At 43.6% G+C, this 288,358-nt stretch overlaps 2 protein-coding genes, 1 long non-coding RNA gene and 2 pseudogenes across 7 annotated transcripts; 2 read left to right on the top strand and 3 right to left on the bottom strand.

Moving 5' to 3' along the window:
• MYOF (myoferlin) lies at positions 54,545–231,554 on the bottom strand. 4 transcript variants are annotated; one of them, XM_018041294.1, is made up of 55 exons: positions 231,315–231,554; positions 201,610–201,665; positions 199,089–199,180; positions 178,477–178,585; positions 175,179–175,266; positions 160,789–160,955; positions 159,806–159,934; positions 154,986–155,048; positions 154,850–154,900; positions 153,671–153,701; positions 153,087–153,202; positions 152,337–152,463; positions 150,243–150,346; positions 147,394–147,462; positions 147,259–147,302; positions 144,729–144,811; positions 141,726–141,764; positions 139,592–139,716; positions 136,743–136,859; positions 124,421–124,598; positions 123,147–123,271; positions 120,857–120,963; positions 118,274–118,466; positions 116,633–116,788; positions 113,742–113,873; positions 111,697–111,860; positions 108,816–108,930; positions 107,174–107,279; positions 104,707–104,852; positions 102,170–102,343; positions 100,779–100,887; positions 98,448–98,525; positions 95,774–95,955; positions 95,522–95,680; positions 95,296–95,394; positions 94,221–94,382; positions 92,121–92,286; positions 88,720–88,796; positions 86,790–86,846; positions 85,385–85,396; positions 83,140–83,238; positions 81,121–81,246; positions 78,905–79,060; positions 78,382–78,473; positions 74,585–74,755; positions 73,570–73,718; positions 71,261–71,400; positions 68,935–69,023; positions 68,749–68,844; positions 65,045–65,186; positions 62,474–62,573; positions 59,518–59,708; positions 57,416–57,525; positions 56,900–57,047; positions 54,545–55,096 (listed from the first exon to the last, which is right to left on the bottom strand). In XM_018041294.1, the coding sequence occupies exons 1-55, from the start codon at positions 231,400–231,402 to the stop codon at positions 55,058–55,060; spliced, it is 6,243 nt and encodes a 2,080-aa protein (XP_017896783.1). In that variant the 5' UTR covers positions 231,403–231,554; the 3' UTR covers positions 54,545–55,057. The 4 variants fall into 4 exon arrangements, with proteins under 4 accessions (XP_017896783.1, XP_017896784.1, XP_017896785.1 ...); XM_018041295.1 differs by lacking the exon at positions 141,726–141,764; XM_018041296.1 differs by lacking the exon at positions 86,790–86,846 and having other exon boundaries at positions 231,315–231,552.
• Positions 56,749–63,751, top strand: LOC108634024. Its single transcript, XR_001917309.1, has 4 exons — positions 56,749–56,798; positions 61,014–61,108; positions 61,736–61,830; positions 63,588–63,751. It is a non-coding gene; the product is annotated as an uncharacterized LOC108634024 (long non-coding RNA).
• CEP55 (centrosomal protein 55) lies at positions 249,103–272,555 on the top strand. Of its 2 annotated transcripts, none has more exons than XM_005698222.3 (9): positions 249,103–249,184; positions 251,371–251,565; positions 253,570–253,845; positions 256,653–256,721; positions 265,748–265,898; positions 267,150–267,463; positions 268,728–268,799; positions 269,489–269,614; positions 271,451–272,555. In XM_005698222.3, exons 2-9 carry the CDS (start codon positions 251,383–251,385, stop codon positions 271,649–271,651), a joined length of 1,392 nt encoding a protein of 463 aa, XP_005698279.1. In that variant the 5' UTR covers positions 249,103–249,184; positions 251,371–251,382; the 3' UTR covers positions 271,652–272,555. The 2 variants fall into 2 exon arrangements, with proteins under 2 accessions (XP_005698279.1, XP_005698278.1); XM_005698221.3 differs by lacking the exon at positions 249,103–249,184 and adding an exon at positions 249,201–249,409.
• Positions 263,581–264,622, bottom strand: LOC102176013 (annotated as a pseudogene).
• LOC102177123 lies at positions 281,291–281,786 on the bottom strand (annotated as a pseudogene).

Raw genomic sequence — 288,358 nt, 5'->3', positions numbered from 1 at the left:
GTATTCTTGCCACTTCTTCATAATATCTTCAGCTTCTGTTAGGTCCATACCATTTCTGTCCTTTATCGAGCCCATCTTTGCATGAAATGTTCCCTTGGTATCTCTAATTTTCTTGAAGAGATCTCTAGTCTTTCCCATTCTGTTGTTTTCCTCTATTTCTTTGCATTGATCACTGAGGAAGGCTTTCTTATCTCTTCTTGCTATTCTTTGGAACTCTGCATTCAGATGCTTATATCTTTCCTTTTCTCCTTTGCTTTTCGCCTCTCTTCTTTTCACAGCTATTTGTAAGGCCTCCCCAGACAGCCATTTTGCTTTTTTGCATTTCTTTTCCATGGGGATGGTCTTGAACTCTGTCTCTTGTACAATGTCACGAACCTCTGTCCATAATTCATCAGGCACTCTATCTATCAGATCTAGTTCCTTAAATCTATTTCTCACTTCCACTGTATAATCATAAGGGATTTGATTTAGGTCATACCTGAATGGTCTAGTGGTTTTCCCTACTTTCTTCAATTTGAGTCTGAATTTGGCAGTAAGGCGTTAATGATCTCAGCCAGTCAGCTCCTGGTCTTGTTTTTGTTGACTGTATAGAGCTTCTCCATCTTTGGCTGCAAAGAATATAATCAATCTGATTTCGGTGTTGACCATCTGGTGATGTCCATGTGTAGAGTCTTCTCTTGTGTTGTTGGAAGAGGGTGTTTGCTATGACCAGTGCATTTTCTTGGCAAAACTCTGTTAATCTTTGCCCTGCTTCATTCCACATTCCAAGGCCAAATTTGCCTGATACTCTAGGTGTTTCTTGACTTCCTACTTTTGTATTCCAGTCCCCTATAATGAAAAGGACATCTTTTTTGGCTGTTAGTTCTAAAAGGTCTTGTAGGTCTTCATAGAACCGTTCAACTTCAGCTTCTTCAGTGTTCCTGGTTGGGGCATAGACTTGGATTACTGTGATACTGAATGGTTTGCCTTGGAGATGAACAGAGATCATTCTGTCGTTTTTGAGACTGCATCCAAGTACTGCATTTTGGACTCTTGTTGACTATGATGGCTGCTCCATTTCTTCTGAGGGATTCCTGCCCGCAGTAGTAGATGTAATGGTCATCTGAGTTAAATTCACCCATTCCAGTCCATTTTAGTTCGCTGATTCCTAGAATGTCGACATTCACTCTTACCATCTCCTGTTTGACCACTTCCAGTTTGCCTTGATTCATGACAGAATGTGGTCCACTGGAGAAGGGAATGGCAAACCACTTCCATATTCTTGCCTTGAGAACCCCATGAACAGTATGAAAAGGCAAAATGATAGGACACTGAAAGAGGAACTCCCCAGGTCAGTAGGTGCCCAGTATGCTACTGGAGATCAGTGGAGAAATAACTCCAGAAAGAATGAAGGGATGGAGCCAAAGCAAAAACAATACCCAGTTGTGGATGTAACTGGTGATAGGAGCAAGGTCCAATGCTGTAAAGAGCAATATTGCATAGGAACCTGGAATGTCAGGTCCATGAATCATGCTTTTATCAGTACCTTATTCCTTTTGGGGCCTCCCTTGTGGCTCAGTTGGTAAAGAATCCATCTGCAATGTAGGAGACCTGGGTTCTATCCCTGGGTTGGGAAGATCCCCTCTGGAGAAGGGAAAGGCTACCCACTCCAGTATTCTGGCCTGGAGAATTCCATGGACTATACAGTCCATGGGGTTGCAAAGAGACACGACTGAGCAACTTTCACTTCACTTCACTATTCCTTTTTATTGGCAAATAAATTCCATTGTATGGCTATATTATATTTTGTTTATCCTTTCATCAGTTGATGGACATTTTGGGTTGTTTCCACTTTTGGGTCATTTTGAATAAGGCTGCCATTACATTTTTTAAAATTATTAATTTTTGGCTCTGCCGTGTCTTTGCTACTGTGGTGGTTATCTCTAGTTGCGGAGAGCAGTGACTGCTCCGTAGACGTGCTGTGCAGGCTTCTCATTGTGGCAGCTTCTCTTGTGCGCTCTAGGGCGCGTGGGCTTCAGTAGATGGGCCTCTGGGCTCTAGAGCACAGGCTCACCAGCTGTGGCCTGTGGGCTTAGTTGCTTCACAGCATGTGGGATCTTTCCCGATCAGGGATCAAACCTGTGTCTCCTTCACTGGCAAGCAGATTCTTTACCACCTAGCCACCAGGGGAGCCCGTGTGTTTCATTTTTAAAGACGTTTCCATATTGTTTCCTAAACAAATTTGCTTTAAGAGGGAAAGTAAATTTACATATCATATGGGTGTTCTTGGCTTGTATTTATTTTTCTCCGAAATAAAAATCGCTCAGAAATTTTTTGATCCAAAAAGAGTAGCAAGAGAATAACAGGCATGAAATTTAGAAAAGTGATGCTGTGGAGGAAGAGGGGAATCTAAGAATTGGGTAGAGGAGGACCCCACTTGTGTCCTTTATGTAGCTGATAATATTCTAGCAGAGAAGTACACTCTCTGGGGGGATTTACAGGTATTTTTTATTTTTAAAAATTATAACTTACATATGTGTTACACATATTCTTTTGTAGATATCGAATAATCCATAATAAAAATTTAATAAAAATGCATGTTGTAAGAGTAGACATGATTCTTTTGCCTGGGTTTGAGGGCAGCTGCTGTTCTCTGTTTATTCTGTGTCTTTCCAGAGAATCTGGGTGTTTACAAACAGTATTCCTGTGTACATAACCAGAAGTGACTGCATGTTCTTCACACTGCCTTACACATTGGTTCAGAGAGAAACTTGGAGAACCCCCCCAGCCTGTACGCAGAATGGCCACAGTGTCACTGACTCAGAGGCTTCAGTCCTCCTAGGGAAGAAGCGCTGGAGTGCTTCTGGACTCATGCTGCCCTCGGCAAGCCTCTGCTGCCGCTCCACTCAGACCTGTGAAACAGAAAGGCCCCCTTACCTGAAATGGCAGCCTGCCGTCATCCTCTGTCCACTGCCCTGTGGTGGTGTTCTTCTCAGTACAACTTGTCTGCATGTGTACAGCTGTTTACAGTTCACCTCCCGCCTAGACAGCAAGAACTCTGTCCCGTTGCCACATCAGGTGTATTGCAGTAGACACACAATAAATATTGATTGAGCAGCCAAACTAATAAACATGTGAATGAATGAATGAGTGAATGCCTGGTTTGAAATTCCAGCTCCATCTGCACTAACTAAAAATCTCAGGTAACTTACTAAATCTCTTTGCTTCAGGTTCCTCGTCCGTATAATAGTATAATAGCCATGAAGATGAAATAAATTTATACCTTCAAAACACTCAGAACAGAGCCTGGCACTTGTAACATTCATTTTATGTTGATTCTTACTATTAGAGTATCCCAGTGTAGGGATGTGCAATCATTATTTCTACTGAGACTATTTCCAAACAGAGTTGTACTGCAGAACTTTGTGTATCGTATGATGTTTGGCCTCTGAAAGTGAAAGTGTTAGTGGCTTAGCTGTGTCCAACTCTTGCGACCCCATGGACTGTAGCCCACCAGGCTCCTCTGTCCATGGGATTCTCCAGGCCAGAACACTGGAGTGTGTTGCCATTCCCTTCTCCAGGGTATCTTCCTGACCCAGGGATCGAACCCAGGTCTCCCGCATTGTAGGCAGAGTCTTTACCATCTGAGCCACCAGGGAAGCCCAGTTTGCCTCTAGGCAAGTCTTATGGTTGGCTGAATGTCTAGAAGTGGGGTTTCTGGGCCCAAGGGCGCCTGCATTTGTGATTCTGAGAGATGATGCTGACTTGATGAGATCAGCAGTGAAGAGCAAAACAGGACCACAGTGGAGGATGCTGCTCCTTCACTAGACGTGCTTATTTAGTCACTAGGCTTTGCGACTGGCTCTCAGGGATGTGGTGGCAACAGTCCTTTCTGCCGATGGGAGGTTGGGCTCTGAGGTCTGCAAGGTCCCTGCAGATCTGGAACATAGTAGTGTGTCCCTAAGGATTATTGGCTAAATGCCAGACACATTTGTAACAGAAAAATGCAAAGCTAAAATGTTCCATTTTATGTCCAGTTGGTGGCAAGGGAAAAAATACCCTTTTAACTTATTTTTAAACTAAGAGCCAATTTTTGATTCACGTTGTAGTGTTTGTTTTTTGCGGGGAAAGAGGGTTTATTTTATTTTGGGACCTTTTTGAAGGTATTTGGTGTAAAAAAAAATTAAAACGTCTAGTATACCTTTTTAAAAAATGTGTGGTCAATTATTTGAACTCTCCCTATACAAATTAAATTTTTATATAATGATTAGGGTGGGGGTGGGTCAAGAAATATTGTATTTCTTTAAAAAAAAAAACTATTCTTTTTTTTCTTTTTTTGCCCTGTTGAGTCTAGTCAATAATCCACATTCTCCAGCCACTCAAATGTCAAAATGTTTCAAAAACATAAAAAAATAAAGAAATGAATAGAAGCGTCCTTGTTCTTTAAATTATTTCTGTGTTACCCTGAACTGTAAGTGAACTCTCCTTGCTTATAAAAGAAGCAGCTGTTCATGCAATTGAAACCATGGTTCATTACAAGCTGACCTCGGATTCAGGAGTAAAACTTCCTCTATTTTACTACGACTATTCAGACAGGGACTGGAGATAAACAATAATCAAAATCAGGATGGAACTTGACTGGGAAACCCTCTATGTTCTTTGGCAGAATTATAGCAGCTCTCGAATTGCCAGGAATGAGGCAATGTGAAATGACCCTCAAACATTCCCTTCTGAAATGCAGTGGGTCCAGGCTGCCAGCTCTGAGCAGACAAAGGCCGATTGTAATGACTTCTTAAGCATATACTTATAGAAACATTAATTATCACCAACCCTATTTTAAACATTTATAGAAAGTCAAGATGAAAGGGCCCTTTTATATCCATTTTTATAATTCCCCCTTGCAAGAAACTATGATTACAGTATTTTCCCCCTCTCTGTCGCTCGTTGGAGTTCTCACTTCTAGGTCTTATTCTTAAGACTAATTTTGGTTTGAAGCTTATGTGCTCATCAAGTTAGATATGAGAGGATGTAGGGAAATGAAATGGGTTAGTGGGTGTAATGAGGGAGGGGACTAGCTGCAGTGTGGGAGGTAGGGGCACCTGGGGTACCGAAATGACCTGTTTTGGAAAGGTGGGCATTCATTTTGCTAAGGTGCCAGTGGAAGCCAAATTGAGGTCGAATTAGTTCAGCAATTGGGTCTAAACTAGTGGTTCTCAAACACAGGAGTCCATCAGAATCTCAGGGAAAGGCTCCTTTCACAATGACCATCATGGGGGTCCCACCCCTCAGAGATTCTGATTCAGTGTGTCCCAGCCATGTGTTAACCAAGACTCCTGGTAACTCAGATGCAAGTGGCTTGAGGCGATACTTTGAGAGGACACTGACTTGAAGATTGATTACTCCCAGCCTCACCTCCAGCCATTATGTCTACTCAACCTGCTTGAATCCACTTTACCGTCCCCCTCCCAGGTCCCCTCCATGGCACATGGCATCACATGGTATAGACTTGGCTTCAGAAATGGTGTGTGGCAGCTGTGTGCAAGGGTGTTCTTGGCTGAGGCTGTCCTTAAGAATGCTTTGACCTCTTAAAGTCAATCGTAATTCTTTATAGAGTCATGGAAAGAAGAGAGACAAGAGAGAGATCACAGGCCACCCTGTCTGCTAATTGGGAGCAGATATCCTTGGCATGCAGAAGGCTGACCTGGGCATGGTGGGGTGGTGGAGAGATCTGAACTTGCCTGCAGAGCTGGCAGTGCAGTGAACGCAGTGTAGATGTGGGAACTGATACCAAGAGCTGGGCTGTTTATTTGGAGGAATCATGGGGCTGCATGAATTCCACTGAGGCCACAGAATGAGACTTGGCTTTCCTCTGGTTTCCCAGCGCCCACTCTCTCCTCTCTCCCTCCTTCTCCTGCACTCCCGTCCCTAGGCCAAGAGAACATGCGTCTGTGACTACTTCACCTTCTCATCCTCTGCTCCGTGTATGAGAACATGAACTGGAAATCCCAAATGGGGTTTCAGGAGGCCAGGACTTTGCCTTCTATTGGGTCCAGTTCCGTGGTGTCTTAAAAGCTGCTGGACCAGGGCTAGCATTGACTGTGGCCCTTCTCTTCTAGCTTCCTGCTGGTGACATGGGTCTTCCATCAGATAGGAATCAGTGATTCATTCAGAACGCTCCTTCCCAAGATGGCCAAAGCAAGGGGTTCCAATATAGGACTGAGAGAGGGGACTGTTATTTATTAGGTGCCTTCTGCATGCCAAGTGCTTTGCATCTTTATTGTATTTACTCCTCACTGTAACCCTGGGTGGCGTTATCTTATGGCAAGTGGGAAATGGGCTGAGGATTCTGCAGCTTATCCAGGATTGCACACAGAGGGGTAGAATGTGCCAGGCATAGAGAGGGCTTTTTGCTTTCTAGTTCTTGTTGCTTTAATGGTTTGTCTAGTTCTGAAGTGTTTACCGTAGCTGTACTTTATGCCCACCTAGAAGGCAGTATGGACTTCCCTGGTGGTTCAGTGGTAAAGAATCCATTTGCCAGTGCAGGAGATAGGGGTTCGATCCCTGGGTCAAGAAATAACCCACTCCAGTATTCTTGCTTGGGAAATCCCATGGACAAAGGAGCCTGGAGGGCTATACTCCGCAGGGTCACAAAGAGTTAGACCTGACTGAGCAACTAAGGAGCAACAGGAGGCCGTACAGTAGAGAGGTTAGGGGCTCTGCAGACAGACTGCCGAGGGTTCTGCCACTTGTTAACTGTATTCTATCCCTCAGCTCTCTTGGGATAACAAGAATAATGATAATATAATACTTACCTCTTCGAGATTTGAAAATTTAAAAAGCTAGTAAGATGCTTAGCCCAGGACCTGGTATAGTGTCAGGGCCTCAGCTAGTGACTGATTGTTATCATTACCATCACTGCCACCATCTTCATCTCTGCAAGTTGCGTTATACCTGTGATATGAATACATGATAGACAAACAGCTAAGTGGTGGCTGGGTGAATTCATGGAAGATGCTTGAATGAAGAAAAGAGAGTAAAGGCTGGATGGTGAGAGGGAGGGCTGGGTCCTAGGATGACTAAGGTGAAGCTGAGTCTTGGCCCTCAATGACCTGCTGACCCATCTTGTGGCCGGCTTCCTGAGGAACTCCCCACCCCCTAGTGGCCCAGGCAGGTGATCCAGGGTAGAACAACAGTGGTGGCCGGTAATTACTTCCCAGTTGTGCTGCTGTTGCTGGGTGGGTGGAGGTAGGGTGTTTCTGAGATGTTAAAGAGGTGGCATTTCTAACCCGGCCCAGCTGGTCAGGTCCTTGATTAGTTCTGACGGTCCCAGTCCTGAGACTGGAGTGTGCATCCCGGCCTGGGCACCCTGGGTAGGAACTCTGGGACTGGATGGAGGAGAGAGGTCCTAAGGAGCTGATTATACCAAGTCCAGAAGGTGGAGGTTCTTCCCAAGAGAAGAGTGGGGTAGGATTGACAAAAGATACCCATGGTCGGTCCTCATTGTCCAGATGGTAAGTCAAAGGTTAGAAAAGGATGTCATTTACGCATGTGTGAACTCAGAGGTTGAGGACACTTAGAAGGAAGGGCTTGCCTCCAGGGGGTGGGGAGGCGTCCTAATACCTGGTTAGTGTACATCATGTGCTGTGATAACATCAAAGGAGTGATAACTATTTCTCTGTCCTCATCTTCCATGTTTCCAATATTTATTGTGAGCCCATGAGCCAGGTAAATTTTTATTACGTCTATGGTTCTTTGGGGAAATACATATTTTCCATCCACATCCTGAAGACATTTATTGTCTAAGAATAATACCTATAGCAAGACTAAAACTACTACCACTTACTTAATATCTGCTATGTATCAGGCATTTTATGTTCTTTAGTTCACTGAGTTGTGACCACAGTTGTCATGGAGTGGCTATTTATCTGCCTGTTTTATGTATAAAGAAGCTGAGACTCAGGGAGGTTAAGTAGCTTGCTCTCCATCAAGGACATAGAACTGTGGGTCAGTGCCAAGGCCAAGGTTCTGAACCAGACTCTGTCTAACCACAAAGTCCTTGGTGTTAATTACTGGCCAAAGTGGGGAGTGTATTTGCCTGTGAAAGATCATCCACTAATTGAAGGTAGATTTGAAGCCACTCAGTCAGCCAAAGTGACCCAGGAAGGCTTACGGAGGGCCAGGATGAGGGAGGATTCTGCAGGCTGAGGGGAGGGGTCGGTGAGGAAGTGCAGGGATAAAGTGGACAGGAGGACAGTCACAGATGCTGCCATCTCCCTTGATCTCCTCCATAGCCAGTGAGGCACAAGCAACAGGGGTGACCCTTCCATTCTGAAACTGGAAGTTCAAGCCCAGCCACTAAGGGATAGAAATCGGTCCTCAGACTCCTGGACTCCTTCCATTCAATGAGCAGGGACCTATGGAAGTTTCGTGGGTAGAATATCTTGTATCACTGAAGGTGGAATTTTCATTATTTGTATAAGAGCAGCTTTCTTCACATTTTTTTGGTGTCACAGACCCCTCTGGCAATCTGATAAAGCCTGTGGATCCCTTTGCCAAATAATTAAAAAAACTTTTTAGTTATGGTAAATACATAGAACATAAAATCTATCATCAGCCGCTTTTAAGTGTATAGTACAATAGCGTTAAGTACATTCACTTTGTCGTGCTACCATCCACAGAACTCTCTTTATCTGTAAAACTGAACCCATTAAACGCTCCTCCTTCCCCCAGCCCTGGGCAACTGCCATTTTGCTTTCTGTCTGCATGAATTTGACTACTCTGTGCACCTCGTATAAGTGGAATCATACAGTATTTGTCCTTTTGTGACTGGCTTATTTCGCTCAGCATAATGTCCTCAGGGTTTATCCATGTTATAGTGTTTGTCAGAATTGCCTTCCTTTTTAAAGATGTAAGTCAATACCACTTTTTGTTTATGCATTATCCATCAATGGACACACAAGTTGCTTCTACCTTTGGACTATTGCAAATATGTGTCAAATAATATGTTAAGCATAAATTTATATTTGTATATATGTATGTATGATGGATATAATTGTGTGTCTATATATCAATTAGATGTAACATGATTATAAAACAGTTATATTGATATACAGTTATCGATATATATTTTAAAGACAAATTGTGTCATAGAAATATAGCATCTTCTTTACTAATGTAGTAAATAAGATCTAGGAGCGTGGACTTCCATGGAGATCCAATGGTTAAGACTCTGTGCTTCCAATGCGGGCGGGGTGAGTTTGTTTCCTGGTTGGGGAACTAAGATCCCACATACTGCAGGCCAAATAACTCTTAATTTTGAAACAGTGAGGAATGTAAATGATATTTTGAGATATGTGCAGTCATTAGAATATGATGTAAATGATTTCAGTGACAGAGTCCCATGTTCTGCCAACATTTGTGTAGTTTGTGGTCTACATTGATCATTAAAGGAAATGCTAGATTTCAGTTAGAGATTCATGAAAGAAAGATGTCATTATTTCCCATAAAAGTCTGGGACCCACACTGGAATTCCCTCTGCAGGTTCTAGGAAATTATACCCTCCTGGGGACTTGATGAGAGTTCTGCTTTGGAGCTTGAAGAAAAGTTCTTTAACCATTCTGGCCTAAAGTGACAGCTCCAACATCTAACTTTTTGGTGCCAGTGATCTTATCCTGCCTTGGTCCATCTTTGGGAACTTATGTAGCTGTTTTGAGTTTCAATTTCTCCAATACGTATGCTACAGAGATCGCAACTTCCTATGACTCCTGAGGTTCCTTTAAAAGATAGATAAAACTGGGTGAGCATTTTGGCCCAGATTTATCTAAACCTCAAAATCTCCTTCTCCATCCATGATGGATGACAGGATAACAGGCTTGTTACATCCATGTTTTCCAGAACCTTATTTTCTTCCTGCTGTCTTGGGTAAACAACACAACTAAGCCAGACCCTGACTTGTCCTAGCATCCTAGCCTTTTGGGAGCCAAGATTGGCATCTGTTTTTACAGACTCTAAGTTGTTGAAAACTTTTACAAACCAGGGGTGGTCTGGGATCCTATCAGGGGTCATAAAAGATGATAGCCAGCAAAGATAGGAGCTCAGAAGGGATCATCTTAAACAGTTAGCTAGAAAAAGGAAGCCACAAAGGGAAGTTTATATGCAGGTGTCCAGGCATCCCAGCTATGTGCCTTTAGATGACACAGCCGGGGGTCCCCAGCCGGGGATGACAGAGGACGATTCACTACACTTGCTGCTTGTTGGATAGGCCTCGTCATTTTCTGTTTTAATACTGAGCATCTCCTACTGTGATCCCTGAAGTGGGATAATGCTAGCTAGTTCCCAAGACTGCGGACAGATTGAGATCATGTGTATGAAAGCTGCTGCCCAGGTTGAGCTGGAGCTGAGCCACAGCTGGGAAGGGAGCAGGCCCCACCCCCACCCCAAGGCTAGTTTGTATGAGTTGATGTGCACAGCAGTTTAATTCTTGGTCGACAGAGGAGGGTGGAGGGTCTTCTCCATTGTTGTATTTTATCTTCACCTCTGGAGTGCCTGGGGAGAAAGGAAGAAAGGAGGAAGTGACCACTGTTTCTGGCCCCATGCCTCGGATACCGGTCCTCAGCAGTGGGGAAGGAGCTGTGTTTATGGACTTTTGGAGACTGTGCCCAAGCACTGTTGGTTCAGAGCCTAAGGGACAGAATGTTACCTGAGCAGGGAGAGAGGGCCCATCTCCCCCTGCACTCTTCCCTTTCGCCCGGACTGCAGGGCAGTGCAGCAGACCCATGGGGGCCACCAGCAGAGTCGCTGTAAGGGCAGTGGCTTGGTGGGGGTAGGGCACAGTGCCTCACAGAGGCAGGAGACCAAGAGCAGACTCCTTGCTGTGCCCATGGAGAATTCTGGAAAACAAGTGTTAGGAGAGAAAGGAGATGTCAAACAAGGCCAGCTTTGATGAGCTGATGGGGCTGGAAGCTAGCAAGGGTCAACTCTTTACCACGTTTGCACTGCTTCTATTTTGAGCCTGGGTCATAATAAGTCAGACCCCGTCCTCATAAAAACACTGAGAAATTCCTCTTTTTATGAGTCTGGGACACAGTAAAGTATCACACACATAATTGCTTACTAGTAATGCTGTGGTGGTTAACATATTGCTCTCCCATTAACTATGTAGCAGAAAGGTTAACAGGTCAACCAGCTACTTGCCAAAGAGCTGGGATTCAATCAGGTTTCTCTGCTCATGCTCTTCATTCTAAGATAACCGTTCCCTTTTATCAAAAGTAACTTTGGTTAAAAAAAAAAAGAAGAAAGAAAAAGTCTTCAATAAGTGAAACAGAACTGCCTACCATCTGCCCCAGCAGTTCCACTCCTAGGCATAGCCCCAGAAGAATCGAAGGCAGACGATCAAACAAAAATTTGTACATTAATGTTCATAGCATCCCTATTCACAGTAGCCAAAACACATAAATACTTCCAAATATCAACAAAATGATTGGATAAACAAAATGTGGGATACACATACAGTGGAATATTATTCAGTCATAAAAATGAATACAGTTCTGAAATGTGCCACAGCGTGGATGAACCAGAAGCACATGATGGTAGATTAAAGAAGTCAGTTGCAAAAGAACACACATGATATGATTCAAAATATATGTTATGTCCAGAATAGGCAAATCCACAAAGGCAGAAAGCAGATTCATGGTGGTCGTGGCTGGGAGGTGGGGGAAATGGAAGTGACTATTCTTGGGGACAGGATTTGTTTGAGAGATGATAAAAATATTTTAGAATTAGATAGCTGTGATGATTGTACAGCAGCTTCCCAGGTGGCTCAGTGGTAAAGGATCTGCCTGCCAATGCAGGAGACACAGGAGTTTGATCCCTGGGTTGGGAAGATCTCTTGGAGGAGGAAATGGCAACTCACTCCAGTATTCTTGGCTGGAAAATCCCATGGACAGAGGAGCCTGATGGGCTGCAATCCATGGAGTCACAAAAAGCTGGACACGATTGAGCATGCATACACAATGGTTGTACAACATTGTATACGTATGAAATGCCATGGGATTATGTGCTTTAAAATGGTTAAAGTGGTGAGTTTTGTATTATGTTTATTTTATCCAAATTAACATAAAAAGAAAACAGCAAGGAACAAATTTTTAAATAGAAAACCACACATTTCGGGTGCATTCTTTTTCAGCAACCTATTTCCTCAAGTTTTAGTACAATAATATTTTCCCCATCTTGAAACTTTTTAGGCAGCCTCACCTCAGCAGAACCCATTTGAGAATTGGGAGGCAAGTGGCTCTAAGAACCTTTCTGTGCCTGTGAGAGAAAGGCCTGAAGGGGGAGCCTGTGAGCTTATTCCATCGAGGTATTAAAACCTAGGACATGCCTGCATCATGGTGACTCCCCTGTGCTAAGACAAGGATAACCCCACTCTAGGTCTCTGCCATGCAATTTTAGAGTTTCTGCAATACAATTTCACGGTTTGCTTTCTGCCATATTATATAGCCAACTGTGTGTCTTTGATTCATTTCTGAGAATTTCAAAGATTTTAAAGGAGTTTCAGAAATAGACTCAATTTAGTGGAGAAGGCAATGGCAAACCACTCCAGTACTCTTGCCTGGAAAATCCCATGGACAGAGGAGCCTGGTAGGCTGCAGTCCATGGGGTAGTGAAGAGTCAGACATGACTGAGCGACTTCACTTTCACTTTTCACTTTCATGCATTGGAGAAGGCAATGGCAACCCCCTCCAATACTCTTGCCTGGTGAATCCCAGGGACGGCGGAGCCTGGTAGGCTGCCATCTATGGGGTTGCACAGAGTCAGACGCGACTGATGTGACTTAGCAGCAGCAGTGGCTCAGATAGTAAAGAATCTGCAGGAGATTCGGGTTCGATCCCTGGGTCAGGAAGATCCCCTGGAGAAGGGAATGGCTATCCACTCCAGTATTCTTGCCTGGAGTATCCCCATGGACAGAGGAGCCTGGGTGGGCTACAGTGTGGGGTCGTAAAAAGTCAGACTCCACTGAGCAACTAACACTTTGACTCTACATAAGCACACACAAACTCATATCCTCCAATGTCCCTGGTTAGAACACAATTCTGAACCTAGGACCAAGTGCTAAAAGACAAGAGTTTAGCCTAACAGCCACAACAGTTCCAATGTGGAATTTGTCAACTGTAGGGCAACATGGTCTTAACACAGGGCTCTTCTGAGAGTCAAGTATGGTTATGTGTGGAAAGCCTTTTATGAATGACGAGATACTATACACATGCCAGCTGCTAATTATTGTGTTGGCAGCAAGAAGTCCCCATGCTAGCTCACTGCTAATAATAATAGGTAATGCATCTACACATATGGGCCATCCACAAGGCTAGCATTTCACGCACTGTCTGTATACAGAAAGGAGGTAAGTGCTATTTTAGTGCCAGTTAACAGTGAAGAAACTGACAGAGAGAGATGGTAAATAACTTATCCACCTTCTCAGAGCCAGTTCATGATGGAGTCAGGATGCGAGCGCAGCAGGCTGGCTCCATCTTCACACAGCCTCCTGCGTATACCTCATTCTTCATAAGATGGCAAGGAAGAAGTCAAGCAGAACTGCGGGATGTGTAATCAGCACTTTAAAAAATGAGTATCCTTGGATGAAATGATACCTGTCATCACTGGGACCGGCTCAAAGATTGTTGTCAGCATCCCCTTCCAGACTCCACATTCCATGACACTGATTTCAGTAGTTTAAAATCAACTATGATGGGAGTAGTTACACCATGGAAATTAGCAAATGCTCTGAACCAGGGCATTTTCTTTCCTTTTGAGAGCCTGTTAAATACTGGGTTGGCCAAAAGGTCCGTTCAGGTTTTCCATACCATGTTACGGACGATCCTGAACAAACTTTTTGGCCAACCCAATATTTACCAGTGTACCATTGGCTATAACAATTCCTATTGGCAGAAAGAATTAGTAATAACATCTGATAATGATAATAAAAGAACATGGGGTGCATATATCTTTTTGAGTTTGTGTTTTTGATTTCTTTGGATAAATACCCAGAAGTGGAGTTGCTGGATCACATGCTAGTTCTATTATGTTTTTAATTTTTTGAGGAACCTCCAGACTGTTTTCCACAGTGGTTGCATCAATTTACCATCCCACCAGCTGTGCACAGGGTTGTCTTTTCTCTCCACATCCTTACCAACACTTGTTATTGCTAGTCTTTTTTTGATAGCCATTCTGACAGGTATGAGGTGGCATCTCATTGTGGCTTTAATTTGCATTTCCCTGATGATTAGTGATGTTGAGCATCTTTTCATGTACCTGTTGGCCATCTGTATGTCTTACTTGGAAAAAAGTCTATTTAGATCTCCTTCCCATATATATATATATATATATATATTGGTGGTGGTTCACTTGCTCAGTCATGTCTGACTTTTTGTGACTCCACGAACTGCAGCATGCCAGGCTGCTCTGTCCTTCACCATCTCCTGGAGCTTGCTCAAACTTGTGTCCATTGAGTTAGTGATGCCATCCAACCATCTCATCCTCTGTCATGCCCTTCTCCTCCTGCCATCAATCTTTCCCAGCATCAGGGTCTTTTCCAATGAGTTGACTCTTCCCATTTTTTAATTGGATGTTTTTTCTTTTGCTATTAAGTGTATGAGTTCTTTTATATGTTTTGGATATTAACCCCTTGTCCTATATATGATTTGCAAACATTTCCTCCCATTCAGTAGGTTGCCTTTTCATTTTGTTGGTGGTTTCCTTTGCTGTGCAGAAGCTTTTGAGTTTGATATATTCCCGCGTGTGTATTTTTGCTTTTGTTGCTTAAATTCTATGAGTAATGCCATTTCACAGATGTGAAACTAAGACTCACATCTCACGATTAACACTGAGTAATGCTGCCCTTGGAGTATCAGAATGGGAAGTAGGGAGGGGTTGGGTGGAGCAGACTGGATGCCACCTGCTGACTTGGAAGAGAAAAGGGGAGAAGGGTGAGGCAGTGTGGGTGCCCACTGCTAAGTGTAAGTGATCCCAGAAAGGCCAGGCTCTCTGGGGGTCCTGAGCTCTGGGTCATCCTCTCTGAGAGATCTTTCCTCACTGCTCCACTATGTAACCCCTCTGTCCTCTGCTAGTCTGGATTAGGTTGCCCTCACCCTCCCACCTTCCAAACCCCGCATTCCTGCAGCCCCAGTAGGTTATGTATCTCTTTAATATTGAGTTAGCCAAAAAGCCTATTGGGGTTTTTCTGTAGGATGGTATGGCAAACCTGAATGAACTTTTTGGCCAGCCCAGTACTCATACTACCTCGCACTAGGATTGTCTGTCTGGGTTTCTATGTGCCTTTTAAAGGCCAGCAGTCTGATAAACCCTCTAGTCCCAGCACCCAGCACTCCTGACTAGAGCTCAGTAATGGCTTTTCCTCCAGGCTAAAGACTCCACTGATGATCAGGAAGAGAGTCGACATCAGATCTTTCACCGCAAGGAGTTTCACAGGTGAAAGCGCTTGTTGAGAAGAGCGAGGGGAGCATCGTGGCCTTCCCTTACTAAAGAAGCTCATGCTTCTGGTCCATACAGAGAAAGCTGTTACAGTGTTGAGGTCTCTCAACAGGTTTCTTGCTGTGCGGGAACCATCCCTCAAAACCATGTGTTGTCACACGTCACAAAGTCCAGGTGGACTGCCTGTTGCCTGGATGGACTGATTTTTCTAACCATTGCAGAATCATGTAGGCTGTTTCCATTTTTACTCTTTCAAGCGCTGCTGCCAAGGTCATTTCTGGACCTGTAACCTTGCAGTCTTGGGCAAGTGCATCCCCAGAGGGGAACCGCAGGGTCAAAAGCATTCCCATAAAGGTTGCATCTTAAAAACTCAAATATTAGAAACTGCTTATGCTAATGACAGTTACCTCAGAGGCAAATACCTCAAGTACCTTTCCCATGACGTGTTATTTATCTGTTCTGACTCAACATCAGGGTTCACAACTCTTGGAAGCCAGTTTTCTCTGAGATTGACATTGCAGTAAACACCAGGAATGCCCAGGAGAACATGTCAAGAGAAAGGGACGACAGAGTCACGGGCAGCAAGAAAAACAACAGTGAAAAAACTAAAATAGAAAAGACGGCTTATAACCGAAAGTATGATATAATCAAAGAAAGAGGGAAGAAAAAGCTAGTCTCTACCTGCAAAACGATCTCAAAAAAGATTTCCTTTGAAAAAACCACAGTGCTAATAAATAGCAAGACTTTGGTAGGAAAAGCAAGTGGGAAGAGATCCTCACAATTCATCCTCTTAATTTGTAGATGAAGAAACAAGGGTCGAGGGGTAAACGGACTTGCTCGAGGACATGTGGCTTTAGCAGCATTCCAAGCACCAGAGCCCTTGCTTCTTAGTCATGCTGCATCATGGCCTGCATGTTCCCTTCCATTTTTCTCCACTTATCCCTTTATAATTACTTTACTTAGGCAATATGGATAATTCATTCAGAGCTGGAACATCATTTTCTCATTTCACTGAGTTTAAATAGAGATGACAGGGCCTATTCTTAATGTTTAACAATCAAAACCAATTATGACTCTTTCTTTCCCTCATGCAAAAAACACACTGCCCTTTTCAGAAGGCAGTGTTTTCATTCTATGGCATAAACAGGCCAATGAGAACAATAATAGAGCAAGAAAACCTCCAAAGAAGGTAAATACGAAATATAATCAAGTAAGCCCAGTTAGTCAGGGTTGGGGAAATAATGCCATGGATACAAGATAAAGAATGAAAACAGCTCAAAGGACACTGAACTCATGGGTGTGAGTCAGGGCATACTCATGTGTGTTCAGCCCCGTGATGTGACCAGCACCAACAAGCTCAGTTTCCTTCTAACATGTGGAGGGGACCAGAAAGCCCCTAGATGCTTCCCTGGTGTAGAACTAAATCCCCTAAACTGCCCAAGTGATGCTTGACTAGACTAGGGAGACTTCCCACTTTGCCCTGTAACAGGATAACTGAGTCAAGAGCCAGCCTTAAACATTAAGTTCAATTAATTACACACCTACTGACCCACCTATCCTTCCCTCCATCCATCCCTCTGTTCTTTGATCTAACAATCCATATTTGTTGAACTCACAGCAAATTGGAGCTCAATTTGTGAGTTTTGAAATAGCTTCCTGATTGGGAATAATAACCAGGTCTTGACTTCCAGTTCCACAATATCCCTGGGTGTTTGTTCCTTGTTTATACAAAAAAGTGCGAGAGTTAGTCATGTCTGACTCTTTGTGACCCAATGGACTATAGCCCCACCAGGCTCCTTTGTCCATGGGATTCTCCAGGCAAGAATGCTTGAGTGGGTTGTCATTCCCTTCTCCAGGGGATCTTCCCAACCCAGGGATCAAACCGGGGTCTCCTGCATTGTAGGAAAATTCTTTACCATCTGAGCCACCAGGGAGGCAGAGAGACAGCCGGTTTTCTGAGGTTTTTGTCCATCAGTGTAATTTATATGGATGTGGTTGCTCTTCTTTTCGTCATCCTAAATAGTAGAGCTAGAGAACTGAAGCCAGACAAATAATTAAATGTGAAAAGGAATCCTGTTTTTCTTAGACTCCATCTTGAGGAAGCCATTCATTTGGAAATCCTCGGAAAAATATTGGCAGTAAACCCTTCAAAGAGACAGAAAGAATTCCAGTGGACCCAGGGAAGACGGTCTTTGTTTATGAAAGAAACACTTTTGGAGGTGCTTCCTTTCACACGTGTAGACGCTACCAGCTTAATTCAGCATTAGAGGTTTTTGACACCAGTGCCATTGCAAAACTGCGTCCTCGAGACATCTAGGGGGCTCCGGCCATGGTACTGTCCTTGTCCCTTTCCTTGGCAAAACGCTGTGTTTCGGATTGTAAGGGACGGAGAACCCAAACAGAGCCATTGCCCAAGATCCTGGGATAAGTTCATAAAATGTGACTGTCTGAACTTAAAGAGAGGAAAGTGTTAAAGTCAAAGTGTTAGGGTTAGCCTGTCAGGCTCCTCTGTGCATGAGATTTCCCAGGCAAGAATACTGGAGTGGGTGGCCATTCCTTTCTCCAGGGTATCTTCCTGACCCAGGGATCAAACCCGGGTCTCCAGCATTGCAGAAAGATTCTCTACCATCTGAGCCAGCAGGAAAGCCCCAAAGGAAACTGACGCAAAATGGCTAAGCCACACCACCTCCTTGGGTGTGAGCTCTGTGAGAATGGAGACTCTATTGACCATATTTGTTATCTCTAGTGTCTGGCAGTATGATGTTCAGTGCTCAATAAATGGGTTTAATTAATAAAATCATTGTTACAGTCTTCCCAGGAAATGCTGTAGCACTTAAACTACTAAACAATAAAAAGTACATTAGATTAGAAGTAAGAAAGCCCAAGACTGGTTTTTGGCATTTCTAGTAGCTACCTGTGAGCATCAGTTTCCATATCTTTAAATGGGTTCAGTAGCATCTAGCTCACAACGCTACTGGTAGAGTTAAATGAAACAGCATATTTAAAAAGCAAAACCAATACAGTATTGTAAAGCAAAATAAAAAAAAAAAGGCTTGAGCACAATACCTGATACAGTGAAGTGTGCTTAATAAATACAGAGTCTGTTAAATAAAATTAGAGGACTACATACATCTTAGCAAGATGACTACAGTGACTCTAAAAAGGAAGCACCAATTTACAATGTGACCAATGAAAGAGGAGCCAAAATCATGAAATTTCCAGTCTGTCCTAAGAAACTGTTATAATGACAGAAACATTTGGTGATAAATACAAAGAATGTTTTAAAAAGGGAATCAATTGATAAAGTTTTGCCAGTGTTTCTTCGACAGTTTTTGATGCTAACTTTGTTTTCATATGAACAAAACTGCTTTCCTGAGTTATCTAGTGCCAGCTAACTAAAACTTGCTTTCAAAGTTCTTGCTAAGAAAAAATTATGCAAAATTCGGAAATAAGGCCAAGAAGTTATTGCATATTTTTGTTTCAATGTCATGCTAGGAAATTATCTGAAATACTCACTTAAGGATTAGCTGAGGCTCTGGGAAATTATCATTTTGTTTGACTTACTATTTATTATCTGTTATAGGCTAAATGTTTGTGTGTCCCCAAATTCGTGTGCTGAAACCCTAATTACTGCTTAAAGTCCAGAGTCTGTAACTTTGGCTGTTCACCTGGAGAAATTCAGTGTGTTGTTTTCCCACTAGGCATGTCAGTGGTCTGTTTGTAGAAATGAGAGCCCTAAAGATTACAATTTTATCAACTGGCAGGGCATTAATCATTTTTATCTAATGTGACCTGAGCCTCAGTTTTCCTGCTCTGTAAAATGGCATTAATGTTTCTCCTATGCAATTAAATATAATGTATATAGCACTTGTAAGGCACTGCTTAACACATAGCAAACTGAATTAAATGATACTATGATTATTTAGATCAGAGGTCCATAGCTGTGTCTTGTTGGGTGTGTGTAGTGTTCAAAAATATTGGTGGCCAATAGGTAAAATTCAGGACACTGCATATGAATATATACATTGATTTTTTACTTCTCTTAAAAAAAATTCAAAAGATCTGACAGTACAAGGCTTAAATGCCTACATGGCAACCAACAGCTCTAAGTGGGTGGCATCTTCTCTTTGGGATGGGCAGGTATTGTCCCACTTGCCATGGGCCACACGCAGGTCTCTGTTCCTTTCCATTCCCTGCCTGGCCCTTGAGGCTTCAGTCTCTGGTTTAGAGCATCACCTCCTTATTCCTCAGTTGCACAGGAGGCCTTCACAGAGCATTGTTTCTTTTCCTCGGTTCAGCAGCCCTGCGGGAAGGGCATGGCGTGCTCAGGCTGAGTGCATGGATAGTACGTCTTCCTGAGGTTCTCTGAGATTGTCATGTCCTGCTAGAGACTCTCCGTGGCTAGAAGCATAGGCTGAGCACCAGACTAGCTGATAATGATAGTCAGCAGTCATACAGAACTCCCACTTATGTCAGCCACTTGATGTGAGTTATCTTGTAGAATCTTCTAGACCATCTGAAGTCGGTATCACCAGTCCACAGTCTAAAATTTTAGAGCTCTGAAAACCAGAATAATTCTTTTGGTAAAATCTAACTTGAACCAACATGAAGGTATATACAGCCTTTATTTCCCCCACCGAATGTAAATACCTCATTTTGCTGCAGAAATACTAATGTGGTTGGTTACTAGGTATTGCCCTAGACCCCACCGGAGGGATGATATTCACCCCATACTAACTTTCTAAGGTCTGAATACCTGGCTGAAAGGGTTTCAGATAAGGTGTGGAGGACATGTGTTATTCCCATATTAAAGACAAAGAAATGGAATCCTTGAGAAGTTAAGAAAAAAATCCATGTAAGTGCTTAATTGTAATGACACTCATCAGATAGTGTTTCCTTGGTGACCTGAAACAGGTCATTTTGTGAACCTCAGTGACTCCATTTGTATTGGGTTGGCCAAAAAGTTCATGTGGGTTTTTCCATAAGATGTTACAGAAAACCCCAAATGGATTTTTTGGCCAACCCGACAAAATGAAGGCTGGCACTGCTAGCTGTATGCCACACACTTAATAGATTTTAGGTCTGCTGTCCTGTAATGCAGGCGGTGGTGTCATTATCCCCATTTTGCTGATGGAAGCTACTGAAGTTCAGAGAACTTAAATACCTTGCCCAAGGCCACCTAGCCGGTGCCTGGAGAGCTGGCTTGTGAACCAGGTCTGTCTGACTTTGGCATCACACACCCTTTCATGGAGTTCAGGGGTCCTCAGAACTGTAAAAAGAGTCCCTCTCTTGTATCCCTATCAGATTTCTTCACTAAAAAAATCATGCCCAGCCTATTTTATCTCTCGTTCCCCACATTCCAGCAGTCATCGGCTTGACGGAGAGGCCAGGAAAGCTTTGAAAATGGTGTTTACTGTTCCCTACCTCCCCCACCCCAGGGGAGGCTTCCTTCCATGCCGAAATGTCCACTTTCAGATGATTGCAGGCACTTCCTAGGATCTCATTTTCTAGAACCCAGTGATCTGTCTCTCCCTCTTCCTGCTGTAAAGCTTTCTGCAAGTAGGTGCAACTTTTCTCTAGGGACCTTCAGCCCCAATAAGTCTGAGCTCAACAGGCTCAATTCTCCAGCTCCTGTTAATGAGGTCCGTCCCTCCTCCTTCCTTCCATCTCTCCTGTATGATTGCTGTGCCTCTCACTTAGGGGACACAGGAGAAATCACAGGATCTCCTGGGCTGGGCCGTGCCCGGGGACCTTGGCCTCACTGAACAGGGCTGGGGGGCCTGTGATCTTCCAGGCAGTCCCAGTGACCAGGGAAGGTGTGGCTGTTTTTCATAATGTCATGTTTTTCAATATCTGGGTGATAAATACAGTGGCTTGTGAAGTCTGCTGTCTTTAATTGTGGGCTCTGGTAGATTCACTCTCTACCAAAAAAGAGATACTACGTGGAGACAGAAAGCACCAGGGTCTGCTATCTCCCTTATGTTCTTTACCCTTCTGGCTTTGGGCAAGACACTTGACTGTACTGAAACTGTTTTATTATCTGGAAAATGGAAATGAAACTATCTAGTTCTGCCTATCCCAAAGGACTACAGAGAGAACCGTAGTGTTAATAGTCATGGATGTGACATCCTGTGCTAGCATCGCATACAGTCATCATGTAAACCTGAGAACAGCGGGTGAGTTATAGCCAAGGATGAGGAGAGAAGGTCACAGGAGGTCAGATCTACAAAGAGGCGAGATGAAAAGCTCGGTAGACTGATCTCCAACAGCCTGGAGAGATGGTCCTGAGCTTATACACATAAAGCCAGCATATATTCTTTCCGCCACTTCAAAATGATGGCAAATGATTGGATTTTATGAATGATTGGGAGTTTTGTTTTGGCATGTCTTTTAAAGCCTCTTTATCCCTTAAGATCTTGGGTAGCGGAAGAAATGCAACAGGAGCAAAAATTGAGAGAAACAACATGTATCAGAAACAAATCTGCACCAACTCTCAGTAGTGAAGTTAGATTATAAAATTTATTTATTATATAAATTATAAATTCAAAAATGTTTGCAGGGAATCAGTTCAGTCCCTCAGTCGTGTCTGAGTCTTTGCGACTCCATGAACCACAGCACACCAGGCCTCCCTGTCTATCACCATCTCCTAGAGTCCACCCAAACCCATGTCCATTGAGTCAGTGATGCCCTCCAACCATCTCATCCTCTGTCATCCCCTTCTCCTCCTTCCTTAAATCTTTCCCAGCATCAGGGTCTTTTCCAATGAGTCAGCTCTTCACATCAGGTGGCCAAAGTACTGGAGTTTCAGCTTCAACATCAGTCCTTCCAGTGAACATTCAGGACTGACACCCTTTAGAATGGACTGGTTGGATCTCCCTGCAGTCCAAGGGACTCTCTAGAGTCTTCTCCAACACCACAGTTCAAAAGCATCAATTTTTCTGTGCTCAACTTTCTGTATAGTCCAACTCTCACGTCCATACATGACCACTGGAAAAACCATAGCCTTGACTAGATGGACCTTTGTTGACAAAGTAATGTCTCTGCTTTTTAATATGCTGTCTAGGTTGGTCATAGCTTTTCTTCCAAGGAGTAAGCATCTTTTAATTTCATGGCTGCAGTCACTGTCTGCAGTGATTTTGGAGCCCAGAAAAATAAAGTCAGCCCCTCTCTCCACTGTTTTCCCGTCTATTTGCCATGAAGTGATGGGACTGGATGCCATGATCTTAGTTTTCTGAATGTTGAGCTTTAGTCCAACTTTTTCACTCTCCTCTTTCACTTTCATCAAGAGGCTCTTTAGTTCTTCTTTATTTTCTGCCATAAGGGTGGTGTCATCTGCATATCTGAGGTTATTGATATTTCTCCCAGCAATCTTGATTCCAGCTTGTGCTTCTTCCAGCCCAGCATTTCTCATGATGTACTCTGCACAGACATTAAATAAACAGGGTGAAAACATACAGCCTTGATGTATTCCTTTTCCTATTTAGAACCAGTCTGTTGTTCCATGTCCAGTTCTAATTTGTTGCTTCCTGACGTACATATGGGTTTCTCAAGAGGCAGGTCAGGTGGGTCTGGTATTCCCATCTCTTTCAGAATTTTCCACAGTTTATTGTGATCCACACAGTCAAAGGCTTTGGCATAGTCAATAAAGCAGAAATAGATGTTTTTCTGGAACTCTCTTGCTCTTTTGATGATCCAGCGGATGTTGGCAATTTGATCTCTGGTTCCTCTGCCTTTTCTAAAACCAGCCTGAACATCTGGAATTTCACAGTTCACGTATTGCTGAAGTCTGGCTTGGAGAATTCTAAGCATCACTTTACTAGTGTGTGAGATGAGTGCAATTGTGCGGCAGTTTGAGCATTCTTTGGCATTGCCTTTGTTTGGGACTGGAATGAAAACTGACCTTTTCCAGTCCTGTGGCCACTGCTGAGTTTTCCAAATTTGCTGGGAATGATAAACTCTAAAAAAAAAAACCTAGCAGATTAAAAAAAAAAAAAAAGCCAAATAGAACTTCCAAAACAGAACCTATAGGAACTGAAATTAAACACACCACAGTTTCATAAGTGGCTTTTCTGGTGGCTTCTCTGGTGGCTCAGACAGTAAAGAATCTTTCTGCAATGCAGGAGACATGGGTTCAATCCTTGGGTCAGGAAGCTCCCTGGGAAAAGGGGTTGGCAACCCACTTCATTATTCTTGCCTGGAGAATTCTATGGACAGAGGAGCCTGGCAGGCTACAGTTCATGGAGTTGCAAAGAGTCAGAAACGACTGAAGTGACTTAGCATGCATGCACACTCGCTGGGAAAAGATTAGAGGCAAGGCTTCCCGTGGAAACGAACAGTAGGCTAGGTGTAACTGGAGTTGTGGGTGGTGGGGGAAAGGAAATATACAAGACCTCTGGAAGCTAGACCTCTCCCTTGACAGCAATAGTAGCACCAGCATCAGGGCCAGGTTGTCAGGAGCAGAAGCTTGTGCTTCTTTGGGAAAAATAGAAAAGGGATGGGAGAGGGAGACATCACCAGCTCTTACCAAGTTGTTCAGAAGTAGGCAATGTCTGTCTGTCATAAATTCCAACTACGATCCAAAACAAGAAAGTATAATTAGCAAACTCAGGAAGTATTCTTGAACATCAGCGCTAATTAAACAAAGGTCATTTGTGTTTTCCAACTGCATAGTCTTAAAATTGAAGCCAGGAATCCAGGTTCATGAAATCTTTTTAGGAGGTGAGACCTCTTAGCAAAGCAAAAGGGCATAAGAAATGAATGGAAATATACATCAGAGTCCAGAATCTGAAAACTTGGCACTCAGAAGAAACCACAGAATTACAGTGGGGCAATCCCTTTATTCAAAGGAGAGGGAACTAAGCCTTAGAGAGAGTGGCACCTGCAGAGCACACAGTTAACCTCCTAACCTCTACTTTGAAACAAAAGGAATACCACCTACCTTGGCTCCGCTTTCCAGAAGGAAAAATTGCTGTGGGTGAGATTGTGAACCCCTGGTCATCTGGTGAATGGTTGGCCAAGTCAATGGGTGGTGGAGCACAGGGAGGAGAGCTGGTCAGAAAAGGGTTGGTGGAGAAGAGCTTTGCAGCATACCCAACTGCAGCCCCCTGACAGCTTGTGCCAGGACTGAAGACACTATATGAAGAAGGAAAAGGTGCTTTAGGCAAGGAAATGACATAAGCAAAGGCCCAGAGGTACGGCTCTATGTAGACTGACTTGGTTGATTGATTTATTCAAAAGGCATTTGCTGGGACCTGGTCATGTGTTGAGCTCAGCACAGGCCAGCTGGACATGGTCCCTGTTGTCATGGACTTTCTGGTCCAGTGGGCTGGGGAGGGAGGGAGAAAGATGAGACAGCCAGCAGGAGTTTGAATGTCAACTGTGGAAGGATTTTGGATACATTCCTGGGGAAAAGAAAGAAACCAGAAAACAACTTCCTAGTTGCCATTATTACTGTTATTGCCAGAACCCCCTACCTCTCAAGGTTCTGGTTATTCCAAGCTGTTCCTTCAGGAAGCAGACCAAGCTGAGAACAGTGGGTGTTCCCAAACTGGGGATTTTAGGGGCTTCTGTCTTCTTCTTTGTACTTTTGTATATCTTTCAAACTCTCTTACTTTGAAAATCAGGAAAATTAAAACAATAAACCCTATACTTTTTATAAAGTATTTAAATGACTGATATTAACCATAGGTATCAAATATACAGATATGGAAAAAATCCATAATATATTACTGAGTGGAGAAAAAGAGCAAGCAGGTGGCCACAGGGCAAAATATATAAAGTGATTTCATTATTGTAAAAAAAAAAGCTACATATGTTTGTATTATACATGCATATAATACATATAAATGTATATATATACACATACATACATACAAAGTTCTGGAAGGACCTACACAAAATTCCAGTGGTGGGGGCGGAGAGTCTTACTTTCACATTCTTCTGTGATATTTGAGTATTTACAGGAAGAATGCTTTAACTCTTGCCATTTTAAAGTCCCAATAGATAGCTATAATGTCTCATGTATTGAGGGGCTTCCCTGATGGCTTAGCAGTAAAGAATCTGCCAGCAACACAGGAGACAGTGGAGATGCTGGTTTGATCCCTGGGTTGGGAAGATCCCCCGGAGGAGGGAATGGCAAGCCACTCCAGTATTCTTACCTGGAAAATCCCACGGACAGGGAAGCCTGGCGGGCTACAGTCTATGAGGTTGCTAAGAGTCAGACGCAACTGAGCACACACATCATTTATTGGGATTTTTTGCTCTAGATATTGTGCTAGAATATTCCTTCTCGCTCCTGGTGGCTTCCACTCTGTCCTACTCTCTGGGCACCACGGAACAACTCGTTCAAGTCTGTGCCCACCCCTGTCTGAAGACAGATCTTCAGATGGAATGTATCTTCAGTTCAGTTCAGTTCAGTCGCTCAGTCGTGTCCTACTCTTTGCAAATCTTCCGTCTTGGACACTCCTCCAGGGGAGGTCAGCCTTTGTGGAGCAGGAAGCCTGCTGGAATTATTTTTCTGCTTCCTCTGTGGAGCTCCTTTGCCTGAGGAGGTGTTTGCAGTGGGGATGGTGACAGGGCAGTGAGCCCAGAAGGTCAGTGGAATGAGGATGGGGCCATCTCTGGCTAGTCCTGCCCTAAGAGGAGGGGAGGGAGGGACGAGGGCAAGGGAGGTGTCCCCACCTCCCCACTTGGCACCCACCTGTGGCTGACAGCCTCTTTCTTCCTTTCACCGTGCCCAGCCCAGGAAGGAGGTTGAAATAATTAGCACCTAAGTGGAAACTCTTTTACAAGGGCGTGTGAACTTCTCCATAATCTGCATTTTAAACCTTCTGTCTCTAATTGCAGAACACAAGCTTTGTCTTCTCTGAAAGGAAGGAAGGTAATGGAAATCAGGTGAAAAGGGTAGCGGGTCCTTTTTGGGTAGGGCCCCCCTGTCCCCAAACATTCTGGAAGTGAGCTCTTCAGTAGCCCAGTCCAGGGTCTGCTGCCTGTCTGTGACCTGGGGCCCAGCCATCTCCTTCCTAAAGCAGGTGAGGCCCTACCTGATGCCCCAGCCCTCAGGACGATGAACTATGTGTAGAAGCAGTTGGGGGCCTAGAAATAGGTCTGAGCATGATTAAAGTGGTAGAGGACTCTAGAGAAGAGTGACTCAGCATGAGCTGGGAGGACTTTTCAAGGGTTGATTAATTTGGTGAATGGGTAGACCATTTAAAAAGTTCAGGAGAGAAAAGTAAGTTTCACTCTTGCCCCTAGCCCCCAAGTGTCTCTCTCTCTTTATATATTTGTGTGTGTGGTGGTGCCAGTGGTAAAGAATCCTCTTGCCGATGCTGGAGACACAGGAGACACGGGTTCGTGCCCTGGGTCAGGAAGATACCCTGGAGTAGGAAATGGCACCATTCTTGCCTGGAAAATTCCATGGACGGAGGACCCTGGCGGGCTACAGTTCATGTGATCAGAAAGAGTCAGACATGAGTGAGCATGCACACATATGTGTATTTACATATAATGACTCTCCATGGAACATACTCTTGTTCATCTTTTTATTTCATGAAGCAGGGCTGCAGTTCATGGGGTCGCTAAGAGTCAGACAAGACTGAGCGACTTCACTTTCACTTTTCACTTTCATGCATTGGAGAAGGCAATGGCAACCCACTCCAGTGTTCTTGCCTGGAGAATCCCAGGGACGGGGGAGCCTGGGGGGGCTGCCGTCTCTGGGGTCGCACAGAGTCGGACACGACTGAAGTGACTTAGCAGCAGCAGCAGCAGCAGTACTTTTCAGGCCTACTACTTGCTGTGAGACCTGTTAATGTCATTAATTTCCTTAATGCTCAACTTCCTCCTATGTAAAATGGGGGATAAGAAGATTACTGACCCCATGGGGCTGTTGTGAGGAATAAATGTGTTAATTCATGTAAAGTCATTAGAGCAGTGCCAGCATACAGCTAATGCCCTGTCAAGCATTAGCTGTTATTATCATCTGGGGCATTGAAAACAAAGACTTTTAGCCTGTGATCACCCCCAAGAACTTGAATCTTTGTCTTTTAAGGTATGTAATGAGTGTGGGGGCAGGGAGCGGGGGGAGATCAAGATAAAGAGATGATTCAATGTTACAAGAAAAGAATAGTGATTGATTCTGACATTCTGATTCTGGAAACTGAAAATTAACATGAAGAGAAGACAACAAGGACAAAGGGTCCATTCATTACCTGTCTGCCGTGTGTCGGATGCTCTCCTGGCCCTTGACATACCTTATTTCAGACCTGCAGCAGAGCTTTGAGGGTGGGTATTATTGTTCCCAATGTACAGAGTGGGACACTGAGACTTTTGGTTAATTTATGACGAGAAAACGAAGTCATGTAAACTTAGCCTTTTGAGTGTCCTGTTTACACCGACCGCATAGTACAGTCGTTGTCATGTGTTCATGTGCAGGTCAGCGCCGGTGGTTTTATTTGATTCTACCCTGTGCTCTGTGCCTGGCTCCTGTCGTGTGGTCTGTGCTTAAACCAAATAAATAAGTAGGTGGGTTCCTGACCTCGAGCCTCATTAGCGCCTCACTTATTGATACTCTATGCGATGTGATTGAAGGCAGTCGTTGAAGCTGATTGCTTCCAGGGTAAAGCATCATCTTGCTTCTTTCCTGAAACATGCCTGGGAAACTGCATTTGATTCTTCTTTCCATCTGTCCCGGAGGTGTAAGAAATAAAACACCTAAAGTGGTCCATTTTCAAGAATGGCTAGCTTCGAGTGACAGCTTGCTGATGTAATAGCCGTTGGTTGTAAGGGGTACAAAACTAGAAAGTCCAGGCAAACAAAGGAAGGGCGGGATGCCTAGGATTTTCACACGGGTTCATCCTATTGGTGAATTCAAAACCTAAGAATGGAGATCAGTTCACAGGAAAGGAGGAAACAAGATGTCAGGGAGGGGCCAGCCCATAAAAAGCGAGGGAGCAGACCTAGGCGACGTCCTGGAAGATGGTTCACCCCATAGTACTCAGCCAATGAGGGACGGGGGAAGGACTTTTGTGCTAGGGATAACTTGCTCTGTGTACTGTCTCTGGGTATGTCTGCCCACCAGACACGTGATTTTGCAAGACTGTCATTAAAGCCTCACTTCCCACTGCACTGCGTGTCTCCAAGTCCATTCTTTGAGTTTGGGCTGGCGAGTGTGTTTCTCACAGAGACATCACCTGAGTGTTGCCCTCCACCTGCTGTGCCTTTGACCAGACTTTGTGCCGTCAGTTGGTTTCCTGTGGCACAGCCCTCGTCACAAGTCTATCAGGCTGAAAGCAGCAGATCTTTCAGGTCTTGATAGGGTTGTACAGAAGCCCGGACTGACGAAAGTCAAGGGAATGTCAGTCCCGTGGGGTAAAGAGTGGCAACTCTTTGAGGCCTTTTATACCAACCTTCTGGGTTCTCTGCATTCTAGTTGGTTGGAGTTGCAGAAACCTAAAACCATGATGAGTATCACAGTTGATACCATGTTTCAGACTCTGATGGGAGCCAAGAATAGTGAGGGAGGAGTTGGCAGAAAGCAGCACCAGTGAGTGTCTGATGACATTGAAATGGTGTGGGTTTCGTCTCTTTCTTCGAGTGCAGTGGTCGCCTCCTTCTCCACTCCAGCATGGAGCCCTGGCACCCGTGGGAGGGCTGGCAGGAGTTTTGGGCACTGGCAGGGGAGGGAGGTGGCCCCCTGTGTTGTCCTGGCTTTGCAGGCTGTGTTGAGAATTCTTCCCGTTGAAGAGCTGGCTCAGAAAGAACATAAATAATAATGACAGTCCTAAGCAAATACATAACTGAAAATTCCACCGATGGAGTTTCTACTGAAAATAAGCCACAATAAAGGTTGTTCAGGGAGCTGAAGTGATGCCATTGTAAGTGCTGCCCAGGTACCCTGGGTCTTTGGTTCTCTGAGCTGCCTGTTCACCTCTTGCTCCTGTTTTTCTACTGATCTGCCCTTACGTATCTTGCTGATTGAGCTCTTTGTAAAATAGGAGACTAACCTTGTATCAGTGCTCACAGGTTGCCAACAATGTTCTCCAGTGTTATCGATCTTATTTTGTTTGTGGCATTTATTTTTGCCATACAGAAACGGCACCTTTTTGTGTAGTTGCATGCATTTGTTATTTCTTTTAAATTTGGGGTTTCGTGGTCTGCTTGAAAAGTTTTTCTCCACTCTTAGATTTTATGTTTTGTATGCTTTTTGGAGACATTTTATGGTTTCATTTTTAAAATATTAATCTTTGATCCTTCTAGCACGTTTTTGGTGTTAGTAATTAAAGTAGGGGTCTAACTTCATGATTTTTTTCCAACTGATCATTAGTGGTCCCTCCAAATTGTTTATTGCCTTCTCCCTTTCCTCACGAAATTGAAGCGCCGCTCTTATCATAATCTAAACACCCATGTTCATCTCAGTCTATTTATGGTCCCCATCTGTTCTGTTGCACTGTTTTTTTCCTCCACTATAAACCTTTAATTATTGTTGATTCGTGATGCATTTTAATATCTAGTGATTGTGCTAAGTCATTATTTTTCTTTGGATTTTTCCCCAACTGTTTTCACATGTTTATTTTTCCAGATAGATTTTAATATCATTTTATAGCCCTGCTTCCTTGGTGGGTTAGCTGGTTAAGAATCCACCTGCAATGCAGGAGACCTGGGTTTGATCCCTGGGCTGGGAAGATCTCTGGGCTGGGAAGATCCCCTGGAGAAGAGAAAGGCTACCCACTCCAGTATCCTGGCCTGGAGAATTCCATGGGCTGTATAGTCCATGGGGTCGCAAAGAGTCGGACATGACTGAGCAACTTTCACTTCACTTCACTTCATTTCCATCTTCTCGGCATTTTATTTGTAAATGCATGGAGTATATATATTACTTCAGGGAAAATGGCATCCAAAAGAAGCCCATGTCTTCCCATTCAGTTTTCTTTTAGGAACCTCTTTAGAACTTTACCCTTCTTTTCTTATGGATCCTATATTCGCTTGGTTAAATTTTATTGCCACGAATGTTTTCTGTCGTTATAGTAAATGAAATACGCACTCCTTATGTTTTCTGAGTGGCTATGTGACTTTAGGCAATCACTCACCCTCTCTGGGCCTCAGTTCTCTTGCCCATAGAAAAGGGAGCATGTCTCTAAGGCTCTGCATCTCAAACTAGTCGAGGAGTTTATGGAGTAGTCAAGGACTTTGTGCAGGATGCTGGTATTTTCAGGGGCAGCTTTGCCCTCATTGCATTTTCATGAAAAAGACCCAGGGTCAGCTCAGTTTCTCTGGTCCCAGCTGTGCAAACAAATACCTGGGTCAACCCTAATTGGAGCCTCTGTGAGCCTCCTGCCCCCTCCAGGGATTCACCAAGACTCAGTTGCACCTTACTCCTCTCTGCCAGCAGGCTGGACACCCCACAGAATGGGCAGCAGCTTTATCCCACAACAATCTCTCTTTACTGGGCATCTGCCATGTGCCAGGCACTGTGCTAGCCTCTGGATGGGGCCCCTAGCTATTCATCCAATGGGGTCACAACTGCTTTGAATAGCTCACACCTCCAAGTGTTGTGGTAAGTGACCCCTTCCATGGCCTGAAAGTGGACTCTTACCTCACATTCGGAAATGAATTGTCCGAGGAGACACACGTGCTGACAAAGCAAGAGAGTTTGTTGGGAAGCCCCCCGCCCCCATCCACCCCCCGTCCCCCCGGCAGTGAGCAGGAGGGTAAGGAAGCCCAAGAGAGCTGCTCTACCACATAGCTCCAAGTCTCGGATTTTATGATGATGAGATTCGTTTTCGGGTTCTCTCTGGCAATTTACTTATTTTTCACTGAAGGATGATCGCTTTATAGAATTGGTTTGATTTCTGCCATACATCAACATGAATTTGCCATAGGTGTACATATGTGGCCAGTCATTTTGACTCAGGGTCCTTCCCGGTGGCTCATGCATTCCTCAGCCAAGATGGATTCCGGCAGGGAGGATTCTGGGAGGTGGTAGGACTCGTGGTGTTTCCTTTTGACCTTTCTTGAATTCTTTCAGTTGGTAGTGGCTTGTTGTTGTAAAATAAATCATGCGAGTGGTTACTATGGTGCCCTGCCAGGGTGGGCGGTTTCAGTCAGTGCTCCCCCTAAACAAGTACAACTTGCATCTCAGGGCTGATTCTGAGTCAGTTTGGGCTTCCTTGTACCCTGAGGGACTAGTCAAGGGCCTTTCCTCCAGGATGTGAAGACAACCCAGCTGGCAGGTGTGGTAATGGCGGGAGAGGATGCTCAGAGAGAGCATTTCCTAGAGAGACTGAGAATTGTTGGGCTGGCCAACCTGGGGGAAGCCAGCTCAGCCTCCCACCCTGCAGTGTGTCTCTTACACACTTTCCGTCTGCCTCACACCCCACTGTGCTGGGTGACAGGCTCACACTCCTTGCTAATTCCAGGAGGGACCCATGTGACGCATTTACCATTTAACCTAATTGTTGCTTTAATTGAAAGTCAGCAGATAAGCACAGGTTTCTTTCCCATGCAAAAGAGGTTTGAACTACAAGAAACAAGCCCAGGGCATAAAAAAACAAATGCCAGCTTTAGTCTGACTTGGAGGAAGGAGGGCTTTGTGCCTCTGGTTCTTGCATCATAATGTATTTGAGTTAATTTGACTGGTAGGGGGGCTTAGTTAGCCAAACACTTTAATAGGATTGAAGTGAGATTGAGGTGGGCTACTTTCAGGCCCTGCCTGGATAAGAATGCATGGGCTTAAGCCCTCTTTTCTTTAAGGAAACAGCCCCCGCACTGGTGCAGGCCAAAATAATTAAGTAATTAGCAAAGGCATTTGTCAAAATGCCCAGTGGGGCTGACGAAAATGACAGCTTTGAGAAGGATGAAGAGCTTGCAAATGGCATTTTCTCCAAGCTTGGGGCTGGGGTCAGGCCTGGAGCCTGTGAGGAAAACGCCTGCCTGGAACTCCAGGGTCCCAGCTCAACCTTTGGGGTTCAAGTTCACTTCCCTGTGGCAAAAGCCAAGCTCCTATTTCTAAGGAGGCTTTCTTGAAACATCAAAGGGCTCTTAATATGCAGCAAGCAAGTGAAAAATAAGGGAGTCATTTTCCTTTTCAAAGGATTGAGACCGTTAAACAGCCAAGTCTGTGGTAGAAAAAGCATTTGTGGTTTATTGAAATTAAAAAGCTGGAGAAATAGCTGGGAGTTATAAGCCAGTCACCACTGTCGACAGTGAACTGATCCTGTACCTACTGTGTGCAGGACAAATCCCTGGGTTTTCTTAGGGCCATAAGGATGTCTGTCCTTAGGTGTACCATGTTTGCTGTTGTAAGGACACTCATGTGCCTTCCCTGATGACTCAGTGGTGAAGAATCCGCCTGCAATGCAGGAGACGGAGGTTTGATCCCTGGGTTGAGAAGATCCCCTGTAGTAGGAAATGGCAACCCACTTCAATATTCTTGCCTGGAAGATTCCATGGACAGAGAAGCCTGGTGGGCTACAGTCCACAGGGTTGCAAAGAATCAGACATGACTGAAGCGACTTAGCATGTATGCACAAGTGAACACGTCAGGGCATTCACAGTTACAACCACTTAGGAGCCCCTTCGATGTGCCAGGCACATGATACCTCATTCAACACCCACAGCAACCCTATGATGCTGGCATCCATTTTCCTCCTTTAATGGATGGGGAAGGGAGGCTCACAGAAGTTGGGTGACTTAGAGCTGAGAGGCAATAGAAAGGAAAGGTTAGGAGCAATGGAGTCACAGTGATCTGGTTTTGATCTCAGGTGGTCTCAACCTGCAGCGGCTTGAAGCAGGATTTCGGTTCCGGCTAGAGATTGAAGTTGGGCCGTGGCAGTAAGAGCGCTGGATCTTAACCACTAGATCAGTGGCCAGTGACAAGGCTCCTATCCCTTCAGCTTTGCAGAAACGAATTCCCACAAAGACAGAAAGTAGTGAAACAAGTCAAGTGTTTATTAGGAAGAAAAAGAATACATATGGATAGATTCACGGGCAGACTCATACATGTGCAGAGAGAGAGTCGTGGCTCATGGTAGTTTAAATCACTTACATAGGCATTTCTTCTGGGTTTCCTTTGGTCAGTCATCTTGCTTTGCCTGGTTCTGAGTTTGTGTTTATATATCTCAGGATCCTCTGATGTGCGCGCACCCACCTCTTAGCCAAGATGGATTCTAGCGAAGACACCCATGGGTAACCTGGCATCACTCCCTTTTTGACCTCCAAGGAGCCTTTCTGTGCATGCATAGTTGGGAAGGTCTTCTTGACCTCAAGAATGAGAAATATGTGGTCTCTATCTTTAGCTGGGCAGGGTTCAGCCTTTCCTATTATTCTCCCGATAAGAAGGCTGAGCTCCAAAGAATTGATGCTTTTGAACTGTGGTGTAGGAGAAGACTCTTGAGAGTCCCTTGGACTGCAAGGAGATCCAACCAGTCAATCCTAAAGGGAATCAATCCTGAATATTCATTGGAAGGACTGATGCTGATGCTGAAGCTCCAATACTTTGGCCACCTGCTGTGAAGAACTGACTCACTGGAAAAAAAACCCTGATGCTGGGAAAGGCTGAAGGCAGGAGGAGAAGGGGACGACAGAGGATGAGATGGTTGGATGGCATCCCCGACTCAATGGACATGAGTTTGAGCAAGCTCTGGGAGATGGTGAAGGACAGGGAAGCCTGGCGTGCTGCAGTCCATGGGGTAGCCAAGAGTTGGACATGACTGAGCAACTGAACAACAACAATCTTTATCTTGGAATATCTGTCCATAGGGGATACACTCCAGCTACTCTGCCCAGGGCCCATCTATCTCCTGCCTCAGTCTGACAGCAGATTCAAATGAAACAAGAACAGAGAAACGATCTTTCAATTTAGAAGCTAGGAGCTGGGGGTGGCAGGAGAGAGGTGTTTCACTGGAGTGAAATGGTTAGTCAGACATGGTGAAAAGAGAGTACAGAAGAGTGAGTCTTCCAAAACCAGCTGAAGGAAGAAACATCACCAGTGGTGCCGCTGAGGAAGTCGCTCAAGCTAGGGGGAGACGCTGCAAGAGAAGGAGAGTTTAAAGATGCCAGGAAGTGAGGGAATGTTTGAGAAAGATGGCTTCTTCTGGAGGAGGTGGTCCAGAGAGTGCCAAGAAGCTTAGGGAGAGGGTAGCCTTGAGGAGGTGGGAATGGAGTGGTAGGGAGAAGAGGGATGACTGTCCCTGAGAAGGGGAGAAAATGAAGGAGAGACTGGATAAAGTTATTGTGGTGTTTAAGGTTAGAAAGAAGGGAGTGGATTCAGAGGGGCTTCGGGGGGCAGGGGAGGAGAGCGGAGAGGACTTAGGTGGAGAGGAAGTAGCTGACGTGTGTGCTGTCTATGGTGGAAGTCAAGTTAGGCCAAGAACTTAAGAATGGTGATGGGTAGAAGGCTCCAGTCTGAGACAGGAGCTCAAGATCTTGGAGGCGGAGCATTTCCATGAATATAAATTGTGTCAGGGCTGGGGGCTGGAGGTGTCTTGAATGGGAGAGAGATTGAAAGGATAGGGACTTCGCTGGTGGTCCGGTGACTAAGACTGCATGCTCCCAATGTGGGGGGTGGGTGGGGGTGGGTTTAATCTCTGGTCAAGGGGAATTAGTTCCCCCAGGCTGCTACTTAGAGTTTGCACACTGCAACTAAGACTCAGCACAGCCAAATATATAAATAAATATTGGGCTTCCCTGGTGGCTCAGCTGGTAATGAATCTGCCTGCAATGACGGAAACCTGGATTTGATCCCTGGGTTAGGAGGATCCCCTGGAGAAGGAAATGGCAACCCACTCCAGTATTCTGGCCTGAATTCCACAGACTGGATAGTCCGTGGGGGTCGCAAAGAGTCAGACACGGCTGAGCACTTTCACTTTCATGGGGTTGGCCAAAAATGTTTGTTTGGGTTTTTCCGTAACATCTTACTGAAAGCTCTGAATGAACTTTTGGTCAACCCAATAAATAAAAGATCTTGGAGGGCCAAAAGTCAGGGGGTCATAGGTCTCTCCGTGAGTACTAAATGAATGATGACGGGCAAGAGTGTGTCAGGCACCAAAGTCCTCCAGGAAGAGTGCCAAGGAGGGCAGAAGAGATGGTGACAGAGACGAGATGAGAACTGTGCACGTGGTCATGAGGGCTTCTGGTGGGAAGAGTTGGGGCAATGGTGGTGCCTGATGGACAAAGAGTGAACATTTGCCTCTTCTTGCTTACAGGTGGTGAGAAACACTGAGGCTTTGGGGGTCAAGACCAACCTGGCTTCTAATCCTGGCTTTTAGCTTTCTAGTTGCGTGACCTTGGAGACATCACCGCAGATATTTCTGAGTATTTGAGCTCATCTATGAAATGGGGGTACCACGCCTGCTGGTGAGGTGTGAATGAGGATTACCTTAGGTTATGACCATAGAGAATATGGAACTGTACGTGGCATACAGCCAGCACTCAGTACATGGCAGCGGCAGAAATGTTGGAGCCAGAAGAGCCCTCTAGTCATCTTGGCCAACACACGAGGAAAAGGAAGGCCAGAAAGGCCAGAGATTAGGGACAATGATGGAGTTCCCGTGAGATCCAGGACTCTGGTGGAAGTCTCATGGGGGAGGGCATGCAGGACCAGAGGGATTCTGGAATCTGCCAGATCCCCAGCTAGCTGCCAGCTTTGGGTACAGGCTGGGTTGTGTGTGTGTGTGTGTTCAAGGCAGAAGGGCAGCTCTTTCCAAGGTGAGGAGTGCACATGGGGCTGTAAAGCTTGCCTTCTAAGTGTTTGTGACAGCATCCTCTAATCAGCCAAGTAAGCATGTTGCCTGTAAGAGAAGAAGGATCCTCATCCATTTGCTCTTGATCTAAGCTCTGGGCATTGGCCCCCCTCTTTGGTTGAAGGGATATTCCAGGTTTGTTTACACCTCTGGTCTCTAAGCTTGGACCTGTCACAACAGCAAGTTCTTTCCGTGGAGATCGCTTCGCATGTGGCAGTGCTCTCCTTTGCATGCCAGGGTCTGATGGGAGCGGGTGCTCTGCAAATACCAACTGAATTGATGAATGCATAACTTCTTCTTTGTCTTTGGTGATGACACAGCTCTCTGTCCATCTCTGCAGCTGGCTGACTGTGCAGAGGTGAAGGACCCAGGTTCAGGAGTTTGACCAATGAGGGTTTAGATCGCATCTGGATCATGTACAACCAGTGACCTTCTCCAAACCACTTCACTTCCTGGACCCTTGACTTCCTCATCTATAAAGTGAAAACAATATACCTCTTTCACCTCTTCTGGTGATTCATTTGGTGATGTATGGCTGTGACCTTAGCATCTTGTCCGCCCAGCCCTCTCAATAACGCTGTTTTTTTAATTGTCATCAGAGCACTGGGTGTGGCAGACACACACGCACATTTATCTTCATTTTTTAAAAAAGCTGAATGCCAGGTGCCTGGCTAGCTCAGTTGGTAGAGCATGAGGCTCTTAAAAAGCTGAATGCCTCTCTTGTCCCACATTCTAGAAGTGCTATGAGGGACTGGAGATATATCCCTGTTTCCCTCCTCCAGGCCCCACTTCCTGGCCACTGGATTTAGCACTTCTGTGAGAGAAGAGCCAAGCCAACGGTCCTCTTCGGATACCTTGATGACAACCTTGAGGCACCTTCAACCTCAGGTGTGTTTGCCCTGACGAGGCAGCCAGGTAAAAGCTTGCCGCTAATAGTCCTGGCCTTTTTGGGGTGCTCACCGCCAGCAGGAGAAACACTCTGCATGGAAATTACTTTAATTTGCAGTTGACAAAAGGCAAATTGTTGGCATTTTTTTGCTTGGAGCCTGGAATGTAACCTTGCATGGCTGCCCTAGACATTCCAGGTGACGGCTTCCATTAGACCGGCCCAGATTTCTAGCTTAAAGGAGGGAGAATAAGCACTTAAGTAATTTTACAGGGGGCAAACCCCCCAATCTGATTGCATTCTCCTAACTTCTGTCCCTTGGAATTCCCTCCCACGCTTGGCAGCATAGAAAGCAGAGCCAGCGTGACCTCCGATCACGTACGTGTCTTTCTTTGCTTCACCTTCAGTTGTGTATTTCCACAGTCCACAGGCTTGTCATTATTAGCTGAGGGGCGACTCCTTTCCATGATCTATCTGTGTTTCGTTTGTGTGTCAGGTCATGAGAGCAGGGCCTTCCCCGCTTTATTTCTTTGCACAATACCTGGGATGCATTGAGGTCTCCGTCAGTGCGTATTTGATGAAGGAGTGGATGCGTAAATGAATGAATGGCTGGCTTCTAGTTTTTCCCAAGACCAGAGCATCTTTGTCTAACCATAGACTTCCATAGCATTCCAGAGGAAGGGCATCCTTTAAATGCAGTGCTGGTTGCCTTCCACTTAAAATACGTCCCAGAGATGCCTGTCTTGGGTGGGGTTCCTGGAATGCAGGCTGAATGGAATGCCTTGTAGACCCAGGAGGAAACCGAGGCCGCTGCTGCCATCTTGTGGACAGAATTTGAAACATATGTGAAGTGGCTGCAAAGTGGCCCTTATGCCCTTCCATTTCTCCCAAAGAAATCTTGGCTAATTCTATGATGGAATAATCTCCTTTGCAATGCATTAGGTGGTATTTCCAGATCTATGCTTAACCTACTTATAGTCTCTGTTGAAATTGTCATAATTATAGCAACAGTAATAAATCACATTTATCGAGTTCCAGGCTCTAGGCTCTGTGCTACGTGCTTTATATTGGGGGGCGGGGAGGCCTTTTGATGCGTGTGCTGCTATTACCATCTCTACTGCAGAGAACGGAAATTGAGACTGCACAACTTGTGCCTGGCTAGTAAGCGGGAAGAGAGAACCAAGATTTGACTTCAGCTTGACAGGCTCTCCCCTTGTGGCTCAGCTGGTAAAGAATCTGCCCACAATGCGGGAGACCTGGGTTCAATCCCTGGGTTGGGAAGATCCCCTGGAGAAGGGAAAGGCTACCCGCTCCAGTATTCTGGCCTGGAGAATTCCATAGACTGTATAGTCCATGGGGTCGCAAAGAATCAGACACAACTGAGCGACTTTCACTTCACTGACAGGCTCTGGGCCCAACTCTTGGTCATTATACTAAACTCTTTCCTACGTTCTTTTTAAACTTCTTCCTCCCTTTCCAACCATCTGTTTTGACAATACATCAGCACCTGCCATCATATCAGGTCTTAATGATTTATTTATATGTTTAGTTCCCCAACAAGAAGACAGTGAGCCCAGTGAGAGTTGGTCAGAGCTGTTGAGAGAGGGATTTTATGTATCTCTGAGCAGCAGCTATGCACTGAGACTGGGCTAGATTAAGAGAATATAAAGATCTGTTAAACTAGGGCAAAGACCTTCCTTATATATGCCTGCCAGGGGGTTGCTAAGCCACGGGAAAGACCTGGAGTATGCTTCTGGGATGTAGTTTGTAATGGAAATGACAAAGGTAGTGAGTTGGGGTGGGGGGGCGGTGGGATTAGTCATTTAACCAGTTATTGTGTGTGTGTGTGTGTGTGTGTGTGTGTGTGTATGTATTAGTTGCTCAGTCGTGTCTGAGTCTTTGCAACCCCATGGACTGTAGCGCTCCAGGCTTCTCCACCCAGTTTTTACAGCCTGATTTTATATGAGCTGGCCCCCTGCCCCAGCACTTTTCATGTAAGTCTTTACAGTGTTTCTGGGACGAAGAGATAGTAAGGCAGGTCTCAGCTCCTGTTGAGCTTGGCAGATTTCTCAGCTGTAAGTACCAGTGCCCTGTGAAGTGACGCCCATTGGTGCTAAAGATGTACATACAGGGGATACAGAGAGGAAAGGAGAGCATAAGAAAGAACTGGAAAGGGGAAAGGAGAGAAGCAAAGAAAAGATAGACTCTAGAGGAGGTGATAGGGATCCAGAGGTCTTGGAAGCCACCTGAAATATACAACCCAGGAGCCTGGATTCAGTCAAACAAGCAAGTGCCTCTTTGGTCCGTTCCAAAATGCCAGGCGGCAAGCGTCTTCCAGTGACTGATGCAAAGACATCTTCCAAGCTTCATGGGTGTCCCCAGCAAGGCTGTTTCTCTTCTGAGGTCAGAGGTCTTGTGCAGAAAGTATACCACCATTATTAGTACCTCCACACCATCCTGCTATCTGAATGTGCCCGCCTTCTCGGGTAGCAGGTGCTGGGTGTGCAACCAGGTCTGGAGGGAGGAGGCAGGTGCTTACAGTGGCAACCCAGAATCAGAGAAAGCCCTCAAAACAAGTAAGATGGTGAGAAACCCTCAGAGCATGTGGCCAGGGCTTGGACCCGCTTCCGCAGGGGTGGCGTGGCTTCCATCCAGGTGTGGCTCCTGGATGTCACTCCATCTGCATGCGGGACACATGGGGACATCCCGTCCCTAGGCAGCAACAAGGTGGCCTCCTCAAGAGCACGGCTTTGATATTTTTGCTGTCCTCATCGTCTAGCTTATTATCAAAAGCCTGGTGAAAAGGAATAAAGACTTGGGCAAGAACTGAAAAGCTGTATGCTTCATAATATTGGGTTGGCCAAAAAATTTGTTTGGGTTTTTCCTTAACAGCTATGAAAAAATCTGAATGAACCTTTTGGCCAACACAATAGTTATCTATGTCAGTTGTAGGCGTAGTCTTCACAGGACTGTGCTTTCCTATCGCTCTCTGACTTGTATCAGAAGTCATTACAAGAGGTATTTCTGCACTTTACAGATAGTGACAACATAAGTTACCATACAATTGTGGACTTAGCAAATGTCACGAACTGTTCTTAGATCCTGGGGGGACTTTTTAAAAAATATTTTTATTGAAATATGGTGGATTCACAGTGATTCAGGTGTACACCAAAGTGATTCATATACTATGGGCTTCCCTGATGGCCCAGAGGGTAAAGTATCTGTCCACAATACAGGAGACCCGGGTTCAATCCCTGGGTTGGGAAGATCCCCAGGAGAAGGGAATGGCTACCTATTCTAGTATTCTGGCCTGGGAAGTCCCATGGACAGAGGAGCCTTGTGGGATACAGTCCGTGGGCTTGCAAAGAGTCGGACTTGACTGAGTAACACACACACACACACACATGGGGACTGCATTAGATCAAGAGAATATAAAGATCTGTTAAACTGGGGCAAAGACCTTTCTCGTATATGCCTGCCAGGGGCTTGCTAAGCCACGGGAAAGGCCTAGAAGCCTATATATAAGCTTCCCCGGTGGCCTAGAGGTAAAGAATCCACCTGCAATACGGGAGATGCAGGTTCTTCGATCCCTGGGTTGGGAAGATCCCCTAGAGAAGGGCATGGCTCCCCACTCCACTATGCTTGCCTGGAGAATTCCATGGTCAGAGGAGCCTGCTGTGCTACAGTCCACGGGGTCGCAAAGAGTCAGACACAACTGAAGAGACTTAGCACGCACATATATACACGCACACATGCATATATCTCTGCTGAGTATATATTTATATATGATATGTGTGTTTGTATATATATATATACTTTTTCAGATTCTTCTCCACTATAGGATATTACAAGATATTGAATATCTTGTGTAAACCCCCGTGCTATACAGTAGGTCCTTGTTGTCTGTTTTATACGGTAGTATGTCTCTTGTAATCCCCAATTGCTAATTTATCCCTTCCCCCATTTCCCCACTGATAACCACTACTTTGTTTCTGTCTTGTAAATAAGTTCATTTGTATCATTTTTATAAAGATTCCACATGTAAGTGATACCATATATTTGTCTTGTATGACTTAGTTCACTTAGTAAGATAGTCTCTAGGTCCATCCATGTTGCTGCAAATTGCATTATTTCCTTCTTTTTTATGGCTGAGTAATATTCCATTGTATATATGTACCACAGCTTCCTTATCCATTCTTCCACTGATGGACATTTAGGTTTCTGCCATGTCTTGGCTGTGCTGCAGTGAACACTGGGGTGCATGTGTCTTTTCAAACTAGAGTTTTTGTCTTTTCTGGATTTATGCCCAGGAGTGGGATTGCTGGATCATATGGTAACACCATATTTAGGTTTTTAAGGAACCTCCATACTGTTCTCCATAGGGGCTTATCAATTTACATCCTAGAGAGATGTTTTTATCACCTTCTGGTGTTAGAAAGAAAGTGCATTTTTTCTTTGGACCTAGTATGTTTTTATGAAATAGATAAAAGCAGCCACATGATATTCTTCTAACCTCAGTGTCCTATACATTCCAAGCCACATTTTAAACCTAAATAAGAGCAACTGTGCTCTTAGAATTGATATTGTTTTTCTTCTGTTACCTCTGTTTCAACCTCCTGAAAATTTCATTTGCTCGATTCTGCTTTTCTGTGTGTGTGTGTGTGTGAGTTAACTCAAAGCCCCTTCTTCCTCTTTATAAAAAGAACACAAACAAGTTTAATTTAAAACTTGGTAAGGTTTAAAGATGGACTTAGATCTCAGTTTATTGGTTGGGGACTCTTGCTTAGGTTATTTTAAGCACATTGAGAGTTCTTTAGCAGAATTTACATTTTCTAAGTGAAAAAAAAGTCCAAGCATGTGCGTTTCCTGAAGGGTGTTGGAGGATTTTTCTGCCTCTCCAGACACAGAGGGGAGACTCTGTCCTCACAGGAGGTCCTCGGAGAGGACTCACGGCAGCCTTGTTATTAAGCTCTGACAGCAGTCCCTTCTCCCCACGCTGCTCTAGGGGATGTCCAGCAATCAGGGCTTGGGAAAGGCACCCCATAGGGATGGAGAGCAGCTCAGGAATGTCCATCAGTTCTGGCTTGAAGCCTCTCAGACTCTGCTGGGGGTGGGGTGGAGCTGTAAATTGGTACTACATTCCAGGAAAGCAATTGGCAATTTGTCTTAAGGGTCTTAAATATGTTTCTGCTTTTTGACTCAAGGATTTCTCCTTTTTAGAGATTTAATTTAAAAAACTATCGAGAAATGCATTCATTCATTCAACAGTGGCTGCTCTGGGTCATATACCAGCTTGGGTGAACAAAACAAACATTGTCCCGCCTTCCTAATGTTAATAGCTTAGTAGATCTAGAGGCCTTGAACTGCAGGCAAGGATCTTTGTTCCAGGGTCGTTTAAAGCAACATTACTTGAAATAGCAAAGAATTAGAAGCTACATATATCCAATGATAGGGGATTAGTTCAATTATAGTAGATACATATCATGGTATTTTAAATGGCCATTATAAATCAGATTTTTCCCTGATGTGGAAGAAAAAGTTTTATGAAATACAGTTTCAAGAGGGGGAAGAAAAGCAAGCTATAAAACCGGTGTGCTATGAAGATAAGACCAGGGAAGTTCTGGGGATGGGATCCCAATTTTATATCTTAAAACAAACAAACAAAAGACTATGTAGAAGGAAGAAATGCAAAGTATTAATGACAATTATCTCATGATAATGAGATTATGGGTATTTTTTATGCTTCTTTTGGCATTTCCCAAAGTTTCTACAATGAATATAAATTAACTTAGAAATTTTGAAAGCAATGGAGAGAAAAAGAAAAGAAGTAGGAGGTGTGTTCAGCCCTTCTATGCTGCCGGTGTAAGGAGAGAATTATCCCCCAGATTCTTCTGTCTACAACATTCCTGCCAGAATCTTCCTCCAGGGCTGAGGGAGCTTGTATCTGAAATCTTCCACCACGCTCACTGCATGAACCAGTGGAAACCAGGAGTGGAAACTCATCAAGGACATATGTAAAACTGGTGTAACTGGGAAGGCCAGTTGGTTTCATTCTGGAAGCCCTCCTTTTATTCACTGGGAGAAATGTGGGGTAGGTTTGATACAATGGAATGGAATGAAAGGTACTGGAATGAAAATTACACGAGAAAAACATAGCCCTTTGGGAAGAAAGACAGTCATTAAATAACTTGTTCTTAAGATTTTGGTCCCTTAGTTTGATGTTGTTATTCCACCCGACCAAAGCCTAAATAGGATCCTAAGGAGTGGGAGCAGCAGAGAAAGTGGCTCTGGAGTCGGACTGTCCAGGTCTAAATCCTGGCTCCACCACTAAATTGCTGTGTGATCTTAGGCTGGTTACTTAACCTCTCTAAGCCTTCCTTATATGTAGAAGAGGAAAAATGTACAACCTACCCAACTAAATTGTTGCAAAGATTAATAAGAGAGCCCAGACCCAGGAGCCAGGTGCTGCAGCTTGTCCAAATTTGTGCTCAGAGCCATTCTCCACCCTTCCCTGTGCTCGTCTGTACTGCAAGGGGTCAACCTATGCAAGCGCTGCTCCTCGGGCTAGGAGACTGGCGGCAGGAGGAAGGGAAGGACAGGGCACTGTCCGCCTCTTGCTCTGCTTAGAGCAATGTTGCTGATAGTCCCTGCAATTTCCTCTGAGGAGACCGTCTCCTCGCTGCCCCTCTCTGCCTCAGGGAGGTCCCCTTTGTAATTATAGTTCCCTCTGCTGAAATCTCTGATGTGGACTCAGTTTCCTGATTAGACCCGGACACTCTTCCAACTTTTGCTGGCCTTGATGTTTTGAATGACTGTGATAAACAACTTTTACACAACTTCGTGATCACCTTTGCAATGAGTTTGATTATGTTAACAAGAATATCTTTCTGTTTAACCTTAGCATCCTGTCCAACTGACCTAATCATTTGGGGAGAGGAAACCAATTTAAAAAATTATATATTGGATGTGGGGCTTCCCTGATACCTCAGTTGGTAAAGAATCCGCCTGTAATGCAGGAGACACTGGTTTGATTCCTGGGTCAGGAAGATCTGCTGGAGAAGGGATGGGCTACCCACTCCAGTATTCTTGGGCTTCCCTTGTGGCTCAGCTGGTAAAGAATCTGCCTGCAATGTAGGAGAACTCGGTTCGATCCCTGGGTTGGGAAGATTCCCTGGAAAAGGGATTGGCTACCCACTCCAGTATTCTTGAGCTTCCCTTGTGGCTCAGCTAGTAAAGACTCCACCCTTGGTTCAATCCCTGGGTTGGGAAGATCCCCTGGAGAAGGGATCGGCTACCCACTCCAGTATTCTGGCCTGGAGAATTCCATGGAGTCCATGGGGTCACAAAGAGTCGGACACGACTGAATGACTTTCACTTTCACTTATATATGGATATAAAAGAATATCTTCATAGGATATATGCAGTGTAAAGAATAATGATACAATGAACGGACCCACACCCCCTGTATCCATATCTTTGGACCATATCTCTGGACCAAGACCACCATATCTTTGGACCCTTCTGTGAACTCCTTCCTGATTCCATCACCAACTCCTCATCTTTAACGTCTCCACCTTCCTGAGTCTATCACCCCTTCGCTGTTCTTTGTGGATTTACCTTGTCTCTACCCCATAAACAATATATTTGTGTGTGTACTCAGTCATGGCTGACTCTGTGACCCGGTGGACTCTAGCCCACCAGGTTCCTCTGTCCATGGGGTTCTCCAGGCAAGAATACTGGAGTGGATTGTCACACCCTCCTCCAGGGGATCTTCCTGACCCAGGGACAGAACCTGAGTCTCTTGCACGTCCTGCAGTGGTAGGCAGATTCTTTACCACTGAGCTACCTGGAAAGCTCAAACAATAGATTTAGTTTAACATGTTTTAAAATTGCGTGTGTGAGAGGTAATGCATGCGCGCATGCTCAGTCCCTAAGTTGTTTCTGACTCTTTGCAACCCCATGGACTGTAACCCGCCAGGCTCCTCTGTCCATGGAATTCTCCAGGCAAGAATACTAGACTGGGTAGTCGTTTCCTCCTCCAGGGGATCTTCCTGACCCAGGGATGGAACCTGAATCTCCTGCATTGACAGGCGGATTTTTTTTTTTTACCATGGAGCCACCTGGGAAGCCCAGAAGAGACGTAATGCTTCAGGTGAGCTCCCTCCACTTAGCACTGTTTCTGGGTTTATTCATGCTGTCATGTGTAGTTACAGTTCATTCTCCTCACTGCTTTATAGCATTTTGCTCTGGAACCGTGCGTCAGTGTACTGTTCAATTACTATTCATGGCCACGGGGGTTCCTCCAGTGTTTGCTATTTCAAACATTCTTGATGTTCTCCAGTGTGTGGATGTTTCTCTAGGGTAAAAACTGAAGAGCAGAGGGTGGGTCACAGAACAGGACTATCACCCTCAGCAGATGCTGCATTGTTTTCCACGGAGGTTTTACCAATCGCACTCCCACCAACTGTGTAGAAAATACGCAACTGTTCACATCCTTCCTGGGTCCTTGATGTCCAGCTTTAAAATTTTTTGCCAATCTGGAGGATGCACAGTGATTTCTCATTGTGGCTTTACTTTGTACTTTCCTCCCTATTAACAGGGTGAGTTTCTTTGCATATTTGCCATTTGGATTTTTGTTTCTGAGTGAAGCCCCCTTTGAGAGCGGCTGATTGTATTTCCCTGAACCTTGGGGTCATGGCTGACTTGGGGCAGCTGGGGAGGTGAGGAGAGCCCAGGAGTGAAGGAGGTGATGACCGGAAGTCCAGGGTGGAACAAGGCAGGGGCTTGGCTGCAGTGGCAGAGACAGGCTGAGAGAGCTCCCCAGCCCGAGGGGCTTACAAATGATCCCACGCCTTGGTTCCTCTGACAACAAAATGTATATCTAAGTCCCACACTCAGCCTCTCAGAGCTGGGTGAGAAGAGTCCACAAAGTGAGGGGGACTTGGTAAGGCTGGGGAGGGGGGCCTCTGCGGTGAACCGGCAGACATGTGCCTCCAGCCAGTTTTTGCACTCTGAAGTATTCAGTGAACTTACAATTGGTAGAGAAAAGCTCAAAATATGATTTTTTTTAATATGAATTTTTCCATTTTTTTTTTTAACACTGGCAGCTCATTATAAAAAGCCAGTTTGGGCTAAACAAACTGTGTCTGTTGCCACTGGATCTAGTTGTCAGAAGGCCCCTTTGTGATCTGTTGGGTCATGAAACAGGATTTCTCCCTTGGTCAGTCGGCAAGTATTATCTGCCACCTGGGGCCAGGATCCTGAGGGAACAGGTGAAAACTGACTTCCTGAAAGGGGCTGTGTGAGGGGACCTTTCATTCTCTCAGTACTCATATATGTGTATGTAGATTATATATTATATATATATAACAGAATTGACCATTTTTAGGTGTAGATACAGCTCAGTGGCATTAAGTACTCTCATGCTGCTATGTTACCATCATCATTCCCATGGAACTCTCTTCATCTTGTAAAACTGAAACTCTATACCCATTAAAAACAACTCTCCATCCCCTGCCCCACCCCTACCCCCAGCCTCTGCAATCCCGTTCTATACCTTCTGTCTATGATTTTGGCTACTCTAGGAACCTCATGTAAATGGAATGATATTAATATTTGTTCTTTTGTATCTGGCTTATTTTACTTGGCAGAATGTCTTCAAAGTTCAACCATGATGTAGCATGTATCAGAATTTCCTTATTATAGCTGTATTCCACTGTATTTACAGACCACATTGTGTTTATCTGTTCATCTGTTGAGGGACACGGGTTGCTTCCACCTTTTGGCTACTGTAAATAATGGTGTTACCAACTGGGTGTACAAATATCTGTTTGAATCCCTACTTTCAATTCTTAGAGGCATATACCCAGAAGTGGAATTTCTAGATTATAAGTAATTCTAGCTTTAATCTTTTGAGGAACTACCTAGCGTTTTTCTGTCTGCTTTGTAATTAGGAATATGCAGATAGAACTTGAGGGGGAAAATCAGTATCATTTTGGATAGCGGTGATTCACATCCTTTCAAGGATGACATTTTAAACACAGAACATGTCTGACATCTTCTGGCCCGTAAGTGTTCAGCTGCTCTTGTCTTAGGTTGATGATGATGATAGCTAGAATATACTGAGTGCTTCCTTTGCCCCAAGTTCTGTTCTAAACACTTCTGCTTCTCTTAAATCGTTTTGTCTTCACAGTCATCCCATGGCAATTATTATCTCAGTTTTACAGATGAGGAAACTGAGCCACGGATAAGCAGAACTGTAATTCTGAGTTGGCCAAAGTGCGTTCAAATTTTTCCATAACATCTTATGGAAAAACCCAAATGAACCTTTGGGCCAACTCAGTACAATTCAAGGTCATTTAATCCAGTGCTTAGTTTCACAAAAGAGAGAAGGGAGGCTGGAGAGGAGATACCCAGAGTCACAGTTACATTGTGACCAAGCTGGCTGAGCTCACGGGCTTCAAGACATCTGGAATCCCCCAGCCCCGTGTTCTTGCCATGCCTAAGACACGATTCCGTCTATTCATTTTGTTTATCCTGTTGACCTAGGTGAAACCTCATCTGAGAGGCTGCTTTGGAATCCAGCTGGATATTCTGGGTCCTCCTCCTGATAATTGCTGGGGCAGGACTTCGCTGAAATATGACGGGGGGAGGATTACGGGTTTGGCTCTAGGATTTTGCGAAAACACAGGAGTAGCACATTAATATTAGTCAAGGACTAAATGGGCCTTTCTAAGAAATTGAGATAAATTTTGGCAAAATCAGGTTGCCCGAGAAGCATTCAATTTACTACGAGGGAGTTGCTCAAAAAGAATTGCAGTTTTTCTCTCGTGTTAAGTTTATTTAAATAGTAAAAGTCTAGAGTTTGCGTCTCCTGCAAAGTTGCACCCCTGAGGTTCTGAGCTTGGCCATGCATATGGCGGGGCTGTGTTTTTCATTATGTTCCCTTACTTGTTAGGCTTTGCAGTTGGTCCGAGTTACACGTTTCTCTGGTGTTTTTCTTGAACTTCATGAACTCTGGCATTTCACTTCAGGGATGGATATCCAAGGGAAAAGCAGCCTTTCTTTGATCTTCCTTGGGACCCCATTATGTTTAACCTAAGAAAGATTAGGGAGTTGCCATTCAACGCTGAACAAACACAAAACTCAGCTGCCAAGATGGCGGGTGCTTAATCTATTTACAACATCGACTCCATTATGAACTAATTCCACATCAAGCTGACTTATGAAAGGCATTCTTTAGAATGGAATTCCCATATGCCTTGCGAGGCTATGTGCATATGGTCCACAGTACTGAATGTATTGACCTAATGAAGAAATCTATTTAGCATGAAATGTTTAAACTGTAGAGGGTTTTTAAACCTTGAGATTATTGTCATCGTTGGTTCCCCATATGGTAGGCAAGTTGTGCTTTCTCTGAGCTGGAATGCACCCTCACCTTTTAGCTGTGTTTGTAATAACATCTGCTCAGTGGTGGTAAGACAAGCCAGCTCCAATCTTTGGACAAACAAAATTCTCTGAGCCTGAGTGAGCTCTGAGGGGCAAGGAGCTGCCACTTGGCCAGCACCTGGAAAACCAGACTACTCTGCTCCCCTCGGCTTCCTTTCCAAAATGGGTTTCAGAACTCTGCCCATAAATAGCTCTTTAAAGTAACATGCAGGTCTAATTGTGACATTTTTCCCCCCTTCTGAAAATGAGAAAGGAAGAACAAAACAAAGTCAAGTGTTAGCCTGTCAGGATTTTCAGTTCCTTGTCACTCTCAGGACATTGATGGAGATTTATTTTCCTAATGAAGGCTCCAGCGTTAATGCGGCACTTGCTAGAGTCAGTTAGGACTAAGTGTTATTTAATTCACAGTGAAGCGACAATCTGACTGGACTGTGATTAGTTCCAGCTTTTAGCTATCATTTATAGGTCACCGGGCAGCTAACAACCTCAAATGAGGGACCATTATCTTTTGACAAGATGAAGTGTTTTCTGGGGGGATGGGAAGAGGGGGAGGGGTGCTACCCAGAAAGCCCAGCTCAACATAATCTTTGGGAATTACTCATTCCTGATAGGGTTTTGCCACCAGTTTCTCAAAGGAACGTCACTGGTGGATACCAGTTAGGTGTGCTGAAGGCAAAGGAGGAAAAGCCTATCCTCAAAGCCATTCATGTATCCATCCAGCCGACTTTAGTGAGGCACTATGGGAGAGTGTGTTGGTGGGGGGCGGGGAGGGGGGAGGTCCCTGGAAGGAAGGCTAATATTCTGTCTGCACATACTGTTATGGCTGTTCTGGTTTTTTCATCGCCATTTCTCCATTTCTATGGGGTGAAGCATCTGTTCAGATTAGTTGGTGCTTAGTCACTGAGTCGTGTCCAACTCTCTGAGATCCCATGGACTGCAGCCCACCAGGCTCCTATGTCCATAGAATTCTCCAGACAAGAATACTGCTATGGGTTGCCATTTCCTTCTCCAGGGGATCATCCCAACCTAGGGATCAAACCCAGGTCTCACCTGCATTGCAGGCAGAGTCTTTGCCATCTGAGCCCACCAGGGAAGCCATAACGATGGCTAAATATTCCAAATAACAATCTTGTCTGGAACCCTTTTTCATTTTGTTGATGGCTTTCTTTGCTGTGCACTTCTTAGCTTCTTTTAACCACAGGGCTATACCACCAGGGGGAGGGCTGTCAAGAGGAGCATGGACCTGAGATAGTCAAACAATGGGTGACAGACAGCCCTGTGGCTGTAGCAACCCTGTGGCTCCACGTTGAAACCAAGGACAGTTGGTGTGTCTTCTATAACATGTTGAGAACATTGTCCTGTTAATGTATGAGACTGTGGTGAGATCAGCAAACACTTCTCTTCAAAGAGCAACACAGAACCAGGGGGGCAAGAAACGGTATGCTAATGCTGAAGCTTTGGGACATTTAGAATGTCTTGCAGTGTGATTGTCTTGGCATTATTGCTGAGTTGTGCACTATTGGTAAATTGGTGTAGACATTATGGAAAACAGTATGGAGGTTCTTTGTAAAGTTAAAAATAGTTTAAAAAATTAAAAATAGAACTACCATACGATCTACCAATTCCACTTCTGGGTATTTGTCCAAAGAAAATAAAAACATTAATGGAAGATCTATACAGCCCCCCATGTTCATTGCAGCATGAAACAATCTAAATGTCCATTGATGGGTGAATAGATAAAATGTGATACATATACTTAATGGAATATTATTCAGCTATAAAAGAGTAGAGTCTTGCCATTTGCCACAACATGGATGGACCTTGAGGGCATTTTGGTAAATGAAGTCAGAGAAAGATAAATACTGTATAATCTCACTTATATGTGGAAACTGAAGGAAAAAATGCAAAAGGTCATAAATACAGAAAATATACAGATGACACCACTCTTATCGCAGAAAGTGAAGAGGAGCTAAAAAGCCTCTTGATGAAAGTGAAAGAGGAGAGTGAAAAAGTTGGACTAAAGCTCAACATTCAGAAAACGAAGATCATGGCATCCGGTCACATCACTTCATGGGAAATAGATGGGGAGACAGTGAAAACAGTGTCAGACTTTATTTTGGGAGGCTCCAAAATCACTGCAGATGGTGACTGTAGCCATGAAATTAAAAGATGCTTACTCCTTGGAAGAAAAGTTATGACCAACCTAGATAGCATATTCAAAAGCAGAGACATTACTTTGCCGACTAAGGTCCGTCTAGTCAAGGCTATGGTTTTTCCTGTGGTCATGTATGGATGTGAGAGCTGGACTGCGAAGAAGGCTGAGCACCGAAGAATTGATGCTTTTGAATTGTGGTGTTGGAGAAGACTCTTGAGAGTCCCTTGGACTGCAAGGAGATCCAACCAGTCCATTCTGAAGGAGATCAGCCCTGGGATTTCTTTGGAAGGAATGATGCTGAAGCTGAAACTCCAGTACTTTGGCCACCTCATGCGAAGAGTTGACTCATTGGAAAAGACTCTGATGCTGGGAGGGATTGGGGGCAGGAGGAGAAGGGGACAACAGAGGATGAGATGGCTGGATGGCATCACTGACTCAATGGACATGAGTCTGAGTGAACTCCGGGAGATGGTGACGGACAGGGAGGCCTGGTGTGCTGCGATTCATGGGGTCGAAAAGAGTCAGACATGACTGAGCGACTGAACTGAACTGATATTGGTGGCTGCCAGAAGTGGGGAGGGAGGGTGGGAGTGGGTAAAATGGGTAAAGGGGGTCAAAAGGTACGAACTTCCCGTTATAGATGTCATGGGATGTAATGCACAGCATGTGATTAGTTAATAATGCTGTATTGCCTATTTGAAAGTTGCTTCTTTGAAAGTTTCTAAGAGACTAGATCTTTAAAGGTCTCATCACAAGAGAAATATTCTGTAACTATGTATGCTGTCAGATGTTAACTAGACTTATGGTAGTCATTTTGCAGTATATACAAATTCAAATCATTATGCTCTATATTTGAAACTAATATAATGCTGTATGTCAGCTATTTCTCAGTTTTAAAAAAGGCTGCTGCTGCTGCTAAGTCATTTCAGTTGTGTCCAACTCTGTGCGACCCCATAGATGGCAGCCCACCAGACGTCCCGGTCCCTGGGATTCTCCAGGCAAGAACACTGGAGTGGGTTGCCATTTCCTTCTCCAATGCATGAAAGTGAAAGGGGAAAGTGAAATCGCTCAGTCGTGTCTGACTCTTAGCGACCCCACGGACTGCAGACTACCAGGTTCCTCCATCCATGGGATTTTCTAGGCAAGAGTACTGGAGTGGGTTGCCATTGCCGTCTCTGTTAAAAAAGGCAAATACATACAAATACTGAAGTGAAATGTCCAGACCCTTCAGTTCAGTTCAGTTCAGTCGCTCAGTCGTGTCTGACTCTTTGCGGCCCCATGAACCGCAGCACGCCAGGCCTCCCTGTCCATCACCAACTCCCGGAGTTCACTCACACTCACGTCCATCGAGTCAGTGATGCCATCCAGCCATCTCATCCTCGGTCGTCCCCTTCTCCTCCTGCCCCCAATCCCTCCCAGCATCAGAGTCTTTTCCAATGAGTCAACTCTTCACATGAGGTGGCCAAAGTACTGGAGTTTCAGCTTTAGCATCATTCCCTCCAAAGAAATCCCAGGGCTGATCTCCTTCAGAATGGACTGGTTGGATCTCCTTGCAGTCCAAGGGACTCTCAAGAGTCTTCTCCAACACCACAATTCAAAAGCATCAATTCTTCGGTGCTCAGCCTTCTTCACAGTCCAACTCTTACATCCATACATGACCACAGGAAAAACCATAGCCTTGACTAGACGGACCTTAGTCGGCAAAGTAATGTCTCTGCTTTTGAATATACTATCTAGGTTGGTCATAACTTTTCTTCCAAGGATTAAGCGTCTTAATTTCATGGTTGCAATCACCATCTGCAGTTATTTTGGAGCCCCCAAAAATAAAGTCTGACACTGTTTCCACTGTTTCCAATCTATTTCCCATGAAGTGATGTGACCGGATGCCATGATCTCCGTTTTCTGAATGTTGAGCTTTAGTCCAACTTTTTCACTCTCCTCTTTCACTTTCATCAAGAGGCTTTTTAGTTCCTCTTCACTTTCTGCCATAAGGGTGGTGTCATCTGCATATCTGAGGTTCACCACCCCCCACCCCGCAAAAAAAAAATGAAAAGAATCCATACTGCCTGGGTTCAAATTCTAGCTCTTTATTAGTTGTGTGACCTCAAGTGAGTTACTTCATCTCTTTTACCTCAATTTCTTTAAAAAGTCTTTTATTGTGTTAGTTTCTGCTATACAACAATGTGAATCAGCTACAAGTATACATATTTCCCCTTCTAAGTTTTTTTGAATTCTAATTTTTGTAATAGAAGTCTAATAGATTTACCGTGTTAATTCCTACTGTACAGCAATGATTCAGTTATTCATATATGTACGTTCTTTTTTTAGAAAAGATTGTTTTCCCTTATGGTTTATCACAGGAAATTGAATACGGTTCTGTTATACAGTAGGACCTTGGTGCTTACCCATTCTGTATATAAAAGCTGACATCTTATGGCAAAAGCCACTGCAATATTGTAAAGTGATTAGCCTCCAATTAAAATTAATTAAAAAAGCTGACATCTGCTAACCCCAACCTCTGACTCCATTCCTCCACCAACCTTCTTCGCCATAACAACCACCAGTCTCTTCCATGTCCATGAGTCTATTTCTGTTTTCGGTTCATTTATGTCAGACTTTAGATTCCACATGTAAGGGATATCACGTGGTATTTGTCGTTCCCTTTCTGACTTGGTACGATCATCTCTAGATACATCCATGTGGCTGCAAATGGCATTATTTCATTCTTTTTATGGCTGAGTAGTGTTGTATATATGTGACATATGTTCTTTATTCATCTGTCAATGGACATTTAGGTTGTTTCCATGTCTTGACTATTGTGACTAGTGCCACTATGAACATAGGGGTGTGTGTATTCTTTGAATGTATGAATTCAAAGAATATACAAATATATATTCTTTGAATATATGCCCAAGAGTGGGACTGCTAGGTCATATGGTTATTCTATTTTTAGTTTTCTGAGGAACCTCCATACAATTTTCCATAGTGGCTGCATCAATTTACTTCCCCACAAACAGTGCACGAGGGTTCCCTTTTCTCCACACCTTCTCCAGCATCTGTTATTTGTAGACTTCTTAATGATGTCCACTCTGACCGGTGTGAGGTGGAACCTCATTGTAGTTTTGACTTGCATTTCTGTAATAATTAGTGATGTTGAACATCTTCTCATGGGCCTATTGGCAATCTAGATGTCTTCTCTGGAGAAATGTCTTTTTAGGTCTTCTGCCCAGTTTTGGATTGGGTTGACTGTTTTTCTTTGTTGTTGTTGTGTGAGCTGTTCATATATTTTGGAAATTATGCACTTGTTGATCACATCATTTGTAAATATTTTCTCCCATTCTGTAGACTGTCTTTTTGGTTTGTTTATGGTTTCCTTTGCTGTGCAAAAGCTTTTAAGTTTGATTAGGTCCTGTTTATTTTTATTTTTATTTCTATTGAACATTGGTACTATTTATGTCAGAGAATGTTTTTCCTGTTTTCTAGAATTTTTATGGTGTCATGTCTTAAGTTTTTAAGCCATTTTGAGTTTATTTTTGTGTATAGTGAGAGTGTGTTCTAACATCATTGATTTTCATGCATATATCTCAATTTCTTCAGCTGCAAGATGGGGTTAATAATGTTACCTACCTTTTACAGGATTACCTTGAGGACTAAGTTAATATGTATAAAGCATTTAGAACAATAGTGTGCATAGAATAAATAAATGTTAATTTATTATATTGGCAAGATTTGGTGATATGCTTATAAAGGAATTATAGCCAACCGCCAGGGCATAGCATTCTATCCACTGACAGACACCCAGACTGGAAGTTGCCTCTTTCTCAGCTTGGCCCACAGCTGCAACAAACAGGTACATGCTGAAGGTGAAATGTTTTTATTTGGGTTCATCAGAGAGGTTGAATATACTCTTATGACATTTATCCATACAAAATATAGCAATGGTTGCAGGCATAAATAACAATTCCTCTAACTATTCTACTATTTTATAATACACAGCCCTTTTTGTGGACTGCAGGTAAGAAGTATATGAAATCACAATCCAGAAATTCTCATGTTCTATTTCAGCAGTTTACAAATTGAATTATAGAAGTAGGACACATAAAAAAAGATTTTTAAATGGAACCAGCCACCTTGAAAATTACTATGAAAAAACATGGTGAAAACCTTTAATACTTCAAAAGGTAAGATGAAAATGTTGCCTGTTAGCCTGACTTGGAACCTAGACGCTCTGGGAAGTGATGGGGCTTGGCGAAGTAGTGTAATAGCCTCTGCAATGTAGTCTCAGACACAGACTCATTCTTGGTTTTAATCTGTTAATAGAGACAGGATTCTCTCATTGCTGGATGACTCTTGAAGACTTTGCTTCTGTTACGCATTTGGTCTCACAATCTTCATTGACAAATAGTTCTGAAAAGGAAACAGAAACAGGGTTTTATACATATATAAAACTTAGGGATTATATAACTTAGGGATTCTTCATCATGGTACCACTGACACTTAGGACCAGATGATGCTTGTTGGAGACGACTGTGCATTGCAGGATGTTTAGCAGCATCCTTGGCCTCTACCCACTAGATTCCAGTATCACCCCCAGTTGTGACCACCAGATGTCTCCAGGCATCCAAATGTCCTGGGGGGCAAGATTGCTCCCAGTTGAGAACCACTGATTTAAATCAACAGAGTCTAACTCAAGAAGAAGAAATAACTATAAGGGGTTTTCTAAATGGTCAAGACAGATTGAGCTACCTACAATAAGAAAATACTGGGTTGGCCAAGAAGTTCATTCAGGTTTTGCCATAAGATCTTACAGAAAAATCCAAATGAACTTTTTGGCCAAACCGGTAGTATGCATGTACTTACAGCTGAAAGTATCTGCTGGGGGAAAGGAAAACACCAACTCCCTGCTCTTGGGGTTGTGTGACTATGCTACTAAACACAAAATAATCTGTATTATGAATATGAACTGAAGGAGTGGTTTCTGAATGCTTGGACTCTCCCTTCTCCACTGGGCACACTAAGCTTAAAACGCCCCCTCCTTGGTGCAACCATCCTCAGCAATGGGGTCTGATGGTCATTTTTTCATACCTCTGGACCAGGCTGCCTTTCATAGTAATTTACTTGTTCGTATCTTGCAGACAAGCAGACACGTGATCTGCTTGTGGGCAGAAACCCTGCCTTGGGCATCTCTGTATTCTGATTTTTACCCTATAGCCGATGCTCAACAAATTCCTTGATTCTCAGAGGAATGAAGACACTGCTTCCAGGCACACTGACCAGCCTCCCATTTGAACTCCCTTTGTGACTGTGGAGATGAAGGGGGATGTTATGTGATGTGGGCCTTAAAGAATGAGGGAGCTTTTAACAGCCAGAACACAGGTTAAGGAACAGTCTTGGCAAAGGCATCCTGGCAGGTTAGGGCAATACTTGTTTGGGGAGGCCAACTCAATTTGGATGGAGTTCAGGGGTGTGTGGTAAGTCCAGTCGTGTCCAATTCTTTGCAACACTATAGCCCATAGCTTCTCAGGCTCCTCTGTCCATGGGATTCTCCAGGCAAGAATACTGCATTGGGTTGCCATGCCCTCCTCCAGGGGATTTTCCCAACTCAGGGGCTGAACCTGTGTCTCTTATGTCTCCTACATTGGCAGGCGGGTTCTTTGGGGGCTTCCCAGGTGGCACCAGTGGCAGAGTTCAAGGGTGGTGCAGGCTTCTAATGAGCCCAGGATGCATGAAAGGTCAAGAGTTAGGATGTAGGATGGTTTGGAACAAAAAGTCTGAAGGCAGAAAGATCCATCAGAAATGCCAGCTCTGGTTCAGACCCACATTGATAAAGGCTTGAGGGATTTCTTCTAGAATTCCTGAGACCAAAGTTTTGTTTTGTTTTGTTTTTAATAGACCCTGAGGTTCTACCTGTAATTCATAAAACCTGGAGAATGTGATTCACAGACTACAGCCCTCCAGGCTCCACTGTTCATGGGATTTCCTGGGCAAGAATACTGGAGTGGGTTGCCAATTCCTTCTCTAGGAGATCTTCCCAACCCAGGAATCAAACCTGAGCCTCCTGCATCGACAGGCGGATTCTTTACCACTGAGCCACCAGGGAAGCCCCAAGGTAGGTCATTTTACTGAAGAGCAAAAATGGCAAGTACCAACTGAGATGACCAACCATAACTGACACCCAGAGAGCCAAGACAAGAGGCCAAGGACTCATACCGGTAAGGAATAGAGAAGCACAGCCACAAAGAGGAACAGAATCAGCAGGATCAGCAGGGCAATGATGACCCACTTAAATCGGCGCCACACGATGAACCTCACGGTCTTGCATGGGTTGGTGAACCACAGGAAGGAGGTTTCTGGTCGGCTGCATTGCAAAGAAATGGTTTTACCTACCCAATTCAGCAGGGACAGATATTTTACATCTCAGAGCATAACCCAGTTTAAAGAATAATTAATAACGTTTTACAAAGCCAAGGAAAGATATGATTCCCCTTAGTTGGCTGAGAGAGTCTTTAACCTTTCATGACTTCTTAAGATGCTGAAGACACACTGGACTTCGGTTTCACAGAAAGGAGAATGGTTAAAATGAAGCCAGATCACCAATCTCTCCATCCCCCATCCCGCCTGTTCAGTACAAAATTAAGACAACGGCTAATCCATTGCATTAAGTCAAGTGGAGGGGGGCTTTCAGACTGCAGGTGTTTGGAGATCAGAACAAAGAGGGCCTCTCACTTTGGTGGGTCCAGTTTGGGGTTCATGTTGGGTTCATCCCGTCCCTTCCCTGCTGGCCTCTCGTCGGCCTCCTTCTCATTGAGGACTTCCAACGTCATCTCCACTTTCCCCTTCAGTAAAGCAGAACAGGTTAAACACATGACATCACGTTTCACAAATATTTTCACTTCAACCCAAGGCGTATTCCCCAAGCAGTGATTTTTATTCTTGTAAAACAATCCTGAGATCGCCTTAAATCTTCCTCAAGAGATCTCATCACATTTCCTCTTCCATGTGTTTCTGAACTGACTCCTTGTGGGAAACAGAGGACAAATTGCTTTCCCTCCTCCCTGCTTTCCCGGATCCCCATCATTCTAACTTTCTCACATCCATCTCCTTGCCTGCTCACATTATCTCCCTTTGTAACTGTGCTTGGACCCAGATTAATTTGAATACTGCTAATGACAATAGCTAACACTGAGCATTTGTTATGGGCTCCAGGAGAGCCTCTGTGCTTCATGGGACCCCTACTGTATGGAGCAGTGCTGGCACTTAGTGAGCACCCACTGTATACTTGCAGAACAAAGGCCTGAGTGAATGGATGCTGCCTCCCTGTTCACAGGTGCCTGAGGGGTGCACAGGGCACTGCTTAAGCCTTTTACAGGGACACTCTTGTGTGATGCTCAGGACAGTCCTAGAAGTCAGGCACTGCTGTGGTCCTCCTGTGCACATGAGGACACTGAGGCTGCAAGAGCTCTAGAAACTTGCCCACTCTGATTGATAGCCAGGCTTAACTGGGGTGGTAACAGGCTTTCTAGAAGCTGGAACCCACAAAGTCACCAGCAATCTGAGAACTTCTGACGCTGATGCTCATTAGGTGATGAAGCACAGATGCCTCCTCAGTTGACAAGTCAAAGATGGGTATCTCTCTATGGCAGTGAAAGTTGTCCAGTCATGTCTGACTCTTTGCGACCCCATGGACTATACTGTCCATGGAATTCTTTAGGCCAAAATACTGATGTGGGTAGCCTTTCCCTTCTCCAGGGGACCTTCCCAACTCAAGAATCGAACTGGGGGCTCCTGCATTGCAGGCAGATTCTTTGCCAGCTGAGCTATCAGCAAAGTGTGTCTATGGCAAGGTAATTCTTATTTTTAAGCCCGTTCTTTCAAGTCTATAAAATGGAGGTAATGTCTGCTTCATGGGGTTATCAGCAGAGCTAAATGAGATTATGTACAAACTGCTCTAGAGTGGCAGGAAGCTAGCTTCGCCAGGGATAGAGGAAGTGATAGATTGCAACGGGCACAAGGAAACCTCTGGGGATAATGGGAATGTTCTGGAGCTTGATTATGGTGGTGGTTTCATGAGCATATACATCTGTCAAAACTCAAATTGTGCACTTTTGTTGTCTTCTGTTTTAAGTGAGTGCAGTTTATGTATTGGGTTGGCCAAAAAGTTCATTCGGGATTTTCTGTACAGCAAAATCCGAATGAACTTTTTGGCCAACTGAATAAATTTTAAAGTTGTTTTAAAACACAAGATTATGAATGTAAGACATTCAGTATGTTGTCTAGTTTATAATAAGTAGTATAAAATGCTTACTATTAGTAATACGCAATGAATTAAATAGCCTTTTTGTGACAGGGCATGGCAATTGGCACTACTGCTTCTACGTTGAAATTATCTTGAGTTTTCCAAATGTGCTCATAACTTATGGCCTTAAAGTTCAATGGATGCTCACACTCCTTGCTTCTTCCATCTTTAAATTTTAATTTTTTCAAGATGAGAACAGCTTAAATTTGAAGTTTCTTTTTCTGTACTGAATTGTACTGGAAGCTCAGAGTAAATTAGCACTTCTGGTGAAAGAGAGTCCCACAGAAATATAGTATAATCACATGCACTCCCAGTTTTTTGACAATTCCAATCCTTCTATCTTCCACTCAACCCCAAACATATGTTCGCAGCATCTGCCACCTTCTCCTATAATCTCAGGTACAACCCGTTCCCAAAACTTAAAAGTACCACCAATTCAACCTTCCTTATCTGGAGCAAATCTACTCATAAAGGGCAAAACCTAAAGAAGAAAAGGAGTAAAAAACCCCAACCAAGAAATACTCATACATACAGCCATCACACGGGAGCCGTCTTTTTCCGTGTAGCAAGGCCACCATCCTTTCATGGACTTCTGCTCAAAGAGAGAGGCAGTTTTCACTTTCAGGGGGTTCACGGCTTTGAGGTCTGGAATCATGTTCAAATTGCATTTCTCTGGTGATTTTGCTGGAATGATGGTATGATGCAAATCAAGTTCCAGGAAACCTAGCCAAGGAAACATCAAACCCAAATAAATTTCAAGTGGATCAGGCGATGTTCACAAGTAAACAGAATGTACTTGTCAGAAGAGAGGTCTAGACTGTGACTTTGAACAGGTGACAGGTGAGTTAGAGAAATGGAGCCTTGTAGACAGTTAAAATTCTTTCCAGATAGGATGGAAAGTGGCAAAAGTATCTGCCCACTGCTCTGCATCTCACAGAGGACTACCCGCTTTATTTCTCAGAGACAGGAGCATAAATGGAGTTCTTCTGCAAGCTCAAAATAATTAAACACCTAAGAGCACAATTTCCACTGAACTTGGAATTTGCTCATGTTGGTTCTAAACTTCCCCGAACACAGTCATTTGGCTTTGGGTAAAGACAACTGGTACTTGGAACATGGGAAGCGCCATCGAACAGTCAAATTCAAGTCTCTCCTAGTGAAACCTCAGAAATAAGAATTTGAGAAGGAACATTGAATTCTCATCAGAACATTCTTCCCAGGAACTAGGAAGCCCAGCTCAGGGTGCCCAGAGAAGCACAGGTTTTCTTCCGTGATCTGAGGCATGAGCTTTCTTGTAGTTAATGACCATCTTTGATTGTCTTTGGGGCTTGGGAACTCCCAGGACCCCTCTCCTTCAGATGATCGTCTGGGTATGTTGGGTCAAGTCTATGAATTACTTACTGGGACAAAAGGTGGTCTTCAACAGGGATCGCAAAGAGCACCAGGGAGGGGGTGGCAGATTCTCTATAAACTTTTGGACTCAGAAACTGTCCTTCATCTTAATGCATCCATAGCCCACAAGCCTTTCTGGAGTTTATGCCTGTTTTTATTTTGCCTCTCTCCTTTTGGTAATAACTGCAACCATTTACCCACTAGTTATCAGAGATACAGTCATCCTCATTTGTTGTCAGACTGTTTTGTTTCAGTTCCAAGGGAAAACTCTCTACTGTTCTTCATGCTGAATTAGCATACTCCTGTGAAGAGGGAACATTGCCTGGCATTCCAGTAAACAAAGTGTTACCCATTATCCCAGTTCTACAAGGATCAGGACCTTAGTCACTGCAGCCCCCACCTGAGTCTGTGACCCAAGGGGGATTCAAGATGGAGGGGGAAGCATTCTGACCTTTGCGTTTGGCTCTGGCTAGCTAAGATGCATATCTAAGGCATAATTTCAACAGGTCCAGGATCTTGTCTCTCTCCAAACATAGCAAAGCACTAAAATCATTAACTTGAGATATCTGTTCTTTGTGATTAGGCGTAATCTTTTGATGTTTGACTACCTGTTTTTTTCTCTCCCCCACCCAGCAGAAACGTCTTCTATCCTGGCTCCTCAGAGCTCTCTGAGAGGTGGTGTCCTAGGTTGCAGTCCTCAGTAAGATGCCTGGACTCACAACTTTTAGATTGTACGTTTTTCTTCAGTTCAACACTTTAATACTCACTTGTCTGTTCAATTCTTATTAAGAACCAACTAAGCCAAAGCCACTGCACTCTGTGTTGTGAAGGGCAGAGGGATGAACAAGATGTAGCCACTGACCACTGTGGGCTTCTCCTCTGCCAGGAGAGATGCTCTAGAGGCAGGGAGGTGAGCTCAGGGCTTCTGTAATGCTGGCTTCAAGAAAGTTACGTCTGAACTGACAAGTGGCAGAGATCATAGAAATAAGAAAATAAATGTGCATGATACCGCAGGTTACATTGTTTAGGAAAGCGGGAGGAAAGGAGAGGAGGGCGTCAGAGGACTCTGGGTGTTTCGGCCTGAGCTACTGGGAGAGGCTGCAAGCAGGTATGAGGTCAGGGCAGAAAGGCTGAGTTTGATCTTAGTCACGATAAATTTGAGGTGCCAGCTGAACGTACAGGTAAAAGGTTCCGGTGGGGTGTGGGGAATAATCATCATAAGTGTTTCTTTTTTTCAAACTGAGACATAATTGACAAAGGGCACTGTGTAAGTCAAAGGTATATAGTGTGTTGATTTGATACACTGCATAGAGCAGTCAGTATGAGTCATCCCAGTATTTCTTGTTACTGTATGGCAGGCACCGTGGGCGGCCAGGCTGCACCTCCAGGTCTACGAGTCATACCTTGCATAGAGCGAGAATGGAAGCTTTGCCTTCAACAGAGGAGAGGGTTGGTAAGTCACTGAGAGAGCCTGGGGAGGATCCACAAAACACTAGGGAGAACAAAGGCCTGTGTTTAAAGAGTGAGAGGAAGAAACAGAGCGGGCAAGTGAGACACCCAAGGCCTGGGAGAGAGAAATTCTGCACACCGTGCTTTGCAGGGACTCGGGAGAGGGCCAGGAAATGGAGGGGCCCGCAGGGGGGCTTAACAAGGGCCTTTCACCACAGAGAAGGGTGGGGAGGAACAACGGCTGGGATGTTAGAGGACTGCAGTGACTTCTGAGAGGCGGAGGAAGCTGATTCTGAGGTGTTGATGGGAGGGAGAAAAGAAAAGAGGTTTGGAAGTGGAGGCAAGGCTGAGGCATACCTGAAAACAAAATTTGTGTCTTCATAACATGTCAGAAGCTGGTGCAAGAGCCTACACCAGGACCCTGAGGGTGGACGGGGCCCACACAAGGGGTGCCATTCACTGCGCCCACTTCTCAGAGGACCTGGGATAGTGCCCAGCAGGCCACAGTGCCCAGAGGCCATCCAGGCAGTGAATGTGACCCCAGCCCCACAGGACTGGAGATTTAAATAACTGATTCCAAGTTCTAGTTGATTTAACTAATTTCAAGTACAATATCTTAGAGAAAAGTATCCACATGTCAGCCTTACCCAAGTAGTCATCCAGAGAAAACTTGTCATTGTCCCATATCTGAATGACCAGTCTGGGTGGGACCCGAAATTCAGTTTGGTCAATACTCCAGAAATGCTCCTAAAATGCCAAGAGGAACAGACAAGCCAAAATGATACAGATTACTGGACTGTTAAAACCCTCCCCTGGGGCCTCTTGAAAATGCAACATCAAGAGGCCCCTCTTGTCTCCATTGCATCCCCACCCAAAACCCCATCTTCTAGCCTGCTGCCCCCGCCCCATGTGTATGTAAGGCAGGCAGGCGCCCCAGGAAATTTCAAGACCACCAGCTGGGCGACAAAAAGGTTGTCCGAGGCAGTTGCCAAACAGAAGGTTTCCCGCCGCGTTTCTATCAGTGTGACTTCCTGCTGCCACTCCTGGGGTTTGGGGGTGGTGGGGAGGGTAATTCTGTCTCCTAAACACCATGGCCTGTTAGATTATCCTCCCAAAGCCAAGCTGTTCTAAGCCAGACCAAAATATCCCCTGCTGGGGTGTTACTTCTGCCCAGCAATCTCCCCACCGTCCCAGGGATGTCTGAGCACACTCACTCCACATGGGGGTGAGAGATGGAAGCCCACATTTCACTCTTATCAGTGCAGATTTAAAATTCCTGGCAGTTTTGGTTTTTGAAAAATACTGCTAGTTTTACATACTGTAAAACTAAGACCCTCTGATCCTTCAGACTCGAGTTAGGTGCAGAGAGGATGGGGTGAGGTTCCTCCAGGTTCTCACCTCTGGTCCCTGCCTCTGCTCAGACAATATCAGCCAAGGGTCATTTCACCTCCATGGCCTGATTACACCTAAATTCCTCTGGCCCCAGAAGAAAGGGAATTCCCCCAATATTTCATGAATTTGAAGGAAGATTATTGGGTTGTTGGTTTTGCAGATGACAGTCTGAGATGTTTCCCTTTGCAGGACTTAGAGGGCCTGGCTCTGAGGGGCCGAGAAGCCCGCTCTACCATTGTCTGGCCTCACCTGACTGTCCTGTGTGGGATTACTCAGGATGCTGAGAGGTCCAGCTTAGATGTGAGTAAATAGGAAAGGAAACTTTACCTAAAGGCCTACCTGACCCCAAACCCCTCACCTTCCCCCCAGGTCTGTCTCAACATTTGAAAGTATGCATAAGCACCAGGATGAGCCTCTGCATCTTCAAAAAGTGCCCTTGGAAGGCATTCATCTCACCTAAATGGAAAAAGTGCTCATTAGGCAATGGCACCCCACTCCAGTACTCTTGCCTGGAAAATCCTATGGACAGAGGACCCTGGAAGGCTGCGGTCTACGGGGTCACTGAGGGTCGGACACGACTGAGTGACTTCACTTTCACTTTTCCCTTTCATGCATTGGAGAAGGAAATGGCAACCCACTGCAGTGTTCTTGCCTGGAGAATCCCAGGGACGGGGGAGCCTGGTGGGCTGCCGTCTATGGGGTCGCACAGAGTCGGACACGACTGGAGCGACTTAGCAGCAGCAGGTAGGGCCTGGCCTGCTGGGACAGGAGGGGGCTGTATCCTGATCCAGATGTAGGGGGAAGAGGTGACTGAGGCAGAGCTAGGAAAAGTTTATGGAATGTGGTTGGGAGGGGAAACGGAACAAGAGCCTATGAAAGACAGCTGTTATTATTACCTGCCCCACAGATTTTTCCTAGAGATTCTATTCCTCCAGTCCATGCAGTTTGGGGAGGACTGACTTTATCCTTAACTCTAGAGCTGCACCAATCAGGGCACTGCATCCCTGGGCACCACCGGCTGGCTCAGAAACGGGCACTTGGCCTCAGACAGGCCAACTCTGGGGTCCAATCTCAGAACCCTGGTTGGCGCCTTTGGGGACTTGATCTGTCTCTACTGAGACCTGCCGGTAGCCACTCTACCTACAACCAGGGAGTGAGGCACATGGGTGAAGGCAGAGCAGAGGGGTGGAGGAGGTGACTGCAGTTTCTAAAGACATCAGTTCAACCTGGGCTCCAGGCGATCCTTAAGCCAGTCAACCCTGGCCTTTTTAGTAATGTGAACCAATAAATCACATTTTTGGTACAAGCCAGTTTGAGTTGAGTTCTGTAACCCAGAGTCTTATAAATTAAGACCAGAGGGCCCTGAACCCTCATGGAAGTGCTCCCGAAGGAAGGAAGGCAGATGCTTAAGTTTAATAAGGAAGGTAAGTGGGAAATTGCACCTACATTAATATTTGTTTCTGGCTAGCTAGTCCGACAGTTCTCTTTATCAGGGGAAGAAATCGGTCTCCCGTGACGTAAATACATACTTAGGTTGGGGTATGTATGGACACAGGGGGTCTTTTACCAGATCCTTCCCCCAGCTGCCAACATGTCAGGGAAGAAAAGCTGTGTTCCTTTCACCCCTAACTACACAAATACCTACTAGAGTTGTGTGACCCTGGGCAAGTATCTGCACCAGTGGGGTCTCTGAATCCCCCCCACCTTACCAAGAGGGAGCTGAACCCATGACCTCCAAGGTGCTGAGCACCTCTGACCTTTTCTCAGTGTCCACATTAAGAAAGACCCATGATGTCCCCGCCCCACTGGCACATTGCAGAACTCACTTTTTTAGCAACGAGACAGAGCTGTTCAGCTGGGAGGTAGTCAAAAGGGAAGACAAATCTCCAGTTAAAGTTCCCTTCACCATCCAAGGACCTGTAATGGACATCTGTTTTCTGTTTGTTTTCTTCATTGCCAGGAATCCAGCTGAAAAACAGAAGCAAACAGACTTAGCTTCATGTGATTGACAAGTAATCTAGCCGCAAAATCGTGCAGTGATTAGAAGAGTGAAGGGCAGGAGAATTAATGGACTTTTCTTGGGCAGGTTCCAGTTATCTATGGAGCTGGGGAGGCCGGGGGTGGTGATTTATGAAGGGGAGGCCCTCTGGTGCATCCAACACAGGTTGTAGCCAAATAAAATAGAATTCCTCTAAAACCAGAGCAGGAAACCCTTTAGACTTCAGTTAACAGGGATAAGGTGAAATTTTCTGGAAAATATCAACAACTTAGCTGCTATTTTGGGAATGGTGAAGCTTGCCGGTTATGACTTTAGTCTCCCTAACTATAACTCATTGCTGTCTGTCTTCACCGCTGATAGGCTCAGTGAATGTGGGTTAGTTCAAAATTTCAGCATTTCCTTTTCCCTATTTTACTTAAGCAAACAAAACAGGCACGACTCAAGTAATCTTCCAGCTTCCTTTTTAAATTCTTCTTAAATGTACTATGATCACATTAATTGAGACGAGCAAGGGAGATGTAAGTCGCTGCATCCATACTCCTATCTATGAAAATTCATTTCTAGCAACAAGTGAACATCTTTTCTTTTGACATTTGGAAAGTTCTCTTTGGCCTGTGCCTGGCAGATGGGTTAGAGGGATGAATGAGCATGTCTGGGAGAAAGTGTTACCACATCCGCCAACTATGGGGAAGACTTCTGGTTTGGAACCAGAGGCACACGAGATTTGAGACGGCGAAAGTGGTGGAATGCATGGATCTCAGTACCGACTACACATTAGCATCAACTGGAGCAGCTTTCAGAAATACTGCTGCCTGGACCCCTAGATAGAGACGGTCAGTAGGAGGCAGGCCTGGCTGTGAATCTGCTCTGCTATTGACTCTCTGAGCTTCGTTTCCCACCTGTAAAACGAGGTTAATGATACGTGCTTCCTTCACATGGTCAGCCTGAGGACAAAATGAGAAAGGCCAGAGCGGGAAGAGGGAGACCCTTAACACATGTAAGGATCAGCTACTATGAACCAGGTATACAGCATGGTATACCTGGTATTCTTTTATTCTTCTTTTATTCTTTTCAACTGATAACTAGCTCCATCTCACAGATGAGGAAACTGAGGTTCAGAGAGGATCTCATATATCCAGTAAGGGACAGAATTAAGTATAACTCCCACATCTATCTGACTCCTAAGTACAGGACTATTATTCTGCCTCAAAGGACCATGGAGACTAGAAAGTCATGTGCTAATACTGGGTCCTATTATTAGTAGTGGTATTAATAGCAGTCGACTGGTAATTTTACTTTTTCTCATCAATTGACTAACCAAATAACTGAGTTGAAATATTCCTTGTGACAATTGATGTCTAAGCTTTTGAACTAGCTCAATGAAGAGAGAGATCACACTTTTTGGCTATGACCGTGGTGGCTTCAGCTTATAAGCCAACCCTAATTGGCACCATCATCCTTCCCCAGATGGCTCAGCCCTGTAGCTCTTCCCTCTCCTTTCTTATGAATCTTTTCACATTTGCATTTGAAAACAAGGTAAACAGCCACTCTCGGTGTATGTACTTGTATGTAATACCCATGTGAGTATAGTGCTAGGCATGTTATTTGTGCATTATTCCTCCTTTCACACAGTATTTAGACTTTTCATTCCAAATGTGTCATGGTACTTTAAGTTTTTTAATGTTTTGGCCACACCACACAGCACATGGGATGCCAGTTCGCTGACCAGGGATTGAACCCATAACCCCCTGCTTTGGAAGCATGGAGTCCCAACCACTGGACCACGAGGGAAGTCCTGACATGGTATTTTAGGTTGTTTTATTCTTTGATTACCAGAGTTATCTCAGTCCAGTATTACTTGAGTTTGTTTCCCTGATTAGAAAAAAAAATGCTTATGATAGTCGTCAAACAAATTTGCATATATATAATTAGCCAGAATTAGTTTTCCTTGGGGAATGGTAATAATATCCTGAAATGAGAAAGAATAATGAAGTACTTGATGAAACATTCCCTGTGTAGAGTGAACCTAAATGACAATAACTATGTCTTTAACAAAGGTTTGATTGAAGGCCACTTGGGATCATAAGGGAAACTTTATTCTCACTTCATGAATATATTACATTTCAACAAGTCTTATCTTTTACATATCAAGGAACCAAACTCAATTCATGTGGAATAGTAAGTTTATGGTGTGACTGTTAATTTTATGTGTCAATGTGACTGGCCGTGGGGTGCCCAGATTAAACATTATTTGGGTGTGAGTCTATGAGAATGTTTCTGGATGAGACTAGAATTTGAATCAATGGACTGGATGGCTCTCCCAAATGTAGGTGGCATCATCCAGTCTACTGGGGACTTAAACAGAACAAAAAAACAGAGGAAGGAGGAATTTACCTCCTTTTTCTGTCTCACTGATTGAACCAAGACATCTCAGGTCATCTCCTCCTGACCTTAGACTGGGATATATATACCATGGGCTCCCCTGATTCTGAGGCTTTGAACTCAGGCTGAATGATATCTCCAGCTTTCCTGGGACTCCAGTTTGCAGGTGACCAGTCGTGGGACTTTTTAGCCTCCATAACGACTCTCTCTCTCCCCGTCTTTGTTTCTCTGTCTTTCCTGCTTTCTACACAGACACACACACACACACAGATGCGCACACAGACACACACGCGCGCGTGCGTCCTACTTGTCCCCTTTCCTGGCGAATCCTGGTTAATGCACATAGTGTTTACTATCTGCCAGGTGCTATCCTAAATGCAATCTTCTGAATATTCCAGAGTGGTGGATACTGTCATTATCTCCATTTTACACGTGAGGAACAGTGAGTTTGCTAATTTGCCTAGCTAGTAGGGAAACCACCAGATTTCAGTCCAGCTAATTTGACTCCAGAGTCTGACTTCCTAATCCTTGGGTTCTGTATGCATCAGTGTATAACACAAAACTGACACCAACATGGATTATTTGGAACTGAATTATGCAAGTAACAGAATAATGAACACCTATGACACTTTATACATTAGATGTAGGCACTCAGTAAATGTTGGTGGAATAAATGATTTTAAAAAGAAAGCTCTAATGTTTCTTCTTTTCCATGGATGTTAATAACTTCAGGTAACATAGTTAAAAAAAAAAAAACACCTTGGGGGCTCTACTTCTGTCTCTTTAAGGCTAGTTACTCAAAGTCTCAAAAAGGAATAAAAATGAACTGCATGACTAAAAAGTCTCATAAATAAAAAATCTGCTTAATAAATGAAACAAAACCTTTCTTTTCTTATAGGTATCAGATGCCGTTGCTCATAAATAACATCCATACAGGCTTTTCTTTGTTCTCTCTCTGTCTCCCTGGAGCTTTCTTCCTAAGCAATGGCAGGCGGGTTCTTTACCACTAGCACCACCTGGGAAGCCCAGTAAGACACAATATCTTCAATAATCGAGATCCTATAATGGACACCCTATAATGGAACACTCATGAAGGACAGTCTGCTTTGTTCTCTGAGTCTGTCTGAGGCTTTTGCATGCCAGCCTTACCCTTTCACATAGATGTCGCTCATTTCCTCTCCTGTGATGCTTTTCTCATCCAGGACAACATCCTTGGTATTCCAGATAATCACACGCAGGTAATATCTACAAGAAGCACATTTTGAAGGTGTTTTATCCTCTCAGGTCCTGAACCAAGACCCCGGTGAGATATAGCAGGGTCTCAAGCTTACTTACCTCTTGGCTTTCCGGGGTGTGATGTTGAAAGGAGGCCCTGGTGGCCCCAGATTCTTGGGGAAAACATCCACCCACATCTGAAGTCTTCCCTAAGCCATTCAAAAATGAAAAGAGAAATGAAGTTACATTATGGGTGGCAGAGACTACAATCTTCTTTCAAACATCTTCAGTGAAACTAGTGCAGGTCTCCTAATTTATTAGTCCATATGGAAGGCAAGAGAAATGGAGTAAAAGAGCCAATCAAGATGAATCTTATACCAGTGTCACGTAGGCCATCCACCCTCCGTTCTCTCCCAGGAGTCTCTACATGTGCCTACTTTATCATAATCTGATTAAGAAAATGAGGGGCTTGCCATCACTAACACAACCCCAAACACACATACTCCCTCTTACAGTGACTCTCAGAACAGTCTTCACACCATCTCATCCATCATCAGACTCTGCACTTGCTATCAGTGCCAGTTTTGTGACACCCAAGGGTTTCTCCACTTACCTTGAGAGAGAAAATCAAAATAATGTAAAAATGTACTTAATTTTGTGAAAGAAAAACAGCCTGGCACTTTCAAAGCAGAGGCTCAATGACAAAAACATCACCATTCACCAAACTGAGGGCTCCCTGCACTGGCTGGCCAGGGCCCACCGCCTGGAAGGGGCTTACAGGAACGTGGAGGGTGAAAGCCTGGACTGACGCTTGCGCTGCCATCTTGATGGGCTCCCCTCACCTCCCTTTATATATTTGACGGCTACAGACCAGGCCCACTTATCTGGCTGGAATATTCTTCCAGACAGCCTAGGAATGCCGTCAACACGCTGTGTCAACCATACAAACCAATTTAAGTCCCCAGACTGTTTTTGGATGTTCTGTATACTCTGCCTTCATGACAAAAACAGACTAGTCTTTAAGAAGGTTGCCAAGGAAACCACTAGGTTGGCTTCCTAATGCACTGGGATCAAAATGAATTAACGGGGGCTCTTGGAAAGGGATATATTTTACTGTGATCCTTACTCTCTTCCAACTAATCTCGAGGGCTCAAGGGTCTAGCATACATCAAGTACATTGCAAAAATTAGCCATCTCCTAATTAGCAGTGTCTCCTAAGACCCAGCCACAGTCTGTCCAATGTGGTAGGCAGAGGTGATGGAAGTACTGGTGGATGCCCAGGGAGAAATCTTCCTTGCTTTGTTATGTCTTAAGACTGTTCAGTTGAGAGGTGGGAGGGGAAAGAGGAGGAGAAATGGACTCTTTGAGGGGAAGGAAGAATAATAAGAGAAGGAAGATATGAAAATAGGGAACAGAATAAAAGTGAGTGACAAAACCATCTAGTAGGCCCAGCCCATTTGTACTTACTTCTCAAGAGACCACAGTTCTGCTATCCATATCAACACTATTTGCACCCATTATATTAATATTTCTTAAAGTGTGATTTCCTAACCATCTGCATCAGAACCTTTCTAGATACTTGCTACAAATTCAGATTCCTGGCCCCACCCCAGACTTACTGAATCTCTGCAGGCACGGTCTGGGAATCTTCATTCTAACAAGCTTCCACATAGACTATTTTGTCATTTTCCACGTCTCCCCTTGCTTCTCTGGGAACTGACCTTCCCCTGTCACTATCCACATGGCGCCTGTGACGATCCATCCTGCGCATTGTACCCTGTCTTCCTGGCTAGAGCTTAGTGGTCTAGTGGTGGATGAAGGGACCAAGTTAGGGCAACTCAGCCTTTCCACATTTGGAAGCAGGTGGGGCTTCATTATTATATACAAAGCTCAGAAGCCATCCACAATATTCTGACGCACGGGAAGGTGCTCACAGGAAAAGTGCAGGCTAAAGGAGACTCAGAAATAGACAAAAGACAGGGCAAGATCCTGGCCAAGTTTGTTCTGAGTCACTGTCACTCTCCTGCCTGGATTTAGTGAGTTACCTGAAAATTCTTACCATAAATCCCCCTAGTGTATGCGTATACGTGTTCTCAGTCACCTCAATCATGCCCAACTCTTTGCAATCCCATGGACTGTGGCCCAGCAGGCTCCTCTCTCCATGGGATTCTCTAGACAAGAATACTGGAGTCGGTTGCCATTTCCTTCTCCAGGGGATCTTCCCGACCCAGGGATCGAACCCGCATCTCCTAAGTCTCCTGCATTGGCAGGCGGATTCTTTACCCACTAAACTCCCCTCGGGACTGAAGCTAATCTGAGCTTCATTTCTATTTCTTATATAGTTTTTAAAGTATCCAAAAGAGATAAATGAGGCAAGTCTGTGTCAGCTATTGCCACCACCTTTGGGGTGTGGATGATGCATGTTCAAAGGTGGAGAGTGCTTTACCTGGGAGATGTTAGGCTGGAAGCTGCTGTGCAAAGTCCTCGTTTCCACGTGTTCAGGAACCAGCCCCTGAGTCCTGAGGATGTGAAGGGCAAGGCGCTCCTCGGGGGGCCCAAGGTGCTGGTGCAGGATTTTGTTTGCTTCTGCAGTATTTTTTTAAAAAAGACAATGAAACAGGGACAGACATCCAGAAACAGTTCAGCCTTGAGGGATTCTCAGCACTTCAGCCCAGACTTTGCAGACATAGTCAGGCAGTCCCAGTGTGTGAACTGCAGCCCGTGAAAGAGTTGTTGATAGAAACAGCCCCTGACCAGAAGCCCTGCCCAGCCAAGTTCATTCCTGACTTGTGGACTGCAAATAGCAAAGAGGCCAAAAACACTCCAAACTGTGTAAGAGCAACCCCCATTTATGTTGGTGTCAGGGGCTCATGGCCGGACTCCTGTGCAGTTAGGTGTGGCCATGCAAACAAGGTAGGCTAGACTGTAACATAGGTGGAAGTGACAGATGTGTCCTTCAAGGTCCAGCTCGTAATACCCTCTCATGTAGGATCACCTCTGGCACCTTCTCTCTGGATGCAGAATAAAACGGTGACCTTAGACCTGAGGTGATGATGAGCAGAGCTGCAAGGTGAAACAGCCTGGTCCATGAAGGACTGTTTGGAAGAGGGCCACCCACCTGCAGGAGTACCTGTTTTGAATTTATGAGAAATAAACTTCTATTGTGTTAAACCACTAACATTTTTAAGCTTAACTGTTAACAGTAGCTAGCTAGTATCACTGTGGCATTTAAAAAACATAGACTCCCAAATTTTCTGTCACTCCTTCCATTGAGAGGTGGGTCTAGGCCCTCTCCTTTGAATTTGCAGACATATTTGATCACTAAAGAAAGGATGCTGTGTGACTTCTAAGGCTAAGCATGAAAGACCACACTGGCTTCCTGGATCACTTGCTCTGAGGGAACCTGCCAGCCATGTAAGGAGCCTGGGTGCCTAGATAGTGCCCTATGGGAAAGGCCTGGGTAGGTGCTCTGGTCATCAGTCCCAGGCGAGCTCCCAGCCAAGGGCCATCCTGGACATCAAGCCTTCGGGTGACTGCAGCCCCGGCCAACATCTGACAGCAATCAACTGCCACTCAAGTGAGAAGTGCCCCGGTGAGCCCTTCCTGAATGGCTAACCCACAAGACTGTGAACAAAACAAAATGGTTGCTATATGGGGAAAGACTCTAAAAAATTTTAGAGTGGATATACATGTATAACTGATTCACTTTGCTGTACAGCAGAAATGAACACACCATTGTAAATCAAATATACCAATAAAACTTTTAAAAAACACAAAATGCCTTTTTTCAGCAGCTAAGTTTTGGGATGATTTGTTATGGGGCCAAAGTAATGGGAACAACCCTGACTGATACAGCTTTTGGTGGGGTGTTGTTTGACTGCTGGGGTAGTTGTCTCCATCAGGCCATTTTGCTTGACAGTTTATTTCCAATGCCCTTTGCAAGTTCTGATGTAAACCGCATCATCTGTTAAACATCTAATAATCCTTGATACTGACAAAGTCTTCAAGTCTTCTTTCAGATAGAAAGACAAATACAGTTTCTGACAATGCCAGGAATAAACAGTTGAGGATCAAGAAGCATTTTCATTCCCATGTATCTTTGTTCAGCTTTCTCTAGCTGTCCCATGTGCCCTCAAAGCCAGCCCCATGCCAGCCCCTCCAGGAAGCCCTCTTCCCTACAAAACACTGAATCATGCCACAACTCTTACGTTCTATTAAGCTGATTTCAGTCTATGTCATAATGCAGTTAGCTGTTTATGTGTCAGGACAGACTGCATTATAAATTACTGCTCAGGAAGGAGCAAGACCCCAAGTTCGGACATGAGCCAGATGTGAACTCAGCAGATTCTTCAAATTAGCCCCCAGCATCCGTGAGCCTTCTCAGAGAGGGTTGGGAGAATGATGGAGTAATATTGGAGGAGAAATTCTTGCACTACCATCTGAGCACTTCTGAGCTAATTATACAATCACATGGAAGTAAGTTAATTATTAGAAATTTGTGTTCAGAGCTCAAATAGCTATGACCTAAAAAGGTCAAGTGAAACATAAGAAAGACAAGAAAACATGTCCATTTTGACACCCGAGATGACTGCAAAAGTCTAGTATAATGGGGCTTTTGTTAGACAGTCGTGTGTGTGGAATTCCCTATGGTATTAGGGCACTACTCTGCCGACACCCCTCTGTAACGCAAACCCAGCAGCATAAATGTGTTGCTCTACCTTGCGACCAGCCTGCAATCCATGGCAGTGTGCTTACCAAATTCATCCAGGCTGTAGTCTTTTCCTCCATATCTGATGCTACTTCCATCTTCAGAAAGAACAGGCGGTGGGAAGCCTTTGAATCTGGCCACATTTTGAAGCAACTGTGTTGGTTTCAATTGATCTCGCCAGGTGTTTACTCCAGAACTGTGAGTAATAATGCCACACTCAGAGTTACTGCAGGACACACATGTTCTTCTTAGATTCATACACACACATACTTAAAGGCACGTTCATGTAACGGGGGAATGCACTCTAGACACTGGCTTTTGCCTAGAAATCTATTTAGGATTTAGAGACTTAAAATCCACAGTTATTTTGGCCTCAGCCAACTGGTCCTCCCCTTCTCTGGCCCTCTGTAAATAATGAGTTTGAGATTACCATAATCATAATAGGCAAACATAAATTAGAAATCACAAGCTATATCTCACTGGATAATACAGAGAGACACTGTTTAGCACTCAGGGAAAGAGGAACATCACAAAACTGATCAGTTTGTGGGGAGGGGCAGGGAATTCCCACCATCAAACATTGCTAGCTCTCAGTCCCGGGCATCATGGAGGGAGGGGGAGAAAGAAGGGGAGGGCAGGGACTGGCTCTCCAGGCTTTGCCACCTTACTGAGTGCCATCCTCACTGAGCACTACACTGCCTCAGGGGCCAGTGTGGTACACAGACGCCAATGTGAATAGCGCCCCCTCTAGTTGTGCAATGCTATGGCCCTGCTTATTGCTAAGTGTTAGTCACTCAGTTGTGTCTGACTCTCTGTGACCCCATGGGCTGAAGCACCCCAGGCTCCTCTGTCCATGGTATTCTCCAGGAAAGAATACTGGAGTGGGTAGCCATTCCCTTCCACAGGGGATCTTTACCATCTGAGCCACCAAGGAAGCCCAATTCTCCCTCCTGACTTAAAGGATCTGAGGCTCAATGAAGACAGGCCTGAGGTAGAGCATCAAAGCTTCCCCAGTACTGATGTTAGATGGAACAGCCAACGTTTACATCCCAAGCCACTTACACACAGTATTGCTCAGGAATGCCGCAGTGGGACCCAAACCGGGAAAGGAATCGGTTTTCTAGATCAATGATCGTTTCTCCCACTTTTTCATCACGGGTAAAGGTGTCATAATCGTAGACAGAAATTTTCAGATCCTTTTCTTGAGGTAAGTAGCAGCTCAGTTCATACATTCTGAATAAATGAAAGTGAGGTTAGAATTGTATGATCCCTCTTCCCCCCAGGTATCTTGCACACTCCATAGCTCTGCACAGACTCCTTGGGCCATGGGAGGAGGATGTCACGGCCGGGATAGCCAGGTGGGTGGTGGGCAACAGGTGCTTGAGAAGTACTACACGTCAGTAATAAGAACAACGGCAGAGTACATACTTGCTCAGGAGAAGATCCGGGGCTTTAAGTGCCTGAGGAAAATCCCAGTTTTGCTGCTTCCTAGCTGTGGGACCCTAGGGCCACTACTTAACGTCTCTGTGCTCTGTTTTCTCAACTGTAAAATGGGGATAATAATCCCTACCAGCTCATGTTGTTGTAAGGGTCAAGGGAATAAATGTTTAGAAAGCATTTGGTATGAGGGCATTACTCAAAATCCACCAGCAATAATAATAATGTTATTATACATTAAATAATACTTATTGTTAAGAAGTATACCAAATGCTTTCCCTCTCTCCTCCTAGGCTCTCTGGCTCTCCACTGATTCCTGAAGGCTTTCCTATAGTATCCGTATGAAAACACAAACCCTTCTGAGAGACCACCAGATAATCAAACAGTAGGTGGCAGGTGAGCAAAGTGGTGCCAGTTCTGAGAGGGTAATGACTGTAGGCCATGAAAGCCAGATGGGCGGGGTTTGGCTCTGTACTTGCACACAGAGGGGTGGGTCCAAAGGTGCTTAACAAACTCTGGACCACAGACTGTGAGAGGCCCCTCAAATCTCTCCTCTCCCCCTGTGCCTCTGCCCCTCCGCCTGTCACTCTGGTGTGTGGCCCGGTTCTTGCCCAAAGAGCCAGAACTATTAATCTCTGGAATAGAAGGGTGTATGTACATCAGTGGCGCTCAGGAGACAAGCTTCCAGGGGTCTCCTAGACACATCTCAGTGACTTTCCCAGACTTCTGCAGCCAGACGGGCCCTGCAGAAGGCAGGCATCCCAGGAGAGAAGGGGCTGTAGTCCTGACTAGACCGTATCCACACATGCCCCCAAATTCTATTACTGAATCCCAAGGGACAGGTAATATGTGTCTGCTGAGAAAAAATTCTTTGCTCAAATAAGGCTGAGAATCACTTCCTCTGGTGTTCCTCTGGGCAAACTGAAGGCTCTGAGAAATCCTGCAGTTATCTTTTTAACCCAGGCATCCTGGTTTGATGAAGAAATATGCTTTCCCTTGGAACACCAATTAACATCCTTTTGGCAGACTAACATTCCATTGAATGTGATGTGATAACAGTGCCGTGCATATAGGAAAGGTCGCTCTTTCCTGAATCTCTGTCGCAGAGTTCCTGAGAGTCTCCGCTGAGAAGAAAGTCACCCAGTAAGACTGAGCCCAGGGCCTGGAGCCTAGGAGGGTCTGTGGAGCTGGGGTCTCCCTGGCTCCACCCTGCTGGATGGAGCCAAGTCTGAGTTCGCCAGGTGGGGATTGGCCACGTGGAGCCTGATGGCATCACTTCCTCCTGAGGTGGCAAGACTTTTCCTGCCACTTAATTAAGCTTGTGTTTGGCTCTTTCAAGACAGTGATGTAGGCAGGGCTGCTTTTCTCCCATAAAAGCTGGCTTTCCCCGCTTCCCTGTCTCCCTCGCATGGGGCCCTCCTTCCTGCACTGCACGCCTTTTCCTGTCTAGACCTCAGGGCTGGATCAGCGGAAGAGAAGGAAAACGATCACATTGTCATGCCAGAGGATTATTTCCACTGCCTGGCTCCGGCACACGGCCCCGGGGTGTGCAGCACAAAGGGTGTGTGTGTGTGGGGAATGTGGGTGTGGGTGTGTGTGTGCGTGTGTGTGAGGGGGTATGTGTGGGGTGTGTGGGTGTGGTGGGTGTGTAGCTGTGGGGGGGTGTGTGTGTACGCATGTGGGTGGATGTGGGTGTGTGCGCACACTCACATGTGAGAGAGGGAAGGAATGTGTAAGGGTTCCATCCACCACACATGAGAAGCAGCAGATGAGCAGGATAATAAAGCCAGAAATTAAGATACCAGCCACACATCAAATAAGAACAAGGTGTTCTCCTCGGTGGTGTTCTCCTCGGTAGTGTTCTGGGGAAAAACAACGCTGTGCAAATGTCTTTTGCAAAGAACATTTTTCTACAGGTGATGTGAAAGTTGCTCAGTCGTGTCCGACTCTTTGTGACCCCATGGACTGTAGCCCGCCAGGCTTCTCTGTCCGTGGGATTCTCCAGGCGGGTAGCCATTCCCTTCTCCAGCGGATCTTCCCAACCCCAGGGATTGAGCCTGGGTCTCCTTCACTACAGGCAGATTCTTTACTGTCTGAGCCACCAGGGAAGCGCTGCAGGTGATGGCTTGGCCATAAGCACAAAGCAGTACTGAGTTGGTTGGGAAAGCCTGGGGCTTGGTCAGGATTTCTCCCCAAGTTCAGGCTCCCCGTTGTACCAGCTCCGTGCACGCAGCTCGGGCACCCTGTTTCCCTTGACGTGGGGCTAAGACCCCTGCCCTGCCGGCTGCAGGGTCTGACACTGATGTGAAAATCAGACGGCGGCGGCTGCACAGAGCACAGCATGGCAGCCATGCAGACCCTGCAGTCAGGTGGCCGGGGCACGGTCCCGGTTCTGCCGCTCCCCGGCGGGGTGAGCTGGGTGTTCATTCCCTTTGTACCTCAGTTTCCTCTTTGTCAGTAGCCACTCAGAGTGGTGAGATTCTTGAGATGTTTTCTATGAAGGGCGCACTATAGTGCAAGCCCTCAGTAAAAGCTTAGCAAATAGTAGTTTAGTTGCTCACTCGTGTCCGACTCTTTGTGACCCCACGGACCATAGCTCGCCAGGCTCCTCTGTCCATGGGATTTCCTAGACAAGAATACTGGAGTGGGTTGCCGTTTCCTTCTCTAGGGGATTGTCCCGACCCAGAGATCCTGCACTGCAGGCAGACTCTACCACTGAGCCACCAGGGAAGCTTGTAATAGTAGCTATTATTAAATGTGGAAGGAGTTTATAGCTGACAAAAGCTAGTCCTCTTTAGAGGTCACTTGGGTTTGCCTTACCCTTGAGAAGGTTCTGATGAGATCAGTGTAACCGTGCAGAAACAAATGTCAGATGGCAAGGATGAGATAGTAGTGCTATTTCAAGAATCTTCTTGAACAGAAGACAGGGAGCAGGACGGCTGATGCCATCACTTTCTTCTCCCCTCCCTGTTTTTGGTAACAGAGTCAACAACACATACCCTGGCTCAAAACAATGCAATCAAAGCATCTCAGATAGGAGAGCTCAACAGGAGTGGGGTGTGAGAACCACCCTGTCACTCCACGGAAGTCACTGCCTACTCTTCTTGTCTAGAAGCCACAAACTCTCTGGCCTTCTGGGCCTCCTACCATCCACATCCTGTTACCCCTGTCCCCAGGTCGTAGGGCGGGTCTCTCAGACTTGGTTTAATTTTCTTCATGGTACTTTTTGCTTTCACGAAATGCTTTTATGTATGTATTTATATATTCATTATCTGCCCCACTGACCTGGATATCTGAATAGTTCATAGACATGGTTTCACAGTTTCTGGGCCTCGAGCAAAGCTTGGCGGCACATACCGCCTCCTTAGCATGGAGGCCATGAAGAAAAGAACCACAGAAAAGCATTAGGAAATATCTGTTACCTGCCGAACACCGGGTTGAGCGTGTTGGGGATGTAGTTGTCTCGGTCTTCAATTACCTTTTTGCCCAGTGTTATTTTTATGTAAGGGTCACACTGTGGGGATGAAACAGAGGACAGGTTATGTCACTGCGGGGTGCCAACTTGAGTCAGTTTCTGGGACAGACTCAGGTGTGACTCCTGATGAGAAGGGGCGGCCTCAGATCAGGTCTGGGTAGTGCTCCCTCTTGGCGCCATGCAGCCAGCGCGCCTTTGGAGGAGAGGCGGTGGCCGGGAGCAGTGACAAAGCAGTTCTCTGAGGTCACATCTGTAAAACGAGAAGGATGATCCAGAGGCTCCAAAGCCCCTTCCCTTCAAGCTCTTAGATAAATCCCCGTTGGGACCGTCCTCCTGAACAGATTGTTTTGATAGCGTATCTTTCCCCTCGAGAGATAACAGACGCCCAGAAAGAAGGAACATGACAATTACGGTGGTTGAAGACTGTAATTATCTTGCTACTGGAGAAGGCCCCACACCCAGACTCTTACCAGGCCATTGTTGTCCTGGGGCTGGAGCTCTAAGCCTCGAACAATGTAAATCCTAACCGTGCATTCCTGTGGGACGCTGTCAGGTAACTCCCGAAACTGCCGGGGAGGGGCCGGCACGCTGGGGTCATCCGACAGCGGGTAGATTCTGAAGGAGCCCTAGGAGAGAGACACACAGGTGGAGCCGCAGGGCCCAGGGTGATCAGAGCAGAGGGCCCAGGGCAGTGCAACCCCCCCAGGACGTGAGGGACAGCCACAGAGGGCTGTGGGGTTGGGGGAGGAAGGACCGTTTTTGTGAAAGAAAGCTATGGAGCGCTTTGCAAGTTTCTGATGGGGAAAGTGAATGACGACAAAGTAGTAGATCACAGGAGAGAAGGAACAGCAGAGCAGAAGCTGGGAGGCCTGGCAAAAACCCAGGGGAGACATGGAAGTGGCTTGGACCAATATGATGGCAAAGGAGGTGGCAGGAGTGAAATTCTGGACATTTTTTGAAGACAGGAACAAAAATGATTATTTTTTAAACCCAATAAAATATTAAGGTGATTTCCCTCCCCCCCTTTTTTTGCATTACTGCACAAACCCCCTTCCACTCCCAGGCAAACTCCTGTTCATCCTTCAGGTCTCAGTTGAAAAGTGTCACTTCTTCCAGGAAGCCTCCCTGACTGCCCCTGGGTTGGATGAGTTTCCTAACATCTTCTAACACCACATTCATCCCTATTGCAGCGATGACATCTGCTTCACTGAAAGTGAAAGTTGCTCAGTCGAGTCTGACTCTTTGCGCCCCATGGACTATACAGTCTATGGAATTCTCCAGGCCAGAATACTGGAATGGATAGCCTTTCCCTTCTCCTGTGGATCTTCCTGACCCAGGAATCGAACCAGGGTCCCCTGCATTGCAGGTGGATTCTTTACCAACTGAGCTATTGGAGCGTCATTACTATTTATTGTCTATATTGCTCACTATCCTGTGAGCTTCCTGAAGGAGGGAAATGTTTCTTGTTTGTCACTATCTCCAGGACCTAACACAGGGCTGGGCATGAAGCTGGGGCACAGTAAGTGGCTTTTGAATGAGTGAGCCCTCAGGTCAGCTTGAGAGGCTTTATATTTTATCTTGAAACCAAGAGGCTTTATATTTTATCTTGAAACCAGCTTATGTACAAGAGAAAGCACTAAAGTTGGATTCAGAATATGTGGGTCTTAGGACCCAGCTACTTTCATTCAGTAAAGCAGCATGAAGTGAGGACCTACCATGTACTGGGGGCCCAAAATGAACTCAAGGAATCCAGTCTGGCACAGGGATGTTAAATAGGTTTAACTCTCATGCTATCTTCAATCAATGGGGTGGAAGCTCTAATAACAAGGATTTTGAGACCACGTGTAGGGTGAACCAGTCTGATTGATTAGTAATGTCTGCCATTGAAAGGATTAGAAGTAACATAGATTTGCTACCTGTGGTTGGAGGGAGGTGCAGATACTTATAATGTGAAAGGCGCTTTACGAGTGGTGGGGACCCAGGGAGCCTGGAGCAGGAGTGAGTCACCCTGCCAGGAGCAATCAGGGAGCACTTCACAGAGAATCTGCCGTCAGAGCTGGCACTTAAAAGAATGAGCAGGAGCTTATCAGACCACAGAGCAGGAAGGAAGGGCAGCCAGGGAACGAAGAGCTTGTCCCAAGGCTCCAAGTTGTGAGAGGACAGCATGTGTCTGGGGCTTGGAGAGGGTGTGGTGGCAGGGGAGACAAGAAGCTTGTGAAAGGCCAGCTCCACCCTAGGGAGGAGTTGAGACTTGACTAAGTGGAAACTCAAGCGATGCCTTTAAGTGGTCAAGAAACATGATCGGATTTGGTTGTATGGAGGATGGACTGGATCGTGAATGAGAAAGGGAACAAGGACAATGGATTGGGAAGGTATTGTACTGATCCAGGTGAAAGCCTGGGAGGGGTTGGGGGATGTGTGTGTGCACGCGTGTGTGTGTGCGGTGGTGGGGGGTGGGACTTAGAGAAGCTGACTCTACAAGATTCAAGGCTGGTTGGCATCAGCAGAAGACTGGCTTTGAGGATTCTGCCCCCAATTCCAATGCCCTTTTCCTTGTTAGCATTTCCGAGCATCCTTCAGGTGTCAGAGGGTAGGTCTCTGACCCAGGGACTGGTGGTCCTTTATCCTAGGTCTATAAAGAAAATAAAGATGGATTTTAAACAGGATAGACACACATTTCACTCACCTTAAACTCCCCTACCACAGAAGGATCTTCATTCTCGTCTGATTTGCCTCGAAACAGCTTGAAAGTATCTGAGAAGTCTGTTAGGCCCTCGAATTCCTCTACATCCTCTAGTTCACAATCATATATCTGCAAACCATCAACAGATTCTTAATTTCTCATTATAACACAGGTGGGATCTAAAATCAAAATGACTGAAATACCAAAGGCACATGAGATGTGGATGGAGCACCTGGAACTGGCGCATTGCCGGCTGGAGTGCATAACGATACACTTTGGCAAACTGAAGTCACTCAGTCGTGTCCGACTCTTTGTGACCCCATGGACTGTAGCCTACTACGCTCCTCCGTCCATGGGATTTTCCAGGCAAGAGTACTGGAGTAGGTTGCCATTTCCTTCTCCAGAGGATCTTCCTGACCCAGGGATCGAACCCAGGTCTCCCACACTGTAGGTAGACGCTTTACACTCTGAGCCACCAGGGAAGTCCGTCTGGCAATTTAAAGTTAAATATCCAGCTACACTGTGATACAGAAGTTGAATTCCTAGGTGTTCATCTAAGAGACATGAAAACATGTCTGCATGGTGTAAGAATGTCCACAGCAGCTTCATCATCAGAGCATGCATGGACAAACAAGTCATGATACATCCATACAATGGAATATGACTCAGCAATAAAAAGGGGCAAACTACTGATACATGACAACATGACTGATCTCAACACTACTGTCTTGGGCTATAGAAGCCACACACACACAAATACATATTGTATGAGTTCACTTATACGCAGTGTGAAAACAGGCAAAACTGATCTGTGATGATGAAATCAGATCAGCTGTCTAAGAGGGTTGGAAGGCTGTTAGGAATTGACTGGAAAGAGGTACACAAAGGAGTTTTCTGGGGAGATGGGACTGTCTGTTGCCTTGTTTTGGTAGTGGTTTATGTGGGTGTATGTATATAATCATAACTCACTGAAGGAGTTACTTTACTGAATATAAATTATACCCTGATAAAGAACTAGAAGAAGAGGAGGAGAAGCAAGGAAGGAAAGAGGGAGAGACAGAGGATGGACTACGGGGCTGATCCACCAGACTGGTCTATTTCTCTAAATGAGAGGTTCTTTGCATGCTGGTGTTTCTTAAGCTACATTGAGATGTTATGACAATCACATGAAAGAATGTGGATTTTTCCACTTTGATGGAGAAAAAAATTTTTTTAACTTTTAATTTTGTATTGGGGGTACGGCCAACTAATACTGTTGTGATAGTTTCAGGAGAACAGCAAAGGGACTCAGCCACACATATGGATACACATGTATCCATTCTCCCCCAAACTCCCCTCCCATCCAGGATGCCACATAACACTGAGCAGAGTTCCATGTGAGATCATTGTTTTAAGGGCCTGATCTTTCTCATTTTAAAGTTTATCTTTCTGCTATGCATTGTTCTGAAAATGTTAGCCTTCGCTTTAGCTTTACTACTGGAAAGCTGAATAAAGAACTAGAAAACTCAAACCCTTAGCAGAAAGATCATCCATAACCAGATCTGCCTGGTTCAAAAGCTCATCTCCATCCTGGACACACAGTTGTGATTGTATGCTGCAAGTATGTGAAACAATCAACCGCTCAGCTAGTAAAACATGCCCAGAATGGAGGACAGAATGAAGCATGCTGATATTTCATGCTGTTTTGCAAGAGCACCATGACTTCCAAGGTCTCCCTTGGTCAAATTGGACAGGCATTTACGGCCCTAATTAGTGCAGTGCCAACCCAATCCCAACCCTCACTCAGCCAGATGTCCCCAAGCCCTAAAGTGGCAGTCACAAAAACCATTAATTAACAGCTGTTCTCAAGCCCTGGAAATCTCAGCAAAGCCCAAATACATCACAAGACAGCTCCCCCAGAGGTGCTCCTGGCCCCTCCTCCCAGCCCCCACCATCAGACCTTTCAGGCTTTCACTCAGCTCTGCCTGCCACCGGTTTTAACGCATATTCATCCCCCACCCACAGGTGCATAGGCCCAAGTACCTTGAGTCTGGAATAACCTTTTTGAATATATTGTCCACATTTTTCATGTTCTCCTGTGGAAGCATAAAATTTACTCCACCAGTCAACAATTTCTTCCTCCTAAAGAAAGACACATCAAAATGGCAACACCTCAGTGATGACCTGGATTTCCAATCATTTCAGGGAAACTATATAATGGAAAAGAGAAACAGGTACTTCTGAACCTGGAAGAAGTGAGATTATATGACTTTTGTTTACATGCACCAAAGCAATAAGAATTCTCCCGCCTGGAAGCTGGAGGTGAAGTGATGATCCTTGGCCAGTGAAATGCGTGTAGCTTTAATGGCCACAGCCATACTGGGTGATTTTCTAACAGTCTATGGATACAGTCTATTCATTTGACTGGTTTTACTCTTTTATCCTGTTGATATTTACATACCACCCTTATGGCATAAAGTGAAGAAGAACTAAAGAGCCTCCTGATGAAAGTGAAAGAGGAGAGTGAAAAAGTTGGCTTAAAGCTCAACATTCAGAAAACTAAGATCATGGCATCCAGTCCCATCACTTCATGGCAAACAGATGGGGAAACAATGGGAACAGTGGCTGACTTTATTTTTCTGGGCTCGAAAATCACTGCAGATGGTGATCGCAGCCATGAAATTAAAAGACGCTTACTCCTTGGAAGGAAAGTTATGACCAACCTAGATAGCATATTGAAAAGCAGAGACATTACTTTGTCAGCAAATGTCCATCTAGTCAAGGCTATGGTTTTTCCAGTGGTCATGTATGGATGTGAGAGTTGGACTATAAAGAAAGCTGAGCACAGAAGAATTGATGCTTTTGAACTGTGGTATTGGAGAAGACTCGAGAGTCCCTTGGACTGCAAGGAGATCCAACCAGTCCATTCTGAAGGAGATCAGCCCTGGGTGTTCATTGGAAAGACTGATGCTGAAGCTGAAACTCCAATAGTTTGGCCACCTGATGTGAAGAGCTGACTCATTTGAAAAGACCCTGATGCTGGGAAAGATTGAGGACAGGAGAAGAAGGAGACAACAGAGGATGAGATGGTTGGATGGCATCACTGACTCAATGGACATGAGTTTGGTTGGACTCTGGGAGTTGGTGATGGACAGGGAGGCCTGGTGTGCTGTGGTTCATGGGGTCGAAAAGAGTCAGACATGAATGAGCGACTGAACTGAACTGATTTACATACACAAAGGACAAGAGGGAAAAAGAGGATGAGATGGTTAGATAGCATCCCAGACTCAATGGACATGGATTTGAGCAAACTCTGGGAGATAGTGAAGGACAGGGAAGCTTGGTATGCTGCATTCCATGGGGTCACGAATAGTGCGACTAAACAACAATATTTACATATACAGGTAAAGTGAAAAAAAAAAACCTTTAGTATGTGTTTATTATTCCATCCTCCAGTATGTATTTCATTTCCTTAGCCTTTTTAGCCAGTAACACATTGCAAAATAAAGCTCACTAAGCTAAGCATGGGAGAAACTGTTTCTAACTCAAGTTCTACCCTTTACATCATAAGCCATACCCTTATGTTACAAACCACACCATATTAGATATGCTGTTTAAAATCTCTGAGCAACATTTTCTTCATCCACTGAATTGGCCAACACTATCTTTCCACATCATTCTCATAGGGTTGTTTTGGACATCAAATAAGATGATTAGGAGGAGGAACTTTGGTTATAAAATGTGAAGCAAGAGTACAGAGTGGCTCCCAATCTATTCTTGAAAATTCTAATTCAATCAGCCTGGAGTGAGACCTGGCATCCAGGATGCTTTCAAAAGTTCCCCAGGCAATGTGCAGCCAGAGTTGAGAACCTTTGGTGGTTCTCTGGGCAGAAGGGATGGCATTTGGAATCACTTGTGGAATATTCTCACAAACTCCAGAAGGCTGTAGTTTATAGCAGGCTATGACTATAAATTCCACTCAGATTTATAATAAGAATAGATCCTCATCAGACCCACCTGCATCTTAATCTACCTAGGAAAGAGTCAGGTTGCCCGAAATAGTGTGTCATCAGCAACACAGCTATTTCATCAGGGGGTGAGACAGAAGAAATACTCAAGAAAAACTATTTCTCTGTGTACAGTATACATATGTTTACACACATAGTTATTTCCCCTCTGTTGATCAGTAAACCCAATCCTGGATTTAAAAACAGTTTTGTTTTTTTAACATATCAGCTATAGGAAAATACATGAATTATAAATCTAGCAAATTATATAAAACAGTTACCTTTTCTGTTAGCTGTTCATCACATATATGGCCAGGAAGAAGGCAAAACATGTATAGGTCACACGGAGGTAGAGACCCATGAGCATTAGGTTGAACAAGAAAGAGAAAAAGAGACATTATTTTTCAACCATCATTTACATTATCAACATTGTGATGGTTTCTTTATTTAAGATGATCTCATTATTAAACACATCTTTTTGGTTTCTTCTCTGAAAATGTACAAAAGAGCTACAAACAGTATTAAAACAAAAGGCTTGGAGGTAGTCACCCACATCCCATTTTAATAGAGTTAGACAATCTCTGTCCACCAGCACAGTGATTACATAGGGCGTTGGGGGATTAGCAGGGTATAGCTGTTCACCTTCCTGCCCCAAACCTTGCATTCCATTTAGCTTTTAAAGTATATTCTCAGCTGGCTTAATTCTCATCTCTTCAAAAACTCCTGTTGCAATATCATGTTTATACCCAGCATGATTGCAATATCATTATTAGCAAGCATCTTTTCTTGGTTTTTCCCCATGTTGATGTTATAGTACCAAATACATATCCATCCATCAAAGTTGTTCTATGATGTCAAGTCTCTCACTGACCAAATCCTTCCCTTTTGAGTTCCCACATGGAGAAGCTACCAGGAGATGAAAGAACTGACAGCTAGGATGTTGGGGTTTGACTTTTCCCTTGGTACCTGCTGGAACATTAGCCAAGCTCGCCCTCAGGGGCAGTTTGAAGAATTGTTGCCTCCTAACTTCAAGTTCATTTCCAATATAAGGGAACTGTGATTCCTCACTACAGGCACCTCCTGCAGGGAGTGCGGGATGGCTATGAGGCTTCTTTTGCAAGTGCCCCTCAACTTTCCAGATCAACTTTTGTTCAGCACACAGAATTGCCAAGAGAAGTAGAGAGGCAGATAGAGGTAACAGTTCTATCAGATTAGTATCCAAGTACGATTGAGAGTTAAATCATCACAACTGAAATGAGATTTTGGAGAGAGGGATTTTATACCAAAAGTGTTTGCACATTCTGAATTCAGATTTTTAGAATCTTTTTATTCACGTCTATTTTCATCTATTTGAAACCTTTTCAAATAAATGAGCAGTTCATGATTTTAAAAGCATTTTCAAAACAGATTGCTGATGTTAAAATCTAGCATTAACACAGGAAAATTTATTCATGTCCACTTGCTCATAACTTCACATGAAAAAGTAACTGAAGCAACTTGAAATAACTTGCTTCATTACATCCACAGGGCACAGCAGATTCTCCCCTGAAGCTTAAAACAATCACATTTGTTTAAAGAACATCTTTCGCTCCAAAATCTAGAAAGAATCTGAATGGAGAGTTCAAGTCTCTAGAGTGAAGTCCCTGCAGCCCCAGGCAGCTTCGTGCGTTTTCTTATCATACATACATGCACTGTCCTTGGAGAAGCCATTTTGCTGAGTGCTGTTGACATACTGCTTAAGCACTGGAATTGGAAGGCAATCGTTGAAATGGCCATGTAGGAATGTCCATGACATCTGGCTAGCACTTAGTGATCCCCCCACCCCCGTGTTTATTTCCCACTTCACTTGTGGTGGTGCTGAGCCCACCAGACAAGAGCTGTCACAGTCACCGCAGGGTGGTGGTGTGAGTTTCTGTGAGCGTGAGACTGTCACCTGAAGCCACAGCCTCCAGCTTCCATCATCAGCACAGTGCTGACCCAGTCCCTCAACCTACCCATATAAAAGGCTTGAATTGAGTTAGTGGTAATAGACGTTCATCACACACACAAAGCATGAACATGTAACATACACAACACACACGTTACATGTGTGTATATTATGTGTTACATGTGTGGACATATTTTACATGTACACATAATCCAGGACATTAGCAAGCTGGTCATTGGCTCTTCCAGAGCTCAACTTTGCTCATTTGACTTTGCATAGATGAGCCCTGTCTTCCCCAATGAACAGATGGAATCAGATTTTTAGAGGCCATTCCGAATAGCCTTTCTTATTAACACAGTATACGTCCACTAGGTGTTAGGAGAGCAGCTGATTAAAGTGATATATAGTATGTGAGAATGATATGATCTTCCTCAATCCCGCTGGGTTGCAACTTAAAATATGCTGTAAATTCAGCTTTCACTGTGTGTTGCTACAGTAGCCTCATCTCTTAACTACTGGGAAGAAATGAATGAGATTGGGGCATAGGTGACTTTATTCTTCTTCTTGATCTGCCATACCTGTCAGAAGGCACAAAGACCTGCTTGACTATGGAATCTGGAGGCAGATCACAGGGTAGTATCTTAAACTGGCTTTTTCCAGAGTAGGTGTAAAAATGTACTTAAAGGATCTTAAGTATATTATACTTCTCCCTGGGCTACTAATGTTTTACTGAAAATATCTGGGGTTGTTTGTAAAGTAAACACAGTGGTTTTGCAAATTTGATATTGTCGTTTCTGACTGCAGAGGGTTCTCAGGGAATAGAATCAAACACACTGCTACGCGGTGCTGGCTGTGGAGCCCACATTTAATATGGTCCAATTGTTAGTGAGTTTAATGCAGTGGGAAGAAAGTAGATTTCTTTAAAGGCACTGTTGATGGATCTAACACATTAAAGTGCAATCATGTGTACTTTCTGGCCACTTTGCACATTAAAACATGCTGTGAAAGTCCATCATGAATGCCAACAGAAACAGGGAGATATTTGATGTTTTCTTTTTTCTGGGCTGAGAACTCCCCGCCCCAGCCCTTTCCTTCTTGTCAAACTGGATGGAATGGTTTTAAAATAGGGTCCTGAGTGAGCATTTCCACCAATGTCTTAATTTCAAAACCACAGTGAATATAAAAGTCAGGGATATCCCATACACAGACAAATAGTCATTAAAAATCCATGACTCTTCTGCTTCATTTAGGGGGAAAAGAACTGGTGTGCTCCATGCATCTCTCTTCTGAATGTTGCGATGCTGTATATTTGGTCCTGAGATTGCTCTTGCAAATGATACCCACTCAGACCATCCACATCAACAGTTCTCACACCTGCCTGCACGTTAGAATCACTTGGGGAGATTTTAAAACTTATTGTTGTCGAGATTCCCCTCCCTCGTGCAGAGTGCAGCACGGATCCAAGTATTATTTAAATATCCTTGGTGACTGAGGGGAGAGGACATGAGTTCACACAATGTCACCAAAGCTACTGATGAATGTTAAGAGCCAGGTTCTTTACTGCGATAAGTTCGTTTGTTATCTTAACTTCAGTCGCATTGAATGGTTGTTTGACCGAATTCATCTAATGCTTAGATACCTGGAAGATAAAGCCAACATCATTCAATGAATGATCAGTTCTAAGCCTACCTTTGAAGCCAGTAATGGCTTGGTGTCCTCTATTTCAATAACAACGTCCCGGCAGGGTGGGGTAGACAAAAAGGAGGCTGCAAGACAATTTCATAATCTAAGATACTTACAAAAATATAGTGGTAAGCTTTCTATTTCAAGTTTAACAGCCACACAGTGGATGGTAGAGTTTGCTCCTGGATGAGACTTACTAAATGGAGAAGACCACACCGGACTGTAGAAAAATAATCCAACAATTCACCACTTTTCCCAAAATATGATTGGTTTGAAACATTTTAAGGGGATTATCTGCCCTTTTTTTTCCTTTCACCTTAGTTAGCCCAGTGCCTGTAGATAGGGAATGCTGAAAAACAGCATTTTATCAACACATGTCTTTAGAGGATGCAGGAGTGATACTGGGGCCCTGGGGGGCTACAGAAAAGGAGCCTCCTTTTCCTGGGATCTAAGACACAGAAAAGCAAAGCAGGGTGATAGGCACATCTCAGGGCTGAAGTTGCAGCGGCCTCTTTCAGCCCCAGTTCTTACCAGTATGCCGCTGCTACTAAGTCTCTTCAGTCGTGTCCGACTCTGTGCAACCCCATAGACGGCAGCCTACCAGGCTCCCCCGTCCCTGGGATTTTCCAGGCAAGAACACTGGAGTGGGTTGCCCTTTCCTTCTCCAATGCTTGAAAGTGAAAAGTGAAAGTGAAGTCGCTCAGTTGTGTCCGACTCTTTGGGACCCCATGGACTGCAGCCCACCAGGCTCCTCCATCCATGGGATTTTCCAGGCAAGAGAACTGGAGTGGAGTGCCATTGCCTTCTCCTTCTTACAATATATGTAGAGAGAAAAGGCACCCATCCTGACTTTAAATAATTCCCAGAATATTTGTGGCTCCAGAGTCTGGGGTTTGAGCGAGGGCTCATGAGTGGGCCCCCTGGGGCTCGCCAGATTTGGTTCAGCTGAATGGGGTGCCAAAGCTTCAGCTTGGGGCAGGATAGAGAGAGAGGTACAGATGCCCTTTATGAATGAAGACATCAGGCAGGCAGACAGTCATCAGAAGGCCAGAACCCAGACAGAACAAATTCTGCCAAGCCAAAAGAACTTTTTGCTTGACCCAGCAATTGATGCATAGGACATAAAGGAGGGAAAACACATTCTTTAAGCACCTGCCATGTGCTGGGCAGTGGGCTAAACTGTTTACATACATGATCTCATTTAACCCCTCAAAAATCTTGTAGAATAAGTGCATATGTGGCATTATACCCATTATAGAGATTAAAAACAGACTGAGGCTCAGAGAAAGCTAGTCTGCTTCAGGTTGAACAATCAATCACAACTGGAAGTAAGTAATTTAGGTCTCTTGACGTTAACACTCGTGTTTTAACTGTCACACCAGAGTACAGAGCAAAGCAGGCCCTTTGTAAATGTCAAAGAAATGATCAGGGGAACGCTGGGGAAGCAGAGGAGACTGACACTGAGAATCTATGATCCACCAGTTGCTATGCTGTTGCTAGGTGGCTGAGTATCCATGTGGCACACCCAGATCTATCAGCAGTCTCTATGCTTCCAAGAGAGCTCTACCCCAGCTCCCAACAACTGCAGCAACGCAGAAGGGTGAGCAGGCAGCATGCTGGCAAACTGCGTGGGGGATCCTTTCTGTATCATCAGCTCTCCACTTCACAGTCCTCAGGTCAACAAAACCTTAGGGAGGGGAGGCAAGTTATTCTGTGTGCTTCCCCCACGAGACCAACCAAGCATGTCGCTGCACTCTTATCTCAATTTGGTTTAAACAAAGTATCAGGTGGATCCAAAATGACAGATTCTGGTCTTGGGAACACTGTGTTCCCCATTCACCTTAAGAATTTTCCTCTTCAGGGCCTCTCTGAAGCCTTGACCACATTAACTACATAGAATTATGAACCAGGAGGCCTCTGTCTGCTCCTGACCTATTGGCATACATAGGTCCACTCAGATTCCGAGGTCAGAGAAAATCTGCATTTATACCTTCCTAATGATTTCACATATTTGTGTCAAAGAGTGTTCCCTCATAAAAGCAGTAGAAAAAACACCAGGAAAACACTTTCTCTCCATTATATCATAATCCCAGATAAAAGAACACCTGCAGTTATGTGAATCCTTGTTATAAAAATGTTGCTGTTTAGGCACCATCTATTCAGCACAAAATGCTTTTCATGGGAAATGTATGGATAAACACATGTAGGGTTTTGCACAAGTGTGACTGTGGATTTTTTTCTCTCTTCTCTGAATCAGGGATTCAGGATGCTCAGACCCACAATGCAGATAAGTTTCAGAGGCCCTGTAAAATCAATACCAAACCTTATGGAAGATTACACAGAACCAGTTAGCAGCACAGCTGCTCAAACAGAAGACATCTGTTTCAGTTTTGAGGCCGCCAGCGATCAGCTGAATGGGTGTCAGTTCTCCGCTGGGTCTAATCTCACCAGCCTAGGGGCTCTAGGATCTTGCTCATGGGTGGGATCCAGTCCCCAGCCCCTAACACAGTCTCTGGCACATGATAAACTAAAAAACAAGTAATTCTTGAATGAACAAGTGCAAAATGCTATCCATATAGTTATTATTTCATATAGATCCCTAAGATAATACTATAGCCTGCTCTATCACTTACTTATTAATTATGTGACCCAAAGCCAGGCATTTAAACTCAGCAGGTATTAGTTTTTCCTCCACCAGTAACAATGAAATCATATGTTTCAAATCACATCACAAGGATGTTGTGATGCATTAATGAGGTGGAACAATAGAGAGAAAGCAATTTAAAAATTCCCTGCTCCTTCAGTGCTCACAGAGGGGCCCCTGTATCTCCCATCAAAATATTTATCATGGCAAACTGCAATCACCCATTGTCCTGTTTGATTTTTCTGCTGGACAACACAAAAAAGAATGTTTTTTTCCAGGAGGAGGATATTTCAGAAGGTAACAGCTTGAGCATTGGGCCCCTCCAAAGGAGGCCAGGATTCAAGGGGCTCTCTGCCACTTACTAACTGTATCACCTTGGGAAGGTTACATGGCGTGCTGTCAATTAAACTGTTCCCTCATCTGCAAAACCTGGAGAGAATAAGTCTGCACCTTGAGAAGTGGTAAAGATGAAATCAGCTCAACGTGAAAAGACCCAAGATGTTACTTAGAGACTTGGATTTCCCTTTTTTAAAGATTGGAGGATAACTGCTTTACAATGTTGTGTTAGTTTCTGCTGTACAACGTGACTCAGCTATAAGTATACATATATGCCCTCCCTCTCGAGCCTCCCCATCCCACCCTTCTAGGTCATCACCGAGCTCCAAGCTGAGCTTCCTGTGCCACAGCAGCTTCACATTATCTGTTTTACACATGGTTGTGTATTCATGTCAATCTACTTTCTCAGTTCGTCTCTTGCCTTTACCTTTTAGCTGTGGTACGATGTCCTCCTTTCCTGCATAAGGGTCACAGCGAAAGCGGTCCAGGCGATCAATGGTGCACTGGCCCACGACGGGCTTGCGCCCGAACTGCCGGTGGTCGATGACCTTGATCACCAGCGGAGGCATGTACAGTTCCTCCTTGGGCAAGAACTGGGGAGGGAGGTGGGTCACAGAGGTAGATGTCACTTCTCTCTACAAGTCCTGACAAGGGCAGCTTTGCCAATTAACTCCCCCAAAGGGACCATCTCAGGCTCTCTCTGCCCATTTGGCATAGGCCCAGGGCCCCACAGTGAGCAGTTCAGTAATATACATGCTAAGCTAGCAGCCTAGAGCCGAAGGGCCTGAGCTCTGAACCAGATGCCTGGGGTCAAATCCCCGCTCTGCCACTGACAGCTGCATGACATGACCTTAGGGAACCTTTCTGTGTCCCAGGGATCTCAGTAACAGTAGGGTTGCTGAATTAATGGACATGAAGTGCCTAAAACTGTACCTTAGTGCCTGGCTCTGCTCTGTTAACAGGGTGTGAAGTCAGCACTTTGTTAGAATTAGTTAAAATTTAGAAATGACTGAGGTAAACCTGAACCTTCACAGGAAATAACTGCGGCTTGGGAGTCTTTCAGCCCTGGAAGTTCAATGCCAAAATAGGATGCGCTTTTCTCATCATCTCCTGGTTCCTCTACGTGCAGTCTGGTGACCTTGGAGACACTGATTGGGGAATCATGGGCTGGCCTCAGGTCTGCCAGGTGTGTGGTTCAGATTATATCCACCTCTGTCCTTGCACAGGAATTAGAAGCTGGGTCACCTGAGAGGCTTTCCTCACTCCTGACCAAGGCTAGATCCCGACTAGAGCTTGGGAGGCAGGGAAGGAGCTGGCGAGAGGACAAAGATGGGCGGAGTGGCCCTGGGTTCACTCCGGGATTCTGGCTCAGAGCCTCCAAGGGGTGCTCACTGGTAGCATCCCAAGGGGAAAGCATGGGCTTTGAAGCTGGATGGACCTTAAGTCTGAACTCTGGCCACCCACTTGCTAGCTGTGTCTCTTCGTGTAAATCACTTAACCTTTCAGTTTTCTCCAAAGCACACATGAGAAGGATGAAAATGCCTGCCCTGCAAGCCTGAAGACTTGATGCAGCGAGTGTGAACGCAGCCAGCACTGGGCTCTACGTAGCTGCTGCTGTAGCCTTGACAGTCTCTGGGCACAGCAGGCGGCACCTGGCACTGGTTAGGGAACTTGCAGAGGGCATTTTTCCCTCCAAGCCTTGGTTTCCTTATCCATAAGAGGAGGAGTTAAGCCACATGACCCTAGAGTTCAAGAGTCATGTGTTAGAGGCCCCAAGTTCAGAAAAATGACTGGGGTGGAAAAAGGAATGGGAAGGTTCTGGAACTTCCACCCCATCAAAACTGAGGAAATGCCTTGTATCTCTTCTTATAGTAGAGTATAAAAAGAAACGTTTTTCTGTTTTAAAAAGTTAAGGATTTAACCCTTTAAAAATGGAAAGATGGAGTAGCCTCTTCTTGCTCCAGAGTATTATGGTGTCTGCAATGAAGGACTGTGAACCAGATCTGAGGGTGCCAACTTCTAATAACCAGAAGGGAGCATCAGTGGAACAAAAGTGGGCACCATCCCTACGGGTGCCTGGAGGCGGGGCACAGCCACAGGCTGCTAGGACAAGCCCCATCGCCCCATTATTCTGCGGCTCCCTTTCCCAGCCAGCCGGTCACTATGGGGGATTCTGGTTCACACACCTACAGGGCATGGCTGGGGGTTAATATTCTGTTCTTGGAGGATTGACTAAGAGCTTGTCATAGAGAGCTGACTAGATGGAAGTTTCCTGGAGAAATACCTTAGGATTGCTCATAGATACTTGTGTCACTGGGGCTTTTTGAAGCTTTAAGGAACTATCGCTATAGTGTGAGAATCTAAGGGAGGATAGTCCCTGACAAGCAGACTAAGGCAGGATTTTTCTATTTGTTGTCCAACTTTGGAGATATATTAATATATAATGCATGGATTTGTATATATTCATTTTTCAAGTAAAGTCAGCAATTCAACACACATGAACTATTATGGAGTCTTGATACAGTACCACTTTCATGAAGAGAACAGAACTTGGGAAGTTGGGTGTCTTCTTCAGGTTTTTGATCACCACTGACTCGACCCTTTCCCCTCCACACTCCACAATGAGACTGGGGGAGGTGATAGAAGCCATCTGGTAATTCTTCATATTTCTTAAGCCCCAAGCTAGAATCTAAGAAAACAATATAAAGAGAAGGGAAGAAAACCCAGCATATTAAAAATATTCAAAAGGAAACATTCTTTCTTAATAACTGGTAAATTCTTTAAGATGGACTTGTACCGATTTGCCTCAAATCTCTGAGGATGTTATCCTAGAAAGCCTGGAGGTCAGACAGAGAAAGTGTTTTTGCCCATTTTCTTCCCTTATCTGAGCGGATAAAGAGCAGAGCAGATAAGAGCACAGGGATCAAATCCTGGCTGCACCACAGCTCTGAAAACTCTGGCAAGTTAATAACCTCTCTGGCTCAGCTACAAAAGGAGCTGAAAGTATCCCCCATCATAGGGTTATTCTGAGGATCAAGTGTAAAACTCTCAACACAGAGTCTGACCTGCAGGCATTTATTCAAAAATAAGAGCTGTAGTTTAAAGTCATCTGTCTCAGTCTTATTAGCAAGGCAGCCTGAGGATGGAAACCTCCAAGTAACAGCTTGTTGACTGGAAAAACAGAGAGCCCTCACTAGCAGGCAGGATGCTGTCCATCAAGTTCCCTCCGCCTGTATCTGCTCAGGCTGCCCAACACGTCACCATTTCCCATTCTTCCCATCCCTCCCTCCACCTCCTCCTCAGGTCCCCTTCTCTCAGCACACACAGACATGCTGCTCTGAGTCCATCTCCTCTCTCCCAGTTCTCCAGTTGACCAGGGAAACTTAGAAATCCACTGGCTCCCAGTAAATGGGAATTCTGAATTCCCTCAGCAATATTGGGATTAACTTGTTTTTATTGCTTTGATGAGTATTCTATTTTCCATGAATATTTCTTTTTGTGGACAAATTCTAAAGGAAGTTGGAGACATTCCTATTCAAAAGATTCCAGTTGGGTGGCCACATCCATTTGATCTGACCAATAAACCAGAGCAAGCAACATACCTCAATAGCAGTGAGCTGAACCACAGGCCTGATGCCCTGGGGGACCATGTACAGATTTGGTGCCCTTTGCGAGGGAAGAATGGGAAGGTTGGAGCCATCCTGTGAAACAAACACGGAAAAGTCAATGCCTCCCTTTGGTTCAAGTAAACAGTGTCTGGAGTTGTTAAAACAAGTGCTTTAATTGGCTACTCTGAAAAAAATGTATGAGTGAGAACTCAGTGAGTACCTTGTGCCTCAGGATCAACTCTGCAGTTACAAGGACATCCCCACAGGTTCTGTCTCCATTCATCACTGGGTACCAGAGAAGTTTGGGAGTGATGTCCATTTCTGAGTCTAGTTTCACCAGAGGAGAGCACATGCTTCGCCCTAAAAATTCATCTTTGCCCTAGAGAAACAAGCAATCCTGAAATTCTCTGACAAACACCCTTATAAATCTCCACCATTCCCTAAATCACCTTAGAAATGCTAAATTACCTACCACTTGGTCATTGTCAAAAAGTTCGATGATAACCTTGGGTGGGTTCTGTAGGATGGTTTGGGGTTCCCCATAAATTTCAATTTCATCGAATATAATCGTTTGGTCCCATGTCGGATTCAGAGTTGAGTGGACGATCTCGGTGGTTTTACTTCGATGAAGGAAGGAGACATGAGCGTATGGATCTAAAACAGAAAAAAAGAGTAGCAGTGGGCCATGGCTGAGGTCTGAAACCATAAAACTCCTGGAAGAAAACATAGGCGTAGGCTCCTTGACACTGACTTGGCCATGGTTTTTTAATTTGATACAACAAAGGCAACAAAAGCAAAAATAAACAAATGGAATTAATTCAAACTAACAAGGTTTCCGTGCAGCAACGTGAATCACCAACAAAATGAAAGGCAAACTATAGATGAATGAAGAAAAAGCATCTATATAGGTAGATACATACATACAATAAAATTCAGCCTTAAAAAAGAAAGAAATTCTGCCATTTGTGACGACATGCATGAACTTGGATGGCTTAAGTGAAATAAGCCAGACACAGAAAGACAAATACTACAGGGTATCATTTATATGTGAAACAGACAAACAAAAAAGTCTTAACTCAGAGAAACAGAGAGGACAATGGTGGTCCCAGCGGTGGCTGGGGGCAGGGGACCCCCATAATGATGTGAATTAAAGAGCATAAACTTCACCTGCAAGATGAATAAGGTCTGAGGATCCAGTGGATAACATGATGACTACAGTTAATACTTTTCGTATAACTGAAATCTGCTAAGAAAATACAACTTAAGTGTTTGTACCAACTCACAAAACGTAAATTTGAGAGACGATGAATGTGTTCACTCAATTGTGGGAATCCTTTCACAAGGAGTATATGTGATGTCAAATCATCACATTGTTCACTTTAAACTTTGCCAACTATACCTCAGTACTACTGAAAATAGCTAAGGAAAAAAAAAAAAAAAAAAGAAGTAACTCACTTCTCCACGCTTAATAATTTCACCAAACCTTTTTACAACTGCTTGGGAGCCGACCTCTGTGAGCAATACCCTGCTGTCTAACTTGGAAGCTTTTGCACAAGCTGAAAGGATGACTAGCTTTAAGCATTGCAGCATCTTATGAATGAGATTCCTTGCTTTTACCCTGATGGTATATCTTCTGTTTCAAACTGCAAGGCATGTGCTTTGAGTTTTACGCAACTTTAGTCAAGAAATTAACTTTCACTTGCAATGATCGAGTGCCCCCTTGTGGTGAATATTCAAAAATGTCTTCAAAATCCATCCTGGAGCGGTATTAGAGATAACCTTAAATCTGCTTTGTCAGAAAAGGAAACCACTCACAAATGTTGGTTAATATTAGTGCTCAGAACACACCTCACAATTGATGTGAGCATGCCAGAGTGTCAGGCAACTGGTCCTAGAGCTGGTTCCATAAGGGACGCTCTGCTGGCCTGCAGGTCCTGAAGTGGAATTCTCCTATAGCTCAGGGAAATTAAAAGATGCTTGCTCCTTGGAAGAAAAGCTATGAAAAACCTAGACAGAGTATTAAAAAGCAGAGACATCCCTTTGCCTACAAAGTTCCCTATAGTCAAAGCTATGGTTTTTCAGGTAGTCATGTACAGATATCAGAGTTGGTCCATGAAAGAAGGCTGAGCACTGAAGAATTGATGCTTTCTAATTGTGGTGCTGGAGAAGAGTCCCTTGGACAGCAAGGAAATCAAACCAGCCAATCCTAAAGGAAATTAACCCTGAATATTCATTGGAAGGACTGATGTTGAAGGTGAAGCCATCTGATATGAAGAGCCAGCTCACTGGAAAAGACCCTGATGCTGGGAAAAATTGCGGGCAGGAGGAGAAGGGGTGACAGGATGAGATGGTTGGGTAATGTCATCAACACAATGCACATGAGTTTGAGCAAACTCCAGAATACAGTGAAGGACAGGGAAGCCGGGTCTGCTGCTGTCCATGAGGTCACAAAATGCGGGACACGACTGAGCAACTGAACACCACCACCGCTAGCCCAGGGAGCCCAGGAACTAGTTACACCAGCAACAGCACACAAATTCCCAAGCAGCAGGCACCCAGAAGCTTCCTCTGAGAACCAGTCCAGAGGCAGCAAAACTAGGGTGTCAGTGTGACGGCTGATGAAGCCTCATGGCTTGCTGGTGCTGGAAGTCTCATGGCTTCTTGGTGCTGGAAACTTGGGGAGCAGGCAGCAGAGGAGGTCAAGATGGACTCCAAAGTAGGGAAATGGGTGAACTGGTGGTAATCATTTTGTCAACTTAGAGAGCTACAAAAAATATTTATATATACACAAATGTGCTGACTTGCCAATCAACCCAAGAGTTCTGGGGTAAAAAGAGAGCTGTGAGTATAAACAAGAGAGCAGAAACTACTTTTCTTCTTGGTGTTTTCCATCACTTAATCCCTTAATGATTATTAGTATTAAAAGACCACATATCATCTTCGGCACTCAGCAACTGTGCTCGACAGACTCAGCCACTGTCTAATGATGGAGCCATTGACTTCATGCATATCCAACTACTTACTCTCAACAAGGAGAAGCTTTTTGTTGTTGCGCGAAATACCTCAAAGCATCCACTTGATGAAAAGTAGAATCGAGCTAGCCTGCTGTGTAATAACATGTGAGATGGAGTCTTTTTCTCCTTTACCTGAAAAGCTATCCTTGTCTAGGGCCATGAGGTTTCTGGCTTGATAGATATAGCAGCGCAGGTGGTAAACGTAGACTCCTGAAAAGAACGGGACGCAGGTTACTTGTACGAAACAGAACACTGTAAACTGCTATTTTTCTATTGGACATAACATGTATTTCAGATAAATGGGTTACCCAAATCCATTTCCCCACAATTTATACTGTATGTACAGAAGGTATACAGCGGTGACAATGTGTCTTCCAAGTGTTTCCTGCAAAATGAAGCATGGTAAAAATGCTACAGGAAGTTCATTGCAAGTGTATCAATCAGGAGAGCATGCTCCTGGTATAAACTACCTGGATTTAGGGTACTGCTTCTCATTGCCGACCTTTAAAATGACACTGGGTCTCTAGGAGTTACTGAAATAGGGCTTTCTATATACCGTTTCAGCACCAGATCTAGGAAGCAGTTATCTGTTCAGTTTTTCTTTGATATTTCAAAGGCTTTATACTTCTTCTCATTATTATTTTAATACATAAACGACCCTCCCCACTACACTGCTACCCCTCCCTGCCCCTGCAAACACACATAATTTGAGAAGCAGTAGAGTACTGTGATTCACTACAAATTCTGGGCTTCTCTGGTGGATCAGACAGTAAAGAATCTGCTTGCAATACAGGAGACCCAGGTTCAATCCCTGGGTCGGGAAGATTCCCTGGAGGAGGGAAGGGCTACCCACTCCAGTATTCTTGCCTGGAGAATTCCATGGACACAGGAACCTGGGCGGCTACAGTCCATAGGATTCCAAAGAGTCAGACTGGACTGAGCGACTAACACTTTCAGAATATTGTGATTCACTACGCAAATGCTAGGAACCAGACTACTTCAGTTCAAGTTTTATCTCTAGTGCCTACAACCTACAAAATCTTGGTCAAATAATTTATTCTTTCTGTACTTGATTTCTTCCTGTGAAATTGGGAACAATAATGGTACCTGCCTTCTAGGGTTGTTATAAAAATTAAATGAGATAATATATGCACAGTACCTGGCCCATGCTAAGATTAATGTGAATATTTGCTATTATTATTATAGAGTAGGTCTGCTTCATTCCAAAATTCCTGAAGGGTATCACTATAACCAACCTTAACTTTTTGAACTTTTTCAGTAATTAAAATAATCTTAGGAGGGCTCTTGATAGAATGAGTAAATACCAGGCAGGTTATGTTAAGATTAAATATTTGACCATATTCTACCTCAAACATAGCTATTAAAACTGTATTTTTAAAAATCACATTCATGATATGATGAAAATGCAAGTCACATTTACATAAAAGGATCTTTAAAAAATCACATTTGGTGATTCATAGTTATCCTGAGATAAAAGTCACAGAAGTGAAATTCACAAATACATGTTTAAGAAAGGTGGTAACGATAACCCTGTATGCAAGACAGCAAAAGAGACACAGATGAATAGAACAGTCTTTTGGACTCTGTGGAAATGGGAGAGGGTGGGATGATTTGGGAGAATGGCATTGAAACATGTAAAATATCATATAAGAAACCAATCGCCAGTCCAGGTTCGATGCAGGATACAGGATGCTTGGGGCTGGTACTCTGGGATGACCCAGAGGGATGGTACGAGGAGGGAGGTGGGAGGGGGGTTCAGGATGGGGAACACGTGTACACCCGTGGTGGATTCATGTTGACGTATGGCAAAATCAATACAATATTGTAAAGTAATTAGCAGATGGTGACTGTAGCCACAAAATTAAAAGAAAAAGTTATGATAACCTAGATAGCATATTCAAAAGCAGAGACATTACTTTGCCGACTAAGGTCCGTCTAGCCAAGGCTATGGTTTTTCCTGTGGTCATGTATGGATGTGAGAGTTGGACTGTGAAGAAAGCTGAGCCCTGAAGAATTGATGCTTTTGAACAGTGGTGTTGGAGAAGACTCTTGAGAGTCCCTTGGACTGCAAGGAGATCCAACCAGTCCATTCTGAAGGAGATCAACCCTGACTGTTCTTTGGAAGGAATGATGCTGAAGCTGAAGCTCCAGTACTTTGGCCATCTCATGTGAAGAGTTGACTCATTGGAAAAAACTCTGATGCTGGGAGGGATTGAGGGCAGGAGGAGAAGGAGACGACAGAGGGTGAGATGGCTGGATGGCATCACGGACTCGATGGACGTGAGTCTGAGTGAACTCCGGGAGTTGGTGACGGATAGGGAGGCCTGGCGTGCTGCGATTCATGGGGTTGCAAAGAGTCAGACACGACTGAGCAACTGAACTGAACTGAACTGAATTAGCCTCCAATTAAAATAAATAAATTTAAACTAAAAAGAGACTTACTGTCAAAATCACAGGAAACAATGGGAGTGTTTGCTCCAAACACTGCGGTGGCGCTGTGCTTCTGTTTCTCTAGGCTCTTTTCCTCTCCATCCTCAGTAGTGTCTGCGCCCTAAAATAAGAGGCAGGAAAACCAATCAGCAATGCCTGAAAATGAAGAGGTAAGAATTAGAAACAGACAGAATGGCCAGTTTTAAGAGTTTTTCTCAATCCAACCATTCCAATTTTAAAAATGAATGAAGCCCAGCATAGTGACAGAGTGGAAAGCTAGAGCCAGCCTTTCTACCACAAGACTGTTTACCAAACCCACCCCTTGGGGGTGGAGGGGTAGGGGAAAGAAAAGCGAGAGTCACCCAGCCTGATTCTTTATGACCTGTACAGTCCACGGACTTTTCCAGGCCAGAATACTGGAGGGATCGAACCCAGGTCTCCCACATTACAGGTGGATTCCTTATCATCTGAGCCACCAGGGAAGCTCTGGGAGGTGAGGGCAGGAAAGCATAAAGGATACATAAGAGTATTAGGAGGAAGGAAGGAAGAAAAGTGGTGGAGGAAGAACAGAGAAAAGTTAGTGTGTAGAAATGTAAAAATAGGTTGTGTCCAAACCCAAATTTCCCAAAATGGTGATTTAAATCAATCTCCACCATTTTCTTAATTCATTCCTCCTACCATTCTGCTTTTTTCCTCCCTGCCTTTCTACTGTGCTTCCGTGTGAATCGTTCTGATTTTGTGAGCCAACCTTCCGTTTTCCTTCTCCTCACACCTGTATATTTAACTTTCTTGGCTTGTTGAACAGTGGTAGTTTCCAGAGTATGACCCAAAGAACCTAAGCTTGGAATGTTTGAATTGATGTCACCCACAGCAAAGGCTTTGGAACAGATAAACACTTAAAGAAAAAGCTGCTGCTGCTACTGCTGCTAAGTCGCTTCAGTCGTGTCCGACTCTGTGCAACCCCATAGACGGCAGCCCCCCAGGCTCCCCCGTCCCTGGGATTCTCCAGGCAAGAACACTGGAGTGGGTTGCCATTTCCTTCTCTAATGCATGAAAGTGAAAAGTGAAAGTGAAGTCGCTCAGTCGTGCCCGACTCTTAGCGACCCCATGGACTGCAGCCTACCAGGCTCTTCCGTCCATGGGATTTTCCAGGCAAGAGTACTGGAGTGGGTTGCCATTGCCTTCTCTGAAGAAAAAGCTAGGTGAGCCAATATTAAACGGCCGCCTTAGAACGTTCCACGTGTCAATGGTCTATTTATTCTACATTGCTGAGCTTCTATGATGTGTGGCTTTCTACCAAATTAGGAGCAATCTTACAGTAGCGGGGTCGGTGACCTTATATCCAACACGCATGTGTCTTCCCTCTGTGAATATAATTTGAATTTTGGCTATTTATTACTTACAAGGGCCCCTTCAAGTTTAAAGATGGCAGCTGCACCATGTGTTTCTGAAGGAGCCATTTTTCTCCTCCAGCGTCTGCGGCGAAAGGTATCCGAACTACGCTGTTTCCAGTGAAATTTCCAGCCAATTAGAGAAGCGTATTCCCAGCCCTCTCGGTCTTCAAATTCTGCCATGGCCTAAAACAGAGGTAAAACGTTTAACGATAATCGTCACCATAACAATGTTCCTTATATTGATAAAGCAGTTTACCTGCTCAATCAACAAATACGTATCAAAACTCTACTGTGGGCCAAAGCACCTTGCTAGAAGCCAGGGTACAACAGAGAACAAAAACAGTCTCAGGACTTCCTTGGTGGTCCAATGGTTAAGAATCTGCCTTGCAACGCAGAGGATGTGGGTTCGATCCCTGGTTGGGGAACTAGGATCCCACATGCTGCAGAGCAACTGAGCCTGTGTGCCCTTGTGTGCCACAACAAAAGATCCTGCATGACCCAACTAAGAATTGACACAGCCAAATAAATAACAGACAGGGTCTCTGCCCTTGCAGAGGTGACGGACCATGGGGATGCAGACAGAACAGCAGCAACTGAAGCGAAATGAGATTTTGCCAAGGTGATGGCTATACCATCAGGAGGAGCCCCATTTAGATGGTAGCAGGGATGGGGTGGGGCATGAGGTCAGGGGTAAATCAAATGGATTCTTTTGCAAATTGCTTTCTGTTCTTCTCACTTCACTAGCTCATAAGCACACTGCCACTGTGATATACTTTGGAAAACATAATTATCACCACTTTACATATGGAGGGAAGAAATGATGCCACCCTCCCCAGGGCTTAAGTGTTTAAGATAAAAACTTCTATAGCTAATAAGTAAATCAGGGTATATTACTTCTAGAATAACTACTATAATGACTAAGGTAGCTTTTATTGTAAAAACTATTTCTATTTCATTATCTCAGTTTTCAATGTTTTCTTCAATTCATTCGGCAAATATAAGTGCCTACCATGCAGCACTGGGTTAAGAGCTGAGGAAGCAGTGAAGAAAGAGATGGGGTCCTTGCCCTCCTGTAGCTGACATTTCAGTGGTAGAAACTTACATAAATATCTTAAAAGTATGACTAGATTTAGCAGATGTAAAATAATACTGAATAATATTTATAATTTCAGAAATAAGAGCTTCACGTAGGTTATTAATGTAGGGGCTATTTTTTTCAACTTTAAATAAACAGAAAATCCAGGTCAAGGAAGATCTTGAAATTAACCCTCTAGCAGTGTTACTAGTAGCACCGAAATATTTCATGAAGCCAGGAGTGAGGCAGGTTGGGGAACGTGATCAAAGTCTCTCGACAATACTCTTTGTAGAACTGGGCCGCGCTTCCGGTCTTCTGACTTGTTGCTCAGTGATCTTTCCACCTCACCTTGGCACTGTCATGTGGAAGAAGGGAGTCACAGTGCCTCTAGAAACTTCTCACCCCATCAGGATAGGGCTCATTGCAAAACAAATATTCCTTCATCAGCTCATTCATTCTACTCCATTATTTATTAGGAACAAGGTCCTGAGCTAGCAGAAAAGATATGATAAGAAGATGAGAATGGTTCCATCTTTGGAAGCATAGAAGAACTGAGAAGCTCACTGGCTAATAAAAAGCCACATAATCACGTCTACTGTAAGTCAGGCACTTTGTGGAATAGAAAGAGTTCCTGTTGAGAATGAGCTTAGCCTGAGTTCACTCTATCACTTACTAGACATGTGGCGGTGGTTTAGTTGCTAAGTTGTGTCTGACTCCTATGAACCCACGGACTACAGACTGCCAGGCTCTTTTGTCCATGGGATTTCCCAGGCAAGAATACTGGAGTGGGTTGTCATTTCCTTCTCCAGGGGATCATTCCTGACCCAGCAATCGAACCCGGGTCTCCTGCATCGCAGGCAGATTCTTTACCAACTGAGCTACGTGGGTAGCCTGAAGCAAATCCATTTAACCTCTGTGAGGACTGTCTGTAAAATGAGAATGAAATGCGGATTTTGTGGGTTGGAGATGATATATATTCGGTGCTTACCATCATAGAAGGAACACAAAACATACCATTTACTATTTTTATTAGTATCATTGTTCCACTCAATTTTTTATTATTCCATTTAAGCTTATAATACCCTAAATAGATGTATGATATTATACCCATTTTGCAGATGAGAAAGCAGATGAAGCCAGGATTTGAATCCTTAGATGTCTTGTTCAAAGTCTTGAGCTACTGCCACTACGACAATATGCTACCAAAATAATTTCTGCTTCTATCAGTGCCTCTTGAGTGGTTCTCATTATTTAGCCTGCTTCAGAATCACCTGGAAGACTTAGTTGCTGAAACATAGAATGCTGGGCTTAGCCCTAGAGTTCCTCCATCAGTAGGTCAGAGGTAGGGGCACACTTTTAGAACCCTTGAGCAGGGTCTCAGGTAAATGGTTTCTGTACAAACAGCCGGATTAACTGTGATTCTGAGTGATCTAGAAGAAAGAGCCACCTGCTCCCTCCCACTGCTCCTTACCCTTGCGGTACTCGCAGTGGATTGTGTTAAATCTTTCTTGCGTTTTCGGACCAGCCTTCGGCGTCTATGAGTATGATACATTTTTTCTGCTGCGACCCAGGACTTGGGCTTATTATCAGGAGGAATGGTAATGCCATACTCCCAGCCTGGAACAGAGTTGGTGAACGGTTATCCAAGAGATGCACTTGCCAGATTGCCAAATAAAGTTCGTCAATAAAGTTAAATAAAGTTCCAGGAAACACTCAGCCACTCTCTGTCCCCCTCCCAACATTCTCCACTGTCCTGATTGAATGCCACTGCTCCTTTCACTCTTGTGCAGCCAAACAGAATAAAGCCCTATTCCCCTGGATTCTTCCTCAAGAAGCTTCCTTTGTGGCCATGGGGTTCATGGCCTCCATGTTTATACTTTCCAATATTCATGGAAATTGAATACATCCAAGAATACAGTTAGAACTGGACATGGAACAACAGACTGGTTCCAAATAGGAAGAGGAGTACGTCAAGGCTGTATATTGTCGCTCTGCTTATTTAACTTCTATGCAGAGTACATCACGAGAAACGCTGGACTAGAAGAAACACAAGCTGGAATCAAGATTGCCAGGAGAAATATCAATAACCTCAGATATGCAGATGACATCACCCTTATGGCAGAAAGTGAAGAGGAACTAAAAAGCTTCTTGATGAAAGTGAAAGAGGAGAGTGAAAAAGTTGGCTTAAAGCTCAACATTCATGGCATCTGGTCCCATCACTTCATGGCAAATAGATGGGGAAACAGTGGAAACAGTGTCAGACTTTATTTTTCCGGGCTCTAAAATCACTGCAGATGGTGACTGCAGCCATGAAATTAAAAGACGCTTACTCCTTGGAAGAAAAGTTATGACCAACCTAGATAGCATATTGAAAAGCAGAGACATTACTTTGCCGACTAAGGTCTGTCTAGTCAAGGCTATGGTTTTTCCAGTGGTCATGTATGGATGTGAGAGTTGGACTGTGAAGAAGGCTGAGCGCCGAAGAATTGATGCTTTTGAACTGTGGTGTTGGAGAAGACTCTTGAGAGTCCCTTGGACTGCAAGGAGATCCAACCAGTTCATTCTGAAGGAGATCAGCCCTGGGATTTCTTTGGAGGGAATGATGCTAAAGCTGAAACTCCAGTACTTTGGCCACCTCATGCGAAGACTTGACTCATTGGAAAAGACTCTGATGCTAGGAGGGATTGGGGGCAGGAGGAAAGGGGGATAACAGAGGATGAGATGGCTGGATGCCATCACTGACTCGATGGACGTGAATTTGAGTGAACTCTGGGAGCTGGTGATGGACAGGGAGGCCTGGCGTGTTGCAATTCATGGGGTTGCAAAGAGCGACTGAGCGACTGAACTGAAGAATAAAGTGGGGCTTCCCTGGTGGCTCAGCAGTAAAGAACCCACCTGCCAATGCATGGAGACAGAGGAGATGCAGGTTCGACCCCTGCATTGGGAAGATCCCTGGAGGAGGGCATGACAACCCACTCCAGTATTCTTGCCTGGAGAATCCCAAGGACAGAGGAGCCTGGTGGGCTATAGTCCATGGGGTTGCAAAGAGTCAGACATGACTGAGCATGCCCTCACACAAGAATAAAGCCCACTATGAGAGGCATTTGGGACCAGTAATAAAGGGCATGGCCTGTGTAATAACAGACTGGGTTCAAATCCCAGCTTCTCCTTGTGTGGACTGTTTGCTTAAATAAAGTTTCTTGCAAGTTGGTAAATCTGCTGGGGGCCAAACGTCCCCAGCATAAAGGTAAAATATACCTTTTTCAAAAGAATTAATCAAAATAATGCAAGCAAAGCACGAAGACCATGATCAGCACACAGTTTGCACTCCAACAACGTTAACTATTATTAGAAGGGCCGGTATGTGCATCCAGATCAAGAAACTTATAACCTATTTGAAATCTTCCTTATTAGTGGTAGTTCTTTCTGTGTACTAGTTCTTCAGAAGAAATTTAAAAATCAAATTTTCTCTTTGGACGATTCTAAATGTTTTAGTTCCATTTAATGTTAGATTTCTAGCCACAGAAAAGGATAAGCATCATTAGCAGAAGCTATGTCAACAATCTGCCTTACTGTTGAATAGGATGACTTTTTAGGCATTCTGCAGTTCTTTCCAAGGCAGGAGGCTCCTGAGTTAGTGTGACGTTCCCAGGGAGGGTATGGCGTGGTTAGAATAGAGAAACTGGAAACTCCAATCCCCTCCCAAATTCTCATTGGATCCCTCGCATCTTGAAGTCCAGCTGCCTGGGAGCCTATCACCTTGTATTTTGAGAGCCTACCACCCTGCCCTTGTCTAAGCACCTGCTTGTCTTCCAGACACCTGACCCCCTTCCTGTCTTAGACCAGAAGACAGGAAACTCTTCCCTCCCATGGAAACTTGACTTTAACCAAGGCATTGCTGGAGAGCCCCTGGTCGGGTAATAGGTCTGAAATGTTACCTCTCTCATCCACTGCACGATTAATGTCATAGACCCACGCATCATCCTCCCATTCCCAGCCTGGAGGGCAAGTGAGCTCGCTGGGTGATGCTGCTTTATCGCCGTTCTTTACAAAAAACAAACAAACAAAAACAAAGAGAAAGAAGCCACAGTGTTAAATAAGAGGCAAATGTGAGATAGGATTCCTCACACTTAACTATAGATTCACATGCTAATTTGATACCTTCATAGGCAATCTTTTCATGAAAATTCCTAATCTATACACAACTGCCAAACAGTAACTCGTTGTTAAAAGAATACGTTGTTTTTACTATTAAGCGATATGTTATGCTAAACCACGGGAAACTTTTTTGTAAGTTAAAAATGGTCAACGATCAGCAATTTCATATGGTTCAACTTAGTATTATGAAATGATGCAGCTCTTATGAGGGGTTATATTGCGAAGAACCCATCAGAGATGGACAGAGCATGAAAAATAGGTGTTTTCAAATACGGGATAATGCTATAGGAAGCTGTAGATGCTAATCATGTAAGACTGAGCAAAGTTTATGTGAAAATATTGACAAATTCTGTATTCAAACTGATAGCAGTATGAAAAAGAACTACATAGTAAAGGAAATAAAGGAGATAAACTCAGAAAAATAGCTTCACTTTAAGAGTGAAAATTGAACAACAGGAGACCATCTATTCATGCACGACAAAGATGTTAAAGTGGGATGGTGTGCGTCTAGGAAAAAAAGTCCTCTCTTCTGTTGCTGGAAATACAAATTTGTACAGCCTCTTTGAAAGTGATTTGCCAATATTTGTCAAAATTTTACATGCACTGAAACTTTGACCAAGCTAGGGACCTCTCCTACAGGCAAACTTTCCTAAGTGGATAAGAGATGTTCACTGTCACATGACTCATAAAAACAAAGACTGTGAAAAAAAACCTAAATGTCAGAGAGGATCAGTTAAATTATACAAGGGTGCATATAATCCAACACTCTGAAGAAATTTCTTTAAAAACTCAAGATGTCCAAGACACATTATAATGAAAATACAAGTGAAAAATACAAGTTGTGGAACTGTGCCTGTGACACAGGTCTATTCAGGTGGGCAAAAAAAAGAAGGTATTGTATAGCAACAGAAAACTGCTATCAGTGGTTCAATGGTTATCTCAAAGTAGGGGATGGGGATCAAGGAGAATAATTACTTTTATGCTGTTTGACTATTCCAAAGACAGGAGAATTCAATTTATGGTTTTAAAAGCTAGTTACATAATACAGTTAAAAAAAAACACAACAACAAAACACACAACCCAGACTTTGAAAGTGAAAGTGACAGTCGCTCAGCTGTATCCCTTTGCTACGCCACTGACTATACAGTCCATGGAATTCTCCAGGCCAGAGTACTGGAGTGGGTAGCCTTCCCTTCTCCAGGGATCTATCCAAACCAGGGATCGAACCCAGGTCTCCATGTCCCAATACCTAGTTAAAATCGGCTCCATGTATTTTCTATAGGAAATAATTATGGAGGTGCTTTGGAGGCTTAAGTTATAAAGGAGAGACTGTTCAGCACATGAGATTGGGGCAGAAGAGCGGGGAGCCCCGCCGTGTGCTTCGTGATGGTTTCTTGGAGCCGACACAGGAGAGGCGCTCACCGCATCCGTGTAGGTGTCCTCCGCCGGCTTCCACTCGCCCCCGGGGTAGCGACTCTCGTTCTGGTACACTTCATCTGTGAACTCTGTGTGACCCGCATCCGCCTCGGTCAGCAAGCTGTGGGGGAAGAGGCTCGTGTTACCAAAGGAGAAACCTTACCAAAGGTGGTCGCTGACCACCCCAGCTATTTCCAATGGCAGGAAAACATCTACACCCCTGGGGCGGCCCCCTGTTCCCTCCTCGCCCTTACCCTACTGGGTTCCCCACTCCAAACTCCTTTTAGTACTAATAGCTTTTGACATTCCTTTGAAGAAGGGCAGCTGGAACAAGGAGACCTAAATTACAGAGAACGTCTCAAATTAGCAGCGTTGCTTCTGCTCAGTAATTAGGGTGGGGACTGGGAAAGCAGCCGCTGTGGGCAGCTCCTTCTAGGGACCTGGCTTCTGTTGCTGGGTCAGGTCAGGGCCCTTCAGCGTTTTCTCAGCCTGACTCTTGGCTAACAGTTCAAAAGAACAGAGAGTCATCTTCCCTCTTTCCTCCTGTTTTAAAAATGGAATGGAGACGGTCTCATGGGCCAACTGTGGAAACCTTTCACTAGGGCTTTGCTTGGTCTAGGTAACACAAACTGAAGGGAGGGGTTTACGTTTTCTGGATGGTTCCTTGGTAGGAATGGCAGCCAAACCAGGTCATTTTAGACTCTAGGGTCTATCTGGCCAGTTGAGAAATCTATACTGCCTCCCTGTCATGCCAACTTTCCTCCTGGTTTTGGAAACCCACAGAGGAAAGAAAGTACAGAGGTTCCAATTTTGGCTTTAAGTTTTCTGCCAGGTATATGCTCAACTAAGGTTTCTTTTTTCCTTTTACTGTCTCTACATCTTTTCCCTGCTGTATCCTCCCCTAGAATCAAGTGCTGGAGGGAAATCAGAAAACAAAAAGTTCCCACCCTTTGTATAAGCTGGGCTTCTCCTTCGCTTCTCTGACTGCTGGGGTCCCATCCAGCTCTGACAGGCTCTGGCCTTCAGCTTTTCCGGTTCCAGTTCCCCTGGCCTTTTCCAGTCCTCACGAACCTTCCTTCTAATTCAAATCCCATTTCCTTTCTTCTCACCAGCAACCCCAATTCTACCCCCCAAAAGGCCGTCTTAGGTTAAAAGTGAAAATGAAAGTCCCTCAGTCGTGTCTGACTCTTTTCGACCCCATGGACTATACAGTTCATGGAATTCTCCAGGCCAGAATACTGGAGTGGGTAGCCTTTCCCTTCTCCAAGAGATCTTCCCCACCCAGGGTTCAAACCGAGGTCTCCCACAATCCAGGCAGACTCTTTATCAGCTGAGCCACAACGGAAGACCTTCAAAGGTTAAAAGTAATTGTAAGCAAATACGTAACAGACCAGACCCAGCACACTTCTTTCCCTCCTTCCCTAATCCTGTGTGCTTATAGGAAGCAAATGTGGACAGAAAGAACAAACTCTAGCTTGAGGTCTTCAACTCCAACTTCACGAGCTTGTTTCCTCCAAAAGTAAGTACGCTGTTCTGAGGTAAGAAGAGAGTATTCTGGCTCCAAAGCTTTTGGCAACTCAGAAACCACCCTTTGGTTTCCTCCAGACTCCAGGGGACACATACTTGCCCCCTCCACTGTTTCTTTCTTTTGAATAATAGCCTTTGAGATGTAACTCATATACCCTACAACCCATCCATTTAAAGTGGGCCATCTGTTTTCTGCAGACCTTTCAGCATATTGGTTTAGAACTGCTTTTGGCACCCAGGCTAGACTTGGCTTCCAGCCCTGTCTATACCACTCAGCCACAGTCTGTATGCCTTTGGACAAGTGACTTAGTCTCCCCATGGCTGTTTCATCTTTAAAGTGGAGATAACACTGTTTTTTTGTTGGGAGCTTTTTGTTGAGAGATATTCTTTGTGCACCCCACTCCAGTACTCTTGCCTGGAAAATCCCATGGACGGAGGAGCCTGGTAGGCTGCAGTCCATGGGGTTGCTAAGAGTCGGACACGACTGAGCGACCTCACTTTGACTTTTCACTTTCCTGCATTGGAGAAGGAAATGGCAACCCACTCCAGTATTCTTGCCTGGAGAATCCCAGGGACGGGGGAGCCCGGTGGGCTGCTGTCTATGGGGTCTCACAGAGTCAGACACGACTGAAGTGACTTAGCAGCAGCAGCAGCATTCTTTGCGTGTGTCTTGCATTTCTAAACATAGGCTCCACAACTTTTGTTACAAACTATCTTTTCAAGGATGTTTATATGAGGAACAACCTCAAAAGATGCAGTGTTTCTCTCCAGAGCAAAGAGCCAGCATGCTCACTACACATTATAAATGATTTGGGTGCCCTAAGCTCAGGATTCCTGTTACACAATCCTCTTCATGTACAACTTTCACCTGGCCCTTTTTTGTCACCCTCTAGGAACTGGGGCTCAGAGAATGAGAACAAATACTGATGCTCTGGTACTGCTCTTTGCAGTGGGCCCTTTGTCTCTGCTTTGGGAGTCTGAAGTCTCCTGCCAACATCCATGAAATTGTGGCAGGTAACCTAGCTAGCTTGCAAGGAAGATAAAAAATCTCAGGCTCTTCATGATTTTTGACACTATCTTATAGGATTGCAATCCAGATTTTTTTTAAAATGACACATTGCTCGACACATTCACATGTAATACGTTCTCAGTTATGTTGGTACCAAGTGCTTTTTTATATTTTTTTATTATGAAATATTGATGACATCAGTCAAGCTTCTGTGAGTTTCTGTGGACTTACTTCCGCTCAGCGAGTGTTATATAAATTTGATCAAGAATGATGATGGAGAAGATTCATTTAGCAGTTTCTCAGGAAAGACACCATTACCATCCTTTTTTCCTCAGAAAATAGAAAACTTACCTTCTTTCAGGATCAACTATCCAATCTCCTTCCCATTCCCAGCCTTTTGGAGGCAAAAAGAATTCCCTCTTGAGTTTTATTTTTCCTGTGACATCGGAAAATTTATGACGACCCACTAATCCAGAAGTGCCCCATTTTCCAAACATGAGAGCTTGATTTTCATACTGTTAAAAAGAAATTGGAGAAACATAATCGGGGAGCAAGAAATAAAGCCAACATATAAACTTTCAGGTCCATTTGGGACTTAGGCTAAACAATGAGAAGTGAAAAAGCTTTATATTCAGAAGGTATGGACCCAAGTTGGACTATTACTGATTTTGCAACCTTAGGTAAATCATTCATCTCTCTAAGACTCAGTGTTCGCATCTGTAAACTGAGGATAATACTCCCTTTCTCATAGGATTATTCTGAAGCTCAAATGTACAAATGATTGATTGTGAGAGTGCTTTGTAAACACTGATATATCACGCAAGTTGTTTCCACCATTATTTTGAATGGCTCCAAATAGTTCTCTGAACCTGTTAGATACCTACAAAAGCCCTCAATTTATGAACATGTAGTCTTCTAAAAGTTTATTTATAAGTTGGCTGCCTAGAACATGGGGCACATTTCCCTACAGAAACAATATTAGAATTAATGGTATATTTTCTAGGCAGCACAAAGGACCCATCTGAAACATGAAGGTCCTTTAGTACCCAGCCTCTACGTGGTCAAAAAGTTCTGAGCCTTCGCTGCTTCTTGAGTATGGTGAGTAGGCCAAGACCTTTCTGGAAGCAGGTTTTGTGACAATGGCAGAGCCAGGTTTATAGGGCATTCCTTTCTAAGTTAGGATTTACAAATCTACAATCTGGTCAGTTTTGCACTTGTAAACCATAAAGAGGGTTGAGATTTGCCAGTGGTGAGAGTCTCTGGGTCTAAGCTGACATCTCCATTTGTCTGCTGATGAGCTCACTGAGAACATGATTTACATAAGTAGCTGGGGACTTTTTGGCTAAAGGAGGATGGAAGACATTTGAGTAGGGGCCTGGCGAGGGACCTGGTTTGATTCCCGGGTCGGGAAGATCCTCTGGAGAAGGGATAGGCTACCCACTCCAGTATTCTTGGGCTTCCCTTGTGGCTAGCTGGTAAAGAATCTGCCTGCAATGCAGGAGACCTGGGTTCGATCTCTGGGTTGGGAAGATCCCCTGGAGAAGGGAAAGGCTACCCTGGCCTGGAGAATTCCATGGACTGCATAGTCCATGGGGTCGCAAAGAGCTGGACATGACTGAGCGATTTTCACTTTCATTTTCAGGAGCCTACTATGTGCCAGGTAAAGAAAAGCAAAACTAAAAGACGGCTATGGGTTTTCTTGCCCAGCAAGAAGATCAGAGCTACAATCCTGAACCAGCAGTCAGGTACAGTATAGTAGAAACACAATTACAATTTAGCTAGAATGAAGATAGTCTTCTCCTCAATCATTTGAGCAGGAAGGCCCATCTGTAAAAGAATGGAACTCATCGGAAAATTGTCAGAAGACATCCACTGACTATATCTAATACATTTATATCAATAAGCACTTTGAATAAAAGAAATACATCTAAAAGTGGAGTTAGATGTAACAGTTTGTGAAAATTGTTTTCAAGGGTTTAACTCTAACAAGACTTTGGATAAACTAAGTGGATTTTTAACCCAGTGAAGGATTTACAAATTATCTCTTACTGTTTTTAAAGTATTCAGGCAGTATTTTCTTTGCCCCTGGGCAAACCCCTCTGAGGAATGAATCTTCTATATTTTAAAGACTCCAGACACTTTGCTATATGGCAGAAAACAGACCCCAAGCAGGCTTCTCAAGGTTGGCACCTCTCAAGCATTCTTCACTCCTGGGGTGCTTGTGTGTGAATCACACTGGGGTGTCCCAACAAAGACCTCCAGTCAATCATTCCCAGCCCCCTTAGTGAAGGGCTGTTGGATGGAATTTTAGTTAGTGATCATGCTGGTGGTTGATTTGACATCCGAACTGAAACATAACAGTGGTCCCCGACAAAAAGGAAAAGATAATGATGTACCATTTCAGCAAAGACAGTGAATGTTCCTTCTGCAAAGCTATTGAACTTCTTCTCAACAGCACTTAAGCCCAACCAGATGTTCACACGCAACTCCACAGGCACCTTTGGTCCGTTGTTTTTTTCTTGTGGATACTGTGAGATGTATAATAACATGAGCCGTTATGCCAGGCACAGCACAGACTGTGATATTAAGCTGAAAACAAAAGTAGACTGGACGTCTAATCATTGTTTTCAACAGTCTAATTTTGTTTGTGCAGCTAAAATATTTCCAAATGACCCGTCTACAAAGATTAAAATAACAACTAAATCAGGGACGCCTGGGTGTCCCTGAGATCTTTCCAGGAGGCTCATAAGGTCAAAATTATTTTCCTAATAACACTAGGATGCTACTTGCTTTTTTCACTGTATTGACATTTGCACTGAGGGTAAAAAAAAAAAAAAAAAAAAAAAAAAGCAAGCGTGGGTAAGACTCCAAGCTCTGTAGCAGGAATCAAGGCAGCAACACCAAACTGTACTGGTAGTAATAGTTTTCTTCATCACTCTCAGTGAAAAAAACAAAATGCCAGTTTCACTTATGAATTCCTTTGATAAAGCGGTAAAAATGGCTAATCCTAAATCATGATATCTAAATACATATCTTTTTTAATATTTTGTATGATGAAATTCCGCTGTGTATTTGTATATGTTTTGAGAAAAGATGCTTATGCAATCGAGCTGTGAACTGAACTAGACTTTTTTTTTTTAAATGGAATAGCTTTTCTTTCTGAAACAGCAAGTGGCTGCCCAATATGGTTATTCATACTTGGATGTGGGGCAGATGTTTTTTCGAACATAAACAAGTGAGCTTTGTCACGTCAAGGACAATAAGTGACTTTATTTTCTTGCCAATGATAAAATTCAAGGTTTCAAGTTAAAAATTAGAATTTTGGAAAGTTTGTTTCTGCCTTAGTGGGTGAACCTAACAGCATCCCAGTACATCAGAGCTTTTATTATAAGTGATATTAATGTGACTTTTTATTGTATGATGAAACGTGTCAACACTGGGAAGATTTGCTTAACTCAGTGAATGAATATTTTCCAAATGGTGAAAGCTTTACGTTACAAAAACCAGGCATGGGTAAAAGAGCCATTCAAAGTACAAGGTAGACCAATGGACTTTAATGCAGCAAAGAACGAAAAGTTCTCTGATATGGTTTCAGCTTCCATATTGCAATTAATCTTTTAAAAGCTACCACTTGAGTTTGGTGTTGTATCAAAGATAAGTACCCACAATTATCTGTAAAAGTTATTCAAATACTCCACCCTTTTCCAAATACATATACTATGTGAGGTCAGATTCTTTTCATACACTTCAACCAAGCAATTCAGAGCATCAGACTAAATGTGGAAGCAATTTTGAGAATTCAGTTATATTTCTGTGAAGCCAGGTTTGCAAAAGTGCAAAACAGTATCACTCAGCATTCTGATTTTTAAAAGGAAATACAGTTATATTTTATAAAAATATATAGTTTGTTAAAATATAATGGACTATAGTTATCTTAAAATAGATAAATACTTTTTAATGTCAGTTTTAATTTCTATCACAGTAAATATTGATAGATAGGGATGGGGAAGCCTGGTGGGCTGCCGTCTATGGGGTCGCACAGAGTCGGACACGACTGAAGCAACTTAGCAGCAGCAGAAGCATGTACACAGATGCTGTTTGGGGTCTCCAGTGATTTTTTTTTTGAGAGTGAAAAGAGGTCTCAAGACCAACAGCAAAAAAAATACCACTGACTTAAATGGCTACCTAAACTGGGTAATGAGTATTAACAAAATCAGTACATATATACAACATGCTCTTAAAAAGCACTTTACTGTTTATCCACTGAGTTCTAAAACCCAATACAGAGAATACCACTCTGCCTCCTCTCCCACCCGCTGTGAAGTTTTATTTATTAATCAGTTTGCTTCCATGCAGTGCTGAGGTCAATTATAATTGTGGTTCTATCTTAAGTAAAATTTATTCCACCAAGAGACACTTGAAACAAGATAATCACCTTGGTTCTATTTTCACCCTCTTGATTAAAGAGCAAAGAGTGCATTTATTAAAAGTTAGCAGATATCTCCCTGTTTTAATGGAACATTCTCCCGTGACTGCTTTTCTCTCTCTCGATTTTTCCCCTGTTCCTGATATTCTAAGGAACTCAGGCTGAGTCTGGAAGGGAGAGGGATGTCAAACTTGTATCTGGCAACTATTTGGATCTCTTTGTTTCCATCCCCAGCCTCCTCTGGTTCTTCTTATGCACACAAGGGAAGTTCTTAATCCAGGGTCCTGGGATGAACTGACGGGTTCTACAAAGCCCCTGAATCATATGCAGAATGTTGGAGGCATCTGAGATGTGTGTTATTTTGGAAGACAGGGCCAGTAGCTTTCATCAGACTCTTAAAGGAGTCCAAGTCTCCAAATATGTTCAGAACCCCAACCCTAAAGAAGTAATTCTCAGAGGTTTTTCAATTTAAGGACCCATTTGATTAGAGCATAGATTACATGGACTACCTATATTACCTTTGTATTTTTCTGCTTCCCAAACACTCACTAGTAGGAAAGCAAGAGTGGCATTGCCTCACAAAAGACATTAGAAGTGGAAAATTCATGCCAAGAAAGCAAAGCATTCACAATGCCATATTAACATTAGTGTCACAGAGACCTCTACGGAAGTGTCCTTGATTGAAGCCTGCAGACCTCAGGCCATTCTGGTAATTACCACCCTGGAGGAAGGACCAGAAGAAGCTGAAATGGATCAGGATGGCCCTAGCCATTCAGTGGCTGGCAAATTATAAAACAGCCCTTCCTGGGAACATGGGGTTTGCACTCAAGTACTTCACGTTGCACAGTGAGGAAGCCATACCTTCAGAAAGACGGTCTGGGTTTTCCCACAGTACTTCCCAGACGCATTCCCGCCGCTGGTGGAGTATAAAACCTGATGCGCGGGAATGCGTGCGTAGGCCAATCTCTTCTCTCCCCGGATCATCCAGATGATGATGTCAGGCATGCTGTTCTGAGGCTGGTCACAGGAGGGGATGGAACAGGAAGCAAAGCTGGAGTTAGTCTAAATGCAGAAACACCGAAGAGCCTGCAGGCTGGACCCTCAGGGCTCCATTTCTCAAAGAAACAACAGGGCTAGGGCGCTGCTGAAATTTCTTCCGAGGCTCTTGGCTTCCAGAACCACAGGTTGTTGGCCTGTGACTGGCCAAAGGGAACAGAGGGAAGCAGAGGGCCTTCACCTGCCAAAGGCCCTTTCGACAGAGAAAATGTGTGAAATACCCCCTTTTCTCTCCCATCATTTGAAGAAAGACGTCCACAGCAGTCAAGGGGTTACAGGCTTCGTCTATTTCACAGGGCATAGACAGAGCATCTCTACCTCACAATCCGACATTTTCCAAATGTGCAGTATTAACGTAGGTATTTAAAACCTCTTTTTTTCTGATTTTAAAGCTGATATAAGTGCACCATAAAAAACTTTTGAAAGTAACAAAGCATAGAAAGTGAAAAATAAAAATGTCCTGTCATCACATGTGTTTTTCAAATGTCCCTCTACTCACAAATGTATTACACTCGCCCTCCACCTCCCCATCTGTGGGGTCAGGAGGGAGGGGCCTCCTGCTCCCTTGTCCTTCCAACCCACAGAGGTCAGTGGCCGCCGACAGTAATCCAGCACTCACTGTGTGCCCCACACTGGGCTAAGGCCTTTTCACTCTTCATCTTCTTTAACTTCGTTAAGCAGTGCTGGAAACGGAGTACTACTTTCCCCCCCATTCATTTATTTTAAATATGTCTTTCTTTTCTTGTTGGTTGCGCTGGGTCTTCATTACCACGTGCAGGCTTTTCTCTAGTTGGGGCGAGTAGGGGCTACTCTTTGCTGGGGTATGGGGTCTTCTCGCTGTGGTGGCTTCCCGTTGTGCTGTTGGGGAGCGTGGGCTCTAGAGTGCACAGGCTTCAGGGGTTGTGGCACTCAGGCTCAGTTGCTGTGGAGTATGGGCTTAGTTGCTCTGAAGCATGTGGAATCTTCCTGGACCAGGGATCGAACCCATGTCCCCTTGGCAGGTGGATTCTTAACCACTAAACTACCAGGGAAATTCTCTTCATTAAATCTATGGGAAAACTGACGCTTAGAGAGATTGAATACCTTGCCCGCAGTTAGGCATGGTAGATCCAGGATTCAAAGCCAGGTCTTCTTGGTCCCAACCAAAGGTACTACACAGATCCGCTACTGTATCACTCTAACTGAAATGTTCTCTGATTGTACCATAATAATGACATCGTGTCCATTATGAAGACCTTTCCAGGACAACCAACTCAAAATTCTTCTACCCTGACCTTAGTGATGTTTATCCATTAACATCTCAGTCCAATAACTCCTTGATTTCATCATCCATCACATCTGTTCAATGTCTAAGATGATGTACTAGGTTTTCCCACCACCATCTCTACCCCTGGTGCCATTCTGTGGAATCCCACTTCCATATCAGATGAAGTTTAAAAGTCCTACCTCCTCAGTCAGCTGCATTAATTTATCGAGCCAGTCCTCGATTTCCACCAGTGTGGACTTGACCTCTGAGACCTCAGACTGCATCCTCACAGCTGCCTCATGTATCTGAGAGAGAGCTCTGGATCGCAACTTTCGGATCTGAGTATCAAGAACTGTGACATTAGGTTTTCCTTCTGTGAGAGGCAATGTGTATCTAAAATGGAAAACAAAATAGAATATGCAGAAAGGCTTATTGGGTTTCAGAACTATCAAATTCATTTACAATTGGTTTCAATCTTGGAAACCACACCAGTTTCCTAACAGACTCTACAAGAGTGAGCACAGTAAAGCTGAAGGTGAATGTACGTGGCCTTGGCAGAGCAGACCTGCCAGACAGACATGGGCCTGCAGGGGGATGAAAATTCCAAAGCAATTCCTTGGGTTTGACCCAAGGCCTGTGGAATCACTGGGAAGAAGATGGAAACAGAAGCAACAGCTGCGAAGAACTGGCCTTCCCTTCTTTTGCTTCCTATGATCACTGTACAGACCCACAAAATGAAGAAGGAAGGGACATTTGGAGATTATTTAGCAGAAGACTTCTTAACCTAGGGCCCATGCACCCTTAGGCAGTCTGCGGGAGGCCTCTGGAGGTCTGTGACTCCCTGAAACTTATAAAGAAAAGTGTCTGTCTGGGTTGGCATGCAGTGTGACATCATGATAAAGATGGCATCACGATGAAAACCAGAGGCTTTAAAGAAGAATATCTGGGTACAAGCCCTGACGCCATCATTTACTACTTTTGTGATGGTGACCAGTTACTGAATCTTTTGTTTTCCTATCCTCAAGTGTGGGAAAATAATATCTACCTTTAGAGTTGTGGTGAGAAGTAAGTAAGTTAATATATGGCGAGCCTTTTGAGCAATGTCTACTGCAGAGTATGGCAACCCACTCCAGCATTCTTGCGAGGAGAATTCCATACAGAGAAGCCTGGTGGGCTACAGTCTGTGGAGTTTCAAAGAGTTGGACATGACTGAGAGTGCGTGCACACACGCGCACGCACGCACGCACACACACACACACACAGTCTAAGTGATGTTGCTGTCATCACTGTCATCTCATCAGATAATCAAAGGGGCCCATTCCCTCCTAAAAAGGCAAGAACCCCTTGTACAGGTCAAGCTCCCACTAGAACAGCTGAGCTGGAGCCAGAATTAGCCTTTTTCTGCCAGGGCCTCCCTCTCACCAGGGTTGCTGATGGGGTCAAAGTGAAGTTGTCACCTGTTCCAGGAAATTCTACTCTCACTGTCTCTACCTACAACTTTCACTGGTTAGAATTTCACCCAGACTCTTAAGGAAATCCTAGCTGCTTTCCCTAAACATAAATTTCCTAAAATTAAAACATATCCAATTTGATTCAAGAAAAAGTATAAATAGATATTTTTGTGTTTTGCTCAACAAGCCTTGAAATTCATAGGCATTTTCTACATGAAAGGTATTACCAAATGATATTGTTTGGCTTCACTGGTAACTATAGCAATATATTAGAAGGGTTAAGTCCCTGAAATGATTCTTTGAGGCAAAAATATAGATGGAAGCTGTAGTTCAAAGGCCACACATAAGATGTTCAATAAATAGATATGGCAGTGGGAAACACATGGTAGGAAAAGAAGTTAATAAACCCAACTCCGGGCCTCAGATGAGTCACTTCACCTCCTTGGGCTTCTGTTTCTTGGGCCTCTTTTGTAGACAAAATAAGAAGATTGGAAGAGATGACCTCTTAGGACCCAGATATAAATTCTCTGCATTTAAACAGGCTTCCAGCTGCGCTTTAATCTCAGCTGCATCACAATTACCTAGCCAAACCACTAGAGGGCGCAAGGAGACTGGGAGACAGTGTTCAGGCGTTCGCTCAGAGGCGAGGAGGGTGGAGGGGGCGGGTGGACAGCCCCGGCTTACTAGTGTAAGTTCCGAAATATTCAATATGCTTTTCTTTTGGGACTTCCCTGTTAATTGGCCAACATTTTAAATGAGTTCAGAATGATCACCTCCGCCTTTGATTTCCAAATGCCCACAGATCTGAACAGTTTCCCCAAGTCATAAAGGTTCTCCAGCTTCACCTAAGGCAGGCTTGGCCAGAGGACTCATTAGGATCTGATAGTAGAGTAAAACCGCTGTTTCTGAAAATGTGTTTATGAATTAAGAACGCTGTTCTAAATGGTTCTAAAATCAATGCCCCACCATCAGATCCCATTCTCTGTGGGAGCCAGGAGTCACCTTTCCTGGGGTGGTGGGCACACCAGAGCTGCCTGGAGGCAGAGGCCAGACAGACCAGCCCTCCCCACTGCCAACCCTTCCCCTGCGGCTGCACTGGGACGACTTCCTGGAGGGGGGCTTCAGCCTCCCTCCGCGGCTTAACAATTGGCACCAGCAGAAAGCAGAGCTTTTCCTGCTGGTGATTCACAGACTCTTCCCTTTGGAGAAACTTGGCTGATTCAAATTACTTTTCTGGCAAACACTAGAAAATTCTGGAGACTCTTCTGGTCTTACAGTTTAAGAGAGGGGAGCACAGCTGGGGATTCTAGAGTACAAGTAAGATCACTGTACCTTGTGTCTTCTATAACTTCCTCGATGAGCTTATGCCACGTTTTTGCCAGTTGGTTTGAAGGAATTTTACCTTGTATCCCTGCTTTTAGAGCCTCTATGTTTGATTGCTGAAGAATATGGAGAGGGGAGAAAGAATTGGTAATTGTGCATTATACCCGACAAAGGTTTAACTTTTATTTTCAAGAAAAATACACAAAAAGATTTAACAGAAAAATGAAAGGTTTTTTTTTTCCTTTACATTTAACATGTTCCCCACAGATTAACACTATTTTTCTTCAAAATGAAACCAACACCGATAATATAAAGTAATAAGATAACCTTTTCCTATAACTTTGACCTTTGAAATGAAGCAAATTTTATATATTCAGAAAGAAAAATAAAAGAAAAAGCAACAAGGATGGGGGAAGGAACCTAAAATGGAATGCAGACCACGAACAAGTGAACCTAACTACATTTCAGATGAATAACATAATACACTGAATTAGCCCAAGTAACTTTTGAGCACAATGATTCCCTCAGTTTGAAGGAAGGAAAGAACCGTAAGTATATCAAACAGATTAGTTAGATCTGTTTTTCCCCAGTACTTTACCTATGGAGAACTAAACAAATGAGTAAATATATTGAGGATAATGGAAGCTGGAGAAGGGAGCTATAAATATGGAAATAGGGAAGACTAGAATAAACCCCGTACTATTATCAATAAAATGGAATTGAAGTCATCCTTATAAACGCATTGCATTCAGTATACTGAGAGGTATAAAATATGCATATGTATACACACATGTATGTGTGGTTTGTCTGCTGAGAAGGCCTAGAAGCAGAGACATGTCAGTAGTAGTGAACACTCCAGGACCCTGCCAGATATTATTCTTTACATTCCTCTGCCACTAAAAGGAACCAGGGCTCCGTACAGAAACTGTGGTTCCAGAGTTGGGCCACAGAAAGCATAAGATCAACCCAGAAAGTATTATTGTGTCACTTTGAGCATCTACTAACAGAGACATTGAGGGAGAGCCCCCCATGGTCCCCAAAAGTCTGGCCATGGAAATCCACCATCCTGTCCAGATTATTATGGAATTAGGACAGTGAAGAGAGCTGATGAAAAGACTGAAGATGAAAAAAGCCGGAAATACCCAAAGCTTAATTAGAATAGAGGTGTGACCAATTCCCACCAAGTCCCTTGAGATGGAAACTTGGAAATTAACACCACAACTACACTGTGTATCAATTGTAACTTTGTTATGTGGACAATTATGCCTAAGTTAAATGTACAGTTCTCTTCAATATTGTCTTTGAAGCATAAAACAATATTTTCAGATTTTGCCATGGAGTCTTAGCTCAAGTATATTCCAGGACCCCTCCGCATCATGGTACAAGGCTGACAGAGGTTGGAACATCTTAGACAAATTAGTATTCATATAATTTGGAAATGAAAACACTAATACCAGATGGATTTTATCAGTACCTGACAGAAATAACTTAGCATCTTTGACTTTATTAGAAATATCGCAACCATGTTTTCCTCCTCTCATTAACATCAACCAGATGGCCAACCACAGATGTCACATCTAGGCAAGTTCCCACCAGAGGGAACTCTCCCACCTGCAACAAGAAGGTCCTCTGAACCCACTTCTTCCACAGTAGGGATTTGTACTGCTTTGACAGCAAAGCTCTAAGGGTTGCGATATTTCTACTGGAATGAACCATTCTCCACACCATATTCCACATACAAATTATGGAAGAAAGTGTGAGCTGCCCTTCTGCTTCAACATCCATCCTCTCTTTTCTGCAGTAAGTGAACTTGCACCGGGACATATGCCTGCACAGGCCTGAGACTGCATTTCCCAACTCTCTTGCAGTAAGGTGTGGTTGCGTGACGGGATTCTGGCTGGTGGGAAATGGGTAGAAATCAAGTGTGTGACTGCTGGGTCTTTCCCTTGAAGGGGAGGGCCTGGGTCATCTTCTCCCTTTCTTTTCCCCTTCCTTCAGACTGCAGGGGTGGTGTAGTGGTGAGCTGCTTCTCCCTTGCAAATGCATAGTGATAGCAGAGCGACAGGTGGAGGGGGCAAGGGCCTGGGTGCCCCAGTACCACTGAACCTCCACACCAGCCTTGGATTACCTACCTCAACTGTTGCTAAGGAGACAGTGTTCATCTTGCTTACCATTATATTCTGAGGTCTTGTGGTACCTCAGATTCCACCTCAGTAGCCTAACTGCATTCTAACCTGCATTCTAACTAATACACAAGTCATCCTATTTGGTGAAAAGGAAATGTAGAAAAGAAACTCACCAGCCTTTCTGCCATGACTAGGAGCGTGTTCACAGCATCCAGGCGATGACTAATATCCTCCCAGTAGGAAGTCAGTGTAACAACTGGCTTCGAGCGGGCCCAAGGCAAGTAGTAATAGTAGTTTCCTGGTGTAGAATATTGAGGGTCGGTGAACACTGGACACTTAACACATTTATTGAAGAGATGTACAAACTGGACTGCTTGGTTAATCATAGGCCTGGGGGTGTGGTCTGAAGTAGTCTGATTCTTTCATTTTATTTAATTAAGCAACTGAGGGATAAATTAAAAGTCCGTATTTGCGCAGCCTGCTTTGAAAAATCTCTCTAAAAGGTCCTGGTAAACCTAGCACAATGATCTCAAGATCTTTTGGTGATTTGGGACCATGCATCTGAGCATCACTGATAATTACATAACAGGGTAGCAGAAAACGGAGTATAAGAGATCAGATTATATGTGTTTGTCCCTGAAAACGGTTATCCTAAGCAAATATTTTTTTGGAATGGGACAAGAAAAAAGAATTTTCTGTTTTTTAAAAACCTTACTTGGATACGTGGAATTTGGTATTGCTCAGAGCCTTATAAAGATTATCCCACATTTTCTAGCTTAACACTACTTGCATAAAAATTAGCTAAAAACTGTGGCAACGCTGTTGAGACACTGGATCAGAATTTCTCGCTCCCTTCTGTGTACTCTCGAACCATTTGTCCACATCTTTATTAGGGCATTCTCATACTCTGACTTCTATTATGATTTATTTTATACTCTAGAATGTAAGTTCTATAAAAGCAGGGACTGTTTTCCATCCATCTTTGTTTGAATATAGCTATCTAATACTCATGGCAATTCTAGAGAATGAGGGATAGAGTGAAGTGATGTGCTAAGGTCATAGTGCTGGGGAGAAACAGAGCAATGACCAGAAGCTGATTTTCCATCCACTTCAACTACTCAAACTGAAAGCAGTTTGGGGCCAGGCAGGGCAGAGATGGGCAGGGGCAGGAGCTGTTTTAGGGGAGGCTCAGTGTTCAGCTAGCTGCCATCTTATGACTTACAAAACAGAGCCAGTGTTAAAAGTGGGCATGGGAGAGGCCTTGAGATTCAGCCCCTGGAAAAGGGTCTGCGTCTAAACTTCAGCCACCTCTCTTCTGCATTCTATCTTTCCGCTACCCATATGCTGGGAATAACACCCGCCAGAGACAGAATGCACTGTGTGTTTCTCATCCTGTGGTGCACCCACTGTAAACATGTGCAGGAGAGACAGGCAGCATCAGTCTTACCATCAAATACAGCACGGCTATATTGAGTGGTTGATGCCAAAGGCTTACAAGTCGTATCAAACTTGTTGCCGTAGTTCCCGATGCTGACTTCAAACTGAATGGCTTCGCCAATGTCTTGCAACATGGTGGCTGAATGGAACACAGCAGACAGGCTGTACTTCCGCCTTCGCTGATATTTCTGCAAAGCACCAGCGGACACAAGGCTCAGAGAAACTCCTTTTGCTCTTATTTACACGTGGAACTCTAGCAGATATGATTCTAACCCTAATAATTAGTGCTGAGTTAAATGCCAGGGGATAGTGGCTCAATGGTAAAGAATCCACCTGCCAATGCAAGAGACTTGGGTTCAGTCCCTGAGTTGGGAAGATCCTTTGGAGGAAGGCATGGCAGCCCACTTCAGTATTCTTGTCTGGAGAATCCCATAGACAGAGGAGCCTGGGAGGTTATAGTTCATGGGGTCACAAAAGAGTCAGACAGGACTGAGTGACTAAGCACAATTAACAAATGGCAGTGGAGAATGTTCTTGGATGTAGCAGTTCCCCTCTTACTCACACAGAGGGCAAAGACAGACACACCAGGATGTTCTTTCCAGAGTTGATTGAAATAGAGAAAAAAAATGAAAACAATACAAATGTTTAACAACAGGCCACTGGTTAAGCAAATTATGTTACATTCATGAAAGAGACTGAACATTGCTCAGTCATGTCTGACTCTTTGCGACCCCATGGACTATACAGTCCATGGAGTTCTCCAGGCCAGAATACTGGAATGGGTAGCCTTTCCCTTCTCCAAGGGATCTTCCCAACCCAGGGATCGAACCCAGCTCTCCCGCACTGCAGGCGGATTCTTTGCCAGCTGAATCATGAGGGAAGCCCACGAATACTGGACTGAGTAGCCAATCCCTTCTCCAGGGGATCTTCCCAACCCAGGGATTGACCAGGGTCTCCTGCACTGCAGGTGGATTCTTTACAAACTGAGCTATCAACATCCATGCAATGGAGCAAAAGTTCATAAAAGGTCTTAGGTAGATACATATGTGCAAACATGGGAAAAAAGGTTTTTTTCTTTTTTTTTTAAATTTATTTTTAAGTGAACCCAATAAATATATATTTTAATACCGTCATATACAAAGAATATGCAAATAAAGAAGATAAACCAAGTTGTTAACAGTAGTTACGTTGGGGAAGGTAGAGAGATCATGGCTACCGTTACTATCTAACTTGCACATTTCTAATAATTTGAACTGTTAGGTGCTCTGCAGTCATAAGTGGTAAGACTTTCACTGCCAGTCTCTTCAGGAAGTGGTGCTGGGAAAGCTGGACAGTCACATGCTGGAACGCATGCACATCAATGAAGTCAGAACACACCCTCACACCATAAGTTGAAAACGGCCCAAAGGCTTATATATATAAGACATGACACCATAAAACGCCTAGAAAAGAACATATGCAAAACATCCTCTGACATAAATCCCAGCAATGTTTTCTTCAGTCAGTCTCCCAAGACAGTGGAAATAAAAGCAAAAGTAAATAAATGAGACCTAATCAAACTTATGAACTTTTGCACAGCTAAGGAAGCTGGAGCCTATGGCAGTTCTAATTTTTGGAGGAGCCACCATGCCATTTTCCATAGCTATTGTGCCAATTTACATTTCTACCAACAGTACATGCGGTTTCCCTTTTCTCTGCATCCTTGCCAACATTTGTTATTTATTTGTTGCTTGTTTTATTACTGGTTTACTGAGTGTATGTGTGTGTGAGGGAGTTGAACATAGGGCCAACAGTGACCACGTGGAGTATCTATCAGCCTAGCAGAAATGACCATGAGCCCTTCAGGCCTTCCTTCATTAGGGCACATCCAGTCTCTTAAATCCCCATCCTGCCCTAAATCCTTGCTCAGATAGCATCTCGCCTTCTTTATGGATCAGGTTACCACTGATCTTCAGACACGTGGTTTTTTTTTTCAGTCAAAGAGAGGCATGAAATGGCTTAAGCTGCTGCGCTTCATTATGTCTTGAGCTTTCTGCCATTGCATTTTGTCCACACCTAGAGTCTGTTCTGGGTCCTTACTGGAACTCAGTCTCTATATACTTGCTCAGCTTGGAGATGAGAACATATGTTTACTGTAGGGTAACCGCATTGGCTGTGTGCTCCACTGGCAAATCTGTGGGACCTACAAATGATAATATTCGAATTGCTTGACAAATTTCTCAACATAGCAAGTTTTGTTCAAAAACCTCTAAAGAAGGAACTCCCAGTTCCGTAGCCCTTTGGGTTTTGGAGGTCACATAGCTATCTTACTTTGACAAATGGTGACTTTTTTATTGTTGCTCTTTTTTCCCTATTAGTTACTTCTCTACCAATTTGTGTACCACCATCTAAGTAGCAGAGTAGTGACAACTTTCACTTCTAAAAAGCTAGTAAAAATTATTTCATGCCTGAAGGATATTTATGAACTGATTTTCCTTCCCTTGTTATTCATTCATACCACACATGACCTTAATTCTGTAAAATGAATCACCATCATGGGTGGGTCTTCTGCCTAGTATGATGCAAGAATGCAGAAATTCATTTGCAGAAGTACTTAACCAACTATTTTTAAAACTTAAAAAAAAATTATGGTAAAACACACATAATGCAATTCAACATCTTAACTATTTTTAAGTGCACAGTTCCATGGTGTTGAGTACATTCACACTGTTGCGCTACCATCACCACCATCCAGCCACAAGAACTTTTTCATCTTACAAATCAAACTCTGTATCCTTTCAATATTAATCTCCCATTTCTACCTACTTTCTGTCTCTATGAGCTTAACAACTCTGGAGTACTTCATGTAAGTGGAATCAAACAGTATTTGTCCTTTCATGACTGGTTTATTTCACTTGGCATAATGTCTTCAAGGTTTAGCCATGGTGTAGCATGTATCAGAATTCCCTTCCTTTTTAAGGCTGAATTATACTTCATTGTATTGTTGAATGATAAGCTGAGACATATTTAAAAACTCAAGTGTTTATGTGAGCAAACACTGATTGGAATTGGCAACAAAAACCGGAATTGCTTACGAGCCCTCCAGGACAGGAGGGAAAACTTTTTACAAAGCACAGGCAGAAGGAAGACAAGGAGATTATTTGATTGGCTGTAGCTTAAGTGGTTGCATTATTTGGGAAAGCCCACTTGCATATTTCTGGTTTGTTGTCCTTTGATTTCTTAATCTCAAAATATTGCCAAACCTCAGTTTTGGTTGCTTAATGTAGGTTGACAAGACATCAGAGCCTCCTTGTTTCATGGTTTAGTCGCTAATTCATGTCCAACTCTTGTGACCCCATGGACTATAGCCTGCCAGGCTCCTCTGTCCATGGGATTCTCCAGGCAAGGATACTGGAATGGGTTGCTGTTTCCTTCTCCAGGGGATCTTCCCCATCCAGGAATCGAACCTGGGTCTCTTACATTACAGGAAGATTCTTTACGGACTGAGTTATAAGGGAAGTCCTAGCCTCCTTGTTAAATTAATAAAATAGTATGTATATACCACATTTTGTTCATCCATTCATAAATTTATGAATTCATGTATGCTTCCACCCTTCAGCTACTGTGAATAATACTGCTATCCATATCCACTTGAGCTCCTGCTTTTGATTCTTTTGAGTATATAACCGGCAGTGAATTCCTGGATCATATGGGCTTCCCTGGTAGCTCAGCTGGTAAAGAATCCACCTGAAATGCAGGAGACCACAGTTCAATTGCTGGGTCAGGAATATCCCCTCGAGAAGGAATAGGCTACCCACTCCAGTATTCCTGGGCTTCCCTAGTGGTTCAGCTGGTAAAGAATACGCCTGCAATGCGGGAGACCTGGGTTTGATCCCTTAATTTGAAGGATCCCCTGGAGGAGGGTATAGCAACCCACTCCAGTATCCTTGCCTGGAGAATCCCCATGGACAAGGAGCCTGGCGGGCTAGTCCATGGGGTCACGGAGTTGGACATGACTGAGCGACTAAGCATGGCACAGCACATGGTAATTCTATTTTACACTTCTTGAGCACCATTTTGAAAACATCTGACAGTGACTGCAGTTTGCTGTCTGAAAGAAACTTGGGTAGACTGATCAAGATGGCAGAGAAGTAGGCCATGACGCTCACCTCCCACAGATATTATCAAAAATGCAGCTACATGTAGAGCAGCTCCAACAGAGCATCTACCGAATGCTGGCAGATCTCAGACCTCTGCCCCCATGTAACCAGGCAGGACAAAGGAAAAAGGGGAAAATAGAAGAAAGTAAGAAGGGAATCAGGAGGGGAACGTGCCAACAATGGGAGAAAGTCTCTTCAGCAACTGTTGGTGCTGGGAAAGCTGGACAGCTGCATGTAAATTGATAAAGCTGGAACACACCCTCTTATCATACACAAAAATAAACTTAAAATGGCTTAACGACTTAAACATAAGACATAACACTATAAAACTAGGAGAAATCACAGGCAAAACATTCTCTGACATAAATCATACCAGTGTTTTCTTACCAATGCATTCAGTCTCCCAAGGATACAAAAATGAACAAATGGGACCTAATCAAACTTAAAAGCTTTTGCACAGCAAAAGAAATCACAAAAACAGAAAAATAAAAAAAATAAGCTATAGGAGAAAATATCTGCAAATGATGCAATCAATAAGGGCTTAATTTCCAAAATACACAGACATATCATACAACATGACTACAATAAACAACCCAATACAAAAATGGGCAGAAGACCTAGACATTTCTCCAAAGAATAAAAATGGAAGGAAAAAAAAAAAGAAAGAAATACAACTGGCCAATGAGAACATGAAAAGATGCTCACCATCACTAATTATTAGAGAAATGCAAATCAAAACTGCAGTGAGGCACTACCTTACACTGGTCAGAGTGGCCATCAATAAAAACTCTACAAATAACAAATGCTGGAGAGGATGTGGAGAAATGGACCCCCTTACATTGTTTGTGGGAATCTAAGTTGGTACAGCCACTAAACTAAAAATAGAATTACCATATGATTCCACAATCCTGCTCTTGGGCAGATATCTAGAAAACACCCACATTCAAAAAGATACATGCACCCCTATGTTCCCAGAAGCACTGTTCACAATAGTCAGGACATGGAAACAATCTAAATGTCCATCAACAGAGGAATGGATAAGGGAGATGTGGTCTACACGTACAATGGAAGAGTACTCGGCCATGAAAAGGAGTGAAGCTGGGTCATTTGTAGAGATGTGAATGAACCTACAGACTGTCAGAGAGAGAAGTCAGTCAGAAAGAGAAAAACAAATACTATATAATGTCCCTTATATGTGGAATGCAAAATAGGACACAAATGAACCTGTCTACAAAACACAGACTCGTGGACATAGAGAATAGACTGTGGTTACCAAGGGGCAGAGGGTTGGGGGCAGAATGGAGTGGAAGGGGGAGGTCAGCAGATGTAAGCTATTACACACGGACTGCATAACAGCATAAATATATGTCCTATGGTATAGCACAGAGAATTACATTCAGTATCCTATGATAAACCATAATGGAAAATAATATTTTTAAAAAGCATGTATATAAATATATGTATAAATGAATCACTTTGCGGTACATAGGTAATTAGACAACATTATAAATCAACTATACTTTCAAAAAACAAAACAAAAAACCCTTGGGACATCCCACTATTACAAAACCTCCATTTTGGTTAATGAAAGTTTTGACATGGTATACCTGAAACATCCCAAAGTATTTCATTAGAAACCCCTCTGAGTCTCAGACTTTTCTGAAAGCCTTTCTAAAACATTGGTTTGCAACCTTAGCTACATATTGAAAGACATCTGAAGAGCTTTAAATTACACTTATAGCTGGGCCCCATCTTCTGGCGCTTATGCTTTAAAAACTTCTCTACCTTAGTCCACTTTCACTTTGGTAGAGGGGGGATTGGAAGACTTTTGTCACTTGTCAGGAGTTTCCTTAAATACCTACAACTAAGTCCCCTGAAAAATCTATGGTTCCAAAGTGCTGTGAAAATTCCAGGTTTGGTTTAAATTGCATGAAAATTAAAAGTAGGAAGTTATTTGTACTAGTCAGACCTTATATATATATACAGCATGACTTGTTCTTTGTAAACCATCTAGGATCCTATCAGAGAAGGGAAGGAACAAAAATATGAAACATAATTTAGGGCCTACGTCAGGGCCCAGAAAGAATGATCAGTATTTAAGCTGGAGCCACCTGTTACTGCTCTAGCTTAAATAGATGGGGAAAAAAATGTAAACAGTGATAGACTTTATTTTCTTAGGCTCCAAAACCATTGTGGATGGTGACTACAGCCGTGAAATAAAAAAAGACACTTGCACCTTGGAAGGAAAGCTATGACAAACCTAAACAGCATATTAAAAAGCAGAGACATCACTTTGCCAACAAAGGTCCATATAGTCAAAGCTATGGTATTTCCCATAGTCATGTATGGATATGAGATTTGGACCATAAAGAAGGCTGAGCACTGAAGAATTGATGCTTTCAAACTTTGGTGTTGGAGAAGACTCTTGAGAGTCCCTTGGACTGTAAGGAGATCAAACTGGTCAACTCAACCCTAAAGGAAATCAATCCTGAATATTCATTGGAAGGACTGATGCTGAAGCTCCAATACTTTGGCCACCTGATGCAAAAAACTGACTCATTGGAAAAGACTAATACTGAGAAAGACTGAGGGTATGAGGAGAAGGGATGACAGAGGAGGAGAGGGTTGGATGGCAACATTGACTCAATGGACATGAGTTTGAGCAAACTCAAGGAGATAGTGAAGGACAGGGAAGCCTGTTGTGCTGCAGTCCATGGGGTCATGAAGAGTCGGATATAACTGAACAACAATAACTTGTTACTGCAGAGAAAAGAGAAGTTATATGGGGAGGTGCTGCAAAGAGGTGGGGATACCACCTCTGGTCCAGCTGGCTCTGCCCTGCAGATCTCTCATGGCCAGGATTCCATTAGCTCTCTCTGGATTTTCCTGTGCAGAACTCACAGTCACCTACAGAACCCTGATAGTATCCTCACCCTGGAGGGTCTGAGCTCTAAGACAATAACGGGGCTTTCTGGCCATCAGAACTCATAACACAGCAAGTTCTCCCTATGAGCAAGATTCCTGGGCCACTGTGCAAGTCAGAGTCCATGAGGGGTGCCCAGACCATCTGCTCACCTGCCCAGAGCCCTGGGGTCCTGGAGGAATAGTGAGGCTGAGAATTCTCTCCTTCCCCCTGTCTTTTCCCACTTCCCCTGTGCTCTTGGAGCACAAACAGGTGTAAGAAGAAACCAGCAACAGTTTAGACCAGTCTGTAAGCCTCAGCTTCTGTTCCCTGTCCTTAGTAGCCTTGGGGAAAAACCTTCTATAACAGGACAAGTTGAAGAACATAAATTATAGTCTACTGACTATCTCCTGATGGGTGTTTAACTTTGCAGGGCCTTTGGGCTTTCTGATTATCCATGATCAGTGAGAGCCAGTCCTGTCTGACTCTTCGTGACCCCATAACTGCAGCATGCCAGGCTTTCCTGTCCTTCACTATCTCCTAGAGTTTGCTGAAACTCATGTTCACTGAGTTGGTGAGAACATCCAACCATCTGATCCTCTGTTGTCCCCTTCTCCTCCTGGCTTCAATCTTTCCCAGCATCAGGGTCTTTTCAAAGGGATGCAAGGGACTCTCAAGAAGTATAAGGTACAGTTTTAGAAGTAAATTTGGGGAAGGGGATGATTCTGTCAAGCAGAATACCTGATAAGAGGGAGAAAGTTAACAAGCTCTTAAAAGTGGCTGTGGGCCCAGGAGGCATGGGACATTAAAGGACACAGACAAGGAGACTGTGCTAAAGAAAACGGACAGCTTACCACCTGTGATCTAAAGGAGATAATGGATGAATCACAACATACTTACTCAAGCAATACTTATTGATACTTAATGTGAGCCAGACCGATGGGAGAGCTAAGGCTGAGGATGCAACAGCTGATCTTTTACCTGCCTGATTGCCTAGGAAAATACCCAGGCTACATCCTCCTACTTATCCTTGTAAGGTCTCTTGACCAAGCCCATCTGGAGCACCACGTCAGCTTCTGCTCTAGAAAGATGGGAAACCGGGATTTTTGGCAACTGAATAGGAAAAACTCACGCTTCCTCCTGTGTGTCTCCCTTACTCTCACACCACAATCACACAGTTAATACTTCTGATACCAGATGTGTGTGCTCTGCACTAAATCACTTCAGTCATGTCTGACTCTCTGTGATCCTATGTACTATAGCCTGCCAGGCTGCTCTGTCCATGGGATTCTCCAAGCAAGAATACAGGAGCGGGTTGCCATGCCCTCCTCCAGGGGATCTTCCTGACCCAAGGATCGAACCCACAACTCTTACATCTCCTGCATGGGTAGACGGGTTCTTTATCACTAGTGCCACCTGGGAAGCCCAACTCTAGGTGGGTATCCTGAAGTTTAACTCAATCCTGACACTATCCACTTGGAGACAGTATCAGATCCCACAAGTTAAAAGGCTCAGTCCCACAACACTACCCCCCATCCACTTCCTCTGTGCTTTTGACCTATCAACTACAAACTGGAGGTTCCCATAATCCCCTCTTAGGGTTAGATTAATTTGCTGGAGCAGCTCACAAAGCTCAGGAAAACAGTTTACTTACTGTATATGTGCTGTGTACTTAGTTACTCAGTCATGTCCGACTCTTTGTGACCCCATGGACTATAGCCAGCCAGGCTCCTCTGTCCATGGGGATTCTCCAGGCAAGAATACTGGAGTGGGTTGCCATGGCCCCCTCCAGGAGATCTTCCCAACCCAGGGATTGAACCCAGGTCTTCTGTACTACAGGTGGATTTTTCCCATCTGAGCCACCAGGGAAGCCCACTTACTGGATATGGGTTAATATAAAAGGAGACGAAAAAGGATACAGAGGAACATCGAGATAGAAGAGAGGCACAGGGCAAGGTTTGTGGGAAGGAGCTCTCTTTGAACACACCACTCTCCCAGCACTTCCATGAGTTCATCAACCCATTAGCTCCCCAAACCCTGTACTCTGGGGAGTTTATGGAGGCTTCATACTGTAGGCATGATCAATGATTAACTCAATTTCTAGCCCCTCTCTGAAGGATGTGGAGGGGTCAGGCTGAAAGTTCCAAGCTACTAATGATGGCTTGGTGAGCAGCCCCCATTCAGGAGCCCACCAAGGCAATGCATTAGAACGAAAGACTTTATCACCCAGGAAAGCCAAGAGATTTAGGAACTATGTCAGGAACCAGAATCAAAGATCAAGTATGAGAAAAAGATGCTCACAAGTGCTCTTATCACTTCGGAAATCACAAAGGTTTTAGGAGTTCTGTGTCAGGAACCAGAGACAAATACATATTATATTATTCCAGGGGTTCCCTGGTAGCTCAGACAGCAAAGAATCCACCTGCAATGCAGGAGGCCCGGGTTTGATCCCTGAGTCAGAAAGTTCCCCTGGAGAAGGAAATGGCAACCCATCCAGTATTCTTGCTTACAGAATTCCATGGACAGAGGAGCCTGGTGGGCTATAAAACATGGACACGACTGAGTGAATAACGCTTATTTCACAGGGACCAAGTTGCCCTTTTGATGAAGCCTCTTCAACTCAACCAGAAAGTTTCATTACTTGTAAATGAATCACAAGATCTCTTTAAGTGTGACAAACGTCATGATTACATTCCAGGCTGACCACTGTCATGAAAGCATCCTCCCAGCAGTTGCACAGATCTGCTCATCTCACTCTCTCTCTGGGCTCCTGGTAGCTTGAAGAGTGAGTGTATCCTTGGAATCTCGGCTCCTCTCCTGCTTTTTAATACTGTTGGGATTTGGGGGACTTCCCTGGTAGTCCAGTGGTTAAGACTCTGCCCTTTCACTTCAGGGGACCCAGGTTTAATCCCTGGTCAGGGAATTAAGATCCTGCATTCCTCGAGGTATAATCAAAAATAAATAAATAAATAAAAATCTAAAAAAAGCAGAAACAAAACTCAGGTGACTGGGCATAAAACAAACTCCCATAATTTGGGAGTTTTAAATATTTTGGGGATTTGGGCTTGTATAGTTCATTTTTATTACATTTATGTAATATTTTATTTATTTAAAATATAAATAAATATTTATAAAAATTTATAAAAAATTTTGTGAGCTGGGAAGGGAGTTGGATGGGATGGTGTGTGTGTTAAGTGTTAGTCCCTTATTATTTATTTAATAATAATTAAATTATTGTTTAATTATCATTAATTTAATAATAATTAAATTACTATTTAAATAAATCCGGGTCTCCTGCAGTGGAGGCAGATCCTATACCATCTGAGCCATCAGGGAATGGGTGGTGGAACCCAGCAGAGAGAGGCCTGAAGGGGGGAGCATGGCCATCAATGAGCTGGCTGCTCTGAGAAACAATTCAGATTTCTAGAACATGTACGGACCAACCCATGATTCTTAGAAATAGTTGGAGAAGAGATGGCATATATATGTATGTATGTTATCTACACACACACACACACACACAATGGAGTATTACTCAGGCACAAAAAGGAAGAAAATTCTCTGTTTGCCTAATAACATGGATGACCCTTGAGGGCATTATGCTAAGTGAGACAGTCAGACTGAGAAAGACAAACACTGTGTGATACCACATATATGTAGAATCTAAAAATGCTGAACTCATAGAAGCAGAGAGTAGAATGGTTGTTACCAGGGGCTGGGAGAATTGAGGAGGTCAAAGGGTGCAGAGCTGCATTTAGAAGATGAGTAAGTTCTGGAGATCTAATGCACAGCATTGTAATCATAGTCAATACTACATTATATACTTCAAAGTTGCTAAGAGACTAGATCTTAAATGTTCTCACCACAAAATGATAATTCTATGACATGAGAGAATTAGCTGTGTTAGCTAACAGTAAGGTGGTATCATACTGAATGTAGGGGCTTCACAGAGGGCACTAAATGCATTAAATCAGCACACTGTACATCTTAAACTCCCATAATGTTATATTTTAGATAATATTTTTAAAGTTCAAAACCAAAAATGTAGACTACCACGATTTATCAAAAAAAACCCAAAAAACAGCAAGTCATAATAATGGTATAGAATGTACTAGAAACAATTCAGTGAGTAACAGAGACAGGGTTAATTTAACATTGAGCTATCCATCACACATGCTAACAAATCTGTACTGCACATGTCAATTAGTTTACAAGGAAAAATTGACCATTTAATTGTTTCATGATGAGAATGTTCTTCTTTTGTATTTATTGCCTTGAATTAATTACACTATTTTACTAGGAAAAAAAATCACATCTGTGGCTCTCTGTCTTACGAATCATGGGTGTTATGCATAAGTGTCTCCATACTGGGGAAGGAGCTGATTTATAGAAAGAAAAAGAAATAAGGACTAGGTACTTCCCCAGTGGTCCAGTTGCTAAGACTCTGCGCTCCTAACGTACAGGACTTGGTTTCACCCCTGGCCAGGGAACTAGATCCCACATATTGCAAATAAAGATCCCACATACCATAACTAAAACAACCCACATGCTACAACTAAGACCCACGTGAAATAAATAAATATTAAAAAAACAACGACCTATTGTATAGCACAGGGAACTATACTCAGTATTTTTATAATAACCTCTAAGGGAAAAGAACCTGAAAAAAGAATATATATAACTGAATCCCTGTGCTAGACTCCTGAAACTAACACAGCATTGTAAATCAAACATACTCCAATAAAAAAATTTGTTTTAAAGAAAAAAGGAAAAATAAAGAGCTGGAAAGGTGAGCTTGGAAGACTTCCTGTCTTTGAGAAGGACTGGGGGCTCAGTGCCTACTGTAACGTGGGCATTAATATAAACATGCCCTCACATGCTAGGAAGCCCGAGATATGGCAGTTACTTCTAAAGATGAAGTGACTTTTAATGGCTGCTGTACCATCTGGAATGGCTCTTGTGACTACGTCCCCATGACACACCCAAGCCCAGTTAGCAAACAAGCCATTCTGTATGGGGGGTATCACTGCACTTGCCAGCTTGCAGCACGGAATTAACATCTCAAAGATAAAGCAAGTCTCATCACCTCCATAGGCTGTGATAGACAGACCAAGAGGGTGTTGAGGGGCTCTTGCTATGACTCCCCTCTCTCACCTCTGCCACAGCTGACCCTCCAGTCCCTGGACATCCCCTTCAGACCCGCTGACTCAGGCAGGCCAACACTAGCCCTCCACCACCCACTCTCCCAGTATCCTTTCCATACCACATGCCATACACGCACCAACATTTACCTCAACAACCAGCAGGTCATCATTCGAAATGGACTCAAGCTTTTTATCTGGTGGTGTCTTTTCAAGTAAAGTGCTTAATTCAACCAAGATTCTGCCTCTGTAGGCAACTCCTTCCCCCTGAAAGGCAACAGTGCAGGATTATTTTTCCAGGCATGAACAACAGTCAAAAGCTCTCTCTAGTGGGCTAACCTAGATACAACTTCAACTTTCTCCTTCCCAAAATGAACCAGTCAGTAACTCTCTCAGCTGGTCTGTTATCTGAGAGAAGAACCAATGACTTCAGGAAGGATCCCAAAGAGAGCCAGGGTAGTCAGGGCTAAAAGGGATTTTAGTCATGGCTGGGGGGCCAGAGGCTTTCAAGCCATGCTTAGATCTGGAAGGGGTTCCCAGGGGCTGAGGTGGGGGCGGAAGGGGCTTGAAATCTCCCTCACTCTACTTCAGGTCTGCATTTGTCTGCATTAACTTGGCTCCTTTTCTCAGAATACGGAGGCAGCCATGTTGGCAATCAGGGCAAGTCTCAGAGGAGCCATGAAATAAGAGGAAGATGTTCTGGGTGTGGTGGACTGTGAGGATGAATTGCGGATACTCCTCCCAACATAGTCAGCAGTGTCAGCAGCAGAACCCTCTGGAGAGGAAGGGAAGGCTTCCACCTCCACTGCCAGCCCTCCATCCCACCTTCACCCCCCAGGGCTTTCTCTCTACCCTAGTTCCCTTCTTGGGCTTTGTCAGCTAACTAAAAGACAGTACTTGGGCTTTTAATGTGGTGGAAAGACCACCTCCCACCTCTGGGCCTCCATGTCTTCATCTAGAAAATGAAGCGGTTGGATCACATCAGGGATAGCAATATCAAGCATGTCACTTTCAATCTTTCAGCAAATTCCTAGAATATGTCATTCGTCAGAATTCTGACATAGCACATTCGCTTTTTGGAAAGAGCCAACATTGATTACTGCCATCTGCCCTAAGTCTAGGAAGGGGGAATGGGCATGCTCAGTTCAGTCGCTCAGTTGTGTCTGACTCTTTGCAACCCATGAATTGCAGCACGCCAGATCTCCCTGTCCATCACCAACTCCCAGAGTCCACCCAAACCCACGTCCATCGAGTTGGTGATGCCATCCAACCACCTCATCCTCTGTTGTCCCCTTTCCCTGCCTTCAATCTTTCCCAGCATCAGGGTCTTTTCAAATGAGTCAGCTGTTTGCATCAGGTGGCCAAAGTATTGGAGTTTCAGCTTTAACATCAGTCCTTCCAATGAACAACCAGGATTGATCTCCTTTAGAATGGACTGGTTGGATCTCCTTGCAGTCCAAGGGACTCTCAAGAGTCTTCTCCAACACCACAGTTCAAAAGCATCAATTCTTCAGCACTCAGCTTTCTTCACAGTCCAACTCTCACATCCATATATGACCACAGGAAAAACCATAGCCTTGACTAGACAGACCTTTGTTGGCAAAGTAATGTCTCTGGTTTTCAATATGCTATCTAGGTTGGTCATAACTTTACTTCTAAGGAGTAAGCGTCTTTTAATTTCATGGCTGCAATTATCATCTGCAATGATTTTGGAGCCCCCCAAAATAAATTCTGACACTGTTTCCACTGTTTCCCATCTATTTGCCATGAAGTGATGGGACCAGATGCCATGATCTTCGTTTTCTGAATGTTGAGCTTTAAGCCAACTTTTGCACTCTCCTCTTTCACTTTCATCAAGAGGCTCTTTAATTCTTCACTTTCTGCCATAAGGGTGGTGTCATCTGCATATCTGAGGTTATTGATATTTTTCCTGGCAATCTTGATTCCAGCTTGTGCTTCCTCCAGCCCAGCGTTTCTCATGATGCAATCTGCATAGAAGTTAAATAAGCAGGGCGACAATATACAGCCTTGACATACTCCTTTTCCTATTTGGAACCAGTCTGTTGTTCCATGTCCAGTTCTAACTGTTGCTTCCTGATCTGCATACAGGTTTCTCAAGAGGCAGGTTAGGTGGTCTGGTATTCCCATCTCTTTCAGAATTTTCCACAGTTTACTGTCATCCACACAGTCAAAGGCTTTGGCATAGTCAATAAAGCAGAAATAGGTATTTTTCTCGAACTCTCTTGCTTTTTCCATGATCCAGTGGATGTTGGCAATTTGATCTCTGGTTCCTCTGCCTTTTCTAAAACCAGCTTGGACATCTGGAAGTTCACAGTTCATGTATTGCTAAAGCCTGAGTTGGAGAATTTTGAGCATTACTTTACTAGCAAGTGAGATGAGTGCAGTTGGGCAGCAGTTTGAGCGTTCTTTGGCATTGCCTTTCTTAGTGATTGGAATGAAAACTGACTTTTTCCAGTCCTGTGGTCACTGCTGAGTTTTCCAAATTTGCTGGCACGTTGAGTGCAGCACTTTCACAGCATCATCTTTCAGGATTTGAAGCAGCTCCACTGGAATTCCATCACCTCCACTAGCTATGTTCGTGGTGATGCTTCCTAAGGCCATGGTATGCATTTGCAATTGCCATGAGAAATGACCTCAGGATCCTCTCCTACCTTGCCTTCTAAGACTTGAGCAACATGAGATCTCCATTCTTCAACACTTAATCAGGGACTTCCCTGGTGGTCCAGCGGTTAAGACACCTTGTTTCTACTGCAGGGAACACAGGTTCAATCCCCAGTCAGGGAACTAAGATCCCACATGCCAGGAGGCCAAAAAATAGAAAACAAAACCAAGAAACAACCACAAAAAACACTGCATCGGTCATCTGGTGGGCTCTGAGGGTAGGGAGGTCTCTTAAATATGAGACTTAATCATAACCATTAGAAAAAGAAATCTGGAGTCAGTGCTCATTAATAACACACCTTAATTGAAGAACTAACCTTTCCAGAATTTAGCTCATCATAGGGATCTGGGAATCCCGTGTACTCTCTGGGGCTTCCATATAGGTTCAGATAACAAGGTCCAAAAGTTGGAACAAAGCCCACCTCTGTTTCTCCTGTATTCACTGAGAGAGAACATCATTAGTATTTTAGGCTTTTAACACCATTCTGCTGAAATAGATATTAGTTATTAGTTAGCTGGGTGAGACAGTTTTCCTCCATTTTGTGTTAGTTGTATTAGTGCAAATTATAAACACTTGTGAGACTTGCCATATTTCTATCTTATCAGTATAAAACACTAAATAAAAAACATTGGGGGGTTAGTTCAGGTAAACATAAAGATGATACTATTCAAATGAAAGAAGTTGATCTTCACATTTTTTGCAAGTTTATAATTGGCAATTGTAGCAAGCATGTTGCTGACAACTGGGATAGAGTATACTGTTTCGGGAAGTCATTTAAATGACATTTATCAGGTTAATTTTGTTTGTTCCTCCAAAATATCATTTAGTCTCAAGTAGTTAGTATGATGGCAGATGATTTTAAAAATACAAGACATTTAAAATTTTTATATATAACAGTGAACTGTCTGCCTACAGTTATGGCCCTATGATATTTATAAGCAATGTGAAATCTCCATTCATGACATTCTGTCTCTGACGAGGATCCAATATGCTTCTTATTTCTGCTACCTGGTCTCAGCAAGACTACTCCCCAATGAAGGGCATTGCAGGCAATGTAAGAAATAGTGGAGTCAGAGACTGCAGGTGAAGACAGAGAAATACAAGAGCTGCCTTCAGCCATCCGAATGGCTCCCATATGGAGGAGGGATGGACTTGCTTCCAATAAGCAGAGGAAGGACCACTCACTATTGGGAGCTACAAGGAGGCCACCTTTGGTTCACTCAATGTAAGGATGATCTTTCTATGAATTAGTAGTGTCATATAATGGGACAGATTATATTGGGAGCAGAGGAAATATTAAGGCCAAGAGTTGTATTTTATCTTTCAGGATATGGTCAAAACTCTTCCCCTGTGGATGAGAGGTTGACTGGATCAACTCTATGGCCCTTTCCAACCCTATGCTTAAAACTAAGGCAGAAGGATAAATGTCAAGTAGTAGGTGAGCAGAGTACCTACTCATAAACAGCTGAGCAAACTGTATACACTTGTAGTTAGCAATCTTTTTCACCTTTTTGAGGCTCTTTTGCATTTTGGACTTCTATTAAGTTATCACTTTATATTTCCATTTTTAAACTTTAAATAGCTGCTATGTCTGTGAGAACACTATAATTCCTTTGGTGGGTGGGTAAGAATCAAATGTGTTTTATTCTGAATCCTTAAACTCCTAGTCCTAGTTCTATCTTGGAGTACTACCACATAAATATTTTTTGATTGGTTGAATGAAGTGTCATCAAATCTACCATGTTTGTTACACATTTGTTAAAGACCACTTTAATAGTCATAGAAAGAATGACTGTAAGATAGTGAAGTTGGATTTTTAAAAACATGAGAATGAGGCATTGTGTCAATAATATAAAGGCAGATGATAATACCTTAATTTTGCAGTTGGCAAGCTTTCTTACATGCAATCCCTTTTTTCCCCTCTCACTACAACCTTGGGTGGTTAGAATGGCAGGGAGCATCATGTGTTTTTTTTTTTTTTTTTGAAAGAAGGCAAATTTCTTAAATCACAAAGTCTTCATCTATTAGGGAAACAACATCTGCTGTAAGAGGGTTGTAAGGTCAAGTGTGAGCGCATTGAGCAAACTTGCAAAGAATGGCAAATGTGCAAACCAAGGACGTGCTCTGATCCCACAGAGTTGGAAGATGACTGTTCAAGGTACAAAGTGGAAAAAAACATGTTATACAATTATTACAGTGAAGCCAGGATGGTATATATCTAGGTGAAAACATGAGGCATGTAGCAAAGCCCGGTTAGCCCATTTGCTTAAACTCAGCTTTGCAGGACAACCATGCAACAGTAACACAAAAATTGTTACTCTAACACAACTATATTCAAGACAATAAAATGTAAGTTAAAAAAAAGTGCTAAAGCGATCAGTTGATAAGTTCTTAATAAGATAATAATAAACAGAAAGATCTAGAAGACAGCAAAATTACAAAGCATAAACCTGTATACGATGCAGCCCCAGATCCCGAGGATGAGAAATCTATGTAGTAAAAATACCATTGGTTAAACAATAAGAGAAACACAGGCATTATAAAAGAGACACTGAAAAAGTTAATCAAATCCAACAATAGGTAAGCGGTTTAGCAACACCAGGAAAATCCCAAATCCAGACTCAAATCACATGACCCTTTTTTCATTTATACAAATATCACCACCAGTTAAATACAAAATGGCTCAAGACTGTGACACCCGGTAGCACAGCCACACAGGAAATAGCCCAGCCTCATCAGCCCCAAAGCAGTGAAGCATCTGAGCGCCAGCTTCCCACCATCAAAGGAGGCCTGGGGAAGTTACCAACATTCCATAGTTTTAATAAAGCATTTACGTGTCTCGTCTCTGACTTAGCTAGGACTAAGACCAGACAACCCAAGTTAATTTAGTAGAAGGCTGTGTAAACAAAGGCCTATAGTCGCCAATACGTTATCCTGTTTCTTTGCAGGGAATGGCTACTGCTCACTGTTACTCTGAGACCCTATCAGAGACTGTCTTGCAGGGCCTGCAGTGAAAGAAGGCCTCAGAGACAGAAGCTGGCACTGCTTGTAACAATTCATCTGTAGTTCTTCTGGATATTACCACCATATCACTAAGAAACATGTGTATTCTGTTATTTCTTGGATAATTATTTTTAGGTGATATTTAATGACTTCCTGCTAATGATAAGTGAGTTACAGTGATTTTTACACTTCCTCCCATAAGAGTTTATAGCATGATTTTAACCACTCTATTGGTTGCCTTTGACCAATAAATTCCATCTAATCTTTAACCAGTTTTTGTCTACCCAATAATTTAATCTAACATTTTAAAAAATTTTAATTGGAGGATAATTGCTTTATAATATTGTGTTAGTTTCTGCCATATATCAACAAGCATTGGCCATAAGTAAACACATGTCCCCTCCCTCCTGAACCTCCCTCCCCTCTCCTACCCCATCCCACTCCTCTAGGTTGTCACAGAGCACCAGGTTTGAGCTCCCTTCGTCTACAGAAAATTCCCACGGTCTATTTTACATATAGTAATGCATATGTTTCAATGTTTCTTTCAATTCATCCCTCCTTCTCTTTCTCCCACTGTGTCCACAAGTCTGCTCTCAATGTCTACATCTCCACTGCCGCTCTGTACATAGGTTCATCCGTACCACCTTTCTAGATTCCATACATATGCATTAATACATGATATTTTTCTCTTTCTGACTTACTTTACTCTGTATAATAGGCTCTAGGTTCATCCACCTCATTAGAACTGACTCGAATGTGTTCCTTTATACGGTTGAGTAATATTCCATTGTGTATATGCACCAGAGTTTCTTTATCCGCTCATCTGTCTAATCTAACCTTTATATCTGGATCCTTCACTTGATACGAAGTTAATAGCATGCCCACCCTCTCCAACCTTCCACTTCTTTTCACTTCTAAGCTCTATCTTCTGTACTTTTACATTGTAAGAGGTGATATTTACCTTCTCTTTAGAGCTTTGACTACAAGTTTAACAAAAATATTTTAGAAACAATTAATAGTGCTCACATTATAACAACCACATAAGTATTCTCTGCAGAGAAAAGAAGAATTGTAATTACGTTTCTTTTGTACAGGTCCAGCAACATGGTCCCCTATGCCACTTAGCAGACAATGCTTAGATGGACTCTCCGTCTCACCTTCTACCAGTTGCTTAAAATAATGCTATACCTGACTTTATATTTGGACTATTATCTTCTTGGTTCAACTCTTTATTTCTCTCAGAATTTCTAATGCCTTTTTCTTCTTCTTGAGAAAGAAAATCTATATCTTTTTCACCAAGTTTCTATTATATTTCAGATTCTTATTCATATTATCTATTGCTTGGCTTACAGTATCTTTTTAAAAAACCTACAATGCAGGAAACCTGGGTTCGATCCCTGGGTCAGGACGATCTCCTGGAGGAGAAGGGCATGGCAACTCATTCCAATATTCTTGCCTGGAGAATCCCCATGGACAGAGGAGTCTGGTGGGCTATAGTCCACGGGGTCGCAAAGAGCTGGATATGACTGAGTGACTAAGAACGTAAAGTCCTCTCTTAAACAAGATGAGGATGAGAGAAATCTTAAGTTTTCCAAAACAAAAATTTGCCTCAGATTTTCTCATTTTATTCAATGTGTTTAAGCAAGTGATAATTATAGGAATTTTTGTTATTTTTATTTTAGTAATGAACAATAAGCTGCTGATGATAGTAATGGGTTAACGCTAAATTTTTGTGACCATCTTAATTTATTCCTTCATTCCCTATTACAGTTTCACACATATGTACAGAACCAGAATAATATAGGCAATTAGTTCTCAATGCATAAAACAACAAAAAGAAAAGTACATTGGTTATCAATGCTTGTTAGCATAAAATGTATGAAAACAAAATACACAATATCTAGAGTGGAGATTACATGGTTCAAACGCCATCTGACCTCACTCCTGCCAAGGAAGTCTGTAGAGAAGGGAATGTTATTATATGTATGGGTAGACTGATGTCAATGCCACTTGAAAAAAAAAGGGGGGTGCTCTCTATATTGACACTCAAAAATCTGTAAAACACCTACTGGGAAAGTTTTTGGATTGAAGTAAGAAAGTTAAAATTTTTAAACTCAAATAACTGATGTCTTGTCTTGGTCACTCATTCGTGTCCGACTCTTTGTGACCCCATGGACTGCAGCCCGCCAGGCTCCTCTGTCCATAGGGACTCTCCAGGCAAGAATACTGGAATGGGTTGCCATTTCCTTCTGCACAAATAATTGATAGTTACCCAATTATTAATTACTAATCTATTCTGCTGATCACCATCAAAACATCACTGAAACGGTTTACTAAACTCATCACATTTGGCTTTTAAGAAACCAGCTCTGTTGCCGGGTGGCTACCCAGTTCATTCCCTCTCCAGAAGTTCTGCGCGCTGTCTCATTCCTGCTCCCTGTGTGACTCACCTTCCACTTCCCCACCAGAGGCAGCAATTTTAGAGAGGTGCAGGTACGTTGTTCCAACAACATCATTTTTGGTAAGACGGTCCCTGTGTTAAAAGAACAGTTTAAGACCTCCACCTATGAAGACAGATCTTTGTTTCAACAATAGATCTGGAAAAGACCCTAGATCTCAGAAATCACCCTGTCCAATGGGCCTCCAGCTTCACTGCACTTTAAAATCACTTGGAAACCCCCACTGCTCCCCTGGCCCCCACCCTGCACCACCTCTAATTTCCTATTGAAGCTTTTGACTCAATGAAAGCAGAGATGAAGAACAAGAGTTTGCATTTATAACAAGTATATATCCCAACTGATTCTTACACAGATGGCCCTCCAACAACCCTCTGAGAAATGCTAATCTAACCGGACAACTAATTTCAGCTGGAAACAGATTTTTACAGAGGCCCAGGAATTTGCCTACGGTCACATTCAATACTGTTGTCATGAAGTGAATGGGTCAGTTATAAGCAAATAACATGATGAGGGTAATAAAAATCTCACTACACAGAATAAGTGTTTGTATCTTATTTTATCATGTTCATACTGATTACTCTGATGGTTTAAAAATTACAACAGGCTTTTCTAAGGGTCCCTCATGGGGGAAAAAAATTCCCTTTCAATTCAATTCAATTCAATTCAAATATTTTTTGATTATCTACTGTGTGACTTCATTTGCTTGTCTCTAACCTAAATCTTATCTATGTTGTTAGGTAAGTTTGCTCACTGTAAGTACATACAACTTTGTTTATCTGTCTGTATCTTAAGAGAGTTCGTGAGCCTAACTCGTGAAGTGGTCTCTGGCTGGGCACACAGTGAGTGTAACAAACAGGTTTATATTAATAACATCTTTTGCTTAATTCCTTCTCTTTATTCCATCTAGTGTCATACTCACTCTGAAGTTTAGAACTCCACAGGAGGGAGGAAAGTTTGACTCAGTATTTTGAGGAAAGATTATACTATAGTATGTTATTATCTATTATAGCGATACTATGTAATATATATTATATGGTTTAATAAAATTAGGTTACAGAAAGTGACTAATTAACAACAGTATATATGAGGAAAAAAATTATTATTTGGGGGTTATTAAGCCACATGTGTGGAGCTTGCATCCTCTCAGTCCATCCAGAAGGGTCTAGACTACATTTCAAGAATCCTTAGCTTTCCCTCAGTTGTGCAAACACCTACAGGGTATATAACGAAGATCTGGATCCAAGGATTCCCTAGTTAAATAGGGTCTCTCTGCACATCTGAATCTACCACTGCTTTGGAGAGGGCCAACTAGATCAGGGGAAAACCCACATCTGCCGTGACCATGAGCGACTCTAGGATGACTCAGCCAGTGATCCTCCCACTGTGGCATCAGCAGGCCAGACTGGTCATCTGAGCTATATAGGGCCCAAACTCACACTCTGGAGAGTTCTGGAGGCCCCTGGAGCACCTTTGGGGTGTCAACTGAGGGTCCAAGTGACTTAAAACAAGCTCACACTCATTCGAAGGGACATTTTGTTCTCAGGCCCCCTAATGGACCTCCATGAAGTATGATGTGGTTACTGAACAAAATAAAGCCTTCTCTCCTCCTCCCAAAGTGTCCTGTTACCATAGTGCCAAGAGGGAACTAACATGGAAGTCAAATACATTTAGCCAAAGGAAAAATCAGGGCCAGACAGGTTGGAAACCCAACCGAGTCTCTGAGTGACTGTGGGCAAGTCACCTGACCTCTCTGAGCCTGAGTCTTCATCTGCAAAATGAACTAATAATAGTCTCCATTCCATAGGGGTCCTCTAAAGAGTAAATGGAATAGTCTAGGGAAGGCAAGAGGCACAGCACCTGCCACCAGTAGTGCTCAGAACACAGCGGCTAACATCATAATAAACACTGATGATGGTGGTGCTGGTCGTGATGATGCCAGCACCAGTGATGATGCTATTCATCTTTTCTACTCTCGAGGAGCTGAGGGCTGCCAGCTGAATGCCCCATCCAACTAGAATACACCCAAGAATAGCCTCATTATGGCTGATCATTGCTAGGATGTTGGTCTAGTATGAAGTCCATCAGAAACTTTCAACACATTTTCTTTGCATTCAGTCACATAGGAAGCTCTCTTCAATTTCCCTTCTAACAATGACAGAGAACAGCTCTCAATGTTTTGATTGATTCTTCCCTAGAAATAGTTTACTCCATTTCTGAAGTCTACTTTGGACAGCCTAATAGTATTTAAAGCCTTAATTTCTTATCTTGGGGTATATTCAGATCATTTTTCCTTCCTTTTGTTCATGAGCAGTTGAACCAAGATATCCAAAGCTTTTCTGCAACAGCTACTGTTATTATTTTTAAAGAAAACACCTGATTCCAGGAGCAGTGTACCACTTCTGTCTGGAAGAAAAGCAAATATCCTGAAAAGTAAGGGTTATACCATCTAAAGTAAAGTTTCTCCAAATCCAAATATTTATTTCTCCAATTTGCAATTAGACACACGTCTTTTTTAACTCACCAGTCATATATTGTCAGTTTTATTTTTTCACACACTGAAGGAAACTGTTAAAAGAGAAAAAAGGTAGTTATCTCAACTTATTCAGTAACCACTAGGGTATTCTTACTTTTTTTCTAAAAGAAAAGATAGCCAAACCTTGATCTGAAGATTAACGACTTGATTCCACTCGGGGTTTGCATTTTTCTCAATTATATTTGTGCAAACCTGTAAAATCATCAAAACAGAGTAGGTATTCAAATTTCTAATTGTGTAAAGTTTATAATATATGCATGGTGGATTATGATTCTGGCATACTCATGTTACAGACTTGGGCACTCAGTTGTGTCCGACTCTTTGCAACCCCATGGAATATAGTCCATAGAATTCTCCAGGCCAGAATACTGAAGTGGGTGCTGCCGCTAAGTCGCTTCAGTCATGTCCAACCCTGTGCGACCCCAGAGACGGCAGCCCACCAGGCTCCCCCATCCCTGGGATTCTCCAGGCAAGAACACTGGAGTGGATTGCCATTTCCTTCTCCAGTGCATGAAAGTGAAAAGTGAAAGTCAAGTTGCTCAGTCATGTCCGACTCTTCGTGACCCCATGGACTGCAGCCTACCAGGCTCCTCCGCCCATGGGATTTTCCAGGCAAGAGTACTGGAGTGGGGTGCCATTGCCTTCTCCGACTGAAGTGGGTAGCCATTCCCTTTTTCAGGGGATCTTCCCAACCCAGGAATCAAACCCAGGTCCCGCACACTGCAGACAGACTCTTTACCAGCTGAGCCACCAGGGAAGCCCATAGACTTGATAACTTCATTAAAGTTTTCTTAATAACAAATTGGCAAAATAGGACATGGATTTAGTATACTGATCTTTGCTTCTTCTGTGCACTAAGAGCTAGTTTCAAATTGCCAAATTTTAATATTGGATTAGGCTAATGATGCAAGAGTTGCTATTTAGTGAGCACTTGTTGTTAAGTTGTTAAGTGGTACCCAGCTCTTTTGCCACCCCACAGATTGTAGCCCACCAGGCTCCTCTGTCCATGGGATTTCCCAGCCAAGAAAACTGCAGTGGGTTGCTGTTTCCTTCTCCAGGGAATCTTCCCAACCCAGGGATCGAACCCAGGTCTCCTGCACTGGCAAGTGGACACTTGCTACCATACCGTCTGATACGCATCTCTTCACTAAAATGTCCAAACATATCTTTTGATCTTGCCCACCAGCCCTTCTCCCTGCTTCCCATACTAGCTGCTGTCTTTCCATTGTTGTTCGCAGGGGTGTTCAGATTTGAACCAGAGTCAGTCACAACCCCTCTCTTTCCTTCACGTGCCTCATCTAATCCATCAGAAAATGCTGACATCCCTATTTTCATCTGATCTTGCCCCAGATGCCTGTGGTTGGTTCCCATCTGGATCCCCACTTCCTCCCCTGCCTCCTCACTTTCATCTCATTCCCCGTGTAGCATCCTCAGTCAGTTCCCAGGCGTACTTAGAATACTAAGTCTTGATTCATCCTCTGGCTGATAAAGCCCTGCCTGCCCACCTCACCTCATCTCTCTGAGCTCATCTCTTGGTTTTGTCCCTTGCTTGCTCCACCCCAGCCATGTTGGCATTCATCCACTGTGAACGTATCTCCTCCCTGGGGTCTTTACATCTGCTCTTCCTTCTGCCTGGAAGCCCTCCCCTTGCCAATATCTCTGCATTTTCCAGGCCGCTGTTCAAATGTCACTTCCTCCAAGATATCCCACTTGAGAAACTAACTGGAAACCCCTCCAAACACCCTGCACCCGTCACTTCTTGTCCTGCTTTATTTTCTGCTTAGTACTCAGCACTAACTGAAATTACGTAACTTATTTGCTTGCTTATTGTTGTCCCTTCTATCACGAAGTAAGCTCCATGAGAGTAAAGACTGTTCCACTCACTTCTTTATCTCCAACGTGAGGGACAGTATCTGATACTTAGCAGGCTCCCGCTGTTTACTTCCTGAATTAATTAACTCCTTCAACAATCCTACAAGATTATCCTTATCCTCATATGTAATTCAGGAAATTGAGACTCAGAGGTTAAAGAATTTGACTTCACTTGCTATGGAGTGAGGTGAAGTCTGAATTTAAATCTGGCCTCGTTTAGCTCCAGAACTGAGACTTTTTCTGCCATCTCCCACTGACTCTCCTGGGACATAGCCCTGTGTGTGTGTTGCCAAACCTCACTTTCACATACACATGGTGAAATATGTAGTAGATGCTACTTCCTCATGCCTAGAACTGACTGTGGTACACTGTTATTCTACTATGGAATCCCGCTCTACAATCTTTGACCATCTTTGTAGGTAAAAGTGGTAGTTACAGGGGTTCTTACACCAAGAGTCCCTCAGCTCTCATCAGAGGACTGAGATGGGTTCCCTTGCCAGACTCTCCAGTTTCTGCAGCTCATTGGAACATGGCAGTGGAGGGTGGGGTGGGTAACATGATAGAAACGGGCACCTGGGTAGTGGAGGCTCTCCTCTACACAGCGGTCCCTAATATTTTTGGCATGAGGGACCAGTTTTGTAAAAGACAATTTTTCCCATGGACGGGGGATGGAAATGGCTTCAGGATGATTCAAGTGCATTACATTTATTGTGCACTTTTTTCTATTGTTATTACATCAGCTCCACTTCAGATCGCCAGGCATTAGATTTCAGAGGGTGGGAACTCCTGCCACATTGACCAGGGATCACTGTTGCTGGTTAGGGACTTTGCCTACGAGTAAGATAACGCTGGGGCCTGGGAATCGTTTCTACTCTTACAAAAGACCACATCTTTCTAATCTGAGTCCGGCATACTTTCCACTCCAAAATAAACCTCTAAGATGTCTGACATGTTCAGAGTCTGATAATCTGTGTTCCTGCACAGTGCCCAGCTCATCAGGGGGCTACTTAAAAAAGAATAAGCAGGAAATCAGCCCAAGGAAAGCACACTGATTTAAATACATGTTTCTAGAGGTATCTACATTGAGATCAAATACAAACCTTTTTTCCGGCAAAGGAAACTTCTACAAAAGGGTCCACTAGGTTCTTCTTATCAGCGATGCCTCCAAATATTTCCTTTACTGTCTGTGAGAAGGCATCATCCACTGGAAAGAACACATCACAGAAGAAATCAAATCTGATTCTCTTAAGAGAACAGAAATCACTCAGCAAAATTAAAAATTGTCTCCTGTATGGAAAAACCATTGCAACGAGAATCATTCTGAAAAGTGGCAAGTACCAGTGGGACTGGATTGCAGAAATCCTTTGTCTTAGTTGAAAGAAAAAACACGTTCTCCCCACAAAATTTAAAAATTAACGGGAGCATCTCAGAAAAAAAAAAATCAATAAATTACTATGTTGAGAATCAATCACTTATTGAGGAAACCAATAGAATAAACAAGTCCATCCAAACAGGGTAATTAAAAAACTGAGGCCTAGCTGTGATTTGGAAAATGTTCTTTAGGTCAACATATAGGCCTCATCTTTTCTTGAGTAACTCCAGGAAATTTGGCATAATCATAACATGTTTAATTCCCTACAAACAACAGATCTCTGTTTCAACAAACTTAGAAGTGAATAGATCTTGCACCGTTGGTGGGAATGTAAATTGATACAGCCACTATGGAGAAGAGTAAGAAAGTTGCTTATAAAACTAAAAACAGAACTACCATATGACCCAGCAATCCTACTACTGGGCACATACCCTGAAGAAAACCAAAATTCAAAAAGATACATGTACCCCAAAGTTCACTGCAGCGCTGTTTACAATAGCCAGGACATGGAAGCACCCTAGATGTCCACTGACAGATGAATGGATAAAGAAGATGTGCTACATACATACAATGGAATATTACTCAGCCATAAAAGGAAAGAAACTGGCTCATTTGTAGTGATGTGGATGAACCTAGTGTCTGTCAGAGTGAAGTAAGTCAGAAGAAGAAAAACAATTATATTAACACATACATATGGAATCTAGAAAAATGATACTGATAAACCCATTTGCAGGGCAGGACTAGAGATGCAGACGTAGAGAATGGACTTGCGGACACAGCAGAGGAAGGGGAGAGTGGGTCAGAGAATAGCATTGATGTGCATATACTAACTACCACATGTAAGATAGCTAGTGGGAAGCTGCTGTATGGCACAGGGAACTCAGCTCAGTGCCCTGTGATGACCTAGAGGGGTGGGGTGGGGGTGGGAGGGAGGCACAAGAGGCAGGGGATATATGTATACAGACAACTGATTCACTTTGTTATACGGCAGAAACTAACATGACATTGTAAAGTAATTATACTCCAATTTTAAAAAGTGAACAGAGTTCAGTTGAACAGGCCCAGTAGGTATTATAATGTGAGGTTCAATTTATTTACTTCATTTAAGATATTTCCGAGGGAAAGATGGTCTGGGGAGTCATTAGAGGGGAGGGGTTCCTGGAAAAGTAGCAAACCCTGAAGAGCTCCATGGCCTGTACAGTGGTGGTGCCTCCTGAGGATGGGGAGAGGGTGCTATGTCCCAGGGCCCAGCAGGAAGCAGGCACACCAGGCAAGGCAGAGAGGATGCCAGGTCCTTAGCAAGGACAGGCGAGCACCTACATTAGCCTCTATGAATGGAATCGCTCTAAGTAATTCTCTTAAATGCACCCAATCTCCTAATACAATAGTGACAGACTTCTAGTTATTGGCACTTACAACTTTGGCCCAGCCATTTTTAATACTCTGATAGCAAATACATTTATCTGTTTATAGAACTTCAGTTTCATTTGGGATGAAAGGAGTTGGCAACGCTGACCGCTGACCTCTGTTTGGAATCCTTTAGAATAAGGGGGAGGTGTGGAACCCAGTAGAGAGAAAGAGCAGAGATGAATGGGTCAAAGGCTCCATAAGGGCCATGGGTCAGGGAGCAACAGGCTGCCCCATGAATCTGCTTAGGTAGTTTTCAATAGGGCCAGAATGAATGAAAATAACTCTACGAAGGCCTTTAAGGAGGAAGACATATGGCAGGGAGCACCGACACTATTTGGAGTATGATTACTTTTATCACATGTAATCATGCAGGCAACTGACAATCCTGGGGCTGGATTAAATCAATACATACTCTGGGGGATGTCCTCCGCTCTGTAGATCTTCAGCAGGAAGGTCACCCACCGCAGGGCAATGCCAGCAGGGAGTAACAAGTTACTTTCCACGTCATCACTGTCATTATCACGATCTTGTTTCTCAGGCTATCGGGGACACACAGTGGCAAATTATACACATAGGAAAGCAGCACTTCAAGAGGCCAAATTCGTGCTTGTTAAAATAAAGCCAATCATAACTGTTTACATTAGGATTTCCTGTGTTTTGAGCTTAAGAGTTTAGCATCAATTCAACCTCAAAACTGCCCTACAAAATCAATGCTCATGTTTCTTTGACCAATACACTACAAGAAAATAATGTGTCCTTTTTAACCTTCTAAGCACTAAATAGAGAGACAGTTACTGAAGCTCTTTTACTTTCTTTCTGGCTACTGGCTTGCTGCCCAGTTTTCTAGAATAACAACTGTCCTCTTAGGTAGCAATGCCTCATTCTGCAATGGAGCCAGGTTCTGTAGATGCAGTGATGTGGGGAACTCTTAAAAACACGCATATCTTTACTGAATGAAAGACCTGCTCACAGACACAAGGAAGGAGCTAAGTGAGCTGGAATAATAATTCTGTTGTGAAGAAAATAAAAATTCCAGAAAGTTGGAGGAATTGGAGGATTGGGGTTGTTGACTGGAAGCTCTGCTCCTTTTCACAATGACTGGTGCCCACTTGCTTAACTCTGGGTCCTTTTAAATGTAGAGGACTGAGAATTTGGAGCTTACAGGAGGCTCGTCTCCAGTTCCCAGGACAAACATGCTGACTTTCATGTAGCCTTTAGCACCCGAGCTGGCATCTTCAGGGTCATTGAGGAGAAGCCATTTCCTCATGACAGCGTGACCTAAAATAAAGAATGCGTATAAGGACAGGAATACTACAGAGAAGCTGACAGGTCCGTGATTCCATCTGCAGTAAGATAACCATGTGTTTCCTCCAGTGTGTCTTCAGGACGGGCCATACTCCCCAGATGAAGCTCCATTCTAATGCTCTCTCCTTCACACTGACTCTCCACCCACATCCTGCCCTGGGGTGACTGAACAAGACTCTCTAAGCTCTAGTCACTGATTCTATAATTTGATTTTGATAAGGTTAAAGTAGCCTCACAGAACAGAGAAATTATCTATTTGTTTCTATTAGGATGACTGCCATTAGATTATAAAAAAGACACCCATACTAAACTGCTATCATAATTCCCACTGGGTATAGCCTTTCCTTTTCTCAGTCAAGAAAAACATCATTTTTTATTCTTTGATCCCTCAAATTTTCTTGATTCCCAGAGTCTTCAAGTTCATGGGAAAACGTTACTTACCAGGTTCATCATAAACAAATCCAACATCGATCTGGGAAAAAATAATGTAAAATAGTTCAAACATTACAATCTGCTCAGTCACTGCTAGAATCTATCATTATTATTACACTTAAAAAAATAAGGCTTTTAACTAGACAGCTTGCTTTAAGACCCACCATTTCCATCTTACTGTCTCTGTATATCCGATGCCTCCTCTGAGGTGTGACACACAGAAGGCTCGCGATGCATCATTTTGAATGAATGGGCTAGTCTCACAGCTGGAGGAGACACAGTGACCAGTGTGGCCTGGTTTGCGTGGGACTTTCCAGTAGCACAGAAGTCTCACATTCTGAGGAAACCCTCAGAGCCAAGCAAACCTGGGCCACGGTCACCATATGGGATGACTTATTAAGTATTCCTCCACCTTTTCCTCCAGTTAATTCTAATACTAATAGACCCTTTGATTGGGCACTCCAATGCACCAAGAGCTAGGTGCTTTATATATTGTATCTCACCTCATTTTCACAATAATCCCATCTTACAGATGAAGAAAGTAAGCACCAGAGAGGTTTACAAGTGGCTAGTTAATGGCAGAATATGAACTGACCCAAATCGTCTTCTAAGACTTGCTTCAAGAAGCAGCCCATTCCATGTGGAATCGCTAAGAAGGCACAACAAGTCTTTATCAGTAAGTCCAGCGTGAACTGCTTGGAAAAGCACCTTGATTCTCTTCCCTGGTTTGGCTTGCCTGTCATACACCAGATTTATAATAACTGACTCAGTAGATAGAACTCTGGGCTACTGGCAAGTGGAGCGGGGTAATGGGCTTCTTGCCACAGGCAAGTACTCTTCCCTCTGTAGCAGTACACTGGGCTTCCAGCCACAACAGGAACTCTGTGATGGGCCCTGGTATGGCAGCTCCCAGGCATCTTGCCCTCGGACTAAGTCCGGGAATAAGTGCTAAGTGCTAAGTGCTATACTTTGGAAGTTGACTAGACTCCAGCCAGAGGACACTCAACTGGCTTCCTGACCCCACAGCATTTGTGTCCGGCTTTCAGCAATAATCATGGCATCAATGCCTTACATATAACCTTATGAATGTCACCAAGATGGGTACCCTGAATCCTGGCCAGGAACCAGATTCCTCATCAAGTGCCCATTTTTGACCCAAGTTGAATGAAACAGACAGTGGACACCCACCTTAAACTCCCCCATCAGAGAATCTGCCCGCAGAGAATGCGAATTGTAAACCTGGAAGAAAGGAGAGTGGTGAGAAGATCACCAGCTTCACCTGGCAGCTAGTGAGCACTACCCTCCTACTCCGTGGCCCCCTTACCCGAATGCTGATGATCTCATCCATCAGTTCAGAAGGAGTCAGGTGGACATTGTAGAAAAATAACTGTTGGAACAAAAAGGGAAAACGTTTGAATCTCAACAGGGATGGATTAAGGTTTAGTGGGATCTGGCGCTAAAATTTGAGGGGCCTTCCTAAAAAATATACAAGACACAACCTCAAATTAGGTGTGACTGTGTGAACCTACTGCAGGATCTCGGAAAAGGCTCTGAAGCTTAAGCATCATGAGCTTCAAGGTAAACTATATATCAGAAAAAGGGTTAAGTAACAATTGTGCATAGCGTTTATTTAACTAAATAGAATTGTTCATTTGGTACCAGATATCTAGTAGGTAGGGCTTCCCAGGTGGTGCTAGTGGTGAAGAACCTGCCTGCCAATGCAGGAGACATAAGAGACGTGGGTATGATCCCTGGGTCGGGAAGATCCCCTGGAGGAGGGCATGGCAACCCACTCCAGTATTCTTGCCTGGAGAATCCCATGGACAGAGGAGCCTGGAGGGCTATAGGACATAGGGTCACACAGAATTGGAAATGACTGAAGTGATTTAGCCTCTAGTAGCTAACTGAAGATCAAGGTTATTTCATGTGCTTAGGGCTTGCATGATCTGGAGAGGTGAGGTTAATTTTCTTCCATTTTTAGTGCTATTATCTGGAAAAAGCAAGAGTTCCAGAAAAACATCTATTTCTGCTTTATTGACTATGCCAAAACCTTTGACTGTGTGGATCACAATAAACTGTGGAAAATTCTGAAAGAGATGGGAAATACCAGACCACCTAACCTGCCTCTTGAGAAATCTGTATGCAGGTCAGGAAGCAACAGTTAGAACTGGACATGGAACAACAGACTGGTTCCAAATAGGAAAAGGAGTACGTCAAGGCTGTATATTGTCACCCTGCTTATTTAAATTCTATGCAGAGTACATCACGAGAAACGCTGGACTAGAAGAAACACAAGCTGGAATCAAGATTGCCGGGAGAAATATCAATAACCTCAGATATGCAGATGACACCACCCTTATGGCAGAAAGTGAAGAGGAACTCAAAAGCCTCCTGATGAAAGTGAAAGAGGAGAGTGCAAAAGTTGGCTTAAAGCTCAACATTCAGAAAACGAAGATCATGGCATCCGGTCCCATCACTTCACGGGAAATAGATGGGGAAACAGTGGAAACAGTGTCAAACTTTATTTTGGGGGGCTCCAAAATCACTGCAGATGGTGACTGCAGCCATGAAATTAAAAGACGCTTACTCCTTGGAAGTAAAGTTATGACCAACCTAGAGAGCATATTGAAAAGCAGAGACATTACTTTGCCGACTAAGGTCCGTCTAGTCAAGGCTATGGTTTTTCCGTGGTCATGTATAGATGTGAGAGTTGGACTGTGAAGAAGGCAGGTGCCGAAGAATTGATGCTTTTGAACTGTGTTGTTGGAGAAGACTCTTGAGAGTCCCTTGGACTACAAGGAGATCCAACCAGTCCATTCTGAAGGAGATCAACCCTGGGATTTCTTTGGAAGGAATGATGTTAAAGCTGAAGCTCCAGTACTTTGGCCACCTCATGCGAAGAGTTGACTCATTGGAAAAGACTCTGATGCTGGGAGGCATTGGGGGCAGGAGGAGAAGGGGACGACTGAGGATGAGATGGCTGAATGGCATCACGGACTCGATGGACGAGAGTCTGAGTGAATTCCAGGAGATGGTGATGGACAGGGAGGCCTGGCGTGCTGCGATTCACGGGGTCGCAAAGAGTCGGACACGACTGAGCGACTGAACTGAACTGAATGTTGCCCTTTCTAACAAAATACTTGTAAAGCCAACTCTACTCATTAGATACTGTTAGTGCCTTAGTAGAGTCAGTATGGACCACATTTTAACTCGTTGTAACAGTTAAGTTTAAGAAGGTTGACTCTTGGAAGATGAAAATTGGGTATGTAGAGGTTTTACCATAAAGTCAAAGTTTTATGTGCCAATAGACTTTAATCCTAAGAGAGAAAGACAGAGCATTTATTCAAACTGAGACTTTTTTCTCCTACATTTTCCTTAGAAATATTTAAAATTTATTTTAAATAAAAATGAAATGTAAAAAAATGAAAGAATCATTGCTATAATTTTGGGACACTGGCTTTTGGCTTTATCACTCTCTTTTTTGAACTGAACTATCTGGAAGAAGGTTCTAGATAATGCAATACTTCACTCCTTAAAAGTACATTTGTGTATGGCTGAGTCCCTTTGCTGTTCACCTGAAACTATCACAACATTATTAATTGGCTATACCCCAATATAAAATAAAAAGTTCAAAAGAAAAAAAATTTAAATAAATAAATAAAAGCAATCACCAGTGGCAGGGGAGGGGATTATTTCCCAAAAGTAAAAACAATAAAAGATTATTTTCAAAAAGTAAAAAAATTGGCACTCATCTCTGAAGAGCAAGAACATCTTTTTATATAATGGACCAAGGAGACCAAACCAGTCAATCCTAAAGGAAATCAACCCTGAATATTCATTGGAAGGATAATGCTGAAACTGAAGCTCCAATACTTTGGCCACCTGACTCACTGGAAATGAGCTGACTCACTGGAAATGACCCTGAAGCTGGGAAAGACTGAAGGCAAAAGGAGAAGGGGACAACAGAGGATGAGGACAGAGGATGAGATGGTTAGATAGCATCTCTGATTCAATAGACATGAATTTGAGCAAACTCCAAGAGACAGGAAAGGACAGGCATGCTGCAGTCCATGGGGTCACAAAGAGTCAGACACAACTTAGTGACTGAACAGCAGCAACATTATTATCACACCCCAAAAATTTAACATGTAACAGTCAATTTTCAAATTCTTACACTTGTTCTGAAAAAAATTTTTAGCTTTTTTTTAAAATCTAGGATTCATTCGAGGATCTGACATTGTATGTGGTTGTTGTATCTCCCAAGTTTCCTTTTATCTAGAACGGTACCCCTCGCTTATTTTTGTTGTTTATTTCTATCAAGACCAGTTGCTTTGCAGAATATCTTATGATTTAGATTCAAGTTGACCACTGGACAAGAAATAACACAAGTGATGCCGATTACTTCCATTATATCACATCAGGACACACATGTCCATTTGTCCCTTGGTGATACCAAGTTGAATCACTTGGTTAAAAATGTGTATGTAAACTAGGGATTTTTTCGTAAAATCTTTTTATTGATTTATGAATTGGTCTGTTTAGAAGCTCAGTTATTTGATTCTTCCCTTTAGCTGAGAAATCTAATTTCAAAAGCATTCATTAAAATGGTAAGCTCTGAGGTGGACTTCCTATAGAGTAGTTGAGTAAGCGTCCCGCATTAAATGTAGGGTAAGGGAGTTAGAGAAGGCGAGGTTCGGAAAAAGAAAGAGACCGGCGCTTTACAGGAACAGATCACCTTTAATGAGGAGAGAAGGGGCAGCAGTCAGATTAGTGAGCTGCTGCACTAATCCAAGAAAAGAGTAAGTATATATGTGGAAATGTACTGTCTTAAGGGGGCCTGTTCTTCTCCAAGGTTGTTTGGAGTAGTTATCTCTTAAACACCTGGGGCAAGGAATTCTGGAGATAGGCCAGAGGCTGGACCGGCTGGGAGCTGGGCATAATAACCTTAATGGCCATTTTTTCTCTGCGGGTGAGAGAGTTCTTTGTTTTCTTAGAATGGTGGGGAGGACTGGGAGGGGAGTTTTAACTCCAGGCTACTTTGAGATGTGTAAATTTCCTTCAATAAACACTTGGATGGGTCCTACGCTCTAGGCATCAAGAATCCCATATTTTGTCCTTCCTGCAATCCTGTCTTGTCCCCCAAGATGACATTCACCCAGCCTTCCCTGAAGTCCACTTCCAGCGCCCTGTCTCTAAATGCACCCACCTCTCATGTTAGCTTTGACACTACCTGCCTGCTGGTGTCTGTGATTCATCTAAGGAGAAGCCCGAAGTGAGAAGAAAATGGAGCCTCTGAAAAGCTGGGGGCGCCAAGTTGAACATAGGGAAACAACCAGGAGCACCACACAGAAAAAAACCCGTTCCTTTTGTGAACAGAGAAAAAAAGAACCAGCACCAGGGCTGGGATTACAAAATGTTGGGAACTAAGAGGAACTGTGAGAGGAAGCTGTGGTAGGAAATGCCTGGCCTCAGAGATCACAGCATGAGGCCCCAGGAATCTCAGAAATGTGGCTCCTCGGCAGAGTAAGGCTGGCATGTGAAAAATTCCCCAAATTTATCATTTCTCTTCACAGTCCTAAATGTGGAATTTCATGGCATTGAAGACAACTGTCAAGGTATTCAGCATTTTTGAAGAGTGTTGCAGAAGAGGTCATCAGAACAGGCTATAATCTCATTATGGGGGAAAAAACCCTTTCTGCTCATAATTGCTTCTTCTAACCTGTGTTGTTTTTATAGTCAAGTAGGTTTTGACACCTTTATAAAGTTGGGTTACTTAAGTCACATGGAGTCACCCCTCAGAGACATTTGCTAAGTAAAAAGCACAAAGGCAGGTCCTAAGCATTCTGTGTGGACCATGGTAAGAGGCGCAAAGACCCATTTGGAAGGGCTTCCTCCAGAAGTTGTTGTAAACCCATCAGAAAGACACCGGGCTTCTCTGAGAACCAATAATGAAGCAGGCCATGTGATTCCAAGACCCCAGGGGTTCTTAGCACAGAATGTTTAAGGCTGGAACTTTGTCCTCTGTGTACAGTTGAGTCTGCATAGGTGGTCCTCTCCTACTTGGGACTGTAGAGAAGTGGGTGGAAGCTGAGAAGGCACACGTAAATAAAACAGACACACAAGGACATGCATTTGCCCGTTTACCTCATCAAAAAATGGATTGTTCCCTCGCTTGATTCTCGTTCGGTGTGTCTGGCCACAGACGTGGACTTTGACCACAGGCTTGATGTTGTTGCCACTTAACTGCCGGCCCTCGATCACTCGGACCCGGATCTGCAAGTACAGAAGGGGAGTCGTCACTGAACCTTTCCCAGCACGACGTGTAAGAGAATCCACAGGTGTCACCTTGGCTCATTCACCCGTAAGGACCACTGAAACCAGGCCAGCGCAGCTTTGCAATGTACTGGTGCTCAAGGAGCATCCACCTGCGCCCATTCTCGTGACGGGAACTGGGGTCAGGCTGCCAAAACCAAGAGCAGTCATGGGCTTGCAGTAGTCTAGAACTGGCCTGGGAAAGCGAAGGGCAGGGTGCAGGCTGCTGCCCAGAGTCAGACTCCTACCTGGTCTTCCTGATCCCTGGGAAGGTACTAAGGTACTAACACCCTCCATGGCTATCTCCCAAGGAAGCAGCCAGAGCTGTGAGAAAACACAGTACCTGTGCTTCCTCTCCTTGATTAGCTCTTGGGCTTCCCTGGCGGCTCAGATGGGAGAGAGTCTGCCTGCAGTGCGGGAGATCCAGGTTTGATCCCCGGGTTGGAAAGATCCCCTGGAGAAGGGAATGGCAACCCACTCCAGTATTCTTGCCTGGAGAACCCCACGAACAGAGAAGCCTGGTGGGCTACAGTCCACAGGGTCACAAAAAGTCAGACATGACTAACTCTCTCACTTCCTACTACCAAAGGGAATTTTATTTCTCTGAAGAGCCTCATCCAGATTGACAACATTTACTGCTGCTTGCAGAAGAAAGATGGGGAGCTCTTCTCATTGACTTTATGCCCTTACATCCCTTTTTACTGGTTAAGCCACTGCCCATAGGCAGAAGCTCTTCTAACAACACCACAGTTGCCAGAAGCTGGACAACACAGTGTTGGTACAACAGGGATGTGGGGCCCTGGGGCTGTTCCTACCTGGAAGTCCTGTGGCTTGTGAGACAGCATGCGTCGGCTGCTCTTCGCTTTCGTGAGCCTCCGGGCAAGGTGAGCTTCCGACACGGTCCCTCCTGGCCCCCTGGGCCCTGGGCCCCTGACCGGACTGTCCAACCTGTCCTCATCACCTCCATCTTCCTCCTCGTCTCCTAAAATACCAAAAAGGGATGCATTCAGAGACAGTCCTCATCCTGTATGAGTCTCAACATTCCAGAGAGTTTTCCCTGCTGCTGAGGCAGCAGGTGAGGGAGACGCTTCTTGGTGACAGTGACTTGGGACAAGCTGTGACTCAGATACAGATTCTTTAGGCAGATGTGTTCACGTGCACAACAGCATTCATTCAGGCTGTCTTCAAGGTGACTAGGAGAACGCCAGAGGCCACGGGGAGCGTGAGGAGAGGAGATGGTACGAATAGACCCAGGCAGACCATCACTCACTTCTGATCTGGGAACCAACTTGAGGTCAGGGGTCTGCCTGTGGTTAGGACGGTGATGTGTGGAAACACCAGGGAAATTGGAGACTTGCTGGGGAGACTTCCACTCCGCCCTTCCCACTGCAGGCCTTTTCTCTAGAACTTTCCTCGTGAGGTCTTGCACTGTCTCCTTTCTGCCTGAGTTTCCTGATCTCAAATGCCCTCTCCACCCTCATGGTAGATGAGAAACTGGCTCCAGCTTCCTGCCAAGCAGACTGAGGTAGTCATCATACTCTCGCTCCACCCTCCCACCTGTCCCCTAGCTTCCCTTCACACTCAGTGGGGAAAACACGGTTCAAGTGAACCCCCTCCCGTCCCTGAGACCCCACTTTCTTTTGATTCTTTGAGGACCCTCTAAATGGTCCCCCTTTCAAGTACCTCCAGTGGCTCCTTCCCCATAGGGACCTTCCCTCTGCCTTCAAATATGCACGGATCTTTCTCTCCTATAAATAACAAACAGCAACTCTGTCTTCCATGTTTCCTCATTTTATTACTCACAAACTTTTTAAAACTCAGTAACAAACCTCAGTTCTTTTTTCCTTAATACACAGAAACTTTAAACTCCTGGTAACCTATACAATATAAGACTAGAAGACCAAATAACTACCTTGTCTAAAAAATACCAGCATTTGTACTCCCTACCTTTGGATCCCAAATCTCCTCCTTTACTGATGATCCCATATGGAAACGGTAGGAGACAGTTTCCATATGGAGTCATCTGCCAGTCACTCACATCATAGTATGAATTAGTTCCATCCAACTGCCCTGTAGCATGGCTCTTAAAGCTTGGGCCTTGGAGTCATGCTGTCTGCGTGGGAATTCCAGTTTTGAGCTATGTGACTCTGAGTAGTCTCCTAATCTGTTTCAGTTTCTTCATCCGTAAAAAGGGGGAACTAATGGTATTTACCACAAGGTTATTGTAAAGATTGCAATACAGTGCACTTTAATACAGTGCCTGGCACAAAACAGCACCCAACAAATTAATCTCTTTTTTTTTCTTTACTCTTTTATTGAGAAGCCAGTTTTATTGGAGCACTTCCTAAAGAGCAGTAAAGGGGTAGGGAAGGGAGGCAGTCAGTGAGCAGCACGAGGGACAGGGCACAGAGTGAGAAACGTTCAACCACAAGGAAGTAAAGGGTCTCCCCAGCGTTTAGCCCGGGAGGAACATTCCTCCTCACCACCCCTCCATTCATGCTCGTCCCATCCAAGTCTGGCTCCTGTTCCACAAAGACCAACGGCGACCTCTCCTTGCTAAGCTCAGGACCCTTTCCCAAATGCTCGTGCTTTACCTTCCATGGCATTGGACACTGGGGATCACACAGACTTCTGTGAATTGAGAAGCTCTCCTCCTGGCACTTTCCCGGGTCTTCCGAGGCCCCCCTCTTTGTCTCCAATCCATCAAGCGTGCCTTCCCACTCTGTTCCTCTGCTCTCCGCTTCTTTGACCCACATTCTCTGGAGCCACACCTCAGTCTTCCAAGAAGTCACAAACTCACAGAATTTTGATAAGAACGGACCTTAAAGACCTTCAATCCAGGGACTTCCCTGGTGGTTCAGGAGCTAAGAATCTGCCTGCCAATGCAGGGGACACAGGTTCAATCCCTGGTTCTGGAAGATTCCACATCCCATGGAGCAACTAAGACTATATGCTGCAACTACTCAGCCTGTGCCCTAAAGCCCGTACTCTGCAACAAGGGAAGTCACCGCAGCAGAAGCCCATGCTCCACAACTTGAGTGGCCCCTGCTTGCTGCTGAAGGGGGAAACAGAACCAGGCTCTGTCTTGAAAGCAGGACTCCATCTTGGGCCGGACTGTGGACTTTGAGCTCTATGCTCGGAATCTATGGGAATGACATACCAACTGGAAAACCAGGCCCCTGGAAGGAAGAGCCCCAGGGCTCATACCTAGACTCTCCATCCCTAAAAGAATACCCTAATTATCTGTGTAACCGAATAGAATCATACATTCTATTATGCTTATTGGGGTATGACCACAGGCCTATTGATAATTGTCCACTGTTAACTACCTGGGCTTAAGGCATGTGAATCACAGGTTAACTTTGATTGTATCTTTCTTTTCCTTTGCTGAGACTAGTTTCAGGGCATCTGGGGAGGTGGGTCTGGGCACGTACACTTAGGGTATATAAGGTTTTCACAAGAACTGGTTGGGGTCCTTGGCCAAGAGGAGACTCTGCCTCGGGCCCGCTGGTGTAATGAACTGCACTCCACTGCACTGCACTGTCCTTCCGAGTGAGTTTGTTTCCCGAAATGCGTGGCTACAACACTGCAACTAGAGAAAGCTCACACAGCAACAAAGACCCAGTGCAGTCAAAAATAACTATGTAAAAGAAACTAGAAAAAGCAAGAGCATAAAGATTTTTTTTTAAGTTTTTTTTTTTTTTTTTCCCAAAAAAAAGATCTTCAATCCAACCTGCCCCTCACCCTGTTTTATAGGTAGAAAAACTGAGGTCCAGAAAGCAGAGACAACTTTTTACATTATTAAGCACTTAGCTAAAACCAAGACCACATCCTTGTTCTCCCTCACTGGTTTATGACTGGATCTCGTAAAGGCAATGCTTTCTTGCTGGGTCCTCAACATCTTTGTCAGGACACCAGGAAACCCCAGAGAAGCCACAGGTGAAAGATGGCTACCTCTGCCCTCTACACAAGAATCTGGGCGTCTTCTTCCCTATTTTTTTTTTTTTCCCTAAAAAACATTTTATCTCTATAATTGCTAATTTCACTTACAATTTTTGGCAACATTAAAACAGTAAATTTTATCTGAAAGAACAAGCAAAACAGACAAGGAAACTCAAAGGGCAATAACAAAATAGCAATCTTAACAGATAAACAACTTACTTGTAAACAAAACAAACTGACATTGCCTTAAAAAATACAGAGGTTATCAACAGAAAAACAGAACTCCTCAAAGAACTATCTTTCACCTGCAGGCACAGAAACTGACTCTAGGTAACTCAGTTCTAAGAGAGAAGCAAAACCCTTGATGATTATCTCTTGCCAGCTTTTTGAAACACGGGCCTTGCTTTTTCCTCAAGCGAATTCCATTTCCTCCCAATCCAAAGAGTTCGCAACTGGAATGCTCTTCCTCTGGGCCTGCAGGGCTTGCTACCTGCTTAATTGTTTGACATTTCCTTTGATCTATCCGGTGTCAGCACTGTTAATTCACACAATGAAATCTCCAACCCTCTTTTTTCCCTCCTTCTCCTTAAAGGCACTTTAAGTTTCCACACTATTCGTCCCTCTCCAGTCTAAATTTCCTAGGTTTGGGACTTCCCTGGCAGTCTACTGGTTAAGACTCTGTGCTCCCAATACACGGTGCATGGGTTTGATCCCTGGTCAGGGAACTAAGATCTCGCAGTTTGCATAGCACTGCTGCTTGTTGCTGTTAAGTCACTTCAGTCGTGTCCGACTCTGCGCAACCCCATAGATGGCAGCCCACCAGGCTCCCCCATCCCTGGGATTCTCCAGGCAAGAATACTGGAGTGGGTTGCAATTTCCTTCTCCAGTGCAGGAAAGTGAAAAGTGAAAGTGAATTCGCTCAGTCGTGTCCGACTCTTCGAGACCCCATGGACTACCCTACCAGGCTCCTCTGTCCACAGGATTTCCCAGTCAAGAGTACTGGAATGGGTTGCCATTGCCTTCTCCATTGCACCTCACAGCCAAAAGAAATACAATAAAGTAAATCTCCTAGGTTTTCTTCTACCCTGTTCTTAAAGAAGCATCAAAAGAAGGGCTTGCCTGCTGCCTGGATCCAAGTTCTCAGGATGCCCTTCCTATTGTTCTCCATCAGGTGGGCTCCTCACCTCCCTCAAGTTCCAGATTAAATAGTCTCGGTCTGTCCCACCCATCCCTACCAGATGGAGAGAATCCCTTCTCCTGTTAGCACACAGAGTTCTATCCTGTCCTCACCACATGATCTTGCATCTGTTAGACTGTGGGCCTCCTACTACCATCCACTCTTCAGAAGCAGGGGGCTTGCCCTTCTCTTCTTTGTACCTGCCCCGTGCTGGACACACTCCCTCCTTGTCCACAGCAGGGGCTTGATGAATGTGGAATGAGGACATCGTGACCCTTACTCCAGCTTTCTGGTATCGTTCTCTAGCAGTTTGGCAAAGTTCCCACTCAGAGCTCAGGCGAGAGCACGCTGTGGCTAGGGGTTGCCCCTCTCAAACCTGGCTCCAGCCTTAGGGAAGCCGGGAGGGTCAGGCTCCCCTTGTGCAAACCTGTTTCAGACTGGGCAAAGGCTGGGCCACATGGCTTTAAGTTTCCTCCATCAAAGATAAGGGCTTCCCCGGTGGCTTGGTGGTAAAGAATCCACCTGCCAATGCTGAAGACATGTGAAATGTGGGTTTAACCCCTGGGTTGTGAAGAACCCCTGAAGGAGGAAATGGCAACCTACTCCAGTATTCTTGCTGGGAAAAATCCCATGGACAGAGGGGCCTGGTGGGCTCTAGTCCATGGGGTCCCAAAGAGTCAGACAGGACTGTGCACGTACACGTCAACTAAGATGAATGTCCTTGGGCCATCCTGGGCCCAAAAAGGATTTCCTCCCTGCTGTGGACTGCCCCATTTGGGGTTGGTGGTTATTTACGGCAGTTGTTGCTGTTGTTCAGTTGCTCAGTCGTGTCCAGCTCTTTGGGACCCCATGGACTGCAGCACGCCAGGTTTCCCTGTCCTTCACTATCTCCCAGAATTTGCTCAAACTCATGTCCACTGAGTTGATGATGCCATCCAACCTTCTTCTCCTGCCCCCGATCTTTCCCAGCATCAGAGTCTTTTCCAATGAGTTGGCTCTTCTCATCAGGTGGCCAAAGTATTGGAGCTTTAGCTTCAGTCCTTCCAATGAATAGTCAGGGTTGATTTCTTTTAGGATCGACTGGTTTGATCTTGCAGTCCAAGAGATGCTCTAGACTGTTCTCCAGCACTACAGTTTGAAAGCATCAATTCTTCAGCGCTCAGCCTTCTTTATGGTCCAGCTCTTACATCTGCACATGACTACTGGAAAAACCGTAGTTTTGACTATATGAACTTTTGTAGGCAAAGTGATGTCTCTGCTTTTTAATATGCTGTCTAGGTTTGCCATAGCTTTTCTTCCAAAGAGCAAACGTCTTAATTTCATGGCTGTGGTCACTGTCCGCGGTGATTTTGGAGCCCAAGAAAATAAAATCTGTCACTGTTTCCATTGTTTATGGCAGAAGAAGTGGTAAATCATAGCCCTTTGCAGTGGTGGGCTCTGAACAAGCCCTAATCATTAACCTCTTGATGGATGCTCCAGAAAGAGACTGCAGGAGACAAAGAGCCAATTTATTCTGGAAACACCTTCTGCTAGTCAGACTTTAGGTTGAAAGGAAGGATCAGCGGGAAACTGCACCAGGTGATCCCTACCACCTGCATCTCTGAGTAGCAGAAGGAGGTTTATTTGGACAGGAAATCACCCCTTTATGTGGGGGGGAAACTGCACAAGATTAAACAATGCTGACTCCCTAAGTGTTCCACAAAGAAGGACCAGGGCCCTTAGGGCACTGCCAAACTTCACGCAGCACAAGCTGTTTCATTACCCAGTCTGAGCCGCTGTGCTGGCGTGCCCTGTACTGAGACCCAGGCGTACGCTGAAAAATGGCTTAGAGGATCTACCAAGTATGAGTGTTTCATAACCATAGGGAGCAGCAGTAAGTTAGGAACTGCTGACTGAATAGGAAGTTGCTGGTGGTAATGGATTCCTAGGGCTGTTGTAACCAAGTAGCACAAACTGAGTGGCTTAAAACAACCGAAATTTATTCTGAGAGACCCAAATCCCCAGGTTCCAAAACCAAGGTGTTGGCAGGGCCACGCTCCCTCAGAAGCCTCTAGAGAAAAGTCCTTCCCTGCCTCTTACTAGTGGGTGGCTCCTGGCCTGTCCCGTGGCTGCATCACTCCAGTCTCTGCCTGCTCCCCCATGTGTCCAGGGGCCCTCATCTTTTCTCACAGGATACCAGTCATTGACTTTAGGGTCCAGTCTGTTTAAGCATGGCTTCATTTTAACAGACTACATTCTGGAAAGGCCCTGTTCCCCAGTAGTTCACATTCCGAGGCTCTGTGTAGACTGGAACTGGGGAGCAGGGGGCACTGTTCGACCCACTACACTGGCCATCTCCCAGATCTTTCCACTTTGCTCCTTCTGGCACTCCAGTCCCTAGTCGGCAGCCACACAGCTGCCACAGGCTATGGGCTACACCATGTGCCCTGCTCCCACTTCCTTCATGCCCTTGCTTTTCTCCCAACCCCTTAGGTTATAGGATCTAACACGGCAGCCACGCCTCTAGGTGCCCCTCAGTCCCTCCCTTGATTGTATTCACCTGGCTCATTTGACTCTCCACTGACTACACTCATTCACAAAGATAACTGAACTTGGACACACACCTTACTGACTAATGCCAGTTTAATTTCATAATCTCAATCCTTCCACGGACTCAGGATCGACCAGGTATCGTACCATGTTTCCAAGGCATCTACCTCCAAACTGTCCTAAATCTTGGTTTGAGATGGCCATTGATTGGCCAAGAAAGTCAAATCCCTCTACCCTTTCGAACTCCCACCTACTTTTACCTTGAAAGTGTCCAATGCTCTGTCCTCCTCACCATCAACTAATGACCTTACTTCTTATTTCACAGAGAAAACAGGTAATCAGGGTGACTGGGACCATCCTGACCAGCAAGCACCTTTATCCAAACACTTTCCATGCCTCTCATCTTTTCCACCTATGCACTTATTGGGTCACCATCCCAGCTAATCTTCTTTCATTCCTTAATGGAGACTCCTTTCTATATGAATTTTTTTTTTTGGTCAATATTTACTATTTCCTGTTCCTAAACACAGCAACCTTGTTTTCCAGAGTCCTAGAATGTCAATCTCTGCCTGTGATGTTAACTATGCTTCTCATGACAAGGTCTTGTTAAATGGTGGTACTGGTTAAGGCAGAATTATCCTGGGCAAAAGATCACTGCAAAATCAGGACCAAGAGTTGGTATGATACAATCAGTGAAAGTTTAAAAGTATGAAGCAGAACAGGAGAGACTAAAATTTTAAGCAGGAAAATATTTTGAAGATGACATGCTGATTTATCTGGAATGCTGAATAACTTTTCTGGGTATCTAACATGCTAGAATAAATGTCTACATTCAAGCATGAGCAATTCATTTCTCTCCACTCTGGTTTTTGGGGTAAATCACTATATAGGCCCTGAGAATCTTATGGAATAGTTCCAATACATTGACCAAAGCAAAGGTACCATAGAAAGGTCTGCAACTGAACAGCGATGCAAACACGGGCTTGCAGGCAAAGTCTGGCAGCATCTGCCTTTGATCGATGGATGCTGTGTGCCCATCTAGGAAATGCTGTCCAAGAGCTCTGAGTCCAGACAAGATAACATTAACCAGATTAAAATGCTCAACTCTAGGGCTTCTCAACGTGAGCTCCAAAACCGGCCTTCAGGGGCTTTCCTGGTGATCCAGTGGCTAAGACTCCATACTCCCAATGCAGGGGGCCTGGATCCAATCTCAGGTCAGGGAACTAGATCTCACATGCTGCAACTAAGAGTTCATAGGCCGCAACTAAAGATCCTGCAAGCCACAAGGGAGACTGACGATCCAGAGGGACACAACTAAGACATGGTGCAGCCAAATACATTACTGAAATGAACAATATTTAAAAAACAAAAACAGCATCAGCCTTCATCAGGACCTCCTGGAAGTTCCTGTTAACCATACAGACTGGGGGGACTGCACTTCAGATCAACTAAACTAGAGTCTCTGAAGCCAGGTCCTGGAAATCTGTACATTTAAAGATTTCCCCTGATGATTTTACTGTGTCTAAAATTTAAGAACCATCTGTTTATTATGATCAGTTTGACTTTCCTAAATATCCTCAGTGGGAGAAATAGTCTAATACAATCAATTTGCTGGACAAAGCCAATTAGAGACCCAATCATGGAAAGAGTGCCTACAAGTGATGTTCTAACACATTGGTCATGTTTCAGGGCAGCTCTGAACAACAGTCCCTTGTCCAGAAAGTTTTCCATGGATCCTCAAGGTCTATTCATCCTCAGTCTGGGGGCTTCCCTGGTGGCTCAGGGGTAAAGAATCCGCCGGCCAATGTGAAGTGGTAAAGAATTCACCTCCCCGGTCCAGGAAGATCCCACATGCCACGGAGCGACTAAGACCGTGTGCCACACCCATTAAGCCTGAGCTCTAGAGAGCCTGGGAGTTGCAACCACTGAGCCCACTTGCCCCAGAGCCCGTGCTCCGCAGCAAGGGAAGCCACTGCAATGAGAAGCCTGCACACCAAAACTAGAAAGTAGCCCCCACTTGCCACAACTAGAGAAAAACCCACACAGCAACAAAGACCAGCACAGCCAACAATTGTTTTTTTTAATTTAAAATAAATATTCCATTAAAAAAAAAAAGATCCTCAGTCTGGGACTCCTAGACCTCAGGAACTTGCTTCCCTTTTGTTACTCTCTGAATGTATCAGTCACTTTGGCCTATACTCTGATGTTCACCAAAATGCCCTTCTTGACCAAAAATTTAAACCACATATATTACTCATCCACCATTCACTCATGCATTCATTCACCCAAACAACTGAGCATTTATTGACCAATCATGGTTTTCCAAGTGCTGTACTAAGTAATAAAGACACACAGTTGAAATATAGCCGAAAAAGTATTTTCTCTAAGAAATTGTTTCCCATGTAATAATTAGCTTCGTCTTCCCTGGAGGAATTTATTATATTTAGCTCTGATCTACAATTACATCTTACCTTTGTACTGAAACACAAGCTCCTTGGTGGCAAATAATACCTTTCTCTCTTCTGTATGCTCCACAGACAGGTATCAGTAAATGTTTTCTGAACTGGACTAAATTTAATTTCAAGCAAAATGACTTTGGCATCTGTGGAATGAAATGAATTTGAAGCAGCCAAGTCTAGCTACTTTTTATTTTTTTGCACTGCTAGCACTGAAGGATGTACACTTTTAACAGACTGTTCTTCAAAAATGGATGTGAGATTTTAAAAATAGTTTATTCTGGCCATGGGACTGTAGGCTCCAGTCAAATTAAATGACATCTGGCAAACCAAGCCAGCAAAATAACAAATTTTCAGAAGGTCAAGCCTGTGGTCAAGCCTGTGGTCTGAGTCAGCCCACCCCTCTGTCATAGGAACAGTCTCGAGAGGCACACAAAGAAAAGTGGACTTTTTGACACCACACATGTTCAGTTAAGCCACCAAGGCCCCAGGGTATGCAGCCTTTGTCATTTTGACACTAAGGGCTCAAGAAAGCCTTCCTTAAAAATGAACCTCTTAAAGAATTCCCTGATTGTCCCAAGTTCTGGTTCATTTCCTATCTCTATCCAGCAGTATCAGATATTAAAAAGAATTTATGAAGCAGATCTTGGCCACCAGCCACTGAACCTGCTAGGAGTCAGCTTCCTCAGAGGATGGGAGACTCAGTCCATTAGCATTTTTGGAGCTCAGTGCTGCCCAGACAACCCATGAGGAAAAGGAGCCTCGGGCAAAGGGAGTCTGGATCCAAGGGTTTTCTCCCCAGTGAGTTTAAAAGTTCAATAGTTGGTGCTTTTCTCATTGCTAAGGAAGCAGCCTTTGCTCCAGGGAAATGGCATGTTTTCTGAGCTTGGACTCACAAGGGTCTGTCTCAGGAGATGGGACCTCTGCCTATACTCCCAACAGCTTGGTAAACTGCTTAGTCTCAAAATCTCCCTGGTCCACTAAGACACAATCCGTTTTTTTTTTTTCCAGATATTTAACAAGAAAGCACTTAGTCATCTCAGTGTGACTCAGATCATTCTTTTCTAATAGCTCTGCTTTTTAGAAGAAACAATTTGAATGTTCATAAAGACTGAGCTCATGACTACAAGTCATCCAGAATTATTTTTTGTAATAATAAAAATAAAGACCACATTCACGTAGGACTTACTCTATGACAGGCACTGGGCTGAGTGCTTTCTATGCATTATCTCATTTAATCTTTGCAGTCACATCATGATTTACTACTATGTTCCTCACCTTACAGTAAAAGAAAAGAGAGATTCAGAAAGGCTAATGACTTAACCAAGGTCACATGGCTAATTAACAACAGACACAGAATCCAACCTAGGCCAGTCTGACTCCGAAACCCTTGCTGTTATCCACAATGTTATACCTTCAGGAAAAGTCTTGTCTCCAAACCTGGCTGAAAGTTCCTGGAAAGCAGAAGCTGTATCTTGAAGAATTTACCACCCTCAGCACTGCATCGCTGAGCAATAAATCAGAATACCCAACAACCAGTTTCTTTACTCCATAAATATTCAATACTAAGAATCTGTGTGGTGCTCAGTTCAGTTCAGTCGCTCAGTCGTGTCTGACTCTTTGCGACCCCATGAATCGCAGCATGCCAGGCCTCCCTGTCCATCACCATCTCCCGGAGTTCACTCAGACTCACATCCATCGAGTCCGTGATGCCATCCAGCCATCTCATCCTCGGTCGTCCCCTTCTCCTCCTGCCCCCAATCCCTCCCAGCATCAGATTATTTTCCAGTGAGTCAACTCTTCGCATGAGGTGGCCAAAGTACTGGAGTTTCAGCTTTAGCATCATTCCCTCCAAAGAAATCCCAGGGCTGATCTCCTTCAGAATGGTGCTAGTTCACTATAAACTATAAGTATATGCTTTCTACTTGAATGAACCTCAGAGCCATTTTTTTCTCCCTCTAAAGGCCCAGCTAAAAGGGTATCACAAAAGGGCCCATTATCGTGGCTCTTGAAATGGAATAAAGACAATGAAACTGCCTTTTATCTACCAGTATACAGGGGCTTCCCTGGTGGCTCAGACAGTGAAGAATCTACCTGCAATGAGGGAGACCCAGGTTCAATCCCTGGGTCGGGAAGATCTGGAGAAGGAAGTGGCTTCACTCCATTATTACAGCTCCACTAAATACTGGCTCTGCTCCAGTATTCTCGCCTGGAGAATTCCATGGACAGGGGAGTCTGCAAAGAGTCGGACATGACTGAGCAACTTTCACTTTCACTATACAGGGCTGAATAGTGTCCTCTCAAAAGTCATGCCCATCTGTAACCTCAGAATGTGACCTTGTTTGGAATAGGGGCTTGCAGGCGTAATCAAGTTAACTGGAGATCACACTGGATTAGGGTGGACTGAATCCAATGCCTGGTGTCCAAATAAGATGAGAAATTTGGACACGGACACACAGAGAGCACCATGTGAGAGTGAGACACCAGGGAGAACATGATGTGATGATAGGTGGGGACTGGAGTGATGCGTCTACAAGCCACGGGACACCAAGAGCTGGCAGCAACCACCAGAAGCTGGGACAGAAACATGGAACAGAGTCCTTAGAGGGAACCCACCATTGGACACTTTGATTCCAGCCATCTAAGCTCCAGAACTAGAGAGGACACATTTCCATTGGTCGAGCCACCAGTTTGTGGTACCTTATTACAGCAGCCTTAGGAAACTAAGAAACAGAAAACAGGAAGTGGCTTAGGGAAAATATCAGGGTAAGAAAAGGCACCCTGCCTCTCCCAATTCAGTGGCTCCAGCAGACAGCCCACCAGTTGGGGGTGCCTTTTTTGGGCCAAAAAGTACCCACTGTCCTTCCCAGGCCAGAGCAAATGCTGATGACTGCAGGCATCGGTGGAGGCAGCGGGAAGGAAATGGGTTGGGCCACTCGGGCCATCCCCTCACAGAGCGCTGCTCGGGACCCCACTCTTTCCTCCATGGTGCACCTGTCATCACTGCTGTGACAGCAAAGGGAGGCACAGACGTTCCCGAGCCATTGCCAGGCCCGTGTGAGGCCGAGAGAGTTAGAGGACCAAGCAGCTTGCCCGAGGTGCCACTGGCAAGAGGGTGAGTGCGTTGCTGATGTGTTGGCGTCCTCATAAGAGGTAAGGGGCTATGTCAGTCATAACTGTCTCTGAGGAGGAAGGAGCCAGGTAACTGAGGCTGAACACACAACTGCCGGGTCAATAAATAGGTCCAAACCATAACAGTGAGCCATCTGCAGGGTGGGTACGTGGGGGCAATGGCTGGGATGAGGCTGAGGCAGACAGAAAGTCACACAGGAAGGGGACAGACGCTACGAGGCAGGAAAGGAGGTGCTGCTGCCGAGAAAACCCCTCAGGTGGTCAAAGCGCTGAGTTCTGAGACATGCAGAGAAGAAAGGTCCTGAGAGCCAAGACTGGCAGGAACCAGGGTTTCGGCGCCCCTCCAGGAAGGAGAATGTCCAGGTGGCAGTGGGTGTGGCGGGGTGAGTGGGCCCTCCCTTCCTGGGGTGAACGGCAAGGCTGGGGAGACGGGGGCGTCTGGTGACACACCTTCGGGCAGAAGAAGGCGAGAGAGACGTGAAGCATCATGTCACCCTGCAAAGACACCAGGAGGAGGTCGGACTCCGCTGTGTGAAAGGCCTGACTGTCTTATAGATGTCCATCCACCTGCAGCCCCAAATTTACCCTGAGGCCCAACCCCATCCAGAGCAGCACCCTGAATGACCCACAACCCACATCCAAGAACAAGGAGCACAAGGTGGGTTGTGCAGCCAGAAGCACTTGGTTAAAGGAGAGAGGGGCTATTGGGAGGTGGGAAGGGGTTGTGGCCAAGGGGGAGAGAGGGGTTCCAACCCGTGAGACAGGCGACTGAGCGCACAGCCTGGTGATGGCACATTTAGGAGGTGCAGACATGTGGAGAGACCACTCCAGAGACTCGCAACCAGCTGACATCGTCCAGGGTGCAAGCTACAAACCCTAAGCAAAGCCTTGCCTGGGACCTCCTGCTGAAGTCCGTGTGCTGGGCGGTCTTGTGAGGCGGCTCGGTCAGGTACCCAGGAAGGAACCTAGGAGGCTTTCCAGAATAGACCCCCACTCATGTCCTGCCTTTTGTCTGTATAACAGCTTTAGTTAAAGAATAAATTTCATCAGAGAAGTGAGAACATGCAAAAAGAAAGAACAGTAAAGCCAGATAAAATAATAATACTTCAGCTATGAAGCAAAGTCAAAGACCTTTAGTTCTTCAAGGACTATATAGATAATATTCTGAGCCACGTCCTTTGAGCTGTTTTGCAGATACTGGAACCCCAACCCGGAGGAAGAAGTTCACTGGAAGCTGCCCACAAGCACATAGACCCCAGACTGGTTGGAACCAGAAGGCTGACTCCCAATTACCTCACCACCAACCAATCAGGAGAATGTCCACGAGCTGATCCTACCCCACTCCTTGAACACTGTGAGACTCCTCACTACCTCCTCCAGGGTGAAACACAGTCTTGAGGCATTAGCCAGCTGTGGCCCTTTTGCCTGGCAAAACAATAAAGCTATTTTTTTCTACTTATCCAAAACTCTCTAACCTGGCACCCATGTACAGAGGCTGAATTTCAGGAACAGCAAGGAACTGTCTCACTGTCTCTTCTCCTTTAAAGGGTATTTGGTAGACTCTTGTAATGTCCCAATTCAGGGCAGTTCCACCTGCCTCCTGGGGCCCTGTCTAGGCAGGCAGGGAGTTTTAGAGAGCCTGAAAGTGAATACTGAAAGTGTTAGTTGCTCAGCCATGTCCAGCTCTTTGTGACTCCATGGAGAGTAGCCCACCAGGCTCCTCTGTCTATGGAATTCTCCAGGCAAGAATACTGGATTGGGTAGTAATTCCCTTCTCCAGGGGATCTTCCCAACCCAGAGATCGAACCTGGGTCTCCTGCATTGCAGGCAGATTCTTTAATGACTGAACCACCAGGGAAACCCAGAGAGAGTCTGGTGACAAGGAAAGCTTTCCTGGTGAGTCCTTGTGTCCCCTTAGTAGATTCCCCTACTAAAGGCATAGGCTGGGCCTTCAGGAGAGTCAGCTTACCTCCCGTGCCTGGCATGCTGGTCCCACCGGGGTCATTTGGATGTGGAGCTGAAGGTGGATGATAGCCAATCACCAGGTCAATTGTTGCCTGGGTAGAAAAATTCATTGCAGATAGAATCAGTGCAGGGCATCAAAATGCTTCAGACACAACACAAATAAATTCGGCAGCAGTGAAAGTTTTCAAAGGGGTGAGCAGGGGGATGGGAAAGTGAGAAGACAGAGAGAAGGGTGACACACCCTCCACGTCTTCCCAAACGCGAGCCCAGGTGAACTGGGAACACCTGTAAAAGCAGATACCCAGTACCGGTTGCCAAGTGTATTACCGCTAAGGGGCAGCCTCATAAACCGGAGGAAAGTTGTGACGAGCAAGCATGAACTTGTCATGAGCCTCCTTCCTAGGCTGCAGATGGCCTCCAATCACAGAATTACAGTCCCAGAGGCTCATTCTAAGTGATTAAGGTTTTTGTTTGCTCACTGACATCTTTGTTAATTACTAAAATTTATTTTTACACTTCTCTCCAAAAAGATTTTTATGTGGCTAACGAAAAGTTATAGAATAACGTGATTCATAAAATGGGGTTCAAAAAAGGGAAACAAGTCTGATGAAAGAGGAAACAAATATGCAAAATATAAAGCTGAACGGAAGTACCACTCCTCTTGCATTAAATATGACCCCAAGGTGGCTAGGAGCCAAGGCAAGTAGAGGAACAGAAAATGTTACATAAACTTTCATTATCAGAAAGGAAGAAACACACTAAACTCATTACAGGAAATACAATTATTTCCATTTTAAAAACCTGAGTTAAATTTCTCATGTGGATCATTATTTTAGTGCAGAGTTTCCTATACTTTTATATTTAGTGAACTGATAAAATCTGAAAAGAGTTTGCTAGTGGGACTCAACATAGGGTCACTAATTTTGTCAAACGCATGCCCACAACTACCATCTACAATTATAAGCATTTCACAAAATAAAGGATCTCAACAGCAAAAATGAGGAAGGATAAATCTCAGAATAAAAGATGTCCTTTGAAAATAAGAGTGGGGCACACGCACACTCTACCCAGGTTATCAGATAAAATATAGGGCATAAAATTGGGGACATACCTATCATACAAAATGACTCATTGTTTATCTGAAATTCAAATTTAAATGGGCATCTCCCACGCTTTCATTTGCTGTTACTTCTGCTACACCTGGTAAACTCTAACACACACACACATTATGTATTGCCCTGTTTTTTCCCACCTGTCTAGTCATCAGTGAATATTCCCACATGGATCAGCACATTCTTTGCCAACTTAGGAACTATAACCTGGGAGATACTGAACAGGAAAGTAAATGATGTCTCTGACAGCAGTTTCTTGGCAAATACAGAATTGGAAGAACGGTGTCTCAAGGCTACAAGTGAACAATAGGAACACTGAATGCAATTAGGGGCTCAACGGCCAAACTTAATCCAAGAATTCAACTTTCAAACCCTAGAAGAGTCCATGAATGGCTTGACCATCAATGGTCAAGAGGCCATCAGTAGTTTCCCGATAACCTCAGGATTCTCTGAGGTGCTGAAGGCCCCCTAATGGGGGTGAGAAGATACCAGGGGGCCAGGACCTTACACTTCCTTACTCCATTCAATCACCACAGTTCTGCCATTTCAGGGTTCTACATACTCTTTCCTTCCCTGGTATAAAGAGAAGGAAAACACCCAGAAACATCAATGTCTTGTAACATCTTCCCTTGTTATGCCCAGTGTCTGAGTCCCCAAAACTGAGAGAATAAGACATCCACAGCAATGCAAAGGCATAAAGGGGTTTATTGCTAGCTCGAGCCAGGGCTCCCGTCACACCCAACACAGCGGAGTAGAACCAGAGCCCGGAGCCCAGATTTATAGCAGCATTTATAAGTTTAGAACAAAGACAGGGAGTTGGCAAGGGTTGCTTGGCTGCAGGGGTTTCCTGGTATTTATTGATTGGCCAGTCATCATCCCTCTGATTGGCCAGAGTTATCATCTCTCTGATTGGCCAGAGTTACCATCTCTCTGATTGGCCAGAGTTACCATCCCTGGAAGCCCTGGAAGACTCAGGGATTATTTTTGGCCTAGTGCACCTCTCTGAGCCTGTCATGGCTCTGGTGAGGTTGTAACACCCTTAGTATCATTTCTCTCAGTCAGGTTTTGGGTAGATAGATGAGAGCTGATATTCTGAATTTACATTTTATGATTAGAATGCTAATTGAAAGCAATCCTATACGTTTTGGAGGCTAGACGAGCAAAACTGACATTCCTAGTGGGCATTAATGTATTCTTGCCTACAGGAAGGGCCTCTTTTACTTTAAACTTTCTCCCATTTGCCCAGGCTCCCACGCAAAATAAGTTGTTCGGAAAATGAAGGCATCAGAGGTTAACAAGGCAAGCTTTATGAGTGCTTGTTAGCAATCTTAAGAAATCTGAGGGGATTTAGCTGGTGGTTCAGTGGTAAAGAATCCACCTGCCAATGCAGGAGACATGAGTTTGATCCCTGGTCCAGGAAGACCCCACGTGCTGCAAAGCAACTAAACCCACGAGCCACAGCTACTAAGCCTGTGCTTTAGAGTCTGAGAAACACAACTACTGAGCCCATGTGCTGTGACTACTGAAGCCTGTGCACCCTAGAGCCTGTGCTCAGCAAGAAGAGAAGCTACCACAATGAGAAGCCCGTGTGCCGCAACTACAGAATAGCCCGCATAGCAGAAAAGATAAAGCACAACCAAAAAACAAATAAATTTTTTTTTTTAAATCTGAGAGTTGTGATACTCGAGTCAAATTTTTTTATAGCGCATTTCAGAAAGTCTCTCTCTCTCTTCTTGTCTCATATCAGACAATATCAGTGTATATTGATTTAGAGAGGCTGTGATCAGAAAACATTCAGCTGCCAACATAATTATAAAGATCATGATATGAACATATTGATATTCTGGTCTAATATTAATGAATTATCTTCTATAGAACGTTTCAAAGTACGTCTGACACATGAGCTACACTCACCATGCAAACGTTAACACCGCAGTGAATACGCACAGAGCTGTACCAAGCGAGGGTCCCCCTCAAGCTATAGCATTCTGCCCAGTAAATAAAGTTTACCTAACCTGCAGTATTGTCAGTAAGAGTACAGGATGAGGCCATATCATTTGCAAATACACCTATTTATCTCAAAAACAATAGGTTTGTGTGTGTAGTGAGCTAATTATAATGTCACTCTTAATGAATCTTTGTGCTTAACCATATCACTTCAAAGCCATCCGACAAGAGGGAAATCCTCACCCCAGTCTCTTGTCCCCTTTCGTTTAGCAGGGAGATCAGTTTGTAGGGCAGTGATCTGCTCTGGTCGCCCATTAGGTCCTTCAGGGCTATGGTGGCCGTGCCAATTAACCTGCAGGGGAAAAGAGAAAGCACTCAGTAAACTACATAAGAGGCACATTTCCATTTACTCACTGGACCTCCCAATTCTCTTACTGTTCATATGTAACCATTAAAAATCACTCATAATGAAATGTGGGCCATTTTGTGCTCTCCTTAGCAGAATCTTTTGACAGCAATCACATATTAGCCATCACTTCTCCATAGCAAGCAGTCATTTCAAGAGTCACACTATGATGCCTGTGAAATTTCAAGTCACAAATGAAATCAGTGGGTGAGAGACAAAGCCCTGAAGAATCCAGGGAGAGAGAAAAATAGGACAAAATTTAGGCATTCTTCTGCAATGGAAATTTAAAACATTGCCTACTCGAGGATGGGACGATATGAGAGAATAGCATTAAAACATGTATATTTCCATACGTAAAATAGATGACCAGTGCAAGTCTGATGCATGAAGCACTCAAAGCTGGTGCTCTGGGACAACCCCGAGGAATGGGTTGGGGAGGGAGGTGGGTGGAGGTTTCAGGATGGGGGGACACCTGTACACCCGTGGCTGACTCATGTTGATGTATGGAGAAAATCACCACAATATTGTAAAGCAATTAGCCTCCAATTAAAATAAATAATTTAAAACAAAAAACAAAACAAAAAAACTGCCCACTGTAAAAAAACATCCTAAGTTGACCTTCTTGAAGTGTAAATATGTTGCTAGTTTACTGACAGGGGAGCTTGTTAATCAAATGCTATGGAGCATCATTCAAAAGTTGGATGTATGTACCTATCTCTCTTCCAAGACCCCAAGGGATTATATTCAGCCTCTACCACTTAGCCATCCACCTCTTGTGTTTTTTGTTATATTCATTCATTAGTTTTATTCATTCATTAGTGATAACATACAGTATTTGCCTTTTTCTGTCTGACTTTTTTCATTCACTAAGCATAATACCCTCTAGGTCTGTCCATGTTGTGCAAATGACAAAATTTCATTCTCTTTCATGGTTAACATTCCATTGAGAGAGAGAGAGAGAGAGAGAGAGAGAGAGAGAGAGCGCGCGAGCACGCGCGCGCGCGTGTGTGTGTGTGTGTGTGTGTGTGTGTGTGTATGCTACATCTTTTTTAGTCATTCATTGGCTGATGAACACTTAGGGTTGCTTCCATATCTTGGCTATTGTAAATAATACTGCTACAAACATGGGGTGCAGATATCTCATTGAGTTAGAGTTTTCATTTTCGTTTTTTGGGATATATATCCAAGGAGACTTGCTGGATCCTATGGTAGCTCTGTTTCTAGTTTTTTGAGGAACCTCCATGCTGTTCTCCATAGAGGCTGCACCAATTTACAATTACAGCAACGTCCTGGGCTTCCCTTCTCTCCAGATCCCTGCCAACACTTGTGACCTGCCGTCTTTCTGATGACGGCCAGGCGGACAGGTGTTGAGTGATATCTCACTGTGGTTCTGACCATCTGCCTCAGTGCACACAACATACTGGTGCAGAAGCACACTTGTGTTCCTCCTCACCAGAGTAAAGCTCTGGGAAGTGTTTCCTGTTGTTCATTACTCTAACCCCAGAGCTTGGGACATAGTTTTTTTTTTTATTAATAGATATTTACTGAATGAAGGAAAGAAACATATTTTTGTAGTTAGGACACATGATCAAAAAAAAATTTTAGCGAACACACATCCCCCAGGGAGTTAGTCAATACAAAAGTGTAACCTGTGGAATACAGTCTGTAAATTGGGGGTTTTAAAGTATTACATGATATGAGAGTAGGTGAATTGAAGGAGTTCCTTTTGGGAGTTAAAGTCACTCAATCAAGTCCAACTCTTTGAAACCTCATGGACTATACTGTCCATAGAATTCTCCAGGCCAGAATACTGAAGTGGGTAGCCTTTCCCTTCTCCAGAGGATCTTCCCAACCCAGGGATTAAACCCAGGTCTCCCGCATTGCAGGCGGATTCTTTACCAGCTGAGCCACAAGGGAAGCCCAAAAATACTGGAGTGGGTAGCCTATCCCTTCTCTAGCGAATCTTCCCAACCCAGGAATTGAACTGAGGTCTCTTGCATAGCAGGTGGATTCTTTACCAACTGAGCTATCAGGAAAGCCCTTTTGTGAAAGGTAATCAAAAAGCAAAGAGAGTCAAGGGGTGTGCTCTCAGTATAGATACTGAAAAAGGAAAATAGACATGGTAAGAATTTTTAAATGTTATTTACTTATATCTTGTCTATATTTGCAGTGACTTAATACCAACCAATAGCAGACATGATAGCATGGAATAACATTAGAATAAATGAGAAAGCTGAACATCAAGTCTTCAAAACGACAGAAGAAATTCCTTATATCAAAAAACCCATTGTGAAGAAACTCTAGTTGAGAATTAAAAAAAGCTCTGGGCTTTCAGGCAAAAACAAATTCAAGAATGTTCCCCCTGTGGAGAAATATTCATTGTATTTAACAATGTAGAACATTTTCTTTTAAAAATCAGTAAGTGAAAATTGATGTCAACATAGAGACATTATTTTTAAACTGACATATATCTGTATTCTCCTCCCCAACTCAGACCTCAGAAATTGGACCAGACTGTAGATCTGGGTTCTGTCATCCAAGCACTTATGTCCAGTGACTCGGAATAAGTGACTTCACTTTCTGTGCATAGGTATATTGTGCTTTGCTTAGCCACTCGGTCATGTCCTATTCTTTGTGACCCCATGGACTGTAGCCCACCTGGCTCCTCTGTGTATGGGATTCTCCAGGCAAGAATACTTGAGTGGGTTGCCATGCCCTCCTCATAGATATACTGCACAAGACCAGAGATTGCGATGGCACCCTGTATCACATAATTTACTCAACAATGTGAACCATTTGCACATGGTTTCGTGGAAGAGTGCACCAACTTGGACCAAATACACACACAACATTAAATCAACTGTGATGGGTTCTCATCTCCTAATATCACAAGTAGAGTCAGTTAATGACAATGGGAAAGAAAAATTTTGCTTCCAGAGGATTAAGAGTGAACTTTCCAGCCCTTTTAGGTCAATATAGAAATTAGTTCTCTGTTATTGCTGAGAATGATGGGACCTATACAGAGTAATTTTTCAGATAAGTATGTTCATTCAATATGTTAGTTTGCTTTTTTATTCTAACATGAGTATGTTTTCTTCTCACTTGGGTTTTTATTTTCCTGATATATTGAGGACAAGGGGCTGTCCAGGACTCCATTTCCACCTAATGAAACAGGGAATCATCACACAAAGTGAGAGCGCTTAAAAATCTCTTCCACGTCTCCCTCAGCCCCACAGGGTGTGAGTTTTCATGAACTTCTCTCCATATTTTAAGACAGTAGGCCAAGGGGTTGGCCAACTTGTTTTGTTTTTTATAACAAGAAAAAAAAATTGAAAACTTTCTCCAAACATACAAGACAGACAGATGGCCAACATGTGAAAAAAATGCTCAACATTAATTACTAGAGAAAGGAAAATTAAAATGACAATGAGGTATCACCTCACAATGGTCAGAACGGCCATCATCAAAAAATCTAAAAATAATAAAAGTTGGAGAGGATGTGGAGAAAAGGGAACCCTCTTGCACTATTGGTGGGAATGTAAATTGATATAGCCACTATGGAAAGCAGTATAGATATTCCTTTAAAAACTAGGAATAAAACTACCATATGACCCAGCAATCCCACTACTAGGCATATACCTCGAGAAAGCCATAATTCAAAAAGACACATGAATCCCAACGTTTGCTGTAGCACTAATTGCAATAGCCAGGTCATAGAAGCAACCTAGACGTTTGTCAACAGATGAATGGTTAAAGAGGTAGTGGTACATGTATACAAAGGAATATTATTCAGACATAAAAAGGAATGAATGTGAGTCAGTGAAATGAGGTTAATGAACCTAGAGCCTGTTATACCGAATGAAGTAGATCATAAAGAGAAAAACAAATATCATATATTAACACATACATATGAAATATAGAAAAAAATAGTACTGATGAACCTATTGCAGGGCAGGAATAGAGATGCAGACATAGATTTGTGGACGCAGTGGGGGAAGGAGAGGGTAGAACAAATGGAGATAGCAGCACGGACACATATACACTGCTGCTGCTACTGCTGCCAAGTCGCTTCAGTCGTGTCCAACTCTGTGCGACCCCAGAGATGGCTGAATAAAGTGGGAAACCACCGTATAACGCGGGGAGCGCAACCAGGGGCTCTGTAATGACCTAGAGGGGCGGGATAGGGTGGGTGGCTGGGAGAAAGGCTCAAGATGGATGGGATGTATGTACACGTATAGCTGACTCACATTGTTATATGGCAGAAACCAACACAACATTGTAATTAACCTCCAATCAAAAATAAATGGAAAATAATAGAGCCCAACAATGAGGAATTTGAATAAGAAACTGAAATGTCATTTGTCAAATGTCTGATGGAAAAATCAATCAAGTGGAATTATTTACTTTGGTAGCCAATTATGACAGCCTGGAAGATATATTTTTGTTCCTACAAAGTAAAATTAAAGTTAGAAAATGTTCAAGTCTGAAAAATGTGACAACTACAAGTTTAAAAGTTATCTAACTGGTACTCACCCTGAAAGACATGGAAACATAATGGATTTTCTTCCTCATGCTTCCATGATTCATAACCTAACTTTATGATTAAAATTATAATATTGTACATTGAACATGTACTGATCTGCTTTTGCTAAAGCTTAAATGACCTGAATCTTTATTAACAATATACAAGTCCCAGAACAAAACAAAAAACACATGATGGACACTGCTGAAGTAGAAAATGGGCTGGTGTAGACTTGAATGGAAATTTATTAACATCCACCCCAGGTTGTTAGGTGCACAATATGCTACTGGAAATCAGTGAAGAAGTAACTCCAGAAAGAATGAAGGGATGGAGCCAAAGTTGAAAACAACACCCAGTTGTGGATGGGATTGGTGATAGAAGCAAGGTTCGATGCTGTAAAGAGCAATATTGCATAGGAACCTGGAATGTCAGGTCCATGAATCAAGGCAAATTGGAAGTGGTCAAACAAGAGATGGCAAGAGTGAACATCGACATTCTAGGAATCAACGAACTAAGACGGACTAGAATGGGTGAATTTAACTCAGATGACCATTATATCTACTACTGTGGGCAGGAATCCCTTAGAAGAAATGGAGTGGCCATCATAGTCAACAAAAGAGTCCGAAATGCAGTACTTGGATGCAATCTCAAAAATGACAGAATGATCTCTCTTCGTTTCCAAGGCAATCCATTCGATATCACGGTAATCCAAGGCTATGCCCTGTCCAGTAATGCTGAAGAAGCTGAAGTTGAACAGTTCTGTGAAGACCTACAAGACCTTCTAGAACTAACAGCCAAAACAGATGTCCTTTTCATTATAGGGGATTGGAATGCAAAAGTAGGAAGTCAAGAAACACCTGGAGTAACAGGCAAATTTGGCCTTGGAGTACAGAATGAAGCAGGGCAAAGGCTAATAGAGTTCTGCCAAGGGAATGCACTGGTCATAGCAAACACCCTCTTCCAACAACACAAGAGAAGACTCTACACATGGACATCACCAGATGGCCAACACTGAAATCAGACTGATTATATTCTTTGCAGCCAAAGATGGAGAAGCTCTCTACAGTCAGCAAAAATAAGACCGGGAGATGACTGCGGCTCAGATCATGAACTCCTTATTGCCAAATTCAGACTGAAATTGAAGAAAGTGGAGATAACCACTAGACCATTCAGGTATGATCTAAATCAAATCCCTTATTACTATACAGTGGAAGTGAGAAATATAGATTTAAGGGACTAGATGTGATAGACAGAGTGCCTAATGAACTATGGATGGAAGTTCTTGACATTGTACAGGAGACAGGAATCAAGACCATCCCCAAGAAAAAGAAATGCAAAAAAAGCAAAATGGCTGTCTGAGGAGGCCTTACAAATAGCTGTGAAAAGAAGCGAAGTGAAAAGCAAAGGATAAAAGGAAAGATATACCCATGTGAATGCAGAGTTCCAAAGAATAGCAAGGAGAGATAAGAAAGCCTTCCTCAGCAATCAATGCAAAGAAATAGAGGAAAACAATAGAATGGGAAAGACTAGAGATCTCTTCAAGAAAATTAGAGCTACCAAGAGAACATTTCATGCAAAGATGGGCTCAATAAAGGACAGAAATGGTAGGGACCTACAGAAGCAGAAGATATTAAGAAGAGGTGGCAAGAATACACAGAAGAACTGTACAAAAAAGATCTTCACAACCAAGATAATCACGATAGTGTGATCACTTAGAGCCAGACATCCTGGAATGTGAAGTCAAGTTGGCCTTAGGAAGCATCACTATGAACAAAGCTAGTGGAGGTGATGGAATTCCAGTTGAGCTATTTCAAATCCTGAAAGATGATGCTGTGAAAGTGCTGCACTCAATATGCCAGCAAATTTAGAAAACTCAGCAGTGGCCATAGGACTGGAAAAGGTCAGTTTTCACTCCAATCCCAGAGAAAGACAATGCCAAAAAATGCTCAAACTACTGCACAATTGCACTCATCTCACACGCTAGTAAAGTAATGCTTAAAATTCTCCAAGCCAGGTTTCAGCAATACGTAAACTGTGAACTTCCATATGTTCAAACTGGTTTTAGAAAAGGCAGAGGAACCAGAGATCAAATTGCCAACATCCCCAGATCATGGAGAAAGCAAGAGAGTTCCAAAAAAAACATCTATTTCTGCTTTATTGACTGTGCCAAAGCCTTTGACTGTGTGAATCACAATAAACTGTGGAAAATTCTAAAAGAGATGGGAACACCAGACCACCTGACCTGCCTCTTGAGAAATCTGTATGCAGGTCAGGAAGCAACAGTTAGAACTGGACATGGAACAACAGACTGGTTCCAAATAGGAAAAGGAGTACATCAAGGCTGTCTATTGTCATCCTACTTATTTAACTTATATGCAGAGTACATCATGAGAAACGCTGGGCTGGAAGAGGCACAAGCTGGAATCAAGATTGCCGGGAGAAATATCAATAACCTCAGATATGGAGATGACACCACTCTTATGTCAGAAAGTGAAGAAGAACTAAAGAAAGTGAAACTTACTGAAAGTGAAAGAGGAGAGTGACAAAGTTGGCTTAAAGCTCAACATTCAGAAAACTAAGATCATGGCATCTGGTCCCATCACTTCATGGCAAATAGATGGCTAACTTTATTCTGGGGGGCTCCAAAATCACTGCAGATGATGATTGCAGCCATGAAATTAAAAGATGGTTATTCCTTGGAAGGAAAGTTATGACCAACCTAGATAGCATGTTAAAAAGCAGAGGTATTACTTTGTCAACAAAGGTCCGTCTAATCGAGGCTATGATTTTTCTAGTAGTGATGTATGGATGGGAGAGTTGGACTATAAAGAAAGCTGAGCACCGAAGAATTGATGCTTTTGAACTGTGGTGTTGGAGAAGACTCTTGAGAGTCCCTTGGACTGCAAGGAGATCCAACCAGTTCATCCTAAAGGAAATCAGTCCTGGGTGTTAATTTGGAAGGACTGATGTTTAAGCTGAAACTCTAATACTTTGGCCACCTGATGTGAAGAGCTGACTCATTGGAAAAGACCCTGATGCTGGGAAAGATTGAGGGCAGGAGGAGAAGGGGACGACAGAGGATGAGATGGTTGGATGGCATCACCGTCTCAATGGATATGGGTTTGGGTGGACTCCGGGAGTTGGTGATGGACAGGGAGGCCTGCTGTGCTGCAGTTCATGGGGTCACAAAGTCGGACACAACTGAGTGACTAAACTGAATATTGCTAACAACTTGAACTGGATAATTCTTTGTTTGAGAGAACTGTCCTGTACCTTGTCAGGTGTTCAGCACCCTTGGCCTCTACCTACTAGAGCATCTCTATAACATTGTCAGTTGTCCCCGATAGGTGAAAACATCACAGGTTGAGAACCATTGGATTGAACAAATCCTGTTCTAGACCTACCTCAGTGTCACAACTTCCTTTGAGATCTTGGCTAAGTCACCCAAATCTGAGCCCTCTTCATTATCTGCAAATCAGTAGATTGAAATAATTCCTCAGACCCTTTTTAGCTCTGGAAGTCTGCTACTGGCTTACACATCAATGCCCCTAAAGTGAAAGTGAAAAGTGTTAGTTGCTCAGTCCTGTCCAACTCTCTGCAACTCCATGGACTATAGCTACCAGGCTCCTCTGTGCATGGGATTTCCCAGGCAAGAACACTGGAGTGTGTTGCCATTCCCTCCTCCAGGGGATTTTTCCGACCCGGATCTCCAACATTGCAGGCAGATTCTTTACTGTCTGAGCCACCAGGGAAGCCCCATCAATGTTCCTATGTATGTGTATTCAGAAAACTCTCTCACCAGGGAAGCCCCATCGATGTTCCTAAGTATGTGTATTCAGAAAACTATCTCATGTTATATATTTCTCTTAAAGCCTTTGTTTGCTGATTTGTGGGGGGTGGAAAATACCTAGAATATCTCCATAATGAACAATCCAGAATAGGAGGCAAGCTTTCTGCCTTCACAGGTATTGGCCTATAACATCAGGAGTCAAATGTAGATTCCCACAGAGTTGTCAGGAGGAAAGGTGAGGCCAGTAACAGAAATGTGGAATACAGTGAGTGTTAGATAAGACAGTAAGGAGTGATGGGATTGGGGTTAACTGGGGAGAGCAGGCTTGCCTAAAACACAAAGCCATCTGCTGGCCCTTTATGGCCCTGAAAGGTTTTGCAGCCTCCATTCTGACTCATCCAATATCTGGTCCTGTTCCTTCCCCATGAGAGGGTGTAAAGGATGGAACAGATAACAGACCAGGAATGGAATGAAAATTCAGCAAATCACAAAGTCTGACCACAATTCCTTCCTCCAGGAACCTTTAGTCTCCTTTCTTAAGATTTGCTTTTTCATCATAAAATTCTTATAATAATTATAATTATAACCTTATAATTTTATAATTCTTTCATCATAAAATTTGGGGGTCTGGGGGAAGGAGATGTGAAAGAAATCTTACATTTCTTTTTATGCAATAAAGATGGTGTATGTTAAGATGAAAGCCTAGAAAGATTTTAATCCCCCAAATATTTTTCACAGTACAGTGAGCTGAAGAATTACAACTTCTAAGAGATTTCAGTGTAAGTTGAAGAACACATCCCCTGTAGTGAGTCTGAACTCTAAGGGACTCTGAAGGCAAGGCTGGCCTGGCCTGTTTCCTGTGATGTTGCCTGGATACAAAATACAGTGAGAGACTGGGAAACGATGACTTGGCCTCCTACACAGGGAATAAGAACAGTTCAGTCAGACCACAAGCCAATTTCCTTTAAAGGAGGTGACACTAAACCCCAAACCCTTTTTCCTTCATATTACTAATGCTATAAATATGCTAAAATGTTATGGTGTGACAGTAATAAGGAAACTTTGTCCTCTGTTTTCAAAGAACAATAAGAGTCTCCTCCATTGACTCCAGCCAACACTGAAACAGATGGACCACGTCTCAAAAAGAAACTTTATAGTGAAAGAATCTCAAGGCTCCCCTTTCCCTGTGGAGTTAATAGACAGCAGATGAACTCTGAAATGAAGAACCAGTCCTGCTCCTATTCCTTTCAGCCCACGAACGCTCATATAGTTTGTTGTTGGTTCTCTATGTGACATCAAACTCACTCTAAGCCATAGAAGCGACTACTTGAAAGTTAGATGTTAGGTTTGGGGAAAATAAAGAGTTTAAACCAGTCAACTCAATCATGCAAGTGTTGGTCAAGAACTTTTTTTTCTTTCTTGTTAAAACTGAGTCTAGTGTGTTTAAAAAAGAAATGGAAAACATTCTCCCCGCTGGCCTGAACGCAAATGTTAACAGCCGCATGCCACTGCGGTGAGTAAGGGCTTTGCTGGCCGAGTTCTTAATCAGGGGAGCTCACATCTAGCAAGCTGTTCTGTGCACTAGGCCACAGCATAGGAGGGTTTACTGGAAATTCCCTCATGAAGGAAAGGAAAAATAAGTTGGAGGCTGGAAAGTAAATCACACACTGTTTCTGCTCCCTGGGGCTGCAGAACTCCAACTTTCCGTCCTCCTAGGGGGAATGATAAGCCCCAGCTGGGCCAGGGACAAACACTTTTCTGAATAGCCCCCTGGTCTCCTGTAGGACCGTGACCTGCCCACCCTCTGAGGCACTGGGCTCTCTGCCAGCTGGCCTTTGTCATGTGAGCCAGGCTGGGAAGGCCAGTGGGGATGCTCAGCTGGCTCTGCTTCCTTCCACACACTTCTCCCCGCCCTGGCCGGTATCAGTCAAGCTCTTCCCTTGGTCCCTGAGCCAAAAGGTGGGACAGCCAAGTCCCACACCTTGCTTTCTACCAGATGGGCAGCCATGGCAGCCAATCCCATCACAGGAAACACTGGCAAGCTCCTGGCCGGGTCTCCCATCCACTTCACTTGTGGGGAACCCTCTGAGTCCCCCAGCCAGCCTACCCTTTCCCTCTGGATTAGCCCATAAAACTGTTCCTCAGAATGTGGCTGCCCTGCAGCAGACTCAGCAGGGCGGTTCCAGAATCCCAGGACCCTGAGTCACACTTTTCCTTTTGTTAATTCTCATACCCAGGAAGTTTGAGGAACAATCGTCTAGAATAGGTGGAGGGGTGGGTGGAGGGCTGGGGGGCAGGGAAGGCAGTTGGCAAAGCCAGATCTGGGGAAAGGGGAACATGTGCAGTTTTTGTTAAAAACCATACAGTGTGACCATGCAGGTTCACATTTGAGAAACGGACATAGAAATCAATAATTTAACGGAATAAAGTAGGAAGCAGAACTCCATCAACACCTACTCGGCAGGCCTAGTTACCTGCACCCTCCCATGGCTTCCCCTCCGTACTCCACACTGAGACTGTCTAAGGGCCTTGAGACCTTTGTCCTGCTCATCACAAGGAGGCAGGGGCTTCAGAAAACCTAGAAGCTCCTAGTCCATGCAGTGGTTCCCAAACCTAGCCATGCACAAGCCCCCTGAGTTGGGGCGTCACAAACTCCGTGTCCAGATTCTGGAATCACTGACCTAGCCTGGAGGCTGCAGTAGGATTTGCAGGATTCAGAGACAGCCCCTCTGAATCATAGCCCTTTCTACAGATGGTGTCACTTTAACAGGGGAAGGAGCTGAGTAGAAGCCCAGCTCTCCTCCCCAAAGCCATCCAGGGCAGAGAGGCTATGAGGCCAGGGGTGGGTTAACTAGCCTAATTCCTGGCGTGTAGAAGATGTCCAAGAGTTACTTCTTGAATAAATGATGTAACTGGCTATTTTTCTATTTGTTCCTGACCAATTTCTGCTATTCATTCAATCCTCAAAGTTCTGACTCTCTGCGTGCCTGTTCTGGAGTTCAGCGGAACTCCCAGGCTCTGTCCCTAATGCCCTCATCCATTAGAACCAAGGTTGTAGTTTTCATTCATTCATCTATCCATCCATTCATCATTCATCAGTCAAGCACTTGGACCTTATAAAGGGGGGCAACATAACATAGTGATTAAGTACTTGGATTTAAGCAGAGCTGACTGATTCAGACTCATCCTCGTACTACAGACTGTAACTTTTCTGAGCCTCAGTTTTTTCATCTGCAAAGTGGGGGTGATGGCAGCTCCTACCTAACAGTGCTATTATTAATGATTAAAGGGATGATCTAATAAGTGGCTAACATTGCTTTTCATTATTATTTCAGATACTATTCTAAAAAAAGGGATCTTAAAAATCACACAACTCCAAATCAGTGCTTACAGGGAAAGCTTGTCTGGACTCATGCACAGCATAAAGCACAGGGAGGCAGGTTTTTCTACGTGGAGTGTGGGCCAGGCAGGCATGAAGGCATGAATGAACAGATAAAAATCCTTCGTAACTGCCCATAGCCATTTCTACACAATCACTGTGCAAAACTCTTAAAACTAATCCTTTCTCTTATGTACATCAAATAGCTCCCTCCCCACCCTCAATGCTATATATACCGTGAATCTGCATGGAAAACAATTTTTATTTTCAGGGTTAGACAGGAAGTAAATTTCAGCTGTAGCCGAATTCTCATAAAACCCAAATAATGGAATCAGAATGAATTTTTAAAGCCATAGGTCTCATAAGACATTTCATTATAAAACAGACCCCAGAATAATCCTTATATAAAAAGCCTTTCTAAACCAGCACATGTACACACACAAAAACACACTTTACCCTATCTTTTCTCCCTGTTTCCCCTGCTTCATTCTTCTTCATCACACTTACAACCATCTGATAAACTATATGTGAATTTATTTTTTATTGTCTGTGTCTTCCACTCAGATGTGAGCCCCATGAAAGGCATGTAGAACCCCAGTATCTAGAGCAGTCTCTGACACAGCAGGCATTACCAAACATTTGTTGAATGAATAAATTGATACATCACGGAAGACAGTCCAATGATCTTGCAAATGATTTATAGGTTATAAAGCTTCTTCTCCTAAGAGATAGTCTTCCAAGTACCATTAGGAGATAATTACAGCTCTTGGCATTATGAAATGCCTTTTTCTTTCAGTCTCTCTGGGTGTTTTTCTCCAGGGCTGTGATCCACCTCTATTTACTTGCAAGATGGTAACAGATGCCAGTAGGGCTGCGGCAGCTGCTTAATTGGTCTCCCCAAACAGTGGGTTCAGCCTTTCCAGCACCTAGAGCGAGCCAGCCAGCCCAAACCAGCTTTGATCTTTGCATAGCTCTGCTGCTTCATTGAAAACACAGAGGTCAAAAGAAATCAGAATTGGGAATTATGTTTCAAGTAACATCTGCCTCCAGTTTAGATTTTTACAGAGCCTCAGTAGCTACTCTAGAAGCTACCTAAACCCTTCTCAACAACCACAGTGGGGAAATGGAAAGGTCACGGGGACAGCCTCAATAAATCCCCCTGCCAGGTTTATACGTGGCAACAGCAGAAGCCAGTCTCACCATTAGGGGAAATAAAAGTACTGAAAGCTTGAACACAAGGTCTTCTGTACATCAGAAAACAAAAATTTCTCATAAGCAATACCACACTGTCCCATCAAATTAATTTCATTCCAAACTGCAATTTTTCTCTTTTCTCTAAGAAAAAAACAACAGAAAACAAACACAAAAATACCCTTGCCTAGGGACTCAGTATATTTCATAGCCCAGGCTTACCCTTTTTCTAATTCTATAGCCCTAAGTACCACCCTGTGAGTGTGTGTTATTTATGATATTTTCTCACTTTCACATCCTGGCACCCTAGCCCTCACCCAAACACACATACACAGGAAATAAACCTTGGAAGGTCTGAGGTTAAATTCCGGATTTATCAAGTTAAATCCATGTGGTTCCAATTAAAGAGCTGGGTGACTTCAAGAAACTTGGTGAACCTCTCTGAGCCGTATTTTCCTCAACTTTAAGATGTCAATAAGCCTGTCTGACTGAAAGTCATTATAAAGATTTAAACCAAATGTGTGGAGAAGTTTTAACACAATTCCTGGTCTATGGTAGGCCCATAATAGATATTGGATATTATGTTGTTCATCATGAAATTTATGTTTTTCTTAATTATATTAAATTTGCCCTTTATTGAGGAAGTAATCCAGCAACCATTATAACAATAAAGACTCTTGCCAAAGGCCACCCAACCAGTAGGTAGCAGAGCCAACATCCAAACTAATCTCATGATCACACAGCTGACCACTTGTCTCCATCACTTCTTATGCAAGAACTTGGGTAAATTTCCTCTTAGATATATTGTGAAGTTGTTATCTCCTTCTCACACATAAGCAAAACAGATGATTTACTTTCGGATGATGTCACCAACTTTGCACTGCATTTGTGTGGGGGTATATGTGACGGTTTCGAATGTACAAGTACACACATATGGAGGGGAAAAAAGAGTACTAGAAACGCAGACTTTTAGATAATTATGGTCATTTTATCTCAGACATTGTAATTAGCATCTCTACCCATTCAGTTTGGATTTCAATACATCTTGCCCTTCTCTACTTTACATGCTCAAGCTACCTTCCCAAACCTGTAGAATATAATACCTGTTTCATTGTCTACGCCTACTGATAATACCCTAATAGTGCATTTGTTTAATAATGATTTTTCTGTGTTTTTTCTTCACAATACTGAGGTAAAATCCTTCTGAGTACCTTGTTGTTGTTTAGTTGCTAAGTCATGTCTGACTCTTTGAGACCCTGAGGACTGCAGCCCGCCAGGCTCCTCTGTCCACGGGATTTCCCAGGCAAAAACACTGGAGTGGGCTGCCATTTCCTCCCAGACTACTACCTACTGCTCATGAATTAGGAGGTTTTCCCACTCCGGATGGTGGGAATATTAACTGTCCTCAGCCCTCGGGTAGTTGCCTCACTGACCAGTACTCATCTGAAGAGTCTAGAGGAACCCTTTGCAAACCTTAAGAAGGGGGTGGGGGGGTGTGTGTGTGGGGGGGTGGGGGTGGGTGTGGGTGTGGGTGTGGGTGTGGGTGGGTGGGTGGGTGTGTGTGTGGGGGGGGTGTGTGTGCGTTACATGGCTGTGTGTATGACTCTAGACTCCCACCTGCACCTCTTCAATTTGGAAGACAGCTAGGATCTGCCCATTTAGCACTGCAGCCTGGAAATGCTCTCCAGGCCAGAAGCCAGGTCACTCAGGGAACTCAGCCCATTCACCCCCCTTCTGGGGGTCACCGCCCTGTGCTGCCAGTGCCCAGCATCTGAAGCCACTGCAGCATGCAATCTCATCTACTTTTTTGATTGTGTCAGCTGAGAGGGCAAACCTGGTCCCTGCTACATCATCTTGGCATGAGCAGCACACATACTGATCTGAAAACGTGTCAGTATCTTTCAGTCCTACATTTCCAGGCTCCTGAAGACGATTTTTCTTTACAAACCCAAGTGGAGTGCCAGCAGGGTCAGGATGTCAAGGGATCAGGGTCTCAGCCTCAACCCTTCTGAGCCTCAGGTCTCATCTCCACTTCTCAAGGTCATTGTGAAGATCACATGAGATGAGATACCTTCTCTGAACTTATCTTGTAGGGAATGAGCTTAAGTGATTTATTATTCAGTAGCATGAAATGACTGCTTAAACTCTTACCTAGGAAGGAGGTACCAATCTTCTGATAATGAGTGGGGGTTTCTTTTTTTGGCAAGATTAGAAAAATTTAAGCTAGGGGGCTCCGTAGTGGTCAGAATTCAGTGCATTCACTCCAGTGGCCCAGATTCAATCCCTGCTCAAGGAACTGAGATTTTGCCAGCCTCATAGTACAGCTATGTAAAGGTAAAAGATAATCATTCCACCTACATTTTGGCTCCTCTAGGTGGTCAGAGGTTGTCAGTATAATGGAAAAGTCAAGAGTACAGGTCTGGCTATAAAAGTTAAGAACAAACCTGCCACACACCTGCTGTGTGACCTGAGCAGATGCCTAAACCTCTCTGAGAAAAAAACTGCATGTGTGTGTGTGAGGAACTGGTGGGATAAAGTGTTTGAAGGGTTCATTAAGGGACAGCCACATTGCCTGTCTGCAAAGGGAACTCTCATTCTTCAGTTGCTGGGAAAAGCCTTCCACTCTGACATTTCAGCTAAATATACCATTTCATGTTCATCATGTGACCAAGGGTTCCTCTGGCTCTTCCCTCACCTTCTTTCAGTTCACAAGGCTGGTTGGATGACCATAAAATGAGGAAGAACAGAGTCTGCACAGAACAGCCCCACCAGCTCCCTACGCCTGGGGAGGGAAGCACAGAACAGCCCCACCAGCTCCCTACGCCTGGGGAGGGAAGCACAGAACAGCCCCACCAGCTCCCTACGCCTGGGGAGGGACACTGCTGATGCGCCAGCGCTGTGAGGGCTCAGACTGCCCGGTCCAGTTCCTGTGGGTGTAGGCTCCAGTGCAGTTTGCTTACATGCCCCGGGGGCTGCAGACTCTGAAAGAGAGCTCTGTTTACATAGTCGGTCTCCTTGGCAACAGGAAAGTCTGCAGGCAGGACGTGCCTTACTCCTATAATCCTTTGCCCCCACCCAGTGCTTCTAGGTGAAGAAGAGCAGTGAACACAGTCCCAAAGCCAGATCTTTAGTAGAAAAGCCTAGCTGAAAACACGAGGCCAAAATACACAAATATTTTGGACAAACAGACCTAAAACATTGCCCTGCTGTCATCCAAGAGGCCCCTGTGTTTTCAACAGCTATAAAATAAGTGTTCTCCCAGTATTGTTTTCCCTGCTTCCTAACTGATTCCTACATCCAACCTCCCACAGAAAGCTTAAGCAATGTTTTAAAAATGAAAGTTAGATTCCACTCAGTCCTCTTTAGTGGATTTCCATCCTGCTAGCAATGAAATCCAAAGCTTGCACTGTGGCTCAACAAAGCCAGGTATGTTGTGGCTTTGTTGATCTCATCTCCTTCCCCTGTCCCAGCCCTCTGACCTCCTGATCTTGCTCCAATACCCCAACGACACTTCTGCCTCAGGGCCTTTGCACGCCTTCTTCCCTCTGCCAAGAATATTCTTTCCCCCAGAAAGCTGCATGGCTCATTCTTTCACTTTGTTTAGGTGTCTGCTCAAGTGCCACCTTATTACCACCTCATTTAAAACTTTCCCCCACTCTCAGTAACTATCCTTTAACTCTAGTTTTATTCTTGGGCTACGACAGTTTTCTCCATAGATTACAGCATTTCAGAGGACCTGATCTATTATATATTTCTTCATACGTTTGTCCGGAGAAGGCACTGGCACCCCACTCCAGTACTCTTGCCTGGAAAATCCCATGGACAGAGGAGCCTGGTGGGCTGCAGTCCACGGGGTCGCTACGAGTCAGACACAGCTAAGCAACTTCACTTTCACTTTCATGCATTGGAGAAGGAAATGGCAACCCACTCCAGTGTTCTTGGCTGGAGAATCACAGGGACAGGGGAGCCTGGTGGGCTGCCATCTATGGGGCTGCACAGAGTTGGACACAACTGAAGCGACTTAGCAGCAGCAGCAGCAGCATATATTTGTCTTTTTTTTTTTTTCTCTCTCTCTCTCTCCCAAGTATGTAACATTCAGGAAAGCAACAACTTTGTTTCAAACAGATGAGAGTTCTCAGGCCAGCCTGCCAGGCTTTACTGCCATGTTAAAATAGAGGAAGCATAAAGTAATGAGGCCTGAACCAGGCTGTTAGGTGTGACCAAAAGTAAGAGGCACATGGCACAGCAGAAAGAAAGGAAAGTAAGATCTGGCAAACAGACTGGATGGGAGGTAAAAGGCAGAAGATCCAGACAGACCTGACTGAGGTTTAGAGGCCAGTGGTCACTCTCCACCACTCTGGTGGCCACCAGCCACAGGTGGTGAGGAAACACTTAAAATGTGGCTAGTCTGGACAGAGATGCGCTGTTGGTGTGAAATACACACTGGATTTCAAAGACTTAATAAGGAAATATGTATGTGAAATGTCTCAATTTTTAAAATATAGATTACATATAGAAATGCTAATATTGGATATATTCAGTTAAAATATAGCATTAAAATTCTCATCTGTTTCTTTTTGTTTTATAACATGACTACTAGAAAAAAAAATTTTTTTAATATTTATTTCTTTAGCTGTGTAGGGTCTTAGTTGCAGCACACAGTTTAGTTGCCCTGCAGCATGCAGGATCTTAGTTCCCCGAACAGGGAACAAACCCATGTTCCCAGCAATGGAAGGTGGATTCTTAACCACTGAAACACCAGGGAAATCCAGAAAATTTTTAATTACACATGCAGCCTGCACATATTTCTACTGGAGAGGGCTGGTCTAGAATATACACAGTGGTACCACTTGCAGAAAGAGGAGAAGAAAGAAGAGAAAGGACCATTAGTAATAGATAGAAGGTTATAGTGAGGCTCAACTACTTGCTTTCCTAGAACTTTGAAATCAGTGAAATAAAACTGTCCTCGGAGAGTTGGGGTGAGGCTAGAAAATCACATACTTGCTTCAAAGCTGAGATGTACAGCATAACCTTAAAAAGCTAGAATGTTTTTTGATCTAAGAGAGTAGGGTCAAAACCTGCCAAAATGTATTTATGTAGCTTAAGGTGGGGGAAAAAAATGCGTCGGTCACAAGAGGCAATGGTCAGCAATGCTACATGGGAGAAAGGATTTTGTGAAAAGTGACATAGGTACTATCTATCAAAGCACTGTCCAGGCTATCAGCCTGATGCCAGGAAGCAGAAGACCCCAATGACTAGGATGACCACGTATCTTTCTGTGCAACCCAAGTCACTGCTGACAGCAAAAGGGACATCATAAATCATTGTGCTGGGATAGTAAACCAGGACTATCCAAAGTAAATCAGAGTATATAGTCACCCTATCTCAACTAATTTATTCTAATTTATTGCTCTCATTGCAGTCTTCTGATCATACCGAATGTACACGAGGCTAAGACATACATCTGAAAATAAATTGACGTTACTAAACACTGGGATGCTTCTTCAACTGATGCGGGCATTTAATATCAGGCTTCTTACCCTCTCCCCCAATCCTGTTACTAACAGTACATCTTACAGGCAATGATGTCTTATAATCAACAATACAGAGTAACTTGGTTTCCCATGTGATATGACATGAAGGAAAATAGACATTTCTCCAAAGAAGACAAACAGATGGCCAGAAGGCATATGAAAAGATGCTCAATGTCACTCATTATTAGACAAACGCAAATCAAAACTACAATGAGATATCGTTTCACACCAGTCAGAATGGCCGTCATCAAAAAGTTTACAAATAACAAATGCTGGAGGGAGTGTGGAGAAAAAGGAAGCCTCCTCCATGGTTGGTGGGAATGTAAACTGGTATAGCCACAACAGAGAACAGTATGGAGGTTCCTTAAAAAAAAACAAAAATAGGGCTATCATATGATCCAGCAGTCTTACTCCGGGGCATCTATCTGGAGAAAACCACACTTTGAAATGATACACGCACCGCAGTGTTCATTGTATAATAGCTAAGACATGGAATCAACCCAAACGTCCACTGACAGGGACAAATGAACACAGCAGATGTGGTACATACATACAGTGGAATATTAGCCATTAAAAAGAAGGAAATAATGCTATTTGCAGCAGCATGGATGGACCTTCAGATTATCATACCAAGTTGAGTAAATCAGAGAGAGTATTGTATGATATTACTTAGACGTAGAATCTTCAAAATGATACAAATGAACTTCCTCACAAAACAGAAATAGACTCACAGACTTAGAAAATTTATGGCTACCAAAGAGTAAAGGTGGGAGATGGGGAGGGGTAAAGGAGGAGTTTGGGATTAACATATATACACTACTATATTTAAAACAGATGCTCAGCAAGGACTTACTGTATAGCACAGGGAACTCTGTCAATACTCTGTAATAACCTACATGGGAAAAGAGTCTGAAAAATAGATATATGTATATGTATAACTTAATCATTTTGTTGTGCACTTGAAACTAACATTGTAAGTCAACTATACTACTCTAACACTGTAAACCAACTATACCCTAATATAAAATTTTTTTAAAAATTTAAATTTATTAATCAGAGAGCAGGAATGCCCTCCTCAACCAGGCAATTAATTTCCATTGGAAAATAACAAGTATTATAGTTTCAGAATTCAACAATTCTTACTGAGCTTAGTTAATTTGAATTTATAACCTAAGACTGCATTCCGAGTCTAAGGCCAAAGTCTAGATCAAGGACTGGAATGAATTTACTGGAGTCATTCTATCCCATGGGAACCTCACCCTTACCCAGGAGATGACACTCTGAACCATTCCTGATCACTACCATGATTCTTTCCCGTCTGAAACTGGTAGAGGCAGTAAGACAAGGAATCTGGTTTCAATTTGTGAGACATTAAAATGGAAGCAGTGCTGGAAAGAGAACTTGAATGAGATGTACATGGGGCACACGTAAACAGAAGAAGAAATGATTTTGTGTCCAATAAAGGTACAGTTTGGATAACCATCAGTGCCTACATGTAATTAACAAAGAAACTGCAGGAGTGTGAACAGGTTTCTCTGTAAGCACCTGTTGGATACAAGTTGGATAGACTAGCGGTGGCTTCATGTTTCCAACCTCTTAGGAATACAGCCTGGAAAATCCCATGGACGGAGGAGCCTGGTGGGCTGCAGTCCATGGGGTCACTGAGAGTCCAACACGACTGAGCGACTTCCCTTTCACTTTTCACTTTCATGCATTGGAGAAGGAAATGGCAACCCACTCCAGTGTTCTTGCCTGGAGAATCCCAGGGACAGGGGAGCCTGGTGGGCTGCTGTCTATGGGGTCACACAGAGTCGGACACGACTGAAGTGACTTAGCAGCAGCAGGAATACAGCAATCATAGTGATTGATTAGCTACGTCTGATGTTGGCTCATAAGTGGGAAGGGGGTCGGTGCACAGAATTAAAGCACAATGATATTGGAAACATTATGTTATTAAAGATGTTTTCCTTCAACAAAAACAAACAATAGTACAACAATATGTAGAATGACAAAAAGAATCAAAATCAACTTACTTATTTTGTCCAATTGTCTCAAAATCTTTCACAACAATCTCAAGGGACGATGAAAAATCCAGCGGTATACCCCTCAAGTCAAACTCCAAAATCTGTCCACAGAAAGGTTATGAAGACAAAAAGTCTGTTAAAAGGATCTGGGAATATAATAAGATGCACCAATACTATTTTAATAAACACTGTTTCATCTTCACCAATGACAATCTTTTCAAGTACTCAATTCTACAGTGAGACAGAAGTGATCAAATTCTGAACCTGAAAGCTGCTGAGACTTGTGGGAAAGCAAACCAGACTCAGCCTCAGAAGGCTTAGCCTCAGAGGGCCTGGTAGCTTCTCCTAGCTCCCCATTTTCTAGCCTTCTTGGCTTTGAACAAGACCAAATCCATCTCATGGGCAGAGATCTAGACTTAAAGCCTACCACAACTGTCACATGAATAGAATGAAATCTGTAAATGAAAAATGCTTTCTTTAAGGGTTAATTTTAAATTACTTTCATTTCTTAATCATATTACTAGTGAACAAAGAGATGAATAAATCTAAGAAAACATTTTCTGAATTGCATCAGCCCCTTATTTTTAAGCCCCACCTCAGTCAGTGCTGTGGTCAGGCAAGTCTCTCATCTTAAAGCAGTAAACTACTTTCTAAGGGTAAATATTAAAACAAACAAAGAAAGAAATCAACTTAGCACCACTGATGCCTTTAAGTATGTAATAAATGAATTCAGTAAAGCAGTTCCTGATTATGGTTTGATATAGATGGAGGAGGCATCTCACAGGTCATATTAGAAGATGCCCACCAACCGCAATGGGTTTGGGATTGGCATTTCATTTAGGTTTGGTTTCAGTTATAAAATTTCAATTGGGAAATTTCCTTGATAAACATATATGCATTATAAGAAAAAATGTGTCAGAAACAAAATAGTGTGAGACGGATGATGCCCTGTGGAGAACAGCCCCACTCATGTGACCACACTCCTCTCTGCCACTGGCCACGTGGATTGAGCACAAACTTAAGTGGTATGCTACCACTAAAAAAAAAAAAAAAGAAATTAAATTGTTGGACTTCCCTGTTGGCTCAGATGGTAAAGAACCTGCCTGCAGTGCAGGAGGCCCAACTTTTGATCCCTGGATCAAGAAGGTTCCCTGAAGAAGGGAATGGCAACCCAATCCGATATTCTTGCCTGGAGAATTCCAAGGATAGAGGAGCCTGGTGGGCTCTAGTCCATGGGATTGCAAAGAGTTGGATACAACTAAATGCATATATGTATGTACTTTTTTAGTCTTGGAGCTGTGTGTGAGGTGCTAGGATCCTATAGTGTTCACAGGGATCAACCAGACAGGCCTCTGCTTTCAGGGAGCTGGTAGTCTAGCTGGCTGTGTTCTGGGTTCCAGTGAAACTACAGAAGTGGAATTTCCTCTCAACCTATATGAGACCAGCTGGGCTTTTCAGGAAGGCACCAGGAAACTTTTAGTCTTGGCCTCATCCAATGAGAATGAGTAATCTTTATCTCATAGGGATACTGAAACTAGTTAGGAGGGGAACAGGGGAAGAGGTTTGCAGTTGGTGAAGCGGAAGTCTTCACAGCCTGGTAACTTAGCAAAATAACAAAGATATTTACCACTGTACTTTTCCAGAAAGGTTTGACCTAGCTTTTGGAAAAACAGTGGGGTTGATGATAGGCTTTTCAAAAATTAGTCAGCAAAGGAAAATCCTACTCAATGGAAAGAATTTAAAACTTCATATATCTATAAATATATTAAACACTGAACCATTTATAAAATAAAGTCAACAGGGGGAGGAGGTATATAAATTACATTATTGCAACACAATATTACACAAGTAATTAAAAGATTTTCAAATGGAATGAGAAAGGTATATGCTCAGGATATAATAGTAAGAAAAAGATAGGAAACTGTATTCACTATATACTTATTTGCTGATTTTAAAACATCATAATATATTCACTCAATAAACATTTATTGATACCTCCGAGATGTTAACAACAGTCACTTCTGGATAGTAGGATCAAAAGTAATTTTTTAAAGCTGAAGTTTTAAAAATTTCTACATTAAGTATGTATTACTCTTATCAACATAAAAAAAATACATTACTCTTCCAGACACTCAAAGTATCATGGATTACACTCAATTAATCACATGCAGATATGGTTTTAATTACAGAGTTTCCCTTCTGGGGCTCTGGAGAGGATCTAATTCCACCCCTTGCTCTAATTTGCAGCATAACCAGAAAAGGTCGCACAGCAAGCTCATGGCTGCAGCAGGCTAGAACCCCACCCTCCTCACCCTATCCAGGCTCCATTTGCCACACCACCACTGTACAGATGTCACTGCTATGTCTCCTTGAACTGCTCTGCTGTCTTTGGGCCACAAAGGGAGATGGACGGGGTGAGGGCGAAATGGCAGAGATTCTCCTTCCAAATGGAAGGGTTAACCTCTGACCAAAGATGAGCAATCAGACAGAGCTTATCCAGTGAAACAAAATCGTAAAATAATGAAGTTACCTCATTCCAGACAGGGTTGAGTTCATTATCAACTTTCTTTGTTTTCTTTTTCTCATCTGCAAATAAAAAAATAAGAGCAATCAATTAGAAGTATCTGAAGATCCAACACTTTGGCCACCTGATGCAAAGAGCCAGCTCATTGGAAAAGACCCTGATGCTGGGAAAGACTGAGGGCAGGTGAAGGGGAAGACAAGGATGAGATGGTTGTATGGCGTCATCATCCCTAAGGACAAGAGTTTGAAACAACAACAGAACCAGTATCATTCATTCATTCATTCATTCATTCATTCAAAGAACCTTCCCTGATGGAAGGTAAAATGCCTACATCTCACCTTCATCTGACTAGGGTGGGGACTACCTCAATCAGTTTGCCAAACTGAACAGCACTTTTGGCCTAAAAAATTATTTTCCCATCCCTAAAGAGCCAAGAGATGGGAAACTCAAAAATCACAGAAATGCCATAAGCCTCTGCTTCTCTCTCACCAAATCCTGCAGACCAAAGTCACCCAGCGCACGTGTGTCTCCCCAGCTTGTTGCGAAAAGTCAACAAAATTAACCTTTGACCCACAGGTATCCCATTTGATAAATGAGGATACTGAGACTCCAAGGAGTTGAGAAACATGTCTGACCTCATATGCAGGAGTGGTGCCTGATATAAACCTGGAGTTTCAGCTCTGAAGCCCATGCTGCCTTTGCAAGTGATAAGACCCTAACACAGCTTAAAGATTAAGCCAGACTTGCTCACTGACATGAATCTGAGCAACCTCCAGTAGACAGTGGAGGACAGAGGATCCTCATGCTGCGGTCCATGGGATTGCAAAGAGTTGGACATGACTTAGCGACAGAACAACAGGAACACCACCCCCCCCCCCAGACCTAATACAAGGTAATAATTAGTAGATGAATGCTTTCTAGGACCAGCAGAGAATTGGGGATTTTCCTTACTCCTGGATCATTTTTTTCCTGAAGACACAAGGTCTTCTTTTTCTGTGTGTCTGAGACTGGACAGTATACCTACCCAGATGAGCAAATGTCAATCCAGCTCCTCCTTAAAGTTTCCTTGGAGCAAAGTCCAAAGAGCAGGGGCTTCTATTGAATCCCTAAGTCCCCAAATACGCAACAAAACAAAAGCTAATGTTTCAGTACAAAAGGTTTTGTAAGCCTTAGCTCATCTGTTTTCAGGGGGGAAAAAACCAGTTTTTCTTCCTGTGTGTCTCCTTCACTACCACACAGAACACTCACAACATTCTGACAGCAGAATGTTGCTGCACTGGGGCGGGGCACGTTCCCCCACCAAGCAATTTTCTGCGACAGCAGCTGGGTGTTCCACAATTCGACCCAGTCCTGACGCTTTAGCATCAGATCCACAGGTTAAGAGCTCAGTCCCACAAGACTGCCCCACCCCCACTTCAGTCCAGACTGTCATCTGTGCTTCTAACCAACTGGAGACAAATCTGAGGTTCCCATGACCCCATCGTTGGGTTCAATTAATTTGCTTGAGCAGCTCACAGAACTCAGGAGAACAGTTACTCACCCGCTTACTCTAGGATCTGTTCAACGATACAGAGGAACAGCCAGCTGAAGAGATGTGCAGTGTGAGGTCTGAGAGGGTCCCAAGCACAGGGGCTTCTGTTACCATGGAGCTGGGGTGCACTGCCCTACGGGTACATGGATGTGCTCACCCCCCTGCAAGGTCTCTGAACCCCATACTTCTGGGATGCTTAATGGAGGCTTCAGCACACAGGCTTGATCAATTATTAACTCCATTTCTAGCCCTTCTCCCCACTTTAGAGAAGTGGGGGTGGGGCTGAACATTCCAAACTTCTAATCACGGCTTGGTCTTTCCGGCGACCAGCCCCCATCCAGGAGTCCACCCAGACTGGCTTCATTAGAACAAAAGATGCTTCTAGTGCCCTCTCTTATCCCTTAGGAATTTACAAGGGTTTTAGGAGCTCTGTGCCAAGAACAATGAGCAGTGGGTCAGGGTGATGTATATTTTTTCTATCATCTCACATGACCCAATTTCCTGAAAACCCCTCGTACAATTATTTCCATCCCCCTTTCACAGCTAAGGAAACTGAGAAGTCAAGTAAGGAATTCCAAGTTACATTGCTATTAAGTGGGTCAAGGCTAGATTATGGACGCAGGCAGTCCCACGTCAGTGGCCATGCTTTGAACCACTCCTCAGCTTCCCCTCTACTGTAGTGGAACGGAGGAGGTGGTGGCTTTTGTTCGGCCGAATGTCACATTGCTAAGGCTCCCAGCACACGGCCAGCTCTGGGACTAGCTACCTCATTCTTCCACGACCTCAGCATAGCAAAGCTATGAGTCAACACCCTCACTCTGCTAAGCATTAACTTTTCCACTTGAGTGGGCTCCCATCGCCCTGCTGGCTTCCCTTTTCAAAGTTCAGCGGGACTCTACTCATCGGCTCATGCCTGGATCTATCCTGACTATGACTTTCTGTGCAGAGCCCCTCACTGGATTCTGATGTCACCTAGAAGCGGTCCTGATTTCCCCTCCCACACTTCCTTATTGAGCCCACTCACTCTTCCCCTCATCTCACAAAAGCCTCTCAAGCTTTCTCTCTGGTTACAGTACCAGGAAGTGTGAGAGACAACGAGGAGCCCCGCAAAGGATGTTGAAATTGGAAATGGATGAAATGGCTTCTCTCCACAACTGCAGCTGCTCCCTCTAAAGAAGGATCTACAGGTGCCAGGCTGTGCATTCTACTGTGGTGTCTCTAAATCCTCACTCTAACCCTGCAAGGTAAACATTCTCAACAGGAATCAAGAAAAGCTGGTTAAGCTGTTCAAGCCACAGCTAACAAGGAAACAGAATCTGCACCTACATCTCCTAGCTTCAAAACTGGAGTGTGCGTTTGCCACCACCAATGCGGCACTGGAAGCTGTCAGAAATACTGACTTAAGAAGAGGCTCAGGCGCAATGTGTGTAATGGGCTTGGGATCCTGGGCAGTGGCCGTAGGAAAAGTCCAAGGTCAGGTTTCGGGGTATCCTAAGTGTCCAAGACTGTCTGCTCCAAGGCACGAAATATTACATCTGAGAGTTCTTCTGGAGACAGAGTTTATTGTTCTGATCAGATTCTCAGATGAGTTAGGAATCTGGACAAAGGTTAGGAATTTCTGCCTTTGACAAGCATGAAAGGGTGACCATTAATCTCACTGCAGCTCACCACCATGCTGGCTGGCTGCCATATCCTGGGCTCCGGCTAGGGGAGGTGGGAGAGTCGAGTGGAGACCTGAGTCGGGAAGGAGTGAATTTGGACCCTGAAGTCATGGCAGGCCTTCAAGAGAGAAACGGGCAACATGAGGTCCCAGCCAACAGAAAAAGCAAGAAGGCAGCAAATAACCTATAGAAACTGAGCAGAAGCCTTAGGACTGGCAACACTGAAGGATGGTCTTGAAGCAAAATTCCAGCCTCCTCTAAATCTCTAAGATCCCAGACAAGGAGCTAAGACAGGGGCTCCAGGGAAGCTTCGAAAAGAGCCAGCATTTACTCACTTGAATTGAGTCCCAAGCCTGGTTACCAACCTGGGGATCGGTGTGGGAAGACATGTTGCAAGGCTGTCTTCATGCCAAGCCTGGTACTAATGACTCTCTACCCACAGTGGGGATTGTTCCAGAGTCAGCAGCTGAAGAGTGTGATAAAGGTCACCTGTTCATTCATTCTCAAACATTCATTAAGCACCTACTATATGCTAATGGAGGGCTTCCCAGGTGGCCCAGTGGTAAAGAATCTGCCAGCCAATGCAGGAGACACAGGAGGGGTTCCATCCCTGGGCCAGGAAGATTCCCCTGAAGGAGGAAATGGCAACCCATTTCATTTCTATTTCCATTTTCTATTCTTGCTTAGAAAATTCATGGACGGAGGAGCCTGGCGGGCTACAGTCCATGGGGTCCCAAAGAGTGGGATACAAATGAGCATAAGGCCTAACAAGGATGTTGCTAATAACTAGAGAAAAAAAGAGTATAAGATAGTTCCTGGTCTTAAAACATTCCATCAGTGTAGTTTATGGGTTATTGAATAGAGGAACCAAACAAATCTTCCTGCATGTTTTCACCCAGTATAAAAAGTTCCATCATGTTTTATGTTTATCTTGGAGTTTCCTCCCATAAGAGAGGTAATAATGGGAATGATGACTGGCCAGGTCAGGGACCTCATAGCTCAGCCCACGGAAATGGTCTACTAAGTGAGTTCTTCCATGGCATTAATCAACTTCCTGATTCCTCCATCCAACAAATATTTCTGAAATATCAGCTGCTAAGCACTGAGCAGGTCGCTGTGAGAGATACAAAGATCCCCAAGACCTCGGGGTCCCGACCTTGGGGAGGTAGATATGGCTACAGGTGTCTGATACAGAAAGAAAGCTTCTTTCAGAAAGAGGGGTAGAGATGAAGATGCAGATTCAGAAAAGTGGAGGTAACTTCATGCTGGGGAGCAGAGTAGGGGTTGGAAGGAATTGGAAACGGGGAGCTGGGAAGAAAATCACTCCAGATGAGGGCAACAGCCTGGTAGGTCAGCCATGGATGGAGAACAAGTACTGTCTGGGCACACTGCACAGCCCAGTGGGCTGGAACCACAGGATGTATAAGGGAATCAAGGCAACCAGGATGTGTGGGAAGGTTATGGCCACACCGTGAAGCCCTGGATGCCAGGAAAAGCATCATTTGGCTGATTCAAGTCACTTAGGAAGGAGGATATTAGAAACTGACTTCATAACTTCAGAAATTCATTATCTAACGCAAAAAAACAAGATTTGCTCAACAAATCTTCCAAGACATACTCCTGAACACATGATTCAGCTGTCTTGAGAACAGAGCAGAGGTGCTGAGTCCTAGCAGATGCCACTGGTGGGGCTATCCATGCGGAATTTCCTGCCACACCTGGTACCTGCACATAATATTGATGCTAACAGTGAGACCCTCCCTCCCAGCCAGGTCTGTATTAAATCCTTCACATACATCATTTAACTTTAACCCTTGCATCAAGCCTAAAAAATAGGCACTCTTAATATCCCCAATCTGCAGATGAGCAAAACAAGCCCAGAATGTTGGGTAACTTGCCCAGGGTCAGGGAGCTAGGAAGATCAGGACTAGTCTGGCCCTACCCTCCTACCTCTCTGGCTAATAAGGAAAGATTAAGAAGTTGGCATTAGCTCCTTGCTTTCTGGAGAAACCTAGCCCAACCCCTTCCAAGAAGGAGGCTCTGATTTTTTAATCAAGATGTGTCCACATTACATTTTATTGAAAGCCTATTTTCACACATAAACATGTCAGCCAAAAAAGAAAGTACATAAATTCCAGTCTTATCAACAACCACAGTCATACACTTATTCAATTATTCAATTCCATATCTTTCTTTTTTTAAAAAAGGCCTCAGCCGCAGGCACTAATCAGTAGATTAAATTACCGGAAACTCTTTCCCCTTCTTCACACTCCTACCTCCCCCGTTTCCACCTCTAATGTTATGAAGATATCTGTTTCTTCCTATGGCAAAGAATTAAAAACTTTCAGCCTAGAATATAACAATTGATTCAAATGCAGAATACACTCTGGACCACTCTGGACTCAGAGGCATTCTTTGAAACATTTCCTGGTTTGGTTTTTTTTATTAACTACAATTACTTCTCTCTCAGATCTGTGAAGGTCAACACTGCAGTAATTACCTCTCATGCCAACCTCCCAATAAGGTTTCCGAAGAACTGAACAAGCACTCTTTACCAAACCACCACACCCTCTGGCACGGAAAATTTCCTTTGCTGTTCACCTACCAAACAGCGTGCTGAACTCTTACTGAAGAGGTGAGAGCGACACCATGACTCCTAAGTCTGTACTGGTCCATCCAGGCCGAAAGGACCAGCTGCTGCTGCTAAGTCGCTTCAGTCGTATCCGACTCTGTGCGACCCCATAGACGGCAGCCCACCAGGCTCCCCCGTCCCTGGGATTCTCCAGGCAAGAACACTGGAGCGGGTTGCCATTTCCTTCTCCAATGCATGAAAGTGAAAAGTGAAAGTGAAGTCGTTCAGTCGTGTCCGACTCTTAGCGACCCCACGGACTGCAGTCCACCAGGCTCCTCCATCCATGGGATATTCCAGGCAAGAGTACTGGAGTGGGGTGGTCTAGATGCTGCTGTGAAGGTATTTTATAGATGTGATTAACAATCTATAAAATTGTTTTCAAGTAATTTCAATTGTTTTCTAGTAAAGCCGATCACTCTCTGTAAGGTGGGTGGGCCGATAGCTGAAAGCCTTAAGAGAAAAAACTGAAGTTTTCCCTCTTTTCCTGGAGAAGAACGAGTTTTGCCTCAAGACTGTATCAGAAACCCCACCCAAGTCATCAGCCCGCTGACCTGCCCTTGAGGTTTCAGTCTCAAGACTACAATGTCAACCTTTACCTGAATTTCCAGCCTGCAGTTGGGCTGCACCCCACAGGCCTATAAGGCCTGTGTTAGACCAGCTTCAAGACCAGGAAAGAGCCTGGAGTCAGCAACAGAGACATCATCAGCAGTTTAATGGATGGGGGAGCTCACACGTCTGAAGCCAGGTTCTAAAGCAATACCCCACTGCATGCGGCAGACAGTGGGGAGGGTGCGCCAGCAGTCTTTGCTTCCAGGGCCAAGGGGAGGTTATTAGTTATAGAGGAATTGATGTCAGGTGGTCTCATTTGTTACCAGGGAAAGGAGCGTGTCCCTCACTGCCCCTTTCAAAAGAACAAGCAACACCTGGGGCCTGGGGCAAGCACCTAGGAAGGTCAGTCAGATGACTGGGATACAGGTGAAATAGGCAAGGGATGTGCAGAGAGCAAGGGAACAGCCATCTTGAGTGGCCTGTCCATACATCTGCCCCACAAATTTCAATCTTGCTGACTCTACAAATGCATGAGCCCTCTCCCTGCCCCCTCTCTGCCTCTGCCTCTTTCTCCATTTATATATACATAAATACTATAGTTTCCAGAGAAATGGCACCAACTGGTAACACCAAGTGGGCATGGAAGTAACAACATTACAATGGTAACGGATTTTACATACTTCAAAACCATACATCTCAATGATCCTAACAACCCTGCAAGGAGAAAGCAGATATTAGTCCAGCTTTTCTGACTGAACTTTCATATCAGGGAACTCTCCATTTCTCTGAGCTGTTATCAGGGAGACATAAGGTTCAATCACTAAACTCAGAGTCCCTCTTCGATGAACTAGGGAATTTAGACTAGAGGAGCTCTAAGTTTCCACCAGGTTCAATAGAACATGAGTTTTATGAAGTCCCCCCAAGTCCTGACTGATTAGACTGCTGCCTCTTACTGAGATAGCCCCAGGAGAAGTGGGGGTGCTATTTACAAAGCTTCCATATGTAACTCAGCTCTTTGGTGAAAGTATTAGTCACTCAGTCATGTTTGGCCTTAGGAGAAGGCAATGGCACCCCAATCCAGTACTCTTGCCTGGAAAATCCCATGGGCGGAGGAGCCTGGTAGGCCGCTGTCCATGGGGTCACTAAGAGTCGGACATGACTGAGCAACTTCACTTTCACTTTTTACTTTCATGCATTGGAGAAGGAAATGGCAACCCACTCCAGTGTTCTTGCCTGGAGAATCCCAGGGACGGTGGAGCCTGATGGGCTGCAGTCTATGGGGTCGCACAGAGTCGGACATGATTGAAGTGACTTAGCAGCAGCAGCTTGTTCAGCCAGGCTCCTCTGTCCATGGAATTTTCCAGCCAAGAATACTGGAGTGGGTAGCCATTCCCTTCTCCAAGGATCTTCCAGACCCAGAGATCGAACCCGTGGGCAGACTGCATTGTGGGGAGTCTGCATTCTGCATTGTGGGCAGACTCTTTACTGTCTGAGCCACCACGGAAGCCCCAGCTCTTTGGTAGGCAAGGTAGACCAGCCATTCATCTAAACTTGACTTCTCATCCAGAAATACTTCTGCACCTTCTCTTGGTCCTTAATTATGCCCCCTTTGTTTTGAGAAATATTCACATACACAAAGGCATCCACTATTTGGCCTAAAATTTCAGACTCTCCTTGCCTCCAAGCCTTTCCACACATGGTTAACAATTACTAAGTGCTGTGAACTAGTCCCTGTTCCCAGAGCTTCCCATGACTGTCTCATTTAATCTTCACACCAACCGTAAGAGGCAAGTTCTATTATGATCAACTCTAGTTACTGAGGAAGAAACCAAGACACAGAGAGGGTAAGCCACTTCTCAGAGGTGACACAGCTAATGAGTGTCAGAGCAAGGATTCAAACTCTAGAAGATAAAGACACAAAGCAATTTCCAAAATTGGAGGATTAAGATCAGACAGTGACTCCCTAAAGGCTGGGACTGTATGTTATTAATATTACTATCCCCCCTGCCAGAGTCATCTCTCCATGATCTGAGTGAGCTGGACTTGATAAGCTCATGGAAGCCTTACAACTCAAGTTGCTTTAGTGATTAAGAGAATAAACACAAAGTGCTCAACGCAGAAGCCAGCACAGGGTAAGCACTGAACCACCAGGAACTATTATGTTATTTCTTCTCACAGCACCCAAGCAGCGCTCCTTGCAGACTCCAGAGGGTTTCCCAGGTGTGGAGCCCTCCCTGGAGGTCAGGGCCCCAGTGACTAAAGCAAGTGGCCTGGGCACAGCCCTGGAGGAGCAATTCTGCCACATGGCTCTGTTCCAGGCCTCGGAGGCCTGCCAGAGGCAGCTGGCATGTGGGTAGTGCTCTTCCCTGGCAGTGAGCCTGACAGCTACCAGCCGCTGAAAGAACTTCCACAAGAATCAGGAGCAGGGAAAGCTCGGGGAAGGGCCAACAGGAGGCTCCTCTGCCCTGCGGATCTTAGGGACTCAGGGGAGCACAGAGACAGGGGGCCCGTCCCAGCTGAACTGGCTGAAGGAGCATCTCTGTTTCCCAACCCTGGCTGCACTACTCCTGCAGGAGATGTTGCTAAGCGAGTTCTAGGAGAAAGGCGTTTTGGCCAAATGGCACCTGCAACACAAAGTGAGGCTGTTTTGTATATTTCTGAGGGTGTCACTGATATCTCTGCTGATAAAAGGAAAGCCCAGACAGAAAAGCAGGCTGCTCCACTTTCTGCACCCAGTGCCCCAGTAGCCTCTGGAGCTGCCCTTTCAGGTACACAAACTCTTGGATCAAAGTCAAATCCTGAAGGGAGTTGCGGTGAAGCCCAGTCGAGCAGAATCTGCTTCCTAAAAGCTGACCCTGGGGTGTGGTCCGGCCCTGCCAACTGCCCGGGCTGCAGACAGATGGAGCCCAGGTGGGCCAGGCACCCGCATCAGCTGTCTCAGTGGAGAACTGAGCCACGTGCCTCTTTGGTTTCTTCGTTTGTGTATGAGAATGCTTTCTGTGCTGGGTACTTTAAGGTGCCTATCAAATCCTATCTAGTGCCTATACAGTCCTACCAAATCCTCTGAGGGAGTGTTGGGCTGCACCCCACAGGCCTACCAGGCTTGCGCTTGCCCAGCTTCAAGACTGAAGAAAGAGCCCAGGGTTAACAGAGACCGTTGATGGTTTAACGGATGGGGGAGCTTACACATCTGCAGTAAGGTCCTGGAGCGACACCCCACTACGCGCCATGCACAGTGGGTAGAGCCGGCGCAGCCTTCCCTCCTAGGGGTGAGGAGGGAGGGGAGGGTACCAGTTATAGGGGAATTGACAGTAGGTGGGCTCATAAGTTACCAGGGAAACCAGCAGAAAGGCGTGCCCCTTTGAGAAGAACAATCACCAGCTGGGGCCCTGGACAAGTAAATGGGAAGGTCAGTCAGATAAGTTTAGATAAAACACACACTAGCCAAGCAGGAGATGTACAGAAAGCAAGAGAACAGCCATCTGGAGTGGCCTGACCATACCTCAACCCTGACATACCCTGCACAACCCTTACAATCTTGGTCTGCCCCTCTTTGGCAAAATCCCTGGGGTCAGGTATGTAGAGGGCACTGCAACCAAACACCACAAATACAGACAGGTCACCACTGGTTTTCACATTAGAGGAAAAGAATCGAATCTCATGAACAGGCTCAGAGGTATGTTAATGGGGAAATTCGTCATAGGCTATACATTTTATCACTTATATCCAATTTTCAGGGCTTCCCTGGTGGCTCAGTGGTAAAGACTTTGCCCACCAGTGCAGGAGACGTAGGTTCGATCCTTGGGTCAGGAAGATTCCCCTGGAGAAGGAAATGGCAACCCACTCTAGTATTCTTGCCTGGGAAATCCCACGCTCAGGAGCCTGGTGGACTACAGTCCACGGGATACAAGAGAGTCAGACACGACTTGGTGACCAAACAATAACCACCACCCAATTGTCACACAAACATTGTACCTGTGCTTTTATTTTTTTAATATTTATGTTGCTGTGTGAGGTCTTAGTTGCAATACGTGAATTCTCATTTTCCACATATGAGATCTAGTTCCTTGACCAAGGATGGAACCCGGGCCCCCTGCATTAGGGGTGCAGAGTCTTAGCCACTGGACCACCAGGGAAGTCCTACCTGTACTTTAAGCAACAAACTTGCAGTGTTAACACTTCATAAGTAGCTACACTCTGACAATTTCACTAGATAATTTTCTTCACAACCAGAACATCAGGGCAAAAATATGGCTAGCACAATAACTTTCATAAATACAGACCTCAATTAACAGAACTAGAATTTAATATTCACTGAGACAGAATTTTACTCTCTTTAAAATTACCCTCATCTCCACCAAACATAATCTAATCAAGACTAATTTGTTTTCAAAACGAGTCTGGTCAATTGACCACAGCAGCTCCTCCAAGGAGTGTCAGACTGAATTCCCAAAAGGCCAGGAAAGCCACGCCAAAGACCTGCTATCAGGCTCCATCTCAGTGGAGTTCTCTGTTCTAGAGGTCTCCAAGATATTGAGATTCCTGCACACCACAGTAGAGTCTTTCCCATTCACCTGCTAAGGCTGCTCAGAACCCAAGAGTCTCCAATTTCTGGCAGAACCAGGCAGAGAGAAAAGAAAACTGATTCAATTCTACCCAAAGGTGTAGTTTAAAATTGTTTTAAGTCATAACTAACTTAAAGGGAAGGGCTTCCCTCTACCTGGAAAACACAGATCAAAACCAGTAACATTCCAGACAAAACCCATACACATTATAACCATATTCACCAGTTTACCAATGCTTTTGTTAACTTCTATGACGAAATCAGGTTTTCCATTAGAATCCTTTAATTTTTTACACAGTTCAGCAGTATGATCTGAAATTTATTAGAGGCCTATACCTGTCAAAACATCCTTCCTATGAATCTTCTTGAAGACAAAGCACTTTTGCAAAAGCATCAAGTAAACCAATAACTATCTATAAATGACAAAAAAGTAAAAAGGCACAGTTAAACACCTGATCACAATGTAATTGATAAGGAAACAGTTACAAGAGTTAAGACTGATTATAATCTTAAAACCTTGAAAACCTTAGTTTTTGGCAAAAACCAAGAAGTAATTGTGCATTTTCCTGATTGAAAAACTTAATGCTTCGGTCCCCCTCTTGTAAGCAGACAAAGGTAGATAAACTTAGACCTGCCTGGCAAGTAATGTTCCAATATTTTATCCTATTTGAAATGACCCATGAACACTCATCTTTCAACTTTAGTTTCAAGTCTAAAATCTTCAAGTCACTAAAATCTGGAGAGAGTATTTCAGATAGACATTCTCAAAGTATAATTATTTCTATAGAATTTACCTAAAAGTTCTTTTTACTCCTTTACTCTTTAAGATCACATAAGATTAAAGTTCCAGAGAGGCCAGATAGATAATTGACATATAAAAGGCACATGAGGAATACCAGTTCCTTCTAGAAAGCTGACTTAACCAATTACCAAAGCCTCCCTTTGATACAACAGCAGTCACGAGAGACCATTTTTCTACAGATCTCTTGGCAGCCCCCATTCACCAGGGACAGCCCCCCGGGTCTCCTCATACTAGTTGACAGCCACCTCAGAATTTCCCCATAACTTCTGGGATGACCCCCTCAACTGTTGGGCCCCAAATGCTAGTGGATGACGCCCACATCTTTCCATTCCCTGTCCTGTATTTCCCAACATCTCGGCACTCACGGGAGTTTCCTCAGTCTCCTGGCTGCTCTGCCAACTGTTGGGCCGAACCCTGCAAGCCCACAAAGCCTGTTGCTTGCCCAGCTTCAAGACTGAAGAAACAGCCCAGAGTCAACAACAGAGACATCAGTGGTTTAATGAACCAGGGAGCGCACACGTCTGAAGTAAGGTCCTGGAGCAACACCCCACTGTGTGCAGCAGAATATGGCGGCAGCCTTGACTCCCAGGGCTGGAATTGAGGCCAGGTGGGCTCATGAGTTACCAGGGAAACCACAGAGGGGCATGCCCCTCACAGTCCCTTTGATAAGAACAATCACCAACTGGGACCTAGGGCAAGTAGTAGGATGGTCAGTTGTGAGCATAGGGTACAGGTAAAGCAGGAACTGGTTGGGCAGGGGATGTGCAGAGAGCAAGAGAACAGCCATCTTGAGTGGCCTGACCATACACTCACCCTTACATACCCTGCACAACCCTTACAATCTTTGTTTGCCCCTCTTCAGCGATATCTCTGGGGTCAGGTATGTAGAGGGCACTGCAATCAGATACCACAGATACGATACAGACAGCCACTGTGGTTTTCAGCAAAGATGGCTGTTGTCTTGCTCTCTGACCATCCCCTGTTTCACCTGTATCTTACTCAGCTGACTGACCTTCCTAGGTACTTGCCCCAGGCTCTAGCTAGCCATTGTCCTTATCAAAGGGGCAATGAGAGACGTGGCCTTCTAGGTTTCCCTGATAACTAATGAGCCCACAGGACATCAATTCCTCTATAACTGGTAAGTTCCCCTCCCTCTCCCAGCCCCTGGAGCGAAGACTGCCAACACATCCTTCCAGGCATCTGATGCACAGGTGAGTGTTGCTCCAGGACCTGGCTTCAGACTCCCCTCTCCATTAAACCACTCATGCCTCTGTTGCTGACTCTGGGGTCTGTCTGCAACACTGAAGCTGGGCAAGGCCTGTGGGTGTGGTCAACAGCAAGGTACTAATATCTCCATTTTGCAGATGAGACTGAGGCTCAGGGATGTTAACTCAGGATCACACAACTACTAAGTGGGAGAGCTCAGCTTCAGCCCCAAGCCTGTCTCATTTCCAAACCTGTGCTCTTCACCACCACCTCAGGCTGAGGGTGCTGGTGACCTGCCACATTTTCACCACTTACCAGCTGATGACCTTGGGCACTGACTCCAACTCTATACCTAGATTTCCTCATTCATAAACATTGGGAACTAATGACCAGAAGAAATGGGTACCAAATCTGGGGGCTCATAATATGCCAGGGATTCTTCAAAGGGCTCTGTATGTCACCTGTTGCTATTATTATCCTTATTTATGCCCAGTAGCACAATACAATTAAGGAGCTTCTCCAGGCTCACCTGCCAGTAAGAAATCCAGAATCTCCTTGCAGGTGTTCTGGCTCGTAAGACTCTTAACCTCTCACACCTCTGCCTGGCATGTTTCTGAGACATAATTTGCTAGTCAATTAAGCCTGGTGATCTTCAGATTCACTTTGGACCCTGCTTGAGGAGATAGGCATTCCAAGAGTTTCAGAGGGCTTCCCCGGTGGCTCAGTGGTAAAGAATCCACCTGCCAGTGCAGAAGATGTAAGAGACGTGGGTTTGATCCCTGGGTGGGAAAGATCCCCTGGAGAAGGAAATGACAACCCACTCCAGTATTCTTGACTGGAGAATTCCATGGACAGAGGAGCCTGGTGAGCTACAGTCCAGTTCAGTTCAGTGGCTCAGTTGTGTCCGACTCTGCGACCCCCAAGGACCACAGCACGCCAGGCCTCCCTGTCTATCACCAATTCCAGGAGTTTACCCAAGAGCTACAGTCCATGGGGTGGCAAAAGTGTCGGACAGGACTTAGTGACTAAAACAAAGTTTTAAAACAGTTTCAAAAGGGCTCCTGAAGGCCTCAGTGTCCTGCAGAGGGGGATGTAAAAGGCCTCTTTGCAGGGCTGCACTGAGGATCAAAGGAGAGAGAATGAAAGTGTTAGGACACAGGGGACACGCCTCTGTGTAGGATTAGAGTCAAAATCATAAACATGGATCCACGCCCTCTGGGCTTCTGACTCCAAGAAACTGTTATCAAGAGAAAATAATCACAGAAAATAATTTTGAAAATAAGCACAAAGCTCTGAATCAAAATCTTGCTAACTCCATCCTTACCCTTTTGGGCGATGATTTTAGCTGAATTATGATGCTCAGCCTCAGGTCTTGGTGTTCCATAATTAATCATCTCTTTAAATGAGACTTGTGCCATTGCCAGCAGTTTTGATCCACTGCACCCAGCCCTCCTTTCCATGTTGAGCATGGCTGTGGCCCCTAAGCTCTTGAGCCAGCCAGGCTGATCAGCTGCTGCAGGTATGAGGGAGAGCTGGGAATTGGGGGTGTCCATGGGTGGCTGCTTGGTAGTGGGAGGGGCTGGAGGGTAGAAACGCAAGAGAGATGCCAAGCACAAAGAAAGCCAGACACCCACAGTGCAGTGGGAAGGCGCCTGGGCAAGAGTCTTGGGTCTGACTTCTGGTCCTTGCCTCTTCCTGGTCACCCCACTTTGGCCACTCTTGTCCTCTCTGAGACTCAAGGTCCTCATCTGTGAAAGGAGTATAAACAATCACGTCCTGGACACCTGCTAGAGTTGCTATGAAGAACAATCACAAGTAAGCCCGAGAAACGGCTCTACACTGTAAGTGCCCTAAGAGCAGGCTCCTTCCTCAGCCCATGTCACACCTGGAGGCCATCATAATGTGTCCAGCACACTGGGACAAACTGGAGGTTATCTGGGGCCTGGACAAGGCCTCTGAAGTCCCAAGTGTCTGGCTCCAAGGAACCACTGCCCCAGGCCCTATCGCTGGTCTGATTGGATGCCCTCAGGGCTGAATTTGCCCAAGGAAACAGAACCTGGATTATCAGGTTTAGGGATCTAAGCCCTTAATCCCCGGTGCACTAGTTACCCCAGGGTAGGTCAAATGCAGGTGTGACCAAAAGCCAGTGTCACCACATAGGAGTGAATGTTACAGCCTCAAGGCGGGTCCCTGTAAACCAGCCCCACCTCAAACCTAGTGTTCGGTCTTGAACAAGGCAACTTATTCTCCCCAACACTTGGGCTCTCCAGTTATAAAATGAGGGATTTCAATTTTTTTTTTTTTTTTGGTGAGAAATAAATGAATGCATCTGCGTGAAGCTTTAGTGCAATGTTTCATAGCTGGTCATCAATATAATCTGCAGAAATAATGCTTCCTTTCCAGGAGATTAAACTTCTTTAACTCCGAATTCACTGAACTCTTCCTGGATCTACAGCTAGACTATAAGCTGCATGCATGAGCGGTCAAGTCTGGCTTGTTTCCCATCCAACTTGCAGTGCTGAGACCACAGCCTGGCAAAGTACTCTTGACCAAGATTTGCTGAATGAGTTTATGCTTAAGAGGAGCAGTGGGAAGAAACAGAAGGAAAAAAGAGGGTGGAGAGAGACAGGGACTGCCCAGGCAGTGAATTCCAACAAGGTGGAGAGGTAACCACAAGGAATATGTTTTTCCTTTTTTTAAATAATGAAAGAGAGATAAGGGAAGGGATTAAAATAAAAAACAAAACATAAGTTATCCTATTGCAATGATAAGATGATGAAAATAAAACTCCAGAAAACTAAGGTAATGAAAAGTGGAAACTCACCCTGCCATTCATGTACGAGGATCTTACTATTTTATATAAGAGTTGTGGTCTCCACTAATAAAATGGCTCCCACTTGACTCTCAGAGGAACTGATTCACTGAGAAGTTATGCTAGCTCTGAGCTTCTGAGTCACAGCACAGTCCTAAAGGCTTAAGTACCCTGTGGAAACTCACCACAGGAGGGCCGGGTTTTGTTTTTTCTTTTTTTTGAAGTTCTTTTGTTCTTGGTACACAGTCTTCCTCTCTTAGACTGAGTTCAGATGACCTGGCAGACAAAACAACTCAATTTGTTCAGAGGAGGGAGGGAGGATCATAATTTGACTCGGATATTTAAGGCACACATTGTGTTTTTCCTCTGTAACTACAGCGACCTCCAAGAAGACACACTGGAGGCTTTGGAATCAGAGTCCAGGGCTGAATTCTAACCTGTCTCTGCCTCAGTTTCCTCATGGGTAAAATGAAGATCATAATAATACCTCGTTGCTACTGTTGTTCAGTTGCTAAGTCATGTCTGACTCTTTGTGACTCCATGGACTGCAGCACACCAGGCTTCCCTGTTCTTGGCTGTTTCCCAGAGTTTGCTAAAACTCATGTTCATTGAGTCAGTGATGCCATCCAGCCACCTCATCCTCTGTTGCCCCCTTCTCTTCCTGCCCTCAATCTTTCCCAGCATCAGGGTCTCTTCCAATGAATCGCCTCTTCGAATTGGGTGGCCAAAGTACTGGAGCTTCAGCTTCAGCTTCAGCATCAGTCCTTCCAATGAATATTCAGGGTTGATTTCCTTTAGGATTGGCTGATCTCCTTGCAATCCAAGGGACTCTCAAGAGTCCTCTCTAGCACCACAGTCCAAAAGCATCAGTTCTTCAGTGTTTAGCCTTCTTTATGGTCCAATTCTCACATCCGTACATGACTACTGGAAAAAACCATGGCTTTGACTATACATAGACCTTTGTCGGCAAAATGATGTTTCTGCTTTTTATGGCAACCCACTCCAGTACTCTTGCCTGGAAAATCCCATGGACAGAGGAGCCTGGTAGGTTACAGTCCATGGGGTTGCAGAGTTGGACATGACTGAGCGACTTCACAGGTTCATCATAGCTTTCCTTCCAAGTAGTAAGCGTCTTTTAATTCCATGGCTGCAGTCACAACACACAGTGATCCTGGGGTCCAAGAAAATAAAATCTGTCACTGCTTCCACTTTTCCCCCTTCTATTTAACATGAAGTCATGGGACCAGATGCCATAATCTCAGTTTTTGAATGTTGAGTTATAAGCCAGCTTTTTCACTTGTATCTTTCACCTTCATCAAGAAACTTTTTAATTCCTCTTCATTTCCTGCCACTAAAATGGTATTATCTGCATATCTGAGGCTGTTGTCATTTCTTCCAGAAATCTTAACTCCAGCTTGTGACTCATCCAACCTGGCATTTCACAAGATGTACTACTCTGCATATAAGTTAAATAAGCAGGGTGACAATATACAGCCTTGTTGTACTCCTTTCCCAGTTTTGAACCAGTCAGTTGTTCCATGTTCAGTTCTAACTGTTGCTTCTTGACCTGCATACAGGTTTCTCAGGAGACAGGTAAGATGGCCTGGTATGCCCATCTCTTTAAGAATCTTCCACAGTTTGTTGTGATCCACACAGTCAAAGGCTTTAGCACAGTCAGTGAAGCAGAAGTATATGTTTTTCTGGAATTTCCTTGCTTTTTCTATGATCTAACAGATGTTGGCAATTTGATCTCTGGTTCCTCTGCCTTTCCTAAATCCAGCTTGTACATCTGGAAGTTCTTGGTTCACGTACTGTTGAAGCCTAGCTTGAAGGATTTTGAGCATTCTCTCGCTAGGATGTGATATGAGGACAATTGTGTTTGAACATTCTTTGGCATTGCCCTTTTTTTGGAACTGGAATGACAACTGACTTTTCCAGTCTGTAGCCACAGCTGAGTTTTCCAAATTTGCTGGCACATTGAGTGCAGCACTTTCACAGCATCACCTTTTAGGATTTGAAATAGCTCAGCTGGAATCCCATCACCTCCACTAGCTTTGTTCATACTATTGCTTCCTAAGGCCCACTTGACTTCACACTCTAGGATGTCTGGTTCTATGTGATACTTCCTGAAAACGATGTGAAGATGAAATTGGATAATACACAGAGGTCTGAGCACAGAGTGAGAATTTTGTAAAGGGTGGTGGTGGAGTAATTGGTTGTTATCCACCATGCCAACATCTCCAGAAGGCCTAAGCAGCAACCAATACTTAAAGCACTTCTTACATGCTTTCTTTTTTGTAATTATTTTCCGAGTTTTGGACTATTATCCTCTCCATTTTACAGATGAGACAACTGAGGTAAGAGATGCTGGGAACAGTGAGTGGGAGGACATGGTGAACTCTTAGCCATAGAGGCTGTTCTGTTCTCTGTGCTGTCCAACAGAGTTGTCAACAACCTCATGTATCCATGAATATTTGAATGAAATAACGTTAGCAGTTCAGTTCATGAAGTCACACTGACCACATTTCAGTGATCACTATCCGCACGTGTCTCTCATGGCTCTGTTAGAGACGGCAGATCTTGGACATCACCACTATCATAGAAGGTACTATTGGACAGCAATGCTCTCAACAATCAAGCACACAGTAGGCACACAAAGAAGTGTCTGCCAAATGAAGTAAAGAACATTTAGTAAAATGATCTATTTTATTCTCACCATAACGACTAGCTGTTCTGACAAAATATGAACCCCAACTAGACCTCTCTTCTAGGTTGTAGCTCCGCCTTCTAAATGGAGAACAGGCAATTCTCTGGCAGTCCAGTGGTTAAGACTCAGAGCTTTCACTGCCAAGGGCCTAGGTTCAATCCCTGGTTGGGGAACTCAGATCCTATAAGTGGCACAGCCAGAAATAAATTAATTAATTAAATTAAAGGAGAGCAAACAGGTTCTGCCTCAACTGTCTTCATTTAATTTGAAAACATATTATTTAGTCCCTAACCTAGCCTACTAATTTTTCACTTCGCAATGTGCAAAGGAAACAAAATTTCAGGCGGCAAGATGGCACTAAACATCTATTTTTAGTCCAGGTACCTTAAATACTCATTTGACTTTCATAACCTTCAGGGGTAGGTCTTATAACCACTTCACAGCTAGGAAAACTGAGATGCAGAGAGGTTTCTTGCCATTGATTAGACCAAAGCCCTAATATCAAGGTCAGAGGTAGGCTAGGACTCCCCCACCTTCCAGTTTCCTTTGAGATGCAGCTTTCAGTTCAGTTCAGTTCAGTCGCTCAGTCATGTCCAACTCTTTGAGACCCCATGAATCGCAGCATGCCAGGCCTCCCTGTCCATCACCATCTCCCGGAGTTCACTCAAACTCACGTCCATCGAGTCCGTGATGCCATCCAGCCATCTCATCCTCGGTCGTCCCCTTCTCCTCCTGCCCCAATCCCTTAGAGTCTTTTCCAATGAGTCAACTCTTCGCATGAGGTGGCCAAAGTACTGGAGTTTCAGCTTCAGCATCATTCCTTCCAAAGAAATCCCAGGGCTGATCTCCTTCAGAATGGACTGGTTGGATCTCCTTGCAGTCCAAGGGACTCTCAAGAGTCTTCTCCAACACCACAGTTCAAAAGCATCAATTCTTTGACACTCAGCCTTCTTCACAGTCCAACTCTCACATCCATACATGACTACTGGAAAAACCATAGCCTTGACTAGATGGAGCTTAGTCGGCAAAGTAATGTCTCTACTTTTGAATATACTATCTAGGTTTGTCATAACTTTTCTTCCAAGGAGTAAGCGTCTTTTAATTTCATGGCGGCAGTCACCATCTGCAGTGATTTTGGAGCCCCCAAAAATAAAGTCTGACACTGCTTAATGGATCCCAAATAGCATGTGGAAACTCTGAAGGACTACACACTCAAGATCAGTTTTGTAGTTTGTGGGCACAGGGATCTGGTATCATTTGTTCCTATCTGGTTCCCGTGGCTTGTGAGATCCTAAACTGAATGACTGAAGGGAGGAGCCAGAATCATTCATTCAACACCACTAATTGGTCATCTACTATCTGCCAGGCACTGAGCAAGGTGTTGAAGAAAGAGACATGGCCCCTGTGCTCAAGAAGCTTCTATTCTGATGGAGGAAGCAGACAGAAATCAAATAAGCCCGTAAATACATAACTGCATATTCCACTAAGTGCCACGAAGGAGTGTAGAATGTTAGGGGAGAGGACTACAGGCACCTGATCTGGGGCTACTCTGATATCCTACGATGTGCTGGAGGGAGAAGCTGGGGGCCCTCTGGTTCCAGCCTTGCCCTGGGGAGTCCAGGCCAACTGGAAGACCTGGCACTGTGGGGAACCAAGGCTCTTTCCCACTGGCCTTCTGCTCTGCTATGGCTGCCAGCACAACCTTAGCTACCCAGAACTCACAAGACCAGGGCCCCACTGGTCAAGAGGCCACCAGGCCCTTGAGCTGTTGCTGGGCCCCGACAGGCAGGCTTCTGGTCACAGGAGGGCTGCCTTGTAGCTGGCCACTAACACTGCAGAAACACTGTGAGTTAATAAGGCAGGTATGAGCTGACAATCCAAGTCAACAGAGAGTTGCTAACAATCTATTGTTCACACCCATTAGGATGACTATTATCGCCAAACAAACAAACCACAGAAACAAACAAACAACAACAACAAAAAAAAACCACAGAAAATACCAAATGGTGGTAAAAATGTGAAGAGGGAACCCTTTTAGTACTATTAGTGGGAATGTACTATTTGCGGGAATGTACTATTTGCAGCCATGAAATTAAAACACACTCACTCCTTGGAAGAAAAGTTATGACAGACCTAGATAGTATATTCAAAAGCAGAGACATTACTTTGCCGACTAAGGTCCGTCTAGTCAAGGCTATGGTTTTTCCAGTGGTCATGTATGGATGTGAGAGTTGGGCTGTGAAAAAGGCTGAGCGCCGAAGAATTGATGTTTTTGAACTGTAGTGTTGGAGAAGACTCTTGAGAGTCCCTTGGACTGCAAGGAGATCCAACCAGTCCATTCTGAAGGAGATCAACCCTGAGATTTCTTTGGAAGGAATGATGCTAAAGCTGAAACTCCAGTACTTTGGCCACCTCATGTGAAGAGTTGACTCATTGGAAAAGACTCTGATGCTGGGAGGGATTGAGGGCAGGAGGAGAAGGGGATGACCGAGGATGAGATGGCTGGATGGCATCATGGACTCGATGAACGTGAGTCTGAGTGAACTCTGGGAGATGGTGATGAACAGGAAGGCCTGGCGTGCTGCGATTCATAGAGTCGCAAAGAGTCAGACACGACAGAGCAACTGGACTGAACTGAACTGAAAATAGTACAACCACGATAGAAATCAGTAGGGTGGCCACCTTGAGCAAATCTGGTTCCCTACAATTAAATACCTGCTGACATTCTCAGGTGGCTCAATGGTAAAGAGTCCACCTGCCAATGCAAAAGACACAGGAGACCTGGGTTCGATCCCTGAGTTGGGAAGACCCCCTGGATAAGGAAATGGCAACCCAGGCCAGTATTCTTGCATGGGCAAACCCATGGACAGAGGAGCCTGGCGGGCCGCAATCCACAGGGTCAAAAGAGTCGGACAAGACTTAGTGATTGAGCACTCACATAGACAGGACACCTTTACCCCTTAGATGGTGGAACACTGAGGCCTGAGAGAAGGACCTTATGTGAGACCACAGTTCAGTTTGGTTGAGGAGATACTTCTCATCTGACTTTTGGGAGAATAACAAAATGTGTCTTTGCGATCACTTTCCATTTCTGTGCTTTTCTTCTACCTCTGTGGACCTCCCTCTCCAGTCTCAGGTAGGTAAAGCCCTCAGGTTGGCCTCTGGCAGAGCTGCCCCACCTAGCCCTGCAGGCCTGCACAGGCTGAGCACTCCCTAACCCTAATCCTATTTCACAGAAGAGAGTGAGAAAGCATGGTCCAACTAGCCTGCCCAGTGCAGTTTTCTTATTAATTTAATTCAGTTGGGCTGCTTCCTTAGTACTGTTCACATTAGTTTCTTCCTTCTCATTCTAGCCATGAAATGAGCTCCCTCTGTCTTAGAAAGCACTTGTCTCAACTAATACGCGCCTTAATTAGTCTTGTTGTTGTTCAGTCACTTAGTGACATGCAACTCTTTGCGATCCCATGGACTGCACCATGCCAGGCTTCCTTGTCCCTCACCATCTCCCAGAGTTTGCTGAAGCTCATGTCCATTGAGTCAGTGATGCCATCCAACCATTTCATCCTCTGTCACCCCCTTCTCCTCTTTCCCTCAATCTTTCTTATACCTGACTAGAACTAAAATATCCACAATGCTACCTAGTGGCTCCCAACTGGTTTACGAGTAAAAGACAACCCCAATCACACCAATTACTCCTTAGTCAACCTCATCCCAAAGGACAGGGGCTCCCTGGCCTTTTCTGACATTGGTCCAAACCTGGAATGTCTTTCTTTTCATTATTTCTTTTTTTTTTTTAATTTTTTTAATTTTTTTATTTTATTTTATTTTATTTTTTTCTTTTCATTATTTCTGTCATCCTTTAAGATCAACTCAAGGACACCGTCTCCATGAGGATTTCCACTCTTTCATGTGCTCTTGCATTATAACCTTTGCATGTCTATTCTGGTTTGTAACTCATTCTTGTGTTCCAACCAGCTGGTTCCCTAGACACAGAAGACAAACCATGTGATATGTATTTTTTCTAGACTTAATTTCTGTTATACTGTCTGGCACATTTTAGGGCTCCATAAAAGTAAATGCTATCAAATAGGGAAGGAAGTTTAGGAATTCCCATGTGCAGTTTTATATACGTATTCATTTAACTCTCAAACATCCCTGCAAGGTAGGAGGTATAATAACTCCTAGTTGAACTATAATAACTCTGCAGCTGAAGGTTTTAATTCATTAGCTCATGAGCACTTAGAGAGAGGTGAAAATTGGAATGCTCATTTCTAAGCCTCCCTGGCTCCAAAGACCAGGGTTTTTGCATCCTCATGTCCAATAAGCTTTTACCCTAATGCTCAAGGCCAAGTTTGCTGATAAAGCTTAAATGTCTAAGCAGCTGTTTCTAAGAGAAAACTCTGCTCAGAGTCTCTCAAAGCACACCCCTTACTCAACAGAACAGCTGTTCAATAGGAATTACAAAGTAAAGTAATCACTGCCATAATATGGCAGACACATTCTGCCTTACAGACCACTGAACGTTTCATACACAAATTTTCAACATAAAACTGGCAGCTTCACATTTTCCCAGCCAGAATCAAGGAAGCAAAAAGTAGTATGATACTGATTTGCCCTTGGATAGCAGGTGCTAGGGACTCGGTGTTCAGAAATAATGTATGAAGTGGCCCTTTGCCAAGCCTAATCCACAAAGCACCTGAGAGAATAATAAATGTAATTCTTCCTGAAAGAAGAGAGAATGGTGGACTTCTGACCATTTCAAGACCAGGAATTAATGACTTTATTGTCTTACATCTCCTGCCAGGGCATTGTTTCCAGGGTCAATCTTTAAAACATATATTCAACATCCGTGCTATGATAGAGCGGCAGAGGACGTAAAAACCCCATGACTTCTTTTTTCCTTTTTAATCATTTATTTATTTATTTCTTACCTTGCTGGGTCTCCGTTGCTGCTCTGGCTTTTCTCCAGTTGTGGGGAGGGGGTGCTACTCTCTGGCTGCAGTGCTTGGGCTTCTCATCGCAGTGGCTTCTCCTGTGCAAAGCACAGGCTCTAGGGTGCCCAAGCTCAGTAGCTGTGGCTCCTAGGCCCTAGAGCACAGGCTCAGCAGTTGGGCTGCATGGGCTTAATTGCTTCTCAGCATGTGGAATCTTCCCAGACCAGGGATCAAACCCATGTCTCATGCATTGGCAGGTGGGTTCTCTACCACTGAGCCACCAGGGCATCCCCCGCCTCCTGCATCATGCCTCCGCGGCAGAGCCAGATCCCATGGGGATGGAGAGACCCACCAGTAAACCCCAACCAATCAAAGTCCAGCACCCCTGGACATACCTTAAGGGCATACACTTAAGATTTGTTGTGCAGGAGGAAAACAAGTCATACTGATTTGTTTTTCAAAGGCAATCATGGTTTTGTTCCCTGGTGGCTCAGAGGGTAAAGCATTTGCCTGCAATGCAGGAAACCCGGGTTCAATTCCTGGGTTGGGAAGATCCCCTGGAGAAGGAAATAGCACCCCACTCCAGTATTCTTGCCTGGAAAATCCCATGGGTGGAGAAGCCTGTTAGGCTGCAGTCTATGGGGTCTCAAAGAGTCGGACACGACTGAGCGACTTCACTTCACTTCACTTCAAATGACTGAGAGTCTATAAAATATGCCTTTGGAAAGTGTATCTTTCAGAGTTTCCATGCCTTGATAAGGTGGGGCCACTTTCCACAGATAGTGAGTCTCCAAACCCTGTTCTCCCAGAAGTGATGGGGACGATTCAGTACCGTGAACAGTTTTGCTTTCCAGAGTGTTTCGTAAAAACAACGCAGTAGTTCTACCAGAGTACCAACGTGGCCTGCTTGTCAGTCTGTGCCAGCGGGAATCTTTGACTAGCCCTACAGTATGGCCTTCCCTGGTAGCTCAACTGGTATAGAATCTGCCTGCAATGCAAGAGACCCCGGTTGATTCCTGGGTCGGGAAGATCCCCTGGAGAAGGGATAGGCTACCCATTCCAGTATTCTTGGGCTTCCCTGGTGGCTCAGATGGTAAAGAATCTATCTGCCCACAATGCGGGAGACCTAGGTTCGATCCCTAGCTTGGGAAGATCCCCTAGAGGAGGGCATGAGGCAACCCACTCCAGTATTTGCCTGGAGAATCCTCATGGACAGAGGTGCCTGGTGGGTTACAGTCCATGGGGTCTCAAAGAATCGGACATGACTGAGCAACTAAGCATGCACAGCACAGTATAGTCTGGGTAAACCAGGTCACCGTGTGGGCCACTCACTAGGTACCTTCACAGATGATAGTGAATGAGACTCACTGGATCTTTCTCCCATCATACTTCACCATTCTTAATTGGAATTTCCTAGCTTTTCCCTTTACTTAAAATATCACTTTTCTAACTCAACTTTTTTTCAAATTTTCAAGTAGCTAAGTACTGTTTGCTAAAAATAGAGAATTCTCTATTGCATAAATCACAATCTTTGGGGAATTTCACAAATCTACTTCCTTTCAGATAAGCCACCAGAGGCCCATTTTTCAAAAGAGGAAAAAGGGATTCTCAGAGAGGTTAAGTGGTTTCCTCAAGACTACAAAGTTGATAAGCTCAATGCAGGGGGTACCCTAGAAATACCAGGATTTCAGTCTCAAAACATGTCCAGATGAAATAACAAATATCTGGAAAAATAAGCAATAACATGACAATTCTTTAGTGACATCTGGACTAAGCAGTAGCTATTCCACAGAGACCCCAAAGAGCTACACAAGACCAGAAGTGAGAAAATTCTGGCTAAAGGAATGGATGTGATAAGGACAAATGAGATAACTGTTAGTAGTTGCTATTACTATGCTCTTTGGGAGTCAAATGTTGAATATGGACATAACGTTGCCACACTGTAAAAGTACAACAATATAAAAGTGTGCAAGAAAATTTCCTTCCAACCAATCTTTTCAAGAGATTTGACACAGAGGCAGGAGACTAGCCAAATGGAAGTCATCAGCAATAGTCAGCAAGACTGCCTTTAAAAGAAAAGAAATGCACACATATACATACACAGACATATACACACATACAAACACCAGGGAATCTGTCTTTCAGAAATGTTCACTTTCACAAGGAGGTCCACTATAAGGATCCATTGCACCCTCCTTGCTAACAGGGAGTAGCTACTTACGACTTTTAGCAAAAAATTACAACTTTTTAGCAAATTTACACAGAGAAAGCAATGGCAACCCACTCCAGTACTCTTGCCTGGAAAATCCCATGGACGGAGGAGCCTGGTAGGCTGCAGTCCATGGGGTCATGAAGAGTCAGACACCACTGAGCGACTTTACTTTCACTTTTTCACTTTCCTGCATTGGAGAAGGAAATGGCAACCCACTCCAGTGTTCTTGCCTGGAGAATCTCAGGGACGGCAGAGCCTGGTGGGCTGCCCTCTATGGGGTCGTGCAGAGTCAGACATGACTGAAGCGACTTAGCAGAAGCAGTAACAGCAAACTTACAACTCTTTAGCAAAACATCAGAAAGGATTCATATCAAACTATTTAGAGTAGTTACCCCTAGGTAGCAAGACTGGAGAGAAAGGAGGGACGCGGTGAGAATTGTCACTTTTTAGTTGTATAATCTCCTTTGGATTGTTAGTCGGTTTTGTTTCTACATGCATATATTTTTTAATTAAAAATTTTTAATATTAAACAAACTTTTTTGATCTGTAATGTTCGGGGGAATCATAAAGTCTAAGCGTTGGAAGAGGCCTCAGAAGTCTGTCTAATCTAATTTCAACTAGATTAGTCTCACAGCCTGGCTGTCTGTGTGACTCAAGGGAGAATGGCCACCACAGACTGACAAGCACTCTGCTCTTCCGATCCAGAGTTGGCTTGCAGAACCCAGTGCACCCTAAGAATGTGAAAACTCTCTCCTTTTGCACTGCTAAGTATCCATGACATCCACACCACAGGGACTTCAGGAATCCTCAGATCCTGCTGGTTCATACAAGGTCCTGACTTCAGCCTCAGAAGAGGAATGAACATGAGAGATTGAAGTTAACTCTAAGCCAGTTGGCTGTCAGTACAGCACGTTCCCAGCTAAAGTCTATAGGGGGGCTCAGTGTCTACACAGCCATCACCATTAACACTCCCAGCACTTAGCCATTCTGCCTACAGTCCTACAGCTTGAAAAGAGAAGTGCTGATTACTGCCAGATCTTGCTGTTTTATGCACTCAAGAGGCAAAAGTATACACTCAGTAAACTCAGGGGCTTTCTTGGGTGCTGTCTTGAACCTGTTAGGGCTTTTCACATCTTACTCTCCTCATTTCTCACTCACGCCACCCCATGAAGCACATCTGGTTTTGCTCCATTCCAGCTGATGGATTTATGGTGATATCAGTATCCTCAATTCTGGCAGAACGGAATGTTACTCAATCTTACTTACCAAGTGCTCAAAATTGGAAGGCATACCTGGAAAGGGTTTGCTATCATCAATATCTTAAACGATTGGAATAGACTGAAAGCAAGAAAAATGCCATAGTCATTATTATATCTGCTTTAGTGCCTAAAGCAACGCCTTTCATACCCTGCTGAGAGCAGTGATTCAATACATGGAACTGTAAAATTATAGAACCTTAAAACTGAAAGAAATCTCAAGATCAGTTCCCACGATTCCACAACGGAGAAATTTGAGACCTGGCTGGTTAAATCCGGATCATCAGCTATTCTATCAACATCAGCCAGAGTCCAGGTACTCCCACGTGGGAGCTGAGTTGTTTCTTCCATTAGGTTGCTTGTCAGGTGAATAAATGAATGACTTTACCATTCAACTTATACAACCAAAGGAGACTAGAAAAGAGCCTGAAGCTAAATAATCTAGTAAATGTAACCATTTAGATAACCTATATTGGCCCACATTAACTGAAGTTTTCCACTTTCAGTTGAGTGTTTATGTTCACAGCCTTAGGCAGACATAATTTTAGTCATTTAAAAATTTTGACCAATACATACTCACTCCAGACAAATAAGTCAGATTTCAATATAGTGTTACACTCCAGTTCCTTTACAATCTGTATGACTTGCCCCGTGACATTACCAGACTGAACCCAACATATTTTTACATGTCTTTACATGTCAATGGTGAAGGAAACAAACTTTCCATCTTATGTCCCAATTATGTAACTGCTTCAAGAAAAATTTTTTTACAAAGCCACAGTGAGATATCTGTCAGAATGGCTGCTATCCAAAAGGTGAGAAATAAAAAGTGTTGGTGAAAATGTGGAAAAAGGGAACCTTCATACTTTGTTGGTGGGGATGTGAACTAGTCCAGTCACTATGAAAAAGACTATAGAGATTCCTCAAAAAATTAAGAATAGAACTGCAACATAATTCGGCTATCCCACTTCTGGCATTTATCTAAAGAATAAACAAATACTAATTTGAAAAGACATGTGCACCCCTGTGTTCATTGCAGCATTATTTACAATAGCCAAGATATAGAAATAACTTAAGTGCATACCAATGGATGAATGGATAAAGAAGATATGGTATATATAGATATGCAATGGAGTATTACTCAGGAATTTTTTAAAATGGTAAAACCTCTCCATTGCAACAACATGGATAGACCTTGAGGGTATTATGCTAAATGAAATACATCAAACAGAGAAAGACAAATATTAACACCATATGATTTCACTCATATGCAAAATTATAAAAAACAAATGAACAAACCAAATGGAAAAAAAAAAAAAAAAAAGGACAAAGAAAACCCAAAACACGTAGATATAGACACAGAGTAGCAGTTACCAGGAGGGGAGGGGAGAGGAGGAAGGCAAAATGTGTAATGGGGATCAACTGCGTAATGAAGAATGGAAATTAAATATTCGGTGGTAAGCATGCTGCAGTACATACAGAAGTAGAAATAGAATATTATATAAAACATAAAACGTTGCAAATCAATGTAACTGCAATAAAAATAAATTTGAAAATAAAAAAAGAAAAAGATTTTTTAAAAGAACACATGCAGGGGAACCCTGATGTAACATAAGTACGTGATACTCACTAACCAGATTCTTAACTATGTTGTACATTAAGAATCCAGCTTTTGTTTCCCAAATCTTTTTTAACTAACCAATCATTTGGCAGCTTTGGGTTTCATTTCTCTGCTCATCTCAGAGGCAGAGATTTCAGAAGAGGAACGGAGATAAAATGGACGAAAGAAAGAAAAAAGGCACAGGTTACTCAGAAACTGGAAGGGAGAAGTAGTGAGAGAGAAACGTGCTGAGGTTTGATCAGGATCCACACACCCATCAAGGCTCCCACTTTTTCTTCCCTCCTCTCTCACTCCCTTTCATTTTTCCTGCCAAGGAGTGAACTGGCGATCTTACCAATGACCTTGGACAAACAGAACCAGCTAAAGCTCCTAAATTCAGCTTTAGACACATCACTCTAGCCCAAACTGGAATGACCTACCATGGCTGAGAGTGTGCCATCCCTCCAACCACTCCTGTCCCCCTCCATTGCAATTAAATGTCAAGAAATATCACCTGTCGGAATTACAACAAGCCTTTTAAAGATGATCTAGTCTACACCCGCCTCACTTGTTTTGCAAAAGAGAAAACTGACATCCAGAGATTTCTAAGTCACTAGAGCAAGTCCAAACTAGATGCCTAAACTGCAAATTTGCATTGTTCAGAGCTCTTTCCTCTAGGAGCAGTTTAAAAGCGACGAACACACAAAAAACACCATAACTTTGGAGAGATGAAAAACAACTACAAAGAGGCACAAAAACAACATGAAACAAACCAAAACAATACCTTTACTCCACCTCCCAGAAGCCCAGTGACAATAAAAGCAGCAAAGGGCTGTTTTACCAAGTAATGATACTTCGAACAACTTAATTGTGCTTTTTCCTCCTTTATCCATTTCTCACAGGCAGAGGCAATAAAAATGTGTACAAGACTACTGAAACTCTTAATCTGGACTAACACAGAACTATTTTTTTTCCCAGAACATTTTGATACTTGAAAGTTGGTACATGGTTTACTCCAAGGGCTATTAGAATTCAAACATCCGGTCATCCAATGAGCCTCAAAGCCCTGCGGAAAGTCAAATGCCTTCCACAGGAATGGGTCCTCTCCCCTGACCTGTACAGGTAACAAATTCCAGCTATAGCCCCAGAGGATTTGATCAATCGCAGACTTTCAGAGAATGCGTAAACCCAAGAAACTAACATTCCAAAGCAGGACTGGAGAAAAAGAAGCAAACTTGACCTTACCTTTAAAAATAACAGAAACAATAGGATCCGGTTTCCCAAATTTCGTTTTAGGGATATTGCTGGCAGATTCCACAATCACTCGAAGCATGTCTCTCAATGGACAGAAAGCAAACTTCAGCAACGAAGTTAAGGAGCCTAGGGCTCTGGATCCTGGCCGCGCTGCCCGGGAGAGAAGGCGGGGGATGACTTGTCCAGCGAAGAGGGAAGGAGGAGAGGCAATGGGTGGGTCCCTGACGGATTATTTACTGAAGGTTACGTGTAAACTGATATCCAAACGCCCAAGTCTCCGCAGCTCTGCAGGCACCCGCTTAAGAATTCGGGAAATGTGGAAGTGAAAAGGACAAAAGCCAGCTAAAAATTAATTGTAGGCAACAAATGAAACTGGAGCTAACAAATGTAGACAGGTCAGAAGACTACGAAAACGCTGCTGCTAATAAGTGACAATACTCGAAGCCCAATTAATTGGTTTTCTGTTACCCCTTCCATTCTTTTCTGATCGTCCTAGAGTTTTAAAACTTGACTGAGTCAGTAAAAGAAAAAAAAATTTTTTAAAACTTTTTCGGTTTCTTTTCTCCTGCTGTTGAGCACACTCACTCAGCAGTAACTTATAGAAGAAATTGTTTTGAATCAGTTAAAGGGTGCCCCCTATCGTATGGCAGAAAAATGAATGAGTTATTTAAAGCAAACTCAATCCTGAGGTCCTAACAGGGGTTTACAAAATTGGTGTCCTGGAGGCTGATCCTTTTTAGTTGCAAAAGAGTTCTCCATAGACCTTCCTTTAAAATCCTTAAGAGGTGACAGCTGGCGAGCTAAGTTTTCCTGGCCCATCAGAAGCTGCTAGTAGTGTTCAGTGAAAATGGAGAATTGACTCTCCATTCTTCAGGATCTAAACCCCAGCAGTGTCTTCCTTTTCTTTGTTAGAGGGGAAAAAAAACTTTTGATGAGACTTGTTAAAGTGGCCCAGGAAGATTTCATTCAAGGGGAGGGGACTACTACACTGGAATCTTTCAGTGTAAGAGAGAGTTTGGGCTCATATCAGAATAGGGCATGGACAAGGGGGAATTGGGGCTTTCCGGGTGGCTCAGACAGTAAAGAATTGCCTGCCGTGCAGGAGACCCGGTTTGATCCCTGGGTCAGGTAGATTCCCCTGGAGAAGGGAATGGCAACCCACTCCAGTATTCTTGTCTGTAGAATTCCATGTACAGAGGAGCCTGGCAGGCTATACTCCATGGGGTCGCAAAGAGTCAGACAGGACTGAGTGACTCACACTTTCACTTTCAAGAGGGAATTAAAAGCCAATGAGCAGGCTGGGGTGGGGGGTGGGGTGGCAAGGAGGTGGGTGGCAGTCAGTGGATGGAAATTACTAGAAGAAAACATCAGGGATAAAGGGAATTCTGGTTTAACCGACCTAACAGTATTCTTACTGAACACAAGTCAGGGTGATGAGACATCACCTGGGGGTGATGTAGAATGAGAAACCCCAAAAGATGCAGAAAGTTGATCAGACATGGAGAGAGGGGCATTCTGGTTAAACTGACTCAGCAAGGTTCTTGTTAAAACTAGATTTTATAAGGAAGTACACATGGGTGTGACTAAAGTTTGGTCAAGGAAAAAAGTCTTTATGGCCTAAGGGTGTGTTGGGTGGTATAGCCTGGTGATTAAGATCACTAGAGGGGTCCTGTTGATAGTAGTCAGCCAGACCTGAATGTGGATCCCTGCTTAGTCACTCTTGAACTATGTTACAAACCCTCTCTTTTGCAGTTATCTGTAAAATGGAGATTGTCACCAAGGTCTTAGTGTGGGACCTGGCAAAAAGCAAGCAGTAAGTTCCACACGTCAGCAAGCAGAAATTTATGCTTATTAAAAGCATTTCTGTTAATGCAAGTTGGGTTTAAGTCAGGATTTCATTGTGTTTCAGAAGAAAAGGCTAAAATAAAACTGAGTGGAAAAAAAACAGAGGACTTTCTTTTGCTTTTGAATATACCATCAAGAAGACCCATCTGTAAGCAAACACTTCAAGTACATGGAATAAGTACAATTTACCTACACGAATTCTTCTGTCTGAGTAAATTTCTCAACTGCTTATACAAAGAACCAGGGAATCTGGGACTTCCATGAAAGGACGTTAAGACCAAGTCCAGCAGTTAAGACCAAGATCACATATAACTCAAGGCCAAAAAAAAAAAAGAACCAATGAACCCAATGTCATATACATTATTTAGTGGATACATAAATTAAATACATATTTTAGTGGACTATAGACGACATTATGTTTAATTGGGGCTTGTTTCTATTTATCCTTTGTTGCTTTATATTTTTTTGGCAGATCTTGTGTGTTTTAAGTTAATTTATTTTAGTTGGAGGATGTGAAGTCAAGTGGGCCTTAGAAAGCATCACTACGAACAAAGCTAGTGCAGGTGATGGAATTCCAGTTGAGCTATTTCAAATCCTAAAAGATGATGCTGTGAAAGTGCTGCACTCAACGTGCCAGCAAATTTGGAAAACTCAGCAGTGGCCACAGGACTGGAAAAGGTCAGTTTTCATTCCAATCCCAAAGAAAGGCAATGCCAAAGAATGCTCAAACTACTGCACAAGTGCACTCATCTCACACACTAGTAAAGTAATGCTCAAAATTCTCCAAGCCAGACTTCAGCAATATGTGAACTGTGAACTTCCTGATGTTCAAGCTGGTTTTAGAAAAGGCAGAGGAACCAGAGATCAAATTGCCAACATCCACTGGATCATGGAAAAAGCAAGAGAGTTACAGAAAAAACATCTATTTCTGCTTTATTGACTATGCCAAAGCCTTTGACTGTGTGGATCACAATAAACTGTGGAAAATTCTAAAAGAGATGGGAATACCAGACCACCTGACCTGCCCTTTGAGAAACCTGTATACAGGTCAGGAAGCAACAGTTAGAACTGAACATGGAACAACAGACTGGTTCCAAATAGGAAAAGGAGTATGTCAAGGCTGTCTATTGTCACCCTACTTATTTAACTTATATGCAGAGTACATCATGAGAAACACTGGGCTAGAAGAAGCACAAGCTGAAATCAAGATTGCCGGGAGAAATATCAATAACCTCAGATATGCAGATGACACCACCCTTATGGCAGAAAGTGAAGAGGAACTGAAGAGCCTCTTGATGAAAGTGAAAGAGGAGAGTGACAAAGTTGGCTTAAAGCTCAACATTCAGAAAACTAAGATCATGGCATCCAGTCCCATCATTTCATGGCAAATAGATGGGGAAAAGTGGCTAACTTTATTTTGGGGGGCTCCGAAATCACTGCAGATGGTGATTGCTGCCATGAAATTAAAAGACACTTACTCCTTGGAAGAAAAGTTATGACCAACCTAGATAGCATTATTAAAAAACAGAGTCATTACTTTGCCAACAAAGGTCTGTCTAGTCAAGGCTATGGTTTTTCCAGTAGTCATGTATGGATGTGAGAGTTGGACTGTGAAGAAAGCTGAGCACTGAAGAATTGATGCTTTGAACTGTGGTGTTGGAGAAGACTCGAGAGTTTCTTGGACTGCAAAGAGATCCAACCAGTCCCTTCTGAAGGAGATCAGCCCTGGGTGTTCATTGGAAAGACTGATGCTAAAGCTGAAACTCCAGTACTTTGGCCACCTCATGTGAAGAGTTGACTCATTGGAAAAGACTCTGATGCTAGGAGGGATTGGGAGTAGGAGGAGAAGGGGACGACAGAGGATGAGATGGCTGGATGGCATCACGGACTCGATGGATGTGAGTCTGAGTGAACTCCGGGAGTTGGTGATGGACAGGGAGGCCTGGCGTGCTGCGATTCATGGGGTCACAAAGAGTCGGACATGACTGAGCGACTGAACTGAACTGACTGAGTTGAAGGATAATTGCTTCACAATATTGTGGTGGTTTTTGCCATACATCAACATGAATCAGCCATGAGTGCACATGTGTCCCCCCATCCTGAACCCCCATTCCACCTCCCTTCCCACTCCATCCTTCTGTGTTGACCCGGAGCACCGGTTTTGAGTGCCCTGCTTCATGCATCCGATTTGCACTGGCCATTTCTCTTACATATGGTAATACACATGTTTCAGTGCTCTTCTCTCAAATCATCCCACCCTTGCCTTCTCCCGCAGAATCCCAAAGTCTGTTTTTTACATCTGTGTCTCTTTTGTCTTGCTTATAGGATCATTGTTACCATCTTTCTAAATTCCATATATATGCATTAATGTACTGTATTGGTGTTTCTCTTTCTGATTTACTTCACTTTGTATAATAGGCTGCAGTTTCATCCACCTCATTAGAACTAACTCAAACGCATTCTTTTTTTGTGAAATATATTTACAGAAAAATGCATACAACATAAATGTGACAGTTTAACAAACAAACATCCAGGTCCAGAGAGAGAACATTACCAGAACTTTGGAAGCCCCTCACATGACCCATATGTCACACACACCTCTCTTCCCCTTAGGTAGCCTCTATTCTGATGTTTACGGTAATAATTTCTGTGCCTTTCTTTATGGTTTTTAATCCCCCCAAATAGTTTAGATTTGCTTGATTATGATCATATGAGTTATTTTATATATCACAAACTTTATATACATATATATTTATACCTATGTGTATATACATGCATACACACATTCACACGGTATGGATTCTTTGATATATTGTGACCTTTAGAGCAGTGGAATACAAGTAAATTCTTTTGTGTTTAGCTTTCTGTTTTTACCACATTATATTGTGAGATTGAGCCATATAACTCCACTTTGTTTAATCTCATTTCTCTATGGCACTCTGCTGTATGAGTGTACCATGTTTTATTAATCCACTTCATTGTTGATACACATTTGGATCATTGAGAATTTGGGTCTGTTACAAACAGGTCTACTCTGAGCATGCTTGTACAAGTTCGCATACAAGTGTGCACAAGCAGATATGGGGGTCTAACCTATGACTGGAATTGCTGGATCAAAGGGTATATGCATATTTTCAAAATTACTAGGTAATCCAAAATGGCTTTCCACAGCTGTTGGACTGTTTACACTCTCACCAGTAGTGGATGAGACTTCCCATTCATACGCTTGGCAATGTTAGATTTTTAAATGTTTACCCATCTAGTGAGCATATGACATTATATCATTGGAGCTTTAATTTGCATTTTTCAGATTACTAATAGGTTTTATGCCTTTTCATATTTATATTTCCTAATTTATGACATGCCTAGTCAAATATTTCATGGATTTTTCCATTGAGTATGCTATGTTTTTCTTACTAATGTGCAGGAGCTCCTTATGTACTCTGAATACTAGTCCTTTGTGGGTTGTAACTTTAATATAATTGACTTTATCAATATTTCATTTATGATTGGTATTTTTCTTTCTTTTCTTTCCTTTTTTTTTTTTTGGCCACACCATGTGGCTTGTGGGATTTTAGTTCCCTGCCCAGGGATTGAACAAATTTGGCAGTGACAGGGTCAAGTCCTAACCAGTGGGCCACAAGGGAACTCCCAGTCCTCTTTCATATTGAAAAATCCTTTCTACTCTGAAATTGTGAAGATACTCCAGTACTATCTTCTAGAAATATTGTTTCATCTTATACCCCAAGATTTATATTCCATCTGTAAGTGATTATGTATCATGTATGGTTAGAGATCACATGTCATGTTTTTCTCGCATGGACATTCAATGGATCCAGTACCATTTATTGAAAAGTTTGCCCCTTTCCCAAACTTAGGTCCTTGATCAGGTGTGTAGATGTTTCTGTGCTCTCTCTTCTGTTTCATTGCTCTATATGCCAGTCTTTTCACCAGGACCATTCTGTCTTGATATAGCCTCATAAAGATTTCATAATAAGATTTTTATCCTCCATTCTTGTTCTTTTTCTTTAAGTGTCTTGGCTCCTCTTGAATTTTAATATACATATTAGGATCAGCTTATCAAGTTTCAAATATTTTAAAAATCTGTTGGAATTCTGTCTTAAATTGTGTTAACCTACAAATCAGGTTTTTAGGAATTGATGTCATTATAAGTATTTCAACTCAATCGTTTATTATATCACTTTATTTACCTAGATTTTCTAAACATCTGTCAGTAAAGTGTATAATTTAGAAAGGCCTTGTACATCCTTTTTTTTAATATGCTTCTTTCAGCTTTCAAATATATAAAAAATGGAAAAGAATAGTACAATTAACACCTCTATTCCCATTATCTAGATTTAACAGCTGTTCACATTTTGCCATGATTATGTTATCTATCTAGATTTTTCAAATAAATTTATTTTAAAGTAATTACAGACATCATGAAATTTCACCCTTAAATGCTTAAAGACTGCACCTTGTAAGAGTGACATTCACCTACAATATTACAACCACACAACCACATCTGTGTGTATTCAAATTATCTAACTATGCTAAAAACAAATTATACTAAGTGTCTTTTTCATTTTTTTAATATTTTCAAGTTAAGACCCAATCGAGATTCATGAATTGCCTTTGTGCATTTAGCTGAAGAAATCTGACCAATAAGGTAACTGAGAGGGGTTTCCAAAGGTGGTGCTAGTGGTAAAGAATCTGCCTGCCAATCAGGAGATGCAAGAGAGGTGGGTTCAGTCCCAAGGTTGAGGCTATCCCCTGGAGTAGGAAATGGCAACTCCCTCCAGAATTCTTGCCTGGAAAATTCCATGGTCAGAGGAGCCTGGCAGGCTACAGTCCATGGGGTCGCAAAGAGTCATACATGACTTAATGACTAAGCATGAAGGTAACTGAGATACAGTTACCAGCTTCTGTAGGTTTTCAGAGGCCTGAGAAAGTGTATGAAGCCAAAAATACAACCAATTCACATAAAACTTAATGAAACTAATACATTGAGAATTGATACCTTATCATTTGTATGGTATTCTTCCCATACATCCATAACCCCAGTCTAAAAAACAAGGCATTCCCTGGTGGTCCAGTGGTTAGAACTCAGCACTTTCACTGCTGGGCCCCAGATTCAATCCCTGATTGAGCAGCTAATATCTCACAAGCCATGGAACATGGCAAAAAAAAAGAGAGAGAGAGAGAATAGACAAAATCAACTGAGAGACAGTCTACAAAAACACCTGATAAGTAGTCTTCAAAAGTGTCAAGGTCATAAAAATAGGGAAAGATTGAGAGACTGTCACAGATTGAAAGACACAAAGGAGACATGAGAACTAAATGCAAGATCTTATCCTGAATCTGGTCCTGGAACAAAGAAAGAACATTAGTGGAAAAACTGGAAAAATCCCAAAGTTTGCTCTTAATGGTATTGTGCCTATAATCATTTCTTAGTTTCGATAGATTTACTATGTATGTAAGATGTTAATATGAGAGGAAGCTGAACGAAGGACATGATGGAACTCTGTACTCTTTGCAACCTTCCTGTAAATCTAAAATTATTTCAAAATAAAATGTTAATAAAATTGAAATACATTTGTAAATATTGGCTTAGAAGAGTGAAAAAGAAGCCTCTAAAACTGAAACAATAATTATTCCATTAAAAGTGTATAGGCAGGAACTTCCCTGGTGGTCCAGTGGCTAATACTCTGAACTCCTAATGCAGGAGGCCTGGGTTCAATCCCTGATCAGGGAACTAGATTCTGCATGCTGCAACTAAAGATCCCGCATCCTGCAACTAAAGATCCCGCATCCTGCAAATAAGACCCAGTGCAGCCAAATTTAAAAAAAAGAAAGAAAATAAGAAAATAGATTTTTTAAAAAGTGTATGGGCAAAACAAAATGCCTATTTCATTAATTGATAATTTTTAGTACTCATAAGATTTTAATTTCAGTAGTTAGATTTTCTCACTGAGCATGCACGATAACCACCAAGAAATCATACCTTATCAGAAGTTAATCATAACCTAAATTTTTAACAATGTAATTACTAAAAATCCTTTCTAGGTTTTTACAGCAAAAAATATATATTTTTAAAATGTGGCATAAGGTACCATTGAATATGTTTTTGATGTAATATATCCAAAAGCAAGATTCTGTTAAATTGTTAAGTAAGCCCTGAAGCAGATTAATTCTCCAATCCCTAGCATTTCCTGGAGTCTTCTATTTGGCACTGATTTATATAACTTTGGCAGGCAGGAAAGTTTATATAACTTCCTGGCAGGCAGGAAAGAATAAGCTAACTAGTAGAATTAGAACCTAGTAGAAGGACCAGCCCTGCTTTTAACAAGCTTGCAATGGCTTTGCAGTAGAAGGAAACACGATTGTCCTCATCCTCAGGGATAAATATTTGAGGAGAGGCCGGTTAAGATACTTGGAAAGCAGTAACTTAAAGCTTAAGAGTAGAAAAGATGAGGGCTGAGGGGTGTCATCTGGCCTCAGAGATTCTCTCCTGACATCGAGGGATGCTGGGGACCAAAGTCACGAGCGCTGAAACTCAGATTCCAGGGAGAGCCAAGAGCTGTGTTTCACTGGGGAGTGAGAGAGAAGGAGGAACTTTAAGACTGAAGACCTTTAAGTGGGAGACAGAGGCAGAAGTAGGGTAGGTGGTGTTTGGAGAAGCGAGGAGGTGCTCAGAAGCTGCCAGTCAGATTGACTTTACATCAACCTAGAGAGAGAGAGACTGTGTGTGTGTATGTGTGTGTGTGTGTGTGTGTGTGTTGGGTGGAGGTGATTCAGTGGCGGGAACATGAACTTGTGCTTTGGAGACTGCAGAGTTGCACACAGAGGTGGTGGACGTGCTTACATGCCATCACAATTGGCATCTGCACCAGTAAGCCTTGCCCTCTTCCTGTCACCTTTGGCCCAACAACAGCCACTGGAGCCCCCATTCAGCAGGCTGCTCCTGTCTTAAGGGCTTAATTTTTACCAACTACATTGTCCCTAGCAACAACCTTTGAGGTAGATCCTGTAATAACCCCCATTCATAGAGGTTTCCCTCCTCATAGGAGGGAAAGGAAACTGAGACACAGAATCATTAGGTAACTTGTTCTGGTTATAAATGGCTGAGCTGGGATCCAAACCCAGGTAGTCTGGCTGTGAATTTTCCTGCCGCACTCTATTGGAACGTATCCCTTACAACATGCTTTCTAGCCTCCACACACCCTGGAGACAAGTGCACCAGTGTTGAGTCTGCTAAATGCATCACAACCAGAGCCCAGAGACATCCCTGGTGGTTGATAACTAAAGTGCTTTTTAGAACTAAAATATTATTTTTAGTGTTTAATTATAGAGTTTTACCTATGACAGATGCTATTTTTAAATAACTTAATGTATAGTGTATTTAAATACCATTCCTTTAAAAAGTGCCTGGAAGTGACTAAGTCTACTTGGTGGGGGAAGGTGGGAAGAGCAGATAAAGTATCTTATAACATTTGGCATCATTATATTATCATTATTCAAGACAACTGGAGAATTTCTCGCTAAATTTAAGACAGGAATGAATCCGACCTTCTCGAAGTATCAACTTCAGTTCAGTTCAGTCACTCAGTCGTGTCCGATTCTTTGCGACCCCGTGAATCGCAGCATGCCAGGCCTCCCTGTCCATCACCAACTCCCGGAGTTCACTCGAACTCTTGTCCATCAAGTCGGTGATGCCATCCAGCCATCTCATCCTCGGTCGTCCCCTTCTCCTCCTGCCCCCAGTCCCTCCCAGCATCAAAGTCTTTTCCAATGAGTCAACTCTTCGCATGAAGTGGCCAAAGTATTGGAGTTTCAGCTTTAGCATCATTCCTTCCAAAGAAATCCCAGGGCTGATCTCCTTCAGAATGGACTGGCTGGATCTCCTTGCACTCCAAGGGACTCTCAAGAGTCTTCTCCAACAACACAGTTCAAAAGCATCAATTCTTCGGTGCTCAGCCTCCTTCACAGTCCAACTCTCACATCCATACATGACTACTGGAAAAACCATAGCCTTGATTAGACGGACCTTAGTCGGCAAAGTAATGTCTCTGCTTTTGAATATACTATCTAGGTTTGTCATAACTTTTCTTCCAAGGAGTAAGTGTCTTTTAATTTCATGGCAGCAATCACCATCTGCAGTGATTTTGGAGCCCAAAAAAATAAAGTCTGACTCTGTGTCCACTGTTTCCCCATCTATCACTTCCCCATGAAGTGATGGGACCGGATGCCATGATCTTCGTTTTCTGAATGTTGAGCTTTAGGCCAACTCTTTCAGTCTCCTCTTTCACTTTCATCAAGAGGCTTTTTAGTTCCTCTTCTCTTTCTGCCATAAGGGTGATGTCATCTGCATATCTGAGGTTATTGCTATTTCTCCCGGCAATCTTGATTCCAGCTTGTGTTTCTTCCAGTCCAGCACTTCTCATGATGTACTCTGCATAGAAGTTAAATAAGCAGGGTGACAATATACAGCCTTGACGCACTCCTTTTCCTATTTGGAGTTGTTCCAGTTCTAACTGTTGCTTCCTGACCTGCATACAGATTTACTTAAGTATAGTTTCTAAGCATACCTAGAACAAATGGAACCATCTTAAACCTTGTGTTTACTTTTATGGAAACCATAATTCCTCATCAAAATGCTTGATGAGCAAGTGTTCCCCAGTTATTCTTCTGCAAGAGCTTTGCTTCACTCAGGCACATGTGCATTTATTCAGCAAACACGGAAAGTCTACTTGGTGCCAGGTGTGATGCTAACTACAAAGATGACTAAGGCACGTTTCCTCTCTGCAAGAAGCTGACAGGAAATCACAGCACAATGGAGAAAGCACGGTGACAGAGGAGACAGGCGTCAACAGGGAAGGGTGGGCAGGTAGAGTAGGCTTCTGGAGGTGGTGAGAGCTGGCTAGAGTATTAACAGTTGAACTGATGTCTATGTGTGTATGTGAGAGAGAGAGTCAGAGAGAGGGAGGGAGGGAAAGGGGCGGGGAGGGAGAAAAAAAAATCTGAAACAGAGTTAGACTAATCCTCTTGGTGAGCAGTGGCAACCTCAAACCATTTGATGTGGGTGAGAGATCACGTGGGAGGTGAGACAGTCGAGCAGGCCCCAGCCCAGAGAGCCCCATCTGCTGTGTTAACAACTAACATCTACCAAGTGCTCATGACATGCCAGATGCTATTCTAAGCATTTTCTTTAGTCGCATTTAATCCTTCCACCACCCCATCTTATGAAGTAAGTACTATTTTACCATCCCCATTTTACAGATGAGAAAGTGTGTTAGTGTTAGTCGCTCAGTTACATCCAAACTCTTTGTGACCTGATGGACCGTAACCCTCCAGGATCCTCTGTCCACGGGATTTCCCAGGCAAGAATACTGGAGTGGGCAGCCATTCCCTTCTCCATGGGATCTTCCTGACCCAGGGATTGAACCCTGTTCTCATGTATAGCAGGCAGAATCTTTACCGTGTAGGCCAGATGAGAAAACTGAGGCCTAATTTGGTTAAGTAGTTTGACCAGTTTTCACAGTACGCAGAGCTGAGATCTGAACACAGACAATCTTCCTCTAGAGTCCATGGTGGTTTTGGCTGGGACAAGCGACTTGTGGGATGTTACTTCCAAACCAGGGATTGAACCCACACCCCTGCAGTGGGCGCATGGGATCCTAACCACAGGACCACCAGGAAATTCCTAGAGTCAATGCTTTTAACTCCTTAAGCCAGGCCTCACTGGCAGTGGGAACTTATTACAGATACATTTTGCAGCAGGGGAACAAAATGACTGAATTGCATACCAATTCTCTGAATACAAATGGAATATTTAATAACCCAGTAGACTTAAATTTTATAAGGAGCTAAAACAGACAGAACACTCAGTGCATGGAGAGCTGCCCTCTCCAAAGAGGACACACCCTGAATCAAGAAGTGAATTAGGAAGCATCGTTGACTGGATAATGAGAATCCTGCTAACACGACATTAGGCAGTAAGAGGAAATCTGTTCCACCTGCCCCTGAATTGGCTTTCAAACTGTCACTTACTAATAGGGCTGCTATAGTCTCAGCTAGATGCTGAGAGGGTCTCTCTATTGACCAATTTAAAATGTAGCTCATCCTGGCTGGAGATGAACTTTAATCCAGGGAAGACCAGTGACTGGGACTGCGCTGTAAAATGATGCTTCTGATGCCTGTTAAGGAATATTGATAATGGAAAGGAGAGTAAAGAGTTTGTTTCTTCACAGTAGTCTAGGGCAGAGGAAACTGCCATTCATTCATTCATTGAACAAATATTTATTTATTATTATTTTTATTATTATTTTGCCACACTGTGCAGCTTACAGGATCTTAGTTCCCAGACCAGGGATTGAACACAGGCCCCCAGCAGTGAAACCATGAGTTCCAATCACTGGACATCCCCCTCCCCCACCACTGCCCAGGGAATTCCCTGAACTTAATTTCCTAATTTGTTCAAGCACTGTGATGGTAGGTGCTATGGATACGGGGGTGAGCAAAATCAGACAGATTCCTCGAGGAGTTTACAATGAAACAAGGGAAAGGGGCACCAATGAAAGAATCACTCACGATTCAATGTGCCACTATAACTGGAGTGAAGCCTTTGAAGAAATTTGAGGTAAAGAGAAGAAATCCCTTTGTCTGGGAGGCAGGGAAGCCTTCCCTTAGGCAGTGAGGACTGAGCTGAGATCTGGGAGACAAGCAATTGTAAGAGCATTCCAGACAGGTGGAACCTCCTGTGAAAAGATGCTGAGGCAGGAATAAGAGGTGTCTCGTGGGGGTTTGAGACTAGATCAAGGAGGTCAGTTTAGACCTTCAAGGCCTGAGAGGACACACTCAAGGCCTGAGGGATTTGGTGCTTTATGCTGAGAACAAATTGCAGGTCAATAAAATGTTTAAGGACTTTCACTGGGGAACATGATATGATTAGATCTACCCTATTAATGAGGTCCTGGATCATCTTCACTATTATTATTCTGGATTCTTTTTCTGGGAGATTGCCTATATCCACTTCATTCAGTCATTTTTCTGAGGATTTATCTTGTTCCTTCATCTGGGACATAATCCTATTTCTTTTCATTTTGGCTAGCTTTCTGTGATTGCGGTGTCAGTTCTGAAGGCTGCTGGGATTGTAGTTCTTATTTCTTCTGTCTGCCCTCTGATGGATGAGACTAAGAGGCTTGTGCAAGCTTCTTGATGGGAAGTACTGGCTGTGGGGAAAACTGGGTCTTGCTCTGGTGGGCAGGGCCATGATCAGTAAAACTTTAACACAACTGTCTGCTGAAGGGTGGGGCTGCCCTCCCTCCCTGGCAGTTGTTTGGCTTGATGCAACTCAGTCCTGGAGTCTACAGGCTCTTTGCTAGGGCTATTGATGACCTCTAAGAGGACTTCCTAAGTGGCTCAGATGGTAAAAAATCTGCCTGCAATGTGGGAGACCCAGGTTTGATCCCTGGGTTAGGAAGATCCACTGGAGTAGGAAATAGTAACCCACTCTAGTATTCTTGCCTGGAGAATTCCATGGAGAGACCCACTCCAGCATTCTCGCTTAGTGAATTCCATGGACAGAGGAGCCTGGCAGGCTACAATTCCACAGGGTCACAAAGAGTCAGACACGACTGAGCAAGTAACACACACTTCAGAGGCCTTACACTGAGAGACATCTCCCAGGACTGCTGTTGCCAGTGCCCCTGTCTCCATGGTGGGCCATTGCCAACACATGCTTCTGCAGGAGACCCTCACTCACAGGTAGGTCTGGCTCAATCTCCTGTGGGGGTCACTGGTCCTTTCCCCTGGTTCCTAGTGCACGCAAAATTTTGTTTGTGCCCTCCAAGAGTCTCCATTTCCTCCAGTCCTGTGGATGTTTTATACAAATCCCACTGGCCTTCAAAGTTAAATTCCCTGGGGATTCTCAGTCGCTTGGCTGGGTCCCCAGGCTGGGAACCCTGATATGGTGCTTAGAACATTCACAATAGGTTCTAGGTCCTTCCATAATGAAGGACCTGCTATGTGGCACAGGGAGAACTTTGGTATTACTGTTCTCCAGTTTGTGGGTTCCCCACCCGGCAGACACAGGATTTGATTTTGTCATAATTGTGCCCTTCCTACTGTTTTGTTGTGACTTCTCCTTTGTCCTTAGAAGTGGGGTATCTTTTTTTTGGTCTTCCAGTGTCTTCCTGTTTATGGTTGTTCAACAGCTAGCTGTGAGTTTGGTGCTCTGGCAGGAGAAAATGAGTGCAAATCCTCTACTCTGCCATTTTGAACCAATCTAGACATACATTAAAAAAAAAAGAAAAACCTGTGCCGATTGGACTGGAAGGAGGCAAACGTTTACCAGGTTCTTCTCTTACTGCATTTGAAGAACATTTATTGAGCACATGCCAGTACTGTCCCGTAAAAGCATAGTATTAAAAAATAACATAAGCCACATATTTTGAATTTTCTAATAGTCACAGTAAAGAAAGTAAAAAACAATAGTAATATTTTTTATTTTACTCAATAGTATTACTCAATAGTAATATATTTTACTTTACTCAATATATCTAAAATATTATTATCTCAACATGTAATAATATTAAAAAGCTTAGTCTTTGAAATCTACTGTGTATTTCACACATTCTCAATTGGAACACAAAATATTCATCAGAAATACTTCATCTGTATTTATCTTTCATAAAATTTACAGTTAAAAAAAATAGGCTTACACCCCAATGTTCACTGCAGTACCATTTACAATAGCCAATACATGGAAGCAACCTAAATGTCAATCAACAGATGAATGCATAAAGAGCCCAGGAGCCATAACTACTGAAACATGCCCTGGAGCCTGTGCTCTCGCCTAAGAAAAGTCACAATGAGAAGCACTGCAACTAGGGAGTGGCCCTTACTCATTGCAGCTAGAGAAAAAGCTCACACAACAATGAAGACCCAGCACAGCCAAAAATAAAAATAAATAAATAAAATTATATTAAAAACTATCCATTTAAAATATATTTATTTCTCTTAATATGAAGAAAATTTTTCTTTATTGAAGTTGACTTACAATGTTTTAGGTGCACAGCAAGATGATTCAGTTGTATGTGTGCACATATATTATTTTTGACTATAGTTCCCTGTGGGTATACAGTAAACCTTTGCTGCTTGTTGCATATATATTTTTTTAAATTAGAAATCTAGCATTCTATTCATAAGTCAAACAGAATCAAAATGTCATAAATTTTTTAGTTAGGCAAAAATTCATAAGTTTTTAAAACCATATATATTATACATATTATTTATATGTGTGTATACAAAAACTTTCTAATATGCTTGAGAAAGAACATCAAAAAAAAAAAAAGAAAAGAAAAGATGGAGAATTTGGAAAAATGAGAGTGCTGAACATGACATAGAAACAGTGAAACCAACCAGATAAAAGTAAAAGATCATCACATAGTCCAGTTGTTTTTGAACAAGGCTGCTCATCAGAAACATATCTGGAGCTCTGGAGAAAAAAGAGCAATACCTGGACATTTGTATTTTTCAAAAAATTCAAGGTAATTCTGATATGCATCTGGGTTTTAAAAAGTAATTACAAGTTTTTCTATTAAATGGTAGTCTTAGTGATATAGAATTCTATTATTTTTCTGTTGACCAATCATGATACAATGGTATGAAATGAATAATAGTACATAATCACAATAATAAAAGATGTTTATCAGTTTTCACAATAGCCAGACAAAAAATGAAATTAATTACGATTGTAAACCATAATGGGAACATGATTAGCCTAACAATTTTAAATAATTACATACAATTTGAGGGGTCAAGCAGGGTGCTATGGTAAGTGGAAGTGCATACATGCACTTCTTTTCATCCACTCAGCCAGTCTGTCTTTTGGTTGGTGCATTTAATCTATTTACATTTAAGGTAATTATTGATATGTATGATGCTATTACCATTTTCTTAAATGTTTTGTGTTTATTTTCTGTAGGTCTTTTCCTTCTCTTATGTTTCCTACCTAGAGAAGTTCCTTAGGCATTTGTTGTAAAGCTGGTTTGGTGGTGCTGAATTCTCCTAACTTTTGCTTGTCTGGAAAGTTTTTGATTTCTCCATCAAATCTGAACGAGAATCTTACTGGGTAGAATATTCTTGGTTGTAGCTTCTTCACTTTCACCACTTTAAATATACGGTGTCATTTCCTTCTGGTGTGTAGAGTTTCTGTTGAGAAATCAGCTGATAGGTAGGCCAATGAGTTTCCTGCTTACTCCTCTTTCTCAGGGGTCCCCAGTCACAGGGGGAAGTTCGTGCCAGAAGAAGGGGCCTTGGGGAGCAGATGTGTAACTGAGGTGTCTGGCCCAGCAGGCCCAGGCACCAGACCCCTATCAGGCACCACCCCTCTTCACAAAGTTCCTACCACTTCCTGTCTTTTCTCTCCCCATTTGACACCAAGCTGAGCAGGCAGATCTTTCTCTCATCCAAGACATTTATAAATTTCTAGGGAGACTCATTTTGCCCTTGCTTTCAACTCTAGGCAATGCATAGAATTCACAGCTTCACTAATCCTTTGCCTCAACTTCCTCCCACCCTAATTCCATTTGATAAAATTAATACAACAGATATGAAAGAGCCCGACTCTAATTTTTCCATCAGAAATGTGAGCTCCTTGGAAGCACAGACCAAATGTTATCTTCTTACTTTTTCTTTTATTCTTTAAAATTCTCTACATGGTTTCTCATCCACTCTATTTAACATAGGAGTTTGCTGCTTTTGGGGGGAGGTGGTGTGGAGCTTCCCAGGTATCTCAGTGGTAAAGAATCCACCTGCCATGCAGGAGACTAGGGTTCAATTCCTGGGTTGGGAAGATCCCCTGGAGAAGGGAACCTCTATCCACTCCAGTATTCTGGCCTGGAGAATTCCATGGACTGTCTAGCCCATGGAGTCGCAGAGTCAGACACGACTGAATGACTTTCATTTGTTGCTTTTTATGTAATAATGGCTGACATCAGTATTTACTAAACACCATGCACCTCACATAGATTCTCTCATTTAATGCACATGAAGTAGATATTACTATCATTTTACAAATCAGGAAGCTGAGGCTCGGAGAGCTTAAATAATTTATTCAAGATCACACAGCTAGTAAGGGGCAGTCAGGCTAAACTCGTTTGTATGACACTACTTTCAGAGGATGGTTTGCTTCTGTAGCCTCTTCTCTAGAGTTTATGCAGCGGTCTGAGAACGTCAGGCCCTGCCAAACGCGTTCTGTGCCTGTTTGTTTTAGTGAGAGAAAGCCCTCAAAATCCAGGTAGCCATGACCCGGATTTAACCAATAGATGCCAAACCAGAGGGCAGCAATCTGGAGCAAACGCCCGCCTAGCTCGCTTCCTCTAGAGCTCCTAATCTCAGCATTCAAACTGGGCGTGCCTATCAATCCTTCCACCTGCTACACTCCACAGGGCTCCACCCTGATTTCTGGCAGGATGAAGGCTCACCCCAAGAGGAAAACAGGGAGGCTGTGCCCCCTTGTGGAATCCAGTTCTCCTATTTCGTAGCGGGCGAAACTGGTACTCAGAAGGGCGAATCAAACTCAAGGACGCAGAATGAGTTAGTCCCAGCTCTCAGTCACTGGATTTATCTCAGCATTCTAATTTGCTTCAGCCCCAAAGCAGATAAACACAAATAAGTTCTTCACAAAAAAACCTTCAGTTGAGGTCTGAGACCTCAGAAAAGCGTTGACAAAGTTCCAGAAAACGTTGGCGAATCCGGGAAACGCCTTCCGGGCCTGGGCACCTTCCTCTCCACTTCAGCTCCACCCCTCCACCCGCAGCCCAGCTACATCCCGCACTCCTTTCGCACTCAGGTTCCAGGCCCCGCCCCAGGAGGCCGCAGCCAATCGGAGAGCCTCGCCCCCGCCGGCAGTGACGTGCCCCGCCCCGCAGCCGCGGGATTCAAACTCCCGGAAGAAGCTCCCGCGCCAAAGGGTGTGACTGGGCAGACCCGAGCGCTGCGCTTCGCCTCAGGTGCTGGCTGGCTGCGGGGAGGCGACCGCGGAGGGTGGCGGGGGGGCCAGGACCCGCAGCCTTGAGGCCGGGTGTGACCGCGGGGGAGGCGGGATCAGTGCGAGATCGCGCTGGCTGGGATTCAATCTCTGCTTACCTTGGAGTCAGTCGCCGTTCCCTGGCGCTCACTTTGTGCCTTTGCCCGGGACGCCGTCGCCGATTGGATCCCGGCTTTCAGCTCTGCCCGTGAGTGTTAGCATCCTCTTTCAGACAAGCGCAGGGAGTTCTAGTGACTTGGCCAAGTCCTTTCCTTAGTACAGCATTTTGCGGATTAGCAAGCTCTTTCGTGTCTATTCTACAAACTTCTTCACCTCAGAGTTGAGAAGAAAGGTGCCTGTTTTTGCAGTTTTCTTTGCCTCTCTTCCCACTGGAGGTCTTATGTGAAGGTTTCTGTAGATTTGCCTCCACTTGTAGAAGACGTGGCCTGTAGTAGATGCTTTGCCCTTTACTAAGTATCTTAATCTTTCACCTTAGAATGGACAAAAATCCAGGGCTAACCTTCTCTGGTGGCTTAGTGGTAAAGAATTCGCCTACCAATGTAGGAGACGAGGTTCGATCCTTGGGATGAGAAGATCCCCTGGAAAAGGAAATGGCAACCCACTCTAATATTCTTGCCTGGGAAATTCTTCGTGGACAGAGAAGCATGGTGGGCTACAGCCCATTGGGTCGCAAAAGAGGGGCACGGGACTTAGCGACTAAACAACAATAACATACATGCTAAGTCGCTTTAGTCGTGTCCGACTCTGTGCAACCCATAGACGGAAGCCCACCAGGCTCCCCCGTCACTGGGATTTTCTAGGCAAGAACACTGGAGTAGGTTGCCATTTCCTTTCCCAATGCGTGAAAAATGAAAGTGAAGTCGCTCAGTCGTGTCCGACTCTTAGCGACCCATGGACTGCAGACTACCAGGCTCCTCCATTCATGGGGTTTTGCAGGCAAGAGTACTGGAGTGGGTTGCCATTGCCTTCTCCGCAATAACATACAGGGTGACCCTAAAGGTCAGTTTCATAGGGAAGCCTTCCCCACCGCAGCGTCTAAGTAGGTCTCCCTTACTTTTACTTGTATCATTAATCACTGTACTTTTCTTTTACTGGATAACATTTATTTTACAAATTGAGGATCTATATTTGTTTCCTTGTTATTGCCTGCCATCTCTGCTAGATTGAAAGTTCTGTCATGTAAGGGGCGTATCTCTCTTTCATTCTTGTTTTCAGCCAGTTTTTACCCAACACCTATTATGCTGCCTGGTAAATTAGGTTCTCCAATATTTTTTGAATGCATGAATTGTATCATATTCCTCTGGCTTCCTTAGTTACATCATTATTATTATTTTATTTTGGAATCCATAGGTGGAAAAATGCTTTTTAACCTCCCTAATTAAAGCTACTTTTATTATGTGCTCAGTATAGACTTGGGTTTGATCTTTGGGTAGGAAAGATCCCCTGGAGAAGGAAATGGCAACCCATTCCAGTATTCTTGCCTGGGAAATCCCATGCACAGAGGAGCTTGGGCAGGCTATTAGTCCATGGGGTGGGAAAAGAGTCAGACATGACTTAGCAACAAAGCTTCTCCTTACTTCTTGTTCTTAATTCCTGCCATTCCTGAATTCTTTGAATATTGGGTCTCTTTTTCCTATAAATGCCTCAGACTGAATTCTTCTCACTTCTGCCCACTGTGCTCTCTGAACATTACAGTTAAGATAGAACTGAACTAGGCCTATCTTCTCAAACAGAGGACACACCATTATGTCAGGTAATGATGTTTCAATGTCCAGATATTCAGAATTATATTATTTGTCATTGGGTTTTTATTCTGGAGTAAAGTTTGTCTTTGTAATCTAACTTTCAGGTTTCATTTAACGGCTTAATCATTGGTTATCCCTCTATTTTTTTTAATGAAACATTTCTATTGAAATATGATACACATAAGAATCCTGCACAAACACAGACATACACGTTGACATATTGAATACCTCCGTGTATGTACCACCCAGATTTAAAATATATATATTGTTGTTAGCAAGCTAGAAGCCATACCCCACTGTATCACTTCTATTTATATAGAAAGGTTCTTCTGTTTAGCAAATAGGTTATTAGATCTTTTCAAACCTGAGATTTGACCTTGTAAACTCAGATTTCTTTTTACAGGCACTTTCAGAGATGACTTCCAGAAATCCCAAAGATTTAATTAAAAGTAAATGGGGACCAAAGCCTAGTAATTCCAAATCAGAAACTGCATTAGAAAAATTTAGGGGAGAAATTGCAGCTTTAAAAACATCAGTAGATGAAATCACAAGTGGAAAAGGAAAGCTGATTGATAAAGACAGACACAAACTTTTGGAGGTAAGACCTTTTAAACTGTAGTAAGCTTTACTATGGGAGATGAGAAAGTATATGATATAATCTAGTTTTTATGTTCACTAAATGTAAACAATAAATCTAATCATGTCACCTTTGAGGTTTAGATTTTAGCATGAAGTTTTAAAAACCCATTTAATCATGTACTTTGGCTACTTTACAAGTAATTTTTGTTTTCTGATTTTTTTTAAGGTAAAATCATTACAGATATCAGCATTTTGTGTTCTGTTACACTATATTTCCCTAATTTACAATTTGTTATGACATAGTCTGAAAAGGAGTTAGGAATATTAGAACTGGAAGGATTTAAAATTTAATCAGTTGAATTTATTTTGCAAGGGTATTTTTATTTTTCATAGTTAGAAAACAAATGATCCATACTAAATAATATCATTGGGTTTCTTTAAATTTTACTTTATAAGGCACATCATAAAACCAAATGATTTATTATTTTTTTAAACACGTATTGAGGTGAATTCTTATTTAAGCATGGAGAAATGATCTGTCACCAATTCTTAGACATAAAGATTATTTTGTAATCTGGTGAAAGAATCTAGTAGCTTTCCTGAGAGCTCTCTTTCTGGTTCATTTTACTTCCGACAAGCAATGGCTGTCAAAATCCCTTTATAATCAATTAAAATTAAACTTCCTATAACTTCTACCAGTTTGTTCTAGCTATGTCCATTAAAGCTACACAGAAACAAGTCTTTTTTTTTTTTTTAATCCAATTGACAGCTTTTCAGGTGTCCAAGTCTTCCCAGATGGTGCCAGTGGTAAAGAACCCACCTGCTAAAGCAGGAACTTTAAGAGATGGGGTTTCGATCCCTGGGTTGGGAAGATCCCCTGGAGAAGGGCATGGAAAGATATTCCAATATTCTTTCCTGGAGAATGCCGTGGACAAAGGAGCCGGACAGGCTACAGTCCATAGGGTTGGACACGACTGAAGTGACAGCATGCATGCATGCAGATATACAAGGAAATCTTGCTTCCTCTTACTTATCGATAGGCCAGCCCCATATTCTTCAGCTTTACTGGCTTTTTCTCATCCTGGTCACTTTCCTGAACACTTTTCTGGTGTTCATGTCCCTCTTGAATTAATGCTTCTGGATTGCACACAGTCACAAACACAGATTCAAACAGTAGTGTTATTTCCCCTAATCTGGATGCTGTACTCTATGAAATCTTAGAATTGTATTGGCTTCTTTGGTACTGTGTTATAATACCGTCTTATCTTAAGCTGGTAGGCAACTAAAAATCCCCTCATCATTTTCACACAACCATCCAACTCTACGTCCCCATCTCTATTTGAATAACTGTTTTTCCCGCCCACCCTCAAATGTGAGTTTTTAGTATTAAGGTTTTTTTCCCCTTTGTCAGCGTGCAAAGCCATTTTACTTACTTTTTCTATCATTTCTATATTAGTGCTTTCTCCCTTTTGCCAGCAAGTTTAACTAACATGCCTTCTTTAACTTTCTAATCCTTGAAAATGTTGAACACTCCCTGGAAGATAACCTTCTAGATTTGATACCAAATCATTTATTAACAAAAAGCAAGTTTATGAATGTACTTTTATCCAGCTATAACATTCTGTAATAGCTGAATTCTGTTGCTTCAAGTTTATCAGCAAGCATGTGTCTCTTTGTGTGACTCAACTTTTAGCCATTAAGATGACTAGAATTGGCATGATGGGGGAATGATTAGCAGATAATCAGGTGAGAGCCAGCTCTTCTTTAGCTTTCTAAGTGGTCTCTCCTTTCTGTGTCCATGTCCCATTTATTTTATATATATCTTAACCACAGCACTTATCATACTGCATTAATGTATTGGTCTAACTCTCTATGAGCTCTCTGAGCATTTTTTTGGTCCTGGTATCTGGTATAATGCTGACTTGATACATAATAAATACTTCCTAAATGCTTGTTGTAATGTACTGTTTATTTTTGTGTTTGACCTGGCCTTGTTCTAAGATTCTTCTTAGTTTATGTCTAGAAAATTCGAGTCCTTGAAGCTGAGAGAGAGAAGAATGTTTATCGCCTCACAGAGAAGGACAAAGAAATACAGCGACTCAGAGACCAGCTGAAAGCCAAGCACAGCACTCCTGCATTGCTTGAACAGCTGGAAGAGAAAACGAAGGAAGTTGAAAGAAGAGAACAGCTGTTGAAATCCTTGTCTGAAGAGACAGATGTGTTGAAGAAACAGTTGTCTGCTACAACTGCAAGGCTTGCTGAACTTGAAGGCAAAGCCAATTCGCTTCATCTATCACAGGTACTAATTTCTTTAAAACCTGATTTTTTAAAAAAAATCTTTCTAATACAGTTTGTAATTATTATGAAGAATGGGTTTGTTAAAACATGCTTGTCAAATGGTGAGACAGTATAGTATACTAACAGGTTTACTTTTTTTTTTTTTCATAGTCCTAGTCTTTGCTATAAGCAAAAATAGGTAATATGGCTCCCTCCACTGACCATACCATTGTTTTGCCCAAGGGAGTTTTCAGAATACAGACTCTGCTGTGTATCTACAATAGCCAGGAAGATTTTTTTGAATTCTTTTTTTCTATAGTTTGTACTGTGAGAATAGTGGCTTCATTTCTTGGTTATTTTTCATATTTGAGATACCCAATTAAAACAGCAAGTATGCTTTTCTCCTGTCTTGTGTTTTAGAGTCTCTAGTGTAGTAGAAAGAGCATGGATTTATGGGTAGGCAGCTCTGAGTTCAGATTCCACTTGCTAGCTGTGTGAGTCTAAACAAATTCCTTAACCTCTCCAGCCTTAGAAACAATGCTAGAATTCACCAGACCCCTCTCCTAAATCTTATTTTGCACATCAGTAAAATGAGGATAAGAGTACTGGAGATTAAATGTTACAATATATGTGAACAACCTAGCAGAGTGCCTGGCATGTGAAGTGAAAGTCGCTCAGTTGTGTCTGACTCTTTGTGATTCCATGGACTGTAGCCCACCAGGCTCCTCCATCCATGGGATTCTCCAGGCAAGAATACTGGAATGGGTTGCCATTTCCTTCTCCAGGGGATCTTCCCAACCCAGGGATCGAACCTGGGTCATTGCAGGCAGACTCTTTACCATCTGAGCCACCACAGTGCTAAGTAAATAGTTTCTTATTGATCAGACCTTTGATTCTCTTGAAAATTTGGACATGTGAATAATACTAATACCACAGCTATTAACACTTCTTACAGAAGAAAGGGCACTTCTCTGGTAGCTTAGATGGTAAATAATCTGCTTACAATGCAGGATACCTGGGTTTGATTCCTGGATCAGGAAGATCCCCTGGAGATGGGAATGGCAACCTACTCCAGTATTCTTGTCTGGAAAATCCCATGGACAGAGGAGCCTGGTGGGCTACAATCCATGGGATTGCAAAAAGTCGGACACCACTGAATGACCAGAACTTATTTACAGAAGAAAATCTATTGCTTTCAAATAAATGCTTCAGTGATGTTAAGGGTCTTTGTACTTTATCTCCCCCTTTAGAGTGAGGCTTCCTACTCTAAGAGAATTTGCCTGCCAATGCAAAAGATGTGGGCTTGAGCCTTGTGTCAGGAAGATCCCCTAGAGGAAGAAACGGCAACCCACTTAACTATTGCCTGGAAAATCCCATGGACGGAGGAGCCTGACAGGCTACAGTCCATATGGTCACAAAGAGTTGGACACGACTGAGTGACTTCACTTTCACTTTTACTTAAAGCTCAAGAATTAGTTTCTCTACTTTTGAAGATGGAAATAGAAATCTTGGTAGAAATGATAATTTTAAAAATGTATTCATGTAATCACTGTGGGATACTCACTGTTCATTTCTGTACTAGTCAGCATATCTAATCATCTGACAACAGACCTCCAAATCTCAAAGTCTTATACAACAAGTGATTATTTTTCCGCTCATGTCACAGCTTATTTTAGGTTGGAGTGGAGGAGGCTTTGCTCCACAGAATCATTCAGAGATCCAGGTTCCTTCCTTCTAGTGGCTCCCTCTTCTCTCAGAGCGCAGTCCTCCACCAGATCCTTTATACACAGCTTTGGGCTAGAGAGCATGTGAAGAACTGGGGTAGCCTGTGGGGTCTAGGCCGAGGATTGACATATCTCATTTCTGCTTACATTCCATTGGACAGAATTCAGTCTCATGACCTCACTAACCACAGGGAAGGCTGGGAAATGTGGTTTGCAGTGTGCCCAGGGTAAAAGGAAAGAAATGTGATGAACTATCTGTGTCATGGTTTCCACTTGAAGGACTAAATTGAGAGGGGGGAAAGAGCATGAGAAAAAAAAATATTTTGAGCTTTCTTGCCATCCTTCACACAAGTCTCTTTCCTCAAAGCTATTAAAAGACTGAAATGCAGCTTTTTATGAGCTTTGTTGGTTAGCTTTGGTACCTTACCACCTGGAAAATGAAAGTGTTGTCACTCAGGCATGTTCGACTCTGCGACCCCATGGACTGTAGCCTGTCAGGCTCTTCCGTCCATCGAATTCTCCAGGCAAGAACACTGGGGTCTTCCCAACTCAAGAGATCAAACCTGGATCTCCTGCAGGTGGATTCTTGACCGTCTGAGCCACCAGCTTACCATCTACTTCCCGTCTTTTATTCCCTCTGAAAAAATGAAGAAAGAAGAGGAGACAAATTATGTTTTGAGTTCTATATGAATGAATACTAGTTAATACTATTGCTAATGTTGAATATAAATATAATTCTAGGAAACAAAATTTTTCTTTTATTTGACAATTTAATATTTTCAAGATTTCATTTAAGTAGGCCAATTGCTTGGTTATGTTTCCTGGTGAAAATCAGAGGGCTGTTCATATCCACTGAAGGCTAGTTTGGTGATTCTGGGGTCCAGAGGACCTCAGATATCAAATTAGATATGAAATCTCAGGGTGTCCAATCTGCTTAGGAGGCCTCCAGGACATTTTAATTCCGCACTGCTACTCATCACCTGGCATGTACCAGTTCTGGATTTTGGGATGTATGTGAAATATACTGTCTTATTATGAAGGTAAATAGAATGAGGAAACTTATGTTCTTAAATTATCATGTTAACTAATATTGATTTACTTACAGACTGTGGCTACAAGTTGCTTCAATTCATCAATGAATAATATTCATGAAATGGAAGTACAGCTGAAAGATGTAAGTTCATTTTTATTTTGTTAAGTTATGGCTAAAGAGGACTAATTCCTTTATCATTAAATTTCATGGAAATTGACAACAGTAATGCTGTAGCTTGAAAAAAATCTTTTGATGAGATGAAGAAATGAATAGTTTGAGATCATCTCTCTGGGTTACCACGTTTAAGTCTCTTTCCAGGCATTCAGGAGGGCTAGTTCCTGTAAGTATGGTTAGGAAAGCCTTGGAAATCTTTAGGCTAGAAATCATCCATTTCTACCAAATAACTCAATAATATCCCGTTTTCACTTGTCTAATTTGCTCAATAATTTTCTTATAGTAATGTAATTTAATATGTATTATTTTTTCTTTTTGTTTATCCATGCTAGATGTCCTCTTTAGTTTGAAATTATTCCCTTAGAAACAGGATTTGCTTTCCTACTTTGAAAAGCAAATACATTCTTTGTGTATTCAATATTTCTTTTTCCTACAATTGGATATGAGGTTAGCTGTATTATTCCAAACATGTCTTAAATGGATTGGTGGGTTGCATTGAAAATTAAATAAATTGGGGACATAGGACTAGTAGTCACAGTGTATTTTTTCAGGTTTTAAGATTAGATATACAAAGTATGAAATTCTTGATTTAATTATTGGGTCAATAGGTAGATATTGTGATTCCAGAAATATTACTGGCATGTCTACCCTGATCTAAGTATGCTCTTAAGAGTCCTGTTCTATCTCACATACCAGGCATACCTTGAGGTCTATTTGATTTTCAAGAAAAGAATTTAAATCCGTTAGTGTCTGTATAACTGGGTTCTAGAGTACCCTTGGGAGAAGGCAATGCAACCCGCTCCAGTACTCCTGCCTGGAAAATCCCATGGATGGAGGAGCCTGGTAGACTGCAGTCCATGGGGTTGCGAAGAGTCAGACATGACTGAGCCAACTTCACTTTCACTTTTCACTTTCATGCATTGGAGAAGGAAATGGCAACCCGCTCCAGTGTTCTTGCCTGGAGAATCCCAGGGATGGGGGATCCTGATGGGCTGCCGTCTGTGGGGTTGCACAGAGTTGGACACAACTGAAGCGACTTAGCAGCAGAGTACCCTTTTCAAAGTAATTTATCTAGAGGTAGCTAAAATAAAGAAGAAACACAATTCTTAAAGAACCATCAAAATAAGTTTGTTGTATGTCATGTATTATCCCCAGCATTTAGCCAATTGGAAAGAATGACTAGATGGAATCTGGTGAAGTTTCTTGAATTTTATAGTGTCTCTTTTAGCAAAGTGCCTGAAAATAGATGCTGTTTTCTTAAACCCATGTGTAATTTTTAGGCTTCTCAGTGTTAACTACTCCAAATATCAACTAAAATTATTGTTATGTAATGATGATTAGTCTGGGGTAGAACCTGAGAGTCTCCATTTCCAATAAGCTTCAGGTGCTGCTGCTACTGTTGGTGGTCTGAGGACCGCTCTGTGAGAACCATTAACTTACATTTGAGAAGCGAGAGGTGGCCAAGCTCTGAGATGCTTTGGGATCTCAGCAGATCTTTCAGACCAGGGGGAGTATTATAGTTGGAAGACTGAGAAGCAGGGAAATAGAAATCTCACTCCTCAGAGTCTACACCGTCACTTTATTTGGCTTTGGAGGACTCAGCCATTCTAATCCTATACCCTCTGCAGAGCTCCCACAAAACTTCCTGTAGAGGTTTGCCCACCCGTTTTAAGAATCAGTGTTTGTTAGGCAAATATAAGTCCTAAAAGTCTATTTTACTTCTCTTAGGGTCAAGCTGTATCATTCCTCAGCTATCATTTAGGTCTGGCTCATATTTGGAAATAATTACGTGGAGTTAATGCTGTAATCGCATTCCTGATAGCTCACTTGGTAAAGAATCCACGTGCAATGCAGGACACCCTGGTTCGATTCCTGGGTTGGGAAGATCCCCTGGAGAAGGGATAGGCTACCCACTCCAGTGTTCTTGGGCTTCCCTTGTGGCTCAGCTCGTAAAGAATCTGCCTGCAATGCGGGAGACTGGGGTTCGATCCCTGGGTTGGGAAGATCCCTTGGCGAAGAGAAAGGCTACCCACTCCAGTATTCTGGCCTGGAAAATTCCATGGACAGTCCATGGGGTCACAAAGAGTCCGACATGACTGAGCGACTTTCACTTTCAATGCTGTGATCATTATCCAGTCTCAGTAACTTTAAAACCAAATAGCTAAATGTCAGTTTTAATAGGCGTTTCTTGCTCTTGATTTAAAAAATCTGGTTTATAGGGAATTCCCTGGTGGTCCAGTGGTTAGGACTCTAGGCTTTCACTGCAGGGGGTATGGTTTTGATGCAGCCAAAAAAAAAAAAAATCTGACTTTTAAACATAGAATTACTGAAGATAAATAATAATTATTTTTAATTTGGAAAAAAATTGGATTTACAGAAAAGTTATAAGAATGGAAAATAGTACACAGAAGTCCACATACTCTTTACCAAAATTGAACTCATTAGCATTTTATCCCATTTTATACTTTCTCTTTCAGTCCCCACCCCTATCCGCGCACATACACATACACACACAGACATAATATTTTTTCTGAACCATAAAATAGTTGCATATATCTATAGCCTTTTCAGCCTGTATACGCCAATGTATATTCCTAAGAATGAGGATACTCTTACATGACCACCATACAGATACCACCTTTACTAGATTTCACATGGACATAATACTTCTGTGTAATCTGCCATCCGTGTTCTAGTTTTGTCAGTTGGTGCGTATTTTTTTCTTCAGTGTAGGCTAGCATTTCAGTCTCTGTTAGAGTTTTTGCCCAAGGAAATATTTAATGGATCCCTGCCAAAGCAGGAGGAAGAGCTTTCATGGCATTCCCCACAGCTTCACTTTGCCTACTTCTGTATTTTTATCGATAACTTGGGTGAACATGATAAATGCATGTCTAACAAATGTGTAGAGACACGAAGCTGGAAGAGATAACTAATGTGGAGGGCTCTAAAGATGCAAAACTCATAATGTCAGCATCCACTGACAGCTATCAAATCTACTTTTTGTTGCTTTTATTACAGAAATGAAAGTAGACACAGAGTGAGATCAGGAGTAGAGAAATGTTTATTACTTTATTGAAGTAACATCGCCATCATGTGGCCCTTTAGAATAATGCCTCATCCTCACTTTGGCAGCACGATTACTAAAATCAGGCTTCCCTGATGGATCAGATGGTAAAGAATCTGCAGTGTGGGAGACCTGGTTCTATCCCTGGGTCAGGAAGATCCCCTGGAGAAGGGAATGGCAACCCACTCCAGTATTCTTGTCTGGAGAATTCCATGGACAGAGGAGCCTGTCAGGCTACATACAGTCCCTGGGGTCGCAAAGAGTTGGGCACGACTGAGCAACTAGCACACACACACGTAGGTTTTCCTTCAGCTGAGTTACACTAAGCAGCTTTTTTGTTAAGAACTTTGTGCCATCTCTTTTCTGGCAGCCCTAAAGGATACAAACTCATACCTCCTGGCTGCCACAGTTTAATCATTAATAATAATTAATTCCCTCAGGTCAAGGATGAATTATGACACAAAGGATACATATTATACACTTGTAAGACTACAGAAATAGTTATGATAGTTCTATGACAAGATGTTTTGATTACATTTTCATGCACTACTTAATTAACGAGTAATAGATTTTTGAAAGTGTTTTATTCTTTTTGAATCACTAAGTGTATTCTACTGTGTATAAGGAACTGCTCGATTCCTTCCTGCCCTCCTCCCTTCTCTGAACACTCTCAAACTCTGGTCTAGGTCTACAAGGCTTTCTGGTTCTTGCAGGCATTTTCTCCACCCATGTTGTCAACATCATTCACAAACATTTATCAGGCAGCTTCTAGGTACAGAAACACAAATAAGGAACTGTGAAATAAAATATCTAAACAAGCCTGTGCCCAGCTGTCCAGAGGGCTCAGGGTATAGTTAAGATAAGAAGTATCATCAGGAAGCAATCAAGAGTTCATGAGTATAAGATGACAAGCAGACTGAATGGACACAAAAATCACTAGTTGCTTGCGAAGGAAAGGAAGCTTGATAAGGAGGGTTATGGTGAGGAGCCTTGAAAGATAAGCCTGGATTCACTGGAACGTGATGTAATGTGGAATTTAAGTGGGCAGATAACATAGGAAGGGATTGTAGAGCACTCTGCACGAAGGGAAGAGGCACAGAATGTGTGCATTATTGTGTAGGCAACAAGGAAGCAGTGGAGGAAAGGAAAGGCCAGGCTGTGATTTGAAGAGATGGGAAGTAGCAGATAGTGGACAATTTTAATGTCAGTCTAAGGGAACCTAGCTTCAGTTTCAGCAAGTGTTGTCCTGAAGCTTTAAAATATTCTGTTATTAATATAATTAAAACAACTTGGCACTTTGAGGGATAGAGGAAGAGGTTGAACTGAACGTACTAGCTATAGCTATTTTGCCTCAAAATATTAAGTGATCATTATATTAATTAACCTAGAGCTATTGGTCATGGCCTGTGTCTCCTCTCACTGTTCTTGATGAGGAAATCAGCCTCCAAGTAAGGGTTTATAAATCCCCAAATTACCAAGATCCAACAGTGAGCCACTGCTCAAGCAGGTATTTCTGTGGGGGTAGATAAGTCTTGAGCTTCCCTGGTGGCTCAGATGGTAAAGAATCCACCTGCAATGTGGGAGAGCTGGGTTCGATCCCTGAGTTGGGAAGATCCCCTGGAGAAGGGAACAGCTACCCACTCCAGTATTCTTGCCTGGAGAATTCCATGGACAGAGCAGCCTGGCAGGCTGCAGTCCATGGGGTCACAAGTAGTCACACATGACTGAGTAATTTCACTTTCATGTAAGTCTTGGCTTCTCTGGGGCCTCAGATGGTAAAGAGTCTGCCTGCAGTATGGAAAAACTGGATTCAATCCCTGAGTCAGGAAGATCCCTTGGAGAAGGAAATGGCAACCCACTCCAGTATTCTTGGCTGGAGAATCCCATGGACGGAGGAGCCTGGTGGGCTACAGTCCATGGGGTCACAGAGTCAGACATGATAGTGACTCACACTTTCATGTTAGGCAAGTCTTAGCACAAGTGCCACGGGCAGAGGGCTCATCACCAATGAACTTGGCCATTGGTGAAGGGGTTTTAGTATCTCTGTGTGTACCTCCTTCTGGGGCCCTTAACATTTTATGCCTGTGACATTAGATTTAGCTGTGCGTCTTCTGTTTACACAAGTAGTCACTGAGACTTATTTCCTCAGTCTCCCAGAAGCATAGAACAAAAAGGGGGCAGCCCCTGATAGCTCAGTTGGTAAAGAATCCTCCTGCAATGCAGGAGACCCCTGTTTGATTGCTGGGTCAGGAAGATCCTCTGGAGAAGGGATAGGCTACCCACTCCAATGTTCTTGGGCTTCCCTTGTGGCTCAGCTGGTAAAGAATCCGCTCACAATGAAGGAGACCTGAGTTCGATCCCTGGATTGGGAAGATCCCCTGGAGAAGGGAAAGGCTACCCACTCCAGTATTCTGGCATGGAGAATTCCATGGCCTGTATAGACCCTGGTGTCACAAAGAGTCGGACACGACTGAGCAACTTTCACTTTCACTTTCCATGCTTTTGGATGGAAGACCTAGATTGGAAAGAAGAGAAGAGTTGTAATTTGGTGCTAAAATATAAGCATTTCAAGACTTTGTTTTCCCTCTGCTACTCACAAGCAAATCTTCTTTGCCAGCTTTCAACTTGAATTTCTGTCCTGCTGCTACTGGCAAAAACAGAGGGTATGGATGAGGGGGAGGTGTTTATACAGTTGTGTACAGCCCTGGCAGGCTCCTTTGGCTTTGCCTTTGACTGAATTTCCAAGGATCCAATGGTTAAGACCAGTGAGAGTTAGAATCAGAGTATATATGAATTTGTCCCAGTTAACAATCAAAATATCAGTAGAATTTTTCACTAAAAAATTTCATAAATCTTTGGGCTTCCCTGGTTGCCCAGGGGTTAAGAATCCACCTTGCAATGCAAGGAGCATGAGTTTGATCCCTAGTCTAGGAAGATACCACATGCTGCGGGGTGTCTAAGCCCGTGAGCCTGAACTACTAAATGCCTGAGAGTGTAGAGCCCATGCTCTGCCACAAAAGATGCCACTGCAGTGAGAAGCCCACACTCCACAACTAGAGAGTAGCCCCCACTCTCTGCAAGTAGAGAAAGCCCAGGCACAATGATGACCCAGTGCAGCCAAAATAAATAAATAAAATTAATATTAAAGCCTTTCATAAACCTATACACCCCTGTCCATATATGCTACCTTGATTTATCCACTAAAGTTAACGTAGCTTCTTTTTTTTTTCTTTATGAAGTTTTTATTTTAAAGATGAAATTTATTTCAAAAGTTCTTATATAAACCAATCATGAATAAACTTTTATAATGAACTTCTCAAATCTTTTTACTATCTACCTTTCTGGCTCAGCTGGTAAAGAATACGCCTGCAATGTGGGAGACCTGGGTTTGATCCCTGGGTTGGGAAGATCCCCTGGAGAAGGGAAAGGCTACCCACTCCAGTATTTCTGGCCTGGAGAATTCCATGGGACTGTATAGTCCATGGGGTCACAAAGAGTCAGACAGGACTGAGCGACTTTGACTTTCTTCTTGGGATAGCATTGTTATAATAGTATTAAATTTCCTTTTTTATTCAAATGAACTGTTTTCAAGATTAATGATTATTAGCAAATCTTGATGTAAGATAAACATGATACTATAAAATTACCATTTCCTATCAACTATCTAAAGTAAAAAAGTATTTGGTACTAAGTGTTCTTATGTTCAAATTCAAAAGTAATTTTTAGTCCCAAGGGAACTTGGTACTCCAGACTTAAATTTTAATGATATTTACATAATATATATATTTATATTTTTAATCACTAAGTTCCTCCTCATCACTGAAGTATGTGCTTTTCTTTATCCTTGGGCGTCTTGAATCACCTGATGTTGAAGGACCTCCTGAACTGGGTTTCCATTTTTTTTGTTCTTCTTCACTTTTGGCTTGCTGGAAAGCTATGGCCTGACTGAGGCTGTCAAGAGCAGGATCTTCCCCTTCATCTTCACTTTCTTCTACTTCTTCAATTTCTTCTCCTGGCTCAGGAATTTTCTTTTTTTTCTTTTTCTCTTTCTTCTTTGGAGGTTCACGTTCTCCAAGCATATTTTTAGGACAGGCATAACTTTAAGTGTCCACTTTCCCCACATTCATAACACTTAGATTTATCAAAGTAGTTTCGTCTTCGGATGAACTCAGCTGCTCTTCCATTGTCAATAGCAATGCTTGCTTTTATCACTCTACCAAATAACTGTTTGTTGTCTATTGCCCTGGTACAGTTTTGTGCAGAGTCTTTATCCAAAAATAGAATAAATGCAACCCCTTTACTCCTCCTGGTATCTTTATCTTTCATTATAGTAACCTTTACAACTTTGCCATACTTGGAAATTATCCGATATAAGTCATTGTTGGTCAGGGAAAAGGGCAGATTGGATACATACACTGTGCTTTTACTTGGGGCCAATCCACCACTCATTTCTTCAAGTGGGGCGGGCCCGGGGGGGAGGGCCAGAAAAGCGCGAGCCCTCAGCTCACTTGGGGCTCAACCCCGACCGTACGTCGCTCCTTGCAGCTGCCACTGCATCACGGGTCCCGGGAGGGGTCGCGCGCAGGAGACGAGAAGGTAGCTACCACGCCTCTTCCCGGCTTTCCTTTGTCCCAAACTCCCTTAACGTAGCTTCTTATGTGAATATTTGCTAGTATCTTGCCACAGATCAGGTGGAATGAGCCACAGAAAATGTAGATGAGGTTTTATAAAATTTTCCAACTTATGCTAGGTGGCTGGTAAAGCATAGTGAGGTTCTTGTAGGAAAGATGTAACTGAAATGAAAAATGAACATGAACAGTAATGGTAAAGTAAACCACTTTCTCTGTTACCAGGTAACTTAAATAGACACTGCTTATTTTATTAATATTGTCCATCATTCAAATAATTCCTTGACTATACATTGTATGCAAAAGCTGAGAGTCCTTTTGGAAGAACATGGTCTGCCACTTCAAGGAACTTAATATAAAAAATCTGCCTGCAATGCAGGAGACATAGGAGATAACGGATTCAATCCCTGGGTGAGGAAGATCCTCTGGAGTAGGAAATGGCAACCCACTCCAGTATTCTTGCCTGGAAAACTACATGGACAGATAAGCCTGGCGGGCTGTAGTCCATGGGATCGTGAAGAGTAGGACTTGACTGAGCGACTAAGCACGCACAGTCTATTTGAAACAGCAAACACAGAAAAAAGCTAATGATGGTTGGTAAAATAAGTTTTTAAAATATGTAGGTATGTGTTTATAACAATTGAGTTCCTAAACCCCTATACAAACTAGATGAAAGGTCCCATTTGGGGATTTTTGAGCTCTAAAAGATGAAAGCTGGTGATAAAGAAAGGGGGTGGTGTTTGAGTTTGGTTCTCTGGGAGGCAGACATGAGACGGAGTAGTTAGCAGTGCAGTTTATCGGGGAGCCACATCTGTGAAAGGAAGAGGAAGGCCCAGGATTGAGGCGGGGTGGGAGAGGCGGTGCGGGGCGGCACTGTCAGAGCAGGATGCAGGCCTGACAGCCTCTGTCCACCCCTTGGGAAGCCCGCAGGCAGAGCCCTCGGGTGGGTGGAAATACCTCTTGAAGAGTACCTGAGCGCTGCACCTCTACCTCTGCCACAAAGGCGTTCTAGTAACAGAGAATGATGTGAACACCGACATGAGGCAGACTGTATAGGAGACAGCGGACAAATGAACGTAACCCTGTGTGGACATGACTTGGCCATGTTATTTGGAATTCTGAAGGTGTGTGGCCTTGGAACGTGTCTTTGTGTGGGAAGCTTTACAGTGATGCCTGGAATCATTCTGTGATACGAGCCATCGAGTATTTATGTGCTGGAAAAGACTGCGTCCCGTATGGTCTCTTGTCCATCTGAAGGGTTTGGGTTTTGATTATTGATTTGCTTTCATTTGCACTGTGAGGCTCTGGAGAAAAATCAGCAGTGGCTTGTGTATGATCAGCAGCGAGAGGTCTACGTGAAAGGACTTCTAGCGAAAATCTTTGAGTTGGAACAGAAACTGGAAACAGCCCCTCAGACACTCCCGCAGCAGACAAAAAAGACTGAATCAGAAGGTACTGGTGTAAAAATGTTCTTCTGGGTTGGCCTGCCTGACATTTTCCAAAAAGAGAGATGCATCAAATTTAGATTCTTATAGATCTGTGTTATAAAGTAAAACAAGAGCAAGTCTGCTAGCCTTGAAGTAAGAAAGCCCATTTTAACCAACCTTCTGAATTCATCTCCCATTGTTTTCTGACACCAGAGGGCGAGAGGCACAGGGTAAAGGGATCTTGCAGCTCTGCAGGCACGTCAGGTCTTTTCCACCTTGCAAATCCTTTCCCTCCTTCAAAGTCCTGCTCCAGCTTCATTTCCCCCGGTGCTAGCCTTGTCAGTGACTGTCTTGTTATTCCGCTTCCCTTTAGCAGTTATTCATATCAACTCTAGGAGAAAGGTTACATTTTTATACATGATTCTTCAATCATTTGAATCTCACCCTAGAACTGAGGTGAAGTTCTTATCAGTGATGCTGTTTGCCAAAGGCTTTGTAGCTTCTCTGACACTGATCTCCATTGAGTTCACAAGAGCCTAAGAGTGGGGGCAGAAAGGATCATTATTCTCGTTTTACAAATAGATTCGCCAGTTCCTGGTGATGAGCCAGGAAAAGAAAAAGCTCTGTGCAAGGCACTCATTTAAATGACTGACAGCCCCACTGGCACTGGAGCCTTGAATTATAGAAAGAGAAGGCTCATAATCTCAGAGCTTCACATTTGAATATTTAAAATGAAGCTAATGCTAAAACAGTATGAAAGGAATATCTCTAGAGATAATTCAAAACTATTTATCCCTCAGGGGACAAAGTTACTACTGTATTGCCTTTATAAATTTGCTACACATAAAAGTAGGTTTTTAATTATGGGTGAAGTCTAGCTTTTTCCTTTGGTAATATGATTTTTCTTTTCTCTCTCCCTCTCTTATTGTTTCTCTCTTACTTTCTCTCTCTGTGTGTGTTTTATCAAAGTGGTATATGCATTAATGTCTCTATTTGTTGGTTTGTTTTCTTTAGACATTAGTGACATTCCCCTCCCCCAGAATAATTATATTACTGTTTCTGATTCTTCTATCTATTCATTTTGTAACTTCAAGTAGTATACCTGAACTTGTTTCTTATTCTGTCAAACATCAACCATGATCCCTGTCTCTTGAGTCTTCATTTTTGAAGATGAGGAAAAAATGCAGTCATGCTTACAGAAACATATTTACACTTATTTCTTCAGGAAAATTACCTATTTTGTAAAGTAAGTTGTGCCATGATGTGTTTGTCACAGGTTATCTTCAAGAAGAAAAGCAAAAATATTATAACCATCTCTTGGCAAATGCGAAAAAAGATCTTGAGGTGGAACGACAAACCATAACTCAGCTGAATTTTGAACTGAGTGAATTTCGAAGAAAATATGAAGAAACCCAAAAAGAAGTGCAAGATTTAAATCAACTGTTGTGTTCACAAAGAAAGGCAGATGTGCAACATCTGGAAGACGACAGGCATAAAACAGAGAAAATACAGAGGCTCAAGGAAGAGAATGATCTTGCCAGGGAAAAACTTGAAGAAGAGAAGAAGAGATCTGAGGAGCTGTTATCTCAGGTGAGTCTAACCAGCCTGGTTTTCCATGGTTCGTAATCCAGAATTTTCATGGTACTTACTAAGTGTCAGGGGCTATTTTAACTACTCAGGAACCAGCATGGAACAACAGAAGTTCCTACCCCCTCATAGGAGTTCATGCTAAGAAGGGAGACAGACCATAAGCAAGTACCTAAATAAAACAGGGTAGTATGATCAAGAGAAATTGAGGCCAGTAAAGGCCTCACTGAGGAGATGATATTTGGACAAAGCTGATGGCAAGAAGGCAGCAGCGAGGTGAGTGACTGGGAATTCCCTCCTGATGAAGAGATCACAGACACAAAGGTTCTGAGTGAGGACGAGGTAGGCATGTGTGGGAAGCTGAAAGAGGGGGATCCAGGTTGATTCCTAGGCTGGCACTGTGAACTGTTCTCAAGTTCATTCACTGTATATCCCCCATGTTCTAGATGCTCACAGCCAGATCTGGAATGTTTGTCTCAGTAATGTTGGCATTACTACATTAGATTTATTAGAATTGAGTACTATTTCAAGAGAAACTTATTAAATTTTTCCCAGCAGCATGAACTAATGGAAAACACATAATTTGGGGTCTATCCCAGGTCTCTCATCGAGGATACCTGAGGAAACTCAGCTAACTTCTCTGACTGACAGGTTATTTGTGTGTCAAATTAGTAATAATAAATCTTATAACCTCTTCTCACCTCGTAGGACTTCTGTGAAGGTCAGCTGAAAGAACGTAAAAACGCTTTGTAAATTAAAGGGCTAGGTAAATGTTAGCTACTGCTACTCTTAGAATAGTGATTTCTAAAATCTTCCAAAATTTGAGTGAGAGGGAAAAAATGGTCTTATAACATTTGCCTTCTCAGTTTTTACCACGCTCACTTCTGCCTAGAGGTGTGAGCAGTGATATTTACAAAAGATTAAGCAGAAATGATTGAAAATTTTGCTACAACTCTGTGGCTGAGGAGGCCAAGCTCTGCCAGCTTTTTTATCCTACTCAGAAATATCAGTGGATGTTAGGACCTGCTTGTCCACTGCGACTTAGTGCTTTTTTCTACATTCAGTCTGTGCCTCAGGGAACTCGGCCCAAGCGGTACTGCTCAGCTACTCGCATAGATAGCTGTCCAACCATAGCTAGCACTCGCCTGGAAGAGCAGATATTGCCCTGGTTAGAGATGTGATATTTGTGAGCCTTTCACGCATCCTGAGTCAAGGTCAAGCTATAAGAATTTAATGTGACAGTGTTGGTTCTATTTACATCCTACAGGTCCAGTTTCTGTACACGTCTCTGATGAAGCAGCAGGAGGAGCAAACAAGGGTAGCTCTGTTGGAACAACAGGTACTCAAGAGGGTTCCTTCTAAATCAGTTTAACCTTTGAGAAATGGAATTTTTCCTCATGTTTACACTGTTGTATGAAGAACCATTTGTAAGTTCTAGAAAATGTTTTTTTAAAACCTTTAACAAAAATATTGAAAGTGACGACTTGTGCAAGCCATATAGTCCCATTACTATCTTTAGGCTAAACCGAATTCTCTGAGGTGACATGGCAATTTTCTTGACAGGTGGATGTTTGCCTGAGCAAAATTTCTTCTTCCCTAAATGGCTGGTAGTCTGACAGGATGTTCCTAATAGAACTACTTGATAACTTCAAGTAGAACTCAGAGACCGGTTACTCTCAGAGACCAGAGATTTTTAGTATATTTTAGATTTTAGTATATTTTAGATTTTTCGTATATTTGAAACCAGGGAACAGCCATCTCCTTCCCTTTCCTACAAAAAGGAGGATGAGGAGGACAGATTCTAACCAGCAGCTTCTTAAGCTGCTCCTCACTCACTTAGACCTCACACTTTGGCTTTGCTCCTTGGATAGAGCTTCTTCGTTTATCAACATATCCCTGTGCTCAGAGGAGTTCTTGCTCTGATGGCCCAACATGTGTTTTTCTTGTGATACTAAAGAAACATCCAGTCAGGAAAACTAGACAGTATACAGTAGCTGTCATTGTCTTGTCTTGGGCACTTTTTTCCAGATGCAGGCATGTACTTTAGACTTTGAAAATGAAAAACTTGACCGTCAAAATATGCAACATCAATTGCATGTAATTCTTAAGGAGCTCCGCAAAGCAAGAAATCAAATAACACAGTTGGAATCCTTGGTGAGTCTGGAATGGTTAGACAAAAATTTATTTCATCTTTCTTTTTCTTCCATCTTTTTATTTATATGTCAAAGCAGTTCCCAAAATAGAAGGATACAGTTTAAGAATAGCTGTTTCTTAAATTAGTCAAATCAAATCCCTTGCCTCATTTGAAGCATCTGCCCTTTGAGCATCAGTTCAAAGTACTAGACAGAGGGACATTACTGGCCTCTTGGTAATGATAACATTACCAGTGCCTGGGATCATCCCCACCCACTCTGGGCTCTGTGATTCTAGAGGCACTGAACAGAGCTTGGTCTGAGGGACAAAGGGAGCAAGGCAGGGCAGTTTTAGATCCTGAACTGAAATTGTGCTTTTCTCTTTAAACAACAGAAAGAAAAGTTGCTGCTTTTAGGGCTAATGGACTATTACTGTTAATATACTCTGTAGGCATACTGAATTAAGCACATTCTGTGGATTAACTTGAACACATAACCTTTTAAAACATTAACCTTTTTAATAACATTGCTTCTATGAGGAAATGGTTTTGATTTATTTTCATTCTACTAATAAGCTTTGAGGGGCTTCCCTGATGGCTCAGTAGTAAAGAATCCACCTGCCAATGCAGGAAAGCATTTGATTCCTGGGTGGGGAAGATCCCCTGGAGAAGGAAATGGCAGCCCACTCTAGTATTCTTGCTTGGGAAATCCTATGGACAGAGGAGCCTGGTGGGCTACAGCCCATGGAGCGGCAAAAGAGCTGGACACAAATTAGAAGCTAAGAACCACACAGTAAGCCCTGGACTAAACCTGTTAGGGTCTGTCCCACTAGCCCATATTTTGTATGTGATCCTTGTATTGCAGAATATTTGCAAAGGGTGCAATGTTACAAATAGAATTCTTCAGTTTTCAAAAGAGAAAAGAGCAGTTTTTAAAATCATTTGCAATTTCTTTATGAATAAAAGACAGAAAATAAAATTTTTGGCTGTTTATGTCATTGATTTTTATCATAATATTTAAAATTGAAATTTATAATTCATTCCTGTTTATGACTGTTTATCAAAGTACAGGAAGCCAAAGAGTATACAAATGAATCCATAATTTTCCTGTATTTTTCTTCCTTTTCCTACCATTCATCTTTACAGTATGCTGTAAAATGTTCATTTTTAGTTACTGACTGTTCTAAATTTCTCAGGGAAAAAAACATGAAAATGAGACGTCACAAATTAATTATACAGCATCTTAGTCATTCCTGTGTGTAACCTGTTTGACCTGCTAAAATTTTTTGCTGCTCTAAATTCCATGCAGTTCTTTATTGCTGAAGTTGCCTGTCTTTAACCTAGCAATCTTTGTCAGCATTGCCCATAGGCCCACCTTTACATGTGACCCTAAGCATTTTAATAAAACCTGCTATGTAAATACCTGATCCTAGTACTTCCTGGGTAATTTCAGTGATTTATAACAACCTCATAAGGGCTTCCCAGGTGGTGCTAGTGGTAAAGAATCCGCCTGCCAATGCAGAAGACATAAGAGATGTGGGTTTGATCTCTGGGTAGGGAAGATCCTCTGTAGAAGGGCATGGCAACCCACTCCAGTATTCTTGGCCTGGAGAATACCATGGACAGAGAATCCTGGTAGGCTGCAGTCCATAGGGTCGCAAAGAGTCAGACACGACTGAAGCAACTTTGCATTCATGCGTAACCACCTCATGAGTTACCAGTGTAATACCAGTGACCGGAGAGATTCAGAAAAAAATCTAGCTAGAGGGCTGAAGCAACTGGAGTATCTGTGGAGCAGTTACAACTGCTGAATGGTAGGCCATCTATACAAACGTGTTCATTTGACACTTATTTTTCAGAAGCAGATTCGTGAGTTTGCCTTCACAGAGCCATTAGTCACTTTCCAAAAGGAGTCTGAAAACAGAGGAAAAGGCGCCTTACCAAAAAGTCCCACTGCTGCGTTAAATGAAAGCCTGGTGGAATGTCCTAAGTGCAATATCCAATATCCAGCCACCGAACACCGAGATCTACTCGTCCACGTTGAATACTGTTCCAAGTAGCAATGTGATTGTTCTTTGTTTTTGTGCCAAAAGATTCAATACTGTATCTTATGTTAGCTAATGGACATTTTGAATTGCTTATTTCACCTCACGTCAGAAACTGCCTGTCTACCTTTAAGACTCTAGCATAGCAGTGAATTGTTGTGTTTTGTTTTTGTTTTTTTTGCCTGCTTTGCATTTCCGAGCATTGAATGCTGAGACCATTAACATTTTGCACTGTTAAAGTACTTGATGAAGAAAAGATAGTTCAGGTTATTGCTTGTAGGTCAAATCTGTTACACCAACAAGCAAATATTTTGTTTTTCGGATTTTTAAAAAATCGAAGGCAATTAACCAGGGATCTTTATTGTTATTATTTTTTAATCCAAGCACTTCATAAGCCTACCATTCTGACTTTGATGTCCTTTGTGAAGAGATGGTGATGCTTTTTTCTTTTTGTTTATATTTCCTTTCTATGATAGAGCAGTTATTAGAAAAGTTGGGCATTTTCTTCATCTTTATTGCTGCTTACTGTTGAAACTGTAGACCTAGCTGTGTTTGAAGCACAAAGCAGATTCTGTTTAAGGAATACTCCTTATAGCCACACAGTGTTTTCTGTGATGTTAACTGCTATACCTTTAACTTGAATTTCATCAGCACATGTTAGTTAGCTAAAATTGTTAAAATGAATTTTAACAAAACCACCGAGCCCTCTCTTGATATGCAAATGTTTTATTTATTTATTTTTGGCACTCTTGAAAGCTGGGTGATGTAATGAACAGATATTTGCTTATCTGAATATTTTTATACATGTGTGCATAAACCAAGATTTAAAAAAAAAATTTCTTCAGGTTTTCTAAAATGCTTAACACTGAGCTACTATTGGTAATGTAAAGGAGAAAAGAATAAAGAGTTATTTAATAAATTTTGCTATGAGGAGAGTATATGTATATAGACGGGTATTTTTAAGATTTCTTCCCTGAGAAGGGTGCCAGAGAGTTACAGATAAACATAGTGTAAAATGATTTCCTTTAGGATTGGTTTGTTTGATCTTCTTGCAGTCCAAGGGACCCTAAAGTCTTCTTCAACACCACAGTTTGAAAACATCAATTCTTCGGTGCTCAGCCTTCTTTGTGGTCCAGATCAGGGTTTCTGAGGGGATGGGAAGCATGGAATGTGCCTTGTCAACGAGTTCTCTAGATGCATTTTGGTGTATCACTGAAGACAGAACTACTGACTAGCCCAACCTTAACTCCTGGATGAAACAGAGTCCCAGAGAGGGGCATGACTTACCCAGGTCACTTAGCAGGTTTGTAGAAACATGAGGGAGGCCCTGACTCCCAATGGGAGTGGTTGTTAGAGCCACTACCATTTTGGCTTGTATGAAATGATTCCTGCAAAATTACTCTTTCCAAGATCCCCAGTGCTCTGCCTTCTAAGGCAAATCCAGTATTTGTTGGTCTGGTTCTCTTTATTTTCCATATTGTTTGTGCTGTGCTCTCTTTAGAACCTAGTATTTTTTGGCTTTGGATGGTTGAGTGGGAAACATGAGTAAGACACTGAAAAATACATTCTATTGCCTTTTTGTGCTGTGCTCAGTTGCTCAGTCGTGTCTGACTCTTTGTGACCCCATGGACTATAGCCCACCAAGCTCCTCTGTCTGTTGAGATTCTCCAGGCAAGAATAAAGTGGGTTGCCATGTCCTCTTCCAGGGGCTCTTCCCAACCCAGGGATTGAATCCAGGTGTCCTGCATTGCAGGTGGATTCTTTACCAGCTGGGCTACCAGGGAAACCCCCAATCTAGTGGCGACACCCAAGGTAAAAGGTAGGTTCACCAAAGGTAAAAGGTCGGTTCAAGCTAGGGTTTTACCCAGGATCTGAAGAGATAATGGAGAAAGGGGCAGGGAAGGCTGAGCCCTAGGGCACTTCCTGTGGTCCACGAGTAGACAGGAGCACTCAGATTCAGATTAAAGTTGTGCCTCTCAAACCAAGCAACCAGAGAAAGAAGAAAGGGCATGCACCTGAATGACAATGAATTAGCACCTGACAATAGCCTTCACTTTCTTGCTTGCCAGACACACTATTGATTTAACCCAAGGACCAATACATCTTCCACTACAACAGTTTAACAAGTATTACAGATAAGTGTGTGTGTGTGTGTGTTAGTCGCTCAGTCATGCCTGACTCTTTGCAACCCCACGGACAGTAGCATGCCAGGCTGCTCTGTCCATGGAATTGTCCAGGCAAGAATACTGGAGTGGGTTGCCATTTCCTTCCAAGAGATCTTCCTGATGGATTGAACCCCAGTCTCCTGCATTGCAGGCAGATTCTTTACCATCTGAGCCACGAGGGAAGCCCAAAAATTGCCCCAAGGTTGTTATTTAGTCACTGAGTCATGTCCAACTCTTTGTAACCCCATGGACTATATAGCCTGTGAAGTTCCTCTGTCCATGGGATTTCCCAGGTAAGCATACTGGGGTGGGTTCCCATTTCCTCCTCCAGGGGATCCTCCCAACCCAGGGATCCAACCTGCGTCTCCTGTGTTGGCAGGCAGATTCTTTACCACTGAGATACCGGGGAAGCCCTTGAAGGAGTCTCACCTCTTTAGGGGATATACCAAGCACAGGTTTCCTCACTGGTTCAGCAAATATGTAATCCATCTGCAACAGACAAGGTGTGGTGCCAGGCACTAGAGGTGGAGAGCGGGTACAGCAGGAACCACCCTAGAAGAGCCAAGGCAAGGTGGACATCAAGGCCGACCAATGAAGGACAGCACAAGTGAGGTCAGTGCCTTGTTAGAGGTCACCCCACGGGTCAGAGAGGAGAGGCTTTATGAAAGCAGTGATGACTAAGCTAGGTTCAAGGAAACATAATATTCAAGCTTTAACAGTGTTTGTTCCTAGACTTATGTCGAGAGTGACTCATTCAACATTGCTTAAAGGAAAACATGGCCTATGTTAGAGTGGTTACTTTGTGATGACAAAGGGCAGAGGTGTAGCTCCAGATTGTGATACAGTGAAAGGTGTCCCTTTAGATCTTATTAACTTGATGTTGAAAGGAAGGTTGCAACAAAGATAGAGAAGGTAAACTGTTTTGAATGTTAGATATCAGAGGAGATAATAAAGGTTTTAATGAAGGAGAAAGGAAAAAGTTAGCTTTGCTGTGTGATTTACAGATTTTGTAGAATGGTAGTTATGCCACCCGGAGAAGGCAATGGCACCCCACTCCAGTACTCTTGGCTGGAAAATCCCATGGACGGAAGAGCCTGGAAGGCTGCAGTCCCTGGGGTCGCTGAGGGTTGGACACAACTGAGTGACTTCACTTTCACTTTTCACTTTCATGCATTGGAGAAGGACATGGCAACCCACTCCAGTGTTCTTGCGTGGAGAATCCCAGGGACGGGGGAGCCTGGTGGGCTGCCGTCTATGGGGTTGCGCAGAGTCAGACACGACTGAAGTGACTTAGCAGCAGTTATGCCACCTTGCGTAGATTAGGAAGATGTGTATTTTCACTCAATCTTTATAAAGTGGAGATAGGTGGTGGTGGGGTGGAACTGAGACTAGAGGATTAGGAAAAAACCTCGAGGGCTTCCCTGGTGGCTCAGTGGTAAAGACTCCAACTGCCAGGCAGGAGACACAGGTTCGATCCCACATGCTGTGTGGCAGCTAAGCCCCTGTGCCACAATTACTGAAGCCCGAGCGCCCTAGCGCCTGTGTCCTTAAACAAGAGAAGTCACCACAAGGAGAAGCCTGCACACCACAACAAATAGTAGCCCCCACTCACTGCAACTAAAAAGCCCACACATGAATGAAGACCCAGCACAGCCAAAAATAAATGTTAAAAAAATATAACTTTTTGAGTATGTTATTTCCAGTACAAACTATAACAGTTGCTCACATTTGCACATAATACAGTAATAACTATAGTAATAACTCTTCTAAAGAGAAGGATTCTGTTTATTGGAGATCAAAAAGGAAGCATCTCAGAGTTTAAATTTTATTTTGTATTGCTTCTTTGCAATTTCCAGGTGGCGCTAGGGGGTAGATAATCCACCTGCTAAAGTAGGAGACCCAAGAGACAGATTCAATCCTTGGGTCAGGAAGATCCCCTGGAGTGCGAAATGGCAACTGGTTCCATTTCTGGAAAAATCCCATGAACAGGGGAGCTTGGCATGCTACAATCCATGGGGCCACAAAGAGTCAGACACAACTGAGCATATTTGGCAATTTCAAGGAAACATGTTACTATGGCAAGGGCCCTGAAATGGGAATCACTGGATTTGGGATGAAAATCTGTTTCTGACCTTGAGCAAGTCATTTCAACTCTCTAAGACTCAGCGTCCTCCACTCTAAAATGAGAATGTTCATGCCTGCCCCATCCATCTTCCTAGGCTGTCATGCAAATCAAACTCCAACCTATTGTTAGGGAATCCTGTATATTAAGCATTTTTAGTGTCCCACACAATATGCTCATAAACTTCCTGTGTCATGTCATTTTCTCCTCACAGTGACACTACCTGTGAGTCTCCAGAACTGTTCCATTATATAGATGAGGAAACCATGGTTTAGAGAGCTTGTCGGTTGTCCAAGGTCATGCATCAAAGAGACTGACAGAGCTAGTATCTGAACCCAAGTGTGTGTGCCTATAGAGACAGGACTGTTACCTCCTACGTTATGCTGCCACTTGTAAATCACATTTCAGCCAGAAAATGCACGTGAGAACACATCACAGGCAAGGAAATACTGTCCAGGACTATTTTTATTTTTCAGCAACGATTATGCTGTGAATGAGGATGAAGACAAGAGATGACAGTGACATCACCTACCCCCACAAACAACTGTTCATTTTATTCGTCCATTATAACTGCACTTCTCATTCTCTTCGTAACTAGTATGAGGGCAGGTGCGTTCAGAAGCCCTGACACCATCAGGACACTTATTGTTAAAAAAGAAGTCTGGAATCAAATAATCCTAGTTTAGACCAGCGATTTCACAACCTTAAGGCTCTGTGTAACCCTCTGTCCCCTACTCATGCTTACATAATGGATATTGCAAATACCAGCATCACAATCTAATGAGACTCTTTTTTTTTCCTTTTTTTCCGCAAAACTGAGAAACCGACAGCTGGCCAGGGCAATGAATGAGCACTCCTTATACGTTTCTCTCCTTTTCTTCAGTGAAAGGAAACGTGTTGCAAGTGGAAATAGCCATCCTGAAACTGCACAGTACACGTCCCTTGGATCTCACTGACTAGAACCGGATTACAGTGTATCAGGATGAGCCAGGCTAGGCTCCCTTACCAAGGAAGCCCCGAAATCTCAGTGGCTTAACAGTACAGGCTTCTTTCTTGCTCATCTCACAATTTAGGAGGGCCGCGGGACCCGCCTTCATTTTATAGTTACAGTACCTTGAACACGAGGCCCCCCCATGTCAAAGAAAAAGGTTAAGAGTGATGAACGCTACCACACCATCTCGTAACTGTGCCAGACCGGAAGTGACACACTCTACTCACATTCCTATTGGTCAGATCTTGGTTCTACTGCCCCTCCTCCTGCAAGATGGCTGCCAAGAATGGTCCCAGCAAAGCAGATGTGAAGAAGGTTGGAATTGTGTGCCTCTTGTGGGCTTCCCAGGTGGTTCCGTGGTGAAGAATACACCTGCCAGTGCAGGAGATGCAGGAAACACAAGTTTGATCCCTGGCTGGGGAAGATACTATGGAGAAGGAAATAGCAACCTGCTCTGAAAGTCTTGCCTGGAGAATCCCATGGACAGAGGAGCCTGGCAGGCTGTAGTCCATGGGGTTGCAAAGAATTGGACACGACTGAGTGACTGAGCACGCACACAAACGTGGTGAAACTGCACACCTCCAATGGGGCTTGAACAGGCTTCAATCGAAACTATGCAACTAGTCTCGGGACTTGGTGAAGCTCAGGTTCTTTACGTCTCCACATGGGAAAGAATTCAGCGAGGCAACGTGATAGGTAAGAAGTAGTCTTGTTAACATCCTCTGTAAAGCGGTTACAGGAAAACGTGGCTGGAGAGGACGGTCGTTCTCAGGTCTTGGGTGAGTTTCTGGAACAGGTGCCAAGTGAGAGTCCTTGGTTTGGCACAGGACAGAATTCACAAGCAAGCCAGAGTAAAGGGAAAGCAGGCTCACTGAGAGAGACACATGTTCCTTAGGCAGAATGCGGTCCTCTCAGGAGGGAAGAGGGGCCCTGGGGGAACACTCGTCATGGAGTGTGGCCACCTGGGGAGGTGAGAGTGTGGGGGTAGGGGTTCGAGGGTGGTGGGTACCGGGGGTGGTTAGTTTTTATGGGCTGCTTAATTTCATAGGCTAATGAGTGGGAAGATTATTCCAATTATCTTGGAGAAGGGGCAGGAATTTCCAGAACTGGGCCATTGCCCACTTTTTCGCCTCTTCTGGTTGGCCTGGGACCTGTCCTGGCTCCTGTGGGCATGTTATTAGCATAGGCCAGTGTATTACAATATGCGTATAATGAGGCTTAAGGGTTGTTGGAAGTCACGTCATCTTCCATCTCGGGCCTAATCAGTTTTAACCAGTTTATGTCGTGTCCTCAATGGCAGTGTAATTTTTTTAAAGGTTGTGCTCTGCCCCCTTCCCTCTTGTCTCATTGGCCACCCCTAGATGTTGGAGAAGAAGTGGCTGGGGAATGGCTTCTGGGTGGAAGCCTGTCCCTCCATCTCACCCACGATCTCATGCCCTCGGCAGGCCAGGAACCCTGGTTAAAGATAAGGCAGAAAATGTTCTCTGAGCTTCCATGATTCCTACATCACCCTCTTCCACAGCCTTTTCCTCTCAATATTATAATAATTTTCCCTTCGCCTGTCACTCTCTCCCTTCATCCATGCCACCCCCCAATAGACTATAAGCTTCTTAAGACCCAGAGATTGTCTTCCCTTTCCATTTCTGGTGCCTAGGCAGGGTCTGGCACAAAGCAGGTGCTCAACAGATGTTTTTGGAGCAATTAAATGAGGGTCCATTTGAAACAGTGATTTCAGTCATATGACTGTCTTTAATGACTGTCTTTAAGAAATACCTGACTCTTTAAAATTTTTAGTAGAGCCATTGAGGAACAAGAAGTATGATTCAACCTTTAAATAAACATGGGTGCAAAAAGAGACCATATAGTAAACTTCAAGAATGTGGCCATAAATCAAGTAAATATTTGATCAGTGACATCAGTGTATATGAAACATTTCTCTAAGGAAACTCACTTTTGGAAATCCACTTAGAATATCTCAAGTCTGGCTTTGGCATTTTAACCAAAACTACATCTCCAAGACTCGGCATCTCCATGCCCAGAGGAGGTGTCAGAGTGATAATGAATGAAGCAGGAGGTAAAAAAAATTTAGGGTAGTTTGATGCATACTTTTTAATAACTTTAATTAAAGGACCCAAATAAATGAGGCACTTAATCAGAAAAGATTTTTCTGAGTTTGTAGGAAGTAGGCAAGAGCCACTATGACTTCGGTGCTCCCATGAGTAAATGAGCTGCCTGAAACAGAGCCAGTTCAGAGAAGAAGGGTAGGGGGCTGACAGCCGCGAGAGTTGAAATGTATTGAGGACTACGTGCCCGATGTGCTAAAGGCTTTATGCACATTGTCTAATTTGATCTTACCAGCACTGTGAGACAGGTACTATTATACCCATTTCACCGATTGGTATAGTAAGGCTCAGAGAGTTTAATAATTGACTCAATATCTTGGAGCTGCTAAGAGGGTGGTGGCAAAAAATTGAGAACCAGGATGTCTGGTTCCAAAGACAACAACTTTTTATGATTAAGCTTTAAACTCACTCCCAGATTCAGGTACTAGAAGAAAATTTGATGGGTGTTTTGCTCATTCATTACAGTGTAACAATACAGCCCCAAACCTAGTTTCGTAAAACAAAAATGTATTACTACCTGTCATGGGGCCATCAAGGTTTTTTCTGTGTTGGAATCTCTCCTATAGTTTAAGTCAGAAGGTCCAGCCTTGAAAGTCACACAGTGACACTTCCTCTGCATCCTGCTACTTAAAAATTGGATACAGGACCAGCATAGATTCAAGGAGAGTTTCTGCATGCAAGGGAATAAATACCAGGAAGCAGCCTTCCTTGAGGACATTTAGGAGACTGGTTGTTACCGTGGACAAAGCTAAGTGAGCACGTATGAAGCATCCCACATGTGTGTGTGCTCCACTTCTCATGTGCTTTTTCACAGCCCAGAAGGCAGGCAAACCAGGGGCAAGCGTAGATCTCTATGTAACAGACACGGACACTGTCACTCAGTGAAGTTAAGTGACTGACCAAAAGTCACACAGCTTCTAAATGTGGGCCTGGAGTGTGGACTTTGGTCTTCTGACTCCTGCCTCTGCACACTTTATAGATTTTTTCTCAGCTGCTTAGGCTCAGAACTCTTTGGCACCTAGAGGCAGGAAGGAGACAGAGGCTCCACTAGCAGAAAGGAATCAAGAGGAAGGAATCATAAGTCTAAATTGAAAAGGGAAAAGGATATCAAAGTTGTAAGAATTTTAAAAACATGATAACATCAGCTAAAATACCTGATAAAGGAATGGACATGTATCTTCCGCTCACAGGAGTACAATTTGGTGCACTTTCTGGGTATGCAATACATGCCAAAAGTCTTAGAGTTTTGCAAAATATTTGACCCAGCAATTCCATATCTAGAAAATATTCGAAGGAAATAGCCATAAGTATGGACAAATAGTTATTCAGTTCAGTTCAATCGCTCAGTTGTTGTGACCCCATGAACCGTAGCACACCAGGCCTCCCTGTCCATCACCAACTCCCGGAGTTCACCCAAACTCATGTCCATCGAGTTGGTGATGCCATCCAACCATCTCATCCTCTGTCGTCTCCTTTTCTTCCTGCCCTCAATCTTTCCGAGCATCAGGGTCTTTTCAAATGAGTCAGCTCTTTGCATCAGGTGGCCAAAGTATTGGAGCTTCACATCAGTCCTTCCAATGAACACCCATGACTGATCTCCTTTAGGATGGACTGGTTGGATCTCCTTGCAGTCCAAGTTATCAGAATATGCCATATAGATTTTGTTTTGACTGTTTCTATGCCTGGGCTTCTCTTGCTGTGGAGCTTAAGCTCTAGAATGCACGGACTCAGTAGTGGCAGTGTTTGGGCAGCTCTCTAGTTGTAGCACACAGGCTTAGTTGCCCCACGGCCCTGCAGTCTGTCCACCAACCAGGAATCGAACCGACGTCCCTTGCATTGGGAGGCAGTGTTAATCACTGGACTACCAGGCAAGTCCCTGTGTTGCAGTATTTTTGTTAATAGGGAAAAATGAGACAATCCAAATGTCTAACAATAAAGGTTTTGTTGAATAATGAAAGGCCATTCTGCTATTAAACTGATGTTATGCAAAACTATTTAACGTCATGTAAAATGTTCACAACATTATTTATAGGAAAAGAGTAGGTTTTAAAACTGTATTATATGTGCCACCTTTATTACAAAAAGCTATACTGTATCCACACACACAGAAAAAGGGACAAGAAAGAAGTAATACCAAATGTCAATAGTAGTTTTTTGAGGATGAGGGGGATTATAGTTTTTTTCTTTTTAAAAATTTTTTCTTCTTTATATTTTTAAAATTGTTTATAGTATGTATTACTTTTTTTGGTATAGGAAAATTTATTACTATTGTGCTTTCATCTTCAAAATTTATGATCTTGGTCTTTCCTTCTTGCCTTTGTATAAAGCCAAAAGAGAGACATTGGCTACTTTGACAACCTAAAGCGGACTGCAGGAATGTCACCAACAGCATGATCTTTGCGACCAAATCCGGCAACCAGAACTTCATTATTTTCCTCAATAAAATTCAAGCAACCATCATTGGGTACAAAAGCAGTGATTTTTTTGCCATTCTTGATTAGCTGAACCCTGACACACTTCCTGATGGCAGAATTTGGCTGTTTGGCTTCAACTCCTATTTTTTCCAGCACAATGCCCTTGGTGTGAGAAGTGCCGCCAAAAGGGTTGGCCTTCAGGGCTGTGCCCAGATGGGCTTTCTTGTACTACTTATCATGCCCCTTCTGGTCTTGTCGGTGGCCACGGAGCTTCCTGGCAGTACAAAGACCGCGACACTTGCCCATCCTGCCGGCGCCACGGGCCTGAGCGAAAGAGAGAGTATATATTACTTTTCTAATGAATTATTTAAAATATCAAGAAGGGAATTAGGAAAATATAGAGGATTTTAAGCTAGTTTCAACAAACCAAATAGAAGGTAAACATAGGAATAATATAATACCTTATATTTGACTCTTCAAAGTGCTTTTTAATTCAAGGTCTGACATTTTGAACTGTGGTGTTGGAGAAGACTCTTGAGAGTCCCTTGGACTGCAAGGAGATCCAACCAGTCCATTCTAAAGGAGATCAGTCCTAGGTGTTCTTTGGAAGGAATGATGCTAAAGCTGAAACTCCAGTACTTTGGCCACCTCATGCGAAGAGTTGACTCATTGGAAAAGACTCTGATGCTGGGAGGGATTGGGGGCAGGAGGAGAAGGGGACGACAGAGGATGAGATGGCTGGATGGCATCACCGACTCGATGGACGTGAGTCTGAGTGAACTCTGGGAGATGGTGATCGACAGGGAGGCCTGGTGTGCTGCGATACATGGGGTTGCAAAGAGTCGTACGTGACTGAGCAACTGAACTGAACTGAATTTCATTTCTACAACAATTCAATGAGGGAGATTGGACAGGTATTATTATTTCTGTTTTGTAAATGAGAAAAGTGAGGGTCTAAGTAAGAAAGCCTTCCTCAGTGATCAATGCAAAGAAATAGAGGAAAACAATAGAATGGGAAAAACTAGACATCTCTTTAAGAAAATTAGAGATACCAAGGGATACACAGAAGAACTATACAAAAAAGATCTTCACAACCCAGAAAATCATGATGGTGTGATCACTCACCTGGAGCCAGACATCCTGGAATGCGAAGTCAAGTGGGCGTTACGAAGCATCACTACAAACAAAGCTAGTGGAAGTGATGGAATTCCAGTTGAGCTTTTTCAAATCCTAAAAGATGATGCTGCGAAAGTGCTGCACTCAGTATGCCAGCAAATTTGGAAAACTCAGCAGTGGCCACAGGACTGGAAAAGGTCAGTTTTCATTCCAATCCCTAAGAAAAGCAATGCCAAGGAATGTTCAAACTACCGCATAATTGCACTCATCTCACACACTAGTAAAGTAATGCTCAAAATTCTCCAAGCCAGGCTTCAATAATATGTGAACCGTGAACTTCCAGATGTTCAAGCTGGTTTTAGAAAAGGCAGAGGAACCAGAGATCAAATTGCCAACATCCACTGGATCATGGAAAAAGCAAGAGAGTTCCAGAAAAACATCTGCTTTATTGACTATGCCAAAGCCTTTTACTATGTGGATCACAACAAACTATAGAAAATTCTTAAAAAGATGAGAATACCAGACCACCTGACCTGTCTCCTGAGAAATCTGTATGCAGGTCAGGAAGCAACAGTTAGAACTGGACATGGAACAACAGACCAGTTCCAAATCGGGAAAGGAGTACGTCAAGGCTGTATATCGTCACCCTGCTTATTTAACTTCTATGCAGAGTACATCACGAGAAACGCTGGGCTGGAAGAAGCACAAGCTGGAATCAAGATTGCTGGGAGAAATATCAATCACCTCAGATATGCAGATGACACCACCCTTATGGCAGAAAGTGAAGAGGAACTAAAGAGCCTCTTAATGAAAGTGAAAGAGGAGAGTGAAAAAGTTGGCTTAAAACTCAACATTCAGAAAACTAAGATCATGGCATCCAGTCCCATCACTTCATGGCAAATAGATGGGGAAACTGGTAACAGTGACAGACTTTATTTTTCTGGGCTCCAAAATCACTGGAGATGGTGACTGCAGCCATGAAATTGATAGATGCTTGCTCCTTGGAAGAAAAGCTATGACCAACCTAGACAGCATATTAAAAGCAGAGACATTACTTTGCCAACAAAGGTCTATCTAGTCAAAGCTATGGTTTTTCCAGTAGTCATGTATGGATGTGAAAGTTAGACTATAAGGAAAGCTGAGCTCTGAAGAACTGATGCTTTTGAACAATGGTGTTGGAGAAGACTCTTGAGAGTCCCTTGGACTACAAGGAGATCCAACTAGTTCATCCTAAAGGAAATCAGTCCTGAATATTCATTGGAAGGACTGATGCTGAGGCTGAAACTCCAATACTTTGGCCACCTGATGTGAAGAACTAACTAATTTGAAAAGACCCTGATGCTGGGAAAGATTAAAGGCAGGAGGAGAAGGGGATGGCAGAGGATGAGATGGTTGGATGGCATCACTGACTCAGTGGACATGAGTTTGAGTAAACTCCAGGAGTTGGTGATGGACAGGGAGGCCTGGCTTGCTGTAGTCCATGGGGTCACAGTGGGTCGGACACGACTGAACAACAGAACTGAACTGAAGTGGATAAATCTGCAAGGTCAACCCAGCTCGTTAGGATGAAACCAGCACTCGAGCACAGACCTGCTGGCCTGTTCCTGAACCTTAGATGCCAAAGTCACACAAAAACGTATTACTGCCTATCGTGGTTTGTGCATCAGTGGGGCCAGCTTGTTCTCTGTTGGAGTTTCTCCTACAGTTTCAGTCACATGGTCTCGCTTTGGAGTGAACTGGCACATATGCTTTTCATGTTACCATTGTGGACCCCTCTACCTCTATGGCTTTAGCCTACCCAGAGTCCCTGCCCATCTCTGGTCTCAGCATTCTGACTTTCCTCTGTGAAACCTGCCCTTTCTCAGACTTGGTCCCAATTCCAGGGGTGGGCACATGACCTCAACCCAGCCAATGAGAGCCATCATGGGGAATTCTGCCCAAAGTGTTAGAAAAGAGTTTTTGAATTTGTAGGAAGTGGGCAAGAGCTACTGTGGCCTCTGTGCTCCCATGAGGGGATGAGCCTGAAACACAGCCAGTTCAGAGAAGACAGTCAGGAGGCTGACAGACACCCAAATACGTTGTTTGGGTCCCTGGATCCTGTGTGCCTGAAGCTGGATCCACTGGCCTTTCTGCTTACCTGAATCAGAACACAGCTTTTCCCTTCTCTTTGCCACCTCACCCCACCCCGCAACCTTTACCCTCCTCTTCCTCCTTCTTCTTTTTGTTTGTTTAATTTTGAGTTGAATTTCCAACCAAGACTCCTGACAGTATATTCTCTGGTCTCAGTTCTCTTTTCTTTTTAAAAAAATTTTAATGTATGTATTTATTTTTGGCTGTGTTGGGTTTTCATTGCTGTGTGTGGGCTTTCTCTAGCTGTGATTTGTGAGTTTCTGATTGCAGTGCCTTTTCTTGTTGCAGTAACTGTGGTACATGGGCTTAGCTGTTGCATGGCATGTGGGATCTTTCTGGAGCAGGGATCAAACCTGTGTCCCCTGCACTAGCAGGCGGATTCTCAACCCCTGGACCACCGGGGAAGTCCCGGTCTCAGTTTTCTTAGCTATAAGATGGAGACACAAATAGCAAAGTGCTGCTCACCTCCCACAAGGGATTTTCCGAGATTAACATGAGTCAATCATATCATGTGCTTGTCAGTAAAAGCTATGATTTTTTAACAATTTAGAAAAGACTGAATTCAGAAATCTCAGCTCCTCACCACCATCCCCAAAAGAAGGAAAGAGACTGCTCCATGCATAAAAGTATAGAGAATAGATTCCTAAGTTCTGAGGAAAGAGAAGGTACTGTGTCAGCAACTTCAACCAGGAGCTTCTCTTTCTTAATTCTCTGGTAGCCAGCCCCACCCTGACCTCCCTTCTCATGCACTCACACACACCCTTACTCCCTCAGGGTCCCCTTCAATGCCAGGTGATGCCAGGCCCTGGAGAAACTTTCTGTTGGCAATTGTTAGAAATAGCAGAAGTTTCAAGAGAGAAAGAAAAAGTGGAGGTGACGTGGTTGGCAAGACAGAACTGGCTGATTTTGCAACTTGGAGAGAGAGAGAGTAAACTAGGAGAAAGTTGGCGAGGACTTACAGCCTTGTTCCTGCAGTGGTTATAGACAGGAAGGACTTGGGGCCTGCACTCAGTCAGTGCTCAGGTAAGGCTGAGCATTTTCCCAGAGAGCTGGGACTCTGATGAAGCCAGGTCAGAGGGCTCTGAGATTAAAGAATAAAGCTTAGTACAGGAGGAGCAAAATTCACATACAAACCTACTCTGCCGGATTAAACCGAAAAGGCGTTAATGTAGCTCACAAGATCTCTGAAGTGGGTCCAGAGAACCGGTTTTGGAGACTTCCCAGTCTGGACAGATGTCATGCTCAGCTCCCACTGTTGGTGCTGGTCACTGGGCTGGAACCCCCACCACAGTGCCCTAAACCCTCACCCCAGAATGAATTATCTGCAGCCCCAGCTTCCCCTTGTCCTCTCCTGGAGGCCAAGTCAGTCATGGGGTGTCTGATTGGGCTAAACCTAGGATACAGTCTTGCTGCAAGGGAGCTGAGAAAGCCGGTATCAGCTTCTGACCTTGGGAAGGCAGGACCCACAATGCGGGAAATTTTCCAGTTAGAGGATCGGGTTCAAAAGGGCAGTTATTAGGTAGGTATATACCCCCCGACAGCATTTGGTACTGTGTGTGTATATATGCACATGCATATACATGTGTGAAATAGGCATATGATCTGTCTCCAGGTCTCTTTTCCGCAGTGTCTTCATCCTTAAAAATCCAAAGATCCGTCATTCAAGGCTCCCACAGCAGGAGCCCAGTCTCCTCATTTGACTGAATTCAGACCACAGCTCCAAGTACTACCTGGTCCCCACTTCTCCTTGTGGTTCTGTTCCTTCAGGTCGTTATTGCTCCCCGCTCCCCACCTCAGATGTGGACCCAGGGCTGTCTAATCCCCCCACTCTCTGCAATGAAGACAGGATATGCTCCTCAGAGACACACCAGGCCCCCGGGGACAGCACTTTCTCCTAATGCGTCTCCTGTATCGTCACTGGGCTGTGACTTGTCACATCCTCTCCCCTCAGGACTCAGTTCTGGTTTCCCTCTACAGAAGCAAGCGTCCATTAAAGCAGCCTCAGAGATGAATTCAGCTACCAAGACGGAAGTCTTTTTTTAAGCATTGGATCTTATCCCAGATGGAACCCTGTGCCGGGGGAGAGAGTTGAGGAACTGCTCTAGTTAGTTTTTCCTTTCGAAAAGCCCAGAAAGCAAACTAAGGTCAACACCCCAGATCAGTCCTTGCTCCACACTTCAGGTGACTGAGTCTGTTAGGAACCCACAGTTCTGGATAAAGGGGGGTGAAACGCTGGGTGGGGACTGAGGGGCATGTTCCTCGACTCTTCCACGTCTGCCTTCCCCCGTCAGTGACATTTGTGTACTTGCCTCGCCCTCCACCCCAGTCCATTTCTGTCCTCGGTGCTTGTCTGTTGAGTGACCCACCAGCTCCTACGTGCATCCTGCTTGAGTCTCCCGGGAGGGCCCGCTACTAGCCCCACCTATCTCCATGACATTCACCCAGGGGTCGGTCCCATATTTTATCTATGTTTTGTGAGTTCCCCGCATACTTAAGACAGGGACTATATATCATTTGCTATGGCATCCTCAGTGACTGGTGGAGTGCCTGTTAGTGTTTTTGAATGGAAAGAAGAAAAGATGGATTGATGGATGGATGGACACCCGAGCTTTGAGGGACCATAGTCAGATGCCACGAGGGGGCAGTGTGGAGCAGCTTTAAAAGTATTCCCCAGCTCTGCCACCAGACCCTCGCTGGCAGCTGTTTCTAGAATTTATTTTGTTTAATATTTTCCTTTGTGAGACAAGAAGCTGAGGCTCCAGAAGGCAGGCAGCTCCTGAACTGGGCTCTTGGGTGGATCCAGCACCCTGTCCATTATAGTATGCCCCATAAACCAGCTGCCTAGGCTCTGGGGAGCCCCTTTCATTACCCCTTGGAGCTCTTCCTGAAAGGCTACCCATCAGCCTCAGAACCAACATCCAGCCTAGGAGGCTGCCACCCATATGACCAGGCATTTCCTGACAACCTTCATTGCTGGGCTTGCGGCTGCTTGTGCCTAGATTCCCCAGAGTCTGCACCTCCCCAGCAGTGGCAGAAACCCCCAGGACTGGGTTTCTGGCCACTTAAGTGGGTTGTAACTTCGTGGTTCCTGGAGAGGAATTCCAGACTATTCCATCAAGTTCGATACTGCAACTGCCTATCTCCACTCTGAGTGGGACCTGGTGTCACCTCAAAACTGCTGTGGCTCCAAGAAGAGCCCATCTAAGAACCCGTCCAAGGTCACTGGGATGGCAGTCGGGAACCTGGGTCTGCTCCGTTGGGCCTAACCAGCCATGGAAGCTGGACCCTCTCCCCTTGCCCTGCTGGGGCCTTCCACTGCCTCAAGTGTAGAATGAGAGACTACACTACCTGCCCTGGGTAACTGTCCTTAGGAGGAGGTCAGAGCCTGAACACGAGAGGGTTTTTAATGTGGAGGTCTTTTCTTATACAAATTCACACATCCTTTTTGTTGTCATGGTCTGGGCTGCTGAGCCTAGACTGAGTTTTCCTGGAGGCCTGGAGCAGAAGTTCTTGGTCTTTGGGACCTCACTGCTGCTGCTAAGTCACTTCAGTCGTGTCCGACTCTGTGACCCCAGAGACGGCAGCCCACTAGGGTCCGCCGTCCCTGGGGTTCTCCAGGTCAGGATAATATTTTCTATTATAAACCTTAACAAGTCTCATA

The sequence above is a fragment of the Capra hircus genome, chromosome 26, assembly GCF_001704415.2.
Source record: "Capra hircus breed San Clemente chromosome 26, ASM170441v1, whole genome shotgun sequence".
Classification (NCBI taxonomy): Eukaryota; Metazoa; Chordata; class Mammalia; order Artiodactyla; family Bovidae; genus Capra; species Capra hircus.
The sequence above is the reverse complement of the archived record's forward strand: the minus strand, read 5'-3'. Positions and strand labels throughout refer to the sequence as shown.

Excerpts from the sequence above, each read along its gene's own strand:
- MYOF (XM_018041294.1), bottom strand. The coding sequence starts at position 231,402 with ATGCTTCGAGTGATTGTGGAATCTGCCAGCAATATCCCTAAAACGAAA. Across the intron at positions 120,964-123,146 it reads TAGTCATGGCAGAAAGGCTG|CAATCAAACATAGAGGCTCT; the intron begins GTGAGTTTCTTT and ends CATATTCTTCAG. Across the intron at positions 118,467-120,856 it reads GAAGTTATAGAAGACACAAG|ATACACATTGCCTCTCACAG; the intron begins GTACAGTGATCT and ends TTTCCATTTTAG.
- CEP55 (XM_005698222.3), top strand. The coding sequence starts at position 251,383 with ATGACTTCCAGAAATCCCAAAGATTTAATTAAAAGTAAATGGGGACCA. Across the intron at positions 251,566-253,569 it reads ACAGACACAAACTTTTGGAG|AAAATTCGAGTCCTTGAAGC; the intron begins GTAAGACCTTTT and ends GTTTATGTCTAG. Across the intron at positions 269,615-271,450 it reads TAACACAGTTGGAATCCTTG|AAGCAGATTCGTGAGTTTGC; the intron begins GTGAGTCTGGAA and ends CTTATTTTTCAG.